We start from the raw sequence: 279,615 nt of genomic DNA on the forward strand, positions 1-279,615 counted from the left end.
TGATCCCCAGCTTAGTAAGAAAAGTAAATAGGCTGGGCGCGGTAGCTCACGCCTGGAATCCCAGCACTGTGGGAGGCCGAGACGGGCGGATCGCTTGAGCCCAGGAGTTGGAGACCAGCCTAGGCAACATGGCGAAACCCTGTCTCTACAAAAAAAATACAAAAATTAGCCGGGTGTGCTGGCACGCGCCTGTAGTCCCACCTACTCGGGAGGCGGAGATGGGAGGATCACCTGAGCCCGAGAGGTCGGGGCTGCAAGGAGCCGTGAACGCGCCACTGCACTCCAGCCTGGGTGACTGAACCCCTGTCTCAAAAAAAAAAACAGTAAATAAATGAGCGAAGTCAAGTATACACTGCGAGATCATTGTTATGTTTTGGGGTGGTGTTTCTCCATCCGTTTAATGGGAGTCTTACCGCCCACCCTGGGGTACAAGAAGGTAGGGTGGAGGGGCGTGAAGTTGATCTGGCCCTCTGGAGAAAGCATGTGCCTGATCGCTGGGCCCAGCTACCCTCTTCACCATCTCCCTCCAAGTGTTCAGGCCAGCACCTTCTAACTCTCCTTGGTCCTTTAGCCCACCACCCGCCGAGTTGCTGAGGGCATAAGCTCTATTTTTTTTTTTTTTTTTTTTTTTGAGACGGAGTCTCGCTCTGACGCCCAGGCTGGAGTGCAGTGGCGCGATCTCGGCTCACTGCAAGCTCCACCTCTCGGGTTCACGCCATTCTCCTGCCTCAGCCTCTGCGAGTAGCTGGGACTACAGGCGCCCGCCACCACGCCCGGCTAATTTTTTGTATTTTTTAGTGGAGACAGGGTTTCACCGTGGTCTCGATTTCCTGACCTCGTGATCCGCTCGCCTCGGCCTCCCAAAGTGCTGGGATTACAAGCGTGAGCCACCGCGCCCGGCCTCATAAGCTCTATTTTTGAAGTGTGGTAGGCATGACTAGGAAAGGGATGTCTGAGACCTGGGTTTAGGGCTGGCTCTGACATTTTCTACCTGTGTAACTTAAGGCTCTCTGACTCTCAGTTTCATCAGTAAAAGAGGCGTAAAAGTAACCCAGCCTAATTGGAAGTTAAGATGTATGTCTCGGCCAGGCGTCGTGGCTCATGCCTGTAATCCCGGCACTTTGGGAAGCCAAGGCGGGCGGATCACAAGGTCAGGAGATCAAGACCATCCTGGCTAACACGGTGAAACCCCATCTCTACTAAAAATACAAAGAATTAACGGGCGAGGTGGTGGGCGCCTGTAGTCCCAGCTACTCGGGAGGCTGAAGCAGGAGAATGGCGTGAACCCGGGAGGCGGAGTTTGCAGTGAGCCGAGATGGCCCCACTGCACAACAGCCTGGGCCACAAAGCAAGACTCCGTCTCAAAATAAAAAAAAAGATGAATGTCTCTTCTTGTCTCCCAATTCTTGCTAATAATCGTTAATTCTTAATAGGCTGAGGTTTGCAATATTCTAGGAGTTTTCCGGAATGTTAGGCCACATAGCCAATTTTAACTAGGATCTAGCCAGATCTGAGGCCCAGCTGTAGAAATTTCTTTTACTGAACTTCCATTTGTAACTGACCAATAGTTACCTGGGTATACACAGGTGAGTTATTGAAGCTGTAGGCCAGCTGACTGGGCACTGCTGTATTTATGAGCTTCTTGGAGAAGTTGTCTCAAACCTCAGCCCTTGGAAAAGGTGTTTTTCCTGATCAGTGGTTTGCTTTTATCTTTTAAGCGCTAAGGATCTCATTACTGATCATATTTTTCTTTTGGTCCTGGTTTCCAAGGAGCTCAGAGTCAAATTTGCTCACTGCAACTGCAACCTCCACCTCCTGGTTCAAGCGATTCTCCTGCCTCAGCCTTCCAAGTAGTTGGGATTATAGGTGTGTGCCACCACGCCCAGCTAATTTTTGGATTTTTAGTAGAGACAGGGTTTTCCCATGATGGCCAGGCTGGTATCAAACTCCTGGCCTCAAGTGATCCGCCCGCCTTGGCCTCTTTAAGTGCTGGGATTACAGGCGTGGCCACCGTGCCCGGCCTGTTTAGTGTCTTTTATATAAAACCTGCATCCTGAACTCTGTTATCCCTAGTTTCACCTTATTTTTCCTTTTTAAAAAATTATAAAACACAAGAAGGTGAGGTGGCATAGTGTGATGGGTCTGCTGTGTGACCTTGGGCGAATTAATGTCCATGAAACAATTTCCCCATCTCAAATGAGGATGATGATATAAAAACCTATCTCATAAGGTTATTGAGAAGATGCCATGACATCTGTGTTTCTACAGTGCACGGAAAGCATTTACCACAGTGCCTGGCACGTATTAAGTGCTAAAATGTTAGTGTTTGTTTGTTTGTTCATTTTGAGATGGAGTCTCACTCTGTTGCCCAGGCTGGAGTGCAGTAGCACAATCTTGGCTCACTGCAACCTCTGCCTCCTGGGTTCCAGCGATTCTCCTGCCTCAGCCTCCCATGTAGGTGGGACTACAGGCGTGCGCCACCACGCCCGGCTAATTTTTTTTCTTTTTTTTAGATGGAGTCTTGTTCTGTCTTCCAGGCTGGAGTGCAGTGGCGTGATCTTGACTCACTGCAACCTCTGCCTCCTGGGTTCACCCGATTCTCTGCCTCAGCCTCCCAAGTAGCTGGGATTACATGCGCACGCCACCATGCCGGGCAAATTGTTTTATATTTTTAGTGTAGACAGGGTTTCACCATCTTGGCCAGGCTGGTCTTGAACTCCTGACCTCGTGATCCACCCACCTCAGCCTCCCAAAGTGCTGGGATTACAGGCATGAGCCACCACGCCCAGCCTGTATTTTTTTTTTTTTTTAGTAGAGATGGAGTTTTACCATATTGGTCAGGCTGGTCTTGATCTCCAGACCTCGTGACCTCGTGATCTGCCTGCCTCGGCCTCCTAGAGTGCTGGGATTACAGGCGTGAGCCACCGCGCCTGGCCAGTGTTTGTTTTAAACATAGTTTGCAGTAAAGAAATACGTGATATAGGAAGTTAAAGTCTTTTCTGATTTCCCTCACCCCTTAATGATCATTGAGGTCCAATCTACTATTTTTCTATGCACAAAATATATATGTATGTATTTTAGACGGAGTTTCGCTCTTGTCACCCAGGCTGCTGGAGTGCAATGGCGCCATCTCAGCTCACTGCAACCTCTGCCTCCTGGGTCCAAGCAATTCTCCTACTTCAGCCTCCCAAATACCTGGGATTAGAGGCACATGCCACCATGCCCGGCTAATTTTTTTGTATTTTTAGTGGAGACAGTGTTTCACCATGTTGGTCAAGCTGGTCTTGAACTGCTGACCTCAAGTGATCCACCTGCCTTGGCCTCCCAAAGTGCTGGGATTACAGGCATGAGCCACCATGCCTGGCCGCACATAGTATTAATTATATAAAAAGAGTTGCACTGGCCGGGCGCGGTGGCTCAAGCCTGTAATCCCAGCGCTTTGGGAGGCCGAGGCGGGCGGATCACAAGGTCAGGAGATCAAGACCATCCTGGCTAACACGGTGAAACCCCGTCTCTACTAAAAATACAAAAAATTAGCCGGATGTGTTGGCGGGCGCCTGTAGTCCCAGCTACTCGGGAGGCTGAGGCAGGAGAATGGCGTGAACCCGGGAGGCGGAGTTTGCAGTGAGCCGAGATCGCGCCACTGCACTCCAGCCTGGGGGACGGAGCAAGACTCTGTCTCGAGAAAAAAAAAAAAAAAAAAAAAAGAGTTGCACTGTTTTGCCTGTCACATTTTATTTTTTTTATTTTTTATTTATTTATTTTTTTCTGGAGTCTCGCTCTGTCACCCAGGCTGGAGTGCAGTGGCATGATCTCAGCTCACTGCAAGCTCTGCCTTCTGGGTTCATGCCATTCTCCAGCCTCAGCCTCCCAAGTAGCTGGGACTACAGGTGCCTGCCACCATGCCCGGCTAATTTGTTTTTGTATTTTTAGTAGAGATGGGGTTTCACCGTGTTAGCCAGGATGGTCTTGATCTCCTGCCCTTGTGATCCACCCACCTCGACCTCCCAAAGTGTTGGGATTACAAGCGTGAGCCACCCCGCCCAGCCTTTATTTTTATTTTTATTTTATTTTATTTTTTTGAGACGGAGTCTCGCTCTGTCACCCAGGGTTGAGTGCAGTGGGGCAATCTCAGTTCACTGCAACCTCCACCTCCTGGGTTCAAGTGATTCTCCTGCCGCAGCCTCCCAAGCAGCTGAGATTATGGGTGTGTGCCACCATGCCTAGCTAATTTTTGTATTTTTAGTAGAGACAGGGTTTCACCATGTTGGCCAAGCTGGTCTGAAACTGCTGACCTCAGGTGATCTACCCACCTCGACCTCCCAAAGTGGCGAGATTACAGGTTGAGCCATCACATCTGGTCTATTTTTATTTTTGATTTAAAAAATAAGTGTCAGAACTTACTTTAGAATAAGATAATCAGGGATGGCTTCTCTGAGCAGGTGACATTTAAACTGAGATCTAAAGAATGCAAAGTTAACCATGCAGAGAAGGGTGAGGGGGAAGCCAGGCAGAGGGTATGGTGGGTGCAAAAGCCCTAAGGAGTGAAAGTTATCTTCATTCACTCGACAGGCATTGAGAGCCCAAATATGCCAGTTAGAATTCCAGGTACTGGGGCTACAGCAGAAAACCAAACAAGTCTCTGCCCTCATGGACCTTACATTAGAGGTGTAACAGAGGAGGAGAGACTGACAAGCAAATAGGTGAATATGTGATATAGTGTCAAATAATGATAATTGATGGGTGCTGTTTTAAATGGGATTGAGGAGGCTTCTCCCAAGGGGTGACTTGAGTATGGCCATAATAAAGACCTTTGCAAGTCATTTGAGTACCTGGGGGAGAAAAGCAGGTATGACCACCCTGTTGATGAGTGTCCTTGTCCTGTGAGCAAGCACATGTGATAAGAGATTAAGCAGAACCTGTGGTGCGATGAAGCCGTATTGATAATTTTGGATTTTATTCTTTTTTTTGTTTTTTGCTTTTTTTTGAGACGGAGTCTCACTCTGTCGCCCAGCCCAGGCTGGGCTGGAGTGCAGTGGCGTGATCTCTCTGCTCACTGCAATCTCCGCCTCTTAGATTCAAGTGATTCTCCTGCCTCAGCCTCCTGAGTAGCTGTAGCTGGGATTACAGGCACTCACCACTATGCCCGGCTAATTTTTTGTATTTTTAGTAGAGATGAGGTTTCACCATGTTGGTCAGGCTGGTCTCGAACTCCTGATCTTATGATCCACCCTCCTCGGCCTCCCAAAGTGCTGGGATTACAGGAGCGAGCCACAGCGCCTGGCTGGATTTTATTATTAGTGGGTGGAGGGTTATGAGCATAGGAGTAATGTTATCAGAATTAAAAATTATTATTATTCTGGCTGTTGTGTGGAAAAGAGACTGTAGAGGGGTCATCATGGACATGGGGGGCAGTTAGGCTTTGAAGTACAGTCATGCACCCCGTAATGATGGTTCGCTTGATGACGGAGCGCATATATGATGGTGGTCCCGTAAGATTATAATGCTGCATTTTTACTGTAACTTTTCTATGTTTAGATACACAAACACTTACCATTGTGTTCAATTGTCTTCAGTATTCAGTACAGCCTCAAGCTGTACAGGTTTGTAGCCTAGGAGCAATAGGCTCTACCACATGGCCTAGGTGTGTAGTTGGCTTTACCATCTAGGTTTGTGTAAGTACACTCTAGAATGTTCAGACAATGACAAAATGGCCTAATGATGCACTTCTCAGAATGTATCCCCATCATTAAGCAATACATGGCTGTAATATAATACAGGAAACAGAAGAGATGACTTCGTTTTATTTGGAAGTAGTAAGGGTGATGAGAAAATAAATGTCCTTGAATATGCATCTTTGTTCACATATACAAGTGTTAAATTGTCGAATGTAAAGTCTTTGAGATGGAAATTGAATCACTGAACAATGACAGCTAGTAGCAATAAGAATGACCAAAACCCAGGTCTTTAGTTCTTTTTGTTTGTTTGTTTTTGTTTTTGTTTTTTGGGGACGGAGTCTCACTCTGTCGCCCGGGCTGGAGTGCAATGGCGCAATCTCAGCAGCTCACTGCAACCTCCGCCTTGCAGGTTCAAGCGATTCTCCTGCCTCAGCCTCCTGAGTAGCTGGGATTACAGGTGCCTACCACCATGCCCAACTAATTTTTGTATTTTTAGTAGAGACTGGGTTTCACCATGTTGGCCAGACTGGTCTCGAACTCCTGACCTCGTGATTGACCCTCCTCGGCCTCCCAAAGTGCTGGGATTACAGGCGTGAGCCACCGCGCCCGGCCACTTCAGGTCTTTAGTTCTAAATTCTATTCCCAACTAAAAGGAACGAGGGTCCTTGGGAAAATGGCTGATTCCAGGTCTGGGGCAGTGAAGGTACATTAGGAGCCTAGAACAACTTATTCCAAAAAATAAAGGACTGCTCAAAAATGTCAAAAGTACAGCCAGGCGCGGTGGCTCACGCCTGTAATCCCAGCACTTTGGGAGGCCGAGGCGGGCGGATCACGAGGTCAGGAGATCGAGACCATCCTGGCTAACACGGTGAAACCCCGTCTCTACTGCAAATATAAAAGATTAGCCAGGCATGGTGGCAGGCGCCTGTAGTCCCAGCTACTCGGGAGGCTGAGGCAGGAGAATGGCGTGAACCTGGGAGGCGGAGCTTGCAGTGAGCCAAGATGGCGCCACTGCACTCCAGCCTGGGTGACAGAGCAAGACTCCGTCTCAAAAAAAAAAAAAAAAAAAAAGTCAAAAGTACAAAGAAACCAGCTTCAAGGGACTTCCACTGGCCAAATCAGGGACAATTTAAGCATCAAAGCGAATAATGACAGTAATTCATTATAACTCACTCAAAAAAATAAGAATCCGTAAGTCCATACTAATAATCACTAAATAAATAAATAATGAAGGAAAAACTAATCCTTACAGTAGAAGGAATAATAAAATTAGAAAATTGCCATTCCCAGTGCGGTGGCTCACGCCTGTAATCCCAGCACTTTGGGAGGCAGAGGCGGGCAGATCAGTCACCTGAGGTTGGGAGTTGGAGACCAGCCTGACCAACATGGAGAAACCCCATCTCTATTAAAAGTACAAAATTAGCCAGGCATGGTGGCACATGCCTGTAATCCCAGCTACTCGGGAGGCTGAGGCAGGAGAATCGCTTGAACCCAGGAGGCAGAGATTGTGGTGAGCTGAGATCGCAGCCATTGCACTCCAGCAGCCTGGGCAACAAGAGTGAAACTCTGTCTTGGAAAAAAAGAAAAGAAAAGAAAAGAAAAAAAGGCTGGGCGCCATCGCTCATGCCTGTAATCCCAGCACTTTGGGAGGCCGAGGTGGGCAGTTCACCTGAGGTCAGAAGTTCAAGACCAGCCTGATCAACATGGTGAAACTCCATCTCTACTAAATATACAAAAATTAGGCGGGCGTGGTGGCGGGCACCTGTAATCCCAGCTTCTTGGGAGGCTGAGGCAGGAGAATTGCTTGAACCCGGGAGGGAGAGGTTGCAGTGAGCTGCTGAGATCGCGCCACTGCGCTCCAGCCTGGGCAACAAGAGCGAAACTTCTCAAAAAAAAAAAAAAGAAACGAAAGAAAAGAAAATTGCCATTCCCATCCCAGCCATCATAGTAATAATTGATTCAGGTGATACTAAATTGATTCAGGTCATTCATGGATAATAAAACTAATAAGTACAAATTTGAATAAAAACAGGATATTTATTTAGTTTAGTTTCAAAATATGTTCCAATAAGATATTTATTAATTACAAAGCAAAAAAGAGTAAGCTAGTCGTATAATAGGGAAAACTGGTGTATATCACCTTAAGTAAATTATCAAAGCTGTAGGGTCCCCCAGTGTCTGTCCCCTATTTCTGTGTCTTGACCCAAAGATCAGAGTCCTTTTGACCCCTCTGTGACCCAACATGTTTTACCCTGAAGGCTTGAACCCACACTGGGGTCTTGAACATTTCCTGGCACTGATAAAATTATCTAGGCTGTTGCCAAAACACTGAAAGAAACAAGCCCCAGCCCTGAGCCAAATGCCTTAAAGGCACACATAAACTCTATCCCCTGACCACTTTGCTTGGATATACCTAGGGAGATCACCCCTTTTCTGTTACTGTCTGTCGTGAGGATTGCTGTAGCACTCTATACGTAAGGTCCCCTAATAAATGCTTTGGACTGGCTGACCATGGCAGCTCACATCTGTGATCCTAGCACTTTGGGAGGCTGAGGAAGGAGGATGGCATGAGCTCAGTAGTTTGAGACCAGCCTGGGCAACATAGCAAGACCTCTCTCTACTAAAAAAAAAAAAAAAAAAAAAAAAAAAAAAAAATTAGCTGGATGTGGGGGGGTGTGTGCCTGTAGTCCCAGCTACTTGGGAGACTGAGGTGGGAGGATCGCTTGAGCCCAAGAGATTGAGGCTGCAGTGAGGTATGATTATGTCACTACACTCCAGTCTGGGCAACAGAGCGAGCAAGACCCTGTCTAAATAAATAAATAAATGCTTTGGACTGATCACTCTGGTGTTTATTTAGTGCTAAGTGCTACTTTCCCATCTGGAAAAGGTCTGGGCACTCCCTTGTGGAAACTCCCCTGCTAAGGCTTTTGGGGTGATTCCAACTGTGGGTTCAGCAGGATGAAACAAGTTGACATTATCATTAAAGGGGACAAATCAACATCATAAGCTTTCTGATATGTTAAAAAACACAACATCAGTTCAGCAGTAATGCAGTCATGAGGAAACCTCAGATAAAGCTAAACAGAGAGATGATTCCACCTGTCTGTATTGCTCAAAAATGGCAATGTCATAAAAGACTATGAGACCAGCCCAGCGCACTGGCTCAAACCTGTAATTTCTTTTTTTTCTTTTTTTTTCTTTTTTGTTTGAGACGGAGTCTTGCTCTGTCGCCCAGGCTGGAGTGCAGTGGCGCGATCTCGGCTCACCGCAAGCGCCGCCTCCCAGGTTCACGCCATTCTCCTGCCTCAGCCTCCTGAGTAGCTGGGACTACAGGCGCCTGCCACTGTGCCTGGCTAATTTTTTTTGTATTTTTAGTAGAGACAGGGTTTCACTGTGGTCTTAATCTCCTGACCTCGTCATCCACCCACCTCACCTCCCAAAGTGCTGGGATTACAGGCATGAGCCACTGCGCCTGGCCCAAACCTGTAATTTCATCACTTTAGGCCTCCTGAAGTGGTGGGTGTATCGCTTGAACCCCAGAGTTCGAGGACAGCCTGGGACACATAGAAAAACCTCATCTCTACAAAAAATACAAAAATTAGCTGGGCGTGGTGATGTGCACCTGTGGTCCCAACTACTCGTGAGGCTGAGGTGGGAGGATGGCTTGAGCCTGACAGGTACAGGCAGCAGTGAGCTGTGATCACGCCACTGCACTCAAGCCTGAGTGACAAAGTGAGACCCTGTCTCAAAAAAAGACTATGGGAACTTGAGAAAATGTCTCAGATTCAAAGGAGGCTAAAAAGGCATGAAAACTAAATGCAATGCATAATCCTGGATTGGATCCTGAACCAAAATAAAACCTGTTACGAAGGACATTACTGGGACAAGTAGCAAGATTTGAATAAGAACTATAGATTATGCTCAGCCATGGGGATAAGATCATGCTCAGCCCTTTCTTTTCTTTCTTTCTTTTTTTTTTTTTTGAGATGGAATCTTGCTCTGTCACCCAGGCTGGAGTGCAGTGGCGCAATCTTGGCTCACTGAAATCTCTGCCTCCTGGGTTCACACATTCTCCTGCCTCAGCGTCCAGAGTAGCTGGGACTACAGGCACCTGCCACCACGCCCGGCTAATTTTTTGTAATTTTAGTAGAGACGGAGTTTTACTGTGTTAGCCGGGATGGTCTCGATCTCGTGACCTTGTGATCTGCCCGCCTCAGCCTCCCAAAGTGCTGGGATTACAGGCATGAGCCACTGTGCCCAGCCTTGTTTTTAATTTTTTGTAGAGACAGGGTCTAGGAGATGTTGCCAGGTGGTCTTAAAGGATCCTCCCACTTCAGCCTCCTAAAGCACTGGCATAATAGGTATGAGTCATTGTACTGGGACCCAGCCAATGAGCTTTTTTTTAAAAAAATCCCCTTGAGACAGGGTCTCACTCTGTTGCCCAGGGCTGGAGTGCAGTGGCAGAATCATTGCTTACTGCAGCCTCGACCTTTTGGGCTCAATTGATCCTCCCTCCTCAGCTTCTCTTTTTTTTTTTGTGACAGAGTCTTGCTTTTTCACCCAGGCTGGAGTGCAGTGGCTCAATCTCGGCTCACTGCAAGCTCCGCCCCCCGGGTTCATGCCATTCTCCTGCCTCAGCCTCTCCGAGTAGCTGGGACTACAGGCACCCGCCACCACGCCCGGCTAATTTTTTGTATTTTTAGTAGAGACGGGATTTCACTGTACTCTCGATCTCCTGACCTCATGATCCGCCCGCCTTGGCCTCCCAAAGTGCTGGGATTACAAGCGTGAGCCACCGCGCCTGGCCCTCCTCAGCTTCTCTAGTAGCTGGGACTACAGGCGTGTGCCGCTACACCCAGCTAAGTTTTTATATTTTTAGTAGAGACAGGGTTTCGCCATGTTGCCCAGGTTGGTCTCAAAGGAACTCCTGGACTCAAGTGATCCACTTGCTTTGATCTCCCAAAGTGTTGGGATTACAGGCGTGAGCCACTGCACCAGTGAGCTTTTTTTTTTTTTTTTTGAGACAGAGTCTCTGTCACCCAGGCTAGAGTGCAGTGGCGCGATCTCGGCTCACTGCAACCTCCACCTCCTGGGTTCAAGCAATTCTCCTGCCTCAGCGTGCCGAGTAGCTGGGACTACAGGTGCCCGCCACCACGCCCGTCTAATTTTTGTGTTTTTAGTAGAGACAGGGTTTCACCTTGTTGGCCAGGATGGTCTTGATCTCCTGAACTTGTGACCCACCCGCCTCAGCCTCCCAAAGTGCTGGGATTACAGGCGTGAGCCACCAGGCCCGGCTGAGCTTACCTTTTAAACCTCTTTTTTACATAGTGCTAACATTAGACAGTATTTACTTTTTCAAAATAATTTATTCATTTTTATTTATTTGTTTTGAGACAGATCTTGCTCTGTCGCCCAGGCTCGAGTGCACTGGTGCAATTACTGCTCCCTGCAGCCTCACACTCTTGGGGTCAAGTGATCCTTCTACCTCAGGCTCCTGAATAGCTGGGAATACAAGCCCTCGCCAATGCACCTGGCTTTTTTTTTTTTTTTTTTTTTTTGAGGTGGAGTCTCGCTCTGTTGCCCAGGCTGGAGTGCAGTGGCACCATCTCGGCTCACTGCAAGCTCCACCTCCCAGGTTCAAGCCATTCTCTTGCCTCAGCCTCCCGAGTAGCTGGGACTACAGGCACCCACCACCACACCCGGCTAATTTTTTGTATTTTTAGTAGAGATGGGGTTCCACCATGTTAGCCAGGATGGTCTCGATCTCCTGACCTCGTGATCCGCCCGCCTCGGCCTCCCAAAGTGCAGGGATTACAGACGTGAGCCACTGCGCCCAGCCACACCTGGCTTTGATTTTACTTTTTTTTGAGACGTAGTCTCATTCTGTTGCCCAGGCTGGAGTGCAGTGGCCTGATTTTGGCTCACTGCAATCTCTGCCTCCCAGGTACAAGTGATTCTCTTGCCTCAGCCTCCCAGGTAGCTGGGATTATAGGCACCTGCCACCACGCCTGGCTAATTTTTGTATTTGTATTTTTAGTAGAGACGGGGTTTCGCCATGTAGGCTTGTCTGGTCTCGAACGCCTGACTTCAGGTGATCTGCCCACCTGGGCCTCCCAAATTGCTGAGATTAGAGGCATGAGCCACCACGCCCAGCCTGATTTTACTTTTTAATGTTGGAGAACTGTGTGCATGCTGGTGAGCACTCTCAAATCCTTTTTTGAAACAATGCAGGCTTCAAATAAATGATGAGTCCCACTCCAGCATAAGGTGTGTTGTGTATTCACTTCCCTCTCTGTCCTCTTGGGTCCAGAAGTCTTGGGTCTTGAAGTCTCTTGGGTCTTGAAGTCTCTCAATGTCCCCCACCTGAGGATCTGCATTCTCTTAGCCATTCCTCCCTGGGCCATTCTCTGGAAGTGGCCCTGGACTGCACACAGTTTACCCCTAGCCCCAGCCCCAGTGAGGGAGGAGGGCCCCTGACTGCAGGCGTTTTGAAGGAGGTGCTACCACTCAGAGTCCAGCATCCAATTTCACTCCAGGCCCTGTCGATGCTGAGCCCTGGAGGAAGCACAGATGCTTCCTTGTTTGATCTTTTCTTTGAAGTTAACTTAGAAGCTCAGAACTCATAAAACATCTGGGCTGCCAGGGACCTTGCTGTTCATCTGGTTCAATCTCTTCAATTTACATTATGCTGGGAAACCAGAGTCATCAAGAAGGAGTGCTTCACCCTAGCTCAAACTGTAGGCAGTAAGTAATCCAGGACTCTTAGCTCCCAGCGGAGCCTGGGCTTCCAAGCCCTGACCTGATGGCCTCCTCCTCCTGGCCCTGCCCCAGCCTTACCTGTCACCCAATCCATTTTGTCAGGACCCCCTCAGTCAACAAGCCCTGACTGACCAATTTCAAGCCCTCCTCCACCCCGCAATGACCTTACCTTTGTCTGGCTCACATTCTACTCAAGGGAATAAAATAGGAATCACAACATCACATACTTATGAGAACTTGCTCTATGCCAGGCACCACGTTAAAGCCCTGAACAGAAACTATCAACACATTTAATTTAATCTTCACAAAACCTTGATGTGGATATAATTATATCCCATGGATGCAATTATCGTTCCCATTTGCAGATGAGAAAACTGAGGGCCATTGAGGTTAACAACTTACCCAAGGCTGTACCCCAAGAATGTCCCTGGGAAATTTGATTGTAATTTTCTTATCTTTTTTTTCTTTTCTTTCTTTTTCTTTTTCTTTTCTTTTTTTTTTTGAGAGAGAGACAGGGTCTTGCTCTGTGGCCCAGGCTGGAGTGCAGTGGTATGATCTTGGCTCACTGCCACCTCTGCCTCTCAGGCTCAAGCCATCCTCCCATCTCAGCCTCTTGAGTAACTGAGATTATAGGCATGCACCACCATGCCTGGCTAACTGATTGCAGTCTTAACCTGTAGGTCAAACTGTCTCTTTATACACGAGACAAACTCAACAAAAATGCAAGGAATATTTATTGAACAGCTACTATATGCTGGACACTGGACTAGACCCTACAGGGCTCATGAAGAGGGGTGTGGAGGATCTGTAAGAGATCACATGCACTCTTAGGGAGTTCAGAGAGGCTTCTTGGAAAAGGCATCTGGCTGGGCACAGTGGCTCATGCCTGTAATCTCAGCACTTTGGAAGGCCAAGGCAGGTGGATCACCTGAGGTCAGGAGTTCAAGAGCAGCCTGGCCAACGTGGTGAAACCCTATCTCTACTAAAAATAAAAAATCAGCCAGGCGTGGTGGTGTGCGCCTATAATCCCAGCTACTTGGGAGGCTGAGACAGGAGAACCACTTGAACCCGGGAAGCAGAGGTTACAGTGAGCTGAGATTGCACCACTACACTCCAGCCTGAGTGACAGAACAAGACTCCGTCTCAAAAAAAAAAAAAAAAAAAAAAAAATTAGCCGGGTGTGTTGGCACATGCCTGTAGTCCCAGCTACTCGGGGAGGCTGAGGCAGGAGAATCACTTAAACCTGGGAGGTGGAAGTTGCAGTGAGCTGATATTGCACCACTGCACTCCAGCCTGGGCCACAGAATGAGACTCCATCCCCCCCAAAAAAAAATAAAAAGGAAAAAAGAAGAAGCATCTGAGAGAGGCTCTGAAGAATGTCCAGGATTCCCACAGACAGTGACAGGCAAGAGGTGTCCCCAGAAGCACTGAGGAAGGACCAGCATGAGAAGTGTGGAGCTGGAGCAGCAGGGTTTCACTAGTGGCAGGTTGTGAGCAGGAGGTGATGGAAGATCAGGCATGAAAGCTAAGTGGAGGCCGTACTATAGAAGACTTTCTGGCAGGGTAAAAAGATTTCGGAGAGCTCCTGACGTCTTTGAGCATAAGAGTAGCCCGGGTCAAAGTTATTTAAAGGTTTGGCCAGTGGGCAAGATGTGGGCCTGCAGAAGCACCTGGCTGGGAAGTTGGGAGCCTGAACCATCAGCTGCCCCACAGCCTTGGCATTGATATTGTAGCACTGCCGGGCACCAGAACTGAGTCCACAGGGCATTTGCTAGAGCTCACAGCCTATGGAATTCAGTTCTCAGTGCCAGGTGGCCAAAGTTCTTTCAGCCTGGACGCTGCTCTTGCATGTTCTCTTCTGTGAATTGTCTCCCGTTCCCAGGATGAGTAAGTTGAGGCCCAGGATGGGTCACATAAGGAACCTGTGTTACCAAGAGATCTCCTATTCCAGGAAGGGTCTGAGCTTGGAGCTGAAAATGGGGGCCCACAGCTAAGGAAATGGACAGGAGTTCCATAAATTCCAACAGGAATTGGAGTAGGTTAAGAAGGGAGGGGGCTCAGGGCTATGGCAGGGATCCATCCCCAGGCCTGGGTACTGCATACTCAGTCCTGTCGCTTCCTGCCCAGATGTGTTCCTGGTGGGGCCTGATGTGGGGCTGGAAGGGTGAGGGGCTGGGGAAAGAGCCAGGACACGCACACTGAGAAGGGCATCTCTCTGCAAACCAAGGGGCTTTCTGAGCTAAAGGGAGTCCCCAAGATATGGATCCCCAAGATAGGAGTCCCAGCCCAGGAGTCCTAGCTCCCCAGAAATCTCCCCAAAACCCTGAATAAAGGTTTGAAGTACCTGGGATAGAGAAGTGGAAAAGAAAGAGTTCCCTGAAGCACACTTTCATTTTCTGGAGAGTTCAGCCGAGGGCTGGGTGCTCCCCTCACTCACATGGCAAGGCTGCAGCCTATCCCAGAGAGAGAAAGCCAAGCCTGCACCTCAGGGGCACCCCATCCCGACCCCTGCTTGAATCCAGAGAAAGGGACCGCCACTTACCCACGAAACCTCCTCTCTCTGGCTCCTGGGGCTGGATCTGCAACGATGTTCTCAGCCGGTGCTCCTTAAATAAGGCCCCCACCCCCGCCCCAGCCGCCTCCCGCCCCCGCCCCATGCTGGCTCTTCTGAGAAAGGAGGAAGGTGTGGGAGGGCCAGGAACCCTGCCCAGAGAGCCCTTTCTAACCTCAAGCCAGAGCGGGACCCCGCCCCCGCCATTCTTTGAAGTCTCCCCTTCCTCACCTTGGTCTCTGAGTTCTTCCCACCCCTTGAGACCAGCCCGCTGGGTTCTCTCTCTACTCTGCCGGAAAAATCTGCCCTTTATGCCAAATTCAAGTCCAGTTTCTCATTTTGAAGCAGGATGATGGGGAATGGATGTGCTAGGGGAAGCTTCAGCGTAGGTTTCTAGCTTTTCCCACCAGCTAAGGCGATCCAGGCACCCAAACACCAGCTGCAAAATTCACTGGAAGGAATGGCGGTGAAGAGGCATCCCTCTGCCTCCTTTAGCTCTGTGTGGCTTTAAGCAGCACCAAAGGGCAGTGGGGAGTCTGTTCCCATTTTGGGGAGGGAGAGACTGAGACCTGAGGGGAAAGAAAATCAGGGGCTGAAGGTCCGGCCAGCTTCAAAATCCCTCAGGGCAGGGATCCCGGGAGGCCCTACCTTACAGTATGTGTGTGTCCTTGCGTCTGTGGGGGTCCCTCTCCTCAGCCTATCTTCTGTCCTCAACCCTCCAGAATTTGACTCCTGCTGCACAGAGCTGGGACTCCCCAGAGTTTGAGTTGGGAAAGGAGGGACTCCCCCTAAGAAGTCTTTTCCATCCTCCTGCCTTGAAAGCTCAGGAAGTTCTTTCTGATACCCAGTCTCATGCAGCTGCCATCCAACAAACAGGGGATACGGGAGAGGGGAAGGCACACAGTCAGAGATGGCTTGCAGGGGTCTTGGGCCAGAACTCAGCGCAGCTCTACTGAGGAAACTTGAAAGTTCCAGGAATGGAGGGTGGTAGGGAGAGAAGAGTCATCAGTATTGTGCAATGGACAGAGGGAAGCAGGAAAGGGGACGGGGGAGGAAAGGGATGGCTGGTCTCTGGAGGATAGGCAGAGGCCTGGGGCTGTGGGCTGCCCATCACCCCCTTCCTAGGGGCTTGCTCGGCCAGAGTTCAAAGTCGCTGTCACCCCACCCCTCATTAACCCTAGTATCACCAGGCTGGAGTGGCAGTGTTTTTATGGGCAATGCGACGCCAAATGTGCCCCTTCCTTCCCTGCTACCTCCCCCAAGCAGCCAACATCTTGCTGTCTCTGAGGCCAGAAGAAGAAGGAGCCTGTTGTGAGGACCAGAGGTGGAAGAGAAAGCAATAAGCAGTCATCCCGTTTTCCCCATAGTTTCTTCTTCTTCCTTCTTTTCTTCTTCTTTTTTTTTTTTTTTTTGAGACAGGGTCTTGCTTTGTCACTCAGGCTGAAGTGCAGTAGCACAATCACGGCTTACTGCAGCCTTGACCTCTGGGGCTCAAATGATCCTTCTACCTCAGTCTCTGGAGTAGCTGGGACTACTGGCGTGTGTCACCATGCCCAGATAATTTTTTATTTTTTAAATTTTTTGTAGAGACGAGGTTTTGCCATGTTGCCCAGGCTGGTCTCAAATTCCCGGGCTCAAGCGATCCTCCCACCTCAGCCTTGCAAAGTGCTAGAATTACAGGTGTGAGCCACTGCAGCATAGTATCTTGGTACTGCCTTAGTCCCTAGGGGAGAGGAAAGATGGGACTTCTCTCTTGGACTGTGAGCTCCCTGAGGGCAGGGACAGCTTCCAGGTCCCCAGCACCCCACAAGGGAACTAGCACTAAAAAGGGCTTATCCCTGCTGATGGGGGATGGGAAAGTTTATCCTTGAAGGGGACTCTTCCCCTTGTGACCCATTTCAGGGTTCCCAAGAGGGGAGGGCTGTGGGGCTTCCCCACAGGGCAGCACTGGGAATCTGTGGCAGCAGGAACAGAAAGAGGAAGCTGAGGTCTTGTTGGGCTCTGGAGTTCAGCCCTCCTGTCCTAGACAAGCAGTCCTGCCAACATGGGGGGGGGATGAAGGCCCCGAGGGGTAGGCATGATCTACAGGCTGTCCATGACAGGGCTCAGGTGGATCCTCATCCTGGCACCTGCTACCACCCCGCCTCTCCCAGACCACGTCTAAAATCCCAGGCTCCACCCTCCGGAGACACAGAACTGTAGCTCACCCCAATCTGGGGGAGACATTGCTGTTAAGGGAATATAAAAGGTACAGACAGGGTGGGGAAGTCAGCACCTAAGAGACCAGCCTGGGCCACGTGGCAAAAACCCCGTTTCTAAAAAAAAAAAAATTAGCTGGGCGTGGTGGCACGCGCCTGTGGTTCCTGCTACTCCGGAGGCTGAGATGGGAGGATCATTTGAACCCAAGAGGTCGAGGCTGCAGTGGGCCATGTTCGCACTCGTGAACCTGCACTCCAGCCTGGGGCTGTCACACCAAGAAAAAAAAGAGAAAGATAAGGAAGGGAGGAAAGGAGGGAGGGAGGGAGGGAAAGAAAGGAAAATAAAGAAAGAAGAAAAGAAAAGAGGCCAGGCGCGGTGGCTCATGCCTGTAATCCCAGCACCTTGGGAGGCCGAGGCAGGCGAATCACGCACAAGGTCAGGAGTTCGAGACCAGCCTGGCCAACATGGTGAAACCCCGTTTCTACTAAAAATACAATAAATTATCTGGGCGTGGTGGCGGGCGCCTGTAATCCCAGCTACTCAGGAGGCTGAGGCAGGAGAATCTCTTAAACCCGGGAGGCGGAGGTTGCAGTGAGCCGAGATCGCGCCACTGCACTCCAGCCCGGGCGACAGTGCGAGGCTCCCTCCCAAAAAAAAACCAAAAAAACGAAGAAGAAGAAAAGAAAAAAAAAAAGAGGGAGAGACGAGAGAAAGAGAGAGAGAAAGAAAGAGAAAGGTTTCGGGTTTCTGACGGAAGAGAAGTAACAGGACAGGGATGCAGTCCTACCCACTTCGACTCCACCCCCTCTCAAGACCTTCACGCCTAACTCCTCCCTACGCGCAACAAAACTGGCCGCCACGGGAGCCCGTCCATAGCCCTGGGACGTTTGAGAATTAGCGCAGAAGCTCCGCCCTGTTGTGGGCAACTTGCCCTTCTCAAACATGGCCGCCACGGCGCCTCTGGAAGGGAACCGCTCTGGGCCCCGCCTTTGATCTCGTTGGTGGGGCTGGGGGATGAGAGCTGCACCGCGCGGGACAAGTCGCCGGCGGCGCCCGACGGAGCAGGTGATTTCCCCTCCTGCCCCCGGCCTAGGGCTAGGAGAGTCGCGGAGAGCGCTGACCCAGGGTACCCGTCCGATGTGTTCCCCCACGGTACACCCCCGGGGCCCGTCGGACCCCCATCTCTGATTCTCGCCGTGGCCTGTATCAAGGCACATCCAGTTTGCTCAGGCCTGCCTCGTCATGTGTCCTCCAAGGCCACAGCCGCATCCCTGTGCCCTCGGGCCCACTATTCTGGACGCTTACGGGTGTCCCGCTAGCGGGTTTAGGGAGCTGCTGCTTCAGGGGTCGTCCATCATCGCGGTCCCACTTCCTGTGCTCGCCCTCCCTGTTTGTGCTCCCGCCTGACTTTGGATGCAGGGATCCCTTGTTCCCCTCAATGCCCTTGGTGCCTCTGAGGTCTGACTTGGGTATCAGAGGACAATGATATCCCCTGAGGCCTGCGTTATGGGTCCAGGGCCTCAGGAACCGGGCTTCACAGGGGCTGGGAGAAGCAGTGAAGACCTCCATGCTAGACCCCTTGCTGCCTCCCTGAGAAGTTCGCGGGGACTCCTTTCACACTAGCTCCCAGGATTCCTCCTCCCACATGGCCTGCTCTCCCTCCACTTTAAGCACCTCCCCACCCCAAGGGAGCAGCATAGTACTTCTTACCCCACTCTCACTTAAATTTGTCCACAGTGTCTCTATCTAGCATCCGCAGGGTCCAGGCCTGTGCTGCTCTTGGGAAGCTCCCAGGCTAGCTGGGAGCAGTGAAGGTGGAGCAGTTAGGGTTGGCTGCAGAAAGGGAGTCCTGCAGAATGAGATTTGGAGAGGCAGAGGGAAAGATGCTCTGAGCTGGGAGAATGGTGTGAGCAAAGATTCTGAAATAGGCAATATAGCCATCCAGGCAGGAGAGGAGATTCAGAATATAGGATGGGGCCACACAATTTGCATCGTGAGAGGTGATGTAGTGTGGTGGTTAACAGCGAGGGTTCTGGAGCCAGACAGCCTGGGTGTAAATCTGCCGTTAAGTTGCCCTGTGACCTTGGGCAAGTTACTTAACCTCATAGTGCCTTCATTTCCTTTCAGGTAAAATGCAGATAATATGGCCGGGCACGGTGGTTCATGCCTGTAATCCCAGCACTTTGGGAGGCCGAGGCGGGTGGATTGCCTGAGGTCAAGAGTTCGAGACGAGTCAGGCCAACATGGTGAAACCCCGTCTCTACTAAAACATACAAAAAAAATTAGCCAGGCATGGTGGCATGCAACTGTAATCCCAGCTACTCGGGAGGCTGAGGCAGGGGAATTGCTTGAACCAGGGAGGTGGAGGTTGCAGTGAGCCGAAATCGCGCCACTGCACTCCAGCCTGGATGGCAGAGCGAGACTCTGTCTCAAAAAAATAAATAAATAAAATAAAATGGGGATAATAATAGTATCTACATTTTAGAGTTATTGTAAGGATTAGGTAAGTTAATACATGTAAAAGTGCTTAGGACAATGCCTGGTAAGCAGAGGCAATAAATGCTAATATTACCATCATCAGAGGCATTTAGGCAGGACTCATGGCAGGATGACAGTCACATTTGGTAGACACCATCAACCAATGATCTCTAATTTGGGGCCCCCAAGAAGTAATGGGGTTCTGTGGGCTACATCTGGAATTTGAAATGTCTCATGGAAATCATGTTCTTACCCTGAAGGCTGGCTGCTTAGGTGCTACTTAGGAAACCAGTCTAGCAGACTAGATCTTCCCCAACTCAGGGGCTCTGCGGGGAGAAGTATTAGGAGCCCCTGAGCAGGAAGGATGTGCTGAGGAAGGCTACCGGGGATGGGGAAGGGTAAAAGAGCTTAGAAGCCTGGGTGAAGTTTGGGTAGACCAAGAACAGGAGGAGGGAGGGAGGATGTTCCCTTGGAAGACAAACTAGAGAAAAGCTTAGGGGAGCAAGTCTTTTTATTTGGGGACAGTGAAGAGTTTCCTAAAAATTCCCTGGCCCCCAGGCCTTGGCTAAAAACCCAGAAGCATGAGACACATCCCTGAGAAGCTTCTTCCCTAGAAACTGGGCTTTCAGGCCGGGTGCGGTGGCTCACGCCTGTAATCCGAGCACTTTGGGAGGCCAAGGCGGGCAGATCACCTGAGGTCGGGAGTTCGAGACCAGCCTGACCAACATGGAGAAACCCTGTCTCTACTAAAAATACAAAATTAGCCGAGCGTGGTGGCACATGCCTGTAATCCCAGCTACTCAGGAGGGCTGAGGCAGGAGAATCGCTTGAACCCAGGAGGTGGAGGTTGCAGTGAGCCAAAATCGCGCCATTGCACTCTAGCCTGGGCAACAAGAGTGAAACTCTGTCTCAAAAATAAAATAAAATAAATAAATAAATAAAATTTTTTAAAAAGGAAAAAAAAAAAGAAACTGGGCTTTCAGCCAAGTTTCAGTCACCACCACACAGTGGCTCATGCCTGTAATCCCAGCATTTTGGGAGGCCGAGGCGGGCAGATCACCTGAGGTCAGGAGTTCGAGACCAGCCTGGCCAACATGGTGAAACCCCGTCTCTACTAAAAATACAAAAAATTAGCTGGGCATTGTGGCAGGCGCCTGTAATCCCAGCTACTCAGGAGGCTGAGGCAGGAGAATCGCTTGACCCTCTCAGGTTCACACCATTGCACTCCAGCCTGGGCAACAAGAGCAAAACTCCGTCTCAAAAAAAAAAAAAAAAAAATGAAAGAAAGAAACTGGGCTTTCATGCAGCAGCCATGGGCCTTTGTCCCAGCAGAGTCTACCATGCAATTGACAGCCCAGGATTCAAGGGTGATGTAACCCGGGGTCGAGGTAGGTCCCTGGAGGCGGCTCTACCCTGAGGGAGCTGCATGATGGGATCTAGTATGCCTGGGCTGAGCCATTCTGCTCTTCTTCAGGGCCCATGAGGGCTCTGGAGCAGGTGGTAAGAATGTCCCTGGTAGGCTGGGGCTTCTCAGTCCTGCTTTCCAAAGTGACCCCTGTGCTATGAGCAACTCTGTTACCACTCAGGGGACCAGGCAACTGTGAGCATAGAAGGTAGCCCTGTCCCAACCCACTTGAAAGTCTTGATATCCTCCCTTCCCCAGAGTAACCCCTAGAATAGATGCTGAACTAGGTGACCTGGATTTAAATCTGACTACCGCAGTCAAGCCAGGTGACTCTGGGCAAGTCATTAAACACACTGAACTTCATTTCTTCATAGGTAAATTGGGGTGTAACTGTTTATTGAGTGCCCACTTCATGAGAGATGCTGAGTATACACTGGTGAATATCAGCCCGGTGTGTAGTCCCTGCTTCGTGAGACAACTGGAAGAAACATTAAACATTGTCCAAATAATAATTATGGCTGTGAAAGGTGCTGCTAGTCAGAAAACTTGCAGCCTGCATAAAGAGTGTAATATGGCAGAGACCAAACCAGTTCTAGGTCAGGGGTGATGTCCCTTGAGGAAGGGAATTATTTTATTTTTATTTAAAAATATTTATCTTTTTTTTTTTTTTTTGAGACAACGTCTCGCTCTGTCATCCAGGCTGGAGTGCAGTGGTGCAGTCTCGGCTCCCTGCAACCTCTGCCTCCCAGGTTCACGTCATTCTCCTGCTTCAGCCTCCCGAGTAGCTGGGACTACAGGCGCATGCCACCACCCCCAGCTAGTTTTTGTATTTTTAGTAGAGATGGGGTTTCACTGTGTTAGCCAAGATGGTCTTGATCTCCTGACCTCGTGATCCAACCCCCTGGGCCCCCCAAAGTGCTGGGATTACAGGCATGAGACACTGCGCCTGGCCTAAAAATATTTTTCTACAAAAAGAGAGATGGGGTCTTGATATGTTGCCCAGGCTGGTCTTAAACTCCTGAGCTCAAACGATCCTCCTACCTCAGCCTCCCAAAGTGCTGGAATTACAGGCATGAGGCACCATGCCCAGCCAAGGAGGGGAATTTTAAAATGAGACCCAAAAGATCAGAGTCACAGTAAGTGAAGGGGTGGAGGCGGAAGGGTGCCCAGGCCAAGGAAATAGTTTGTGTAGCCCTAGCACCTAGAAAAATGCCCATACTGGCTAGGTGCTCGATACATACTTGTTGACCTGTTCCATTCCCATCTACATGCTTTTAACTCCCAAAAGTCTGTTTGGGAGTCAGGAGCATGTGGGTGGTAATGAATGGCTCCAGACCCATAGGTCCAAATGGCAGCTCATCGTCCCACTCAGATGATGAGGCAGAAGGCTCAGAGGGTATATACTACCTTGCCATGAAAGAGTTTGAGTGTTGGCAAACTGAAAGAAAGCCAGGGTGGGGCCGGGTGCTTTGTCACGCCTGTAATCCCAGCACTTTGGGAGGCCAAGGCAGGTGGATCACCTGAGGTCAGGAGTTCAAGACCTGCCTGGTCAACATGGTGAAACCCTGTCTCTACTAGAAATACAAAAATTAGCCAGGTGTGGTGGCACGTGTCTGTAATCCCAGTTACTCGGGAGGCTGAGGCAGGAGAATCGCTTGAACCCAGGAGGCAGAGGTTGCAGTGAGCCAAGATGGCGCCACTGCACTCTAGCCTGGGCAACAGAGTGGGGCTCTGTCTCAAAAACAAAACAAAACAAACAAAACAAAAAATCCAGGGTGGAGGTAGGGAAATGATCCAGGAAGGTATGGTGCATGGTGAAGCTGGAGAGAGATATAGACAGGGTAAGGCCCGCAATGGAAAGCCATGAAAAGATTCTGGACTTCCCTGAAGGGTAGCAGGAAGGCATTGATAGATTTTAAGCAGGAAAAGATGTGATTTTTTTTGTAAAGATCACATAGCTGTGGTGTGGAGAATAGGTTGTTGGGGGGAAGATGGAGTGGGGAGAAGGGTTAGGAAGGTCTTGCAGGCAAGAGATGGAGAAGAGTGGGAGTAGAGATGGAGAGAAATAGATGTGGCAAGAGATAATGATTAGGGCTTGGCGACTGATTGGATGAGCGAGAGCAAGGGGTAGGATGGTGTCAAGGATAATTCCCAGATTTGTGGCAGGAACAGCCGGGTGCCTGGACGTGCATTTACTGAGGATGGCCTTGGAGGAGTAAAGCACTTGAGAGAACGTCAGTTTGGGACATGCTAAGTGTGACATGCCTATAAAACATACACGTGGCAGTGTTAGGGAGGTAGATGTCCAAGTCTGTAGCTCAGAGGAGACTGGACTAGAGGACTGGACATTTGGGAATTGATGACATGGCATTGGTACATAAAGATGTGGGCCCAGATGAGACCTTCCAGAGAGAGAGAGAGAGAGCGCTGCAGTGAAGAGAGGCAGCCTTGCATGTGAGGAACTCCCACATTTAGAGGGCAGCAGAGAAGGGGACAGAGAAAGGGCCTTCGAAGAAATGGCCAGAGAGGTAGAAGGAAACCAGGAAAGAATGGCATCTCAGAAACCAAAGTTGCAGCTGCTGAAAGGGCAAATAGAAGGTGAAACCATGAGAAATTGCCCCGTCTTTTTTTGTAGATCAAAACCAGACAAAATTGGCAAGCTCATATGGTTCAACCTAATTAGACCAAAACCTGGAAAAAGTAACTGATGACCTCAGTCTAAGAAATTTTGAGGCCGGGCACGGTGACTCATGGCTGTAATCCCAGCACTTTGGGAGGCTGAGGTGGGTGAATTGCTTTGAGCCCAGGAGTTCGAGACCAGCCTGGGTCTCAAACCCTGGACTCAAAACATGGCAAAACTGCATCTCTACTAAAAAACCAAACAAACAACAACAAAAAACTAGTAGGTGGTGCACGCCTGTAGTCCCAGCTACTCTGGAAGCTAAGGCAGGAGGATGGCTTGAGCCGGGGAGATGGAGGTTGCAGTGAGCTGAGATCATGCCACTGCCCTTCAGCCTGGGTGACAGAGCCAGACCCTGTCTAAAAAAAAAAAAAAAAAAAGAAGAAGAAATTTTGGTGGAGATTTTGGAGCAGAAGCCAGACTCAAGATAGGGAGAAGTGGATAGAATGCGGATAAGAAGGAAAGAAGGAAGTAGAATTGACGGACTTGGTGATTGACTGGTAGGGATGAAAGAGGGCAAAATCAAGGGTAATCCCCAGGTTTCAGCTTTGGCAGCTGAGTGAGTGGTGTCAGCTGATGAAGCAGATGTGTGTTTGGAGGGGAATGTGCGCAGATCAGTAGTCTATCATGAGTGTGAGGTGCATGGAACTGGTGGTGCCTCTGAGCCTTCTGAGTGGGATGATGAGCTGGCATTTGGACCTATGGGTCTGGAGCCATTCATTACCACCCACATGCTCCTGACTCCCAAACAGACTTTTGGGAGTCAAAACCATGTAGATGGGAATGGAGCATGTCAACAGGTATGTATTTAGCACCTAGCCAGTATGGGCATTTTTCTAGGTGCTAGGGTGACACTCATGAATAAGACAGAGTGTCCCCCTCGTCCCCACCTTGCTTTGGAGCTTCCATTTTATGGGGGCAGACAGACAATAGGCAAATAAGCACAAAATAATGTTAACGGTAGTAAGTGCTATGTAGGGTTAAGGGGCATGGAGAAGACTTACTTGTCATAGGTTAGTCAGGGAAGGGCTCTCTGAGGAGGTAACATTTGAGTGGAGCCCTGAGGAGTGACTGGACGAGCCATGGATGTCCCGCAGGACACAGACAGGAGGAAGCTCAGCAAGTCTGAGGGACAGCAAGGTGGGTGGGAGCGAGCCAGGGAGGAGGGACTGGAGGCTGGAGAGCTGGGAAAGGGCCAGATATGTGGGCTCCACAGGCCTTGGGGAGGAGGATGGAAAGTGCTGTGCAGATAGTCCCAAGCTGCAGGAAGGGCAGGGACTGGGCGAGAGGAGAGAATCCATGAAAGGCTTCCCCTTCTATCTGGGCCCCAGAGCCAGAAAAGCCCCTTTGTGCAGAGGGTGGGTGGCCTGTTCTGGGTGGGGGAAGGGCTGTGCTTGGTCCTGAGGCTGAGCCTTTAGGGGCTGGACAATGGGTCCCCTTGTGGTTGGACTTGGGGGCCAAGGGGCTCCCTCAGTGATGGGATTCCTGAGCCAGGAGGCATGTGACCCCAAGACCTTGTCAGAAGGTCTGGGACTGCTGTTGGGGAATGGGGTAGGGGGGTGGGGAGAGGTTGGGGGGCGCCTCCTCTAGAGGCCGTCTCCAGACACAGTGCCCTGTCCTGTCTCAGGCTGAAGGAGATGGGATGGGCGGAGGAGGGGGCATGGTTCTGCTTGGGGGAACAGAGAGGGCAGCATCAACAGATGGTTCCACAGCAGGCCAGGAGGGAGGAGCCGCTGCCCCCAGGCCCAGTGGGTGGGGGCAGGCAGAAGAGGGCCTGGCCATCCTGTCTGTGTCCCTTCAGAAGAGAGAGCATGGAGCTGGAGAGGATCGTCAGTGCAGCCCTCCTTGCCTTTGTCCAGACGCACCTCCCGGAGGCCGACCTCAGGTAGAGATGGCTCCCCTGGAAGGCTCATGTCAGTGCTGGAGCTGGAGCTGCCAGGCAGTACTGCGGGTCCTGGCCAATGGAAAGATGGCAGGAGGGCTGACTAGGATTTGCTGAGAGTTCTTACCTCTCATCCTGTCCCTGTCACCTTTGTTGGGCAGATGGGAAACCATAGCTCTGAGGGAGGGGGTTATACTCTCTGGCCTTAAGGATAAAGGTCTAGCTCATAGACCCCATGAAGCTGAGGGCTGGAGTCTCAGGACAGGTGGGGGTGCTGGAGGCATCCAGTGTCCTACCCAGGGCTTGTCCTGTTCCCTTCCTGCAGTGGCTTGGATGAGGTCATCTTCTCCTATGTGCTTGGGGTCCTGGAGGACCTGGGCCCCTCAGGCCCATCAGAGGAGAACTTCGATATGGAGGCTTTCACTGAGATGATGGAGGCCTATGTGCCTGGCTTCGCCCACATCCCCAGGTAGGTTCTGGCTAGGGCCAGGAGGAGGAAGGGGCTGGCTGATTATGGGGTGGGCAGAGTCATTCTCTCACTGCCCTCATCTTTTCAGGGGCACAATAGGGGACATGATGCAGAAGCTCTCAGGGCAGCTGAGTGATGCCAGAAACAAAGGTGAGTCTGGGGCTCTGGGCACCTGGGTGATTCATAATCCCACCCCTCCAACTCCCTGCTCCCCAGAGCCTTGGCAAACCTGATGCTCTCTTTGCCTCTTTAAGAGAACCTGCAACCGCAGAGCTCTGGTGTCCAAGGTCAGGTGCCCATCTCCCCAGAGCCCCTGCAGCGGCCCGAAATGCTCAAAGAAGAGACTAGGTCTTCTGCTGCTGCTGCTGCGGACACCCAAGATGAGGTACTGGTAGAGGAGGGTACCGATGAGGGACCTAGGGGGCTGGAAAGGGGGGAGTATTGCCTCTTGTTAACGTTTGTACCCTTAGGCAACTGGCGCTGAGGAGGAGCTTCTGCCAGGGGTGGATGTACTCTTGGAGGTGTTCCCTACCTGTTCGGTGGAGCAGGCCCAGTGGGTGCTGGCCAAAGCTCGGGGGGACTTGGAAGAAGCTGTGCAGATGCTGGTAGAGGGAAAGGAAGAGGGGCCTGCAGCCTGGGAGGGCCCCAACCAGGTATCTTCTCCCAGCACCCTCTACCATGTAGCCTCAGCTACATTCCACCTTGGTGTTAAGCCCCAACCCCTACCTATCCCCATCTGTTTCCCCTGCTGGTGCCCTTGGGCCTAGACCAGGCCTCCCCTCTCCGCAGGACCTGCCCAGACGCCTCAGAGGCCCCCAAAAGGATGAGCTGAAGTCCTTCATCCTGCAGAAGTGAGTCTGGGCTGGGCTGGGCTGGGCCCTAGAGGGTCTTCCCAGGGTGACAGGAGCTTCACCCAGCCAGTTTTTGACAGGTACATGATGGTGGATAGCGCAGAGGATCAGAAGATTCACCGGCCCATGGCTCCCAAGGAGGTGAGAGAGTTAAGGGTTGCTGGGGATGTGGAATGGGTGGGACTGGCTCCTGGCTTCTGCCACTCACTGCCTGATTGCCTGACAGGCCCCCAAGAAACTGATCCGATACATCGACAACCAGGTAGTGAGCACCAAAGGGGAGCGATTCAAAGATGTGCGGAACCCTGAGGCCGAGGAGATGAAGGCCACATACATCAACCTCAAGCCGGCCAGAAAGTACCGCTTCCATTGAGGCACTCGCCGGACTCTGCCCGAGCTGTCTAGGCTCAGATCCCAGAGGGATGCAGGAGCCCTATACCCCTACACAGGGGCCCCCTAACTCCTGTCCCCCTTCTCTACGTCTTTGTTCCATAGTGTTAACCTACTCTCGGAGCTGCCTCCATGGGCACAGTAAAGGTGGCCCAAGGAAGGTGTGAGTGCATTCTGGTCATTTCTGCCTCAGGACTGGGATACTATGCCTGTCTGACCTTTCCTCCCCAACCTCAAATCCCCTATCTTCAACAGGGCAGCACCAGGCAAGAGGGGGTAAAAAGCTCTTTATTCGAAGCTCCAGGGTGGGGCAGGGCACTGGCCTCTCACCAGAGGTCCCCACAGTTCAGTTTCCCTACAGCTCAGTGTCAGGCCCCAGCCACACAGTCCAGCTGTGCTCCGATTGGCAGGCGGGTCAGACCTGCAGGTTGACAAAAGGTGCGAAGCCCGCCATATCCTGCAGCAGCACCAGGGCCTGGTGCAGCGGCGGCTCCACGTCGATGTCCACGCCGCGCTTCCGCAAGCGGCTCAGGCTGGACTCCGCCACATGGTGGCAGTGCCGCACCCGCAGCGAGCGCAGCGCGGGGCAGTACTCGGCCAATGTCCTGCGGGAGGAGCAGGGTGAGGCTAGGGACATGAGGCCACCACACCCTTGGTGGGGTAAGGTGGGGGCCCGGGCTCACTCAGCCTCGGACTGGCTCCGGCAAAATCCTGGTCTCCCTCCAGCTCGGGGCAGGGGATACTTTCTCCGTCCCTACACAAGGGAGGAGCCTGGATTGGCTTCCAGTGAGCTGGAGACTTCCTGTCTCATTTAAGGGGGAGCCTGGCCCTCAGCTCCGCCTAGGATTGCAAGATCTCCCCCTTGTTGAAGAAAAGCCAGAAGTCGACTTTCTATGTGAAATCTCCCAATGTGTAAATATTGGTTGAAAAAAGTTTTTAAACTATGGGCTCTCTGGCCTAGGCAATCCTAGAGGCCCTTTCTGTTCAGAATAGGGGTGCTGTGGTTTGCAGGAAGATTCAGAACCCTCAGTCCGGGCCTTTTAACAACTACAGCCCGCCCCATACCAGCAGAGGCTAAGTGACTGCCCTCCTCCCGCCCTATCAGGCCCAGGCACCTGACACCGTCGCTTCCGACGCGGAGGCAGCCGGTGAGGTCAAGGTGCTGGAGTTCTGGGCAGTTCCGAGCCAACTCTTGAACCGCGGCGTCCCCCACGTTGGCGTTGACGGCCAGAGAGAGGCTGCGGAGACCAGCGCCGCGCCTCTGCGCCAGGTACACGATGGCCTCGTCCTTGAGCTGGCGGCAGGCGGTGAGATCGAGCTCCTCCAGTGCCGGGCAGCGGTCAGCGAGGCCGCGCAGCGCCAGCCCGTCCACCCAGTCACAGTGCGCGAGCGACAGGCGCTGCAGGCGTGGGCAGCCCTCGGCCAGCGCCCCAAGCGCCCGGCGACTCAGTTGCCCGCAGCCGCCCAGCGCCACACTCCGCAGCTGCGGATTCCGCGCCAGCACCGGCACCAGGTCCTCGTCTGACAGCCATTCGTGACACGGCGCCAGCGCCAGCTCCTGCAGCCCCTCGGCATCCCGCAGCAGCCGGGCCAATGCGGCCCGCGGGATCTGCGGACCCACCTGCGGGCGGGGAGGCACCCCAACTCTCAGCCCGTCCCGCACTCCTCAGCCGCCTATGCGCCCCTGAGTTCTTTTCTGGCAGCCTCCTGCTTTCCCAGGAGAGACCCCACTTTCCCTCTGAGTCGCTACCCAGTACTTGCCCTTTGGTGCGTGGATCCCTTCCCAGGCAGCCCCGGCGGCCCAACGGGGTCCGGAAGGGCATACTGCGGGGCTGGGGGCTGGGCTAGAGGCGGGGCGGTACCCAGGCAGGGGCGGGGCCTCAGCCCCCGGCTCACCTGCGCGGCATCGAAGCGACGCAGCCCGGCCAGGTGAAGCTGCACCAGCGCCCGGAAGGCCCGGCTAACGCGCTGCAGCCGGAGCAGCTGGCGCAGCGGGACCCGGTTCAGGACGTGTGGGAGCAGCACGTCTTCCCAAGGCAGGTCCAGGAGCCTGCGAGTAAAGGGGCGTTGGCACTGGCGTCCCGGGGCCACTATTACCTGCGAGTCCGCCTCCGTTATGTTCCCGCGCCCCAGCTCCCAAGAGCGGCCCCCAGACCCAGCCCCGGCTCGGCTCCCCTCCCTCAGGTTCCCCTTCCCTCTCTCGGCCCCTCCGGTGCTCGGTACCTGACGGCTCCGGGCTCTTGCTCCCCTCCGGACGGCTCCATCGGTGGCTCCATCGGCTGCCTATTGCGCGTGCGCAGTAAGATTTTCTCGCTTTGGCCTTGGAGTGGCCGCGCCAAACCCGCCTTCTTGGCCTGTAGAGACAGACCTATTCAATCGAGTGCCGTCTCACCGAGGATCCGATCTGAAAGCTTTTCGGGTGGACCCCGAAACGGAGGCGGAACAGACCGGTGGTGTAACATTAGGCCTCGCCTTCTCGGCTACAGGGCTTGAGGCCTGAAGCTGGAGAATGCGGTGGGCATCAGGGACTGGCTTCCGTCGTCCTCTTGAGCCAGTAGCCGCCTCTGAGCGAAGTGGTGGTGGGAGGAGCAGGCAAGGCCAAACGCGGAGGGGGCGGAGCCAGGACTCCTAGGTTACCGGCCTCGCCTCTGCCCTCTGGTCGCCTTTAGCGACTTTGAAAAACGGGGAGAAACTATCCAGGCTCTTACTGTCTGCCACGTAGCAGGTGTTCAATAAGTAATTGTTGAAATAATGAATGAATGGGCGAGGCTATAATTTTCCCCTCATCAAGTAAAACTGCTCAAACCTCCCATTCCTGATTAATTGTGAAGAGCTATCCAGCCTCTTCCACTTCGTAACAGTTTGGGCCGCGTTTCCGCCGGGGGAGAGAGATGTAGGGGGCGCGAAGAAAGACTATATTTCCAACTGGGTCCCTTTCATTTCCTCCAAAGGTCCAGAGTCCTAAGAAGAATGAGAACTCAGCTCAACCCGCCAGGGGTAGTGCTTCTCGGCTGGCCTTGGGTTTAGTTGTAGGGTCTGGGTCTGGGTCCGCCCTGGGACAGTGACGCCCCAGACCTCTGGACTCAGCTTCAGGACTGCCTCTCACCGCGTCCCCAGGTCCCAGTCCCAGGATCCGCTTCGGGGAACCCCAGGAGTAGTGCCTTCCCCCATCATCCACGGGATGGGTGTGGGGGGATATGAAGGACGCGAGGGCCACTGCACCGCTGACGGTCTGGCGCTTCTTCGGTGCAACCGCTTCAGCTGGCTTATCACAACGAAAACCACTTCTCATCTGTTATCTCGTCAAGGCTTCGGGCACCTCTGAAAGGTGGGCAGGTCTATGCTATCACTCCATTTTAAAGATGGGGAAACCGAGGCCCTGGAGAGGAAGCCCCTTGTCCGGAATCGAACCAGACGGGAATAGAGAACCCAGACATCTGGTTTTCCCAGAATTCCTTCCACGTTTCCCCACCCCGCAAGGCAGCGAGAAGGGAGAAGCTAGAAGCGGGGAAAGACAAGAAAGGGGTCAAGTTAGGTGAGGGCTTGCTACCTCTTCTTCCTCAGCCTTCTTGGGAGGACAGACCCCTGCAAAGATAGAGCCACGTGAGCGCGCACCACCTCCGGCCGCGCGCCTCGTCCCCCTCCCCTCTTTGTTCCTGCCTCTGCGCCTGCGCAGTGCGACAAATCTGGCGCTGTCCCCTTCAGCACCACGCGGAGTCCGCGCCGCCCCTCGCCGCGGTGAGCCCCGCGCGCCCCCGCCTCGCACGTCCTCGCGCCCCCAGACTGCCCGAACAGACCCCTTCTTCCTTCCGAGGTCACCATCTGCCCGCCCTGGCCCTCCCAAAGAGAGTAGTTGCTATAGTAACTCCCGCGGCTCTTTCTTAAAATAGCAGGGCCCCCTTCTACCCTGGCCAAGGGCACAAGGGTTGCTTGTCGCCCACGTCTTCCAGTCCCTAGTTCATCCCGTCTAACCTCTTACTCCTGGGCAGGCGTGACGACACCTAACTCAGGCAGCAAGGAAGTTCTTCCTGAAGTCTGATTTAACATCCCCTGCTGCATCCTGGGAGGGTGGTCAGGGTTGGGTCTCCTGGGTCTGAGACTCAAAACCCCTGGCGGGTTCAAGACGGTGTTTCCTAGATCTCCTTTCCATAGTTGATGGTCTCCTGGATTTAGGGGGCGGGTCCAGTCTACACCCATACCGTGTGCTTGGCGCGGCCGCGTGCTCGTGGGGGCGGGAGCGCGTGTGGCATGTAACAGGTCATGTGGCAGCCTCCTAGGGACACGCGTGGGGTCTGGAGCGGGACACGCGTGTGCAGCCGGGCCTTACGTGTGGCTCAAGGGGCGGTGGGCGAGAGAGACGTGGACACAAGTGGGGTGGGGCACGTGAGGGTCTGGGGAATAGAACCAGGGGTTCCATGCGCCCTCCTCCTTGTCTGGGGCGGGTCTTAGGTTGGCGGGAGAGCCCAGCGGGGACCTAGCGACAAGGGGGGCTGGCAGCCTCCGGGGCTCCGGGCCCTGGGAGAGGGCGGGGGGTGGGGGGATTAGCGTTGCCTGAGCGGCGCGTAGGGGGTAGGGGGAGGGACTGAGAGGCGGGCGGGCCTGGAGCAAACGGGAGCCGCGCTGCCTTCACAGTTCAGCTGGGCCCAGCCTCTCCTCTGTCTCTTCTCGGTCCCAGCTCTGGGCGAGCAGCGGTGAGTACTGAGGTGGCATTGAGTTGGGGCTGCACCGGGTATGCGCTGGGACCCCGTTGAGCTTCCGGAACCTGCCTGGCAGGGTTGCTACTCCTGACCTCTGCCCCTCCCCTGCATTGCCACCAGAGGCCCCTTTACCTGGTTATGGTCTCTCCCGGACGGGATCTGTCTTGCCCCTGGGGAGAGAGGGAGAGGAGAGGAATATGGTGCAGATTCCCCTCAAGAGACCCCAGTAGGTGGGGGGGAGGGGACGGTGTGTGTCCCTACTTGAGTGTGTACATCTGTGTGTGTACATCTGTATGTGTATGTGACTGTGAGCAGTAGGTCTCTGTGAGTGTCTGATACACCTGGACCTCTGTGTGCACTGGAGAATGACAGCCTATGTATATATTTGGGTACCTCTTTGTGTGTTCCTGTTTGATGATGGTGTGTGTGTAAAACAAGCATGTGCCTTTTCATTACACACATATTTGTTATGACTGTGAGAGTGCATGAGGGTGTGTCTTTGAGCAGTGTGTGTGTGTGTGTGTGTCTGTGTCTGTGTGTGCCAGAGGGTGTTGCCTATGAATGTGTTTAACTGTGTACTGACATATTTGTCCTTATGTATGTGTGTGTGTGCGTGTGTGTGTGTGTGTATGTGTGTGCCTGTCTGTACCTGTATGAAGAAAAGAATGTCCCTGGCCGGGTGCGGTGGCTCATGCCCGTAATCCCAGCACTTTGGTAGGCCAAGGCAGGTGGATCCCCTGAGGTCAGGAGTTCGAAACTAGCCTGGACAACATGGTGAAACTCCGTCTCTACTAAAAATACAAAAATTAGCCAGGTGTAGTGCTGGGTGCCTGTAATCCGAGTTATTCAGGAGTCTGAGGCAGGAAAATCACTTGAACTTGGGAGGCGGAGGTTGCAGTGAGCCGAGATAGCGCCATTCCACTCCAGCCTGGGTAGCAGGGGCGAAACTCCGTCTCAAAAAAAAAAAAAAAAAAAGAAGAAGAAGAATGTCCCTTTCCCATTCAGTATGTATATATTGGGGGTGGGAGCCTCTGCCCAGGCTTTTTTCCCCACTTCCATGCTGTGCCTCTCAGCCCTTCAACAACCCTATATAACCCCTGTTCTTCTTCCCTCTCCTTCCAGGAGGCCTGAGTTTCCCTTCCCTGAGTGAGGGGCCTCCTAAGAGAGACTATAGGGGTCACAGGGCTGTATGATGGTGACAGCTGGCTGATACCCCTTTTCCCGAGGGTGGGGTACCAACTTCCCCTATTCTAGAAGTAGCTCCAAAGTGCCATAAGAACTCCGGGCTCACTCAACTTCTGAAGTTGCTTCCTCTCTCCTGCCAGGGTAATGCTCAGGGTCCCAGGCAGAAGGAAAGGAGCCAGGGGCCCACTGGGTGTATAACTCTTTTCTCTTCAGGCCTCTATGGAAGTAGCCCCCAGGCGTGGGATCAATGATCCCATATTACCAGGGTGAGCTAGGTCCCTGATACTCAGAGGCCCTAGCCAACTTTCCCTTCCCTATCTCTGCTGTCCTATCCATCTAACTCCTTGGCAGTTCACCCCATGCTCCCCTTCCTCTCTTACAGGCCTGTCTGAAGAGCATGCAGCCCCCTTACTCCCCACCTGGCCTCGCCATCCCTGCCCCCCCAGCCTGACCCCCGGCCCCAGCATGGCCCAGGGTGCCATGCGCTTCTGCTCGGAAGGCGACTGTGCCATCTCCCCACCACGATGCCCACGCCGCTGGCTCCCCGAAGGCCCGGTGCCCCAGAGCCCCCCAGCCAGCATGTATGGCAGCACAGGCTCCTTGCTACGGCGAGTGGCAGGTCCAGGTCCTCGAGGCCGGGAACTGGGACGTGTGACAGCACCCTGTACACCTCTGCGTGGTCCCCCCTCACCCCGAGTTGCTCCCTCACCCTGGGCACCCTCTTCACCCACTGGGCAGCCCCCACCTGGGGCCCAGAGCTCCGTGGTCATCTTCCGCTTTGTGGAGAAGGCCAGTGTGAGGCCACTGAATGGCCTACCTGCTCCAGGGGGCTTGAGTCGGAGCTGGGATCTGGGTGGGGTTTCTCCTCCCAGGCCCACCCCAGCCCTTGGGCCTGGCTCCAACCGGAAGTTACGGCTGGAAGCATCCACATCAGACCCACTCCCCGCCAGAGGAGGCTCGGCCCTACCTGGCAGCCGGAACCTTGTACATGGGCCGCCAGCCCCACCCCAGGTTGGAGCAGATGGCCTTTACTCCTCTCTCCCTAATGGGCTGGGGGGCCCCCCTGAGCACCTGGCCACACTCTTTGGAGGACCTGCTGACACTGGATTCCTGAACCAGGTATGCAACTTCCCTTGGGCTCCCTGGGCCCCCAGTGAAGGGGCAAGGCTCAGCCTCCTGTCAGACATTGGCTTGTCTGCTGTTCACTCTGAATCCTTTAATCTGTTCTAAATCTGCCTCTCTCTTGCCCTCTGTGTTTGTCTCCGTGTCTCTGCACCTCCATCTCTGTCCATGCATGTTTTAATTTCTGTTTCTGTCCCATATTCTTGTGTCCTTGTATGTCTGGCTTTATCTCTGGGTGCCCGTGTCTCCCTCGTTGGCTCAGGGGGATACCTGGTCCTCCCCCCGGGAAGTCTCCTCTCATGCCCAGAGAATCGCTCGAGCCAAATGGGAATTCTTCTATGGCTCCTTGGACCCCCCCAGCTCAGGTAAGGCCTGGGACTGAGGCAGGGAGAGCAGGGCAGGGCCTTCCCCACAGCAGCTGAGGCTCAGTAGGGAGCCCTCCTTCAAAATTCCCCCAATCCTTGGAATTGGCTCTTGAGTCAGCCAATGTCTCCCCAGGCCTCAATCTTTCCATCTGCGCTATGATGGGAGGCTGGAGGATAGGGACTGGGCGGGGCACCTGGAGGAAGCTGAGTAATGGAGGGAGGGGACAGCAGGATATTGCGGGGCATTCCATGGAGTAGAAAAGAGGTTCAGCAGGGCTCAGTGGCCCCAGTATTTTGGGAGGCCAAGGCAGGAGGACTGCTCAAAGCCAGGAGTCCAAGACCAGCCTGGACAACATAGCAAGTCTCTACAAAAAATTTAATTAGCTGGATGTAGTGGTGTGCACCTATAGTCCCAGCTACTGGGGAAATTGGGTGGGAGGATCCCTTGAGTCCAGGCAGTCATTGCACCACTGCACTTCAGCCTCGGTGACACAGTGAGGGCCTGTCTCAAAAAATAAATAAATAAATAAATAAATAAATAAGAAAGAAAGAAAAAGGCTGGTCTTCCCCCAGCTCCTCAAAGCCATTTGACAAGAACTTGATTTAAAATGAGCTCCACTGGCACCAGGAACAAGCTAAGTTTGTAGCAGGAGGAATGGTGGCTAGACAGTGAAAGAACTTCCTGCCAATATGAGGCAGTGGGCAGAGCTCCTAGAGCAGAATTAGGACAGGGAGCTGACGTGGATAACCTCCTGACCGGGATGCCTATGCACACTACAGGTGCTAAGCCCCCAGAGCAGGCCCCCCCATCTCCACCTGGGGTGGGCTCAAGGCAGGGCTCTGGGGTGGCTGTGGGGCGAGCGGCCAAGTACTCCGAGACAGACCTGGACACGGTGCCCCTGAGGTGCTACCGCGAGACTGACATCGATGAGGTGCTGGCTGAGCGGGAGGAGGTCGACTCGGCCATCGAAAGTCAGCCCAGCTCTGAGGGCCCACCAGGCACTGCCCACCCACCTGCCCCACGGCCCGGCCCACGCCCTGGCCCTCATCCCAGCCTCGGCAGTGGCAATGAGGATGAGGATGAGGATGAGGCAGGTGGCGAAGAAGATGTGGACGACGAGGTGTTTGAGGCCTCTGAAGGGGCCCGGTGAGTGGGGGAGTGGGAGAGGGAAGCGGCTTGCTCCTTCACACTGGCCCACAGGCAGAGCCGGGCTCAAAGGGCCTGGGATAGAGATGGGTGTGGGGCTGGTGGGGCAGTGTGTATAGCAGGAGATTCTAGACAGAGGCCTGAGGCTTGGCAGAACACTGGGGATGTGGGGAGCAAAGAGGCCAGGGGTTTTAGCAGAACAGGGGGCAGGGTGAGAGGCCAGAAGCCACAGTCAGGCCCAGGAACACAGGAGCATGAGTCTGGATCCTGGATCCTGGTGGGAGAGTAGGGAATGTGGGGACATTCCTTTCCGTCTCACACCCCAGTGTCGCTTGGAGCCTCATCTTCTCCTAAGATGTTGCTAGAAATAGAAATGGGATGGCAGGAGGGAAGCGGATCAGGGAAAAGGAGGAGAAAGGGAGATTAGCAGGGAGGGAGGGGACTGGGTGCTGGAGACTGGTAGGGCTGGTGTGCCCCAGGGGGCATTGAATAGCTTGGCCCCTACCCTGGAGGCTGTTTTTTGTTAGTGGGCTGGAGCCAGTGAAAAGGGGATGATAATCCCCTTAGCAGAGTCAGTGTGAGAGTTCAGTGAAATCCTGCCCAAGCCCTGTGATCTGGGCCCCTAATCAGAGATTCTCCCTGCCCCTGCAGGCCAGGGAGCCGGATGCCTCTCAAGTCACCTGTGCCCTTTCTACCTGGGACCAGCCCCTCGGCTGACGGGCCTGATTCTTTCAGTTGTGTGTTCGAAGCCATCCTGGAGTCACACCGGGCCAAAGGCACCTCCTATACCAGCCTCGCCTCGCTGGAGGCCTTGGCCTCACCTGGCCCAACCCAGAGCCCCTTCTTCACCTTTGAGCTGCCTCCCCAACCCCCTGCCCCCCGGCCCGACCCACCAGCTCCCGCCCCACTTGCCCCTCTTGAACCGGATTCTGGTACCAGCTCTGCTGCTGATGGCCCTTGGACACAGAGAGGGGAGGAGGAGGAGGCAGAGGCCAGAGCCAAGCTGGCCCCAGGGAGGGAGCCCCCTAGTCCCTGCCACTCAGAGGACAGCCTTGGGCTGGGGGCAGCACCCCTTGGCAGGTAAGTAATTCCTTTTGTCCCTCAGACTTGAGGCCCCCAGGGCTCCAGAAACAGCTGCTGTAAGGGACAGATCCTGAGTGTGAGGATTGGTTTATATTCCTGACCCCTGAGTAGGGGTGGTTAAGGGATGCAGATCCTGTTTTCCTATTTGGAGGACTACTGCCATTAGCTGTGAGGGGGAGTCCCTCACAGCACCCCTCTTGGTCTGAAGTCCAGTGGCTTGAGAAAGCATGATTCAGCATTGAAGGATCCCGGGAGAATACCCTTCTTGCTCTCCTGGAGGGCCCTTTCTTCCCTTGGCAGTCTTTAGCCTGCTCAGAATTCTTGTGACCTTACCCTCACCCAGCCTGCAGGCTTCACCAAAGATGCAGCCACCAGCCTCTCCCACTGCCTCCCTCCCATGTCACCCCTGCCTAATCAGGCATCTCTCGTCCAGCTCCAGGAAGTCCTTTCACAGGCTAACCTTTCTGCTCTACCCTCTGCCAGCTACCCTCTCAGTCATGGAAGCCATGGCAACAGGAGGGGGTGGCCAGGGAGACCGGGTTGCCTAGCAACCCGGAGTTTCCGGCCTCTGTCTCTGGGGTGACAGGTGGCTTTGCGAGTAGAGCAGCTGGGGTGGGAAGGGGAGGAGAGAAAGGGAATGAGGGTATGCACCCCGACCTTTAACCCCCTAACTCCAGAGCCTGCTTCTATGTGGGTAGAGGGGGAGCACTAAGGAGAGGCTCCTCGACCTAAAAGGCAGGAGGGGGAAAGCCTTCGGACCAGTATCCCTGCTGCCCTCAAATTTTTCCCTGGCCCTCCACAGTTCCTCCATGGTAGCCCATCTATTCCACTTTTGTCCATAGTCTAAGAGACAAAGGATTATGTTCTGTGTAGGGCCAGGGTGGGAACAGATAATCTACGTCTAATAGCAAATGTAGCCCCTGGGAGCCCATGGGAGCTTGAGGAAGCAGCCGGAACTCCCACGGCAGCAAGATGGATGTGGGTTATATTTGAGGCAGGACTTCCACAGAGAGGTGGTAATGATGGAGTAGGCTGATGGAGAGAATCTAATCTTCTTCCCTGGAAAAAAGAAGAATGCTTTCCCCATGTCCCTCCACTCCCTCCCCTTCTCCATCTTCTGGGCCTGGAGGCAGAAGGAGGGTCTGGATGGCTCCTAAGGACCCTGCCCCAGCCTGAGCTGGTGTTCTACCCCGGCAGCGAACCACCCCTGAGCCAGCTGGTGTCCGACTCAGACTCAGAGCTGGACAGCACAGAGCGGCTGGCCCTGGGAAGCACAGACACCTTGTCCAATGGGCAGAAAGCAGACCTGGAGGCTGCGCAGCGCTTGGCCAAGAGGCTGTACCGACTAGACGGCTTCAGGAAGGCCGATGTGGCCCGGCACCTGGGCAAGAAGTAAAGCCACCAGGCTGGGACTGAGGATGGGGGCAGAGGGAATGCATCCTGAAGGCAGCTCTCCATCTAATGTCCCCTGGTCATTGGGTAATCCTCACCTGACCCCCTGCACTTCCCCTTGAGACCCTACCTGTCTCTCTGCCCTGTCCACAGCAATGACTTCAGCAAACTGGTGGCTGGGGAGTACCTCAAGTTCTTTGTCTTCACGGGCATGACTCTGGACCAAGCTCTCAGGTGGGTGTTGACCCCTTGGAGGACAGCTCCCACTCTCCAGGAGTCGTGTTAGGGCCCCAGGATGCCTCCTCTGAGCCCCTCTGTCCCCCACAAGCCGTCCTGACATCACCCTTCCCAAGATGGCTGGGCATGGCCAAGGGCCAGAGCTGCCTGGTAAAGGGACCTTGGTTAGGGGTGATGGGTGAAGGGTCAGGGTGCATACCCTCATCCCCTTTCTCTCCTCCCCTTCCCACCCCAGCTGCTGTACTCTCAAAGCCACCTGTCACCCCAGAGACAGAGGGTGGAAACTCCTGGTTGCTAGGCAACCCTCTCTTGCCCCTTCCCCAGGGTGTTTCTGAAGGAGCTGGCCTTAATGGGTGAGACCCAGGAACGAGAGCGAGTGCTGGCCCACTTCTCCCAGCGATACTTCCAGTGCAATCCTGAAGCCCTGTCCTCAGAGGGTGAGGAGTTCCGAGAGCAGGGGTGTCCTTAGCTGGCCACAGAGGCAAAATGGGCTGGGCCCTGTGTGTGTGTACAGGAGCATGAGTGTGTGTACAGCAGGGAATGGATGTACATGCATGTAGGCATGTGAACTTGCATGTGTGCAGACAGTGCTGTCATGGCTGCATGTATGTGGAACTAACTATACATGTGGGCAGGCATATTGCTAGAGTTGAGTGTGTTGTGAAGAGGCAGGAGTTTGCATGCCTGTGCAGGCCAGTGCTTGGCTGGAGGGGGGATTCTGTTTGGCTGCACTGGTCTATAGGACTGTGCTGCGGTTCACTTTCTCGTGGTCCAGTCTTAGAGGCAAGGGAACGTTGGGGCAACTAGTGGGCAGCCCTCAGTACTTGAGGGAGCCAGGGACGGGTCCTGAGAAGAGGGATAGGTCCTTGCTGAGGGATCTGCTGGAAGAGGAGCTCTTTGTGGGGAGGGTTCACTAGCGGGGTTCAGGAGGTAGGAAGTTGCCGGCCAAAGGGGGTGAGGATGAAATGGGAGGTTGGCGAAGATGGCTGTGGGAAGGATCCCTGGGAGGCAGCCAAGGCTGAAAGTCAGCTCTCCCCTAGACGGCGCCCACACGCTGACCTGTGCGCTCATGCTGCTCAACACGGATCTCCACGGCCACGTGAGTGGAGGCGGGCGGGCAGGAGCCGGAAAACAAACCCCTGGCCAGACATGCAGGACCTGGGAGGCCAACGGTCCTCCAAACTCACAGGCCTCCATTCCCTCCCTTAGAACATCGGGAAGCGCATGACCTGCGGGGACTTCATCGGGAACCTGGAGGGCCTCAATGATGGCGGCGACTTCCCTAGGGAGCTGCTCAAGGTGGGGGGCGAGGCAGGGTAGAAGTCGCTGGAGGGGAAGGATGGAGGACCCAGTCGGCAACGGAGTCCGGAGTCGGAGGGAGGGCAGAGCTGGGACTTGCCGACCCCCGGCTCCTGCCACGGGAGCCTGGGCTCTCATGACTCAGCCTGGGGACCGCCCCCTCCCCAGGCCCCACGCGCAGGCTCTCCCGGAACATGCGCACATGCGTGCGGTCGCGACTGCGCACGGCGGGGGAGGGGACCCGGCTCTGGAAAACGCAAGCAGGCGGCCCCGGCCCCTGCATTTGCCTTCAGTTCCCTTCCTCCAGTGTGCGCTGGGGTGGAAGGCGGGAGTTGCGGGGGTCCCTGCACGGGGCCGGGATTGGATGGGGGTACACTCCACACTGCTCCCCCGCCGCGTGGACAGCCAAAAAGACCCTCCTGGTGCTGCTGCGCTGCAGGGACCCGGAGGGAGAGGGGCCTGAGAGGGACTAAGCTTTTCCAAGGTCTGGCAGCGAGTTAGCGCAACGCTGGAGCTAGAAACTGCTTTCTGGCTCCCTGTGAGCAGGCCCCGTTCCCAGGCGCCAGCTCCATGGCTGGCAACCGAGGGCTCAGATACGTAGGGGCTGGTTGCCGGTAGGGGAAGGGAGCGGCTAGTCCAGTGGGTTCACTCCTCTCCCTGATCTGGTGGTAGTTTATCCAGAGAGGCCTGGACTCACTTGAAGTAACCCCCAGGCTAGGACAAAGGTGTCTGTGCGCCACTACATACATGTAACAACACAGGATTGTCCCAGGGCGTTTCTGTGAGCTTGGGGTGCTGGGCTTCTGAGTTTGGGGTATATCTGAGAGGGAACGTCCATGGTGAGCTGGGGTGTGTGCTTGAGTTGAGTTGCATCTGTGTGCCCGGGCGTCGTGAATCACGGGTTTGTATGGCTTGGTGTGTTTGTGCTTTAGGGCTTACGATTCAGAGTGTGTGTTTGAGTTGGGGTGTAGGCTGGATGTTTATGTGTGGTGGGGTGTACATCTTCGAATTGGCCGTGTCTGAGGTATGCCATATGCCTCTGAGTAGGGGGTGTATCTTTGTGAGCTAAAGATTGTAAGTTTTGAAGTGTCCATCTGAATGGGTACTGTCTGCGAGTTGGGGTGACCGTGAACTGGTGCGTCTGGTTTGTTGGGGTGTACGTCAGAATCGAGGTGTGTTACGTGACCTGAGATCTATATATGGGGGGGTATCTGCGGGTGAGCTGGATGAGGCCGGGGCTGTTCCTTCCCTGCCTCCGTCCTCCCTCGAGGCCCCTCTTGGCTCAGTGGAAAAGGGCTGCAGGGAAGCGGTCCAACCTCTCCCCTCCCACCACCCCAACTCAGACCAGCCAGAAGGGAGTTCCGACCCTGCCGGGTCCGCCCAGCGTCACAGCCCTAGGCCTAGCGGCGCTCCCAGCCTCCCTGGAGCTGCCACCCACGCTGGCCTCCCCAGGCTCCTCCCCGTGGCCGCGCGGGGAGGGCCCCCTTCGCGATCGGGCGCCTCCATTTCATGCGGTCCCCGCCCCCAGCCCTCGCCCTCCCTTTCCCGTCGGCGCCCCCCTCCCGCTCTAGCCGAGCCGCAGAGCAGACAGCGCCGCCGCCGCCGCGCACTCCGTGCGTCCGTGAGAGCCGGGCCGGCTCGGGCCGGGCCGCGCCGCTCGCGCTGGCTGTCGGGGAAGCGGTCCGCGGGCCGTCCGGGCGGCCCGGGGGCCGAGGGCGGACGGGGGCATGGCCGGGGGCCGCGGCGCGCCGGCCGGGCCAGCATGATCGGCGTCAACAGCATCCACAGCAGCGCCGGGCGGCTGCGCTCGCGCTCGCTGTGCTCCGTGCGCTACGGGCGCACCCACCGCGGCGCGGAGACCCTGTGCTACGGCTGGCCGCAGCGCTCGCGCAGCCTCAAGCCCGTGCTCTACACCGACCTGGTGGTCAGCCGCCTGCAGAGCCGCAAGAAGAAAAAGGCGGTGAGGGCGTTGGGGCCGCGGCCCACGCCAGGCTGGGGGGCGACCGAGGGGGCGGCTTGAGGGAGGCACCGAGGGCGGCGCCAACCGAGGGCGGAGCCTGGTAGGAACAGAGGTCATGGGCAGCCAGAGGCGGGCACGGGCTGGGGGGCAGGGAGGGCACAGACCCTGGGACCAATGTGGGCCTCAAAAACCGAAGAGGCTTTTCTAGATTGAATATGACTTGCGGCCCACCGATGGGGTTCAGGGCCCTCGAAGGAGGTGTGGTGGTGGGCCGAAGGGGGTCCTGAGACAGGGCAGGGGATGAACTGGAAGGCTGGAGGCAAGGATTGCAGGTTGGATCTTGGTGGCCACTTCCGCTTTCTGGCCAGAGAGTTGGGGAGTGAGGGTTAAGGGTCTGAGCCATGCTGGGTTTCGGCTGGGTGTGTGCTGGAAGGTCTATGTGTTGATTTGCCTTGGTTGTGCTGGGGGCGGTGGAGCGGGGGTTGGAGGCTGTGGGGTACACCCGTCCCCAGATAGGGTGTGAACAGTGTGCGCCCAGTTGGGATGCCTGGTTTGCCTTGTGGCTGGGCATGGCTGTGGGCAGTGAGACAGTCAGAGACTGTGGTCTGTTGGGAGGAGTGAAGGGGAGGCTGTGTCCCATCACAGGGAAGGTGCCTACGTCACCACTGCACCCAGCTCACATGCAGGCAGCATCACACGCCACACACTTAGCCCAACATGCACATGCTGGGGACACACCCACTCAAGGGCGGGCTGACGGAAGTACCCCACAGTTGGAGGTGCTGGCGTGGACCCATGTTCCAGGCCACTCTGGAGAAGAGGGGACCCCATGCCACTCCTGGAGCCTATTCTCTTTTCTGACCACCCCAGGACCCCCAAATGTCCCCAGGCCACCTGCACAGAGGGGAAGTGGCTGGTTCACGTCGCACAGAGTTTGGGCTATGCAGGGATTGGAAGCTAAAACCACTGCTTTTTAGATGAGTGTTCACTCTCCAGTGACAAAGTGTGCACGTGGGCAGGGCGCTGGACCACCCTGGCATTTGGCTTGGTGGGGCTGTCAGGGTTAGGGGGAGGCCTCAGCTTGTCTTGGTGTTGGGAGCCATGATAGTGTGTTCTCTATTAGTGAAGGAAAGTGCTGACAGAGCGAGTCCCCTATCCTGGGGTCGCAGTTTCCCCATATGCTATGTGTGGGCTCATCCTGTGGAAACAGGCCAGAGCGCGTGGTTGGGGGCAGGGGAATTTCTTGGGCTGCTTTTCCCATTCCCTCCAGGGCTGTGCTTCTCCAGCCCAGGATCTGAGCAGGACAGCCCCTTAACAACAATAAAGATAATAATAGCAACAACCATTTACTGTGCGTCAGCCTTGTGCTGGGATGCCCTGTGCTAACTGCCTGTGCCCACATGTTACTACGTTTGTTTCTCTCCATGGATACTTGCCCGAAGTCATGCAGCTCAGGTGGTGGAGCCGGGTCTGGGTCTCCATTCTGGAGCCTGTATTTTTGGTCATTATATCTTGCTGCCCTTTCCCCTTAGTTCTGGCTCATCTCTCAAGTTAGAGGGGAAGGCTCTAAGCTCTGACACTAGGGTACTGACCCACAACCCCCTAATTTGTTCCCCCCACCCCCCAGGCCTTGTACAGCTCCATCAAGAATGAGAAGCTGCAGTGGGCCATGTGAGTCCTGGGGCTGCGTGGTGGGGCTAGGACGGGGCATGGGGAAGGGGCTGCCTGGGGAGGCTGAGAGAACTGGGGTGGGCCCTGGATGGGGGTAGGGGAGGGGAGTGAGAGGCCATGAGAGGCAGTGAGGCTGCCTCACTTCCTTCTTTGGAGATGTCTGCCTGGATTTGGGGTTCTGTATCTTGTCTCTAGCTGGGTTGTTATGACAAGTGGGCTGGGGTGGGAGGAGAGGTGCTGAAACATCAAAGGGAGGTCCCCTGGCAACCTGAGTGGGCAAGCAGAAGCCTCTGGAAGCAAGGCCTTGACCAGCAGCACAAGAGGCCCTTGCAGGTCCTAGGGAGCCCAGATGTCACAGAACAAAACAAGTAACCATGCTGTCTGTTCTTGGAAGGCTCCAATAGAAACACAGAGACTCGGCTGGGCGCGGTGGCTCACACTTGTAATCCCAGCACTTTGGGAGGCCAAGGCGGGCGGATCACGAGGTCAGGAGATCAAGACCATCCTGGCTAACACGATGAAACACTGTCTCTACTAAAAACACAAAAAATTAGCCGGGCGTGGTGGCACGTGCCTGTAGTCCCAGCTACTCAGGAGGCTGAGGCAGGAGAATGTTGTGAACCCGGGAGGCAGAGCTTGCAGTGAGCCGAGATTGTGCCACTGCACTCCAGCCTGGGTGACAGAGAGAGACTCTGTCTCAAAAAAAAAAGAAAAAAAAAAAAAAAAAAGAAACATAGAGACCATAAGTAAGTCTTGGAAGAGTCTAGTCTTCTAGTCTGAGGGAAGAAATCCAGTTTGGGCCTTGGGGTCCCCAGTCTGAGGGTAGAGGCCTTATCTTCACAGTTCATCGATCACTCAAATTTGCCGTTATCCACTGAGACTCCCTCACTGCCCAGTTAGCTGGGAGCTCCCAGTCATTGGAGATCTCAGGGGAGGCGCAGCTCAGGATTAGGGTGCAGGGGGCAATCGGGGAAGGCTTTTGGAAGGTTGAGACTGGGGCCATGAAGTTGGGGCAACATTTGGGAAGAGGAAAGGGGAAGCTGGAATTTGGAAGGCAAAGGTGTGGTGGCTGAAATGAGTATGGGGTGGGGGACCAGTGGGGGCAGGCCTGGCTGGGATGGAGAAAAGCACTGTTGGGGGAGATGCAGTGTAGGCTCCATATGGGAAGTAACAGGGAGCTACCACAGGTTCTTGAGCAAGGGAGTGAGTGACAAGATAGAATCCGATTTTGTATCTGACTGAGCCTGTAGACCAGGATGTATGGGGTTGGGGTGGGGATGGCACTAGGAAGCTACTTCTTCCATCTGCTACCATTTAGCCACAAGCCGTGAGCAAAGCCCAGGGCTGGATGTGGTTGAGCCAGCGGAGGCAGACTCGGGGCTGTCCTGGTGGAGAAGGGTGTGAGGGCTGCAGGTGTGCAGCAATGGAGAGGATAATGCTGGCCCTACTTGCTGGGAGGAAGGGACAGTGGTGGCTCTAGGCTGGGGAGCTCTGAGGGAGGTGCCCTGCTCTGAGGAGGCACAGCTACACATTGTGGAGGCCTGATCTGAGGCGGGAGACATGGCAGGACCCTCAGGTTGAGCCCCCCAAGCCACAAACACTGGGGGAGCTTTTCCAGGGAGGGCAGAGGCCAGAACTGAAGTGGGGGGTCATGGCTCCATGGCCAGCCCCCTGTGAGATGATCACACCTGCAGAGACGAGGAGGAGCTGAGACGCTCTCTGTCTGAGTTGGCCGACCCCAACCCCAAGGTCATCAAGCGGATCAGCGGGGGCAGTGGCAGTGGCTCCAGCCCTTTCCTGGACCTGACTCCCGAGCCCGGGGCTGCTGTCTACAAGCACGGGGCCCTGGTGCGAAAGGTGCACGCAGACCCTGACTGCAGGAAGAGTATGTGGCCGAGTTGCGGGGGGCGGGCATCTAGGGGATGGATGGGAGTGGGCCTGTTCCAGGGCCCCCTGACCTGTCTTCTCTCCCCGCAGCACCTCGGGGCAAGCGGGGCTGGAAGAGCTTCCACGGGATCCTCAAGGGCATGATCCTCTACCTACAGAAGGTACGGGGTCAGGCCAGGGGGCTGAGGCTGGGACTGAGTTGGCTGGTGGGTGTGGGGTGATGGGTGGGAATAGAAGGGGTTGGGCCAGGCTGCATTTGGGGCCAGGACAAGATGGGCACCCCTGCAGGAGGAGTACAAGCCTGGGAAGGCCCTTTCAGAGACGGAGCTCAAGAATGCCATCAGCATCCACCATGCCCTGGCCACTCGTGCCAGTGACTACAGCAAGAGGCCCCACGTCTTCTACCTGCGCACAGCTGACTGGCGGGTCTTCCTCTTCCAGGCCCCGTGAGTGCCCTCCTCCTGCCCATCCCGGACCCCTTCCCCCACCTCCCATCCTGCTCCCCTCCCTGTCCCTGGATTTCTTCATTCCTTCTCAGGCCACACTTGATCCAGGACTGGCATCCTGGGACAGAAACCCTGGGCCCAGGTCCCAAGGGGCTGTGCTTTCTTCCCAGGAGCCTGGAGCAGATGCAGTCCTGGATCACTCGCATCAATGTAGTAGCCGCTATGTTCTCTGCGCCCCCCTTCCCAGCTGCTGTTAGCTCTCAAAAGAAGTTCAGCCGCCCTCTCCTGCCCAGCGCTGCCACCCGCCTCTCCCAGGTAGCCCAAGTTCTGTCCACCTGGTGCCAGTGGGATGGACGGGGTTAGGCTCAGGCCCACTGCACTCAAAGCTGCTGCGTATGATCATGGAGATGTCCCCTGCACCAGGACGCTGGCCACAGGGGTGAGCAGGGGCTGAAATCCAGCCCCCACTGGGTCCCACTTGCCAGCTGGGAACCCAAACATAGTGCTTTGTTTGTCCAAAGGAAGGGGCAGCTTTTTAAAAATCTGCAGAGACACTGTATAGGGCAGAGTGACCATGACCATGCCTCCCCCTGGCCGCTAGGAGGAGCAGGTGCGGACCCACGAGGCCAAGCTGAAGGCCATGGCAAGTGAGCTGCGGGAGCACCGGGCCGCCCAGCTGGGCAAGAAGGGCCGGGGCAAGGAGGCTGAAGAGCAGCGGCAGAAGGAGGCCTACCTGGAGTTTGAGGTGAGCCTCCCTGTCTGCCCCTCTGTCCACATACACAGGCCCATACTAGGGTGAAGGGCATGAACTCTAACAGTGGAACCGGCCGGAGGTCCTTGGGCAGGTTGCTTAATCTAAGCCTCAGTTTCCTCCTCTGTGCAACAAGGATAACATTTGACACCCACTGGGGTCTCGAGGTGAGGCATGTGTCAAGCGTGCCATTTCCCCAGCTCTAGTAAAGGCTCAAGACACATTAGGTTATAGATGATGGTCCCAGGAGAGCCCAGAGAGGGCACCAGCCTGCATGGGACCATCTCACAGTCCTGGGTGGGCACCTGCCATCTCCTGCCCTGCTGGCGGCCCTCCCTGGTCCAGATGGTGGGGTGGGCAGAAGGCAGAGAACAGGCTCTCACAGCCCCTGCCCCTCTGCCTCAGAAATCCCGCTACAGCACCTATGCAGCGCTGCTTCGGGTCAAGCTGAAGGCAGGCAGTGAGGAGCTGGATGCAGTGGAGGCAGCACTGGCCCAGGCTGGGAGCACGGAGGATGGACTCCCTCCTTCTCACTCCAGTCCCTCCCTGCAGCCCAAACCCTCCAGCCAGCCCCGGGCTCAGCGTCACAGCTCAGAGCCTCGGCCAGGGGCAGGCAGTGGGCGGCGGAAGCCCTGAGATGAGGTTTGGGGTGGGGGGTGCCTGCTGGGCACCTGAAGGATGACATGGCCCTGCCTGAGCCCGGGCCGGCCTCGGGCCACCCACGAGGGCCTCCCGGCCTAGAGCCCGACCGCGCCGGACGCGGTGTCCGGGGCAGGGCAGGGCTGGGGCCTGGGCCTCAGGAGCCTAGGCTAGGGGCGCCTCCGAGAGCCCCTTTTTGTGATAATGTTTTGCACTTTTTCGTACAGGGTGGGTGGGGGCGGGAGGGGCTAGCGCCCCTGAACTTTTGATGCTTTTTTTTCGTGTGGGAGAGGCCTGATGCCGTTTCTGCTTTCTGCTGAGACCACCCCCACCCTGACACCATCAGTCCCCCTCTGTCCTGGGGCCTGGCTTGGACAGAGACCAGGATTTGGGGCTGAGCTGGTTTCCCCTCCTTCCTCCCCAAGGGCTCACTCTTTCTCTTGCTGGAGGTGGAGGAAGGGTGTCCATGCCAAGGCCCCATACCTGGGCCAGGGGCAGCACAGCCTGGCTTTCCCCCGCTTCAGTGGGCCTTGCCCTTTGTACAGCCTCCACCCCCATTAAAACTGCTCTGGACTTGCTGGCTGGGCCTCCTCCTTCTCTTCTCACCATGCCTGGCGTGTGGGCAGGGTGGGTAGCTGGTTCCAGGGACAAGAGTCACATCAGGGGCTGCCATAAGTTGGGAAGGAGGGGTCCTCCCCTTCCTATGAGAATCCTTTATTTGTCCCAACTGAGGGGTGGGTGTGGGGTGTTAAATAAGATTTGAAACAGGTGGGGACGCTGTACAGGGGGTCCGGGAAGGGGGCTGGGGGCAGGCAGCAGGTCAGTGCACCTGAGGCTGGGGGTGCCCGTGGCAGAGCCCTCCTGGTGGCTCAGGGGGTGGGCCCAGCTTCTCTGCCTCCTGCTCCACTGACTGGCTCCCGTATGCACTGTCTTCCTTCACCTCTGCTGGGGTAAATGGGAACAGGAATGGGACAGTCAAGGCCTCAGGCCTCCCACCCTCCAAGTCCAGATCCACCTTCTAGGGAGGCCCCTTTACCTGTGCTGGGCAGCTTGTCTCGGGTCTCTGGACCCCTCAGCAGCCTCACTCCCTCCTCTAGGCCCATGTCAGACAGGGCCTCCAGTAGCCCTGCCAGGTCCCCGCCAGCCAGCTGAGAAAACAGAGGGATGAGGTCTGAGTCATGGTTAGGGCATGTGCTCGGGAGCCCGGGGGTCAAGGAGGCACCTGGACTCAGATCGGGAAAGGAGGCTGGGGAGGGGGCAGGGCACAGGCCAACCCACCTCGTAGCTGCGCAGGAGGCTGCCGCTGGGGGAGGCCGTCTGTCGGTATGTGTCCACCAGGCTGCGCAGCCCCAGACGCTCTGCCAGCTCTGCCCAGCTGCCCTGGGCTTCTGGCCCGTCTAGCAGCTGCTCCAGGTTCTGCAGAGCTGTATCACCAAGTGACAGTCCCGGCCCTGAGGGGGACACACATATAGACATGTCATTTACCTCCAGAGTTGGGCGGGGACATGGACACCCGAACACTGCCTTTCTCCCAAGGTAAGCGACAGACAGGACCATGAGGGGTGACGGACGGGGCCGAGGGTAGAGAAAGAGAGGCCTCCTTCAGAGGTCCTGAAGGAGAAGAGACCTCTGTGAGGAGTCAGAGGAGTCGGGCTGGGGATGCTTGATGCTTCTCACCTGCAGGGCTGGGCGGGGTCAGGGGTGGCTCCATGGTGTTCTGAGCGGCATTTAGCAGCAAGGTCTTCACCTGGGGAGACAGCCGCAGTTCTGTCTACCTCCCACCTCGTCCTTAAGCCCGTGTCTTTAAGTCCAGATACTCTGGACCCCGTCACTCAGAGCACTTCTAGTCCCAGGCTGGCCTCACCTTGGTGCTACAAGTGAGGTCAAGAGGCGTGTGGCCCCGGAAGCTGCTTCGGGTGTCCTTCTCAGGCCCTTCAGAGTCCGAGTCGCTATCAGAGGTAGGGGGTGAAGGCAGTGGGCACAGGGGCTCCTCGTTTTCAGCATGGATGTCAGCACCTGGGAGAGGGAGGCCGTAATGGGGAGGTATGGTGGGGGCCTACATTAAGGACTGCAAAGTGGGGGGACTGGGAGGCACCTCTCCCCCTTCCCCCCACCCTGTTCAAGTGCCCCTGAGGGTGAGACTGACCAGCCTTCAGAAGGAGGCGGGTGAGGGTCGGGTACCCTAGTCCAGCTGCCAGGTGCAGGGGTGTGTTTCCCGCAAAGGTGCGAGCGTTCACGTTGGCCCGGAGCTGGGGGTGCGAGCAGCGAGGGTGGACACCACAGCATGGTCCCCTTGGCCAGCGCCCCCTTCACCATCTTTGGCCCCTCCACCACCCTTGGCCCCACTCCTTCCACAATCCTCAGTCCCACCTTGGTGACCAGATGGGTGACCAACCCCAGCTCCTCCATCTCTGTGGCTAGATGCAAGGCTGTTCGCCCCCCCTGCCGCTCTGTGGCCTCCACTTCAGCCCCACTGTCCACCAGCAGATCCAGGCACTCGGGGCTTCGGGCTCGGACCGCCAGGTGTACCGGATACAGTCCTAAGGATGCAGGATGCTCAACCTGCAGCTGTGACCCTTAAGGCGGCCCCTGGGCCAGCCCTGACCATTCAACCTCGACACCTCATAGTCCATTCTGGGCACTGGCCAGATACCCTCCCTGGTCCCCCCCTGCCCCCTTAGTCAGGTGAGATGGGGAGCTCACCCTCAAAGTCAGGCATATGCAACAGCTGGGGCACAGCAGGAGCTCCACTCTGAAGCAGTGCACGCAGCAGTTCAGGGGCACCAGCGCCTGCCCGCAGCGCCAGATGCATGGCTGAGTCTCCATGCCGATCCAGCAGAGCTGGGTCTGCACCCACCCGCAGCAGAAAGCTCACCACACTCGTCTGCCCGGTGATCACCGCCAGGTGCAGGGGCGTCTGGGGATGAAAGCAGGGTGAGCCAGGCCCGAGTCCCCCTTGCCTTCCAACCCCTCCCACCTCCCCAGTAGGCGCCCCCGCACCTGGTGCAGGTGGTTGGTGAGGTTGACGGCGCCGAGGTCCTGGGCATAGTGGATGACACAGGCTATCTGCTCAACGACACTGGTCTGCCCGTGGATGATGGCCAGGTGCAGTGGTCTGGGGGTTGGGGAGCGAGAGTCTGGCCCAGCCACTCAGAGCATCTTTCCTTCTCAAAGCCCCACCGCCCTCATAGTCTCCCTCGCTGGGGCCCATGGAACCCAGCACGTGGCCCAGGGCATCGCTGTGCTTGCACTTAACGTTTCGCAGCACCTTTTGAGGTAGGTAAGTGCTATAACTGTACCCCTTGCACGGTCGACAAAACTGAAGTTTGGACAGACCAAGCAGCTTGAACAGAGCTGGTGAACCCCGAGGCCGGACTTGAAGCCTGGCGTGTCCAGAAACTGCAGAGCCCGGCTCCGTGCCGGTCCCTTTCCTGCCCCTACCCCGCGCCGCGTCAGCCAGGCCCTCTGTTGCCTACGTGTCTCCGTTCTCGTCCTGCGCCGTCAGTAGGTGGCGCTGTCCCGCTAGCAGCGCGCGCGCGTCCGCGGTGACGCCGTAGTCGAGTAGGGCTCGGGCGCTGCGCTGCGCCAGGCCGAACAGGCGCGCGTTGTACTCTCGGGCTGGGGGCGACAGAGGGTGTGGGTCAGGGCTGGGTCCTCAGCCCCGGCGCCCCGACCGCCCGTGCCCCGGCGTCCATACCTCGCCGCAGCATCTCCGGGGCCTGCGGCTTGCACTGGGGGGTCCTGGAGGGGGCGCTCGGCTCCGCAGCTTCCTCCCCGGAGTCCCTGCCGGGCACCGAGGCGGCCATCTGCGCCCCGCCCCCGCCTCCCGGGTAGCAGCCCATGGGGCCCGCGCCGGACTGGTAGGGGCTGTAGGCCAGGGAGCAGGGGAAGAAACTGAGGCTGCCACCTGTGGATACAGGCAGGACTGTGGGAAGCGGGCCACCAGCCACGACTCTCCCAGATTTTTTTTTGACGGAGTTTCGCTCTTACTGCCCAGCCTGGAGTGCAGTGGCGCGATCTCGGCTCACTGCAACCTCTGTCTCCCGGGTTCAAGCGATTCTCCTGCCTCAGCCTCCCGAGTAGCTGGGATTACAGGCGCCTGCCACCATGCCCAGCTAATGTTTGTATTTTTAGTAGAGATGAGGTTTCACGCTGTTGGCCAGGTTGGTCTCGAACTCCTGATCTCAGGTAATCCGCCTGCCTTGGCCTCCCAAAGTGCTGGATTACAGGCGTGAGCCACCACGCCCGGCCTCTCCCAGGTTTTTTTCCTCCACAGCTTCTCTTACCTTTACCCCTCCCTCCATCAGTACCCCCTCACCTCCTCCAGCTCCTCCGTAGCCCCCGGCTGCACCCCCAGAGCCTCCACCCATGTGGGAGCCACCCCCGAAGGGCTGGGAGAAGGTGGGCAAGGCCTTCCTCCGCTTCCGCTGCACCTCTTCCTTGTCTGGGGGCAGAGGAAAATGAGATTGAGCCCAATTATTGTGTCATGCCTCAGGGGCCCTTCCCAGAAGAGCCCTCAGGCTGGCTCCTAGGAAGCACCTCCTGGGACCCTCGCACTCCTGACTTGGCTCACGCATCCCCACATCTAGCTCTTGGGACCTTCTAGCCCAGCCTGGCCCCTCGCCAGCCCCCTGAGGTCCTCAGCCCAGCTCCACCTTCCACCAGAGGGTAATAGGTGAACTGTTTGGAATCAGACACGTCCCCTCCTCGCTTGCGTTTCAGTTGCAGGAACACTGTTACGGGCCGCTCAATCTTCATCTTGTGATAGGGGGGTGTCCGGAACACAATGGCATACTAGGGGGTGCAGGGAGACATAGGGTGTCAGTGAGTCCTTAGCCTAATTTAGCCCCCAGCCCAGGCCCTAGCCCTGGATACCTGTTTATGCACATCTGTGGGAGAGAAGTCCCCAAAGGCCTGCCATCCGTTCTCATCATCCTCATAGAACCGAACCTCAATGTCATCTACAAGGAAAACGGAAGCTTGGCCACAGCTCCCGGTGGAATCTCCGGGGCCATTTACCCTAGAGCTTCCCTGGCCCCAGTCTTATACTCGATGTCCTTGGCGCCCAGCCTGGGCTCCAGTCTCACCTTTCTGCACCTTGTCACAAAGCAGATAAACTTCATCTCCACCCCGCACAGAGCCTGCTGTCTTGTCCATTCGAGAAATCTTCAGGTTTGATGCCCCTGGAGATTCTATGGGGTGGGATATGGATTAGTTGAGATGATGCAATAGCCATGGCCACATTTAAGGAGCTGGGTGCTTTGTATTCCTTATCTCAGCAACCCCTGGAGCTGCAGGAACCACCCAATATACACATTTACTAAAGACAGAAGCTTCAAGGGGGGAAACGACTTGCTTAGGATCACACAGCTTGTATGTGGGAGGGCCAGGTTCTGAAACCCGGGCCTGTTTGGCTCCACAGCTTGAGGTCACCCCTCATGCCACCTCTGCCACCAGGCCTGGCACCCCAGGCAATCAGGATACTCACTGCTGTCATGGATGGGCTGGGAGATGACTGGCTTCAGGGGCAGGGAGAAGGAGCCATCACTGGCTCGAAGGAAGGCAGAGAAGCGCAGCCGCACTATACTCAGATCCATCACCTTCTTCAGTTCTTTGGCCTCTTGCTCCAGCTCCCGCTGCTCGGCCTCTGGGCAGTGGGTACATGTTTGAGCCCTGGGCTTCTCCCTCCCTGCTCCTTCCATGAGCACCTCCCATGACTCCCCACCCCCTGCACCCATACCTGTAAGGCCCTGGGGCCTAGAGCGGAGCCGCTGCCTCTGAAGTTTTTGTATCATAGTCCCCATCATGTTCTTCTTAGTCACATGCAGGACACCCAGGTTGTTAAATCTGAGAAGGGAGAATCAGAGGCTTTTGGCCGTGCAGTTCTTTCTTCCTGAGGCACCTTTCCCATTGCCAGGGCTCAGCTCAGCCCTGCTTCCTCAAGGAAGCCATTGGAGTTTCTACTTGGGCCCTTGGGTTTGGGGCCAACCTACATCTTTCCCCTTGGTCAGATGCTAAGCTCATGGAGGTGGGCTGGGGCCTAGGACTGGCAGACAGGGGCATACCAGTGGGGGCCAGGCGTAGAGGGCACCTACTGGGCAGTCATGTCCTTGGGCCCCACAGAAACGGCGCAGATCCCCAGCTCTGAGCATTGCTTGCCCACCAGACTGTGGGCATGAGCACGAGGTGGGTCACTGTGTGTTACCAGGTCCACCTCAATCTTGGCTGGTCCCTCGTAGTTACAGATCTAGGAGAGGCAGGGACTGTCAGGGCCTTGGGCATGCTGTCCACTTAGCCCACCCTCCAGCACCATCCTGGCTCACCTTGACAGTGGGATAGGTCTTTCGGCCCTTCTCACTGGAGGCACCGGGCAGTCCTCCGTGGGAGGGGCCTTCACAGCCATATCGAAATCGGAAGCCTCTCTGAAGGTCCAAGGGCAGAGTAGCATTGTGATCAGGGAAGACCACCCAGGCCAGCAGTGACCACAGTGCCTGGTAGTAGCCCTGAACCACAACTGCAGCACTCTGATCAGCATCAGTGACCATCCAATCCCCTGTGGCCTCCTTGGGCAATGGCTCCTCCATGGCCAGCCAGCTACCACTACCCCATTTGTCCCCAAAGCTGAAGCCATTCCACACCCTCCCTTTTGCTCACTCACCTGCTTAGGCTGTTCCACGATCACCAGGTAGGGGCCATCAGCTGGGGACAGAGAGACCTTGCTGAGCCACGATCTCCCAGCCCCTCCCCCAGAGAGAGGGCACATGCTCTCCCTCCCCCGGCTTTAGGACTAGAGGAGGTTAGTGAACTTGCTGACCTGTCTCTGGGGCTGGCTCCTTGGGTTCCACAATGGAGGAGTTCAATTTGAAATCATCATATTCAATAATACCATCCAGACCCTGGTTTGGAGACAGATTAGGGGTGGCATCCGACACTCAGCGCCCCCCCACAGCCCCACCTCCCATCTCCAAGTCCTCAGTGGTCACTCCCCCTCCTCCTCAGACCCAACAGAAAGCTCCTTTTGGAGGCAGAGTTGCAGACAGATGGACAGGCTGGCAGGCTGAGAGCATCTGCGAGCATGCAGGTGTAAGGCAGCAGAGGGGGCTTAGGCAGACAGGTGGACAGACACGGGGAGCGGCCGGTCGGGTCAGGGGCAGGCGGCGTGACTCACTGGGTTGTAGCAACTCTCCATGTCTCTGGGCTAGGCCCGGCTCTGTCTAGTGGCTCCGGCCAGGTTCTGCTTCCCAGAATTTTGGGCGCCCGCCTAAAGTTGGGAGGAGTGGCGTGGGGGAGGGGGTCAGATCTAAATGGGGGTGGGCGGGAGATGGGGGCTCAGATTTGGGGGAGGGTCCGACCTCCTCCAGCCGCCCGTCCGGGTGTGGCGGGTGAGATCCGGTGGAGAGCGAGATCCGGAGTTGGGCTTGGCCGGGGAAGGGGCAGGAAAGTTAGAGCAGCTTAGGAAAGTCCCGAAAATACCAAGGGGAGGCGGGGCCGGAGGGGGCGGGCCTGGAAATGACGCCACTGGCCCCGCCCTCACGACGGGAGGGGCGGGAGGCCCTCGCCAGTCTGCGGGCTCCCGCTGCTTTTCAGCGGGCAGAGGGCTAGGAGAATCAGGGAAGCCCCGGTGGGGGTTAAGCCCCCTCCTCCCTCCAGGGCAGGGAACAGGAGGGTCCTTCACGGCCGGGAGGAGGCTGGCAGTCTGGGGCCAAGTCCGCCTCCCGCTCCCCTCCCTCGGTCTGGAGCAACCTTGGGATTTTCTGCCAGGAGGGAGGCCACGGCTGATAAACCCCGGGGGCTTTTGGGGGGACATTCCTGGTGTCGAAAGGCCTCCCCTTCGAACAGCCTGTAGGCGGGGGCTCTTTCCTGTGGGAGGCCCCGGGGTTCTGCCCCGAGAACGCGATTCTGGGGCCGCGGGAAAAGTGTCTCCTCCTCGGAATGGGCTCTTCTCTCTCCCAAACCTCGCAACAGCAGCTGGTCCCACACCGCACGGGCTCTGGGCGCGCAGGCGACAGGGAGACCTCTGCACGCTTCCTGCCCAATACAAGCTTGTGTCTCCATCACAGCTCCACAAGTGTGTTTCGGCTGTAGTGCTTGGTTGCATGTTGTGTGTCCATGGCGTCAACATGAGTGCATGCGAGCATGTGTGTAGATAGGTGAATCCCAAGCTTCTCAGTGTGGGTGTGTGTCAGCGCCTGTCTTGATGTACAGACACGGGTGAGCGTATCTTGAGTTTGTGCGTGAAGGGTGTGGGTGCAGGCACCAGTGCACCGGTGGGCACGTCTCCGTGTGCATGTGTGTGCGAGTGCGACTGCACGGACGCTGCCGTGTGTTCGCCAGCACAGGTACAGGTGTACGTACGGGTCCGCGTATCTTTGTACAAGGATGTCGACGTGGATCCGAGTGTCGTCGCCTGCGCGCCCTTTCCGGCTGTGTGCAGCTGCTGCTCTCCAGCCCCAGGCGCTGTCCGCTAAAGGCCCTCCTCCCACTCTTTTGTCCCGGCCACCCAGGGGTCTGAATCCAGCCACTCACCGTGGCGGTGGCTCTGGTTGCGGCTTCTCTCCGCTCCCGACCCACCTGGAACCGGTCGCGACACCTCGCCGGCTAGCAGGGCTCGGGCCGGGAAAGCCCCTTCTCGGCCCCCCGGAGGGGGGAATTCCCATGACGTTTCCGTGCGTCACGCCTCGCGCCCTTTTTCATTGGCTGAAAGTTTAACTCTGGACTGGCGCAGCCAACCCGGAGCGACTCGGGCGCGCCCCCGAGAGGGGACAGGCTCACTCAGGGCGGGGAGCGGGGTGACAGGCCACCAGGCGCGAGTTTGGCCTGCCAGGGGACCACCGAGAAGGTACCCGCTGATCCAGCGCCACCCCGGGCCGGGAGCTTCCGCTGCCACTCGACTTTGGCTGCGCCTAACGCCTGGCTTTCTCTGAAGCGGGGGAACCCCAGGGGGAAGCCGACGGCCCCAGCCCTCGGGGCCCCCACCCTGAGTGGCGCGCTGCCGGGAAGTTAGCGGAAGAGGAAGGAAGTTGTTCTTGCGGTCGGTCCCGGGCGCCCTCTGGCGGCCTCCCTGGGGCCGCGAGTAGACTCCATTCGGCCCGGGCCCCTCTCTCGCTCCGTCTCATCAGCCTCAGGGCTCCGGGAGGGACAGTCCGGACCTCAAACTTTTTTAGAAGTGGCAGGTTCCCAGCGGGCCAGGGCTCAGGAGCTCTGCTCAGAAGAAGGGAAATGAAGTGTTTATCCACCACGGAGATCTGGAATATTAGAACTGAAAAAGGCATCCACAGTTTAAACAGCTCAAATTTCCACCGATGTGGGAAATCGCCTCTTTTTTTTTAGTCTCAGGCCGGAATGCAGTGAGGCGATTTTGGTTCACTGCAACCTCTGCCTCCCGGGTTCAAACCATTCTCCTGCTGCAGCCTACCGAGTAGCTGGGATTACAGGCGCCCACCACCACGCCCGGCTAATTTATGTATTTTTAGTAGAGTTGGGGGGTTTCACCATGTTGGTCAGGCTGGTCCCGAACTCCTGACCTCAGGTGATCCGCTGGCCTCCGCCTTCCAAAATGTTGGGATTACAGTCGTGAGCCACTGCGCACGTCCTATTTATTTATTTATTTATTTATGTTTTTGAGACAGCGTCTCGCTCTGTCACCCAGGCTGGAGTACAGTGGTGCGATCATGGCTGACTGCAACCTCGAACTCCGGGGTGCGCCGATTCTCTAACTCTCCTGAGTAGCTGGGACTACAGGTGCACACCACTATACCTGGCGAATTTTAAAATTTTTAGTGGAGATGGATCTCACTACGTTGCCTAGGCTGGTCTTAAACTCCTGGGCTTAAGTGGTCCTCCTACTTTGGCCTTCCAAAATGCTTGGATTACAGACGTGAACCACTGTGTCCTGCCGAATTGCCTCTTACAGACCTTCCAATTTCCACCTGAACACTTCTAGAGGCAGCGAGGTCAGGACAAATTCACCAAGCACCGAGTACATGACTGGATCTCTCTCTGGTCAGTAGCGTTTCTCCTTAGGAGGTGCCATGAGTAATCTCCATGCCTGGAGTCCTCCTCTCTTAGGCTTATGGTAGAACATAGGCTATCTTGGGTCTTTCCTGCAGCTTGCCCCAGACGTTTTTAAGAACAGAATCACAGGCCTGCACTGGCACTAAGTAAAGAGAGACTATTACGGCTCTCGATTTGGGCTGTTTCCTATTACTTCCCCGCCCCCCTTCATCTTGCCTGCAAACAGTGTCCCAGGCGCTAGGTTTGGGTACTTTAGAAGTTCTCATTCTCCCTCCCAACAACCCTAGGAGGTGAATATTACCTTTACTGATGAAGAAATTAAGGCTCAGAGAGGTGGAGGAACAACCAAACACACAGCTGAAAGGGACAGAGCCAGGATTCAAACCCAATCTGTTGACTCCAGGATGAAGCTCTTTCCCCTAAATTTATGTAAAACAAAGCAGCCCTTTCCACTTTATTGTGGGCCTCTCAAACAAATATCATAAGATTCTGCCAAACAATTTGCTGAAATCCAGATATGTTGTCTACTACGTTTCTCTGGTAAGTCAGATTCCTAACCCTAAATTAAAATGGACTAAGGCCCGGCATGGTGGCTCACACCTGTAATCTCAGCACTTTGGGAAGCCAAGGCTGGTGGATCACTTGAGCCCAGGAGTTCGAGACCAGCCTTGGCAACATGGTGAAACCCCATCTCAAAAAATACAAAAATTAGCCTGTCTCATAACTAGGTCTCTAAATAAATAAATAAAAATTTAAAAATAAAATTTAAAATGGAGTAAATTCAGCTCGGTATACTCTAGCTTAGTAAACCCATGCTGGTTACCATTGATCACATCTATCCTTTCAAAGTGCTCACAAATTGCCACCAAAATCAGCACGGATTCTTTGAGTCTCCACAACATCTCTAAAAGCACCCCTAAGGGTTGAGCTATTTTAGTTACAAGAGTCTAAGCCGTAATTTATCTAAAGATTAACAAAAGAAGACCTTTATTAGAGAACATTTCAAACATACAAAGATTTTCACTTTGGGAGGCTGAGGCAGGCAGATCACTTGACCTCAAGAGTTTGAGAACAGCCTGGGCAACATAGGGAGACCTCATGCCTACTTAAGTTAGCCAGATGTGATGGTGAGTGCCTGTAGTCCCAGCTACTCGGAAGGCTAAGGTGGGAGGATTACTTGAGCCCAGGAAGTTGAGGCTGCTGTGAGCCATGTTCGTGCCACTGCACTCCATCCAGCCTAGGTGACAGACAGACGCTGTCTCAAAAAAAGAAGAGTGGAGAGAATAGTATAATGAGCCCTCGTGTGCCCCTCTGTCAGATTCAACAATTCCTAATGCATGTTAGCCTGGAGATTTAAACTAACTCAAAATAGCTTGTCATTTGCTAGAGCCTCATCTATTTGGGCTTAAGAAACCTCTTCGTTAGGCTGGGCACAGTGACTCACACCTGTAATCCCAGCACTTTGGGAGGCCAAGGCAGGTGGATCACTTGAGGTCAGGAGTTCAAGACCAGCCTGGCCAACATGGTGAAACCCTGTCCCTACTAAAAGTACAAAAATTAGCAGGGTGTGGTGGTGGGTGCCTGTAGTCCCAGCTACTAGGGAGGCTGAGGCAGGAGAATTGTTTGAATCTGGGAGGCGGAGGTTGCAGTGAGCCGAGATCACGCCACTGCACTCCAGCCTGGAAAACAAAGTGAGACTCCATCTCAAAAAAAAAAAAAAAAAAAAAAAAGAAACTTCTTCATTGCATGTTTCACTAATTTTCATCCTAATGATTATCTGTTTCTGCACCCAGCCCTAGCACAATGCCTAGCCCAGAGCAGATGCACCACAAATTTATTCCATTCATTTACCAATAAATAGTGAGAGCCCACTCCATTAAACAACACCGCTGCTTGCAGACAAAACTCAAACAGATATATATCAGTTGGTAATAAGTGCTACAAAGAAAAAATAAGTAGGTAAGGGATTAGAGAGTGACAAGGATTTTCTAGGTATCAGTCAAAGCAGGACTCTCTCATAAGGTAACAATTAAACAATGACTTGAAAAAGTGAGGGAGTGAGTCATGGGGAATATCTGGAGGAAGAGCGTTCCGGGTGGAGGAAACAGTAGGGCCAAGCTCTGATACAAATGTTTGGCATATTTGAGGAACAGCAAGAAGGTTAGTAGGTGGAATAAAGTAATAACTTTGGGTTTTGTTCTGATCAAGATGGAAAGCCATTAGAGAGTTCTGAGCAGTGGAGTGAAAATTGTATAATAAATCTTTTTTCTTTTTTTTTTTTTTTTTTTTTGAGAGAGGCTCTCACTCTGTTACTCAGGGTGGTGTGCAGTGGCGTGATCATAGCTCACTGCGGCCTCAAACTCCTGGGCTCAAGCGATCCTCCCACCTAAGCCTCCTGAGTAGCTAGGAGTACAGGCACCTGCCACCATAGCCAGCTGATTTTTGCATTTTTTTGTAGACATGGGTTTCACCATGTTGCCCAGGCTGGTCTGCAACTCCTGCGCTCAAGCGACCTGCCCACATTGACCTCTCAAAGTGTTGGGATTATGAGTGTGAGCCACCATGCCCAGCCTAAATTTTTATTTTTTAGATTTTTTTTTTTTTTTGAGACAAGGTCTTGCTATGTTGTCCAGGCTGGGGTATAATGTGTCTTAAAAGGATCCGTTTGGGCTGTATGCCTGTAATCCCAGCACTTTGGAAGGCCAAGGCAGGAGGATTGCTTGAGCCCATGAGTTCGAGACCAGCCTGGGTAACATGGATGGTAAAACCCCTTCTCTACAAAAAATGCAAAGATTAGCTGGGTGTGGTGGCATGCACCTGTATTCCCAGCTACTCAGGAGTCTGAGGTCAGAGAATGGCATGAGCCCAGGAGGTGAAGATTGCAGTGAGCCTAGATCGCGCCACTGTACTCCGGCCTGGGCAACAGAGCGAGACCGTCTCAAACAAACAAAAAAGGATCCATTTGGCTGCTGTGTAAAGACTATGGAATGCAAGGACCTAGGAGGAAGGAGGGAGACCAGTAGTCCAATAGACCGCGGCTGAGGCTTGGGTGCTAGTGGATGATGAAGGTGGTGGGAAGTAATCGCAATTCTAGATAGATTTAAAGATAGAAGTAACAAGACTTGCTGAGGATTAGATGTAGGATGTGAGAAAAGAGGGGGTTTTGGCATAAAAAGAATGGAATTGTCTTTTAGTGATGTGGGGCACACTGAGAGAGGAGCAGATTTGTAGGGGGTATCAAGAGTTTTTCCTTTTATTTATTTTATTTTTATTTATTTCTTTTTAATTATTATTATTATTATTTTGAGACAGAGTCTCGCTCTGTTGCCCAGGCTGTAGTGCGGTGGCGCCATCTCGGCTCACTGCAACCTCGACTTTCCAGTTTCAAGTGATTCTCCTGCCTCAGCCTGCCGAGTAGCTGGGATTACAGGCGCCCGCCACCATGCCCGGCTAATTTTTGTATTTTTAGTAGAGACAGGGTTTCACCATGTTGGTCAGGCTGGTCTTGAACTCCTGACCTCGTAATCTGCCCGCATCGGCCTCCCACAGTGCTGGGATTACAGGCGTGAGCCACTGTGCCCAGCCTATTTTTTTTTTTTTGAGACAGTCTCACTCTGTTGCCCAGGCTGGAGTGCAGTGGCGCAGTCTCAGCTCACAGCAACCTCCACCTCCTGGGTTCAAGCGATTCTCCTGCCTCACCCTCCTGAGTAGCTGGGATTACAGGCCCCTCTCAACGGGAGCCCTGGGGCTGAGTGACTCTGCTCATTCACAGCCACTTGTCTTCCAACCAGTGAGCCCTCAACAAAGGTAAATACCCATGGCTCCAATAACCACCACTTTTGTTGTTGCTAGTATTTTTTTCTATTTGGTGGCGGGGCGAGGAGGAATGCCCATTGTAGCTCATTCTGTATTTTGTTCTTTCTCATATCATTATGTGTGTAGAAAATTCACATATTTTTCTTGGTTGTGAGCATCTGTTTCCAGTTTTTATAAACTCCTACTAAACTCTCAGCTCACTAGGTAATAACCTGTTTTCGCAGATACTTAGCCTTTTATTTCACATGAGAAGCTACAGAAAATGTGTTTAGCTTTGGAGGGTTTCTATACCACCACCACCACTACTTTTATTTATTTATTTATTTATTTATTTATTTATTTATTTATTTTTTCTGAGACAGAGTCTCGCACTCTTGCCCAGGCTGGAGTGCGGTGGTGCCATCTTGGCTTACTGCAACCTGTGCCTCCCAGGTTCAAGCGATTCTCCTGCCTCAGCCTCCCGAGTAGCTGAGATTACAGGTGCCCACCACCACTCCTGGCTAATTTTTTTTTTTTTTTTTTTTTGAGACAGAGTCTCGCTTTGTCGTCCAGGCTAGAATGCAGTGGCGCAATCTCGGCTCACTGCAACCTCCACCTCCTGGGTTCAAGCGATTCTCCTGCCTCAGCCTCCTGAGTAGCTGGGACTACAGGCGTGTGCCACCATGCCCGGCTAATTTTTTTTTTGTATTTTTAGTAGAGACAGGTTTCACCGTGTTAGCCAGGATGGTCTCGATCTCCTGACCTCGTGATCCCCCTGCCTCAGCCTCCCAAAGTGCTGGGATTACAGGTGTGAGCCACCACGCCCGGCCTAATTTTTGTATTTTTAGTGGAGACAGGGTTTTGCCATATTAGCCAGGCTGGTGTCAAACTCCTGACCTCAGGTGATCCACCCACCTCAGCCTCCCAAAGTGCTGGGATTACATGTGTGAGCCACTGCACCTGGCCTCACCATCACTACTTCTGAATGGAAAAAGTGTCATACCAAAGAACATGAGGTTTAGAGTGACACTGACTTGGGTTTGATTCCCAGCTCCCTAAATTCCATGACTTAGCCTCTGAACCTATAGCCTCATCTGTAAGAGGAGAAAATGCCTCTAAAATGTTGTTTGAAGGTTGAGGTGGGAGGATCACTTGAGCCTGGGGGTCAAGGCTGCAGTGAGCTGTGATTGTGCCACTACACTCCAGCCTGGGCGACAGGGGGAGACCCTGTCTCAAAACACAAAACAAAAACAGCCGGGTGCAGTAGCTCACACCTGTAATCCCAGCACTTTGGGAGGCCAAGGTGGGTGGGTTACCTGAGGCCAGGAGTTTGAGACCAGCCTGGCCAACATGGTGAAACCCCATTTCTACTAAAAATACAAAACATTAGCCAAGTGCCAGGTGGGGTGGCTCAGGCCTATAATCCTAGCACTTTGGGAGGCCGAGGCGGGCAGATCATGAGGTCAGGAGTTCAAGACCAGCCTGACCAACATAGTGAAACCCTGTCTCTACTAAAAATACAAAACTTAGTCGGGTGTGTTAGCACACACCTGTAATCCCAGCTACTCAGGAGACTGAGGCAGGAGAATCGCTTGAACCCAGGTGGCGGAGGTTGCAGTGAGCTGAGATCGCACCACTGCACTCCAGCCTGGGTGACAGAGCAAGACTCTGTCTAAAAACAAACAAACAAATAAACAAAAACATTAGTCAGTTGTGGTGGTGCACACCTGTAATCCCAGCTTCTTGGGAGGCTGAAGCACAAGAATTGCTTGAACCCAGGAGGCAGAGGTTGCAGTGAGCCAAGATTGCACCACTGCACTCTAGCCTGAGTGACAGAGTGAGACTCTGTCTCAGAAAAAAACAAAAAACAACACAAAATCCCCCTCCCCACATTAAATAAAAATAAAATGTTTGAGCAAGGCACTCAGTACTGACACATATAGGTACTCTAGTGATGCCAGTGCTCTATGTTAGGGTCTTAGGTTATGGAACCATCTCTACCTTTCCTTCTGACTTTATCCTCTATCCTGGATTTCTGGTGAGAGATGTCATTAAGACCAGCATTTCCCTCCAGACTATGTTATTACTTTCCCCCAAGGTTTGGTTACTTCCACATCACCAAGCCATTCTTCTTTGTTGGTCAGAATTAAGGCTTACTTATTAGTTCCTCTTGCAGCTTCCTTTGCTTTCTGAGACAACATTGTCCACAATACAAATCAAGCATATCAGCTGGTCTTTTGTTTTTTAAATATATTTTTGAAATATTTTTAAAAATAGAGATGAGGTCTCACTATGTTGCCCAGGCTGATCTCAAAGTCCTGGCCTCAAGTGATTGTCCCGCCTCAGCCTCCCAAAGTACTGGGATTACAGATGTGAGCCACCACACCTGGCCTCAGCTACTTTTTAATAACAGAGTGCAACTTCCAGCAAATGTTTTTCTTTGCTTCCCAGCAGGGAGAGGGCCAGTTTGCAATTGCTCCAGCTTTTTTTTTTTTTTTTTTGAGACAGAGTCTTGCTCTGTTGCCAGGCTGGAGTGCAGCGGCACCATCATAGCTCACTGCAGCCTCGACCTCCCAGGCTCAAGCAGTCCTCCTGCCTCAGCCTCCCAAGTAGCTAGGCCACAGGTACATGGTCTTGAACTCCTGGGCAAGCAATCCTCCTGCCTCAGTCTCCCAAAGTGCTGGGATTACAGGCGTGAGCCACCGCACCCCACCCCACTCCTGTTCCCCCTTCTTTCCTAATTTTTGAGGTTGGTCTTATAAGGGACATTAGAGCTGTCCTATTTCTTTGTTCATAGGGTGGCCTTCAGACTTATTTGCAGCAGTCAACACTATTTCTCCCATAGGGAAACACATGGAAGCTTCTAAAGGCAGAGCTTGTGGGGCTCAGATGGTAGAACAGAGACACCATAGTTGAAGCCAAATGCCCCAGTATCTAGCTGGCTGTAGATCCAGGCTTTTCTGCACACACATAGAGCTTTCTGCCCCTCCTAATTTTCCCAGGGGCAGGGTTGGGCAAGGCTTCTGGTTAGTATGCAAACCAGGCATGGCCTGGACTTGAGGAAGAAGGCAGGGAACAGGGAGAAATTAGCCTAAGAGCTTCCGGTTTCATATCAGTATTTTTCCACATCAGGTTGTTCCCACTCTGAGGTGCCTTTTTCTACACTGAGGGAGGCGTTGCAGAGGTCCAAATGCCCAGCCATGTGCATGTGCTGAGCAAAGGGAAGCCCGGTGCTGGAGAATCATACTGTCAGCTGGGCCCCAGTGCAGGGGGTGAGTGCCCCTAACTCTCCGTGATGGAGGCCAGCTGGAAGTACAACAGGGCCGCACTGTTCTCTGTGCCCCAGGGAAGGGAAGGCACCATTGTGGAGGGGGAAGCCAAGATCATGTGGATGCTTCACTTGAGAAAGCTTAATAGCCAGCATTTTGTATCCCACCATGAGAGGGGAAAACACCTTCAAAGTGTTTCTATTTTCTCACTCAAAAACAATCAACACAGAAGACTTCTGTGACCAAATGTGTGTGTGGGAAAACCCCCACACACCAGGCAAGCAATCAGCTCTATAATAGACACCAGCTGGGTGGCCTCCAATTCAATTCTGACTCTATCTAATTGGAAATAGTGCCAGGTCCCATAGGTTGAGGGCTCATTCCCCAGGACTGTACTCTACTTCTTTACAAAAATGCTTTTTTTTTTCTAAATAGAGACAGGGTCTCACTATGTTGCCCAGGTTGGTCTTGAACTCTTGGCCTCAAGGGATCCTTCTGCCTCGCCTCCGAAAGTGCTGGGATTACAGGTGTGTGCCATGGTGCCCGGTCATTGCCTCTACTTCTGATGCCAATTGTTAAGTCCCAGGTGGTTTTTCCTGTATTTCTTACTGACCAGCTATAAATTGGGCTTCGCATGACCCCCTTCTTGGGTTTGGGTTCAACTAGTTTGCGAGAGCAGCTCACAGAACTCAAGGAAACACACTTACCAGTTTACTACAGGGAATATTATAAAGGATACAAATAACCAGCCATGAAGACATACATAGGGTGAGGTCTGAAAGGGTCCAGAGCCCGGGAGTGATGTCCCCATGGAGTTGTGGTGCGCCACCCTCTGGGCACAAGGATGCACTCTTGTTTGGCTTCCTGTACAGCCTCCACATGTTCAGCTCTCTGGAAGCTCTCCAAACCCTGCCCTTTTGGGTTCTTAGAGAAGCTTCCTTACATAGGCACGGTTGATTAAACCACTAGACACTGGTGATCAAAAACCACTGGACACTGGTGATCAACTTAACCTTCAGTCCCTCTTCCCTCCCTGGAGGTTGGGGGCTGAGCCTGAAAGTCCTAACCCTTTAATTCTGCTTTGGTGACCAGTCCCCATCCAGAAGCTACATAGGGGCTGCCAGCTATCAGTCAATCATATATTAAAGGACATCACTTTGGAGATTTTAAGGATTTTTAAGAGTTATGCCAGGAAACGGGGTGAAGACCAAATAACTATTTCACAGTATCACACACCCACAGCACCTCCACCCTGCAGGGGCCACACAGCCTGCCGCATACACACTTCCCACCTGTCTTACCCTGATGCCAAGGGAAAGGAGAAGAGGGGTCCTGTAATCATGCTGCAGTGAGTGAGGTTTGAGGTTTGTGGGGCTGGGAAAAGTTACCCCTCTTCACTTTGGGGTCAAAATGAATGCCCTGGGCTCCAAACCCATGACTGCAGCTGTGGGCAAGATACCCTTCCCAGGGCTGGGTGCAGTGGCTCATGCCTGTAATCCCAGCACTTTGGGAGGCCTAGAACTTTTAGCCCAGGAGTTCAAGACCAGTCTGGGCAACATAGTGAGACCCTGTCTTTATAAAAATTACACAAAAAATTAGCCAAGTGTGGTGGTGCACACCTTAGTCTCAGATACTTGGGAGGCTGATGTGAGAGGATTGCTTGAACCCAAGAGTCTGAGGCTGCAGTGAGCTACGATTGTGCCACTGCACTCCAGCCTGGGTGACAGAGGGGGGCTCCAGTGCAGTGGCACAATCATCATAGCTCACTGCAGCCTCGAACTCTTGGGCTCATTTGAAACCCCAAGAGCTGTTTTGCTCTCTTGGATGGTGAGACTCATCTGAGAGAAGACTTCTGAATAACTACAACTCAGCCCTCACTCCTCTTCCCTCTCACCCAAGCCAGGTTGTCTCACGTGTCTCCCTTGTTACAGTTAGGGAAGATGACAACTGCCCGAGCCACTGCCCAAGCCCCTGGGCACACCTGTGATGACAAGGGTGTACCCTGTGGCAGGGCAGGAGTCAGCAGCAGTGAAGGAATCCTGACCCCGGGCCTAGCATATGGCGGGGTGGGGGAGGGGGGTGGTGGTGTTAGGTAGGCTCAGCCTCTGCTCACACCAAGCCCAAGCCCTGCGCACCCGATAACATGGTGCCCTGACCCACAAGCTCGAGAAGGACACCAGAGGGAGAAACAATGATGCTGGTACTAGGATATTTATTAATTATATCATAAAAAGTCCATTGTTGTTCTGTTTTTCCATATGTACATGCTCCTGTGGGCAGTCCCCCACCCAGCCCCCACCTGCCTACCCTCCATGGTACCAGTCAACGCTCCAAACTGACCAACTAATTAGTAAAAGAGGAAGAACTGGAGGAGGTGGCCCAGGGCTAATGGGAGTGGGAAACAAAGTGCAGAGTGGTTGGGCTTAGTTTTTCAATGCCTGACCGTGGGCAGGCACTGCAGGGCTGGCACACGGATGCTTCCCCAGAGCTGCCAGGCTGGAGGCTGCAGATGACAGCTGAGTTCACTCTCAGGCTGAACCCCCAGGAATGGAGCGCAGAGGAGGAAAAAGGTCCCACAGCTGATTGGGGATCTTAGCTGGGACTATCAACGTTCTCTTTTTCAGGTTCCCATCCAAGTGGCAGCAACACAGCTCCGACTTGGCCTGAAGAGCTTGTGGCCCGCAGGACAGCCAGAAGTGGGGTCAAGGAAAGCCTGGTGGGAAGCACTGGTCCTGATCTCTGAGTGACCTGCTTTAGTTGACCTCAGAGGTGGGTATGGGATCTGTGGGGCGGGGTGTGGCCAGGAGGGGCACTGGTGAGGTGGCCTCAATGAGCGCAGGGTTGAGGATGATGGGCAGAGTCATAGGTGGCACGCCCACCTGCAGTGGGGAGGCCAAGGGCTGCAGGATCAGTGGGGGCTGAGCCAAGGGTGGAGGCCCATCGGGGGTGGGGCTCAGCCTGCTGGGGCTTGAGGCCACTGGTGATCCTGGGGAGCTGCTGCTGGCGGCTCGGGGGCCTTCAGGCTTCTCAAAGTCTGTAGGGAAAGCAAGGTGGCTACAGTCAGATTCCCTTGTTGGTACAAGACAACTCTCACATTGCCTAGCTGGCTGCTTATAGAATCTCTGTTCCTCCTTGTTCCTGTAAGCAACACAGCCCCCCGCCAGTCTAAAAAGTTGGGAGTCTCCCCTCAAAACTCATTTCAATGTTCATCTACCTTCTATCTCCTTTGCCAGGCTACTCTTTTTTTTTTTTTTTTGCGACAGGGTCTCACTCTGTCGCCCAGGCTGGAGTGCAGTGTCATGATCTCAGCTCACTGCAAGCTCTGTCTCCCGGGTTCAAATGATCCTTCCACCTCAGCCTCCCCAGTAGCTGGGATTATAGGTGTGCACTACCACGCCCAGCTAACTTTTGTATTTTTTTGGTACAGGCGAGGTTTCACCATGTTGGCCAGGCTGGTTTCAAACTCCTGACCTCAGGTCATCTGCCTGCCTCAGCCTCCTAAAGTGCTGGATTACAGGTATGAGCCACTGCGCCTGGCCACCAGGTTACTCTCTACTAGAATCCCTGAAAGGAAACCTCTGCAAATTCATTTCAAGTCCCTGACCCAACCTTCTCTTCCCAAGCCTGAAGATTGCAAGCAGCTAGTTCCTCATAGCTTATGGTCCTGCCATTTCCCATGGGAAGAGCAGCAACAGTTCTCTCTAGCAGCCTCCTTCCCTCGGCTCACAGACCCTGCTCAGCAGCATTCCCACAGCCCCCTGGGCCTCCTCTTAGGCCCCCTGCTTGCTACTCAGTGCCTATCAGGCTAGCCTAGAGAGACTCACCACAGGCCCCCAGCTCAGATGGAATCTCTGGGGGCGGTGGATGGCCAGGTGACCTGGTGTCGCCAGCAGCGGAAGTCAGGTGGGCTGAGGCGAGAGGCTTTTGGCCATGAGGCTCCATGGGCATGGGGTCTGGAGATGGTAGAGAATTGAGATGGCACCTCTTAGTGCTTTCTCTCTCCAGCAGAGCCCTAGCTACCCAACAGCCTTTCTACCCACCCAGGGCACAGACAATAAAATTCAGCTTTGGGGACTCTTTTTTTTTTTGAGATGGAATCTTGTTCTGTCGCTCAGGCTGTGATCTTGGCTCACTGCAACCTCCACTTCCCGGGTTCAAGCGATTCTCCTGTTTCAGCCTCCTGAGTAGCTGGGACTACAGGCACCCACCACCACACCTGGCTAATTTTTGTATTTTTCGTAGACATGGGGTTTCACTATGTTGGTCAGGCTGGTCTCAAATTCCTGCCATCGGGTGATCCACCCACCTCGGCCTCCCAAAGTGCTGGGATTAGAGGTGTGAGCCATTGTGCCCAGGCAGGAGACTCTTTTTGATAAAGCTGGGCTGAGCCCCCTACCCTGGATGACGGTCTGCTTGAAGAGTTCATCTCGTAGGTGAGGCAGAAAACAGTCAATGCGTTCCCAGGTGATCTCCCAGAGGGCCGAGGGGCCGCCTCCCCGTGCATCTGCACTGTGGAAAATCTCCGCTGTGTCCATCACCAGAAGCATGTTCTTCAGAGACTCAGGGATTGCCTCTGACTGCAGGTGGCAGTGGGACCATGAGAATAGGAAAGAGGGCATGGGGGAGTATGGTAAAGGGAGGTAGCTACCAAGGGGGAAAGGGCAAGTCCTTCCAGCAGGTGGGACAGGAGGCAGGCAGCCGAGTTGAGGTAGAACATACCAGTAAGTCGCTGGAACCTGCGTGCATGTACTTGTCCATGAAGTCCAAGATGGTGAGCCAGAGGGCCGCAAAGGTAGAGAGTGACAGCAGTGGAGACAGGTGCTGCAGGAAGACCTACGGCCCACCAGCCCCCTTCAGCTGAGGGGACTGTAGGAGCCTCTGGACCCCTCTCTGAGGCTGGGTGGCTAAGCCTGTCCTATCTTGCGTGAGAATCTTAGATCAGAGATAGAGGAATCTGTGATCTAAGATTCAGAATCCTCTTAGGTCCCCAGGTCCTGCTTAGTGTCCATAGCTGGGGGTTGTGAGCACCTACAGTGCATCTCTAGGTCCTGCCAGAAGCCCTGGCTTCCCTCCTTGGGAAAAGGCAGGTATGGGAGAGAGGGTGGGTATAGGGTGGTGAGCAGTACCTTAGAGAGCAATGTGGAAGCCCTCATCCGGGTCTCTTCCATCCCACCCACATCTGCAGGGCTGATGTTCTCCAAGAGCTTGGTAAGTAGAGGAAACAGCACCTGGTGGGGGTAAATGTACAATGTCTCCCTATGAGGGTCAGCTAGGCAGCCTTGCCCCAAGGAAGCCAGGAACTGGATGGGCATAGAGCTGAAGGGAAGGTATGATGCAGGCTGAAGACTCACATTAGGGGCTCTTCAGGCTGCCTGGCTTTCCTTTTCTTAGGATTTGAACTTTATCTTAAGACCAGCAGGAAGTCCCACCTTGTTAAAACAGGACTCCCATTCCAGGGCATCTAGCTTTTGCAGATCATGTACAAGTAGTGCTCGCTGCAGATAGGTCAGTGCCTGCATCCGTACCTGGCGCCGGGCATCGCAGCACAGGCAGGCAATACCTGAGAGCAAGAGCAGGGTCAGGATCCTTCAGGCATCTTGATCCTGATGCTCCCCAAACTCCCTACCTCTGCCCCTCCTGGTTTACCCTGCAGTAAAGGGCACCAGCAGTGGGCCCAGAGGGTGCGAGAATCAGCTTCAATCTTCTGGCCACCTGTCTCCAGGTGGCGTTGCTCCTCCGCCCATGAGCTGTAGATAGAGGCTGCCCGCGTGTGCAGGGTGTGCATCAGGTCTAGCAACTAGGATCACAGGAGGGGGCAGGATGTGAGTGGGGTTAGGTCTCGTGGATCCCTTTCCCCTTCCCCACTCACTGTCCCTGACTGAGTCCTCAAGGTGTCCCTAGCACCAATCATGCCATACCTCACCCCCTCGCTATTCTTTCCCTTAACTTGACTTCCTGGTTGTTCCAGTCCTTGCAAAGGACTCTCCAAGTCAGAGATTACTCATGAGAGAGCCAGCCTTAGGAGGTGTGTGGACTGAGTATTTCACAATCCTGACTCACAGTGAGGAAGTACTTTCTTTTCGATTCTATTTCACAGCTGCTGATGACAGAGAAAGCCTCATGTTATTTATTTTTTGAGGCAGGGTCTCACTCTGTCACCCAGGCTGGAGTGCAGTGGCACAATCACGGCTCACTGCAGCCTCGAACTCCTGGGCTCAGGTGATCCTCCCACCTCAGCCTTGAGTAGCTGAAACTACAGCTGTGCGCTGCCACGGCCAGCTAATTTTTTTTTTTTTTTTTTTGAGACGGAGTCTCGCTCTGTCGCCCAGGGCTGGAGTGCAGTGGCGCAATCTCGGCTCACTGCAAGCTCCGCCTCCCGGGTTCACGCCATTCTCCTGCCTCAGCCTCTCCGAGTAGCTGGGACTACAGGCGCCCGCCACCACGCCCGGCTAATTTTTTGTATTTTTAGTAGAGACGGGGTTTCACCGTGGTCTCGATCTCCTGACCTCGTGATCCGCCCGCCTCGGCCTCCCAAAGTGCTGGGATTACAAGCGTGAGCCACCGCGCCCGGCCTAATTTTTTGTATTTTTGTAGAGATGGGGTTTTGCCATGTTGCCCAGGCTGATCTTGAGCTCCTGGGCTCAAGCAATAGTCCTCCCAAAGTTTTAGGATTACAGGTGTGATTATACCATGCCCGGCCCAATTTTATTTATTTTATTTTTTGAGACAGGGTCTTGCTCTGTGCAAGGCTGGAGTACATGGCACCATCATGGCTCACTGCCTCCTGGATCTCCTAGGCTCAAGAAATCCTCCCACCTACTCAGCCTCCCCAGTAGCTGGGACTATAATGTGCGCCACCATGCCCGGATAATTTTTGCATTTTTATTTTTGTAGAGACAGGGTCTCACTATTTTTCCCAGGCTGGTCTCGAACTCCTGGCCTCAAGTGATCCTCCCGCCTCAGCCTCCGAAAGTGCTGGAATTACAGGTGTGAGCCACTGTACCTGGCTGTTAATCTCATTTTTAAAACAGAAAACCTCAGGGTCAGAGACTTTGATGGGCAATAGTGTCTGGCCAGATTTAATACATTTTTATTTTCGTCATTTTTCTTTTCTTTTCTTTTTTTTTTTTGGAGATGGAATCTTGCTCTGTGGCCCAGGCAGGAGTGCAGTGGCATGATCTCGGTTCACTGCAAGCTCCGCCTCCTGGGTTCACGCCATTCTCCCGCCTCAGCCTCCCAAGTAGCTGGGACTACAGGTGCCTGCCACCACGCCTGGCTATTTTTTCTGTCTTTAGTAGAGGCAGGGTTTCACCGTGTTAGCCAGGGTGGTCTCCATCTCCTGACCTCGTGATCTGCCCACCTCGGCCTCCCAAAGTGCTGGGATTACAGGCATGAGCCACACCACGCTCAGCCACTTTCGTCATTTTTCTATGGTTATTCTATTTAAGGCAATTGGTTCTCCATCAATTTAGTGATATAAACTCTGCTCACAGAATTAATTTTATATGCCTTTGAATAGACACAGGGTAACTCTGAAGGATAGACAAGAAACTGGTGACAGTGGTTGCCTCTAGTGAGGGGAACTCAGCAGCTGGGGACAGGAATGGATTGGAAACTTAGTTTTATCAGTTTACCCTTTTGTATATTTTGAACCTACTCAAAAAATAAGTAAATCTTAGTTTAAAAATAAATTTAAAGGCCAGGTGCAGTGGCTTACACCTGTAATCCCAGCACTTTGGGAGGCAGGTGGATCACGAGGTCAGGAGATCAAGGCCATCCTGGCCAACATGGTGAAACCCCGTTTCTACTAAAAATACAAAAAATTAGCCAGGAATGGTGGCACGCGCCTGTAGTCCTAGCTACTTGGAAGGCTGAGGCAGGAGAATTGCTTGAACCCAGGAGGCGGAGGTTGCAGTGAGCCAAGATCACGCCACTGCACTCCAGCCTGGGTGACAGAGAGAGACTACATCTCAAAAAAATAATAAATAAATAAATAAATAAATTTAAGCAAATAAAGACTTACAGGTAAGGTTTTGGGTAAGGGAATGTTGTGAAGATGGTGGTCCAGGGCCTGGGCTGGCACACATGGGCCCTTCCCTTCAGCCCTGGCTTTCCCTGGCCACCCCAGGCTCCCAGTATCAGGTGCAGGGGAGGAGAGGAAGTAAAGGGTGCCATACTTACGTCCTGACTGACCTGTAAAGACACCGTATGGTAGCTGGCAGGCACGCCTTCGTCCTCATCATCATCACTCTGCCCGCCCCGAGAGGCATGTTGGCTGGAGGTTCGAGGCCGGCGAAGCATTGATCCCTCTTTGGATTTCTTCTTGAAGCGGTTCCCTTTGCTGTCATATTTGTGACTCTTGCCACGTTTCTCCTGGGACTTGCATCCTGAGCAGAGCCAGACTCAGGTCACATTTCCGTGTCTATATAGGCATAGATGCCCTGCCTTTTCTCCCCTCTCAGCCTCTCCCCTGCATAATTGCATGGCTACTCCCCAGCTGCCCCCTCATCACCTGACCCACCGCCATTCAGACTGGCCTCCACAAAGATCCGGAGAGTCTTGACACAGAGCTCAAAGTTGTCAGGTGTGATGTGGGCGGCATCACGCACGATGAAGGACAGCGATTCCACACACTTAAGCAGAGACTTAGTGTCATGTGGCCCCAAATCCAGTCCCACTGTTAGGCTGTATTGATTGATCAGGGGTGAAGGGCCTGGGTGGCTGGGCCCTGGCTTGGAGTTATCAATGTCATCCTTCCCGACCTGTAAAGTACACAGAGGAGCTGGGGACGCAGGCTTGGCCCCTATGTGAATGTCCTTGCAGAGGACCAGGAATTCTTCCCACAGGTCAAGCGGGAGAGACTCAATTGCTGCCCATATCGTCACTCACCACTAACCAACCACTGTTGACCACATCGGCATCTGTGGCTGATCGGTGTATCTTGCCCGGCCTGCCATGGTCAGTGTAGACCTCTGAGTCAGAAGTGTACCCTCGATCCAGGCTCACATCATTCTGATGGTAGGATGGGAGCTCACTGTCTGACTGGGCCCCTATGGTAGGCAGGGAGAAGGACAGAGTCAGGGTGGGGATGGGGCACTGGGATGAGGGATAAATCAGGCTCTCAGAAAAAAGATGCTGAGGCCTGGCCTCCCCTCTCTCTGGCATAGTTTAATTTCTGTCACCAGAGGGCCAAAGGATGGCCGGAACAGCTTCTCTGTTGACCAAATAGGGTGGCAGGCTAATCTGGGCTCCTGATGGCATCTAGTGGCAGCGGTAGCACAACTCTAGGGAGTGCTGGCAAGGACAAATAGGCAATGCAGAAGGCTATGAGGCCAGGCTTTCTACTGTCCTGAGGACTGTTTTCCCAGTTTCTGGGATTTAGTGATATATCGATTTCGTGATATAAAGTCTGCTCACAGAATTCTGTTTTCCCAGAATTCTGGGAAAACAGTCCTCAGGACAGCTCAGAAACAGAAACTGGGAAATGGTCCTCAGGACAACTCAGTCCTCAGGACAGTAGAAAGCCTGGCTTTACAGCTGTCTGCATTGCTTATTTGCCCTCATGCTATTTAACTTATGGGTACTGGCCAGCGGGCACTGGAAGCTCTGGAAACGATGGCAGAAGCCAGGGCTGTTTAATCTGCTGAACACAGTAACCTGTGTTTTGTTTTCCTGTCCCAGCTCCTGGGGTGTAACTGTTTATCTGCCAGCCTGAGTCTCCCTGGGAAAGGGCTTACCAGCATCAGGTGCATCTGCTCTGGCTGTGGCCTGCAGAGCAGCTGGAGGCTTCACACCTGAGCCGATGCACTCCAGCAGCGTGAAGAGTGTGGCCCAGTCATCACCTGAGTGGATGTTGGCTGCGTTGGTCTTCAGGAGTTCATGGAGCCCATATGCAACCTGGTGGCTGACTCGGGATAGCACACTGGGTTTCATCAGTAGCAAAATGCGTAGAGAGAGCAGCACCTGGAGTGAGGTTAGGGTAGGAAGCGGGGAGTGGGCACACAGCTTCCTGTCTAGTTTTCTTTCCCACCAGTCTCCTTAGGCCAGTGAAGACAGTTTGGCTAGGACCCAATTTAGGATACTGCTCTGGTCTTTTTTTTTTTTTTTCAAATAGAAATACATTAATTATATTATTTGAGACAGGGTCTTGGTCTGTCTCCCAGGCTGGAACACAGTAGCACAATCACAGCTCACTGCAACCTGAAACTCCTGGGCTCAAGTCATCCTCCTGCCTCAGTCTGTGGAGTAGCTGGGACTACAGGTGCATGTGACCACACCCGGCTAATTTTTTTTTCTTTTTTGGAGAGATGGGGTCTCACTATGTTGCCCAGGCTGGTCTTGAACTCCCAGGCTCAAGCGATCTTCCCGTCTCAGCCTCCTGAAGTGCTGGGATTATAGGCATGAGCCACTGCACCCAGCCTCAAATACAAATTTTTATTGAGAAAATTATAGGTTCATATGCAGTTGTAAAGAAATAATACAAAAAGGTCCCTTATACACTTTGCCCAGTTTATCCCAATGGTAACATTATGCAAAACTATAGTATAATATCATAATCAAGATACTCTCTGATCTTATTCAGATTTCCTGTTTTACTTGCATTTTTGTGTGTATTAATTTCTATACAATTTTATTACCTGTGTAGGTTTGTGTATCCACCACAAAACAACATATTGAACAGTTCTACCACAACAGTATCCCTCATTTTGCCTTTTTCTTTTTTTAGAGACAGGTTTTGCTCTGTCACCCAGGCTGGAGTGCAGTGGTATGATCATAGCTCACAGCAGCCTCAAACTCCCAGGCGCAAGTGATCTTCCTGTCTCAGCCTCCAGAGTAGCTGGAACTACAGGCACACACCACCATGCCCAGCTCATGTTGCCCTTTTATAACCACACCCACCTCTTCCTTCCTGCCCCCATCCCTAATCCTTAGCAATCTGTCTTCAAATTCCTTTTTTTTTTTTGAGATGGAGTCTTACTCTGTCGCCCAGGCTAGAGTGCAGGCAGGATCTCAGCTCACTGCAACCTCTGCTTCCCATGTTCAAGTGATTCTCCTGCCTCAGCCTCCCAAGTAGATGGGATTACAGGTGTGAGCCACCACGCCTGGCTAATTTTTGTATTTTTAGTAGAGATGGGGTTTCACCATGTCGGCCAGGCTGGTCTCGAACTCCTGACCTCAAGTGATTCACCAGCCTCAGTTTCCCAAAGTGCTAGGATTATAGGTGTGAGCCACTGCGCCCAGCCTGTCTTCAAATTCTAAAGTTCTGTCAGTCATTTCAAAAATGTTATATAAGTGGAATTATATAACCTTTTTAGATTGGCTTTTCTTTCACTCAGCATAGTTCCCTGGAGATGTCTGTTGCTTTAAATTGCTGAATAGTATTCCATGGTATGTATGTACCACAGTTTATTCACCTATTGAAAGTCATCTGGGCCGATTCCAGTTTTTGGCTATTACAACTAAGGCTTCTATAAACATTCATGTACAGGTTTTTATGAGAAAGCAAGCTTTCACTTTTCTGGGATAAATGCCCAAGGGTGCAATTGCTGGGTTGTATGGTAATTATATGTTTCATTTTATAAGAAACTGCCAGCAGAGTAGCTGTACCATTTCACATTCCCACCTAGCAATATATGAATGACCCAGTTTCTCCACATCCTTTCAGCATTTGGTATTGTCACTACTTTTTATTTTAGCCATTCTGAAAAGTGGGTAGTGATGTCTCATTGTGGTTTTATTTTTTGGAATCTTGCTCTGTCACCCAGGCTGGAGTGCAGTGGCACGATCTCAGCTCACTGCAACCTCCTGGGTTCAAGCGATCCTCCCACCTCAATCTCCTCAGTAGGTGGGACTACAGGTGTGCGTGACCAGCTAATTTTTGTATTTATTGGTAGAGACATGGTTTCACCATGTTGGCCAGGCTGGGCTCAAACTCCTGACCTCAGGTGATCCACCCACCTCAGCCTCCCAAAGTGCTGGGATTATAGGCGTGAGCCACTATGTTCAGCCTCATTGTGGTTTTAGTTTGCAGTACTCTGATGGTTAATGATGCTATCTTCATTTCATGTGCCTATTTGCCATCTGTATGTCTTCTTTGGCAAAACACATCTGTTCCTATGTTTTGTCCATTTTCTATTAATAATTGGATTGTTTTATCACTTGTGTTTTGAGAGTTTTTATATTATAGATACCTTTCCTCAAATATGTGATTTGCAAATATTTGCTCCTCGTCTATAGCTTGTCTTTTCATCCTCTTCACATAGGCTCTCATAGAACAAAACTTTTAAAAATATTAATGTAGTCCAACTTATCAGTTTTTTTTTCTAGACTGTGCTTTTAATGTCAAGTCTAAAAATTATTTTTTTTCAAAGAGAGTCTCCCCCGGATCTGTTCCATCCAGACAGTGTTGAGGCAAGAGACAGATCCACGGGATTGCCAAACATGCTAAAAATTCTTTGCTTAGCTCTAGATCCTGAAGATTTTCTCCTGTTTCTAAAGTTTTTATAGCTTTACATTTAAATCTATGATCCATTTGAGTTAATTTTCCTGTAAGGTATGAGGTTTAGGTCAAGGTTCATTTGGTTTTTCCTCCTGTGGATTTCAATCCCTCCACCAACTTACTGACAAGGCTAGTCCTCCTCCACTGAATTGTTGTTACATCTTGGTCAAAAAATCCACTGAACATATTTGTGTTGAGCTCATTTCTGGGCTCTCTATTCTTTTCCACTGATCTACGTGTCTGTCCCTCCATCGACACCACATAATCTTGACTACTATAGCTATACAGTAAGTTGTTTTTTTTTTTTTTTTTTTTGAGACAGAGTTTCGCTTTTGTTGTCCAGGCTGGAGTGCAATGGCGTGATCTTGGCTTACTACAACCTCTGCCTCCCAGGTTCAAGTGATTCTCCTGCCTCAGCCTCCTGAGTAGCTGGGATTACAGGCATGCCCCACCATCCATGCCTGGCTAATTTTGTATTTTTAGTAGAGACAAGCTTTCTCCATGTTGGTCAGGCTGGTCTCGAACTCCCAACCTCAGGTGATCGCCTGCCTTGGCCTCCCAAAGTGTTGGGATTACAGGCATGAGCCACCGCATCCAGCCAAGAGTAAGTCTTTTTTTTTTTTTTTTTTGAGATGGAGTCTCGCTGTGTCACCCAGGCTGGAGCGCAATGGCACAATCTTGGCTCACTGCAACCTCCGCCTCCCAGGTTCAAGCGATTCTCCTGCCTCAGCCTCCTGAGTAGCAATCAGGCACTCACCACCACACCCGGCTAATTTTTGTATTTTTAGTAGAGATGGGGTTTCACCATGTTGGTCAGGCTGGTCTTGATCTCCTGACCTCGTGATCCACCCGCCTCAGCCTCCCAAAGTGGATAGTAAGTCTTAATACCAGATTCTTTTTTTTTTTTTTTGAGACAGAATCTCACTCTGTCGCCCAGCTGGAGTGCAGTGGCGTGATCTCAGCTCACTGCAACCTCCGCCTCCTGAGTTCATGCGATTCTCCTGCCTTAGCCTCCCAAGTAGCTGGGATTACAGGTGTGTGCCACCACACCCTGCTAATTTTTGTTTTCAGTAGAGATGGGGTTTCACCATGTTGGCCAGGCTGGTCTCGAACTCCTGACCTCAAGTGATCTGCCTGCCGCGGCCTCCCGCAGTGCTGAGATTACACGCATGAACCACTACAACCAGCCCAAGAGAGTGATTCTTTCCACTTTATTCTTTCTAGCTATTCTAGAGTTTGTGTCTTTCCATCTAAATTTTAGAATAAGCTTACCTATGTCTACAAGAACCTTTCTGGGATTTTTACAGGAGTTATGTGGAATTTACAGATCAATTTGGGGAGAAGTGACAATGTTACTATGTTGAGCCTTCCAATCCATGAACATAGTATGCCTCTTCATTTATTTACATCTTCAATTTATTTTGTAGTTTTGTAGTTTTCCGCATACAAATCTTATACATGTTTTGTCAGCTATATATTAAGTATTTCACTTTATTTGGAACACTTGTAAATGGTATTATATTTTAAATTTCAGTTTCTATATTGTTCATTGTTAGCATGTAGAGATATAATTACTTTTTGTGTATTGATCTCACATCCTGTGACCTTGTTGAACCCACTTATTAGTTCTATGCTTGTTGTTTTTTGTAGTTAAGCAAAGAGATCTCAGGAGGGTCATAAGCATGACAGGGAACCAGGTACAGGGCTGGGACTATTATAAGGCAGTAGCAGGCCAGTCCTACAGAGCAGATTCATAGGAGGCTGAGGTGCAGAGCACAAGCTCCATGCCTGAGGCCATTCCAGGCTCACTCCCAATGCCACCTGCTAGATTGCACCAGTCCTGTGGTTGGTCACTGGACTCATGCTATGGGGCACTAAATGTACTCTGTCTCAGGCCATATTCATAATTGACAACTGTGGCCTTAATCCCTTGCATACCTGCCCACTCTCCAAGATGCATTCTGCTTACCTGACCACTGATCTCTTCTCTCCGGAGCAGCCGAATGGCCAGGCGTAGCAACCCCACCACTGCCCGCTCCACAAGGAAGCAGAAATCTTGTGCCTGAACACAGAGGTGGTATAGATGGTCTCGAACAGTCTGCCACACACAGCCCACACGATCCCTGTGTAGACATAAAGGAATGAAGATAGTCTCAGCCAGAGGGGCCACTGGGCAACAGGTCCCCTAGGCCTTTCAGGACTCATTGGTATTATATCCTAAGTTGACAGGTATGATGAGTAAGCTTTTCCCCTGCTGTCTACAGTTCCCCAGAGCCCACTCAGCAAGATGGCTTCCATCCCTTTGGCACAAGCCCAGCGTGGGGTCTGCTAAAGACTATGCTCATCTTACCTGTTCTCCAACACAATCCTTAGCAGCATCTCTAGGCAGAAAGCAGCATCTTCCTCATCATATGTCTCTTCATCTGGTGTCACTGAGACCAGAGCCTGAAGGGGAACAGCAGCAGGAAAGTAGGCATGGAAAAGAAGCCAACCACTGGCCCTGCCCTGACAGAAATAATACTGTCCCTGTCACGCCTCCCAGATTCAGCCAGTTGTTCCATGTTTCCTTTCTTCATCCTTTACCTTCATGAGCTCCTGTAGTGATTCCAGCTGGAGGAACTTGCTTTCTGTGATCATTTTTTCTGGGTCACATTGCTAGAGAGGGCAAAAGAGAGAGGGGGTCTTTGACAAAGGCTGAAGGGAACAGAATGTCCCCAAGAGCCAGGGGGAGAGGGCAGAGTCAGCCCTGGTTAAAAATCCTGGATGATTTCTTCTTCAGTTCACCGGGTAGCATCTGTCTAATAGGAAGGTGTTTAGGCTTTCTCTCACCGGGGTGGATGGGCAGTTACCTTTATACACTCTAAGGCCACTCTCTTGGCCTCTTGGTTTTCAGTGGATGGGCCCCGCACACTAGACTGCTCAGGACCACTCAGTGTTAGCCAGCTCACAAAGCTCAGCACTGTTGACTCTCCTCTGTAGAAAAAGGGCACATGGTGTGGTGAGCCCCAAAGTTCTGACTCTCCCTCCCCAAGCCCCTGAGCCTCTGGTCTGCTTTTACCGGTTTGATGGTGTCTCTTCCCGCTGTAGAGAGATCTTGCCATTGGGATCCACAAAATCTTCTACCTGGAAAAGTAAGTCAAAATAATTTCTTTCCATGTGTCCTTTGTATTTGTGCCCCTGCCTCCACCCACCAAAGTTCTCTGGATTTCCTCCTCTAGTCTTCTGCCCCTATGCTATTGTGCCAATTGGTGACTGGCAACGGCATCTACCAGCCTTCTTTAACAGCTATCCCCCAAGATCTGTGGTCTTACATTTGAGGCATTCCTGCTGAGCTATGGCAGGCATCAGGCCCAGCATTACTCTCAACCACTTACTTCTATGTACAGACAGCATACAATGTTGAAGCTCTTGCCTTGTTATTGGTCACTAGTCTCCTACTAAGAATTACCTCTACCATAGCCTTGGGCAGTAGCTGGGCTCGGAAGAGCTGCAGCATGGCCTCCATGATATTCTTCCAGCCCTCCCGCAGGATGTCACCATGACGATGGGCCAAATGGAATACTGTCTTGGCTGCAATATGGGCTTTAGGGTTGCTTCCAAATACACTGGGCAGGTTCTCAATAGACTGGAAAAGAGGATGAGAACAGACTTAAGGCCGAGCTAATGTCTGGAAAGGACAATCTCTTAAGTCTCTGCCTATGATGGTTCCCTCAGGGTCCTTTTGTTGGCTCTGCTTCAATCCCCCATAATACTGGTGGGAGTGGGTTAACCTAGTTAAGGCCTTCCCCACTACTGTATCTCCTTTCCCATCCCCATTACATGAAGTAACACTAGTTTCATCCCAGAGTGTGCAAGACAGAAATGGCCTAAGCTCTGGTATATTCAAGTGGGAGCAGTGAGGGAAGATGCTGAGGGCAACCAGGTCTGTTGATAAGGGTAGATCCATGGCTAAAAGAGAGGTCCTCCTTTGGAGCTCCAAGTACACAGTTCCTGCACCTGCTCACCTCACTGCTGAGAGCTGTGAATTTGCATAGAGAGATGATGAGATTGTCAAACACATCGCTGAGGCCATAGTGGGCGGAGATCATGGCGCACTTCCTGTAATGTTACCCCCATCCCAGAAACAGAGTCACTGGAAGGCCAAGCAGCCCTTCCCAGTCCCTGAGCTTGCATGGGGCTCTTCCCCAGTCAGTCCCAGGAAGAAACCTTTTAATTTTGTTTCTGTTTAAGACTGAGCTTACCCAAGCTTCAGCCTCCCTCCAAAAACTCAGGGGGAACCCCATTCTAATGAAGTAAGAGTAGGAGTCAGAGAGGCACGGAGAAAACCATGTTAGCTCACAGAGGTAGGGGGAGGTGAAGACCAAGGCCAAAGCTGGGCTACCTGAAGCCTGAGATGGCTTTCTGGATGATTGTCTCCTCAAGGCTTTTGTCAAAGACATAAGAGAGAGCAGCAATAGTGGGGCCCCAGGTCATGGTGAAGAGGTCAAGATCATAGCTGGCAGTAGGCACACGCAGGAATATGCCCTCAGGGGTGGCACCTCGATGAAGCAGCACATTCCACACATAGTTCTCCCGAACCAAGCCTGTCTGTTCCTCAGGCATTACAATTTCCTCATTCCTGTCAGGAGGTAAGGGAAGGAGCAGTTGCACTGCTTTGAACCTGACTAGTTCCAAACCAAGACTAGGAGTTCATCCATACTAGCACTCTCCACTGATGAGAGGTCATCAGAACTGCAGCTCAGTGGTCTGCGTTCCACCCACCAGTGGGAGCAGGGAGAAAGAAAGGAAGTGTCCCATAATCTTAAAGCCCTATCTGTAAGTGAGGCCTTTAGTTCTATAGTAAGAGCACACATTCTTACTAGGTGTGATAAAATGAACAATTCTACCTTTTCTCACTTACAGTAAAGAACTAAGTGGCCCATTTCTGACCTGTAACCTGGGCCTCACACTCCAGTGCCCATCTTGGGTTCTCTACCAGCCAGCATCTTGTAATCTATACAGGAAAATGTACTTGTTTTAAGTTCAGAAAATGGGGCCGTGATATCCTACTTAAGAGCAGCACTTTGGACCCTGGCTTAGAGTACTACAGTCCCATTATCATTTGGGCTTCTTTAAGGAAGAAACAGTTGGCAGAGAGGGGGCTGCCCAACTAAGTTCCGAGGCTAAATCCAGGGCATGTGAGTCACTGCAGTCTGACATGACTCTAAAAACTGGGAAAGGAAGCAATGTGCTTCTTCTTAACAGAGATACGGCACTATTCTCTATGTATACTCACTTGATGGCATGGTACATGTCCTCCAGGATGTCTTGCTCAAAGTCCTTGCCTCCGTTCACACCTTTTAGATTTTTGCGAAACTCCTAAAGACAGGCCAGTAAGTTTTTTCCCCTTGTGTCAATACTGAAGCCCCACCCAAGGAACTCCTGGGTTTTTAGTAAATAGGACTTAGGAAAAAGTAAGTGAAAAAACCCACTTCCCCACCCCAGTCCCTTTTCTAGGTTGGCCAGCCCTTCCTGATTCCCTTGGACAGAACCGCATCCATCATGCCCACCGGAAATCCTATGTCCTTCCTGCTACCTCCAAAGCTGTGCTGGGTCTTCTTTGCCTTGACTGGGACCCAAGCTTACCTCCAGGGTCATGGGTGCATTCTGTTTACGAACATTGTGGTTGTGCTGGTCAGTATTAAGCATGATGACAGCATAGGCCAGGGAAAAGCAGGCATCGCTATTGGCAAATGGGGAGCCATTACAATTCTGAAAAAGCAAAGATCCCGCCTGTGTCAATGCCCTTCTCTGGCCAATTAAACCCTCAGAACCCACTGGTCAGTGCTAGTACAGAGGAGAGGTACCATCCAGAAGGTGGCCAGCCTCTTGCCAACTCCTTAACAGAAGCTGATCTCTTCGTGGAAAGGTCATTAATTTTGCTCTCTGCCTTTTTAAAAGACAGCAGGCTGGATGCAGTGGTTCACACTTGTAATCCCAGCACTCAGGGAGGTCGAGGTGGGCGGATCACACGAGATCAGGAGTTCGAGACCAGCCTGACGAACATGGCAAAACCCATCTCTACTAAAAATACAAACATTAGCCAGGCTTGGTGGCAGGTGCCTGAAATCCCAGCTACTCAGGAGGCTGAGGCAGGAGAAATGCTTGAACCCGGGGGGTGGAGGTTGCAGTGTGCTGAGACTGCGCTACTGCACTCCAGCCTGGGTGACAGAGCGAGACTCTGTCTCAAAAAAAAAAAAAAAAAAAGACAGCAGCTGGATTCTTCAGCCCTCAGTCAAACTGACCTTGGATCCTGGGCTCAGCCCCTGACACTCAAACTCACCATCCAACGCTCTGTGAATGCCTCCAGCAACCTCTGGATGACTGGTGCTTCCCCAGGCAAACGGAAGGCTTCCAGGTAGAGGCGGAGAGCTTCGTCCAGTCGCAGACCCTGAAAACTGAAGGTGCTATAGGGAAAGAAAGGAAGAAGAGGCTGAAAATGTGTAAGCTGCACATGTCAGGCTCTTTTAGTCACTGTCCTCCTAACCTACTCTTACTGGAAGAGAGGAGGCTGAGGTCTCTAGCAAAGGGGCAGTATCTCCTGTTCATCCCTAACACAACCCCTAGCCTTAATACTTTTCACATCCACAGACTCTTGCCTAGAACCCTCACCCCCTGGAACCCTGCTCTACCCCTTTGCAATGGACTCCATGCAGAATGGAGGGGGCTCCCCAAACTATCTCGTTGGAGTCCCTTTCAGGTCCAACAGATATAAATGATGGGTAGAGGAAGGACATTGGCTAGGGTCTCCAGAAGAAATTTATAGAGACTGCTTTGAGGTAGGGATGTTCTGTCCCTTTAAACTGATCACTAACCATGTCCCACCTTTCTTTTTTTTTTTTTTGAGCCAAGGTCTCACTCTATCACCCGGACTGGAGTGCAGTGGCATGATCACAGCTCACTGCAGCCTCGAACTCCCAGACTCAAGTGATTTTCCTGCCTCAGCCTCCTGAACAGCTGAGACTACAGGTGCATGCCACCATGCCCAGCTAATTTTTGTATTTTTTGTAGAGACAGGGTTTCACCATGTTGCCCAGGCTGGTCTTGAACTCCTGAGCTCAAGTGATCTGCCTGCCTCAGCCTCCCGAAGTGTCAGGATTACAGGCATGAGCCACCGTACCTGGCTATATCCCACATTTCTTACAGCTTCCTCACCTCACAAAGCTCTCCAACAGGTCAATGTTTTTGCGGTCACTCACAAACTCTCCAATCATCTTCTTGTCCAGCCGAGGGTTCTCTCGGAGCCACTGAGCAACCTCTGTGTTGTCCATTGGGATGGTGAGGAGGCCTTTCTCTTGCAGAAACTGAATCCCCTTCTTTGGTTTCTGATTGAACTGCTCTGTGCCAGTGATTAGCAGCTGCATGAGAAAAACTAGAGGTATAGAAGCTACTTTGCCTCTAAATTAGACAAGGCCAGCCTGGAGTCCACCATAGCCCACCCACAGTTGGTCAGCTAAAAAGCTCCTAGGATGTGGTTCTTAGTGACTACAGAACTAAGGCTAGATCATAATGGCCTTAGCTTCCCCCATCTTCATGTCTAATTGAATTGGCTTACAAACTCTTTTTTACTCCTTTCCTGAGTGCTCAAGATACATAAAACAGTTCCTCTTCTCTAACTTAGGATCGGGGAAAAAGTAGAAGAAAGAGACTAGATAATTCTTCTCTCTAGTTTTATATCCATCCCTGACATTTGTTGACAGCCAGCCTCTTGTTTTTAGCCTGGCTTAGTCTCTTTGGTTGCCTAGCTTAATGCCCTGGGTTTGAAAGACAAAGTGGACTAACTGTGGAGGCAACTTATATTTCTGTATGTCCAGTCATGGCCATGCACTCAAGGGCATACATGAACCTAAGTCATTTAAGCTGGCAATGAGAGAAAGAAAGGGTTAGGTTTTTTTTTTTTCTTTTTCCGAGATGGAGTTTCACTCTGTTGCCCAGGCTGGAGCACAGTGGCGTGATCTCAGCTCACTGAAACCTCCGCCTCCCAGGTTCAACTGATTCTCCTGCCTCAGTCTCCCGAGTAGCTGGGATTACAGGCATGCACCATCATGCCCAGCTAATTTTTGTATTTTTAGTCGAGACGGGATTTCACCGTGTTAGCCAGGCTAGTCTTAAACTCCTGACCTCAGGTGATCTGCCCGCCTTGATCTCCTAAAGTGCTGAGATTACAGGCGCGAGCCACCACGCCCGGCCAGAAAGGGTTAGGTTTTCTTTGTGTTAAGAAACCCAAAGTAGAGGCCAGGCACGGTGGCTCACACCTGTAAATCCCAGCACTCTGGGAGGCCAAGGTGGGCGGATCACGAGGTCAGGAGATCGAGACCATCCTGGCTAACACGCTGAAACTCCGTCTCTATCTACTAAAAATACAAAAAATTAGCCGGGCGTGGTGGCACGTGCCTGTAGTCCCAGTTACTTGGGAGCCTGAGGCAGGAGAATTGCTTGAACCCGGTAGGTGGAGTTGCAGTGAGCTGAGATCGTGCCACTGCACTCCAGCCTGCCTGGGCAACAGACAGAGACTCCGTCTGAAAAAAAAAAAAAAAAAATCCAAAGTACAAACAGTTATTTGAACCTTACTATTTGAACCTTACTAAAGCACCAGAATAAATATCAATTCCCCTTTATTGCCAATCATCATGCAAGAGCTGGAGATGACCAGTAACCTTCAATGATCCACAGGACACCAATGCCCAAGGCTCCTGTCACTGCCACTAGTGACACTTGGCTCTCAATTGGTATAGCATTTGCCCAGGGGCATACATAGGGTATGCTCAACTACATAGCTTAGGAGTAAGGGAAGGGCTTCAAATGGGAGTTGCTGAAGTCCCAACAAGCCCAAAGACTGGCCTCAGGAAGCTGTACAATGAGGTGCTAGACTCTCCTTCATCTTCTGAGATGGAAACCCTACAACAATGGACACCCAGACAGAGGTGGACAGAGGCTGGGGAATATATGTATGTACCTTCTTTTTGTTTTTAATTTCAATTAGTTCCCGTGGATCTGGCAGGAGACAGGAAAATCGAGGTGGCTTCCGGGCAAACTTTTTGTCAGCTAGGAGTAGGAAGAAGAGAGGAGAAAAATCTGTAAGACCTTTTTTTACCCAGATAAGGACTTTTGGAAGGTCACCAATATACTCCCCAGTTTCAAGGAGGAGCCTCAGAAATCTTGTCCTCACCAGTCTTCCACTTCCCTGGAAGTCCTATCAACTAAGGGTCCCTATGTTTGCTTCCCTCTCTCTGAGTCTGAAGGCAAGGTGGGCTACCAAGGCTTGCTTAGTTACTATCCTAGGTGTCTGCTCCCTCCCTCTGCTCTTCACCAGGCCCTCCAGGTGAGGAGTTTAGGGTCATGGACACCCAGTACCCACCCCCAGAGTCAACAGCTTCCTCCATATCACTGCATCCTGGTTTCCCATGTTCTGGTGGCAGCCACCCTCCACCTGGCAGATGCAGGCCTGGGATGTCTGAGGCCATGCCTACAGCTTTCCCATCGCTGGCAGTTCTCTCAGCTGGTAAGAGAGAAGAAGATACGTGAAGACTTACAGGGTATGAAGCCAAGCAGAGCTGCAGGACAGATAAAATCCCAAGCCCAGAAGACCTGCATGGTTCCTGCACCGGGCGCCAGCCCTGAACAGGACAAACCCAAGCCAAAATAAGTAGTCCCTGTCCCAGCCAAACATTAGATTCTCTAATTTAATGAAGAGATTACCCAGTCACTTTCCCTGATCTTCTGCAACCTCAAATTTCAAGGGGGAGCTAGAGAGGACTAATTAGAGTGAAGGCAGATATTGGGGATGAGGGATGGTGGGACCTGGAGCTTTCAGAGACAGAAATCCTACATTCTTCAATCTCTGTTCTCTTCTCTTGCCATAAAGAAATAATAGTTCTGTAAAAAACCAAAGTGGGGAGGAGGAAAAAGGGAGAAGGCTATGAGTTCTACTAATCTGCCTGACTGGCCTGTGATTTAAACTGCCAAAGCCCAGAAACAGAATTGGGAGCATCCCAGGGGAAGTGACATGGGGACAGGAAAAACAACTCAGAGAGTAGAGAACGGATAAGCATAGAACCCTGGGTTCATCAAAGAAATAAATGCCTCTCACTATTGCTAGCTTCTCGGGTGCCATCTACTATCTCACAGCTTGGTCTGGCTGTCTCCTTCTTCTCTTGCTGGGTGAGGCTGTTGAGGACTTTGGCCTGGCAGTGGGCCTCGGTGCTGTCAATCACTGTCAATAGGGCATCAAGAGATAGTAGGTGTGTTGTATAGAGTTGACCAGACACAGGGAAGGCATTCTGGAAAGTAAACAGATCAGTTGGACTTGTAGTTAGGAGAACACTTTACACTTTGATCATTTTCTAAAATTTCCAAAACCTCTTCTAACTTGTACATTGCCCTTAGAAAACGCCTTTCTGGCCGGGCGTGGTGGCTCACGCCTGTAATCCCAGCACTTTGGGAGGCCAAGGCAGGCGGATCACGAGGTCAGGAGAATGAGACCATCCTGGCTAACACGGTGAAACCTGTCTCTACTAAAAATACAAAAAATTAACTGGGCGTGGTGGCAGGCGCCTGTAGTCCCAGCTACTCGGGAGGCTGAGGCAGGAGAATGGCATGAACCCAGGAGGCGGAGCTTGCAGTGAGCTGAGATTGTGCCACTGCACTCCAGCCTGGGCAACAGAGCAAGACTCCATCTCAAAAAAAAGAAAAAAAAAAAAAGAAAACGCCTTTCTTCTGTTTCCCAGCTCTCAAGCGTTCCCCTCTCTGTATGTAGCATCCTTACTACCACCAGGGAGATTTCCTTTATAATGCCTTTTTTCCTAGAGGCCAGTTATAGTGCTCAGCACCTTGGACAGCAGCTTTGTGAGATCCTCAAAGAGGTTGGAACAGTAGTAGTCACAATCATAGTTGATGTAGAGCTCTGTGACAAAGCTGGGGATGCGCCAGAGCTGCACAATGGCCTCCAGTGCCATCTCCTTCATCTCGTAAGGCATCTTGGGGTTCTCCACAGTGATGATCTCCATAAGCTTTTTGATGTACATCTGGCAATAACCCAGTAATTGCCATTTGGGTGGGGAAAGGATTCAAGATAGAAAGAGAAAAAATTAGACAGGAAAAACATTAAACAGGATGCAGAAGCCCAGCCAAGAGGCATGTATTAAGAGACACCCAAAGGTATTCCATCCCCTAAATATATCTCTTCTTTGACCTCCATGTTGGGGGATAAGGCCTGGCTCTCTATCACATACCTGGTCCCAGACAAGTTGCCTCTTGCCCTTTTGTGCCATGTGAACATGACCTGGTCCTATTTAGAGTTCCTTTTAGCAATTTAGTGACAATGCTGGCTTGACTTACCTACCTGTGTTGCAGAGTAACTGTTGGGCAGAAGAGCTGTTCCTATTCATGGTGAGGTTACCTAGCAGTTCTCATATTTGGGGTCAGCCAGTTTCCTTTGGTCTCCTTTTAACTTTTCCACAAAAGAGGCCAGTTGATTGAACCAAACTCTGGAGGCTAAAAGCACTCTCCTATGGGAAGTCCCTAAATCCTACCCCTGTAGCACGATAGAGCTGGCCCCACTGAAGATGCCATATATCTCCCTTTTTTTTTTTTCCCTTTTTCTTCCCACGTCAAGAAACTCACCTCCATTTGGAACTTGAGGTGCTCTCGCATGCTCTCAAACAGTAGGAAGCATACTCGCAGGGAAGCAGCATAAAGGTTCAGTCGCTCTATGCTGAGTAGCTGGAGATGACAGTAGGGTAGGCCATGAGTTTTTGAGGTTTTTTTTTTTTTTTTTTGAGGCGGAGTTTCACTCTGTTGCCCACGCTGGAGTGCAGTGGCACAATCTCAGCTCACTGCAACCTTTGCCTCCTGGGTTCAAGATATTCTCCTTCCTCAGCCTCCCGAGTAGCTGGGATTACAGGCGCAGGTCACCACGCCCAGCTAATTTGGTATTTTTAGCAGAGACTGGGTTTCACCACATTGGTCAGGCTGGTCTCAATCTCCTGACCTCGTGATCCGCCCACCTTGGCCTCCCAAAGTGCTGGGATTACAGGCATGAGCCACTGCACCCAGCCCGGCTGTGAGGTTTCTGAAGCTGACTATGGCTCAACCAAGAGAGGCAGAAGAGGCATTCTGAGTGAAGGTGTCACTGAGGTCCATTGCTTCCAGGGAACTCTATATCTAGCCATTCCTATATTTCTCTCTGGCTGCCAGAGTCCCTGGGGAACTACTGGAACCCTCTTACTAAAACTACTGGCCAACTGGGAGGGAGATGCTTTCCTAGGTCCTATATCTTTGCATAATCAGCCAGACCTCCCTGTGTTCCCCTGGCCCTTGAAAGAGGCTCTGACACCCTCTAGCAATCTTGTCTTACCTGGAATAAGTGACGGCACATCTCATCCTTGATGAGGCCCAAGAGGGTCTGGCACTGGGCTACAGGGGCTGACTCAAGGGCCACTGTCAGCAAATGCAGTCCCATGTGAATCATAACCTCTGAGTTATGGCGGTCGTGTGGATTGGTGAGGGAGATGAGGAAGCGGAAGAGCTCGCGGATGCAGGGAAGACCATAGGGGACCAAAGCTGTGCCTGGGGAAGGCCAGGAGGAGAGTGAGACTGCTATAAAACAACTAATCTGCCGGCTTTGCCTAGCCTGCTCTGCATTACACAAGGCAATTTTAGGTAAGTGATTCTCTTTGAGGAAAAGGGCTGGGTGTGATGGCTCATGCCTGTAATCCTAGTGCTTTGGGAGGCTAAGGTGGGAGGACTGTTTGAGGCCAGGAGTTTGAGACCAGCCCCGGCAACACAGAGAGACCCCATCTCTACAAAAGATTTTTTAAAAGTAGCCAAGTGCAGTGGTGCATGCCTATAGTCTCAAATACTTGGGAGGCTGAGGTTGGAGGATTGCTTGAACCCAGGAAGTCGAGGCTATAGTGAGCTGTGATTGTGCCACTGCAGCAATACAGCCTGGGTGACAGGAAAAAAAAAAAGGAAAAGGAGTTTTTTTCCCCTGGGGATGTGAGGGGACTAGTCTACTTCTGGAGGAAATCGGAATTGATGATCCTACCTTTCTATTAAAAGTCCTAAGCTTTTTATCCTTCCTTCTTGCTTCCTATCGCCCATCAAACTTCCTCCCTATAGTGTAAGTTGGGGAAGGGCTCCCTCCATGCCAACGGTCTTATGGCTTGACTCCATTTCCTGACTAGAAAATAGCCTAGAACTTGAAGCAACAGGCAGTAGTCCAATATCTTGGTCTAAGACGGTCTAGGCTCAGGCAGCTTAGTAGGTAGGATGGGGGAGGTGAATTGGCAGAGCCTACCAGAGTACCCACCTTCTTTCTGGGAGGACTGTGTAAAGCGCACGCCCCGGGGATTGACGTAATCCATGTCATGGACAGAGGCAGAGTCAGAGTGGTCGGCAGGGGACGTGCACTCCTCTAACACTTCAGGGATGGACTCCACAGATGCTGACTGGGACTTTTCCACATGGGTCCCTTCCTGCTATGACCAGTAGCAGGGAGATATGGGAAGAGGGATGAGGCAAGAGCAACTTGGAACTTACTCCCCTGAAGTACCTGTCTTCCAAGCTGTCTCTAATGGGCTACAGATGTAGGGCTAGCTCAGTGGTTTATGAATCACCGCAAGATGGCTCAGGCAGGAGTATGACGAAGGACTCAGCAAAACATCTCCTGAGGCTTCACTGACCTACAGTGACTAGAACCTTAGAGACACAGAGTCTCTCACAGGCTTAGGATTTCGATCATTACCTTCCAGAAAAAGCAATGGCCAGCTCCTTCCTTTTTGTCAAGTACTACCTGTATGCATAACTTGATAAATCTCATGAGCAACCTCTCACAGTGAGTCATGCTGTGGGTTTTCTAGGCAGTACAACCAATTTTGAGAAGCAGGAAAGATCAGAGCTTCTTTTGAAGTTACCCCAAGCTTCTTTTGAGCCAAGTCCTGCATAAAGGATCCAAAGGATCAAGCCAGTTCCCACAGTGGAATATTGAAGAGGGACGTTTAAAAATCAAAGCCATACCTGGAGGTCAGGCTGCTCGGGAACACCTAGCTCACTGCTCCCAGGTTCTGTAGCTGTGCTGTACCCTGGAGAGCCAGGTTGCTCTAGATCAGTAAGGTCTTCCTTGGAAGTGGTTTGGGAGGAGAATTCCAGGCCACTGTCTGTAGAGGGACTGACCACTGCTGAGGCAGCTTCTGAACTTGCAGAGGAGATGGGAGTGGGCACATCAATGAAGGGCATGCTGCCTGCCAAGAAAAGTACGTGATGCTCGAAGGAGAAGAAAGAGGTTGTGGGCAAAACAAACCCTCCATGGTACTAGGGTCTCTGTTTCCCAGATTACATGCTTATCTTCGCATATATTGGTCTCTAAAGTTGTCAGAGAACAACCTTAAGTCACTGCAGAGTTGCTGAATGGTCACAGTCTGATTTGACCTGGAGTTTCCCTTTTTGTTCTCAGCACCAAAACGAAAGCCCCTCAGTTGGTTGATCTTCAATTTCAAAATCCCTAAGAAAGAAAGGAGCTCTTCTTTTGTCTAATCAGAGGAAGCAGTCCAGGGCACTCACCAGTGAGGTTAGATGATAAGGTGGTTCCATTGGGAGTGGGCAGCTCTGAACCTGGTGTGACTTTGGTCATATGGCGTGGGGGCCGAGGGGATCTCTTCTGTTTCTTCCATTTGGATGAATCACTCATGCCTCCAGCTCTCATTTTCAGCTGGAAATATCATACCCCATTAACACTGGTATTCAAACTAAGACTCTATCCCTATTAATCTCCCTTCATTTAGTCCTACTGATCTCTAGAAAACAAGCTATACCCCATATCTTAGCTAAAGTAAGACTCTAGACTATCAGTTCACATTTCTACTCTTCTAACTTGGCTTCTACATTTACCACTTCACAGGTTGGCATGGCAGCCTCCATGTAGAAGGTGACATTCTGTTTCTGGGCTGGTCATTGGTAGGGCCAGCCCTCATACTTATCACTCTGCTTCTCTGGGTCCTGAGTGTTACATTAAGCAGGAAATCCTGAGTCCTATGGATGATGCATGACCCTCTTGCAGAAAGTGTAAGGGCAGGGTTTCCTTTGCCCTGACACTCAGATCTACAGGTGCATGGTCTCCCGGCTTTCCTCCTCAATTAGCTTGTAGAGCAGCCTCCTACTCATAGTTTTATCCAACTATAAAAGTCTATTCCTTCCTGTCCTGGTTTTCTTATTGGTATGTGAGCTGGGCCTAAGCCATAAACATATCTTTCTCTCTCTTTGAGACAGAGTCTAGCTTTGCCACCCAGGCTGGAGTGCAGTGGCACAATCTCAGCTCACTGCAACCTCTGCCTCCTGGGTTCAAGTGATTCTCCTGCCTCAGCCTCCTGAGTAAATGGGATTACAGGTGTGGACCACCACGCCTGGATAATTTTTGCATTTTTAGTAGAGACAGGGTTTCACTATGTTGGCCAGGCTAGTCTCTAACTCCTGACCTTAGGTGATCTGCCTGCCCCGTCCTCCCGAAGTGCTGGGATTACAGGTGTGAGCCACCGCACCCAGCTAACATATCTCTTACTCTCTGGAATTTCTGTATCAGATTGGTCAAAAGCTCATTCCTTGGAGTTAAGGAAGGAGTGGTGTCCCAGTTTCTTTGTGGAGTTCAGGATAGAAGGTCATGTCATGCTGCTGCTATGCTCTCTGCTGCTCCCAATTTGTTATATCAATGAGACCACCTGTCCCTCTGTCCCTCTCACTATTGGTCTTTCCAGATGCAGTTTTATGTTGTCAGATGGTAAAGCCACTGATTCCTTGACTCCTTGCTCTGTTCCACTCCCCTCTTGCTGTATTTCTGTTCTTCCTATAGCTTCCTTTTAGTGGCAAGGGACAATTTCTATCACCTGTTAACTATTCCCTAGGATCTGTGTTTTTATGTATTTCCTCCATTCTAAGTTCAAAGTTACTTTGTTTAGGCCCATTTTTTTTTTTTTTTGAGATGGAGTCTCGCTCTGCCACCCAGGCTGGAGTGCAGTGGCGTGATCTCGGCTCGCTGCAACCTCCACCTCCCCAGTTCATGCCATTCTCCTGCCTTAGTCTCCTGAGTAGCTGGGACTACAGGCGCCCACCACCAAGCCTGGCTAATTTTTTTTGTATTTTTAGTACAGACGGGGTTTCACCGTGCTAGCCAGGATGGTCTCGATCTCCTGACCTCGTGATCCACCCGCCTCGGCCTCCCAAAGTGCTGGGATTACAGGTGTGAGCCACTGCGCCTGGCCCAATTTGTTTTTAAGCCCTGAAGTTTTCTCAGTTGGGTTTGAATTCAGTCCCTTTACAAAGTCATTCTAAACTATTCCTAGACCGATAGACCATTCTTGGATTGGACCATTCCTGGATTGGGCAACGGCAACGGCAATGGTCTTCCAGAAACCATTAGAATGACTCTAAAGAGAGTAGAAGCACTTTTTCTCTCTGCCTCTTCCTAAAGACTGAATATATGCTATTGTCCACGGCCTGTTCAATTCCTTTTGATAGTTAGGGATAGACTCCCTTCCTCAAGCTCCCCCAAGCTCTCAGAATCTGGGTAATCTTTGATTCCTTACTTAGAAACCACACAATTCTTCCATTCCTACCCACAGCTCCTTCCAATAAAGATGAGGCTGAACAGCTGAGCCCTTCCTTCCCCCAGCTCTTAGTAACATAGCAACAGCCTCATATTGGATTTATACTTCTAGATAATCCATCCCCAAAATGCCTGCAGTCATATGCTTAGAATTGAGCTTCAGGCGTACTGAGCACTATAGCTAAGGAGGAAGCAAAAGGATCCCCTCCCCAGGAACCACTGGAGCTCAACTGGATCAAGTTCATAGTAAAAATGTTATGGGAGAAGAGTCTGCCAAACATGCAAAAGGGCAAGAGGCCAGAGATCAATGAGAGACCTCCTGCCTCTATTGGCAGTTATCATTGAGCTCCCCAAACTACTAAGAACTGGATCTACTTTTATGAGGTAGCCTTTCTCTCCAGGAGGCTCCCCCATTTCGGGGACTCCAGGCAGTCCTACTTCCACCGAGAAGCCAGTCATTGAGATTCCTTCCCATACGAGGATGAGTTTTTCACGTCTCCTTCTCTATCTTCTGCAAAGCTTGTTCCAACCTGATGATTTCAATGAGTGTTCTCAGCCTCCTGGCTGGAGTAGGGGCCAAGAGGCTGACAGTTCTCACAAATGCCTCAGCCCTTAAAAGGTATAGTTATTCTCCCTCTCCTAAGGTCTGAAGGTGTGGGGTGGGCAGTAGGTATTTATGGAACTCTACACCACCTTATCTGTATGACTCTGTATTCCAAAGGACAGTGTAAGCTTTACAAAAAAGGAGCAGGTCCCAGGTTAATAATCATAGCAACATGCTGGATAGCCACTAATGAGAGCCGCAGCTTGAGACTGTGCAAGCACAGAAATGAAATGACACAATGCATTCAAAGAGAACACGGGCCAATGGACTATCTAGCTAGGTGTACATATACAGAGTTTTTTATTTTCAATGACCTGTATGTCCACAACCACACCTTCAGCATGCACATTCTTGTGATGGACAGCCCAGACAGCCCACACCTCCTTCTCTCCCCTTTCTTCCTAAGGCAGGTATACGCAGATTAGGGTAATCTTTAGCTTGGATCCCTCCCCTAAGCTCCCCTACACCTTGACTTTTAGAGGACAGAGGGCATCTTCGTAGATCCAAAGTATTCCCAGTGTCCTGGGCTATCCTGGCACCTGGCTTCTTTCCATCAATCTAGAGTTCTAATCCTTGGAATGACCTCTTTAATGATAACCAAGAAAAAAAAAAAAAGATCCCAACTAGATGGACTATCCTTTCCCTCCAAACCCAGTCCAGGTAATCCAGATAGAGCTGAGGACTGTGCTTAAGCTCTCTATGCCAGCTCTGAGACAAGGAGAAGGTAGAAAGGGGAAGGGTCTTGCTTGAAGGTCCCTCACAGTTTCCCTAGAAATGGTAGATCTTAAACCTCCCCACAAGGTAACAGCAGACTCCAGACTTTCTAGGCTAACTATGTGATGTTCAGGTCTTCCTTCTCCTGTCTCCAGGCAACCAGATGCCCCAGGAGAATTCCCAACACTGCAAAGCTATAATCACGTGCAACTCTTCCAAAGCCATGCTGTGTTACTAGGGAGGGGTAAGTTGTGCTCTACACAATGGAAATGGGACCCAGGTGTTACATATAAAAAATAAACATTTAAAGAAATAAAAACGGGAAGGGAAAGAGAGGGAGAGAGACCTTGAGGTTCTTAAAGAGTAGTACCCTCTCTAACTGGTTCAGGGCTTTGGTCTGCTCCCCACTACTTAGCTCCAGTTTGTTGAGGAGACATGGAGATATCTGCGAAAGACAGGCAAACGCACGATTTAAACAGAGTGAAGTAAACTCAGACACACACCAACAGGGCATAGGGCAGGAATGGGGATGGATGGCAGGGGAGAGGAGAAGGTCAGGTGCATGCATCACACAGCTAAGGGTCATCTCCATAGGTAGACCCTCTTAGGGCTGCAAGTGGAATCCTCATCAGAGGCCCATGAAGTCCAGGGCTTCAGTTCAAGATAGAAAGAAGCCATTCTTTTGACCACTATTCTTCTCCTAGCAGTTTAAGAACCCTTTGGTTCTTAACTTGACTAATCTCTTCAATACAGACTAGCACAAGCAAGAGCCCAGTCTAATTCAGCATTGAGGTAGGATTTGGACATAGCCTCTCTAGGCTTTCTACCTGCGGATAAGGATAAGTCTTGAGGGGATGGCAGGACTTTCATCTTTGTCAACAGACATTTTTAGCCAAGACTGATGGGTACCATGCAGTTTCCATGAAGAACTGGCTCACCAGCTTACATGGTGGTTCAAAGATAGGCCAGAGCAGAAAAGCTGAGGAAGGGATATATCTGGGAGAGAATACATTTCTCGGTAAAGGAGTGAGAGCTACTTCTAGATTCCAAGCAGACCTGTCTAGGCAAAAGCATATCTTCGCTAAGCAAGGTTACCCCAAGGCACTGAAGTTGGGAGATTAAGGTTTGCATGAGGGACAGCAGATCAGCTCTCAGATCATACCTTCTTCATGTTGGTCCCCACATAGCTCTTGGGTTCTTCTTTAAACTGAGGTAACCTATAAGATAGAGAATCCATCAACTGTCATTAAGGATAATGACAAATGTCCCTCTCCATGCCAGCCACAAACCAAAGGTGCTCTGAGCCAGAGCATGCCCTGTGTCTTAGAAAAGGCTACAAAAGAGAAGCAGACTAATTTCATCCTTTTCAGAGCTTCATCAAAGAGCCACAGGAATCGGAGGATGTATGACATGGACAAAAGGAGGTAGTCGTGAGAGCAAGGTAAGTGCCCTTGGAGGGTGGAGGCTCTTTTTTCCTAAGACTGATTCCTTCCTGCTTATATTTACTTGGCAAATACTGCTGCCAAGAGATGGGGGGAGGGCAGTCTATCAAAACCCTAGGACAGTGGGCAAAAAAGAAGAATTAACAGGCAGGCTGAAGTTTTGAAACCAGTAAATTTGAGCCGGAGGAGCAAAAAATTATTTGCAGCAGGATCCAAGGGCAGTCTAGCCTGTAGATAATAAGGATTATTATCTATAGATCTGAGAGCAAAAAGAAATCCCAGAGGAAGGTTTAAAGCCACTGCCTCAGCTCTTCTGTGAGTCTGTTGAAAGGAGGTGCAGGAAACAGGCCTAGTATGAAAAGGCCTCCTAGGCCCTAGGCTAAGGGCCTTACCTAAGGGTAACCAACCATCTTGGTTTGCCTGGGACTGAGGGGGGTTTGCCAGGATGCAGAACTTTTAGTGCTGAAATCAGGACAGTCCCAGGCAATTCACAATTGCTAGTCACCCTAATTTTGGCCCTCTCCCACAGAAATCAGGATCCCTTGAGTTTGGCTTCCTCTCTGGGTTCCCTTTCCCAGCTGCTACCTGCACAGAAACAGAAACAAATTTGGGAAGCAGAATGAGGTCTGCTGGCCTATATTAAATAACCCTCTGCCTCCCCGTGAGGCCAAATCAGCTCCCTCCTCCTTTTCCCTTGCTCAGTAACCCTGGGCCCAGAGAACTACCCCCCATCCATAATCCCAGTGGCCTCTGATGTAGCTGTGGGGTTGGCCAGGTCCCTGATGTGGCTGTGTGGAAGCAGGCAGACTCAAGAGGCCTGGGCAGCCGGGCTGAAGCAAACAGCAGCAGGTTTACCTTGTGAAGAGCAGCTGCACCATGTCTACCAGAGTGTGCTCTGCGGATTTTCTCAATAACTCTGCACGGGCAAAAACAAATAACACAGGTGTCATTACTTGCTGTGCTATTATCAAGAGGGTTCTCAGAGCAGACTCCCCTCCAAACCTTGTTTACCAAGGATTATGCCAAACTTATTAAAACCAGCTCCACCTCAGCCTAGCAGCCATAACTTCGCTGGCCCACTAGGTGGCACTACTGAGTCAGGGAAAAAAGGGGAGGGATAAGATGTGTTCTAAAGGGTTGCAGGTTGGTGTCAATCCCAGAAACCCCAGGAGAGAGTTATTTGGTGCCTGGGCTAAGTCAATCTGGGATCCATCCCAACTCCTGCCCTGGCATAACAGGCTGAGGTCTCTATTCTAGCTTCACAATACCCAAGTACAGAGATTTATTCTAGACCCCTATGATTGCATGAGATAGATGATGGAGTCCTGAATTTTCCGTCTCTCTGGGAAGACAGACACTGGCCCCAGGAATGGTGAAGGGGCTAATATCCAAGCACCTACCACTGAGCCTCATTTCAAAGCAGATCCGGAAGCAAGACTGCATAATCTCACACACAGATTCATTGGTAAGGTGGGCACCCACTGGGGTTAGCAGCAGAGTCCGTAGAATCTATCAGGAAGAAAAAGGAATTGCTGTGTTAAACAAGGTACTGAGAGGTACTCGAGGGTAAAGAGAGAGGGGTTAGCAAGAATGCTGACTTCACCTCAGCTTGGTAGAGAGGTCTCCAAGAAGCTTGTCCTGGGGAATTGTTTCTTCACTTTTTATGACCCTGACATATTTCAGAACTCATTCCAGCCCTAGCCCATGAGCCCAAGAGATGGACGGCACAAATATAGTCTGCCAGAGGTACAAGTGTATTTAAGGCTTCTGGTATTTGACATCACTTCATATAAAGCTTTTACTGATTTTCCTTAGAAAAAGCTTTTACTTTGGGTACTCCAGCTGCTTGTTTGGAAACAAAGTAGCTCCCCTAAGCCCCAGTGGAGTCAAAACACAGCTTCGTGCTGTGGGCAGAGTAAGTAGAGTCTGCAGCACCAGCCCCTGGCCATTAGCCTAACTGCTATTTCCCTCTCACTTACCTGAAGGATTTTCATCAGGACAACTTCATCACTGGCAGGATCAGTGCCCACAAAACGAGCATGGGTGACAGCATCCGCCATGTTCTCCATGCCCTCTGCTGTGCCCTCATGGGTGGGATCTGCTCCAGCGAAAAAGGAAAGATTAAGTGATGTGGAGAGGAGAGAGATAAAAGGTAAGGCAGCCTGTCTAGCTTTGAGAGACAGTTTTTCCTCTTCAGTTCCCTAACCCATGGCTCCTTGAGCTACATGAGAATTTTTGCCCACAACTGATTTTTTTTTTTTTTTTTTTTTTTTGAGACAGAGTCTCACTTTGTCACCCAGGCTGGAGTGCAATGACGTGATCTCAGCTTACTGCAACCTCCGCCTTGGGTTCAAGCGATTTTCCTGCCTTAGCCTCCTGAGTAGCTGGCATTACAGGCACCCACCACCACGCCCAGCTAATTTTTTTTGTACTTTTAGTAGAGATGGGGTTTTGCCATGTTGGCCAGGCTGGTCTTGAACTCCTGACCTCAGGTGATCCACTTGCCTCGGCATCCCAAAGTGTTGGGATTACAGATGTGAGCCACTGCACCCGGCCCCATAACTGGTTTTAACGAGCTCCTCAACACAAAATCCACTGGGTAAAACTGTGGTTCTCAATTGCTGGACCCATACCAAAAAGTTCTGATTTTGTATGCCCAGAGTGGGGCCTGAAAATTTGTGTTTCTAACAAGACCCCAGTTGAAGTTAAACACCGCCGAGCAGGGGATCATACTCTGGGAATCACTAGTATAAATCTACTAATTTCATAGAGGAGGGGCCTGGAAACAAGAGTTTTTGACTCAGAACAAGAACCAGGTAGGGCCAAAGCTTGTGGCCTTTTCTCCTTTCATCTTTCAATACAGCTTCTCTCTGGTTGCTTTTGGAGTTTTGTGTTCAGGCGCAACTGAATTAGGGGAGCAGGAGGAGGAAACGAACACTCACTGCTGCCAATACTCATATGTGAGTGCCACATTACAGCAGATCAAAGACTTTTTTTTTTTTTTTTTTGAGATGGAGTTTCGCTCTTGTTGGCAGGCTGGAGTGCTATGGTGTGATCTTGGTTCACCGCAACCTCTGTCTCCTGGGTTCAAGCGATTCTCCTGCCTCAGGCTTCCCGAGTAGCTGGGATTACAGGCATGCGCCGCCACGCCTGGCTAATTTTGTATTTTTAGTAGAGATGGGGTTTCTCCATGTTGGTCAGGCTGGTCTCGAACTCCCGACCTCAGGTGATCCGCCAGCCTTGGCTTCCCAAAGTGCTGGGATTACAGGCGTGAGCTACCACGCCTGGCCCAAATAATTCTTCTTTAGTTTCATTCTTATTTAAAATAATATGACGATGAGCAAGAATCCTGTTTCCAGCTTAACAGGCATTAGGAGAGAAAAAAGATAAACTAAACAGGACTGGAGGCTGACTAGCTGGGGGGTAGGCAGGAGGGAGAATTTCAGCTGTACAGAATAAGAGGGGAGAAGCTAGAGGTCAGACAACCGGCACCACGGTGGAAATGAACACAAATGCTATTAAGCAGGGAACTCAGCTCCCATTCATGTATTAAATAGCCACGAGAAATAGCCAAATAAGTTGTCACCATCAAGGGTCTTGCCTAGCTCCTGCCCTAGGTCTGCTCTGAAGGATCCTTTCCAGAGCTGTTTAGTTCTAAAAGGGGAGCCTAAGTAGGGGGAAAGAGCAGGGATATGAAAAAGCTTTGTGAGTGACAGAGAAAGTTGCTCCAGAGGTGGCATGGTGTAATGCAGGAGCACCTCCTAATTTTAGTCACAGGAATTATAAGATTGTTGTTATTTTTTCTCTCCCCCCAACCTTTTTTTTTTTTTTTTTTAATTGAGACAGAGTCTCACTCTGTCATCCAGGCTGGATGGAGTCCAGTGGCGTGATCTCGGATCACTGCAACCTCTGCCTCCTGGGTTCAAGCAATTCTCCTGCCTCAGCCTCCTGAGTAGCTGGGATTACAGGTGCCCACCACCACACCCAGCAATTTTTGTATTTTTGGTAGAGATGGGGTTTCACCATGTTGGCCAGGCTGGTCACAAACTCCTGACCTCAGGTGATCCACCCACCTTGGCCTCCCAAAGTACTGGGATTACAGGCTTGGGCCACTGTGCCCAGCCCATTTTCTCTTTCTTGGTACCTGAAATCAGGGAGTTCCTGAGCCTAAAGCTCAGGGGATGGCTGAGAACCTAAACTTTTTTTTTTCTTTTTTTGTTTTTAAATAGACAGGGTCTTGCTCTATCGCCCAGGCTGGGTTGCAGTGGTGCAATCATGGCTCACTGCTGCCTTGACCTCTGGGGCTCAAGTGATCCTCCTACCTCAGCCTCCTTAGCAGCTAGGACTACAAATATGTGCTAATATGCCAGGAGAATTTTTGTATTTTTTATAGAGATGGGGTTTCCCCATATTGTCCAGCCTGGTCTTGAACTCCTGGGCTCAAGTGGTCTGCCTGCCTGGGCTCCCCGAAGTGCTGGGATTACAGGTGTGAGCCACTGTGCCTGGCCCCCAAACATTTCTCTTGCAATGATAAGCCAGAAGTCTTTTACTAATTGTGAATGTTTCCTCTTTTTCTTCTGTCCTCATTAGCCACTGACACCACATCAAGACTTTCTTTGTCCTATTTACAGTGTCCTTCTACTCAGCTCTGGGAGTAGTTACTTTAGAGGTCATGCAGAAGGAAGCCAGTTTCATGACATATAGTAAAATGGGGTGACCCAGCTCCTCCTATCACACCACCTCTCCACGTTTCTCCCGATCAGCACAAAAAAATCCCACACTCTCAAGGCCTCTATCTCATAGCCCTGCCTGACAGTCCCTACCCAGGCCACCAGGGCCCACATAGGAAACCCAGGTCCTTCTCAATGTTGTGTAGCATTTCAGAGATAAGTGAATAGTAGTAGCCTTGTTCCCATCTCACAAGGCTCCTGGGGGTCCATTTCTTCCTCTCTTTCAGTAATCTCTCTTGTTAAGGTGTCTTTTAAATTATTACTTTGAATCAGGCACTCCTTCCATCCCCCAACCAGAATAGATTCAGAGAGACTCCACTAAGGGGGTTTACTCCATTAACGGGCTCTACTGATCTCTTTGTAGTTCTTGTCCCCTGAGGTTGAATGAAGTAGCAAAGTTAATTTTCTAAAAAGGCAGTTAAGGGCTGGACACGGTGGCTCACGCCTGTAATCCCAGCAATTTGGGAGGCCAAGGTGGGCAGACTGCCTGAGCTCAGGAGTTCGAGACCAGCCTGGCCAACACAGCGAGAGACCCCATCTCTACTAAAAATACAAAAATTAGCCGGGCATGGTGGTGCATGCCTGTAGTCCCAGCTACTTGGGAGGCTGAGGCATGAGAATTGCTTGAACTCAGGAAATGGAGGTTGCAGTGAGCCAAGATCACACCACTGCACTCCAACCTGGGCAACAGAGCGAACTCTGTCTCAATAAAAACCAATAAAAAATAAAAATAAAAGGCAGACTAGAGTGACAGGTCTTTGACAAGAACCACAGGCAAGGCTTGCTAGCAACCCATGAAATCCGTGGCACAAAAATTCTGGTCTGGCAGCTGTGTGGGGCCAAACAAAAGGCCAGTCCTTGGAGGATCTAAAATAATCCCTGAAACCTTGGATCATAGGAGCAAGAGACAGGAGTTTTCTTCTAGAAGAGCAGCCTAAACCCTTCTTTAAAATGTCCTCCTCTTCTGGCTACTCTGGAGCCAACTTCAGGGAAATCTGCCAATCCCATCTCCTTTGCTTTTTTGGCTTTCATACGCTCCTTCCTGCTCCTTTTCTCATGCCCACTGCAATCACCACCTCCAGCATTCTCCTTTCCCACCACAGGAAACTCCAATGACCAGCTGGCCTGAGGTCTCCAATGACCAGCCTGTCTGCCAAGTCCAGGATGGGGAAAGAGTAACACCAACAAGACAGCAGAGGGAAAAGGCACAGCAGTGGCAGCCACTGGAGGCTGTGAAGAAAGATGACCTGCAGGTGGTGCTCAGGGCAAGGCTGGAAGTGGCTGGGCCTGATTTTGTTTAGGAAAAGTATGAAGCTGGGACTAGGGTGTCGGAGAGGCTGATGCACCTGTTCAGAAGCTAGCTGGTACCCAGGATTCCTGCTCAGGATCCTGAATGCATCAGCTAAGCAAATCCAACATTTCTAGAATAAAGGGTTTTCTTGCCTGAACTGAAGACTATTTTCTTTTCTGGCTAGCTAAAGCCTGAGCCTTATCTTTTCTCGTCTCCCTACTTCAGAAACAAAGACAGCTGCCTGTTTTCTATGTTCTTCATCCTTGTACATGGGCTGCCAATCGGGGAAAATGAATTCCCAAATTGAGTGTCAAGACCAACTAAAACAGAAATCCAAAGAAAGACACCATAAACAAATTTAGAGATAAACTACAGATTAAGGGAGATATTTGGCCTAGATTAGGAGCAAATATTTGTAATGCTATGATAGGCAATGGGTTAATATTCCTACCATACAAAGAACTCCTACAAATTGACATGAAAAACAAACACAACTCAATTAAAAAAAGAAGTGAAGGACAGGAAATTCAAATGTTCAGCCTCCAGGAAATAAAAGCAACAAAAGGCTGAGTGCAATGGCTCACGTCCGTAATCCTAGCACTTTGGGAGGCCAAGGTGGTGGATTTCTTGAGCTCAGGAGTTCAAGACCAGCCTGGGCAACATGGAGAAACTCCACTTCTACTAAAAGTACAAAAATTAGCTGAGTGTGGTGGCGTGTGCCTACAGTCCCAGCTACTTGGGAGGCGGAGGTGGGAGGATCACCTGAGCCCAAAGGTCAAGGCTGCAGTGAGCCGTGATTGTGCCACTGCACTCCAGTCTGGGTGACAGAGCAAGACCCTGTCTCAAAAAATAAAAACAAAATATCATTTTTTACTTACCAAGTTGGCACAAATAAAACTGATAATATTCAGTGCTGATGACAGGGTAGGGAAGTAGAAATTCTCAGTCACTGCTGGTGGAAGTATAAATGATGTAACCTTTTGGGGAAGCAACCTGGTAATAGCTATAAAAATGCAATATGCACATGGTCTTTAATCCAGAAATCCCAAGTTCAGAAATCTTTCACACAAGAGTAAAATTAGTAATAAGGGGCCGGGCATGGTGGCTCATGCCTATAATCCCAGCACTTTGGGAGGCCGAGGCGGGTGGATCACGAGGTCAGGAGTTCAAGACCAGCCTGGGCAACATGGTGAAACCCCGTCTCTACTAAAAATACAAAAATTAGCCAGGCGTGGTGGCACAATATGGTGAAACCCCGTCTCTACTAAAAATAAAAATAATTATTAATAAGGACATGTGATCAAGGATGCTTATATTAGCATTATTTACGACTTCAATAGGAAATAATCTTAAATATTAAGAATGAGCACATGAATTGTGTTATATCTATATCACACTATGGAAATTATAGAGCTACTAAAAAAAATCATACAAGGGGCTGAGGGGAGAGAGAAATGGGGAGTTATTGGTTAATGTTAACTCCCCATTATGTTAAGTTTCTATTTGGGGTAATAAAAATGTTTGGGAAATAGATGGTGGTGATGGCTGCACAACATTGTGAATGTAATTAATGCCAATGAATTGTAAACTGAAACTGATGGAAATGGCAAGTTTTATATATATTTTTTACAATATAAGAGAATAAATCAGATGAATAGTTATATCATATACATTTAAGTTAATACTATCTGCTTTTTTTTTTTTTTTTTTTTTTTTTGAGACGGAGTCTCGCTCTGTCGCCCAGGCTGGAGTGCAATGGTGTGATCTCAGCTCACTGTAACCTCTGCCTCCCGGGTTCAAGTGATTCTCCTGCCTCAGCCTCCTGAGTAGCTGGGATTACAGGCACGTACCACCACACCTGGCTAATTTTGTATTTTTGGTAGAGATGGGGTTTCACCATGTTAGGCTGGTCTCAAACTCCTGACCTCATGATCCGTCCGCCTTGGCCTCCCAAAGTGCTAGGATTACAGTCATGAGCCACTGTGCCCGGCCAAGTTAATACTATTAAATGAGAAAAGAAAATACGTAGCACATAATCCTATTTTTATTTCATTTTATTCTATTCTTTTTTTTTTTTTTTTTTTTGAGACGGAATCTCGCTCTGTTGCTCAGGTTAGAGTACAGTGGCGCAATCTCTGCTCACTGCAAACCCCGCCTCCCGGGTTCAAGCGATTCACCTGCCTCAGCCTCCTCAGTAGCTGGGGTTATAGAAGCCTGCCACTGCGCCTGGCTAATATTTGTAGTTTTAGTAGAGATGGGGTTTCACCTTACAGAAGCCTGCCACCGCGCCCGGCTAATATTTGTATTTTTAGTAGAGATGGGGTTTCACCATGTTAGGCTGGTCTCAAACTCCTGACCTCGTGATCCACCCGCCTTGGCCTCCCAAAGTGCTAGGCTTACAGGCGTGAGCCACCGCACCGGGGCTTATTTCATTTTAAAAAGGGATGGTACTTCATTTACAAAGACATAGAAAAACAAAGATTCAAACTAGGCTGTTAACACTACTTGCCTAAAGAAGGAGGAGGAACATTGAGAAAGTACAGGAAGGACAATTAACTTTTCTTTTGAACATCTCTATTGTTTGTCTTCTTATAATGTGCATGCATTATGTCTGAAAAAATAACTTTAAAAATAAACCTAACCAGGCCGAGCACGATGGCTCACGCCTGTAATCCCAGCACTTTGGGAGGCCAAGGCGGGCAGATCATGAGGTCAGGAGATCGAAACCATCCTGGCTAACACGGTGAAACCCCATCTCTACTAAAAATACAAAAAATTAGCCGGGCGTGGTGGTCGGCACCTGTAGTCCCAGCTCCTCGGGAGGCTGAGGCAGGAGAATGGCGTGAACCTGGGAGGTGGAGCTTGCAGTGAGCCGAGATCGCACCACTGCACTCCAGCCTCGGCGACAGAGCGAAACTTCATCTCTAACTAAACAAACAAACAAACAAACCTAACCAAACTTCCAAGAGTAAGGTATCATACCCTTAACTCTTTCCAAAGCATAGAGAAGCCAGAGTACCAAGGAAACTTCTTCTCTTGCCCTTCCCACCCTGTACAACGTGGGTCAGCTAGCATGATAAGTAACCAACAACAATCCTATTTCTCTTCTACAAGGAAAGAGATGACTGGAAAAAATTTCCCACTATCACCAGCTCATTGCCTAAGGCCTGGGCACCCCAGGAAAGGTGGGAAATGAAGTGCTGTGGTCATGCAACAAAGCCTGAGCTCTTACCTATGAGTGCATAGGACAGGAACTTGTTGACAGACGTGAGTGCCAGTCCAGTGATAGGGCCAGTGGTATCTTCAGAGCGAATCACTTCCAGAAAAGGACGAAGGAATACATTGGGCTCAATTTCTGAGAGTTCTGCAAGAAAATACACAGAAATGAAGAGGTACCATCTAACAGAAAGCTAAACCCTGGAAAAAGGTTCTTGTTTGTGCCATGAGGCTAGAGGTCTTTGTTGCTGGGTCAATCTTCTTCCCTCTGGATTACCTTGAATCAAATCCCAGACACTGTATCATTTTATCTGTAAAATTTTCAGTATGCAGATCTAAAAGATTAGGAATCTTAAAAAAAGAACAAAAACACAATATTATCTATTTTTTTTTGTCAGAGTCCTACTCTGGAGTGCAGTGGCATGATCTCAGCTCACTGCAAACCTCCACCTCCAGGGCTCAAGCCCCTCAGCCTCCTCAGTAGCTGGGACTACAGGCGTCTGTCACTATGCCCAGCTAATTTTGTATTTTTAGTAGAGATGGGGTTACGCCATGTTGCCCAGGTTGGTCTCGAACTCCTGAGCTCAAGCAATGTGCCCGCCTTGGCCTCCCAAAGAGCTAGGATTACAGGCGTGAGCCACGGTGCCTGGCCCACAATATTATGCTTAAAGAGTTAACAAACAGTTAAAATGGTAAATTTTGCATTATATGTATTTTATCACAATTTTTAAAAATTAATAATAATTTTTCAATATCATCAAATATTGTGAGTCAATTTTCCATGCCCATTTCACCACCCTCCCCTGTGATATAAATAGGTAACGTCATCTTGGGTAGAGCCAATGTGACCCTTAGGTCCCAAGGTGGGCTCCTGTCTTTATGTCCTTTGCTGTTATGGTCAGGGTCACTTCTCTTAGAGAAAGAGTGCAGCATATTCCAGAAGGGTGAGAGGAAACTTTGAGGTTTATAGTCCCTTGCTGAAAAATAAGTTTAACAAGAACAAAAGGCTGAGCAGTCTCTTAGTCATGGAGGCAGTCTGTAATCTTGGAAGTTCGTAACCACTGTCCGGCCTGTTTCCTGCCTAGAGTTAGCAGAGAACTAACTGCTCTGAGATGAAGGGGCGATTGATAATCTTTATTTTACAGATGAGAAAAGGCTCAGATAAGATACATGATTCGTCCCAAATCACACAACTAATATGGAGAGCTGGGATTTGAACCCAGCCTATATGGTTCCAAAACTTGTAAAAACCCCTTCATCTATTCCACCTGAATAGATGAAATTTTACTCCTGAATTTAGAAGATTCCATTCTAGGTCAAAGAATACTACACTGTACTTGCTCCCTACCCTACTCTGCCCAGAATTTAAATTTGTTTTTCTAGATTGTGCTGTGCTTTCTTCTTTCAGAGACCAGCTCCCTAAAAGGCTTCCTAAAGAGACCAAAAATGTTTAGGGATGTGATCTAGGCTGCCCCACCTTTGGAGACAAAAGGAAGCAGGGTTTCCTAAGCACCTTCATTTTCATGTAAATATAGGGAGCTGCCTACTCAATTCCTACCACCCCCACTCCTCCCTGTGTAAACATTCCCTGGGCCCCGGCTGCTCCTCAGATTAATGCTTTAATTAATTGGCAGATTGGGTAGCATTTTCCAAGCTTGTCTGTACAGTGATCACATCAGCTGTAAAAAAAACCTGCTTCTCTTCCCCTACTACCCCCACCTACAGATGTAAAATTTACAGAAAAAACCTACAGTGTGTGTGTGTGTGTGTGTGTGTGTAGTGGGATGGTGGTAGGGTTGAGATATAAGGAATTTAAAGTATTTGGAAAAACTGAAATACATAACGTACTTTTAAAAAGCACATAAAATGGCCGGGCGCTCATGTCTGTAATCCCAGCACTTTGGGAGGCCGAGGCAGGCGCATCACAAGGTCAGGAGATTGAGACCATCCTGGCTAACACAGTGAAACCCTGTCTCTACTAAAAATACAAAAAAATTAGCTGGGCGTGGTGGTGGGCACTTGTAGTCCCAGCTACTCAGGAGGCTGAGGCAGGAGAATGGTGTGAACCCAGGAGGCAGAGCTTTCAGTGAGCTGAGATCACGCCACTGCACTCCAGCCTGGGTGACAGAGCAAGACTCCGACTCAAAAAAAAAAAAAAAAAAAAAGCACATAAAAAAATGTAAAGTCATCTAGTCTTGCTGCTTTAGGAACATGAATTATGTACAATTTGGTCTGTTATCTTAAAAGTGGTCATGTGGTATATTTGACATATGAAAGTCTAGGGGAAAAAAATCTTTGAGAATCGGGACAGGTACAAATTTTCTGTGATATTAGTTGCTACAACTATATACTTGCTTCATGTCCTCCTTCACGGCAAAAGAATAGGGCAGTTTTACATCTGGGGTCCACACTTCTAGGGCGATGTGCATTCAGCCTCTTTTTGCTAATTTGGTAAAATTAATTCTTTTCTTTAAATGAATGATTTATACAGCATGTAATTTTACAGCCAATTTTCAGATTGGCTTCCTTCATTCAACATGATGACTGAAATTTTTCCAAGCTATTGCATATATCAATAGCTTGTTTCTTTTTACTACTGAGTAGTATTCATTCCCTGTATGTATCACAGTTTCTTTATCCATTCACTGGTTGAAGGACATGTGGGATCTCCAGTTTGGGGCAATTATGAATGGAGCTGCTATAAACATTTGTGTACTAGTGTTTGTGTGAACATAGGTTTCCACTTCTTTAGGGTGAGTACCCAGGGGTAGGATTCCTGGCTCAAAGGGTAAAGGTGTGTTTAGCTTTACTGTCAAACTCTTTTCCAATGTCATTTTATCACTTTGTATTCCCGCTAGCAATAAGAATTCTAGTTTCTCCACATCCTCTTCAGTACTTGGTATTTCAGTGTTTTTACTTAAGCGATTCAAGTATGTATGTAATAGTAGCTCCGTGTGGTTTAAATTTGCATTTCTCTAATGACTAATTATGTTGAACATCTTTTCATGTGCTTATTTGCCGTCTGTATATCCTTTTCGGTGACATGTCTGCTCAAGTCTTTTATCCATTATTAAACTAAATTGTTTTCTTACTATTGAGTTTGGAGACTTCTTTATTCTGAATTTAAGTCCTTCGGTAGTGATACAATTATTTGTAAGTATTTTCTCCCAGTCTTAAGCTTATTTTTTCATTCCCTTAACATCTTTCATAGAACAGACACTTTTACTCTTGATGAAGTCCAATTTACTAATATTTTATGGATTGTGTTTTGGTTTAATGTCTAAATTGACTCTGCCTAATTCCAAGTCACAAAGATTTCCACTCTCCCATTTTCTCCCAAAATGTTTACAGATTTATGTTTTTCACCTATGATCTATTTTGAGTTAATTTTTGCATAAGGTGTGAGGTTTAGATTGAGCCTCATTTTTCCTTTGCCTAAGAATTTCCTACTGTTTCCAACATATCTCATTAAGTTGTCTTTGCACCTTTGTCAAAAATAAATTGACCAGGGTGGGCACTGGTCCCAGCACTTTGGAAGGCTGAGGTGGGTGGATCCCTTGAGTCTAGGAGTTTGAGACCAGCCTGGGCAACATAGTGAGACCATCTCTACAGAAAATAATTTAAAAAAAAATGGCCAGGCGTGGTGGCTCACGCCTGTAATCCCAGCACTTTGGGAGGCCGAGGCAGGGGGATCACAAGGTCAGGAGATTGAGACCATCCTGGCTAACACGGTGAAACCCCGTCTCTACTAAAAATACAAAAAATTAGCCGGGCGTGGTGGCGGGAGCCTGTAGTCCCAGCTACTCGGGAGGCTGAGGCAGGAGAATGGCGTGAACCCAGGAGGCGGAGCTTGCAGTGAGCGGAGATCGCACCACTGCACTCCAGCCTGGGCAACACAGCGAGACTGTCTCAAAAAAAAAAAAAAAAAAGCATGGACCAGGAGCAGTGGCTCATGCCTCATGCCTATAATCCCAGCACTTTGGGAGGCTGAGGTGGGTGGATCATCTGAGGTCAGGAGTTCAAGACCAGCCTGGCAAACATGGTGAAACCCCATCTCTACCAAAAAGTACAAAAATTAGTGGGGCATGGTGGCGCGCACCTGTAGTCCCAGCTACTGGGGAGGCTGAGGTGAAAGAATATCTTGAACCCAGGAGGTAGAGGATGCAGTGAGCTGAGAGCGTGCCACTGCACTCCAGCCTGGGTGACAGAGTGAGATCCTGTCTCAAAAAAAAAAAAAAAAAAAATTAACCAGGCATGATGGCACGTGCCTGTAGTCCCAGCAACTCAGGAGGCTGAGGTGAGAGGATTGCTTGAGCCTGGGAGGCTGAGGCTGCAGTGAGCTGTGATCATACCACTGCACTCCAGCCTGGGGTGACACAGTAAGACCCTATTCCAAAAAACAAAAATTGGCCATATTTTTGTGAGTCTCTTCTGGGTTTTCTGTTCTGTTTCATTGATCTATGTGTCTAAGTCTGACAACACGACACTGTGTTAATTATTATAAATATATACTAAGTCTTTTTTTTTTTTTGAGATGGAGTCTTGCTCTGTTACCCAGGCTAGAGTGCAGTGGCTCGATCTTGGCTCACTGCAACCTCGCCTCCTGGGTTCAAGCAATTCTCCTGCCTCAGCCTCCCGAGTAGCTGGGACTACAGGAACGCGCCACCACGCCCAGTTAATTTTTTTGTATTTTTAGTAGAGACGGGGTTTCACCATGTTGGCCAGGACGGTCTCGATCTCTTGACCTTGTGATCCACCTGCCTCAGCCTCCCAAAGTGCTGACATTACAGGCATAAGCCACCATGCCCGGCCCATATATACTAAGTCTTTTTGAGACAGAGTCTCACTGTGTCGCCCAGGCTGGAGTGCAGTGGCATGATCTCGGCTCACTGCAACCTCTACCTCTCGGGTTCAAGTGATTCTCATGCCTCAGCCTCCCGAGTAGTTGGGATTATGGGCACGCACCACCTTGCCTGGCTAATTTTTGTATTTTTAGTATAGACGGGATTTCGCCATGTTGGCCAGGCTGGTCTTGAACTCCTGATGTCAGGTGATCCACCCGTCTCGGCCTTCCAAAGTTCTGGGATTATAGGCGTGAGCCACCATGCCTGGCTTATACTAAGTCTTTTTTTTTTTTTTTTTTTGCTTTTTCTTTTTTTTTTAATTAATTTTTTTTTTTTGCACACAAAAAAATAAACATTTTCTAAAAGTACATACAAACAAAAAGATGTATATCAAACATACTAGGAAGGTTGCACATGGGAAGACGGGGAATAGAAATGGGGAGTGGGAATTAAAGAAAATAAATGAGAGAGGGACTTTGTATGGATCAATCATAATAACTCAATCCTCTATTTGACAAAGAAGGAGAAGGAAGAGGAAGAAAAAGAAGGTGAGATAAAGGATCAGAAAGGGAGGAAAATAGAAAAAATTAGAGTATGACTCCAGGGTAGACCTGTTTTGTTGTCGCTTGGTTGGTTGGTTGGTTTGTCTGTTGTATTTTTCATATGTTTCACCATGTTGGCCAGGCTGGTCTCGAACTCCTAGCCTCAAGTGATCAACCCGCCTCGGCCTCCCAGAGTACTGGGACTACAGGCGTGAGCCACCACGTCCAGCCCCCACATTGCTTCTGGCCTCTGTGGTAGACCTCCCAGACGGGGCGGCCGGGCAGAGGCGCTCCCCACATCCCAGACGGGGCGGCCAGGCAAAGGTGCTCCTCACTTCCTAGATGGGGTGGCGGCCGGGCAGAGGGGCTCCTCACTTCCCGGACGGGGCGGCCGGGCAGAGGCGCACCTCACATCCCAGAAGGGGCGGCCGCGCAGAGACGCTCCTCACTTCCCAGACGGGGCGGCCGGGCAGAGGCGCTCCTCACTTCTTCCCAGACGGGACGGCTGGGCAGAGGCACTCCTCACTTCCTCCCAGACGAGGCAGCCGGGCAGAGACGCTCCTCACTTCCTCCCAGACGGGGCGGCCACGCAGAGGCACTCCTCACGTCCCAGAAGGGGCGGCCGGGCAGAGGCGCTCCTCAATTCCCAGATGGGGTGGCTGCGCAGAGGCGCTCCTCACTTCCCAGACGGGGCGGCCGGGCAGAGGCGCTCCTCACTTCCCAGATGGGGTGGCCGGGCAGAGGCGCTCCTCACATCACAGAAGGGGCGGCCGGGCAGAGGCGCTCCTCACTTCCCAGACGGGGCGGCCGCGCAGAGGCGCTCCTCACTTCCCAGACGGGGCGGTCGGGCAGAGGCGCTCCTCATTTCCCAGACGGGGCGGCCGGCCAGAGGCGCTCCTCACTTCTTCCCAGACGGGGCGGCCGGCCAGAGGCGCTCCTCACTTCTTCCCAGAAGGGGCGGCTGGGCAGAGACGCTCCTCACTTCCTAGACGGGGTGGCAGCCGAGCAGAGGCGCTCCTCATATCCCAGAAGGGGCGGCCAGGCAGAGGCGCTCCTCACTTCCCAGACGGGGCGGCCACGCAGAGGCGCTCCTCACTTCCCAGACGGGGCGGCCGGGCAGAGGAGCTCCTCACTTCCCAGGCGGGGCGGCCGGGCAGAGGAGCTCCTCACTTCCCAGGCGGGGCGGCCGGGCAGAGGCGCTCCTCACATCCCAGACGATGGGCAGCGGGCAGAGGCGCTCCTCACTTCCCAGACGATGGGTGGCCGGGCAAAGGCGCTCTTCACTTCCCAGAGGGGGTGGCCGGGCAGAGGCGCTCCTCACATCCCAGACGAGGCAGCCGGGCAGAGACGCTCCTCACCTCTTCTCAGACGGGGCGGCCGGGCAGAGGCGCTCCTCACTTCCCAGACGGGGCGGCCGGGCAGAGTCGCTCCTCACATCCCAGACGATGGGCGGCCAGGCAGAGACGTTCCTCACTTCCTAGACGGGGTGGCGGCTGGGCAGAGGCGCTCCTCACCTCCCACACGGGGCGGCCGGGCAGAGGAGCTCCTCACAACCCAGACGATGGGCGGCCAGGCAGAGACGCTCCCCACCTCCCAGACGGGGCGGCGGCCGGGCAGAGGCTGCAATCCCAGCACCCTGGGAGGCCAAGGCAGGCGGCTGGGAGGCGGAGGCTGCAGCGAGCCAAGACCACGCCACCGCACTCCAGCCCAGGCAACACCGACAACCAAGTGAGCGAGACTCCGTCTGCAGTCCCAGCACCTCGGGAAGCCGAGGCGGGCAGACCACTGGAGGTCAGGAGCTGGAGACCAGCCTGGCTGACATGGCGAAACCGCGCCTCCAGCCAAAGGAGAAAAACCAGGGAGGGGTGGTGGCGCGCGTCGGCAATCCCAGGTAGCCCGCAGGCCAGGGCAGGAGAATCACGGGAGCTGGACGCAGGGAGTCTGCAGCGAGCGGAGTGTACTCGTCTGGGCCACAGAGGGAAGAAAAAAAAGAGAAAGAGAGGGCAGGGGAGCAGAGGGGAGGGGATGGGAGGGGAGGGGATGGGAGGGGAGGGGAGGGAGGGAGGGAGGGGAGGGGAGGGAGGGGAGGAAGAAAGAAAGGAAAGAAAGAAAGAAAGAAGAAAAGGAAGGAAGGGGAAGAAAGGGAAGGAAGGAAGGAAGGAGGGAAGGAAGGAAGGAAGGAAAGAAGGAAGGAAGCAAGCGGCTTATACTAAGTCTTAGTAACAGTGGTGTGATTCCTCCAACTTCATTTTTTTTTCCAATATCATTCAGTGTTCCAATTCCTTTGCCTTTGCATTTCAATTTAAGACAAACTTGCCTTGTTGGAAGTTTGAAAGGAATTGCATTGAGTCTATAGATCAATTTGGGGAGACATGATATCTTTGCTATGTTGTGCCTACCAATTCATGAACTTGGTATGTCTCTCCATTATTCAGATCTTCTTGGTTTCTCTCATCACTGTATTGATGAGCGCCACCACACCCGGCTAATTTTGTATTTTTAGTAGAGACGGGGATTCTCCATGTTTGTCAGGCTGGTCTCAAACTCCCAACCTCAGGTGATCTGCCTGCCTTGGCCTCCCAAGGTGCTGGGATGACAGGTGTAAGCCACCGCACCCAGCCGAGGCTCTGTGTGTAACCCTCACACAGCATACAATTCAGTCAATGGACTAGGGATCAGTAGTCTCACTCCTATCAATAGCCAGACATATGATACCCAAGACCTTCATCTGTCAAATTAGATAGCTGAAATTGGCTGGGCGCAGTGGCTCACACCTGTAATCCCAGCACTTTGGGAGGCCGAGGTGAGTGGATCACTTGAGGTCAGGAGTTTGAGATCAGCCTGGCCAACATAATGAAACCATGTCTCTACTAAAAATACAAAAAAAATTAGCCTGGTGTGGTGGCACGTGCCTGTAATCTCAGCTACTCTGGAGGCTGAGGCATGAGAATTGCTTGAACCTGGGAGACAGAGGCTACAATGAGTCGAGACTGCACCACTGCACTCCAGCCTGGGTGACAGAGGGAGACTCTGTCTCAAAAAAAAAAAAAAAAAAAAAGGTTGTTAGAATCTATGACTGCTAAGATATGTTCATTCCAGTACTTTCATTTGGTAAGTCAGTGCTTTATAGAAACCTACTGATGAAAACTAGAAGGGTTAAACTTTTTAATGAGCACACCAGGAACCTTTGTTATCATGTCACTTCCCTACCTCTTCCAAAAAAGGGAATCACGATATATAAAGTTAACTTTCCTTAAAGAGTTTTGTCTAGGGAGAACAAGAGTTTTGCTCTCTAGGTTCAACTGTTGATTGCCAGGAGCATAAGAGAAGCTCTAACAGAAGCAACTCTGCAACACGTGGGGTTGGGGGGAAGTTGAACTCCTAGCAGGGCATCACTAATAAGGATATTTCTTTCTTTCCTTCCTTCCTTCCTTCCTTCCTTCCTTCCTTCCTTCCTTCCTTCCTTCCTTTCTTTCTTTTTGAGACAGAGTCTTGCTCTGTCACCCAGGCTGGAGTGCAGTGGTGTGATCTCGGCTCACTGCAACCTCTGCCTCCCGGGTTCAAGCGATTCTCCTGCCTCAGCCTCCCACGTAGCTGGGATTACAGGTGTGTACCACCAGGCCCAGCTAATTTTTATATTTTTAGTAGAGATGGGGTTTCTTCATGTTGGCCAGGCTGGTCTCAAACTCCACTCCTGACCTCAGGTGGTCCACCTGCCTCAGCCTCCCAAAGTGCTGTGATTACAGGCGTGAGTCACCATGTCCAGCCATTAGCAAGGATATTTCTAATTTAAGGGGTAACCTTTTGTAAACATGTAATTTAAAAACAAACAAATTTGAATTTATAATCCTGGTGAGATGTTCAGATGGTCATCTAGAATAGTGCTTGTCAAATTATCTGTGGTTTTTTTTTTTCTTTATGTCAATCCACTGCAGACCCATAGTTTTTTTTAATTTATTTTTGAGGCGGAGTCTCGCTCTGTCGCCTAGGCTGGAGTGCAGTGGCGAGACCTTGGCTCACTGCAAGCCCCGCCTCCTGGGTTCGCACCATTCTTCTGCCTCAGCCTCCCGAGTAGCTGGGACTACAGGCACCCACCACCGTGCCTGGCTAACTTTTTGTATTTTTAGTAGAGATGGGGTTTCACCGCGTTAGCCAGGATGGTCTCGATCTCCTGACCTCGTGATCCGCCCACTTCAGCCTCCCAAAGTGCTGGGATTACAGGCGTGAGCCACCTCACCCGGCCTGTGCAGACCCATAGTTTTATAAAATACAGTTAATTACTAGAAAAATTTTAAAAACATAAAGTCCAATTTTTTAGTACTACAATCAATATACATGTAACTACTGTCACTTTTTTTTTTTTTTTTTGAGACGGAATCTCGCTCTTTCGCCCAGGCCAGAGTGCAGTGGCACTATCTCAGCTCACTGCAAGCTCCGCCTCCCGGGTTCACGCCATTTTCCTGCCTCAGCCTCCTGAGTAGCTGGGACTACAGGTGCCCGCCACCACGCCCAGCTAATTTTTTGTATTTTTAGTAGAGACGGGGTTTCACCGTGTTAGCCAGGATGGTCTCGATCTCCTAACCTCGTGATCTGCTTACCTCGGCCTCCCAAAGTGCTGGGATTACAGGCGTGAGCCACTGCGCCTGGCCCACATTGTTATAAAAATTTTAAAATACTTTCAACTTCTGTATATATCTCTTTGTGTACTAAGCAGCAGTTTGTAGACTGCATCAGTTTTCTAGGGAACTGTTACTCAGAGATTAAACAGTACCCTACAAAAATAAGTCATAATTTTTGAATGATCATTCAGGAAAATCCTCCAAATCCTAGGATATTACAGCTAAAATAGGGCCTGAAAATAATTTATAATGAGGTAACTGAGATTTAGGGAAGTTAAGTAATTTGTATAAGGCCAGTTAGTATTGGAACCAGGACTAGAAGCTAAGGGCACTAGGTAGAATCATGGGCTTTCACGGACGATTCAAATCCCAGTTCTGCAACTTAATAGCTATGTGACTTTAATTACTTAAGTGTTCTGGGCCTCTAATTTTATTACTTGTAAATGGGTATTAGAGAATTTAAATAAATTACATTTAAAATGAATAATAATAGCAACTAACATTCACTGAGCATATACTATGTGCCAGGCATGGTATTAAGCAATTTACACACATTATCTCATTTGATGCATGTAAAACACTTGGTACAATGCATAAAGTGTATAATAAATATAACTAAGGTATTGTTCTAGTTTTTAGCTCTAGAATCACAGCAGTCCAGTGTTCTCTATATTGTATACCAGTTCATTTCTTTTCTTTTTATTTATTTCTTTTTTTTTTTTGAGACGAAGTCTCGCTCTGTCACCAGGCTAGAGTGCAGTGGCGCGATCTTGGCTCACTTCAACCTCCACCTCCCCAGTTCAAGTAATTCTCCTGGCTCAGCCTCCCGAGTAGCTGGGACTACAGGCACATGCCACCACACCCAGCTAATTTTTGTATTTTCTAGTAGAGATGGGGTTTCACCATGTTGGCCAGGATGGTTTTGATCTCCTGACCTCGTGATCTGCCTGCCTCGGCCTCCCAAAGTGCTGAGATTACAGGCATGAGCCACTGCGCCTGGCCACCAGTTCATTTCTTAAGATTTAAGTAAATATATATATATAAAAATTCTACCTTTGACTCCTAAACCATAAAAGGAATACAAGTTAAGAATAAATACTGAGATAACGGGTGGTTGTTATTTACGGTACAATTTGGGATAGCACTTTTAATTTCTGAGGGCTTCAGCTTTCTCCAAGGTATCAGAGAAAGAACAGGCTTCCTTTTTATAAAATGAATTATTAAAGTACTCATTAACATTTATTACCTGTGCCATGCCAAGTGCTATGCACTTTACTACCTTCACTCTTCATAATTAACCCCATTTTGAAGATGAAAATGAGGCTTAGAAAGGATAAGGAGATGTCCCCACCAGCTAAGATCATACAACTAGCTAGTAGTGGAAACGGGAATCAAATCCAGGTCCATCCGACTCCAAAAGCTCTGCTCGCAGCCATCCGACTTTACTGCTTCCTACGAGGCTAAAACAGAAAGGTTTCTGGTGTCCTATCTCACGGTTCAGCCTGGCTGGGAACTGAGATTCAATTGTCTGGATCTTCTCCAGAAGAGTGAAAACTGCCTGAGTCCTTCAGGAGAAAAGTGCCATGATTCTGCTCATAGTAAGCAGGCTGCATAATTTCACAACCAAGGAGACATCTGACACCCCAGCCAAGCAGCCAAAATTCCCGCCCTGGAAGACTGTCAACCTCAAGGCACAAACAGTCCAGTAAACACAGAGTGCAGATTAGGTAGAGGGGTGCTCTGAAGGTGACTGGTCCATGTTCTAAGATGAACCAGTCATCTGGGGGAAAAAGGGCACAAGGAGGGGAAATCTAAACCCCCCATTGGAGAAAACACTTGGGATCCTTCCAGAATCAAATCCAGGTCCAATTTCTAGACAGTTAGTGACAAATTACAACAAGAATTATTAAATTATTTCTGGAGAGGCTCATGAGTCACTTCAACCCAAAGCAAAGTGAAGCCCTTTGGAGATGTCTTGGTGGTGTTCTGCTCATACTGTACTCAATACGACTGGGCAGGGTGCTTCACTCCCCATATTATGACATTAAAACAGAAGTGTCAATTTGGCCCAATGTCTGTCTGAGAATCTGCAGATGTCCCACACCTCTTGTCTTCCCAAATGATGAGGTGACCTCTCCAAAACCGGGATGAATCTTGACTTTTTTTTTTTTTTTTTTTGAGACGAAGTCTCGCTCTGTCACCCAGCCTGGAGTGCAATGGCGCAATTGTGGCTCACTGCAACCTCCGCCTCTCCGGTTCAAGCAATTCTCATGCCATAGCCTCCCGAGTAGCTGGGACTACAGGCACTCGCCACCACGCCTGGCTAATTTTTTGTATTTTTAGTAGAGACGGGGTTTCACCGTATTAGCCAGGATGGTCTCTATCTCCTGACCTCGTGATGCGCCCGCCTTGGCCTCCCAAAGTGCTGGGATTACAGGGATGAACCACTGCGCCCGGCTGAAACTTGACATTATTTTCTCTTCTCTTGTCAGAGCTGCTACCATCTCTGATAATCTATGTCAAAGGCCTCAACATGTGGCCTCAAGCACTGCCCTTGGACAAAACAGAACACTCTCCTAAGCTACAAGGGAACAGCCACCATCCTCCCAGGAGGCTGTGTTCTCCAGGCTGCAGCAGCCTTTTCTCATTTGGCCAGCATTGGGCTGGCACATTCCTGAGCCAAAATGCACACATAAGCTGCTTTCCCTGGTAGCAAAGCTCTTCACTCCTGAGTGACTCTTATCAGGGGCAGTTGGGCATTCTCAATTGGATTACGCTGACAAGGAAAAAGGCCTGCGGTATGTTATTTCAACACCATTTGGCTTCAGAAATGCCTGTCTCGACCTTTTTGCCCTCAGAGTCTACTTCCCTCTTCTTGCTTTCTAGAGGGTCACCAGCCTGCTCCCATGCTTGTTCTTTACCCTGCAAATATTGGCCCATGTTCCTGGAGACAGAATGCCATCATTCACAAGATGGATCATGTATAACAGACTAATAAATCATAGCATGATAAAAAAAGAAATTAGTTCATTTACCCCTCTAACATTTCTGTATCCAGAGACAGACGACAAAAGCTTTTTGGTTTTAGGCTTTTCTGTCTATATCTGTACATTTCATTTTAGGAGAAAGTGTTAGGTCTCATATGCTACTTTTCTGACTATGTTGTATACCCCAGGAATATATTTCTTGTAAAAGTCAAGATTGATAGTGATCTACAAAAATTTCTGATGTATGGTAAGCTCAGGAGGAAGAAGCTGTGTTCTTTTTGGTCACTAGAGGACATAAGAGTAGTGGTCTAGGCCGGGTGTGGTGGCTTACACCTGTAATCCCAGTACTTTGGGAGGCTGAGGTGGGAGAATCACTTGAGTCCAGCAGTTCGAGACCAGCCTGGGCAACATAGTGAGACTTCATCTGCACAAAATATGAAAAAATTAGCCAGGCACGCGTAACTGTGGTCCTGGCTACTCGGGAAGCTGAGGTGAGCCCTGATCATACCATCGCACTCCACCCTGAGCAACAGAGTGGTACCCTGTTTCAAAAAGAAAAAAAAAAAAAAGAGGGGTAGTGGTCCAAAGAATAATCAAAGCTAAACTTTGGCAAAGCCAGAAGCCTCTGGAATAACTGCCACACCTCCCATACCTTCGTTTATCAGCTTCAAAGTTTTCCAGACCTATGAATGGACAGGTGGGAATTTAGGCTTGGTTCAGGAACGGATTCCAGAAAACACTGTCAATGGACAGGTCCCATACCTGTATTTCCTAGCCTGGGCTTAAGGGTCAAACCCAGATAGACCCTGCCCTATACAACAGGAGATATGAAATAAAGAAATGCACTAGGCCCAATTCTGATTCTGTCATTAACTGTGTGACCTTGGGCAAAAACACCTCATTTCTCTGGGCCATAGTTTCCTCATCCATTGGGATTTCCTGCGGAAGGTGGTGGTGGTGACAGTAATTTAACTAGATTCTTTAAGGCCCCTTTAGGTCCCTAAAACTTACGATTCTAAATGCAAAGTACCATTTGGGAGTAAATGCACATGAATGCAGACAGTCTAGCCTGGAGGGAAGGCAAGGCATGTTTGTTTAAGCTCTTCACAGTGGCTCTTTTCTCAGCTATCACACAACAGTTTCTCAGATCTGCTTCTTTTTATCAAACAAATTCTTAGCTTCTCAGGATGCTTCTGGACTTAGGGGGCTATTAACTTTGACATCATGATTTTTAAGAGACAAAGTATGATTATGGCTTAATCATTGCTGCATCCAGGTAAAAAGGAGGATCCACAGGTCCACTTAGGGCCAGCAGTAGAAGATAATGGCACCAACCACTTACATTAAAAAAGGCAAATTAGGCTGGGCTTGGTGGCTCACGCTTGTCATCCCAGCACTTTGGTAGGCAAAGACGGGCGAATCGCTTGAGGTCAGAAGTTAGATACCAGCCTGGCCAACATGGTGAAACACTGTCTACAAAAAATATAAAAATTAGTTGGGCATGGTGGTGCACACCTGTAATCTCAGCTACTCTGGTAGCTGAGGCATGAGAATCGCTTGAGCCAGGAAGGCAGAAGTTGCAGTGAGCTGAGATCATAACATTTGTACTCCAGCCTGGGCAACGGAGCAAGACTCTGTTTCAAAAAAAAAAAAAAGGCAAATTACAGTTGACCCTCTGTGTCTGTGGATCCAACATCAGTGTACATGATCAACCACAGATCAAAAATATTCAGAAAAATTAAGTGGATGGTTGCATCTGTACTGAACATCTATAAACTTTTTCCCTTGTCATTATTCCCTAAATATGGTATAACTATTTACATAGTATTTATACTGAGTTAGGCATTACAAGTAATCTAGAGATGATTTAAAGTATAGGGGAAGGCTGGGTGCGGTGGCTCACGCCTGTAATCCCAGCACTTTGGGAGGTGGAGGTGGGTAGATCACCTGAGGTCAGGAGTTCGAAACCAGCCTGGCCAACATGGCAAAACCTTGTCTCTACTAAAAATATAAAAATTAGCTGGGCATGATGGCAGACGCCTGTAATCCCAGCTATTCGGGAGGCTGAGGCAGAAGAATCGCTTGAACCCAGGAGGCAGAGGTTGCAGTGAGCCAAGATTGTGCCACTGCACTCCAGCCTGGGTGACAGAGCGAGACTGTCTCAAAAACAAAACAAAACAAAACAAAAACAAAAACAAAAACAAAATTAGCCAGGTATGGTGGCGTGCGCCCGTAGTCCCAACTACTAGGGAGGCTGACATGGGGCGGGGGTGGATCACTTGAGCCCAGGGATGTCATGGCTGGAGTGAGCCATGATGGCACCACTGCATTCCAGTCTGGGCAACAGAGTGAGGCCCTGTCTCTAAAGACAACAACAACAAAAACAAACCCTTTGGAAAGTGTTCACTTTTCCGGCTCATCAATCCCTCAAAGGCCAACCCAACCTGTTTTTCTTCTCTCTCTCTTGCCCAGGCTGGTCTTGAACTCCTGGGCTCAAGCAATCCACCCATCTCGGCCATCAAAGTGATGGGACTACAGGCTTGAGAGACCGTGCCCAGCCCCAATCTGTTTTTTTTTATGAATCAAAACCCCAAACCTTAACTCTCTGATTAAACATGAGGAATTCCTGAATGTATACACCTTGAGGTTACATTTAAAGCCTGAAAACCCCAGGGATTAGAAATCATAATTTTATATTTTCTCCAAAACTGCCACTAATAAGTACTTTATGGAACGTCAAATTCATGAGGCCCCAACCTAACCCAGAGATTACATAAGAACTCCTGCTCCCTAGATATCTGGTGCAAAAAGGTTCAAGAAGACCAAGACAGAAAATTATTTTTGCCATCTATATATGCTCTCTGGCTTGAACACCTTTGTCAGGACCTTGCCCCCGTCTCCATCCCTATAGCAGCTCAACCTCTCCTTAGAGAGAGGATAGAAAGAGGATATATTTTTTGAGGGTCAAAATCCCTAACAGCACGTGTATCCCAGAGCAGGCTGCTTTCTGTAAATCTCTGCTTCTGAAATTGTCATTTTTGCCATCGTCTCCTTGCTGAGTGAGGCTACCCTGGTCTGCCTGAGGTCAGATTTAGCCTCCACTTTCAAAAGATAAGACAGGCACTTAAAGGCAGCACACACATGGGAAAATAGTTTATTGTAAGATTTTGTCCAATATGATGTATGAATCCTGATTAGAAGAGGAATGAGTTTCCTACCTTGGGCATTCCTGCTAAATAGCCAGATTAACTTGCTGCTAGGAGCTGCTATCTACCACCCTCACAAGAATCCCATTTCATTGCCAGAACAACAACCTTAATTTGCCTCAGACATCAGCAACAGCTACATTATATTATTTTTATTTATTTATTTTTTTGAGATGGAATTTCGCTCTTGTTGCCCAGGTTGGAGTGCAATGGTGTGATTTCAGCTCACTGCAACCTCCACCTCCAGAGTTCAAGCGATTCTTCTGCCTCAGCCTCCTGAGTGTAGCTGGGATTACAGGCGCCCACACCCGGCTAATTTCTGTATTTTTAGTAGAGACGGGGTTTCGCCATGTTGGCCAGGCTAGTCTTGAACTCCTAACATGAGGTGATCTGCCTGCCTCAGCCTCCCAAAGTGCTGGGATTATAGGCGTGAGCCACTGCACCAGCCAGTTACATTATATTATTAAATATAATTACCATATATAATTTTATTTTATCCTCCCAATAACTCTGGGAAATAGTGTTACTGTCCTCACTTTACAGATATGGACACCAAGGCTGTAAGAGGTTAAGTGACTTACCCAAGGTCACACAGTAAATGGAAGAGATAAAATTTGAATGCAGGTCTATTGTGACTCCAAAGCCACTGTTATTATACTGTTCGATATTATACTATGCTATGGTACAGGGTGCTTTTTGTTTGTTTTTTTTTTGAGACAGAGTCTTGCTCTGTTGCTCAGGCTGGAGTACCATGGTGCAATTATAGCTCACTGCAAACTCAAACTCCTAGGCTCAAAAGCAATCCTTCTGCCTCAGACTCCTCAGTGGCTAAGACTACCAACTCCTGAGTGCCTAAGACTACCGGCATGTGCCACCATGCCCAGCTAATTTTTTAAATTTTTTGTAGATAGGGGGTCTTGCTATGTTGCCCAGGCTGGTCTTGAACTCCTAGCCTCAAATGATCCTCCTGCCTCAGCCTCCCAAAGTGCTGGGATTATAGGCATAAGCCACTGTGCCTGGCCTACTGTATAAGTTTACTACTAGATATATTAACTGCATGACTTGGATGACAAAAATTTAAAACTCGGCCACGTGCAGTGGCTCATGCCTGTAATCCCAGCACTTTGGGAGGCCGAGGCAGGTGGATCATGAGGTCAGGAGATTGAGACCATCCTGGCTAACACGGTGAAACCCCATCTCTACTAAAAATACAAAAAATTAGCCGGGTGTGGTGGCGGGCATCTGTAGTCCCAGCTACTCGGGAGGCTAAGGCAGGAGAATGGAGTGAACCCGGGAGGCGGAGCTTGCAGTGAGCCGAGATTGTGCCACTGCACTCCAGCCTGGGAGACAGAGCAAGACTCTGTCTCAAAAACAAAACAAAACAAAAAATTTTAAAACTCAACTATTCTAGAACTGAAGTTTCTTCTGCACCTCTCCTTCTCCTAACCAGTGACTAAACATTGTTAGTTATTGATTGTAATACTGCCATACAAATTAAGTGTCAGGTTTACCTAGGTTCCCTCCTAATCCAAAGAGGGAGAGTGAGGCCCCTTTAACAAGGCTGGCAGGGATAAATGAGGCCCACAGGGACTGGCCTCAATCATATCTCAGAGACCCATGGACAGACTGATCCATCTGTCTTACTGAAAGCACAAGTTTGATGCGTATCAACCCTAAATACTAGTTCTCTTCTTTCTAGAGGAAATTGGCACATATTGAAAGGCAAGCAATTCAGTTATAACATACAAACCAGAGCTGCTGTGGCCCTTCACTCTGCCTTGTTTTCTGCATGCACTGTAGAAGACCAAGCCCCGACTTAAGCAGGCAATTTGAAAGCCCAGGAGAAATTAAAAACTTCTGTTGGTATACTTGACAACAGAACAATTTACCCCGGCTTTATGCAGTCATTACACTTGGAGCAGCTTTTTCAATACAAATTCCTTTCAGAGTCTAGTAAAAAATTTCATTGTTCAACAGCAGCATTATAGGTTTGTTATCAATTATCACTATGTCAGGTCTTCTCTACCAGCCCTGAAAAAGACAAAGAGGAAATCAAAAAGAACTAAATTCTGAACTGACATTAGCAAAGTTTACAGATGATGAAAAAGCCTGAAGAGATAATAGTCAAAGCTCCTGGAGAAGAATCAGACAATCCCCAGTCTCAATTACAGGACTGATAAGTAACCTTTCCCTATCCCTTCAGTGTATAGGACCTTACTTATTCACTCTCACTGTACTCTCAGAGTACAGAGTTAATGTTTTCCCAAGAGCTGGAAATAGTTACTACAGCAGCATATCATAAATTCTTAGTGACATCAAGACTAAGGGGTCTTTTTATTTTTACTTTTTTTGAGAGAGGGTTTCACTCTGTCACCCTGGCTGGAGTGCAGTGGCACAATCTCGGCTCACTGCAACCTCTCAAGTGATCTTTCCACCTCAGCCTCCCAAGTAGCTGGGACTAAAGCGTGTGCCACCACGCTTGGCTAACTGAAAAAAATTTTTCTTTGTAGAGACGAGGTCTTGCTATTATTTCCCAGGCTGGTTTTGAACTCCTGGGTTCAAGTGATCCTCCTGCCTTGGCCTCCCAAAGTGCTGGGATTATAGGCATGAGCCACTGTGCCCAGCCAGATTAAGAAAGCTTTATGCTGTTTCAGCCACCCTCATGCTAAAAGGCTCAAGAACTTTATGATAAGGGATATTTCCCATTTTACTGATGGGGAAAACAAAAGCATCGAAAATAGATGGAGCTAGGACAAGTATGCTAATCACTTGCCACTGCTGTCTCTAGACATGTCTGTGAGCTGGACAGTAAACAAATAAAGCTTATGGAAGCAGCAATACCCTGAAAAGTCATACCTTATTTGCTCAAAAGGTGCTGATAGAACCTTTAAGACAGCTGAATCTGGAGGAGCAATCCTCAAAGGGTTGGAAAACAATTCCACAAAACATGGGACAGAAGCTGGGCCCAGCCAACACCTGTTTCCCCAACACTGTCTGTCTGTCTGTCTCTCGTTTTATCCCAACTGCACACTTAATACAAAAGCTCTATTATTCTGGTAAAGTTGCATTCCAGCCTAGAGTGCAGAGTTAATGTTTTTTACAGCCACATGCCTCCTTGTGATGGATGACCACTTTATAACAAAATACTTTATGCTCAATCAACTTACAAATAATGGGTATTCCATTACATGGCATTTAAAACATAACCAATTTCAGAAAAATCCAGAAAGAAACAAGGATAGAAACAAGAATGATTCCTAGAAAGAGAGGAAGGCCACGAGAGAATCCTCTGTAAGTCCTTCACTTCCAAAGAATTTATCCATTCTCTTATTGAAGGATATTTGAGTTGTTTCCAGTTTTTTACTATTACTGCTGTATACATTCCTATACAAGTCTTTTTGTAAATGTGTTTGTTTCTCTTGACTAAATACCTAACAGCGAAAGTGCTCAGCCACAGGGTAGATGTGTGTTTAACTTTAAAAGAAACAGTTCTTCAAGGTTGCTGCACACCCCTCCCCTCTTCACCAGCTCTATATTTTCCTTCCCTAAGGGCCTAGGTTCTTTAAGTTGAGGATTTGGCAGGAGAGAAGAAGCCACATCATAAGGATCCCTGCTGCCAGAGCACAGTGGCCTGAATCGGACACTTAAAAAGCTGAAACAGGTGTTTGAAACCCTACTCCAGCCTCCCTATTTGGTGCCAGCCCCCTGAGAGGCTAAGGCTTGGCCAGCAGAATTCGGCTCATCTAATGGATGCCGATTAGAGACTTTTACAAGGCATAGCTACATAATAGTATATATGCTGTGACCTGGTACATTTAAAGCAGGTAAGTTAACATCTTCATCTTAAGGAGGGGGGCCTCTGGTGGCCCAAATGCTCTTGAGCAAAGGGTAGTCAGGCTACGTGCCAGATGAGAGCTCTTCACCAACCTCTACCTTTTCTCCTTATATATCCGCACAATTGACTACCACTCAGAAAAGCAAAACAGAAAAAAACTACTGATATATGCTACATGGATAAATTCCAAAAACATGCTAAGCTAAAAGAAGCTAGCTATGAAAGAGTATATCCTGCGTGATTCCATTTATATGAAATCCAAAAACAAAACTTATCCATAGTGATAGAAAATGGTTTTGTATATATGTGTGGGGTTGGGGGGACTCAAAGACGCATGGGGGATATTTCTGGGGAGATGAAATGTTCTGTGTATTCTTTATTCATGCTGGTTACATGGTTTATACAAATATCAAAACTTACCAACTGAACACCTAACATCTGCATATTTTATTGTATGTTAATTATACCTCAAGTTAAAAAAAAAAGGAAAGCCAGATGGGGGCTTGGGGTGAGCTTCCCCTACTTGGTATTATTTGGGAGAATGGAGAAAGAACAGAAGAAACAAGTTTGCTTCCCAACTCACCAGTCTGGGAGCAGAGACTCAACAGCCAGCTGAACTGCCACCTCAGTGCCCCTTGGGCAACCTTTGTAGAAAAATGAGGTTTTCAGGTGGTAGCTTATAATATTCTCAGTGAAGCCCTGTTACTCCCCAAGGGAATGATATTGAAATGTCTTCAACAGTCTTTACTTCCCCATTGCTAAAAGTATGATCAGCATTCCAATTTAGAAGCAAGTTTACATATTTGGAGTAAACTTGCATACTAGGCCCTGAGCACTTAGAACTCAGATAGTCTTCAAAAAAATTAAATTATAACCATAGTAATAGACAAGTAAGACAGATCTTTAGTTCCAGAGCTGCCACTACTCCGTTATGAGGCCTTGCATGACATGACCTTTTCTGAGCCACAGTTCTTTCCCTATAAAATAGGCCAGGTGACCTCTATACTTAATTTTAGTTCTAACACTGTATGATTTTAGAACTCTTATAAGTGCAGGCCAGGCGCAGTGGCTCACACCTATAATCCCAGCACTTTGGGAGGCCGAGGCAGGTGGATCACTTGAGGTCAGGAGTTCAAGACCAGCCTCGCCAACATGGCGAAACCCCATCTCTACTAACAATACAAAAATTAGCCAGGTGTGATGGCATGTGCCTGTAATCCCACCTACTTGGGAGGCTGAGGCACAAGAATAGCTTGAACTTGAGAGGCGGAGGGTGCAGTGAGCCAAGATTGTGCCACTGCACTCCAGCCTGGGTGACAGAGTGAGACTGTGTCTTAAAAAAAAAAAAAAAAAAAAGAACTCTTGTAAGTTCATATGGGTTCCAGTATGCTGTAGCCCTTCTCAGCATTTTTTTTTTTTTTGAGATGGAGTCTCGCTCTGTCGCTCAGGCTGGAGTGCAGTGGAGCAATCTCAGCTCACTGCAACCTCCGTCTCCTGGGTTCAAGCAATTCTCCTGCCCTAGCCTCCCAAAGAGCTGGCATTACAGGGGCCCACCATCACACCTAGCTAATTTTTGCAATTTTAGTAGAGACGGGGTTTCACCATTCTTGGCCACGCTGGTCTTGAACTCCTGACCTCAGGTGATCCGCCCACCTTGGCCTCCCAAAGTGCTGGGATTACAGGCGTGAGCCACTGTGCCCAGCCCTTCTCAGCATTCTTATAGAGACTTGTCCTTTAGCGTAATGAGGACCCCAAGAGGGATTCTGCATATCATGTGAAATAACTCCTCCCCGTAACGCACTTAGGGAATTAGATTCAGGGAGAAAAGCAACAAACTTTAGTGAAAAGCTGCTACCATGGCAAACACCCAAAATGGCATGGCACAAAAGAAGAGTAGATAGCCTCAGAATACAGAGGTAAAGACTGGAGAAGAAAATAATCATATGCAGAGTGCATACTGTGGAGAGGGTATGCATTGTACTAGGCACCTTGTACACATCAGCTCATGTAATTCTCACAAGAATACTATAAGGCAAGTTTTTATATTATTTTGCAGATGAAAAAACGGAGATTCAAAAAGATCAGCCAGGTACAGTGGCTCACGCCTGTAATCCCAGCACTTTGGGAGGCAGAGGTAGGCAGATCACTTGAGGTCAAGAGTTTGAGATCAGCCTGGCCAACATGGTGAAACTTGTCTTTACTAAAAAATACAAAAATTAGCCAGGCGTGGTGGCAGGCGCCTGTAATCCCAGCTACTCAGAAGGCTGAGGCAGGAGAATCGCTTGAACCTGGGAGGTGGAGGTTGCAGTGAGCCGAGATTGTGCCACTGCACTCCAGCCTGGGTGACAGAGCGAAACTCCGTCTCAAATTAAAAAAAAAGATCAAGTAACTGCCACCAATGACTGCCCATGACCACCCAGTGGTAGAGATGGGATATGAAGCCAGGTCTATCCAACTCCAAAGGCTATGTCTTTTTCCACAATCATTTAGCAAGAAATAAGTTGGAGAGCCTAGATCCCAAAGGAGCCTGGTAAAAGCCTGGCATTTTCTCCTTACAAATAACTCATTTCACATTTCTCGGGTAGCCCCTGGCATTCCCTACACAGAAGAAAGGGTTAAACCTACAGTTAGGAAGAGGAAATTCCCTGGAAAATTGAAACACATGCTGTGGCTCTGACTAAATTTCACACCCATTCTGTTGAGCAATGTCCATAGTGTGTGAGAAAAGACTCTAGCCCTGCCCCCATCCTTTATGCATTCCATCACCTGCTGCTTTCCTTCAGACTAAGGGGAGGGAGAGGAAGGGAGGAAGACTATACATCTTTGCTTGGTGTGTATTTAAGCCAGAGGTTAGCAAACCCAGGGTAGGAAGAAGTATTTGGTGAAAAAAAGAAAAGGAATAATACTCTCTTTTTTCTACTTGCACCAGTATAAGAGAGAGTTCTTATGACAAACCATAATGAGAGAAGGGGTTGGACTTATGCTGGGGAAAAGAGGGGGAGGCTAGCCTTCCCGGAAAGTAGGCAGGCAGGATTCAGGAGAACAGGGCCAATTTACATCTGTCTCCTTGTCTGGTATTTCATGCTCAAGTGAACTCTGTATTTCTGTCCATAAGAGTTAAACCTCATCCAGAAAAACAAATGTGAAGATGGAAACATTAAAAGAAAGGCTTCCCTTGCTACCCCCTTCAACCAGATTCCTGTTTATGACAATGAATATAGTTATTTGGTACTGAAATTTGACTGGATTAAACATGCTTATGGCCAGGCATGGTGGCTCACGCCTGTAATCCCAGCTCTTAGGGAGGCAGAGATGGGAGGATAACTTGAGCCCAGGAGTTGGGCAATATAGTGAGGTCCCATTCTCCACAAAAAGGAAAAAAAAAAAGACAGAAAAAAAAGTGCAAACATGCTTATAAGAACTTAGTCTACATTAAAGTCTAGGGTAGCTACCTGGAATAAAAGAAGAAAAGGAAGAAGACAAGGGCCAATGAACAAATGCCATATGGCAGTTAATCTCCAAAGGTAGTCCCTTACAGTGCCACCCCTCACATGTTCCTCCTCCAATCAAGAGGTACAGCTTGTGTCTGCTCCCCTTGAATCTCATCTGTGACTGCTTTGACATATGGAATGCAGAGAAAATGACAATCTGGGACCTCCATGCCCAGGCACTAAAAAGGCTTTGAAGCTTTTTTTTTTTTTTTTTTTTTTTTTTTCAATTTTGGAGATCTAAACTGCCATGTACACAGTCTAAGCTACCCTGCAGGAGAGCAAGGTCATGAGGAAAAGCCCTGGAGATTGAGGTATCATGTCAAAGGAAGCCACATGGTGCCAGACATCCAAACCGCAGCCGCAGCTGACTGCAACCACAGAAGAGACTGTGAGAAGAGGTGTTCAGCTGGGCCCTGGACAACCCACAAAATTGTGATATAATACAATGGTTGTCAGTTTAAGCCACAAAGTTTGGAAATGGTTACATAATAATAGATCATTGAAATGGCTGGCTCTTCTTTGTCTTCTTCTTATTATTATTACTTTGAGACAGGCTTGCTCTGTCACCCAGGCTGGACTACAGTGGTGTGATCTCGGCTCACTGCAACCTCTGCTTCCTGGGTTCAAGTGATTCTTGTTGAAATAGTTGGCTCTTATTAAAAATGAAGCTAACTTAGGAAGCTGGGAGTATAGGCATGCACCACCATGCCCAGCTTTTTTTTTTTTTTTGTAGAGACAAGATCTCACTATGTTGCCCAGGCTGGTCTCAAACTCCTGGATTCAAGAGATCCTCCCGCCTTGGCCTCCCAAAGTGCTAGATTTACAGGCATGAGCCACCACATGTAATGAGAACTACTAACACTAGTATTTTGTCATGGGCATGTAATGTAAACTGTATTGTAGGAATAAAGGAAAACTTACCCAGTTTTAGGTGAGATAAAAGGAATTTATAGTGGGGAGAAATCCTATTTCCTTTAGCAATTGAACATACACATATTTAGGAATAAATCTAACAAGAAATGGACATAAACTGGGGAAAGAAGAATCTATAAACTTTACCAAGGTCACCAGAGAAGTCCTGACTAAACGGAGAACCCATAACATGTTCCTGGTTAGGGAGGCCAAATGTATTATAAAGATGTCAATTCTCTCCATACTAATTTATGTTTTTGAATCAAAATCCTAAAGGTCTTTCAAAGAGAACTTGAATAAGTGACTCTGTACTTCATGTGAAAGAAGAACAAGATGAAGATAGCCAGAATATTTTTTCAAACAACTAATGAGGCCAGGCACGGTGGCTTGCGCCTGTAATCCCAGCACTGTGGGAAGCCGAGGTGGGTGGATTGCTTAAGCCCAGGAGTTCAAGACCAGCTTGGCCAACATGGTGAAACCCTGTCTTTACAAAAAATACAAAAAATTACCTGGGCATGGTGTTGCAGGCCTGTAGTCCCAACTACTCTGGAGGCTGAGCTGGGAGGATTGCTTGAGCCCAGGAGGTTGAGGCTGCAGTGAGCTGTGACTGCACCACTGTACTCCAGCTTGGGTGACAGAGCAAGACCCTGTCTCAAAAACAAACAGGCTGGGTGCAGTGGCTCACTCACACTTGTAATCCTGGCACTTTGGGAGGCCAAGGTGGGCAGACGACTTGAGTTCAGGAGTTTAAGGCCAGCTTGGGCAACATGGCGAAACCCCGTCTCTACAAAAAATTAGCCAGGTGTGGTGGCACACACCGGTGGTCACAGCTAGTCGGGAGGCTGAGACAGGAGTATTGCTTGAGCCCAGGAGGTGGAGGTTGCAGTGAGCTGAGATCGTGCCATTACACTCCAGCCTGGGTAGTAGAGCGAGACTCTGTCTCAAAACAAAAACAAACAAAAAACTAATTTCAGGAAGTCTGCAGTATCATTTTAAAATGTCTTATAATCCTATAACAAATAAATCAGTATACTATTGGCAAAAGAATAAGTAGGACAATATGTAGTATATGATATATGATAAAGAGCATTCAATAAATGGGATGTTAGGTGGGAAAAGTTAAATTCCTATTTCAGTCCACTTGATAGAATAAATTATATTGATTAAAGATGCAAATTAATACACTTATTTAATATTTATGAGTGCCAACTTTGTGCCAGTCACCAGGCTAGATAATAGATATATGATGGTGAACAATGCAACACAATCCTTGTCCTCGTGGAGTTTCCTGTGTAGTGGGAAAGACATTAGGCAAGGGATCACACAATTAACTAATTATAATTGTGACTAATTATAAGTTATGATTTTAACACTAATTACAAGTGTTATGAAGAAATACAAGGTGCTCAGAGTGTTTAAGAATTAAATATAGGCTGGGCACAGTGGCTCATGCCTGTAATCCCAGCACTTTGGGAGGCCGAGGTGGGTGGATCACTTGAGGTCAGGAGTTTGAGACCAGCTTGGCCAACATGCTGAAACCCCATATCTACTAAAAATACAAAAACTAGCCGGGTGTGGTGGTGTGCACCTGAAATCCCAGCTACTCGGGAGGCTCACGCTTGAGAATCACTTGAATCTAGCAGGTGGAGGTTGTAGTGAGCCAAGACTGCACCACTGCACTCCAGTCTGGGCGGCAGAACGATTCCACCTCAAAAAAAAAAAAAAAAAAAGAATTAAAGATAAAAACTAAAATATATAATAGGTAGAATAAAATGACCTTGAGGTGAAAAGAAAACTGTCTGAGATTCATTAACAGATTGCTTCTCAGCCTTTCGGCTAAAATCAAGCATAGATTCATTAACAGATTCTTAGCAGAAGAAAAGGAAATATAAGCAGAGTGGAAAAGGCTGAAGAGCAGATCCCTTTAGAAGGAAGTACCAATAAGAAACAAGCTCTGGAAGGAGGCACCAGGTAGAAGGTGAGACATGGAACAGAAAATAGGGGGACTAATTGAGAAAACGGAAAAAATGGAGGAGGGGGAAATTATTGAGGAACTAATATAAGATCATTTCCCAAAATCAAATGATATAATTTTGCAGATCAAAAAGACCCTTACTAAGAACCTAGCAGAATAACTAAAAACTAAAAGAGACCCACACCAAGTGCTTCAGAATAATGGGGATAAAGAAATTGTAAAAACTCCAGTTTAAATATAAAGGACTGAGATTCAATACGGCAGCAGACTACTCAAGATCAACACTGGAAATGAGAAGAAAAAGCAGAGCCATCAAGTTTTGAAGGAAAACTATTTCCAAATTAGAATTCTTTTTTTTTTTTTGAGACGGAGTCTTGCTCCGTCACCCAGGCTGGAGTGCAGTGTTGCAATCTCTGCTCACTGCAAGCTCCGCTTCCCGGGCTCACGCCATTCTCCTGCCTCAGCCTCCGGAGTAGCTGGGACTACAGGCGCCCGCCACCACGCCCAGAGAATTTTTTGTATTTTTAGTAGAGACGGGGTTTCACCGTGTTAGCCAGGATGGTCTCGATCTCCTGACCTCATGATCCACCTGCCTCGGCCTTCCAAAGTGCTGGGATTACAGGCGTGAGCCACCGCGCCCGGCCTTTCCAAACTAGAATTCCATACCTGGTAAAACCTTCAATTAGTGTCAGTATAGAATAAAAAGATAGCTTCAGATAAGCAATGTCTAAAAAAAACATACATCCCCAGGTGTCCTTTCCTAGAAGCTACTGGATGACATAAAAAAAATAAAAATAAAAAACCAATGTGAGATAGTAAATCAAGAAAGAAATGGGCCAGGCGCAGTGGTTCACGCCTGTAATCCCAGCACTTTGGAAGGCAGAGGCAGGCACATCACCTGAGGTCAGGAGTTTGAGACCAGCCTGGCCAATATGGTAAAACCCCGTCTCTACTAAATATATAAAAATTAGCTGGGCGTGGTGGCAGGTACCTGTAATCCCAGCTACTCAGGAGGCAGAGGCAGGAAAATTGCTTGAACTTGGGAGGCGAGGTTGCAGTGAGCCGAGATCACATCACTGCACTCCAGCCTGGGCGACATGAGCGAAACTCTGTCTCAAAAAAAAAAAGAAAAAAGAAAGAAATGGACATAGCATAAACAAGAAAAAGGAGATCTAGAGAAAACTGAAGGGAAGTTCCAGAAGGACAGCTGTGCCTGAGGTCTAGACAGTAACCAATACAGAATAGAAGAAGAGGATGGGCGGCTCTGAGAAGGAGTTTCTAGGAAGAGATAAAAATGGAAGAGAAAAGCTGTGTGTTTGACCACGTGGAAAAATAATATTCAGTTTTTAAAACTTGTAGAATTTGGGAAGAAACAGTAATAGTAACAGAAAACAGCATATTTTCAAAAGGAGGGGAAAACTTGAATAATGAATTCAAATGAATAATAAGATCTTTTTTTTAGAGACAGGAGTCCTGCTATGTTACCCAGGCTAGCCTTTTTTGTTGTTTTTGTTGAGATGGAGTCTCGCTCTGTCACCCAGGCTGGAGTGCAGTGGTGCAATCTCGGCTCACTGCAAGCTCCGCCTCCCGGGTTCACGCCATTCTCCTGCCTCAGCCTCCCGAGTAGCTGGGACTACAGGCGCCTGCCACCATGCCTGGCTAATTTTGTTTTGTATTTTTAGTAGAGACGGGGTTTCACCATGTTAGCCAGGATGGTCTCGATCTCCTGACCTCATGATCCATCCGCCTTGGCCTCCCAAAGTGCTGGGATTACAGGCGTGAGCCACCGCGCCCAGCCAGTCTTGAACTTCTGGCCTCAACAGATGATCCTCCTGTCTTGGCTTCCCAAAATGCTGGGATTACAGGCATGAGCCACTGTGCCCAGCTATAAGGTCTTAATAAGGTAAAGAATGAGTACTGGTTTAACCAAATGGGGTGATAATTATATTGGGAGGATGGAGGAAAGGAGAGTAGGGGTGGCGGGTATTGCAAATGTGCTATATCTACATGTAGGAGTAGGAAGTCAATAGATAATGCTTAAAATGTAAAAATCCTATTTCAAAATGTAGTATCAACATATTATTTAGAAATAGAAAAGAAAACAACTGAATAAACAGCTAAAAGAATTTAGGGAGGGGACCTTGAAAGGGGGGGAAGTTGGACTTTGCAGCACAATTTGACTTTTTAAAACTATGTACATGTATTACCTAAAGAGAAATAAAAATAATAGAAGGAATTTATTATAAGAATCCTTAAGAGTGATAAGCAAAAAATTATGTACCAAGATATTTATACTACATTGCTTATAACACTGAAAAACTGGGAATAATCTAAATAACCACTGGGCGCAGTGGCTCATGCCTGTAATCCCAGCACTTTGGGAAGCCGAGGTAGGTGGATTGCTTGAGCCCAGGAGTTCAAGACCAGCCTCGGCACCATGGCGAAACCCCGTCTCTACAAAAAAAAATACAAAAATTAGCCGGATGTGATGATGTGCACCTGTAGTCCCAGCTACTTGGGGGGCTAAGGCAGGAGAATCACTTGAGCCCAGGAGGTTGAGGGTGCAGTGAGCCACACCACTGCCTTCTAGCCTAGGCAACAAAGTGAGACACTATCTTAAAATAAATAAATAGGCCGGGCATGGTGGCTCACGCCTGTAATCCCAGCACTTTGGGAGGCTGAGGCGGGCAGATCACAAGGTTAGGAGATCGAGACCACGGTGAAACCTCGTCTCTACTAAAAATACAAAAAATTAGCCAGGCACGGTGGCGGGCGCCTGTAGTCCCAGCTATTTGGGAGGCTGAGGCAGGAGAATGGCGTGAACCCGGGAGGCGGAGCTTGTAGTGAGCTGAGATCACACCACTGCACTCCAGCCTGGGTGACAGAGCAAGACTCTGTCTCAAAAAATAAATAAATAAAATAAAATAAAAAATAAATAACCAACAACAGGAAGCCTTAAATAAATTCTGTAACATTCATACAATGAATAATATCATTAGATCTTATTTTCTAATGTGTAATGATGTGGGACAATGCCCATAACATGATAAAAGAAGAAAGAGGCAAAAATGTATAGAATATGATTCCAATTTTGCTAAGGGTGATATTGTGTTTGCGTGCACTAAAAAAAGATAAAATAATAGTTATCTTTAGGTGATTGGACTATGGAGGTTTTTGTTTCCAACTCTTTAAACTTTTTTATTTTTTAAAGACAGAGTCTTGCTCTTGTCGCCCAGGCTGGAATGCAATGACGTGATTTTGGCCACGGCAACCTCCGCCTCCTGGGTTCAAGCGATTCTCCTGCCTCAGCCTTCTCAAGTAGCTAGGATTACAGGCATGCACCACCACGCCTGGCTAATTTTGTATTTTTAGTAAAGATGGGGTTTCTCCACGTTGGCCAGGCTGGTCTCGAACTCCTGACCTCAGGTGATCCACCCACCTTGGCCTCCCAAACTGCTGGGATTACAGGTGTGAGCCACCATGCCCAGCATCTTTAAACTTTTTTGTATCTTCCTAAATTTATATAATAGTCTATGTAGACATGGGCTATTATTATTTTTTAGATACAGGGTCTCACTATGTTGCTCAGGCTAGACTTGGACTCCTGGGCTCAAGCAATTCCCCCACCTCAGCCACTGGAGTAGCTGGGACTACCGACACATGCCACTGTGCCTGGCTTATATACTACTAAATGTTATTTATAAAAAGCTAGTTAGAAAAAAAAAGGGGCACTGGGCAGCCTAAATTACAGAGTCTGAAGACTATTATTACTAAGTTTTAGTAAAACTCACTTCCCAAAACTTAATATGAGCACTGCTTTGTTGTTCATGAATAGCTAAAAATGATTGTTTAGCATAATCTCCCATTATTAGGGAATTTAAAATAATCATTAAAAATGGCATTTATAGGATTACTGAAACAATACTGGCCTTCCTGGATTCAAATCCCTCATCCTCTCCTTCAATGAATATTATTTTGTACCTTCTGTGGGCCTGGCACTGCCAGCCATTGGATAAACAAAGAAGAATAATCCAAAGTCTTGCTTACAGACTATAGACTACACTAGCTTTTATGACCATGGCCAAACTTCACATTTTCTGGGTCTTATTTTATCAGTTGTTCTGTCTGTCTATCTATCTAAAAGGATAGGGCTGGAAATGGCTATATGGCTCAGAAATTCAGTGACTATGATTTCTGATTGTCAGGCATGCCAAGTATTCTCCTCGTTAACTGTGGCACAGTTTTATATCTGTGACTCACTGAAGACCTAAACGGTGGTTCTGTTCCTAATGCTTGTTAAATAGACACTAATATTGTGATAAGATGGAGAACAGGTAAGAGGAAGAAGACTACTAAAATTACCAAGAAGTATAAGCAATCCATGTTCTTACTTAAACTGTACTCAGTCAAAAACTAGAGAGGTCAAAAAGTAGAGGGAAGGCCGGGCACGGTGGCTCATGCCTGTAAATCCCAGCACTTTGGGAGGCTGAGGCGGGCGGATCACCTGAGGTCAGAAGTTCAAGACCAGCCTGGCCAAGACAGTGAAATCCCATCTCTACTAAAAATACAAAAATTAGCCAAGTGTGGTGGCACACGCTTGTAATCCCAGCTACATGGGAGGCTGAGGCAGGAGACTCGCTTGAACCTAGGAGGCAGAAGTTGCAGTGAGCTGAGATTGCACCACTGCACTCCAGCTTGGGCAACAGAGTGAGACTCTGTCTCAAAAAAAAAAAAGTGGAGGGAAGGAAAACAGAAAAGTAAATGACAGAGACTACTGTCCTCATCCTGATATGAATTGGTAAGAGGCTATAGAACTAATAGTACTACATTAGTACTATTACTAGTATTAGTATTATATAGCCTGCTATCAGAATTAATTTCTTCCTTCTTAGAACTTCTATAGAGTTCTGTTGCTTTAGTATAGCATATTCTGGTTTATGGAATTGCTAAATTGTAGTCTGCAAGCTCCTGGAAAGCAGAAACGGACAAGGCTTCTTTGCTTTTCTGTTACCTACAGCAGGGGTCCCCAACCCCCAGGCCATGGACCACTACCAGTCTGTGGCCCATTAGGAACCAGGCCACACCGAAGGAGGTGAGCAGCGGGCGAGTGAGCATTACCGCCTAAACTGTGCCTCCTGTCAGATTAGCGACGACATTAGATTCTCATAGGAGCACAAACCCTATTGTGAACTGCGCATGTGAGGGATCTAGGTCGGTGCTTCTTATGAGAATCTAATGCCTGATGATCTGAGGTCAAACACTTTCATCCCAAAACACCTCCCTCGCCCCCAAGCCCCACTGTCTGTGGAAAAATGGTCTTCCATGAAACCAGTCCCTGGTGCTGAAAAGGTTGGGGAACAATGTTCTACAGTGTTAGTTAGATTCTCATAAGGAGCACGCAACCTAGATCCCTCATGTGTGCAGTTCACAATAGGGTTCACACTCCTATGAGAATCTAATGCTGTGGATTAACTGACAGGAGGCAGAGCTCAGGCAGTAATGCTTGCTCGCCCACCACTTACCTCCTGCTGTGCGGCCCAGTTCCTAACGGGTCCGTGGCCAGGGGGTTGGGGACCCCCTGAAGTAGAGGACCATGAACATAGTAGTCTTCAACTGATGTTTCTGAATTGGTTGAGAAAGGTCCTATGCAAGAACTGAAGAAACCTATACTCCAGTATTCCTATCAAAGATTTCTTGTCATTTCCTGGAAAATTGGTAATAAGCGATGTTTACAAGGAATAGGGCAGCACCTGAACAGAAGGTCCCCCCATATGTAACCAGTGGCTGTTGGCCAGGAGTGTGAGTTCAGAGAAGTAACATCTCTGAGAACAGCCTGCCAATGGTGATGGAAAGCAGCCTAAACTTTGAGGTGGCTGTATTTGGAGGGGAGGCCATTTTTGTGCTCTTTGGGGAAAATGTTAATGAGAGGTTTCACAAATGTCAGACTTGCCTGATTAAATGAAGCCAGCTAGGTAGATGTTTTTCATATTAATGCCATCTCTGCTGAAAGAGCAAAGAAGGGGAAGAAAAGGAGGTTTGAGAAAGGGAAACGATAAACATCAATTATTTACCAAAGAAATTATGCTTCTGCTAACTTGGGCAAGGATATCAGAGAAGGGAACTGTTACATGGCAGGCATGGCTACTCCATCTCCTTACTCATTTCAAAAAGAAAAATTCAAGCCTTGAAGCCAGGAGAAGTAATAGAACAGTGAGATCAGTGCCTGGCCTAGGGTGTCTACTGATTAAGAATTTAAAGGAAGCTAAGGAAGTTAAATTGTAGAGAAAGTTCCATTTGAACGGTTACTCTTAAAACTTAAAGGACGAAAGTATAGGAGGAAAAGTGACTCAAATAATTGATAGGTTGCTGGGTGTGGTGGCTCATACCTGTAATCCCAGCACTTTGGGAGGCCTAGGTGGGAGGATTGCTTGAGCCCAGGAGTTCAAGACCAGCCTGGGCAACATAGGAAGACCCCTGTCTCTACAAAAAATTTTAAAAATTAGCCAGGTGTGGTGGTGTGCACCTGTGGTTCCGCTAGTTGGGAGGCTGAGACAGGAGGATCACTTGAGCCCAGGAGGTCGAGGCTGCAGTGAGCCATTTTCACACCACTGCACTCCAGCCTGGGCAAAAGAGCGTAATCCCGACTCCAGAAAAAAAAAAAAAAAAGATATGTTTAAAGGATTTCTTCTTCCTTAGTTTGAGCTTATGTCTTTAAATTTTTTCAAATGCATGTATGGTTTCTTTTTTTCTCTTCTTTGACTTCACATGCACAGAACTGGATTACTTATAATCCCTGTTCCTGACATATGCTCTCATCACTGCTCCTAAAACTGTTACCAAGAGTTTAATAGTTTCTGCCATCTAAATTAAAGGGTAGAGGTGGGCAAATACTGTTGATTAAGAGAGCTCAGCCTCCTTTTGCCCTTGTTTCTCCCCAGCCCAGCCTGCAATTGTGTCCCAATCAACCAGCATTAATACAGATACACAGAGGTATTTATTTGCTGCTGATTCTGCCTAGCTGTATTCAGACTCGATCTCCATGTGTATTTAATAAATCACACTAGTTAGGTGGACAGGATTAGTTCCAAGTCACCTAATGACTATATCATGAACTGCAGCATTAAGGGGATTAATATTAATCTGAGCCATTGCAGTTCAGTGGAAAAGCCAGTTCATTCTCCAACAGGAGCTCAGGCCGACAAGAAATCCTCAACAAGACCAGGAAGATTAATGAGGGCTTCTACATTCTGCCTGCAAATCTTCACCTACCAGGGTGTGGGGCAGTGAATCCCAGTCCAGACGAGCTCATAAATAACCTGCAATATCACAAGTATTTGGGGCAGCTGAGCCCCAGCAAGGGAGGGCCAGCTAGCCCTCTCCATCTTCTCCTCTTGTAACCCACACCACTGAGATGGCACAGGAATTTTACAGGCCCACACAGCGGCCGGTTTTGTTTTCTTTCACGTAAGGGCCCACACCTCGTAAATCACTTTCTTATTTCAGGAAAAGAAGTATACTGACTGCAGTACCGATTCATGTGTACTCAGAAGAACATGAAACTTGTAGTTAGTGCCACTTGCCTAAAGCTGGGAAAATAACCCAGCCTCCATGATACACAGAATGTGCTTTCAAGTCACAAAAGCTTTCCTTTGCTCAGCAGCACAATTCCTCTTCATTAGCACCTATAATATGCTATATCTGGATTAGGCCTCTGGAGTTCCCATTCAGAACTACTTTCCTGGCCCTGCCTAAGTGAGCAGTCACTAGAAAGTACTGTATCTATAAGACACCACAGGAACCAGCATTTCCACACACCTTAGCCCCAATTTCACCATTGGGAGACCATCAAGATGAGCCTAGCCAAGCCTCAGATTTCCACAGGACAAGGCACAGCTCAGATTTAACTGGCTCAGAAAGGAAACTCATGATGCCAGTATAAGACACAGACAGAGAACGCAATAGACCACAATTAAGCTCAATTCACTGGAAGACCTGTTTCTTCCTCAGTGACTTTACAGGTACCCGAGGCAAACACCAGAAGCAGTGTGTCACGGGCAAAGCTCTATCTGCTGAAGAAACCAAAACAAACGGTTGTTTCTACCTGCAGCAGTTTCATAGTCTGGGAACACCAAAAGTATAGGTTTACTCCAACTCAGATCTTTTAACCTGCATAGACAACAGCAGGTCAGCTGTCAGCATTCCCTTGCAATGGATGGAATTGCTAACTAGAATAGTTAGGCCCTACCAACAAAGATTATTGAATTGAAAACTAAACTTTAGTAGCATTAAAATAAGTGAACCAAGGGCTGGGTGCCAGGTTATCCAAAGTTTATAAATGCTTGCCAACCAACCTACACATAGAGCTGCCGTGGCTACAGCTAAGCAAAAGAGACGAGACTCATTAAGTGGATTATCCCTCAACCACACAGCAGAGTAGGGCAGAGAGAGATTTAACATTTTCTTTTTTTTTTTGAGACGGAGTTTTGCTCTTGTTGCCCAGGCTGGAGTGCAATGGTAAGATCTCAGCTCACCGCAACCTCCACCTCCCAGGTTCAAGCGATTCTCCCACCTCAGCCTCCTGAATACCTGGGATTACAGGCATGCGCCACCACGCCCAGCTAATTTTGTATTTTTAGCAGAGACAGGGTTTCTCCATGTTGGTCAGGCTGGTCTCAAACTCCTGACCTCAGGTGATCCTCCCGCCTCGGCCTCCCAAAGTGCTGGGATTACAGGCGTGAGCCACCACACCCGGCGAGATTTAACATTTTCTAGGTTTGTGAACAGTGCACCATACTTATAGAAGAGATATTTAAAAGTGGGGCCCACTCAAGCTCCTCATTAAGTAAAGAAGGAGCTGAGGGAATTGTTATGGCTGGGTCTCTGTTTTTCAGTTAAGACACAAGGGATGAAAAACTCTTATTTGCTGGGGAAATGCCCTGAAATGGTAGGGAACCAATAAACCCTCAGTTCCACTGGAGTAGTTCAACTTTGGGGAAATTCATGGGGCACAAGAATAGTTGATTCTACAGCTAGCAAAGGCAGTTCACTTGAGTGGGAACAGAAGAAGTTAGGCCCATAGCCACAATTCATGTTTTCCTGACAGCCAAGCTGGTTTGGATGAAGTCACCAAGGGACTGATAGGGTCAAATGACAGAGGTTTTCTCATCACCCTTACCAAACCAAGGTTTGTAAGTTCCCATCAGACACCCTGGCCTTGCTTCTCAAAAGACAAACACGTAGAAGCAATAGCATAAGATCATCCTGAAGAAAAAGATGGGACTGTGGAGCAACTTTTCTTGATACTTGCAAATGGCTCAATTCTCTCTTCACCTATATTTCCTGTACCATGACTTCACTTTCCCTTCCCATCCCCTGCAGCTTCTCTTTTAGTTCCAAGAAAATTAACCACTCCACACAGACTCTAAAGCCCTTTCTTCACAGCCACGTTAGCCTTTCTTAAGGCTCACGCCAGTGGTGGCCCCAGAACTAAGGACATTAAACAGAAGTGTTATCATGCTAAAATCATGTGTATACACCACAGCAATCTGCTTAAACTTGCAGCTCTGATGCAGAGTGACTAGGAGTATTTACAGTACTTAAGAGCTCCTCTGTTTCTTGCTAGACATTCCTGTCCTTTTAATAAACAAGTCCTCAAGCCATCAGAGGAAAGATGCTCCCTGGACATGGGGTACTTGTGTTATATCACTGTATGGGAAGGGGAGTTCGGTAAGTGGCAGCAAACTTCCTTTCCTCAAAGCACCCTCTAAAGGAGAGTACCCTGCACACTGCTGAGTCCCCAGGCCATCATGTACACAGGAACAGGGCCATCCAGCGGGATGCATCAGGCTCCAGGAATGCTGAAGTCCACATATTTGCCATTCAACACCAAAATGGCTTTTCAAGTTCAATCAGCTATAAATGTTGCTTTGTTTTAATTTTCCACTGAACTTCCTGGAACCTATTATCCAACTGTCAGGGATGTATATTTAGCAAGAGCAACATGTCCTCTTTGCCGCTGCCCCACTGCTCATGTCACCTCTAATAAATACAAAAATCAACCCCTTCCTCAATCCCTGCTCAAATGTGGCTTGGGGGTGATAAAGAACAGTCTTGGTGTATAGGCCACAAACTGATCAACCTCCCATAGTTAATGTGTAAACCCCAAATCTCTCCTAGGTTAATGCTGCTGCAAGGTTTTCTTAGTGCCAAGAAAAACACCTAGTGCTTATACTCATTAGAATACAAATGTGCGTGCAGGCCTCTATTCTAGGGAATGCCAGCAGTAGAAATGACCTAACAGAGATCTAACACAAATTAAGAGGAATCTCAACTAATACAGGCATAGCAGATCTGAAATATTCAGTGCTACTACAGCATATCATGTTTAATAGGAATAATCTGAAAAACCAAAATCAGGAAAAACAAGGATAAGTAGGGCATATGTACAGCTTCAATTTCATTTCAGGAAGCTAGTTTGAAAATATAACCTCCTTTTGATCAATAGAACATGAGGCACGACTTTTCCCACTCTGTCAAGTTTCTTTTGTCTTTTTCAGCTACTGACACTTTTTACTCTGACATCAAACAGTAAGAATAGACTTGCCTTGAAGGCGAAACACATGTATCCTATCACTTTTCCAATTCACCACTTCTACCAACAACAAATCCACCTAAATCCTGTAACTATCCACATGGCTTCTTTCCAGTTCCACAATACCCAGTACAACTCTTCAAGCCCAACAGAAAAGATGAGGCCTATATATGTTTAAAATACAGTTGGCTGTATTTTCCCTAAATTATACAAATGAAAACCAAGAACCAAAAAATGAGATTTTTCTACAACTTAGAAACCCAGACTATATTAACACTAGAATTGAAAGTAATTTCTAGAACTAACTCAGCATCACTAAATTAGCTTCTGGTTAAAATTTTATGCCAACAGATCTAGAACAGGGAGAAAATTCAGGAGAACAGTAAAACAAAATCTTACCTTTCATTCTACAACTAATAATGAATTAAATTCCAGATCCATAAACAAGGACACACAAAAATCATAACTACGTTATGATTTAACTAAAAAACAAAGATGAAAACAAAACCCCAAACCAGCCTTATCTCAACAAATACAGTGCACAAGAATCTCCTCATCAGCTATGGGAGGTGAACAAGCAATATCTCACCTACAAATGAGAACAGTGAAGCAAAGCTTTAAAAAGCCACAAACTCAGCTTACTAAAGAAAAAGAACAAGCTTCACATTTACAACCTCTAGGGACTGACCCTGATGGGGTAAAAATCAGTATTACAGGAGAAATAGTAGACCTCCTTCTTGCCATTTCATTTTCGTGATCTTATACTCATTTCCCCAAAGGCCATCTTATTAGAGCTAATGACTAAAATAATTTACACACTTGCATCCACAGATTTAACATTTACTACTTCAGCTATTCAAGAGTGACTCTGAAGGAAGTCCCAAGACAAGCTGTAATTAACAACTTTTCTGAGACATGAGTTTGATTCCTGCTCTAAGGCTGATTGGTAGCAGTAAGTTGTTCACCTAGTGACTGGGCCTAGCTGATTACTCAGTTGGGCAAATTTAAGCCCTCCCTCCTCCATCAGCTCTAGTAAGATAAGATTAAGTGCATAACTCAATGAATTTTGCAAACCTAACCACTCATGTAGTCAGCACTCAGATCAAGACACAGAGCACTATTAGGACCTAGAAATCCCAATCATGACTTCTTCCAGTTGCAATCCCTCCAAAGATAATCATTATTCTAACTTCTTAAACCACTGATTTTCTCTGCCCAAACTTTATATAAATGGCATCATGAAGTAGAAGCTCTTTTGGCTTAGCTTCTTTCACTCAATATTATGCTGGAGAAAGTCATCTGTGTTGTAAGATATTGTAGTTCACTAATTCTCACTTATGTATAGTATTCTACTATGAGAATATACCACATTTTACTTATCCATTTTATTTCTGATGGAGATTTGGGCAGTTTCCTCTTTTTTTTTTTGGCTTCTATGAACAACACTGCTATAAACATTCTCATAAACATCTTTTGGTGACATATATATGATTACCTGCTGGGCATATTCCTAGAAATGTAATTGCTGGCAAATCAGCTCTTGTAGATGCAGCCAGCTTTCCAATTTACCCTATTTACCCTTAGGGTATGAAAGTCTGAGTTATTCCACATCCTTGCTATCACTTGATATTGTGTGTCTTTTTCATTTTTGCCATTTTGCTCTATGTGTAGTAGTATTCTATTGTGGTTTTGAAGTTCCCTAATGACTAATGAAGTTGAGCACCTTTTCTTATGTTTACTGATTATTTAGGTATCCTCTATTGTGAATGTCTGTTCAAGTCTTTCTCCCATTTTCCTACTGGGAAATTTTTTTTTTTTTTTTTTTTTTTTTGAGATGGAGTCTTGCTCTGTCACTCAGTCAGGCTGGAGTGCAGTGGTCCGATCTCGGTTCATTGCAACTCTACCTCCCGGGTTCACGCCATTCTGCTGCCTCAGCCTCCCCAGCAGCTGGGACTATAGGCACCCGCCACCACGCCCAGCTAATTTTTTTGTATTTTTAGTAGAGATGGGGTTTCACCGTGTTAGCCAGGATGGTCTCGATCTCCTGACCTTGTGATCCACCCGCCTCGGCCTCCCAAAGTGCTGGGATTACAGGCATAAGCCACCATGCCCAGCTGGGAAATCTGCTTTTTTCTTATTGATTTATACCGGTTCTCACAGGGACCTTTTTTTTTTGCCAAGGTTGGTGATTTGTGAACATCACTATAACAATTCCTTTCAAAAAGCAAAAATGTACTGTATTTCATATATGTCTCTATCATTCTCTAGTTAAAAAATTCAAACTCAGCTCATATTCTAATTTGTAAATAGCAGAATCAGAATCAGAATCCTCTGATTTTATCATCCTGAGGCTCTCGGCATCTAATAGCAGCATGCACTGAAGTCAACGTTGTTGTAAGAGCTGAACATCATCCTCCCACTATAACAGGAACAAAATTGTGGGGAAAGAGGAAGAGAGAAGGCAATACTTTTCCTGGGACAAAAGCCTCTACAGCACAAGGCCTGATTAGTAAATGGAAATTCTGGATAGTCTCTGAATAGAATCCTTTTCCACCTTTCAAATAATTTACCGCTTAATGTCAGCTAAATTTAGTAACTTCTCCCATTTGTCCATGGCAAGGAGATTCTTGGCTGCCTTTCCATGGTCATTACAGACCTTCTCATAGATCCCTGAAATATGATGTGGCCATCAAAATGTCAGCACTTACCTGCTGCCCACACTCTGGACACATGGTCCAGTTCACAGGTCAGTGCCTGATAACATGAGGAAACAAGACCAGCTTCAGATCTAATTCAAGAATAGATACCTGACCATCCCCACGTTCTCAATAATATAAGCTAATAATAATGGCCAATTCCTTGGCCACATCAGTAACTATCTAAAGAGACAGCCCCGGCTGGGTGTGGTGGCTCACGCCTGTAATCCCAGTACTTTGGGGGGCCCAGGTGGGCAGATCACCTGCAGTCAGGAGTTCAAGACCAACCTGGCCAACATGGCAAAACCCTGTCTCTACTAAAAATACAAAAATTAGCCAGGCTTGGTGGTGGGCGCCTGTAATCCCAGCTACTCGGGAGGCTGAGGCCAGAGAATCGCTTGAACCTGGGAGGCAGAGGTTGCAGTGATCCAAGATTGCGCCATTGCACTCCAGCCTGGGCGACAAGAGCAGAACTCCATCTCAAAAAAAAAAAAAAAAAAAGGCTGGGCGCGGTGGCTCACGCTTGTAATCCCAGCACTTTGGGAGGCCGAGGCGGGCGGATCACGAGGTCAGGAGATCGAGACCACAGTGAAACCCCGTCTCTACTAAAAATACAAAAAAATTAGCCGGGCGTGGTGGCGGGCGCCTGTAGTCCCAGCTACTCGGAGAGGCTGAGGCAGGAGAATGGCGTGAACCCGGGAGGCGGAGCTTGCAGTGAGCCGAGATCGCGCCACTGCACTCCAGCCTGGGTGACAGAGCAAGACTCCGTCTCAAAAAAAAAAAAAAAAAAAAAAAAAACAAATAAAGAGACAGTCCCTCCCAGAGCAATCACATAAGGGTGGAAGAAAGAGCATTAATAAATAGAGCAACCAAGCAGTGGAACAGCAGTAATTCTGTTGATGAGAACTCCCATGCTCAGAAACCTTCAATGAATGATTTCCCACTTCTATTAAAACTGAATTAAGGGGAATAACAGAATTTAGAGCTGTAAGGAAACAGACACCCAGCTCATTTCTCATCTCATTTGTGTTTATGTGTGTGTTTGTGTAATGCAGCTGAGGTCAAGAGAGGTAAAATCACTTACCTAAGGGTAACACACCTAATTATGACAAAGCCCAGTCTATATATATATAGTAACCTTGCTCAGTTGGTATTTAAGGGCATCCACAACATGAATCCAACCTACCCATTCATCATTCTCTCCCACTGGAGATCCTTGCTCTCCCCCAAACCTATCATCCTATTTCCATCATTTTGAGAGGGATGTTCTCCTTTTACCCTTCACCTGTCCAGAACAGTACTTCACACTCATTTAAAGTGATTATGTTTGTATTACACAAAGCACCCACAAGTGTCTGGCATACAAAAGATATTCAATACAAATTTATTGAAATGACTCTTTAGGAGAGAAACACAATGAAAGGACTCAAATTTATTTTTTTTCTTTTTTTTTGGAGACAAAGTCTTGCGCCATGGCACTCCAGCCTGGGCGACAAGAACGGAACTCCCTCTCAAAAGAAACACAGTGAAAGGACTCCAATTTCTTTTTTCTTTTTTTTTGGAGATGGAGTCTTGCTCTGTTGCCCAGGCTGGAGTGCAGTGGCATGATCTTGGCTCACTTCAACCTCTGCCTCCTGGGTTCAAGTGATTCTCCTGCCTTAGCCTCCCAAGTAGCTAGGATTACAGGCACGTGCCACCATGCCCAGCTAATTTTTGTATTTTTCACTATGGGGTTTAACTATGTTGACCAGGCTAGTCTCGAACTCCTGACCTCAGGTGATCTGCCTGCCTTGGCCTCCTAAAGTGCTGGGATCACAGGGATGAGCCACTACACCTGGCCAGGACTCCAATTTCTACAGCTAGGAGAAAGATTTGCCCAGAATTAGAAGTACAGTGGTACCTCTTAATATTATTTCAATGAGGTGACCAAGTACACACACACACACACAAATCTGCATATAATTTCAGGAGGTTCATTAATCTCCTGAAGCCCATTCCTGGATCCCAGATCAGAATGCCTTATCTCAATCCTTCTTGAACCAATGTTTTACATAAAATTTTTATTTTGGTATGAACCACCACACCCAGCTAATTTTTTATTCTCTTTCTTTCTTTCTTTCTTTTTTTTTTAAGAGATGGGTGTCTTGCTATGTTGCCCAGGCTGGTCTTGAACTCCTGAGCTCAAACAATCCTCCTGTCTCAGGCTTCTGAGTAGCTGGGACTACAGGCTTGCACCACCACACCTGGCTTGTATAAAATTTTAAAAATTTACTTACTACTACATAAGGAAGAACTTTTCCTTTTACCTAATTTCTTTCTTTCTTTTTTTTTTTTTTTTTTTTGAGATGAAGTCTCACTCTGTTGCCCAGGCTGGAGTGGAGTAGCACAATCTCAGCTCACTGCAACCTCCACCTCCCAGGTTCAAGCAATTCTCCTGCCTCAGCCTCCCAAGTAGCGAGATTACTGGCGCATGCCACCGTGCCTGGCTAATTTTTTTGTATTTTTAGTAGAGATGGGGTTTCACCATGTTGGCCAGGCTGGTCTTTAACTCCTGACCTCAGTGATCCACCTACCCTGGCTTCCCAAAGTGCTAGAATTACAGGCATGAGCCACCGCGCCTGGCCCCTTTTACCTAATTTCACTTTGAAGATTATGTTCCTAAATCCTAATATTCTAAGACTGGAAAGTATTTTATTTTACCACTCTGAAATTTTCTCAGATTTAAAATATATATATCTTTCTTAGATGCTGCAACCAGAACCACATATGGCATTCGAGGTCTTTGCATGTTGTAATGTTTTCAAAATTATGTATGATGCAGCCCATGACTGTGAGGACCTCTTTACCTATAAAACAAGTAAGTATTCAAAGAACGGTCCATATCCCCTTTCTAAGTCAGAATACAGATTATAAAAGGCCAATGAATCTTAACTATAGTTTAGATTTTCCCCTTAAGTATATATTGGCTTAAGCTTAAACCTTATGTACCATTTTTCTGTTTGGATATATTTTTGCAGTTATTTTATTCCTATTAGAAGAACTTAATTATATGTGAAGATGGAGACTTCACATATAATTCATTATGTGCTCTCTAAAGGCAATGCCTTTGGAGTAAAAAAAAAAAAAAACTAGATTCAAATCCCAGTCCTGGTATGACCATAGCAAATAAACTTCTCTAAGCCTCAGTTTCTGCATCTGTAAAATGACAAAGAAAATAGCACAACCCTACCTCCTCGGCTTGATAATTAAACAAAATAACGTATTTAAAACATTCAGATAAGAATAGCTAAGGAAATTTTTGAAAAAGTAAGTACTGAGAGGGTACCTGCTTTGTATATTGAGATTTATCATAAAACAACAATAATATTTGAGATAATTGAGAGTACTTGGTAGAAAGTTGGATTAAATTTTTGAAGTCCTTCACAATTTTAATGCCATGCCTTAGCCTGGAGAACTGAAACTGCACGGTGTGAGCTGCCTGAATATATGACAGAAGGCTTACAGACACCGTAATCCTTAACCTGTTCTCACTCAGGTGTAGCAGTATTCATATGGAAACAACCTGAATTATTCTTTAGGCAGCCATAGCAGTAGAAAGTCATCAAGATTTTCTAAGACCTCAGGGAGGCTGTGTAAGGCTTTTTCTAGGAGAAATCTGTACAGACATTAGCCATTTTACACCAGGGCCATTTATGGTCAATTGATTTTGACAAGGGTGACAAGACCATGCAATGGGGAATAGTCTTTTCAACAAATGTTGCTGGGACAACTAGATATCCACATGTAAAACAATGAACTGGACCACTACCTCATAGCATATACAAAAATTAAGGCTGGTCATGGTGGCTTACGCCTGTAATCCCAGAACTTTGGGAGGCCGAGGTGAGTGGATCACTTGAGGTCAGGAGTTTGAGACCAGCCTGGCCAACATGGTGAAACCCCATCTCTACCTAAAAACCTAAAATACAAAAATTAGCCGGGTGTGGTGGCATGCACCTGTAATCCCAGATACTTGGGAGGTGGAGGCAGGAGAATCACTTAAACCCAGGAGGCAGAGGAGGTTGCAGTGAGCTGAGATCGTACCACTGCACTCCAGCCTGGGCAACAGAGTGAGACTCTTGTCTCCAAAAAAAAAAAAAAAAAAAAAAAAAAAAGCTCAAAATGGATCAAACATCTAAATGTAAAAGCTAAAACTCTTGAAAGAAAATACAGATGTACATTTTGTATCAGAGTTTCTCAACCTTGGCATTAATGACAGTTTGGGCTACATAATTCTTCATCATAGGGGCTGTCCTATGCATTGTGGGATGTTTACCAGCATCCCTCCTGGCTTTGATCCACTAGATACCAGTAGCATGCCTGAGCTATGACAATCAAAAATGTCTCCAGGTATTGCCAGATTTCCTCTGGGGGGCAAAATCACCCAGTTCAGAATCATTGTTCTAGTCTTAGTGATGATCCTTATCCTCCTCCCTTGTAAAAATTGACAATGACTACATCATAACTACATGAATGGTTATTTGCTTAGTAGATGAATTCTAAGAACTCTTCAGAAAAGTCATTAAATACTCTAAATCCATAATTTTGGGATAATCTCAGGACCTTGCCTAAGGGCCAATAGCCCCATTTTGAAAAGTTTAGTTTAATTCTTTCCATTAGAAGGTCACAGATCAGTATGATGATTTTTTTTTCGTATGGCATTTTTGTTTTGTTGGTAACAGCTTTATTGAGCTATAACTCACCCCTTCACTGAGATATAATTCACCCCTTTAAAGTATACAATTCGATGTGTTTTAGTATATTCAGAGTTGTGTAACCACGTACTATATGATGATTTTTGAAAATAACTGATCCTCTTATATATTTTAAACCACTGTCCTAACTAATTACTCTTAGCATAATTAACGAGAACTAAAACACAAAACCAAAATAAAACAATAGGCTACTCAATTTGGCATTGTCTCCTCAAAGCCACAAAAGAGTGATGTTCCTCACAGCAATCAATAACTTAGTCACATATGTACAATACAACAAGCTATAAAAGAAGCAAACTGAATGACAGAGCTTTGCTTGAAATTTAGTGTCACTGTTGTAAAGAAATTAGGAAAAGTTAAGTCACTGCTAAACCAATGCCCTGTACCAGGAACCACAAACATTCCCCTTTCCCCCCTGCTTCCTGAATTCTGGCGTCATTAGATAAAAATGAATATACAGGCCAACTAACATAGCAGGCATTCTAAGGTCAGAATCCTTTTTACCATTTATTTAACTTGTTTTGATTCAGGTTGTGAGTTCCTCTACAAAACCACCACCCCACTTGATGGAAAGGTCATGGTTTCACTTTAGAACCTCTTTTTCACTGCTAGTGTAACTACAATGCCACTGCGACCTTAACTTTTTTTTTTTGGCTCTTGAATAATGCTTGCCCTACTGCTATCACTGTCTAATCCAGAGACTATGGCTGGCAGGAAGAAATGGCTCTGGAAGCCACAGCTGTTATACGGAACAGGTACCATGTTCCAAGTGTGAGAATCACTTCCAGCTCCTTCTTTGACCAGTTTGCTCAGTCAAATTTCAGATCTAATCTGAAGCCAATGAAAGGAGCTGTGGCTTCCAAGACCAAAGCTATTTTGTTGAAGAATACTATCAAGGGAACTGTATATGCAGCCAGACAAGAAGCCAGTTGCAAGATACTCCAGAAATACTAGGCCTAATCCTCCACCATCCAGAAAACCTCAGATCCCCTGCCAAATCATGTGAAAACATACTCCACCTGACTCAGTTACTCATTTTTCTCACGTTTACTGACCATACCCATGCAGATGGTGTGAAAGTCTATTCTATCTTACTTTAAATGAATGTCACCATATTTAATATCATACTTTTAAAAACAATGATAAAATAACAATAATAAAAATAATTTATAGTTATGTACTATATAGTAGGTAGTACACGGGTATATGTAGGTTTTGTTACTGCCCCATTTTTTACATTTATTTTTTTATTTTTATTTTTTTGGGACGGAGTTTCGCTTTTGTTGCCCAGGCTGGAGTGCAACGGTGCAATCTTGGCTCACCACAACCCCTCTACCTCCCGGGTTCAAGCGATTCTCCTGCCTCAGCCTCCCAAGTAGCTGAGATTACAGGCACGTGCCACCATGCCCTGCTAATTTTGTATTTTTAGTAGAGACGGGGTTTCTCCATGTTGGTCAGGCTGGTCTCGAACTCCTGAACTCTGGTAAGCCACCTGCCTCTGGGTCCCAAAGTGCTGGGATTACAGGCATGAGCCACTGCGTCTGGTCCTTTTTACATTTATTTTAAAAAAATTAATGTATAGTAAATGGATTCCTTGGGGAAGTGTATTATCTATGAGTTTTAACACATGTACTAACTCATGTAACCACTACCACAATGAGGATACAGAACAGTTTCATCTCCTCAAAAATCACCTCATACTACTCCATGGTAGTCACACCCTTTCCCCACCACCAACCCCTGGCAATCATGCTTGTTCCTGGTCACCACAGTTTTGCCTTTTCCAGAATGCTATGTAACTGGAATCATTCGCTCAGCAGAATGACTTTGAGATCCACCCAGGTTATTGCATGTATCAATAGTTCTTTCTTATTGCTGAGTAGTATTCCATACCATCCTCATTTTACAGATAAGGCACTTGAAGTGCAGCAAGGTTATGTAACCTGCCCAAGGTCATCAAGGTGAGGCCAGTATTCAAAGCCAGTCTGCATGGCTTTAGAACCTATATATACTCTTAACCACTATGTTATACTGCCCCTATTAATCTAAGCTCTTAGAAGAGGGGGATAGTAGTCCATGATCCTGACTTAAACATTAAGAGCTTTTCTAGAACAACAGAACAAATGAGTTTCATATTTACCAAAAATGAGGATGAGAATAGTCAAGACTTCTAGTGACAATTACAAAGCTCTCAAGGGATTTTGATGTAGAGGTAAGAGTAGGAGGTATAATCAGTGAAACAGGCCTAGGCTTACAGTCCCATTTCTGTGACTTACTAAGTATGTGACCTTACACAAGTTCTTCACTTTTTGGAACCTCTGTTTCCTCTTCCATACAATGGGGATAATATTACCTTGAAATATCCTTGGGGGAACTAAATGAGATGATACATACAAAGTTCCTGATACAGAGTATTATTACCACCTATATTGAATAGAGACAATAAAGGGAGGCCAAAATGCTTACTAAATATACAAGTGAGTATTTATTAATCTCTGAAAGATTTAGAAGGTATGGTCCGTGACTACAAAGAGCACAAATTCTAGCTAAAAGATACAGTTTCCTAACAGTCATGATATAATATAATGCTAAATTGTGTGACTGGATCTATAAATACAGAGATAAACTCACAATTTTAGCCAATAGCTTTAACTTTCTATTTAATTTTTTAAAGTCAAAATCAACACTCAGGTATGGACTCGACTTGTCATCTAGTCTAGACCATTACCTAGGCATAGATAACAGCAAAACCTTTACTAGTCAACATCTAGAATACATTTTTAAAATTATGGGAGGCTGAGGTGGGGGGATCACGAGGTCAGGAGTTCAAGACTAGCCTGGCTAACACAGTGAAACCCCGTCTCTACTAAAAATACAAAAATTAGCTGGGCGTGGTGGTGGGTGCCTGTAATCCCAGCTACTCGGGAGGCTGAGGCAGAAGAATCGCTTGAACCCAGGAGGCAGAGGTTGCAGTGAGCGGAGATTGTATCACTGCACTCCAGCCTGGGCGACAGAGCTAGACTCTGTCTCAAAAAAACCAAGATCAAAAACAAAAAACAAAACTACTAGTTTCAACTCTTTCATTCCAGGTAACTGCATCAGTTTCAAAGTGGTAAGTATTTGTTCTAACAACTTTTCACATATGAAAGGAAAAAAATTCTATAAAGGCCTGAGTTTTGTACTACTTGATGATTGATTGTTTTATAAAATTTTCAAGTTCTTTAGGAAAACAGAGTATGCTTCAAAGGGGTTATGAAAAGGTCCAGAAGGACTCAAATTCTACGTCCAAAGGAATTCAGTAAGATCATTTCTTTCCTTTCTGCTTCCATTTGGTCTGAGTGGAAAAATATATAAACAAACAGGAGTAGTGTAAGAAGGTAAAAAAGAAGAGAATAAGCTGGAATAGTAGAAAGACTATTCAAATCTATCTACAAGAGTCATTCTAATTTCTTCTGGTGCTTTCTAGTAATCTCTCCTCAACTGATGTTTGCTATGTGAATCTTTGCTAGTACAGAAATGGTTTTTCAAAAGTCAGCTCAGGTTTATTAGGCTTTTAAATTAAGCATGCTAACAAAACGTACATAAAACAAAACTGCCTGAATCCTTATTTCCCAATTTGACCTGGGAGCAAAATCTAGTAATAACTCTACAGCAAAGCATCTTACAAAGGCTCTGTCACAGCTACTTAGCAACACATCCCCAATAGCTGGCAAGTCTGTACATCTATGCTGCTTGCTTAGTGCTCTGGACTTAGAGAAAAGAGTTAAATTTTAAAAATAAATGTTAAAGCCCACACACAGCAGCAATTTTTAGTGGCCGTGAAATGTCACTTGGGGACCAAATAGAACCAAGGGGTTCATCTTTCCAGTCCTGCCTCATCTTAAGTTTTATGCTTATAACTTGGTTAAATGCTACAATTACTTTTTTTTTTTTTTTTTTTTTTTGAGACAGTCTCGTTCTGTTGCTCAGGCTGGAGTACAGTAGTGCAACGTAGGCTCACTGCAACCTCTGCCTCCCGGGTTCAAACGATCCTTGTGCCTCAGCCTCCCAAGTAGCTGGGATTATAGGCACGCGCCACCAGGTCCGGCTAATTTTTGTATTTTTAGTAGAGATGGGATTTCACTAAGTTGGCCAGCCTGATCTCGAACTTCTAGCCTCAAGTGATCTGCCCGCCTTGGCCACCCAAAGTGCTGGAATTACAGGTGTGAGCCACTGTGCCCGGCCTACAATTCTTTTTTTTTTTTTTTTTTTTGAGACAGAGTCTTGCTCTGTCGCCCAGGCTGGAGTGCAGTGGCATGATCTCAGCTCACTGCAACCTCCACCTCCTGGGTTCAAGCAATTCTCTGTCTCAGTCTCCTGAGTAGCTGGGATTACAAGCACCTGCCACTACACCCGGCTAATTTTGTCTTTTTAGTAGAGACGGGTTTTCACCATCTTGGTGAGGCTGGTCTTGAACTCCTGACCTCGTGATCTACCCGCCTTGGCCTCCCAAAGTGCTGGGATTACAGGTGTGAGCCACCGCATCTGGCCTACAATTCTTTATTATTCAAAGAAATATAACTATCCTTAGACCTGGATTTCTACCAGAACTTTAAGGCTGAATCTCTTATCCCTATCATCTTACAAAAGGAGAGGAGACAAATCTCAAGCCTATATTCTAAAAAAAATAGTCAAGGTTAGGAAACAGGAGACAATTGCCAGGCAAAACCATAACTCTTCTTTCTTATTTAAGTCAGTTGGGCAGTTTTTTTCATAAGCAGCAGCAATGAATGGGGAATCAGGAGACCTGAGTTCTAGCTTTCCCCCGATAAGCTATGTGACCTTGGTTTATGTTTTAGTTTCTTCTGTAAAACAAGCTGGTGAGAATAGACTCAGGAATCACAAACTGAAAGCCAGCTTACAAATTTGGGCTGGTCCATAGATGTGTTTTGCTTAGTATTATGTTGTGTTTTATTTTTTTAATAGCAATAAATGAGTTTATTGAGAATAAGTGAAACCACATTTTGGAATGAATGTTATTGTCCACTACTTAAGATATAAGTATTTATTTGAGTATACAAATAAACTTAACAGAATATGCCAAACAAATAAATATGTATAATAACAAATACATATTTATTCAACAGAATATACTAGTAAGGTTCTGGTGACAACCCTTAATCAGTATAGCTAACAGAACTACCTTTATTCTCGCTTAATCTGGATTCCTTTTCTCCTCATTCTAACATTCCTCTTCGAAAGAGACAAGGTTTTACCCACGTAAGTCTTTTAAAAAAACGCTTATGAAAATTTTCAAAATTATATAAATGTAAATTATGTAAATAGACTAACAAACGCCCAAATACCCCAAACCCAGCCTCAATAGTTAGCAACTTAGGGCTTATCTTGTTTTTTCATTATTCCCTTCTATTCCCATATTGTTTTGAAGCAAATCTTGCCTATCATATCATTTCATACATCTTTAACCTTAATATCATTATCATCAAATCTAAAAGAGTAATACTGCTTTAATATAAAAATTTTAGTTAGTGCTCAATTTGCAATTATTCAATTTCTATAACTGCCATAAACTTTTAAAGATCATTTGTTGTAAAAAATCGCTATCCAAACAAGGTCCATATATTGCAACTGTTTGATACGTGCAGAGTTAAAACTGAATTGAATGTCCTTAGATGGCACAGAATTCTAGTCTGCCACAGTCCATACTACTCCCTATTCTTTTCATTTAAGTAATCTGCCAAGCCCTTGACATTTTTGGAGTTTAGTTCTCTGGAGGATCTGAAGTCTCTTCCAGTTCTAAGATAACTTGTCTCTTGTAAATATTGACAGAGAAACAAAACAAATGAGTGGAGCTCTATCTTTTAATCTGAAAAACTAAGAAGCAGCAATACACACTTGTTAATTAGAAATATAGAAGTAAATTCCAAAAGAATCTACTAAAAGAGATGAAAGAAGTTGCCTCTTGGGATTAGGATATATTGGTGTCTGCTATTCCACATCCTCAGGCCTACCTCACAGGCTTAACTGATATGCATTCATTGCTTAAGGACAGAGATACATTCTAAGAAATGCATTGTTAGGTGATTTCATTATTGTGCAAAAATCATAGAGTATGCTTACACAAACCTACCTACATGGTATAGCCTACTACATATCTAGGCTATATGGTATAGCCTATTGCTTCTAGGCTACAAACCCGTACAGCCTGTTACTGTACTGAATACTATACACTGTAAGCAATTTTAACACAATGGTAAGGATTTGTATATCTAAACACAGAAAAAGTACAGTAAAAATACTGCATAAAAGATACAAAATGGGCCGGGCATGGTGGCTCACGCCTGTAATCCCAGCACTTTGGGAGGCCGAGGCGGGTGGATCACGAGGTCAGGAGATAGAGACCATCCTGGCTAACACGGGGAAACCCCGTCTCTATTAAAAAATACAAAAAATTAGCTGGGCGTGGTGGTGGGCACCTGTAGTCCCAGCTACTCGGGTGGCTGAGGCAGGGGAATGGCGTGAACCCAGAAGGTTCAGCTTGCAGTGAGCAGAGATCATGCCACTGCACTCCAGCCTGGGCGACAGAGTGAGATTCCATCTCAAAAAAAAAAAAACAACATACTACAACTGTACAAAATATTTTCTTATATCTTTATTACATAAGGTTTCTTCTGTTTTTAAATTTTTTATTTTTTACGTTTTAAACTTTTTTGTTAAAAACTAAGCCACAAACACTCACATTGGCCTAGGCCCACAGAGTGTCAGGATCATCAATATCACTGGTTTCCACCTCCACAGCTTGTCCCCCTGGAAGGTCTTCAGGGTAATAACACCCATGAAGCTGTCATCTCCTATGATAATAATGCTTTCTGGAATACCTCCTGAAAGACCTGTCTAAAGCTATTTTACAGTTAACTCTTTTTCTTGATAAGTCGAAAGAGTACATTCTAAAACAATGATATATAATATATTAAATATATAAACTAGTAATGGTCATTTATTATTAAGTATTATATACTGTACATAATTTATGTGCTATGCTTTTATATGACTGGCAGCACAGACTTGTTTACAACAGCATCACCAGAAACACATGAGTGATATGTTATGCTATGACATTATGATGGCTACAACATCACTAAGTGATAGGAATTTTTTACCTCCATTATAATCTTATGGGCCCGCTAACATGTATCTGTTGACTGAAATGTTGTTATGCAGCACCTGACTGTACACTGACGCATCTTCAGATAAATTAATATAGAGACACTGTAGTATATTTTAATGATTAAAATTTTTACACTTGATCTTAGCCAAAAGGCCGAGAAGCAATGATTAAAATTTTTAAATGAAAATAGAAGAGGTTCTCTTGACATTCATGCAATATCAATCTATTTTTAAGAATGATTGAAAATTTAAAGAAATACAAGATTTTGGAAACAGTAATTTGAAACTAAATGCCCAAAAGAAGCTTACATAACAAGTTTGAAGCAGAATTTATCTGAAAACTGACAACTGGACAACAGAAAGACAAAGGAAAATTATCAAGTTAGACTATCTCAAAATGCACAGAAGATTGTGTATATTTACCTCTTTAAAATATATTCTATAATATCACTACATCAAAATTTTCATTAAAATTGTAATGACATTCATATGGAATAGAATCCCTCTGAAAGTATTTCCAAACTTGTGTGGGAAGACATCAAACTCCAAAAAATCTTAGGACTTTAGGGACTTTAGAGATCATCTGAGCCAGGCATAGTGGCTCATGCCTGCAATACCAGCACTTTAGGAGACCAAGGTGAGAAGAACACTTGAGGCAGGAGTTCAAGGCCAGCCTGGGCAGAACTGGCGAGAACCCTATCTCTAAAAATATGAAAAAATAAAGTAGCCGAGAATGGTGGTACACACCTGTAGCCCCAGCTACTGGAGAGGCTGAAGCAGAATTGCTTGAACCCAGGAGTTCAAGGCTGTAGTGAAGTATTGCATGATTGTGCTACTCACTCCAGCCTCGGCGTCACAGCAAGGCCCTGTCTTTAATTAACAAGTACATACATACACCATACTTAAGAGATCATTTGGTCCAATTTTCTTATTTTTTTATCATTAAAATTTTTTTTTCTTTTCTGTTTGTCCCAGAGATTCCAGAATTTTCTTATTTTAGAGAAGAAAATGGAAAGGCCAAAGAGAATACTAGAAACTAGGACCTTAGAAAAAGTTCTAGGGGCCGAGCACAGTGGCTCATGCCTGTAATCTCAGCACTTTGGGAGGCCGAGGCGGGCAGATCACGAGGTCAAGAGATCGAGACCATCCTGGCTAACACAGTGAAACCCCGTCTCTACTAAAAATACAAAAAATTAGCTGGGCGTGGTGGTGGGCGCCTGTAGTCCCAGCTACTCAGGAGGCTGAGGCAGGAGAATGGCATGAACCCGGGAGGTGGAGCTTGCAGTGAGCCGAGATCATGCCACCGCACTCCAGCCTGGGCGACAGAGCGAGACTCCCTCTCTCAAAAAAAAAAAAAAAAAAAAGAAAAGTTCTAGGGATTTGGGTCCCTCTGCAGAGAGCCCAGTTAGAATGACTGGACACAGCAGCCTATGATAAAGGTAAAAGAGAACCTTTGTCAATGGTAAGGAGAATGACAGATGCTGGGTAACTAGCTCCCCGTCCATCTGTCCAGGGCATGGTGCCACGGCAAAGGGATACAAGCAAGGCCTTTCATTGTTCAGAATTCCGTTTCTTACTTAGGAAGCCGAATGTCAATTCTCCACTCCCACACTTTAAATTTGGTCACCTCAGTCTAACAGAAATGAGAAAACAAGAGTAAGAGCTGACCAATATCAGCACTTTCCACCTTTCTGAGAGCTGGAAACAGTAACATTTCCTCTAAAAGTCCTAATGCCTTTTCTCCACGGCCAACCAGTAAAAAGTTTGGGGAAGACAATAAAAGTGACCTAATTCCTATTTCAAAGTACAAAGCTAAACCTTAGGGTATTTATAGGCCTGGTGTCAGCCTTGTCCTCAACTCCCCTCCTTCTATCATGGATAGCCTGCTCTCCACACACACACTGCTCCCATGCCAAAAGTTCAGCCAGGACCTCTCGTTTCTACACTTCAAATGCAAATAAACTAGTTGAAGCACTTCTCTGTAAGGATAAAAAAATACCACTACCTATTTAGGTTTGAAATAGCCCATAGTCTCAGACCAGTCTGGGTATTATTTAAAACAAACAAACAAACAAGTAGTGCATAACTCATAGTAATAGAAAAAAAAAAGGAGACTTGGCAATAAAAAAACACACTATCCAGATATGAAAGAACCTGATACATGTAATACAAATCCGAAAGGTTCCTATCCAACTTCTGTCCAATAAGTGGCCAAGTGATAAGAACAGATAATTCAATAGGAAAACCCCCAAACAGTAAAACACTTGAGAAAATGCTAGTAATTAAAGAAATGTGAAACAAATTATAAAAGCATCATCTTGTCAATTAAATTAGCAAAATTAAAGAGAAGTTAGAAAGAAAACTCAACATAGGATGTATCATAGCTACAAAACCCACTCTACTAATGGGACTATTACTTCGAGAAAATAATTTAAAAGAAAAGCAGGCTGGGTGTGGTGGCTCATGCCTGTAATCCCAACACTTTGGGAGGCTCAGGCAGGTGGATTGCTTTAGCCCAGGAGTTTGAGACTAGCCTGGGAAACATGGCAAAAACCCATCTCTACAAAATATTAATATATAAAAATTAGCCAGGAGTGGCGGCATACACCTGTAGTCCCAGCTGCTCAGGGGGGCTGAGATGGAGGATGACCTAAGCCCAGGCGGTCAAGGCTGCAGTGAGCTGTGATCAAACTACTGCACTCCAGCCTGGGCGACAGAGACCCTGTCTGAAAATTTAAATTAAATTAAAAATTAAAAATATAAAAAAGAAAAAGAAGAACAGTGTTATCAATACAGAGATAAGGTTCTACTACATACAATGAATCAAAATTTAAAAAGGATAGTTAATCTATGGCATTCTGGTTCAATGTATTTTTATAATGTCACTAAAGATGATAAATATATTAGGTAAATGAATGGAAAATTCTGTATGAAATAATGCTAAGAACTTCTGGCCCCACTGAAGAGTATCCTGAGCCAATTTCAGCAAGGTTCTAGAGTGCCTATAAAAATACACTTTAAAAAATGATACTAAATGAATAAAAGGAATAAAAAATAATAAGGCATACTGATTAAACTATTAAATTATGTTTACATAATGATAAGGGTTAGAGAAGGTAAATAGTGATTTTTGTGTTTTTCTTGAGACACGGTCTCACTCTGTTGCCCAGGCTGGAAAGTGGCATGATTATGGTTCACCTGAAGTCTTGACCTCCTGGGCTCAAGCAACCCTCCTGTCGCAGCCTCCTGAGTAGCTGGGACTACAGGCACTTGCCACCATGCCCAGCTAATTAAAATTTTTTTTTGTACAGACAGGGTCCCACTATGTTGCCCAGGCTGGTTCTGAACGCTTGTGCTCAAGCAATCCTCCTGCCTAGGCCTCTCTCAAAGTGCTGGAATTATAGGCATGAGCCACCACACCTGGCCTAAATACTGACTTTATGGCATAAAGGTTTTTGTTCTTGTTTGCCTGCTTTGTTACTTTTATTTATAGTCTTCTATAGAATGAGTTAAACACAATTTTGGAACCTCTCTGATTCTATAAAACCTAAATCAAAAAAAAACACCCAAAGGATTTTCCCAGTTATGAATTGTCTACTAGGCCAATAAATGACAACGGGAATATGAGGCCAGGGTTTATTTACAGCCTTAGGCTATTTCCTAGGAAGCCAAAGATGCTCTGGAATTTTTGTTTGTTTTGAGATAGGGTCTCACTATGTTGCTCAGGCTAGTCTCAAACACCTGAGCTCAAATGATCCTCTTGCCTCAGCCTCCCAAGTAGGTGGGATTACAGGCGCATGCCACCATGTCTGGCTTCCAGAATTTTTGAAAAAGTAAACTGACTCTCCATTTTAACAACCTCACCCCTGTTCTCTGCCCCACACTTCCACCCACCTCCTGTCACCAAGAGCTGAATACGTATATTCTCACAAGGATTTCTATTATCAGGTATAGAGTAAGGTATGTACCAAGGAGGGAAAGACATCAATGAAACTGCATAGCTGGAATGATTACCAAACACAAAGGCAGGACAGTGTCCCTGGTTAGCTTTAGGGTCTGCTTGTGCATTCCTCATCACTGTGGCTATCGACTTGCTTGTCCTAGAAAGGTGAAAAATAGTAAATAACTCCTAAGGCTTTTTTTTTTTTTTTTTTTCTGAGACAGGGTCTAGCTCTGTCACCCAGACTGGAGGAGTGCAGTGGCATGATCTTGGCTCACTGTAACCTCTGCTTCCTGGGTTGAAGTGATTCTCATGCCTCAGCCTTCCAAGTAGCTGGGATTACAAACGTGTGCCACCACACCCAGATAATTTTTTTGTATTTTCAGTTGAGATGGGGTTTCACTGTGTTAGCCAGGCTGGTCTCGAACTCCTAGCCACAAGTAATCCGCCCACCTCAGCGTCCCAAAATGCTGCAATTACAGGCGTGAGCCACCACATGCGGCCAACTCCTAAGGCTTTTATCTGACTAGTATACAAAGGACCAGATGAATCTATCTAGTGACAAGTAATTTCGTTTTTAAATCACTTCCGATCATTAGGTCTTTATCTCCATTTTGGAGATCCTGGATAGAATCCCAAAAGAGCTCATATCATTGTATCATTACATATCTCAGTCTGAAAAAAACATGGTAACACTGTAACTCTAGTCAGTCTAGTTAATCTGCACCAAATTTTAGAGGATCAGTGGTAAATAGGTGGAGGAACCACAAAGGATTATCTGAATCCAGCTGAAGTGCTCTCATGAGCAGAAGGCTCCTTTGACCAGCTGTCATGGATGTCCCAGCAAAACAGGGGTAGAGGAGGTAGATCGATCATGCTTACTGGCTTGCTTTAGAAAAACGGAAAGTTTTTACTAGCGCTTATGGCTGAGATAGCAAAGGAAGAGGAAGAGATTAACATGTTAAAGCAGTATTCACATACATATTTGCCATACACATATTGGACAATTTCAGAGACATAAAGGTTTGGGAGAAGACGGGGAGACAGGGCTGACTGGGGAGAACAAAATTTTTCAAATTAAAAAAAATCAATCTTTAAGTCCCAGTGAACATCTAAAAATTTCCATTTAACTTCCTGCAAGGCCAGCCTCCAAGATGACTCCCAGTGATGTCCCCAATGATTACATCTTTATGTATCTAGGTTGGTCTATGTGACTAATATAATATAGCAGGAGTGATGGTTACTCCTGAGGTTTACTTCTGAGGTTGGGTCAGAAAACAAAGTGTGGCTTCTGCTCTCTCTCAGATCATTCACCTATGGAGAATCTAGTTTTCATGCTGTGAGCAGTCCTATTGAGAGGCCCACATTGTGAGGAACTGAGGCCTCTGGCCAACAACCACATGAATGAACTTGGAAATGGATCTTCCAGCCCACCCCTTCAAATGACTGCTGCCCTGGCTGACATCTTGAGAGACCCTAAGCCAGAACCACTAGCTAAGCGGCTCCCAGATTCCCGACCCTTAGAAACTGTGTGAAATAGGCCAGGTGCAGTGGCTCATGCCTGTAATCCCAGCACTTTGGGAGGCCAAGGTGGGAGGATCACTTGAGCCCAGGAGTTTGAGACTAGCCTGGGAAACACAGTGAGACCTCATCTCAAAAAAAAGAAAAGAAACTGTGTGAAAATTTTTATTTTATTTTATTTTAAGCTGCCACATTTTGGGGGGTAATTTGCTACCCAGCAATAGATGGGTAGGAGAGGTAATTTGTTGGGGTAATTTGTTATGCAGCAATAGATAACATAATAACATAACATCAAACTAAGCAAGTTTGATGGGGAAATGTACCATTTGATATCATTATTTCATCTACTGGTTGAGAAAGAATCATCTGCAAATTAAAAGTGGTTATTGCCTATGATACCATTAAAAGCTAAATATGCCTAAAGAAGGGGCTCCACTGGAGGGAATGAATTGTCCTTCTCTTCCAACACTAATCTAAGGCTTGTCACAGCCAAAAAGGCCCCATCAGAAGAGTCCAACACAGTCCCCTCCCAGTAATTATATTACATATCCTACAGCCATAAATGGGGGTTAGTTAAGAGTAGGTTTCACATACCAGGCAGCCACTGTAAGGGTGTCGTCTCACATCAGAGCAGTCAAGGGGTTAAAGTTGAGGCAGCAAATTTATCCCCAGAGATATATGCCTAGCACAAAGCTGAGATTCACAAGATTCTCCCTGAGTTTTCCTTACCTCTAAATGCTGGAATAACTGATGCTCACTGAATTCCGATATTTGTATGAATAAAAATGAAGGGATTTAGCAAATCTTGTTTCTGCACACAGTTGTCAAAAAAAATCTGACCTTTACAACAGGAAAAAGAGGGGGGATTTAAAGATTTAAAGAAGAGGCAGTGACTGTCTGATGTATAACAAACCTTTGAAAAATTATGAAGCAGTGAAAATCCCCTACAGGTCCCAACAAAATGTGTCCAATTTGCATTCCAGCAAAGCTTTCCATACATACCATTTGGCTCCTGTGTGTACTTCTAGGCAAATAAATCCCGAGGAATAATCCCACTGGGACCTAAGTCTGATCTCTGATATATTACTGCTACACAGCTCCAGACCAGGCTCCACAAACTGCCTTTTTGGTTCCAAATAACTAAATCAAAGTCATCCTGATAAGCTTTGAAAACAGGGAATGAGAGGAGTGGTTTAATGAATGTTACAACTCAACCTATTATAGACCACAGTACATTAGAAGAGAAAGAAAGACAGAAAAAAAAAAAAAAAACCCCTCATGCTTTTACATCCCCAAATCTCTCAAGGCCAAATCCAGACATACCTGTCATTCACCACACCTCACTATAAAGCCTTGTTCAAAGCCTGACTTTGATCAAATGGTTAGGATGAATTTGCAAACCCAACACCACTGTGTGTTGTGGTGGGGAAAGGAGGAAGGTAAGCAGAGGCTACAATTTTCTGTTTACTTTGAAAACAGGTTCAACCTTTTTTTTTAAAGCAACCAATGGCAGCAATAAACACTAAAATGTATTCTGATTTATAATATTTCAAGGAAATACAGCAAACACATTAAATAGCAAAACAATTTTTTTCTAAAAGTTAGAAAAACCTACCACTCAACATATAAACTGGAGAAAACAGTAAAAGAAAAATAAAGAAGGAAAGCTACAATTCTAGAAAAAACTGAGAGAGCTAGAAGTTCCAGCGTCCTAGATTTCTGTACCGGTTTTCTCCTTTCACAAGAAGGAACTCATTTTCACCTTTCAAAAGAAGAAAATAATTTTCACAAGAGAAAAACAAACTAAAACATTAATCACAGTGACTACTATTAGACAAATCACAAAATATATAGATGCAAGAAGTAGAAACTGAGAGACTAAAAAAGAGAGGGGTAAGAAGAGAACACTTAGGAACTCAACAGTTTGATGTAGAAGACATCAAAAGAAGAAACCACCCTGCCACACAGTAAGGAGATGGGAACATTAGAGTTTTAATATCTGTATATAATATCATTGTAAGTAGTGGCGCAGTAATATCCAAATTCAGTTTATATAGCACCTTAAAAAGAGCCAGTCATTTATCAGGAACTAGAGTTAACTCCCTCCCCAGAAGGTTATTCTGTAAGCAGGAAGATAAGCTGGTAATCTGTAAGCAAACTGAGCTACCTGTATAGTCAGCAAGATCTAGCCTATTGCCTGGTCCAGGATTCTGATGGCAAATGAAACCAGAAATACCACCATCTACTTCCAAGATCCAAAGTGTAACTGACACTCTTCTTTTGGCAAGTCAGAATTCGACCCTGTCTAGGCAACCTGTAAAATCTGTAAAAATCTGTGTTCGCTGTTTATTGCAAATTTTGGAAGAAAGTAATCCTTTAGTATAAAAGTAAAAGCTAAAACCTCAATACCTTCTTTGGCCCAGAAGAGCCATCCAGTTACTTCAGGAGAGAAGCATGTCAGAAGATCCATAAGAACTGAAAGGAGCTTTATCACCAAAGTCCTACCCAGTCTCAAAAGTTTTTGAAGCTATATAAAACAAACACAAATAACAAGTGTTGGTAAGGATGTGGAAAAACTGGAACCCTCATGCATTCTTGGTGGGAATGTAATATGGTTCAGCTGCTATAGAAAACTGTTTGGCAGTTACTCAAAAAGTTAAACATAGAATTACCATATAACCCAGCAATTCCAGTCCTAGGTATATATCCAAAGGAATTGAAAACAGATACTCAAATACATGTACACACATGTCCCTAGCAGCACTATTCATAATTGCCAAAAGGAAGAAATGGTCCAAATGTCCATCAATGAATGAATAGATGAACAAATTGTGGTATACACACACAATGGAATATTATTCAATCCTAAAAAGAATTGAAGTGCTGATTCATGTCACAGCATGGATGACCCTCAAAAAAATTATGCTAAGAGAAAGAAGCCAGACATAAAAGGTCACATATTATATGATTCCACTTATATGAAATATCCAGAATAGGTAAATTTACAGAGACAGAATGCAGATGGATGGCTACCAGGGGCTGGAGGGGAAGGGAAAGTGTGGAGCAACTGCTTAATGGGTACAGGATTTCCTTTTGGGGTGATGAAAATGTTTTGGAGTTAGATAGAGTACATTGTGAATGTACTAAATGCCACTATATTGTTTCACTTTAAAATGGTTAATTTTATGTTATATGCATTTCACTTCAATTTTTTAAAAAAGCTCTTGAAAATGCAAGTAAAGATCCTCTTATCTCTAATTTGACTTTATTTTTCTAAAGTGCTTTAACAGGATATGAGCTTCCCTTCTAAGAAACCATGAACAACTTCCAGTTAAAGCCTGTCGTGCCTCCTCTATAGTTTTTGTAGAGACAAGCAGATACCTCAGTCCATAGTACAAAGGGTCACTTGGGATTCTTGCAAAAAGTGAAACTTACCTAGTTGCTTTCCACTCACCAAAACTGGTTGCAGAAATGTCAGTGGACATCTCTGTCTGTATTCCCACTGGAGGCTCACTGAACCTAAGCTTCTTTAGCTGCTACAAAGTCTCCCCTCCTTGGAGACTTAACATCTATTGAGACTTCACAAAGATTTCACATTATACAAGACCACAGTAAGAAATTTCCTCCTCTTCCACCACAGCTCAATTCGGAGTTCTTTGGAAACACAGGTACTTCACTGTCTCCTGTTTTGCATTCTGAATAAGACATCCTCCCACGTTTTTCCCCTACCTACAGGTTAAAACTTGCCAACAGACAAGACTTACTGGTAGAAGCACTTTGAATAGTCATTCTTCATATTGTCACTTTGTCTTTCATATTTCTCTTTCAAACTGTTGAGGCAAAAGCATTTTCAGAGTATGAGGTCTATCCTCTAGTATTCAATACCTGTTACATCTTTGCTGTAATCAACAACCTCCCAGCCTCCTAGCAGAAGGCCTCAGTCACCCAAGCCCTTAAAGACTCCTATAATTGGTGGTTTATACTTTCTCCCCTGTCCTAATCCCACTCCATCATGCCATGAAGATACACAATATTCGCAAATTTTCTAAAGCTCTTTCTCATTGTTTTGCTCATTGCTATTTCTACAGCTTCCTTCCGGAGATAAAGCCAGGTCCTGGCCTCAAGAGTTTACCAAAGAGGGCAATAGTCACCAGAGGGTCCAAACCAGCTTCTATGCTCATAGCTACATATAATAAAAGCATAAACGGAGAATGATCCACTTTCCCATTAATTAAAATGGCTCTACTAACAAGTGGTTGTTAAGGGTATCAATAAACTGCCTACCCTCTGTCAGCTTAGGTTGAAGTACTTTAAAAGTTACCTTTTAGGATCCAGGTACTATCTTCACTACTACTTTTCTGGGCAAGATGAGTGACTCCTTACCTTAAGATCTGATGGTTTGTACCTCAATAGTTTCCACCTCCTTGTGATAATCTTTTAATAGTATCTAGGATCATTAGTAACACGCTACTTTACCTCCTCTCACCTCTCCCCTTTACTCATCCCTCTGGACAGAGCATTCAGAGTCAGTAAATGCCATGTCTTACTGAATTTTTAAATTTTTCTACTATCTCTTAGCACTGCAGTTCTGTGAATCTCCTAACTCCAAGCCAGAACTTCAGCCTACCCAATTAGACACTGGAATTTAAAAACTCATGTTCCTATTCCCAGATAGTTACCACCACACGTACTGGAAATAGGCTAGTTGGGTTAGTGTTCATGCTATACTCTCAGCAGACTTTCCTACTGAACCTGGTATCCAACAACAGGGACCAGTAAGCAGCCTGAAGTTTGTTGCCAGGGAACAAGGCTAAATCAGGATTTTCTGCCATCAGTTCTTTTGGTAGACATAGCAGAATCAAAGAGAAAGGGGTTTTCCCCAAATAATTGTGATTAAAATAATAATGTTAATTTGTCTCCAGCAAAACAGAAGAGTCCAGGAACAAGCTAGACTCACCTCTATCTCTTGTTCCTCTTCAGTAAATGGCCCACCTGAAGGTTAGCTGTAAGTCTGCCCTTATTCACGTGAAAAGCAAATAAATAACCTCATCGCCTTTTTCCAAATCATAATCACACTTTAAAAGAAGCTTTTACTGTGTAACTTTGAAAATGTTACTTAATTTTTCTGGAACCTGAGTTTTATCTGTAAAAGGGGAATATTAATAAAGGCACAGTCTATCTTGTGAGTTTTTGTGAAACTTGAAAAGAATACAGGCAAACTGTTACAGCCAAATGGAACCTAACAAGATGCGATGACTAAATGTAATGTGGTATCCTAGATGGAATCTTTGAACAGAAAAAGGCCATTAAGTAAAAACCTAATGAAATCTGAATAAAGTATGGACTTTAATTAATGATGAATCAATATTTATTCATTAATTGTGACAAATGTGTCATATTAATATAAGATGTTAATAATAGGGGAAACTGGGCATTGGATAGATGAGAACTTCTTTACAACTTTTCTATAAATATGTTTATAGAAATAATCTATTATAGATTATATATATTAGAGTCTGTTATAATAATTTATATAAATATAATTTATATATAATTTATACAAATATAATTTATAGATTATAATTTATGTGCTGTATAGATTCTAAAATTGAAAGGCTATAATGAAAAACCACCTCATAAATTATGAAGTTCTAGTCAATTGTAAAATATCACATAATTTAGTAGATTTAGTATTTTATGCAGATTGTTGGTAAGGTAGGTAGCTATCTTAAGTAGCTCAGATAACAGAGATCACTTGAAGAGTTAAGTCCTGGTGTGGAAGAGTCTAGCCCCCAGAAATATCCCAGCTGTTTCCTGCCAGCTGGTGCCTCATGTCTGACTTGCAATAGAGTTGATTTTCTTCATGTAATTATTTTTGCCTCTCAACCTGTCTATTTCACTAAAAGAACAGTAACTTTTTAAAAAGAGGCTCTAAGCAGATAGGTGCTTTAATTTAAAACTTCAAAAAGCGAAACATAAGGCATGAGTATGATAATTTATTAGGTCCATTTCCTAACTGGCTGAAACAGATCTGATCTCTACTACTCCCAACTTCAAATGTAGAAACATGCAGACATCCAGAGATAGAATTCAGCAAGTGTACCCATCCCCTGCCAACTCCTGCTCTGCCCTGGGAAAAAAAAGAAAAAGAAGAAAGCAAAAGTCCCAGAAGTGCAGGAAATTGTTTCTCAGACGAAAGACAACACTTCCTTTCCCAGAACAATCCATCTCCCACACTGACATCCTGCTCCTGCTATATTTACCCAACCCAAATCTGCCGATGATATACTTCCAGCTGCACTCCTGCCACATGGTCCTGTCACTCAACTGGAGCACTCAGAGGGGAATCTGTCCAGAGGGCAGAGCCTAGAAATCACTACGCACTAATCCATGCTTCCTCTATTGCTAGCCTTCAGAGTAAAGTGAGACAAAATATGGACAGTATTACTCCCTGTTTATTTTGGAAGTGACTGGGGAGACAAGAGGTACTTCATTTTATATAGTTGCTAATTTTGACTGCTCTCATGGTAGCCAGCAGAGGAACCTGAACAATGAAGAGATTGAAATGGGAGGTTAAAAATAACTCTGTTAATGCTAGCAAGCCAAAAAACATCACTTAATAGCCTCTTCCTACCCAACCCACTAGGATCAGGCTATCAAGTCACATTACACGGTAAAACCTTCAGTTCCAGATAGACAGATCCAAGGAGTCAAGATGGGACAATTTCATTCACCCCATCTCATCCTATCTCATAGTATATTCTACTGAAAGGGGAAAACCCACACACTGGACTGGGCAAAGGTAAATGTTAGAGCTGACTCCCATTTTCCTATTTTAGTAGTTCTGTATTCTCGGTCCTTCTCTCTTACCCTTGCCTCCCCATCCCCATTCCCAAGTTCTTTACTTCTGCCCCTTTCCTCTTTCTGACTCTCTAGTTGTTTTCTTTTGTCTCTACTTATTTCTCTCTCTCTCTCTCTCTCTTTTTTTTTTTTTTTAAGACAGCAACTCCTCTGTCACCCAGGCTAGAGTGCAGTGGTGCCATTATTACTCACTGCAGCCTTGATTTCTGGGGTTCAAGAGATCCTCCTGCCTCAGCCTCTCAAGTAGCCAGGACTACTGGTGTGTGCCACCATGCCTGGCTAATTAAAAAAAAAAAAAAAAATTTAGTAGAGATGAGGTCTCACTAGTTACTCAGGCTGGTTTCAAACTCCTGAGCTCAAGCAATCCTCTTGCCTCGCCCTCCCAAAGTGCTGGTCATTACAGGCGTAAGCCACTTTTTTTGAGGGCAAGGTTCCCTCGAAGAAACATACTTGATAGCTGATAAGGCATTCATTAGTAATGGTCATAATTATCATATCATTAGCCTATTCTCCATAGTAATAACAATAAAAAACCTGAGTCTCAAGAAGCAATACTTTTTCTCTCTGCTTTTGGAGGCTCAGTCATGCATCCTAATCATGCTTCAAAGGAATGAAAGGAAAGGCACAAGGAAAAAATGCAGAAAAATAAGAGGGAAGGAAAGAAAAAAATGATAGAAAAGGAGAATAGGAAAACGTTTCTCCTAACCTTTTCTCTCTTAAAGCTCCTGGACAATGGGCATTTCCAAACTTTATGGATTTTGCTAAAGCTTAAGTGGAAGTTCTTAATAAGATGAATCAAGCTATTAAAATAGATTTGAGAACAAAAGCTGAAATATAATGATGAATTCATAGCATATCCCACTTATTAAAAGAGGGAGTAAATTTTAAAAAAAGAATCCACTTCACACGGCTGTTGTCAGTCTGGCTTAGAGAAAAAGCACTTAGGCTGTTGGTTGAGTGGAGAACAAATTCCACTGGGTGATGTGGCCATTCTAGGAAATTACCAAGTTCCAAGTCAAGCCTCATTGAGCCAAACCTTTTTCCAATTTTCAACTCTTTTTAGTTACTAGATTTAGAGGTAAAAAAATATAGATCTTTAGGGTATGCAATTGTGTTTCTTATAGGAAGAGAAACAAACAGAAGCAAGCTAGAAAGACAGTTTGTGTCCACCTAAGAACAAGTATTTTAAGCAACCACTCAAATTTCACCATAACTACAACCAGAAATTGGTTCAGGCAAGAATTATCAATGTATGTTAGGTATTAGAGGGAAAGTTTAAAGAGGAGTATGATCTTCAAGTGTTTCCCAACAGATTGCTTATTAGTTGCAAGGGGAAATAACATCTATACAGTAAATAAATCAGATTAACATTTGACCAGATGATCAAAATTAGTATCACCAATGAACAGCACCTGCAGTTGTGATACCCTGAGAAGGACACTGTATCAGTAGTGGCATATATTACAGATTCATGATAGACACACACCACCTGAATCTAATCATGAGAAAATATCAGACAAACCCAAAATGAGAAATATTCTTGAAAGAAATAAATAAATTAGGGTGACTATAGTTAACAATAATTTTTTGTATATTTCCAAATAGCTATAAGAGAAGATTTGAAATGTTCCCAACACAAAGAAATGACAAATGTTTGAGGTGATGGATATCCTAAATACTCTGATGTGATCATTACACATTGTACTCATGTATCAAAATATCACATGTAACCAATAAGTATAATTATGGATCAATTTTTTAAAAAGAAAGAACACAGACACGAACTGGTCTGTAGTTATAAAAAATGTCAACGTCAGCTGGCTGTGGTGGCTCATGCCTGTAATTCCATCACTTTGGAAGACCAAGGCAGGAGGACCAGTTGAGGCTAGGAGTTCTAGGCTGCAGTAAGCTACAATCCCACCACCAGACTCTGTGAACAGTTATGGAGTTACAGATAACTCCATAACTCTAAAAAAAAAAAAGTGTTTTTGTTTAATGTTTTTTTGTTTGTTTTCTTAATCACCCAGGCTGGAGTGCAGTGGCATGATCATAGCTCACCGCAGCCTCGAACTCCTGGGCTCGAGCAATCCTCCCACCTCAGCCTCCTGAGTAGCTGGGACTACAGGCACACGCCACCATGCCCAGCTAATTTTTTTTATTTTTTGAAGCAATGAGTTCTCACTATGTTGCCAAAGCTGGTCTCAAACTCCTGGCCTCAAGCGACCCTCCTGCCTTGGCTTCCCAAAATGCTAGAATTACAGGCATAAACCACTGGCTGAAAAAATTTAAAAAAAATGTTTTTAATGCTAATGTCATGAAGCATAAAGAGAAGCTAAAGAACTGTCCCAGATTAAAGGAGACTAAAGAAACGTGACAACTAAATGTAATTTGTGATCCTTGGCTGAAGCGGAAAAAAAAAAAAAAAACAATAAAAGTTTATTGACAAAATTGGAATATGAATAGTAAATTATTGTATCAATGCTAAATTTCTTGAATTTGATAACTATACTTAAATTAGTAAGAGAATATTCTTGTCCTTAGGAAATATGCACTGAAGTATTAAGGGATAAAAGATCATGATAGGCTGGGCGCGGTGGCTCATGCCTGTAATCCCAGAACTTTGGGAGGCCGAGGTGGGCGGATCACCTGTGGTCATGAGTTCGAGACCAGCCTGGCCATCATGGCGAAACCCTGTCTCTACTGAAAAGACAAAAATTAGCTGGGCGTGGTGACGGGCGCCTGTAATCCTAGCTACTCAGGAGGCTGAGGCAGGGAGAATCGGTTGAACCCGGAAGGTGAGCCAAGATCACACTATTGCACTCCAGCCTGGGTGACAGAGCGAGACTGTCTGGGAAAAAAAAAAAAAAAAAAAAAAAGTCACAATGTATATAACCTACTCTCAAATGATTTAGAAAAAATTATTTATTTATGTACTTTTCTTTTTTTGAGACAGGGTCTAACTCTGTTACCCATGGTGGAATGCAGTGGCATGATCACAGCTCACTTCAGCCTTCACCTCCCAGATTTAAGTGATCCTCTTACCTCAGCCTCCCAAGTAGCTGGAACAGCAGGCACACACCACTACACCTGGCTTTTTAATTTTTTGTAGAGATGGAGTCTACCTATGTTGCCCAGGATAATCTCAAATTCCTGAGCTCAAGTGATCCTCTCATCTTGGCCTTCCAAAGTGCTGGAATTATATATGTGAACCACTGTGCCCAGCCAAAAAATAATTTTATGTCTATACATACATACATACGTGTGTGTGTGTTTGTGTGTGTGTATGTGTGTAAGTAGCAAAAGGACATATGGGAGACTTATTATTCTTGCACCTTTAAATTTGAAATTATTTCAAAATAAAAATTCAAGAAAATTCACCATCTGTTCATTTGATTAAATGTCCTGATACCAATTAGGTAAAAGGGAAATAGGGATGAATTCACATTCTAAACAGCAGTAAAACAAACTCTGGTAGCCAACTTTTTCCTTCCCTTTGGAGCTTTTGTTAGACTATTACCAACCCAAATATGTCCCATTCTCTACCTTCCTTTACTACATACACACAACCCATTTTGTTGACTGTTGAGCCTACAGCCTACCCAGGATTACTTAGGACCCTGGCACCATCTCCCATTCTCTAAATAAAAAGCAGTTCTACTAAAGGCAAGCACTACTCATTTTCTTCTTTATAGAACCTTGGCAACAGAAACATTCTTTTTTTTTTTTTTTTTGAGGCAGAGTCTAGCTCTGTCGCCCAGGCTGGAGTGCAGTGGTGCGATCTCAGCTCACTGCAACCACCATCTCCCAGGTTCAAGCGATTCTCCTGCCTCAGCCGCCTGAGTAGCTGTGACTATAGGCGCCCACCACCATGCCCAACTAAAATTTTTTTTTTTAGTAGAGACGGGGTTTCACCGTGTTAGCCAGGATGGTCTCAATCTCCTGACCTCGTGATCTGCCCACCTCAGCCTCCCAAAGTGCTGGGATTACAGGCATGAGCCACCGTGCCAGGCCTGTTTTTGGAGACAGAGTCTCCCTCTGTTGCCCAGGCTGGAGTGCAGTGGTGCGATCTCAGCTCACAGCAATCTCCGCCTCCCGGGTTCAAGCGATTCTCCTGCCTCAGCCTCCCCAGTAGCTGGGATTACAGGCGCTCACACCCATGCCCGGCTAATTTTCGTATTTTTAATAGAGACAAGGTTTCACCATGTTGGCCAGGCTGGTCTAGAACTCCTGACAGGTGATCCACCTGCCTCGGCCTCCCAAAGTGCTGGGATTACAGGCGTGAGCCATCACGCCCAGCCCAGAAACATTATTTAAAACCCCTGAAATGAAACTGATTAAGATGCAGTCTTGGCTCACTTGGGAGGATTAATGAGACCTACTTGGAGTCTGAGAACCGAAGTCCATTTTCCTTTGACTATTTTCCCTACAATGCTTCTGTCCAGGTGGACTGAACCAAGAACTTCTTTTCCCAGGCCAAAGGGAACCAGGATCCTATCAGAGTCAACAGATTCTGGTCACAAAAACTATTTAGCTATAGTAGGTATTAAATAATGTAACTTGGATATAGATTCATCCCAGAAAAAAAGAGGCAAAGGAGAAAGAACTGCACTTTAAATTCAGAACACGATAAGCCACTCGAGCAAATGATAGGTCACAGGTCTTTTTGTGGACTACATTTGTACTCCAACATTCACTCCAACTTTCTCTTTTAGAAAGTTCTTAACCACTGTTTAACTGCTTCACTGCCTCACCACCTCTTTCTACCCTTGAAAATCCTAGGAATACTATTCCTACACAAGGGGATGGTCTCTCTGAGGTCCCAACGCTCCCAAAGCCTACTTCTAGGTGCTTTCTCTGGGATTCAAAAGACAAATATATGATGAAATGTTCTACTGATTATGAAGCTAAATCCTGTTCAAAGTTACAAGGGTTTTGGTACTACTTTCCTCACATGAGACCCTTGGGCTAAAGGTAGTAGGCTGCTACTAAAAAACACTTTTGTTATTTGTGAACTGGGACTATAAGACCCTGGCTGGAAAAAACAGCTTTCCTCATTCTTTTAGCACCATAAGGTAAACGGCTACTAAAATCTGTTTTTGGCTGGGCGCAGTGGCTCATGCCTGTAATCCCAGCACTTTGGGAGGCTGAGGCCGGTGGATCACTTGAGGCCAGGAGATAGCACCACTGCACTCCAGCCTGGGCAACAGAGCAAGATTCTGTCTCAAAAAAAAAAAAAAAAAAAAAGTCCTGGCGCGGTGGATCACACCTGTAGTCCCAGCACTTTGGGAGGCCAAGGCAGGCAGATCACCTAGGGTCGGGAGTTCAAGACCAGCCTGGCCAACATGGTGAGACCCTGTCTCTACTAAAAATACAAAACTTAGCTCGGCGTGGTGGTGGGTGCCTGTAATCCCAGCTACTTGGGAGGCTGAGGCAGGATAATTACTTGAGCCTGGGAGGCAGAGGTTGCAGTGAGCAAAGATTGAGCCACTGTACTCCAGCCTGGGCGACAGAGTAAGACTCCCTCTCAAAAAAAAAAAAAAAAAAAATTCTTTGTTTTGCACCTCTAGACTTCAATATCCTAAAAATTGTGTCAGAAGCCCAAGCCAAAGAGGACTCAAATGCAAAGTTGAATTTTATTAGAAAAAACAATCAGCCATTGATAACTTATCCTATGGTTCAACTGTGGTCAGTTCAGTTCTGTGATGCACAGACTGATTAATCAAAGGCCAATATAAAGAGATTAATCATATCATAGAACATATTATAGGTGAAAAAAAATTTTTTAATAGACTAATCAACTATAAGACATTCAAGGCCCTAAAAGCAGCTAATGAAGCTGCCATGCACAGAATTTCCAGGGTCACTGCCAGGCAGGCAGGGCTAGGGCAGAGGGTGGGGGTGGGACGGACAACGTGGACAACACCAGTGCTATTCTTTTGACCATCCTAGAACCTCTTTCAGCAAACCAAAGCATACACAATTTCCTGAGGTCACATGTGGAAACTGGCAGACTTCAAACTAGTGCCCAGTTGTCTGCTCAAATTCCAGAGCTTCTCAAATCACCAGCCCACTAGACCATAAACTATGAGAACAGGAACTGTGTCAGTCTCCTTGAAAACTAGGTCCCTAGAACCTAGTTCCGTTTCTGGCACATAGTAAGTAATCAAGAAATATTTGTTGAACTTCCACTAATAGAAAAGTTCCTGGAGAAGATGCTCTTTTGGAGACTTTCGAGGACAAATAATTCCCTCATTCCACCAAAATGATTCAAAAGGGTGGCCACGTCTAACATGATATGTCTAAACAATCTGTATAGCATCACATAAAAGGGATAATGTGCAAAGTGACTAATCAGTCATAATTACTTTCACAATTCTTATTTCCTTGGGGGAAGAGTACTTACTCTAATATTTTCCAGGATTATAACGACTCAAATAGGCTCAAATTATTCTCTGCCTGGCAAAAGCTGATTCATCCAGAAACAACCATCTAAATAGAACTGTCTTACTGAAATCAAAGTTGATAGGGATGAAGAATCCACTCATTCCCAAAAGTCAAGGGGGCTAAGGTGCCTCACAGAGTCCTTCACAGAATGTCAAGAAAATGGTGAGAAGGGCACCCTGACTCAATATCCTCCTTGACTTCTTGCCCATGAAATAACATTGCAGACAGACAATTCAAACCAGTGCTAGAACAGGAGTAAATCACAAACTTTCTACCAGCTTTCAAACTTTTTTGACCATGATGGATAGAAAAAGATACAGCTTACGCTACAACCCAGAAAATACAGGTTTCTAACTGAAACAAGTTGCAAAAAACAATACTTACCCTTCTTAAGTATGATACACTGATAATTTCTTTTTTTAATTTATTTTTTATTTTATTCATTTATTTTTTTGAGACGGAGTCTTGCTCTGTCGCCCAGGCTGCAGTGCAGTGGCGCGACTTTGGCTCACTGCAACCTCTGCCTCCTGGGTTCAAGCAATTCTCCTGCCTCAGCCTCCTGAGTAGCTGGTGCATGCCACCATGCCTGGCTAAGTTTTGTATTTTTAGTAGATACAAGTTTTCACCATGCTGGCCAAGCTGGTCTCAAACTCCTGACCTCGTGATGAGCCCACCTCAGCCTCCCAAAGTGCTGGGATTACAGGCGTGAGCCACCACACCTGGCCAGATACACTGATAATTTCTATTCTATTCTTTTTTCCCTTTAGTGCTGGTAGATTGTACCAGAAAGCAAGGAAGTGTTCAAAGATGTCATGTCAAAAGACAAAGGAACCAGTCTGAAGGGGATGCACACTGGCCAAACTTGAAATAATATGAGCACCAAAAATAACAATGGAAAAAAACATATCTGTAATTAATTGTAAAACACTAAAAAATATTCACAAGCCCCTAGGAGGAGGCAGACCCACATTTGCCACCACTAGTGATCATTATCAACACTCACTTCTGAATCTGAAAACTGACAATTAAAGGGAATGAATTAACCATTTACCCTGCCTTTTTAGAAGAAATTGGTTTATCCTCCAGTTGATGAGGGAAAGTAGTTCTTTACAGAAAATGCTAGCTAATAAATGTAGAAAAAATGACAGAATTAGAAAAATCATTCTGTGACCAGTGAAATAAAAGATTCAGTCAAATATTAATCAGTGGATGACCATTAGGTAAAAGGATATTAGAGGACAGGATATTTACAAGGTGCGAAAATATTACTTCACAGATTACTTAAAATTACAAAAAGAAAAATTAACATGTTTCAAAATTAGGAGATATGGCAGTCACCATCAGAAGCAAGTAACAAAACTGTTAAAATCAACAATTGCGGCTGGGTGCAGTGGCTCATGCCTGCAATCTCAGCATTTTGGGAAGCCAAGGCGGGTGGATCACCTGAGGTCAGGAGTTCAAAACCAGCCTGGCCAACATGGCGAAACTCTGTCTCTACTAACAATACAAAAATTAGCCATGTGCGATGGTGGGCGCCTATAATCCCAGCTACTGGGGAGGCTGAGGCAGGAGAATCACTTGAACCCGGGAGTGAGGTTGCAGTGAGCTGAGATCAAACCATTGCAGTCCAGCTTGGGTGACAGAGCAAGACTCCGTCTAAAAAAAAAAAAAAAAAAAAAAAATCAACAATTGCAGGACAACCTGACAGGATGTGCTTCCTGTGGTGATATAATATGAAATAAGGCCGGGTGCAATGGCTCACACCTGTAATCCCTGCACTTTGGGAGGCTGAGGTGGGTGGATCACTTGAGCCCAGGATTCAAGACAGGCCTGGGCAACATGGCAAGACCCCGTCTCTACAAAGAATACAAAAAATTGTCTGGGCATGATGGCATGCAACTGTAGTCCCAGCTACTTGGGAGGCTGAGGTGGGAGGATCACTTGAGCCCAGGAGGTGGAGACTGTGGTGAGCCGAGATCACACCACTGTACTCCAGCCTGGGTGACAGAGCAGGACTCTGTCTCAAAAAATAATGGTAATGATGATAATAATAATAATAATAATATGAATTACATAGTATCATCTATAAAATACTCTTGCCAAAAATATTTAACCTGAATCTAATCAAGCTTTTAATCTTTTTAGTACATAATATATGGGAAAGAGGAACAAGTTAAATGATACCACAAGGACACAGACAAACCCAGAATGTAGAACATTCTAAACACAAATGGGCTGGTGTCCTCAAAAAGCCAATGCAAGAGGAAAAAAAAAAAAGGTGGAGAAAATTGTCTTTTAAAAGCCTAGGGCCAGGTGCGGTGGCTCACACCTGTAATCTCAACACTTTGGGAGGTTAAGGTGGGAGGATTGCTTGAGGCCAAGAGCTTGAGAACAGCCTGGGAAACACAGCAAGATCCTATCTCTACAAAAAGTTTTAAAAATTAGCTAGGCATGGGCCAGGTGCGGTGGCTCACGCCTGTAATCCCAGCACTTGTGGAGGCTGAGGTGGGCAGATCACGAGGTCAGGAGATTGAGACCATCTTGGCTAACACAGTGAAACCCCATCTCTCAGCCGGGCGCGGTGGCTCAAGCCTGTAATCCCAGCACTTTGGGAGGCCGAGGCAGGCGGATCACGAGGTCAGGAGATCGAGACCATCCTGGCTAACACAGTGAAACCCCGTCTCTACTAAAAATACAAAAAATTAGCCGGGTGTGTTGGCGGGCGCCTGTAGTCCCAGCTACTCAGGAGGCTGAGGCAGGAGAATGGCGTGAACCCGGGAGGCGGAGCTTGCAGTGAGCCGAGATCACGCCACTGCACTCCAGCCTGGGGCACAGAGCAAGACTCCGTCTCAAAAAAAAAAAAAAAAAAAGAAACCCCATCTCTACTAAAAATACAAAAAATTAGCCAGGCGCAGTGGCAGGAGCCTGTAGTCCCAGCTACTCAGGAGGCTGAGGCAGGAGAATGGCATGAACCCGGGAGGCGGAGCTTGCAGTGAGCCGAGATAGCGCCACTGCAGTCCAGCCTGGGCGAAAGGGCGAGACTCCGTCTCAAAAAAAAAATAATAATAATAAAATAAAATAAAAAATTAGCTAGGCATGGTGGCATGCGCCTGTAGTCCCAGCTACTCAGGAGGCTGAGGCAGGAGGATCGCTTGAGCTGCTGGGAGCTATGACAGTGCCACTGCACTCCACCCTGGGTGACACAGTGAGACCCCCATCTCTAAAATAAATAAAATAAAATGTCTAAAAAGACATAACTACCTAATGAAATGAGAATTGTGCTTCAATTTTGGTTTGTAAAACCAATTACAGCTATAAAAGTTTGGGGACAAACGGAAAATGTTTAATATGAACTGGATATTAACTAGAATTGGCAAATTATTGTTGTTTCTTAGTTGTGATAATGGTATTATTATGTAGGAGAACATCCTTATTTAGGATGCATGCTGAAGTATTTAGGGGTGAAATGTCAACATGTTTGCAATTTATTTTCAAATGGATCATGAAAAAATGATAATACACATATATGGATAAAGCAAATATGCCTAAATGTTAGTAATTTTGACTCTAAATGTGGAATATGGGTAATTATTATGGTATTCTTTCAATTTTTGCTAAGTTTAAAATTTTTCATCATAAAAAGCTGGAGAGAACTCCAGGCACGGTGGCTCACACTTGTAATCCCAGCATTTTGGGAGGCCAAGGTGGGCAGATCATGAGGTCAGGAGTTCGAGACCAGCCTGGCCAACATGGTGAAACCCTGTCTCTACCAAAAATACAAAAATTAGCTGGGCATGGTGGCCCGTGCCTGTAATCCCAGCTACTCAGGAGGCTGAGGCAGGAGAATCGCTTGAACCCGGGAGGTGGAGGTTGCAGTGAGCCAAGATTGCGCCACTACACTCCAGCCTGGATGACAGAGCTAGACTCCGTCTCAAAAAAAAAAAGTCCAGGCGCAGTGGTTCACGCCTGTAATCTCAGCACTTTGGGAGGCCAAGACGGGTGGATCATGAGGTCAGGAGATCGAGACCATCCTGGCTAACATGGTGAAACCCCATCTCTACTAAAAATACAAAAAATTAGCCAGGCGTGGTGGCGGCCGCATGTAGTCCCAGCTGCTCGGGAGGCGAGGCAGGATAATGGCGTGAACCCGGGAGGCGGAGCTGGTAGTGAGCTGAGATCACGCCACTGCACTCTAGCCACAGTGACAGAGCGAGACTCCGTCTCAAAAAAAAAAAAAATTGGAGAGAATGCCATGCAATCCATTACGGTGATATAATTCACTAATGCAAAGCAACCTACAGTCTGAAAAACACCACTCTAGCCCAGGGCAGTTGTAATACCATATCAGCTCTCACTTCATTTAATCAATTTGGTACCAGTTTTCTTAAATGCAAAAACTCATTTGGAATGAGGCTTTCTTATTCTACATCCTCTTGTCAAGGGTCTCTCAAGTTTTAGATTTTTTTTCTTACAATAACTCACTTTACTTGAAAACAAAAAATAATCAGTGGAAAAGTCCCTGTCAGTGTCAGGGAAATCTCATTTGTCCCTCTACTTTTAGAGGATTTTTTTTCAATTCAGGGCCAATCCCAGATAACACTGAAGTGCTTTTGATCCTTTTCTTCCCCAATGAATGTCCTCAACTACCCTTACCCTCTAGTTCCCAAGCTGCTTTCCAGGACACCTGGAAGCAAGCTGCATGGCTGACTGAAGAAAAACCCTAGCCCCTACACTACATCTGGCCCTGCCTTTCCACCAAATCATATGCCAATTTATTGCCCTCTGATGTACAGTCCATTAGGCCACTTCCTGGATGCCCCCACTTCACACTGGGCCAGAAATGCAAGACAATAATGTGAGTTCCACAAACGGGCAAGTAATTGCTCAATAAGCGTGGAACAAGGAAAGGTCAGTTGTGATCTGTGCACATGTGGCAGCCCTTCACAACTCGACCTACAGTGGTAACAGTGGTAACAGAATGCTGATGTTACAGAAGAGACATGCCATGAGACCCAGCCAACAGACAGCCAGAAGTGCTTGTCCATCTAAGTTCTTTAGGATCTTCAAAGAATAAAGGAAAGGAATAAAGGCCCCTAAATTGGTGAGGTGCAAATTATCTCCTGGTTTCCTGGAGTAAAACTAAGAGCCTAAAGTAGTCATTGCTCTCCATCTATTACCCTTTCTTAATGAAGTCATCTGAGCTGAAATGATCTTATCTCCATTTTGCTCTATAGCCAACTCCATCTTCTAACAGATGCCAGGAGAGAAAAGACAAATGTACTCACCCTTTCCATAAACATATCCACTATCACTTCAGAAACTGGGGTATCAACTAAGTATCTATGAACATAGAGAGATAGTCAGAGGGGGGCAAGGCTGAGACAAACTCTTCACTATCTCTCCTAATCAAAACAACACATTGAATTTCAAGCATTTGGCTTCTTCTGAAACCCTTTTGGCACTTGTCCTGAGTTTGAATGGGTGGAAAAGCAGGAAGGGACTCTGCCTGCCTCCTTGTTTGAAAAAAAAAAAACAGCAGCTGGCTTTCTTTTTACTCATCTGACTGCTGTCATGGTAAGTTGGGCATATACTCAGAAGTTTCAGGCCTCAAGAGGTAGCTGTGCTAAAGTGGACAAACGCAATAAAAACACCAGCAACTTTGATACCCACCACAAACCACACTGTTACACTGCCCCCTAACCTTTGCTACAAAGAAATTAGGTTTCTCTGTTTTTGAGAGCTAAACTATTAAGAATGCTCTTTCCTCTTTTTTCACAACTCCTTTTCTGATACATGCAGTAGAAAATGTGCCCTCCCAACAGCCAGCAAACTAGTTCTGATGGCTAAGTGTGCCTGGGTATGAGGAAGAGAAAAAGAGAGAGCTGAACCCATGAGAAGCTAGACTATGCAGAGCTGTTTCTTCTCAAGAGTCTTCATTTTCTAACCTTGAGTACAAACAAATGTTTGGAAGAACTTCTTGGTTTAAAAGTGTCAAATGAAAAGCATTCATAAATCATCTGGGGAAGGCCCCAGTAAAAAGAAATGGCAAAGTCAAGTCATCAAAATATAGGCCTCTTGGAACCACCCTATTAATATGAATAGTCCCTGGGGAAAAAAAGAATCACAGTACCTTTATTTACTCTAACTGTGCTGAAATGTCTACAAGTCTGTGGCCACTCAAGTTACAGAGATTCTAAGGTGCCAAAGTCAGTCTGACTCAAATTCAAGTCACATTCTAATGTATTACTCAATTATAGTTTTATATTATAAACCAAGAAAGTAAAACAGGGCACAGGAAATGGATACTTTTAAGTGTGCCCATTGCCTTTCCTAACACTCAGCCCTTCACACAATTTGTCTGCCAAATTTTATCACATTTGGTTCTTTTAGTTTCTACTTAAGCCTTGAACAATTCACAAGCTCAATTCCAAGTGGAACAAAAGCTGATGATCCATTCAACCTTCTTCTCATGCTGATTAATAATGATATATTACTTACTCCCTAAACTATAGACTCTTGTAGGAAAAAATAAAAGTAGGCACTTAATCAATAGGATTCCAGCAAATTTTTTTCATATAACATACTCGCTTTTGTTATTGTTGTTGTTGAGATGGAGTCTTGATCTGCCACCCAGGCTGGAGTGCAGTGGCACGATCTCAACTCACTGCAATCTCCACCTCCTGGGTTCAAGCAATTCTCCTGCTTCAGCCTCCTGAGTAGCTGGGACTACAGGCATGCACCACTGCGCTTGGCTAATTTTTGTATTTTTAGTAGAGACAGGGTTTCACCATGTTGGCCAGAGCTGGTCTCGAACTCCTGACCTCAAGTCATCCACCCGCCTCAGCCTCCCAAAGTGTTGGGATTACAGGTGTGAGCCACCATGCCTGGCCCGTATAATATACTCTTATTCAATCTTTTTCCTGACAATGACTACTAAAATCTCTTTTCTCTACACCTCCCCATTTTCCAAATGAAACAGATTAAACTTGAGGTATCAGGCATTCTCAGTTTCTTTTCTACCTAAGCGGCTACTGCTAAGAGGTCCAGGCCAGACAGGTGTTAAGTCATAGTTCCTCCCAGGTTGGCTTCCAGACTCTGTTTAAATGTTCTCTGCAAACCTCTGGAGGTTAGATGGACTCAAACGTCCTCGCTCAGACTCTGAATTCACAAAGCCTGAGACAGACAGTACCCTACAGGTGTGTTTGTCCAGGATAAACTATATTTAAATAAACTCCTGACACATCCACTTTCTCCTGGCACGTGCCTCTCCCTCTTAAACTCAAGCACACCATAACTTGCTGTCCCAGTAAGCTCTGTAAAGAAATATCCTATCCCCCAGAATTACGCTATGCAACCCACCAATGTCTTTGGGAATAGCTAAACTCTGGTCATAACATCTTTACATGCAAAAGCCAAATAAGCAAATATGAGCTATTGTTTTTACTTATTTCTTTGGCTTGTTCCTTAAGGAAAGAGCAGGAATAAGAAAAGCTGGCAGCAGATTGCTCTCACTCATGGTCATCCATTCCATGCCTGATAGGGACCATACAGCATAAAGTAGAGGCTACAAAACGTTAGCTTTGGAATGATCAGCTAGAGTCATTAGTCCTGTCAAACCAGTGGCTATGAGGGCAGGAAGTCTGACTGATTGTTTACCATTATAGACCCACTTCCTAAGTACCTAAGAAAAATGCCTGGCACATACCAGATAGTCAATAAATATTGGTTAGAAGCAACTCAATAAGCTAGGCCCTGAAGGAATCCAAATCTTGGAGAATCCCCAAAAGAAAAGGTCTAAGAAGCTAGAACAATGTTATAGTTAATACAGGTACCTATACTGGGCCACTTAGTCTTACACTGAGAACCCCCAGTCCTGACAACCAAAACTGGACATTAGGTCCTCAGAGCTAAAAAGACCTGGGACTAAATCTCCAAAGGCAAACTCCTCACCACCACACCCTCACACGCACATAGACACACACACACCCTAAGAAGTCTTCCTCAAGCCCTGGCCCTGAAGGCTTTAAAGAAGTTATTAAAAGATGATCCCATAAGAGAAGATTTTGGTTGTGATACTTTCTTTCATTCATTTATTCATTCATTCATTCATTGAAATAGGGTCTCACTCTTGTCACTCAGGCTGGAGTACAGTGGCACAATCATGGCTCACCGTAACCTCAAACTCCTGGGCTCAAGTGATCCTCCCGCCTCAGCTTAAGTAGCTGGAACTACAGTTGTACGCCACCATACCCGACTAATTTTTTCTATTTTTATTTTTGTAGAGATGGGGGGGAATCTTGGTATGTTGCCCATGCTCGTCTCGAACTCCCAGCCTCAAGCAATCCTGCTGTCTTGGCCGCCCAAAGTGCTAGATTACAGATGTGGGTCACTGCACCTCGCCTGGTTGTGATACTTTTAGACTGTTCCTCTCCTGCTTTAAACCAAAAATTTTCTGGAAAGGAATCTCTTTGTAATGATCTAAATTTAAAGACCAGGGACAAAGACAGACTATATCTGGAGGCAAATGACCACAACCAAACACCACAACTCACAACTGACTATAGCTCTTTCCATAAAGCTATACTGGATGAAGGGAACTAAGGCTTTCAAAGACTTATCTAGTCTGGGAACAAAGAGATCAAAGACCACAGACCATATTCGCTAGAAGCATTCCTATAAACTGTCTACTCTTGTCAGATCTAAAACCAAGAGCAATATCAAGTATCCTGATATTTCACTTTCCCTTCCATGCCCTATCCCATGCCACAGATCCTACCACAAGGTCTAGCTGTGAGACTGAAGATAACTCCCATATGCAAGAGCCCCAAAAGATTCCTAGAAGAATAAAAGGAAATGTGTCTTTGGAATCTAAACCCATGGCAGGGCTTGGGCAGATGTAAGAGAGAGGCAGTCGCCCTTCTGCCCCTCAGGCCAGGACACCCCAGCCCTGCAGGCAGCACAGAGTTAACTACCCACCCACTCTGAGAAGCACAAAGGTACATCACTGCAACATGCCTAACATTTACATTGCCTCTCTCTGCTCATTAAACAGGTTTTGGTTAAATAATGAACAAACTGTATTACAGACTCCGATGAGAATTCCAAAATTATAAATCAACTGGGAAAGCCCAAAGGGGCAGACAGACAGGGAGGGGGGAGAAGGATAATATTGACTAATATAAAGGGCGCAGCTTGACAGTGGATATTCCTGCCACACCTGATCAAACACACTCCATGGGGGGAGGGGAAAGAGAGCAAGAGAGGGGAGATGGGACAAGACAGCCTGAAATTTGCATCCGGAAAAGATTAAAATGGATTCTTTGGGGATAGAGAAAATACATAATATATATTACTATAAATGCAAAACTGTACTAAAAGCTAACTCAAATGTCAAAGATTACAGTTTGAATAAATTTAAATATAAAAGCCATGTGCTTCCTTGAGTTAATGAGAGAGACATAAAAGGACAAACTGGGCCAGAAGCTGAACAGAGCCTTATGCTGCCTTTGCTGGGTAATGGGTCCAAAGCACAGCAGTGACTACAGAGACTTCCCTCCACAGCTCTGAGACCTGAGAAAAAACTGGCAAATCCATCACTTCTGCAGCCTACATTTGCCTCCTTTATAAACTGAGATATGATTCACATACTATAAAATTACCTTTTTCAAGTATACAATTCAGTGATTTCTTGTATATTCACAAAGTTGTACAACCATCACTACTATCTAATTCTAGAACATTTTCATTACCCCAAAAAGGAACCCTGTAGCCATTCGCAGTCACTCTCCATACCCCCTCCCAGCCCCTGGTAACCACACATCTGTTTTAACTCCTTCAGAATAACCTAAAAGGAGTCCTGAGAGGACTTTAAGACCAAATGAGGGACAGCAGTCAAGTCTCTCTCACTGGTGGTAAGCTAAAGCTTTATCCAAAGTAACAGTATGCAAACTTTGCTCTTGGACACTCTTTTTCTTCCAAGAGCAACCCTCTTTTCAAATTTGGTATTATTAGAATATCTCATTACTCTAAATGCTATAGACCTTGTAGTCATCATACAGTTTGGGCAAATACTGACTGTAAATGTGGTCCAATGACATACATCTGTGAGAAAAACTAGTATGGACTTAGACAACCTTACTGGAGGAAAGGACTTATTTCCTTCACAATAATGAGATAATATTCCTGGAGGAGTAGTGTAGGTCGTACTTAGATACTTTAAAGATTCTTTCTACAAGAAAAGAAAAAAAATCATTTTGGTTTACTGACAATGTCCAATGAACCACCCATTTCCAACAGTGATAGTCTTACCAATCAAGCCAGCAGAAAGCCTAGAAAAATGCAAACAGAAATCCTTTGCAAAAAAGGACCATGTCCAAGTCAGTTTCATGAGAAACTGGGTAGAAGTCCTAGAATTCCTGCTATCCCTCCTCCAATCTAAGTGGTACACCTTAACTGGTCATCTAACACAAGTACATTCCCTTCAGTTTTCTCTCCAAGTTAAAAACCCTTTCCCAGCCTCTTACCATTAATAAGCTTCCAGGAAAGCAGTCCTCCTGACACTGCCAATCAGAAAAATCTGTTTGTTTCCGTAAAAGAAACAAGAAATTAGTCATGGGTTGCAGAGTCCAGGACCACAGGGACAGCTGACCCATAAACCTGCTCGTGGGAGCCAGCACTGTGTGTGGGGTCAGAAGCAATATGAAGACCATAGATGCGCTATTTTAGGTATACTCTGTCATTTCCTCAGGCAGGTAATAATGCTAAAAACCAAGAACAATGTAGCAACCTTGGCAGGCACCATTTCAAGATATGCCACAGCTGTTGGCCTTGGAAAACACTACTACCTTCCCTCTCACTCCAGGGGAAAGCTTAGCAACACCCAGAGATGTTCCTACCACCAATGAGAGAACTGGCTCCTGAACACACTCTGGTTTTACTAGTTCCAAGAGCAGATAATCTGGCTGGATTTCTAACCCAAGGACATAAGAAAATCAGGCGTCAGACTCAACTTTGATAGCTCTTAAATAGTCTACAATTCCTAGACTGCATCATTTACCACAGGTATGGTGTCTGAGGTAAAATCTTGGGACATGTTAGCATGAAGAAAATAAGCATGGGATCTGGATTCAATAGCAGGCAGGAAATGTGGCTCTGTCAGGATAGCAACACCACCTCAGCTCCTCAAGGTTTGCAGAGTGCCCAAAAGGCCTACAAGGCCAGGGTGATCTCAGTCATTTTAGGGTATTCCCAGTCACTTATAACAACAATCCTTCACAGTGTATAAGATGTTTACCAAGTGTTTCCAATTATATTAACTTGTTTGATCCTCTTAATATCTCTTAAGAAGATAGTACTCTGAATTCAAAACTAAACAAAAAGAACTGTAAATCTCCATTCATTATATTTCTTTTCCAATTGGGATATGTAAGCTTTATCTGTGAAATTAAAAAAAAAAATCTGTGCAAGTAGCCAACATTCTAAAGCAGTCAAGTACCAGTCAGTACAGGCCATAAAATAAGAACATGCCACCTAGTAGCAGCATTTGCCCTGCTAACTAGTCAACAATTGCCTCCTCTATACTTGATCCTTCTTGGCTAACATTTCCAAAGCTGTTTCAATTGAGTGAAATTTGCTCCTTTAAAGAAAATATGGTTGGGAGGCCAAGGTGGGCAGATCACTTGAGGTCAGAAGTTCGACACCAGCCTGGCCAACATGGTGAAACATCATCTCTACTAAAAATACAAAAAAATTAGCCAGGCATAGTGGCACATGCCTATAATCCCAGTTACTCAGGAGGCTGAGGCAGAAGACTTGCTTGAACCCAAGAAGCAGAAGTTGCAGTGAGCTGAGATCGTGCCACTGCACAAAAAGAAAATATGGGTTGGGCACAGTGGCTCAGGTCTGTAATCCTAGCACTTTAGGAGGCCAAGGCAAGTGGATCATCTGAGGTCAGGAGTCTGAGACGAGCCTGGCCAACATGGTGAAACTCTGTCTCTAGTAAAAATACAAAAATTAGCCGGGTGTGGTGGTGCACGTCTGTAATCCCAGCTACTTGGGAGGCTGAGGCACAAAAATTGCTTGAATCTGGGAGACGGAAGTTGCAGTTGCAGTGAGCCGAGATCACATCACTGCACTCCAGCCTAGGCAACAGAGAGACACACTGTTTCAAAAAAAAAAAAAAAAAGAAAGAAAATATGTAGGGAACTCTTAGATAACTTTAGCCCACGTTTAGGAAAGTAAAAAAGAATTTTTCTCCAGATCTTGTCCCATATTTCTAATGAAAAGAAGAAATTTTCTTATTGTTTGTTTAATTTGCAGAAGCCTAAACACTATCCAATTACAGTCTGACATATGTCACTAGCCAAAAGCATTCCAGGGTTATACACTGCAGGAGCCCTTTATGGTCAACAAAGGAACATAGCTCTGAGGCTTTCTCTTTCAGTCTGTATCTACATCCCCTTGGTTTTGACACTTTCCTCCTTTCCTGCCAGTGTGTGTGTGTGTGTGTATATATGTATATACATAAAATAAACACATACACACACACACACACACAAATATAAGGCACTTAATGTGTACATTCTCTTCTAATCACATGTACAGAAGCAATATAGGGCAAAGAGCCCTAAACCAAGCAACAGAGGCCTGAATTCTAGTTTTGACTCCACCTCTTAGGATTAGTGTGACCTCAGCTAAATCACTTTAAACCCCTCTGGGCTTTAACTTCTTTCACAAAAAGGGGACAACAGCTGCCATGCCTCCCTCACAGGGTTGTATAAAAGTTCAATAAGGTAATAAATGTGAAAATGGCTTTGAAAATTCTAAACATATGAATATATTATATAAGGTTATCATGATTAGGAAAATAGGGGGCAAACAAAGGGAAAAATGATTCTAGAACACATGAAGATTGAAAGATCATGAAGACTGAAACCAATGCAATAAACCAAGGATTGGAAAACTGCACCCATGGGCCAAATCTGGCTTGCAGATTCTTTTTTTAAAGAAAATATAGGCCAGGCGCAGTGGCTCATTCCTGTAATCTCAGCATTTTGAGAGGCCGAGGCAGTGGATCACCTGAGGCCAGGAGTTTGAGACCAGCCTGGCCAACATGGTGAAACCCCGTCTCTACTAAAAATACAAAAATTAGGCGGGTGTGGTGGCGTGTGCCTGTAATCCCAGCTACTTAGGAGGCTGAGGCAAGAGACTGGCTTAAACCCAGGAGGCAGAGGTTGCAGTAAGCTGAGTTCATGACACTGCACTCCAGCCTGGGCAACAGAGACCCTATCTCAAAAAAGAAAATATACGCCAGGCACAGTGGCTCAAGCCTGGAATCCCAACACTTTGAGTGGCCAAGACAGGAGGACTGCTTGAGCTCAGGCATTTGAAACCAGCCTGGGCAACATAGCAAGACCCTGTCTCTATAAAATAAACAAAAAGAAAATATATATTGCTCATTCATTTATATATTATCTATGGCTGCTTTTGAGCTACAAAAGCAGAGTTAAGTAGTTGCACAGTTGTGTATGGCCCACAAAGCCTAAATTATTTACTATAAAGTCCTTTATAGAAAAAGTTTGTCTATCAACAAATCAAACACATATTTTTTACCAAGATTAGTAATCCACATACATATGGAGACTTACCTGTTATACTGTTTAAAACCTCCTTTAGATGACTGAAACTATGCAGCAGAGGATCCCGTTCTTCATCCTGTAGAACACACAGATTAAAGTAAGTCATTATTGGGCCAAAAGAGGAAAAGGAAAATAAAGGACAGATCAAGGGCTCTTTCTACGAACCCAATCAGAAAATCTTGTAAGTTTTCCTTCTGAGGAAAGAAAATTAGCCATAGTTCATAGTTTTCTGTTCCCTAATCTCTTATTTCGTAGAGATACTCTGGGCTTATCCAAAATAGTGAATTCTTAAGTGCTAATCTATATTATCACCATAACACTCAAGCTACTACAGATTGCCAGGTCCTTTATATGTGTATTATTGTCTTCTCTCCCTTTTCATACCCATTATGTCAACATACATATTCATTTCAAAGATATTCCTGATGCCATTCTCACTTTTAAATCAATACATTTTTATGAAAGAACTTGAGAAAATTCCAAATGCACTTACCATCTATGTTCATATAAACTCCCAAGTTGGCAATTTCTAAACTTGTTTTTACAACTGCACCAAAAATTGTTTTACACAATTCTACAAAAAAAAATCCTCAAACATATATAACAAAGAAAACCAACTGTATAACAGGTAAGTTTCTTACTCATCTGATTGGTAAGATATAGCCTACTCTATATATGGATGTTTGCTGAACCCCCAAGGAGTACCATCACTAAGTCATGTTCTGTGTATCAATAACTACCCTGATTTAAATAAATTTGATAGCTAATGATAGCCCTAAAGAATTAGAAAATAAAGAATCTTTCTGATACTTTTAGGCATACTAAAGAGGTCCCAAGCACAGGACTAGCTTAAGCTGTTTACAAAAATATTTAGAAGAAGAATGGTGTCATCTTTTGGGTCCCAGAGAAAAAAAGACAGCCTACATATCTGATGCTAGTTGGGATACAAAAAACAAGATATCAAGAACAACTCTGAATTCCTACTATTCTCATTATTACTAGGAATTTGATTACTCTTTTAACCATGCCAACAGATCCCCTATAAAAACTTAGTGACCAGGCCATTTATCCATTTCCCACTTACCAGTGGTGTATGGGTGCTCCATCGGGCATTCCGTTTGATGGCCCCAACCACAACGTTAATCTCCCCTTGAATGATGTAAATATTCTTATCCACCATCTTGGCAAACCTACCAAAACAGTTAAGATAATAGTCTCATTAATATTTGGTTACCCAAAGCATACCCAAGTTTAAAAATCAGTACCTGATAAGGTTAGAATTGTGGTTTAACTTTTCAGTACCAAGATTTTCTTTCTTTCTTTTTTTTTTTGAGGCGGAGTTTCACTCTTGTTGACCAGGCTGGAGGGCAATGGCGCAATCTCAGCTCACCACAACCCCCATCCCGGGTTCAAGTGATTCTCCTGCCTCAGCCTCCTGAGTAGCTGGGATTACAGGCATGCGCCACCATGTCTGGCTAATTTTGTATTTTTTTTTAGTAGAGACGGGGTTTCTCTGTGTTAGTCAGGCTGGTCTCGAGCTCCAGACCTCAGGTAATCCACCCGCCTGGGCCTCCCAAAGTGCTGGGATTACAGGCGTGAGCCACTGCGCCTGGCCAGTACCAAGATTTTCTATACTCATAAAATCTGTTAGCCAGGTGCGGTGGCTCAGGCCTGTAATCCCAGCACTTTGAGACGCCAAGGCAAGCAGATCACCTGAGGTCTGGAGTTCAAGCCCAGCCTGACCCACATGGATAAACCCCCTCTCCACTAAAAACAAAAAAATTAGCCAGGCGAGGTAGCTCATGCCTGTAATCTCAGCTACCTGGGAGGCTGAGGTAGGAGAATTGCTTGGACCTGGGAGGCAGAGGTTGTGGTGAGCCAAGATCGCACCATTGCACTCTAGCCTGGGCAACAAGAGTGAAACTCCACCTCAAAAAAAAAAAAAAAAAATCTGTAATACTAAAATGAGATTAAGTCCATCTTATGTTATGAATCCAACTATCTGGCTCTCCTAGGGGGTCTTCAGAAGTTCAAGGTAGTTCAACACACAACTCAAAGCGAGTCAATCCAGAAAATTTGTCAAAGGCACGTCAACAATCCTCAGGAAGCATGTCAAATTCTTCAAAGTCAATTGTTCCCAAAGTCCTATGATGCCTTTAAGTACACAGATACAACTGTAATGTCAGCTTGTTAAAAACAATATTTCTGGCCAGACATGGTGGCTCATGCCTATAATCCTAGCACTTTGGGAGGACGAGGCGGGAGGATTGCTTGAGCCCAGGAATTTGAGACCAGGCTGGGCAGCATATCGAGACACTCTCTCTCACTCTCTCCTAAATATATAACCTTCCCTTTGTTCTTTTTTTATCTACTCAATAAAATAACAGTGCAGATTCAAGTTAAAGAAAAGAATAAAGGTTGTTGGAAGCATAGTGTTGGTTTAGAACCACAGTTGCAATGTCAGCCTAAAGGCTGCATCCAGGCCAGGTGAAGTGGCTCACAGTTGCAATCCCAGCACTTTGGGAATCCAGGGCAGGAGAATCAGTTGAGCCCAGGAGTTGAGACCAGCCTGGGCAAACAGTGAGACCCAGTCTCTACCAAAAAAACAAAACTAAAAAATTAGCCAGGCATGGTGGCATACACCTGTAGTCCTACTTACTGGGGAGGACTGAGGCGGGAGGATCACTTGAGCTCAGGAGTTAGAGGCTGCAGTGAGCTATGATCCCACAACTGCACTCCAGCCTGGATCACAGAGCAAGACACTATCTCTAAAAATACATAAATATAAATATAAATATAAATATAAATATAAATGCCGGGCGCGGTGGCTCACACTTGTAATCCCAGCACTTTGGGAGGCTGAGGCGGGCGGATCACGAGGTCAGGAGATCAAGACCACGGTGAAACCCCATCTCTACTAAAAATACAAAAAATTAGCCGGGCGTGGTAGCGGGCACCTGTAGTCCCAGCTACTCGGAGAGGCTGAGGCAGGAGAATGGCGTGAACCCAGGAGGCGGAGCTTGCAGTGAGCCGAGATTGCGCCACTGCACTCCAGCCTGGGCGACAGAGCGAGACTCCGTCTCAAAAAAAAAAAAATAAAAAAAAATAAAAAAATAAAAAAATATATATATATATAAATATATAAAATATAAACAAATGACTGCATCCAATCTGCTCAGTCAGCTCCAGAAAACTGGACAGTGACAGTGACAAGACCTTTGAAAAGTTCTGAAAACTCATATTAACTGACAGCAAGAAAGCATTAATATGATATGTAAATATAAAATAAAAGGTCTGTGCTAATATACCCAAACTTATAACCATAATTATTCCTAGAGAAGGTGCTGTGAAATCAGGGTGCAATCAGAGGATACTTGAGCCTTATCTGTAATGGTTTTGTCTTTTGGGGTTTTTTTGAGACAAGGTCTCACTGTGTCACCCAGGTTGGAGTCCTGTGGCACTGTCATGCCTCACTGCAGACTTGAACTCTTGGGCTCAAGCAATCCTCCTGCCTTAGCCCCCTGAGTAGCAGGGACTTCAGGCGCACACCACCACACCCAACTAATTTTTGTATTTTTTGTAGAGATGGGGTCTCTCTTTGTTGCCCAGGCTGGATCTGTAATATTTTAACTTTTTACAAAAAGGTCGGGCACTGTGGCTCACGCCTGTAATCCCAGCACTTCAGGAATGTCAAGGCGGGTAGATCACCTAAGGTCAGACCAACCTGGCCAACACGGTGAAACCCATCTCCACTCAAAATACAAAAATTGGCCAGGTGTGATGGAGGGCGCCTGTAATCCCAGCTACTCAGGTGGCTGAGGCAGAAGAATCACTTGAACCTGGGAGGCAGAGGTTAAAGTGAGCCGAGATCATGCCACTGTACTCCAGCCTGGGCAACAGAGCCAGACTCCATCTAAAAAAAAAAAATTTTTTTTTTTTTTTACAAAGAGAATGTATTACTGTACTATCGATATAAACATTAATAATAATAAGAGGTATATAATTTATGTCCTTGAGGCATTTATACAGTTTAGTGGAATAGACACAAAAACTGAGACACAGCCAGAGATATAGAGAAAGAAATGTACCCAGCAGGTAGCTCAATTTGCATATTTTGCATAAGATGACCCCCCCAGAAAGTGAAAAGCATGAAAACCACCATGATAAAGGAAAAAGAAACTGGTACAAATTTTGTTCAGGGGCCAGGCACGGTGGCTCACACCTGTAATCCCTAACACTTTGGAAGGCTGAGGTGGGCAGATCATTTGAGCCCAGGAGTTCCAGACCAGCCTCAGCAACATGGCGAACCCTGTCTCTACAAAAAATACAAAAATTAGCCAGGTGTGGTGGTGCACACCTGTAGTCCCAGTTGCTAGGGAGGCTGAGGTGGGAGGATTGCTTGAGGCCGGTAGATTGAGGCTGCAGTGAGCCGCATTCGTGCCACTGCACTCAAGCCTGGGCAACAGAGAGTGACTCCGTCTTAAAAAAATAATGATAATAATGTGTCCATGCCCACAACACCTCCCCAGTCCACAAGGGAATCCAACACAAGATTTATATTAATGACAATTTAAAAAACTAGGTTAATCTCAGAAGACTATCTGCTTTCCAAATGCTCTAGGAACACAACAATGTTCTCTTCTGAGAAGTTTCAATGATATGAATGTACACCCACGCTCTCTTCTGAGGAGGAGGAGAACTTAGAAGAAAGATAAATTCAAAAATGATTTAAAGTATCAGAACAGAAAAGATTAAATCTCTCCTGGAATTTTCCCTTCCCTAAATTATGTAGGCAAGATGAATATGCTCTAGGTCTCTGGAAGGACTTGTAAGAAAATGCTAAGAGGTTACGGCCTCCAGGGAAAGAAACCGGATGACTATGGAACTGAGTGGTGGAGGAGTGAAAGGAAGACTAACTTTTCTCTGTATATTCTTTTTTACCTTTTGAATTTTGTGTCACAAAAATATATTACCTATTAACTACTTTTAAATTTTAATCAACTGATTGACTAAAAATGAATAAGCCCTTTAGAAAAGAAGTAACCACTTTCTAAGATAGCAAAGGTCTAAGCAAAAAATCATTGTAAAAAAGAAACATCTAGGGCTGGGCGCAGTGGTTCACACCTATAATCCCAGCACTTTGGGAGGCTGAGGTGGGCAGATCACCTGAGGTTGGGAGTTCAAGACCAGCCTGGCCAACATGGTGAAACCTCGCCTCAACTAAAAATACAAAAATTAGCCAGGTGTGGTGACACACACCTGTAATCCCAGCTGCTTGGGAAGCCGAGGCAGGAGAATCACTTGAACCCGGGAGGCGGAGGTTACAGTGAGCCGAGATCGTGCCACTGCATTCCAACCTGGGCAACAGAGTGAGACGCTGTCTCAAAAAAAAAAGAAACATCTAGGGAATGAAGAGGAATTATTGTCAAGTACTATGCAGAGCTGCCTAATCTCCTTCTAGGTCTCTGAGTACGTCTCCTCACTCAGGGAATCTCCAAACAGTTGTGCCCTTCAGCTTCAGATGGGAAAATGACGAACCACTTGCTGCCTGGTAGCCAATGGCCAAGAAATCCCTTGTCACAAGGTCATAAAGGCCTGCAGAAACCTCATAAAAGTATAGCAGAAACGAACTTAAGATTTATCTTGTGTCAGAAATAACAAGAGAAATACATTCATTATGTACCCACACAAATGAAAAATTAATAGAAAAAAATAAGAGAGGGAACAACTAAATAAATACCAACTAACACCCTTAGCCAGATAAGCCACTGTCCCAGAGACTCTGAGTAACATGTACCCTTGAAAGCACTGTCCATTTAAAGCTGGGTCTAGAACATTCCCCTAGTGCTTTGTGGCATCCCAGTTACCTCAACAGGATCCAAAGAGGAGTCACTGTATCACTTGGCAACTCTGTCTATATCCAAACAAAAGCAGGAGAAAAAGAAACAATAAATTGTATTCTTATTTAATGGAATACCAAAAATATATCTCAGGTTATTTAAATATAAAAAGCAAAACTTGAAATCTCTTAGAAGCTAATATATGAGAATATTTTCTTTTTGATTTTTTTTTTTAGAGATAGGGTCTTGCTATGTTGCCCAGGCTGGACTCAAACTCCTAGGCTCAAGCAATCCTTCCACGTCAGCCTCTCGGGTAGCTGGGACAACAGGTGTGCGCCACAGCACCTGGCTACAGGAGAGTATTTTAATAAACTCAGCATAAGGGAGAAGTACCTAAACAAGAAACAAAAAGCAAAACCTCTTTAAAAAATTGGTGAATTCAACCATGTTAAAATTAAAAATGCCTGTTCAAAAGACACCATAAAAAAGAGGGAAAAGATAAGGCACAAATCAGAAGAAAATATTTGAGGCACATATAACTAATATAAAGGAGTAATATCCAGAGTATACAATAACTGCTACAAAACCATAAGAACTAGACATATAACCCCTCCCCAAAATTGGCAACAGACATGAATAGGCATTTCACAGAATAGGAAACATAAACAGCAAATAAATATATGAAAAGATTATTAGCTTCATTAATAATCAGGAAAATTACAAAATAAGATTATAATGATATACTACTTTACATTCCTGAAATAGCAGAACACTTTAAATCTGATAATACTTAAAAGGCCAGGTGCTCACGCCTATAATCCAGCATTTTAGGAGGCCAATGCAGGAGGATCACTTGAGCCAAGGAGTTTGAGAACAGCCTGGGCATCATAGCAAAACTCCATCTCTACAAAAAATTTAAAAATTAGTAGGGCGTGGTGGCATGTGCCTGTAGTCCCAGCTACTTGTGAGGCTGAAGTGGGAGTATCACTTGAGCCTAGGAGGTCAAGGCTGCAGTGAGCCATGATCACACCACTGTACTCCAGCCTGGGCAACACAGTAAGACCCTGTCTCAAAAAAAAAAATTGTTTTTAAGTTGGTAAAAAATGCAGACCAAGTGGCTGGTATGTATCTAAATTAATATGAATTTGAATAACAATTTGGCATTATCTTACAAAGCTAAAGCACTTCATATCCTATATTTCAGCAATTCCACTTCTAGGACTATACCCCAGAGAAGCTCACAAAAAAAAATTGAGAATAGTGGCAAGGGGGAGGGAGTGTAGGGGAACTAACAGGGAAGGGCATACATACATGCAGCCTCAGTTTTGGTGATGTTGTTTTTCAAGCTGGGTGGCAGCCATTGGTGCCCCATATAAGCTACACATATTCTTTGTATGAAATAGCCCCTCGGCTGGGGGCAGTGGCTCACGCTTGTAATCCCAGCACTTTGGGAGGCCAAAGCAGGCAGATCAACTGAGGTCAGGAGTTTGAGACCAGCCTGGCCAGCATGGTGAAATCCCCACTCTACTAAAAATACAAAAATTAGCTGGGCATGATGGCAGGGGCCTGTAATCCCAGCTACTCAGGAGGCTGAGGCGGGAGGATTGCTTGAACCCAGGAGGTGGAGGTTGCAGTAAGCCAAGATTGCATCACTGATCTCCACCCTGGGCAGCAGAGCAAGACACCGGCTCAAAAAATAATAATAATAAAATAAAATAAAATAGAAGACCCTAAAAAGTTGCTTTTTATTTTGGAAACAGGGTCTCATTCTGTCACCCAGGCTGGAGTGCAGTGGTACAATCTTGGCTCACTGCAACATCTGCTTCCCAGGCACAAGCGATTCTCCCACCTCAGCCTCCCAAGTAGCTGGAACTACAGGCATGAGTCACCATGTCTGGCTAATTTTTTTGTATTTTTTGTAGAGACAACATTTTGCCATGTTGCCCAGGCTGGTCTCAAACTCCAGAGCTCAAAGCAATCTGCCTGCCTCGGCCTCCCAAAATGCTGGGATTATAGGTGTGAGTCACCACGCCCAGCATTCCTACTTTTTAAAGTCATGGTCTTTGCTGCCTCTTTGCCTTTGCATACGAAGTTCCCTTTCTATTCTGAGTGTTTTTACTTACTCTTGTCCACCTGATAAACCCTTACTCATTCCATCCAAAAGTCAATGAGGGAGTCAGAATATCACAGTGGTTCTAAGAACAATCTTACAACCACTTATTTATTTATTTATTTATTTTTCCACTTTTTTTTTTTTTGAGACAGCGTTCCCCCTTGTTGCCCAGACTGGAGTGCAATGGCACAATCTCGGCTCACCGTAACCTCTGCCTCCCAGGTTTAAGTGATTCTCCTGCCTCAACCTCCCAGTAGCTGGGATTACATTCATGCACCACCATGCCCAGCCAATTTTGTATTTTTAGTAGAGACGAGGTTTCTCCGTGTTGGTCAGGCTGGTCTCAAACTCCCGGCCTCAGGTAATCTGCCCGCCTCGGCCTCCCAAAGTGCTGGGATTACAGGTGTGAGCCACTGCGCCCGGCCCTTTTTTCCACTTTTTTAGCAGAGTATTTTTAGTAGAGTTGGGGTTTCACCATGTTGGCCAGGCTGGTCTCAAACTCCTGACCTCAAGTGATCTGCTGGCCTCGGCCTCTCAAAGTGCTGGGATTATAGGCATGAACTACCACGCCTGGCCACCCACAGCACTTTGTACTTATCTCTAAACATATCTTGGCTGGGCACAGTGGCTGATGTCTGTGATCCCAGCACTTTGAGAGGCCAAGGCGGGAGCATCAGTTGAGCCTAGAAGTTCAAGACCAGCCTAGGCAACATGGCGAGACCCTGTCTCTACAAAACATAAAGAAAAATTGGCTGGGGGTGGTGGCGCACACCTGTTGTCCCAGCTACTTGGGAGGCTAAGGCAGGAGGATCACTTGAGCCCAGGAGTTCCAGGTTGCCTTGAGCTATGATCGTGCCACTGTACTCCAGCCTGGGTGACAGAGTGAGACTCTGCCTCAAATAAATAAACGAAAATAAAAATAAACACATCTTATACTAATTTATAATTGTTTATTTAGTATATCACCACCATGGGACTATCAGGCTCTATCTCAGGGGGAAAGACCATGATTTATTTACCTTTTTATCTCCAAAGCCTGACACATAGTAAGAAAAATGATCAATAAATAGTGGATGGACAAATGAAAACATCAAGACTGACTCTTCAAGAGTGGTACAGCACACATCCACCTCATGAGAAAAATGACTTCATAGAAGACAGTAACTCTGAGCCACACTGGCAAACCTTTTTTTGATAATCTATATTTGCTTCTCTACCAGAAGTTACAAACCTTCCATACAGGTAAAAAGAACCCACATTTACCTACCAGCCAAATCATAATGCTTCTTTTTTCACGTCTATCTTCCTGACATCTCCTTAAGTGTTATTTGCACATTCACATTTTTGTGAAATATATAATTTTTAATGTAACTGTCAATTCTTCATATATGTCTTATTTTCTTTGGCTCTAAATAGCTGTTTTTATTTAGTACACTAGTGTTTAAGTGGCCTTTTTCTTAATTGCTTTTATGGAGTTTTGTTTTGTTTTTGTTTGGTTGTTTGTTTTGAGACGGAGTTTCACTCTTGTCGTCTAGGCTGGAGTGCAGTGGCACAATCTCGGCTCACTGCAACCTCCACCTCCAAGGTTCAAGTGATTCTCCTGCCTCAGCCTCCCGAGTAGCTGGGATTACAGGCGCCCACCACCATGCCTAGCTAATTTTTATATTTTTAGTACAGACGGGGTTTCACCATGTTGGCCAGGCTGGCCTTTAACTCCTGACCTCAGGTGATCTGCCTCCCTTGACTTCCCAAAGTGCTGGGATTACAGGCATGAGCTACCGCACCTGACCTCTTAATCACTTTTAAACATTGTCCTTGGCCAGGTGCAGTAGCTCTCATCTTTAATCCCAGCACTTTAGGAGGCCAAAGCTGGAGGAATGCTTGAGCTCAGGAGTCAGAGACCAGCCTAGGCAACATAAATTAAAAAAAAAAAAAAAATTAGTGGGACATAGTGATACATGCCTGTAGCCCCAGGTACTAGGGAGCCTAAGGTAGGAGGATCAGTTGAGCCCGAGAAATCAAGGCTGCAATGAGCTATGATGACACCACTGCACTCTGGGCAACATAGTAAAACCCTGTCTCTACAAAAAATACAAAAATCAGGCAGGCATGGTGGCATGCACCTATAGTCCCAGCTACTCAGGAGGCTGAGATGGAAGGATCACTTCAGCCTGAGAGGCAAAGGTTGCAGTGAGCCGGGATCTCACACCACTGCATTCCAGCTTGGGTGGCAGAGAGAGACTCTGTCTCAAAAAAAAATTGTCCTTATCCAACTAGCAAATAAATTCTCCAAAGGCAAAAGCGCAAGTTTGTTATTCTTTTTCATGATGCCTTTGTGTGTAATACAGAGCTGGGCAAACCAAGAAAACTGATGGACTTTCTGAAAAGGTAGATGGTAGTAGGGAGCTGAAGGACCAGCCATAGGCCCTTCTAAGGTTTATGTTCACTCAATCCCTTTAGAAGCCAGAGAAGGCTGGGCGCATTGGCTCACACCTATAATCCCAGCACTTTGGGAGGCCGAGGAGGGCGGATCACAAAGTCAAGAGTTCAAGACCAGCCTGGCCAATATGGTGAAACCACATCTCTACCAAAAATACAAAAATTAGCTGGGTGTGGTGGAGCGCACCTGTAGTCCCAGCTACTCGGGAGGCTAAGGCAGGAGAATTGCTAGAACCCGAGAGGTGGAGGTTGCAGTGAGCCAAGATCACGCCACTGCACTCCAGCCTGGGAAACAGAGTGAGACTCCGTCAAAAAAAAAAAAAAAGCCAGAGAAACACTAAAGATGCAGAGCTTTTAACATTTCCAGAGCTGGCCTATGAACACACCATAGTTCTGTACTTTATTGAGAATAACTGAAGTTAATAAACTAGGAAACAACTTACTGAGCTCAAGAAATTTATTCAAAGGGTGGAAGTAAAAGAAGGTTAAACTGGGAAAAAAGCTGGTGCCCTGACAAGGCATCACTGGAAAATCCTCCCAGACCTGATAATCGGGTAACTAGTGTACCTCAGCTCTAGCATGCCATCTCCTCCCACTGTGGAGATTCTGAGAGTATCTCAAGAACCATTTACAAGGTAAGCTACTAATATGTCCAAAGCTGTCCCTTCTACCAGCTTGGAGATGAAAAATAAAACAAAGCTTCTCTATCTCACTCCATCTTTTAGCCACTCAGGGCACCCAAGGTACAAAGGTGACAGCTGGCAGAGTAGGACAAAGAAAAAAAGTCTATGTGATTATGCATAGAGAACTGCAGTGATTAAGTCTCATAAGGCCTGCCCATTTTGTTTATTGAGGGTCATCATCCAGTAACCATTGGGCAGAATCCAATCCACAGACATATTTTGTTTGGCCTGAAAAAGGCTTAAAAATATTTTTAGCCAGTTTCCAACAATTAGAAAACACAATGATCTAAATTTCCAGTTTCTCCTGAAAAATAGAGTGGTCATTCTGTGCCTGCATTCTAAAACAGTAACATTCTGCTGAAAAAGGAGCAGTTGGCTCTTTTAAATAAGGGAATGGGTTGAGCATGGTGGTTCATTCCTAAAATCCCAGCACTTTGGGAGGCAAAGGTGGAAGGATTGCTTGAGTCTAGGAGTTCGAAACCAGCCTGAGCAATAGAGTGAGACCTTGTCTCTACAAAATATTAAAAAATTAGCTGGGCATGATGGCGCACATCTGTGGTCCCAGCTACTTGGGAGCCTGAGGTGGGAAGATCACTTGAGCCCAGAGGTCAAGGCTGCAGTGAGCTGTGATTGCTCCTCTGCACTCCAGCCGGGGTGACAGAGCAAGACCCTGTCTCAATAAAAAGAAATTAAAATGAAAGACAAAAAAAATAAAGGCATGGGTTCTCCAGTACACAACAGTCCCCACTAATCCTAATACATTCCCATGGGACTCAATTCGCCCATTTACATTACCTGCCTGGCATTTAGGCATGTGAGCTCGTAAGCCCTGGTTTATATGATTGGCAAACCATTACTTTGCCATCATACTTCCATGATCATTTACACTACTATTGCATCTATAATTTCCACTACTACTAGAACGAATAATCACTTCTATGATCACTTCTATTATTATTGGGGTTCCAAGTCAGCACATTGCTTTATTATATTTTCATTTAGTTAAACAACTGCAGTTGAACATACTGAAATATTAAAAAAAAAAAAAAAGAGTAACAGCTGAACAGCAGCTCATTATATTTACATAGCTCTTCCAGCCTGAGGATAAAATGTCAACAAAAACATACACCCTTAAATTCAATCCCACCATTAACCCAAAAACAGAATCATTCTAATCAGTCACACAGAGCCACAGGGATATAGACTGTGATCAATCAATGAGAAGTGTCATACAAAGATTAGGGTGATCCTTGCAGTGAGTACTCTATAACTAGAGTCGCCTCAAAAGCAAGAGCTGTGTCTTCTTTCTCTTTAGCTGCCCACAGTAGCCAGTCTAAGCACCCTATCAATTAGGTTATTATGTAAAAGTGGCAGTCATCCTGACTTCTGGAAAATAGGGAAATAAAATAGTAGTGGAACTTTGAGAACTCTGAGCTGAAACTGGGATTGGTGCCTGGCTACTGAGGAGATATGTCTATAACCTGAGTTCCCACTGTGCCAGTGAGCATCACTGTCAAGACTGGAACATACTGTCTACAAACACCATTAAAAAGAAGCTCAAATACAAGTTGGGGACTTGTATTTGAAGGATGAATTTTCTGATTTGTGGGTAGGAGTGGGAATTATTCCTATCAAAAAATTATTCCTATCTAGAAATGACATTTAGGATTAAAAAAAAAGAGAGAGAGAGAAAGAGAAAACGTTTTGATGCCTCTATAGTCACCCTTAGGCTCAACTGAGGATGACTGGATGCTGGATTGTTCACATTGCCTACCCAGAGACTAGATTGCCTGTTATGCAAAGCATATCAACTCAACAGGGCAATGGCCCAAGTGAGCAAGGCAGGATCATCAAACCTGGGTACCTCCTGAGGTATGTCATTTCATTTGCTGTGTTCAACTACTTTTTGGGGGGCAGGGAGAGGGGAGGAATCCTACAACTTAGATCAGCAAGTTAAAATGCAAATAGTTTCCTGTACCATTTCCATCCCACTAATTCTAAATCAACACACGTGAAGCATAAATAATGCCATCCCCCTTCTCCCAACACACACAAAAATTTCAATTTCATAAGGACAAAGGTAGGAAAAACTGAGTTAGTCATTCCAAGATCCTAAATAGTTTTCTCTTCTGACACTATGAGGTTTTGATCCTCCTTGTTACTACCTCATCATGCAAAAGTGCAAAGTGTTCCTGCCTGCCAGGGCCAAAAGCAGGCCACAAGTCCTGATCACATACTGAAACTAATCTCAGATAGAGATAACGTTTATTGAGTGCCCACTACATACCAAAAGGCATTAGGTTGACCCTGCTCTTAACCTACTACATGCTCTAGCTAGGCCACTGCACGTACATGCTACTACTTTTAAGAAGTGCATTAACTGAGCAATCGCAAAGCAGACCTTTCCATTTGTATCCTCCACAGGGCCTAGAGTGCCTTTTATACCTGAATTAATGCACAAGTTTCCACACTGTGCATTAAAAAACACCATCTACACTATTCCTTATTTCTAAAAGCATTCTTTACCCTTGGTGGACTTTTACAGCTTTACAACACAGCAGTTTATCAAAGGTCATCACAGTGCCATAAACTACACTCTCTAGGGTTATGTTCCATCATGCACTGTGGGGCTCTGACCCTACAATTGGCTGAAAATCTCTCACGACTCTTTTTGCCCACTAAAAATAATAGGCCAACAATACCAAACTTCGCCAGTATTCAAATATCTCTCTGCTGTCAGTCAAATATGTCATAATAGAGTGGTTTCCTTATGATTAAGCCTCATCTCTTTAGTGAAGATCTGAGAGAGAAATGTCAACAAAGACATACACTAGAAAAGAATGCCTGTGAAAGATTGTATAAAGGAACAAATAAGCCCAGAAGATAAGTCTAGTGTTTACATACAGACCCAGACTGGCAGCTGAGCTGTCCTGTAAGAGGGAAGCCTTCTCATAGCCCAGTTCCCTGTGCTGCTATAACCTCAAGCCTTCCACACGTCCCTCTGCTGACAACCTGATTCTAGGGTGCACTAGTTCATCATTTAGTATCAATGAAGCAGTTCCTTTGTATTAGTGAGGCAGTCACAAAGAAGTAGACGCTGTATAGAATCTAGAGAAACTTTCACATCTAAAGTCTGAAAACCCATAAAAGTAGACACAATGCTCCTTAGGTTTGCTTTCAGCTTTTGAGTACCGGGCTCTCTAGGATGCAGAAAGCGCTGGAAAGGATAAGCTAAGGACTAGGTCAAGCCTGGGAAAACAGAAGATTTGGGCACCTGCAAAGGATCAGTAATGAAAGCAGAAATCGCCCCTCCTGCGGCAGAGGCCTGACCTTTGCCCCTGCATACCTCCCTGTTCCCTCCCACAACAACCCTTCCCTCGTCTTATGCCTGTCCGCTGCGTCCTTAGCCCACCTTGGCTCGCCCAATTTAAGGCCCTTCCCACTAATTCCCTATTGCGATGTCAGGGTGGCCTTTACGACACCGGAACTCTAGGAAGAGACTTCGCTGACCTGTCAGCGGATCCAAAATGGCGGGGCCTAGTCCCAGGACCGGCAGCCGCTGCTCATGTCCAGCCCGCACCCCGGAGGCGTCTCCGAGCAGCTCTCCCGGCTCTGGTAGCAGATGGGAGAAGAGAATGAGCCTGTTTCCTGGAAATTGAGGCCGAAGTCAGGATGGGACTGCACAGCCCGCCAGGATGAGTCGGCCGGGACGGGCAGTGGAGCCGGGTACCTTCCCTGTCAGCTCACTGACGTGGTAACTAGCCTCAGTCTAGCCCGCTGCCTGGTAACTGCGCGAGCCCTGCCGCGTGCAGCCAATCATAGCTTTGCACCGTGAAAAGTAGCATTCCAACTATCCAATCGAATAAAGGAAATTGGCTTCAGGAGGCGGGTAGTGCCTAAAGAGGCGAGATTACAAGGGAAAGAAAGGGTAGGTTAGGGGACAACCAACGGATACGAGTACTCTCTGAGTGACAGCTTAAGAAACCAATAAAAAATGAGGAACTGTGCGGGGCGGCTAGAGAGGTGGAGTTAGGTAGAGTTCGGTTGCAGTGCGCGGTTTGGCAGTGGCTGCTGGGCATTATGGGGAGGAAGGCTACAATTGGCTGGAAAGGGGCGGGGTCCGCTTTGAGAACTTGAGCGGGCATCCCCACTCTCCTGTCCACGTATTACCAAAGTTACCTGGGCCAAGACCATGCCCCTTGAGGAATCACTCCTTTTCGAGGCAGCTCTGGGCTCCCTTCATCTAAAAACAAGTCCAGCGATCTATTCCACACCCTGCTCTCTTCGCCCTCTCGTCCACCTTCCCTGTTGTGGCTTCTCACAGTTATGTCTGTCACGTCCCAACTCTTGTTTCAGCGTCTTCTGCCCCATTCCCATCATCCAGAAATAGAGAAAATGGGACGTAGCAGAAGCCCTGGATATCTAATTTAAGTCTCTTCATTTTACATTATAGGAAACAGCCCCAGGGTGGAAGGTTGGGCCCATGTTCACATAACTAGTAAATAGCAGAGCAGAGACACGAACCCCTGGGTCTCCTCACCCCCAGGCCAACTCTTTTCATCGCCTTTTGTCACCTCTTATGCCTTAGTATATCGGGCTTTGACTCCCGGTCTGCCTTTCATACCAAGCCTTGGACGGGCCTTATCCACCAGGCTAAATACACAGCTTAGCCCACCTCATCAGTGATAGGAAACAGAAGTCTTTCTTGTTTGCCTTAGAAACGCTAAGGGGCCTGAGGGTTGGATGCCCACCTGTTTTCACTGTCTTGCCCCCAGCTGCCTCCTCCCCTTGCAAGAGATGATACAGGTTACTAAGCTATTTAGAATTACTTGTATTACCTGGAAGTGAGAACATGTGGGAAGAGGACAAGAGGATGGGTTTTCTCCTAGGAGACTGAATCATGAAATTCCCAGCCTATTTGGGACACTAGAGCCCCAGTGTCCCTGCAGACCTGGAGAAGCTGCTGGGAGGCAGTGAAAAAAATAGCTAATTCTTTCCATATATTCTCCCAATTATGGACGACCCAAGTCCAGGGAAGCTCTATAACTAACCACATAGGAATGTAGTCTCAAAACCAGACATCCAAAGACCATCCATGTGCTACGATGCGCTAGTTTTTTTGGGTTTTTTTGTTGTTGTTTGTTTCTTTTGAGAGAGTCTTGCTCTGTCGTCCAGGATGGAGTGCAGTGCTGTGATCTTGGCTCACTGCAACCTCCACCTCCTGGGTTCAAGTGATTCTCCTGCCTCAGCCTCCCAAGTAGCTGGGATTACAGGCATCTGCCACCACACTCGACTAATTTTTGTATTTTTAGTAGAGACAGGGTTTCACTATGTTGGACAGGCTGGTCTTGAACTCCTGACCTCAGGTGATCCACCCACCTCGGCCTCCCAAAGTGTTGAGATTACAGGTGTGAGCCACCACACCTGGCCACGATGCTCTACTGTAAATCACCCATCAGACATCAGACCTGAAGAACCCCTCAATAACTCCCTACACCTGCACATTGGGCTTCTGGTCAGTGGGTCCAGCTGAGGATCTAGCCTCTATCACCTAAAGAGAGTCAGGGAAAGAGTATATACCATCATAGCACCTCTTTCCACATTACCTCAGAGCCATTTTCCTCTTCCTTTGAAAACTGAGAGTTGGTGTCCCGGGCCTGTCTCAGATTGAGAGGTCCTGGAAAGCCAATTGGAAAATCCTCTAAGTGGGCCAAAAATTTCTGCTCGCCAATATCTACTTCTACATACCTCCAGAAATTCATCATTCTAAAAGCATGTGATTGTGCAATAGAGATGGGGAGGAGAGAGATGACAATTCCCTAGTCCCTCCTAACCACTAATCATCATCTTACCAGGCAGAACATCTTCCTCATAGATTTCAGTGTGACATTTATTGAGATTCTACATTATGCCTGGGAATAATAGACATGGTCCTTACTCTCCTAAATTTTATTCTCATAGCAGACAACACATAAGCTGATCCCTTCAATATGGTAGGTGGTGTAATAGAGGGTATACACAGAGGATCATGAGAGCAAGAGGCTAACCTGAGAGTTCAGAAAAGGCTTCCCAGAGAAAATAAGGCTTGAGTGGAACATTGGAGGAGTAGGAATTGACAATATAAAGATGGGTTACTTTCACAGGAAGGGCCAGAGGTGTGCAGGACACTACTAGGAAATCGGAGATGAAGACAAGGTCAGGTCCTGAAGGTCTTGTATGCCAGGCTAGGGAGCTTGACCTTTATCCTAAGGGCAATGGGAGTCACTGAACTGTCAAGACATGACTATTCAGATTTGCCTTAAGGGCATATTGTGTGACTGGGCTTAGGCTTTTTTTTTTTTTTTTTTTTGAGACGGAGTCTTGCTCTGTCACCCAGGCTGGAGTGCAGTGGCGCGATCTCGGCTCACTGCAAGCTCTGCCTCCCGGGTTCACGCCATTCTCCTGCCTCAGCCTCCCGAGTAGCTGAGACTACAGGAACCCACCACCGCGCCCGGCTAATTTTTTGTATTTTTTAGTAGAAACGGGGTTTCACCGTGTTAGCCAGGATGGTCTCAATCTCCTGACCTTGTGATCCGCCTGCCTCGGCCTCCCAAAATGCTGGGATTACAGGCGTGAGCCACCGTGCCCGGCCTGGGGTTAGGCTCTTAGGAGCACCCAAGCAACATAGCCTAACTGGGAGAAGAGAAGGAGCCTGTTTCCTGGAAATTGAGGCCTAAGTCAGGGAGGGCGGAAGTCACAGTCTGCCAGGATGTTCCTTGGTCATCTGTCCTGTCCCTTGCAAATTCCTAACCAGGAGGCACCAAGGCCACACCTTGCCCACAGGACTTAACCTGGTACCACCAGCGGGAAACCAGCCCTGCTGAAGGAGGGAGAGCACAGCCTAAGCAAGACAAGGGTACAGACTGAAAGGCGATCGGTCCATGCCTTTGGAGTGCCCAGCCCAAGCCCCGAGATCCAGCAGGAACCTCCTCTTAATTGTTTTGCGCGGGGAGGGAGATGATAGTTACTTGTCCAAGTTCACTCAGTGATGGTGCAGTTCGTGGCAGCGTTGGAATACCACTTTGGTTTGTATCATTCCAAACCCTGCTGTCTCCACGAAGTCACCTTCCTTGGAGAAGAAGGGGAAAACGAAGAGGAAAGATACGAGGAAAAAGAGGAGCAGAGAGAAAGAGAAATGAGTCTTTTAAAGTGGCAGAGAAGGAGAATGGTAAACAGCAGGAGCGAAGCGGCTGAGGAGAAAGAAGAGGAAAGAAAGGCGAGACGTGGGAGGACTGGAACAGAGACAAAAGGGAAGAGAGACGGACAGCGACAAGTGGAGAAAACCGGCGAAACTTGAGCGGCAGAGAAGTCTGAGCGCTGAGACCCGGCGGCCCCGTGCGCCTTCCCACCTGGCGCCGATCCACTTTCCTCGGGGTAGCGGCCCAACCCACTTCGCTGCCAGCCGATCCCTTTTACCCGTGGCTACCGGGACCACTCTACTCTCGCCCACTTGGCTCTATCTAAGCGTCCTAGCCGGAGCGCGGTCTCTGACACGTGGGGAGGGGCGCGGCCCAGTTGCTGAAGAGCGCTTCTGATTGGCCAGAGGGCGGGGTTCTTGGCGTCTCGCCGGCCAGACCCCTCCCTCAAAGGCGGGGCCTGGAGAGCCACAGCTGGAAAGGGCGGAGCCCCGACAGCGCAGCTGGAAAGGGGCGGGGCCTGACGCGCGCGGCTCGCCGCTGCGGGCTGGGGGCGCCCTGGTCTGCCATAAAGTGAATGGGCGCCGGCTGGGGGTGGCAGTACGCAGTGAGGCTCACTCCCTCCGAGAGTCCGGGAGCGCCAGAGCGGAGAGGCGGCCCGGGAGCAGGGGGGCGGCCCCCACTCCGGCCGGGTGCCCGGCCCCTGGCCCCTGCCTGCCCTCTAGATCGCCGCCGCCACCGCCGCTACTGGGAGTCTGCCTGTTGCGGGACGCACTGTGAGTGTTTGACCATTCTAAGGACAGGGGCTCATGGGGCCGAGGAGCTATTGCTGGACCTTGGAATCCCTAAAACGAGACCTGGGGCAGCTAAACTCCGGTGCCTTGAGAACAGGTCGAGAATCGGAGGGCGGACTGCAGACCTGGGGCCAGGACTTGGGAAAAGGGAAACTCAGGGTAAGAACCAGGGGATATGGAAGGGGGAGACTCAGAGGATCCGGAACGAAGCCGGGGACTTGAAGCCAGGATAGGGGCTTCGCCAGGCAGGGAGTAGGGAGTCTGGAAACCATTACCAGAAAGCGCCCTGGAATCCCAGGGCACGGGGCAGGCGGCCAGGGAGCGAAAGGGGTTAGAGAGGCCCTGGCCAGCGGGGGAGCTGGCGGCGGCCCCCAGTGTGGGGGCAGTTGGCGGCGCCCGACGCCCCTCGGCCTAGGCTCAGACTCCTGGGGCTGGGAGCCGAGGTGCGCCTGGTAGCACACGCTTCTCTTCCCAGCTGCTCCGCAGTTGGAATAGGAGCCGTGTTGTGAGAGCCTGGCCGCAACTGAGTCAGATGGCCACTGTGCGGATCAGAGTGACCAGGCGGCGGGTATAGTGGATCTGGCTTGGGGTGTCTGGGCCCAGAAGGGTCCTGACTCGAGGCCGCCTCAGAATCGGACAGAATGTCCGCGGTGCATGGGGCTCGGAGCGGACAGAATGGCCAGGTAGCGAAGTGGGTCTCTCCGGAGCTGGCGTTGTGTCTGGCAGTGGCGGACAGAATGTCCCTGGCTGGGTGGCATGTCCATCTACCCAGCAGCGCCTGCCCAGCTGCTGCGTGTGCGATGGGGTCGGCTGCGGTGGGTCACCTCAAATCCCAGCTCACACTTTTCAAACTTGTTTCAGCTCCTTCGGGCTGCGAAGCTGCGAGCAGGGAGCGAGAGTAAAGACTGCAGCCTGGCCTTGGGGTGAGGTGGGATGGGACACATGCCCCCTTCAATTCAGAATAGATCAGAGCATCATTCTGTACTTCCAGAATCCAAATTTGAGGACAGAAGGCCAATGAGGAGCCTGCTAGGGGGAATCAAGACCAGGAAAGGAAGGAATAGGTGACAAAAGGCAATGGGAAAACAGGAAGGAGCTGGGCACAAGCCCCTGGCAGCCTCAGTTGCCCCCTAATTCCAATACAATTAACCAGACATCCCCCAGATTCCTTGCTGGAGTATCAGCCGACCAATGGCTCCTTCCCCACAGTGGGCAGGAGCCCAGGCCAGAAGAGAAAACTACAGCCCCATTAGCAAAGCAAACCCTGTGGTCCTGTTTCCCTTTTGGTTCCTCAGCCCTACCAGTCCCAGCACCACTCTGGTGGCTGAGCGGAGGTGGGAAGGAGGCTCATGGAATCCAGACTCTGGAGTCCAACAGGGGGCTATCTGGCCCTCTCAGTCTGGTTGGGAAGGGTGTCTTGGCCCTACCTAACAGCCCGGTTTACTTTCCCTGCAGCTGGGATACAGCCCTGACTCTGCTGGGCCCATACAGTGACCATCCACCCTGACCCCAATTCTAACCACAGCTCAATTATGCTGAAGAGGACAGAACAGGGAGAACGAGTCCATATAAGTGAGCAAGATAGCCCAGCTGGGGACTGAGTTTTCACAAGGACAAGTGCAAGGCATTGTATTTAGCAATGAATAATCTAAACAGTGGTTTCAACCTTTCTTACCCTTCACCTGTGAGTGACATACAATACGTATTCCCCACACTCCCATGTCCATTCCTCGGTTCTAAAGTTTGCTTATTACTGGCTAGGATTCTCAACTTTTTTTTTCATTTGCCCTATTTTGATCAATATAAAGACACACCACAATTATCCCCATCACATTCTGACACACTTTTCAGGGGCTTGTGCTCCCATTGCTGTGCTCCCATAAAATCACTGAAATTATAGGTGAAATGAAGGGCTCTGTGTCAGGAAAGGAATATGGAAAGCATTACATACAGATGGTTCCCTGAAGACTTTAGCTCAAAGCTGGCTTTTGCCAAAAAGGCCAAAGAGGTGGTATCATAATGAAGGTGACTGGAAACAAAAGACAGAAACTTTTCCCACCCTTGCATAAAGCCATGTAGCTGAACGCATGCCTGGTCACTGGCTCTTAGGAAGAATGTCATGGGCCTAGAGTAGGGTCAGAGAATGATTGGCAGAATGGGGAGCCAGGGGTTGCTGGCGAGAGCAAATTTCAAAGTTTAGTCCTCTGGAAGGTGAGATAGGATGGAAATCTACAGCACAATAAAAGGCCTAGATATGCAGAAGAATTGCTTGCTCCCCAAATCTTGAAACTGGAGATGAGGGGGCCTTTTAGAACTGGAGTGATGCAAGCTCAGGATGAACAGAAAAATGTTCTTTGGCACACAGTGGGCAGCATACTTCCAGAGCTCATTTCCAGAGAGATGGTAGAGGCAGGAAGTAGAAATGGAATCCTTCAGGGTTTGGAAGGATCAGCACATGTCAGAGTCACAAATGGCTGCAGGGCGGAGGGAGTGAGGCATGGAAAGAACAGAACTAGGTGGTTTGAATCTCTTCAAACTCTGTAACCTTGCATCCTGCCTTCTTAGAGGTGTAATGGGGATAGGCACTCCTGCCATGCAGGGCAGTTGTGCGAGTTAAATGAAATTATGTCTGTGAAGGCCCTCTGCAAGTGGAGGAGCACCATAGAAATAAGAAGCACTGCTATTATGATGCCCAAGCTGCAGAATCTTTGTTTGGAAAAGTGGGGCTGAGACTTAGAGCAGCCTAATCACATCCCTGATGCAGCCATAGGAGGGATCTTATTGACAGATGGGCACCCTATCGTGGACTTCAGATGCTGGCCACCACCCCTGCCCCTGTCTGAGAACTCTGGGGAGCTCCCCAAATGCTTAGCCTGTCTACCAGGCCAAATATCTCCGCCTGCCTCCTGCTCAGGCATGGGAACATTGGCCCAGGACTCAGGTTCAGGATGGGAGGGCAAAGGCAGCAGGCTAGAGCTGACTTGTGGTGACTGAAGGATGGGACCAGTGGAATCTTTTCTTCTCCATTCACACTAAATGATGCCTCCTAGACTAACCTGAAGGATCCATTAGGTCCTGAGCTTTGGGGTGTCTAGGGTGCCCATGGCCACCGCCAGGGAATCATGAAAAGAATGATGGGGAGGAAAAGGAAAAGATCATCAGTGGGGTAAGAGTTAGGGGAAGACAGAGAGGAATAACTTTCAAAACTCTATCTCTCCTTTCCCATTGTCCTGCCCTGGGGCCTTTTTTACACCTTTCAGTTAATAGTTTCTCCTTTCCTATTTCTTCCCTGCCCAACCCTTTCTGCTCACCATGGTCAAATAAAGGTCACAAAGATGCTGTTTTTTGTCACACCCCTGTCTGCAAGCCTCCAGTGACCCCTACTGCTTGGTGCATTGCTTCTCATACTGGGGTGGGGTGGGAGGAGGGCAGTACAGGAGTGGAGGAGGCATGGCACACAGTCTAAACAGGGCCCATCTTCCTGGTATGGTGATATCACTTGAAGATTGGGGGGTTTATTTTATATTTTAAAAAAGCTTTATTTTTATATTAAAATACTTTATATTCCATGACTAAAGTATGGAATAGAATGAAAAATTTGTTTGCATTTTTAACAGAAAGCTGGTGACCTCAAAACAATTTCATTCTAGTGGCAGCTGTTTCAGGTCATGCTTCTGTTTTCTAGTAGATGTTGTTTTTGACTGGTCTTAGGGTTTTTTTCTTTATTCAAGGCTGTTGCTCAGTGTGAATCTTAGAGGTTTTTGATGAAAAAGCTGGACATACTGTAGCCTAGACTTTGTCAAATCTGAACCACTGCCCCTTGTCCCCCATTGAAGGCCCCCTCGGTTTGACTCGTTTCTCTCTGCAGTTCTCCCGTGGCCTAAACTGAGATTCTGACTAACCTAGGCTCACCACTGCCCTCCCAGCCTGCCAGCTTATTCCCAACACTGCTGATTATTTAGAATGCCATACCTCTTCTCTGCCTCTTGAACTCCCAATTCAGTCATGTGCCTATATTCTCTGAGCCCCCAACACTTGGTACCATCTTCCATGGGCTTCCCTCTCTCTGATCTCCCACAGTCTGGGAGTCAGACCCATGCAGTCCATCTTTCCATCCTGTGCTCTGTTTGCCTCCCTACACTGCCGACTCCTGCAAGTTAGGATCTCTGCCTTACTGTTCTTGGGATCCCTCTTAACACCTAATACTTGCTGAAGGAAGGAAGCAAGGAAGAGCAGGAAGACTGTGGAGTCATTTCTCTGATCCCCGATTTGTCCCTTAATAACTTGAGTGCTTCAAATCTTTGCTGCAAATGTGTCTCGATTTGCTCCCATTTGCACACTGCAGTTCAGCAAACCATAGAGTCTGGGTGCTCAGCGTCCCTAATGAACATGCAGCCATGTCCACTTAAGGGCCTCACTTCAGTTTCACGTTTATAAGATGAAAACATTACAACTCCAGCTCCTCTCATCTCCTCTCCATTTAGCCCCTGAAAGAGAAAGGTTTTCTCCTATTTGAGTTCCAGGTTACGCCTCCAGCCTCAGGCATTATTATTGCAACCGACTGTGGGCTCTCACTATGTCCCTGATCTACCTCTCTGGCTTCAGGACTTAAGTGGGTCCACATGACAGCTGACTTATTGCCATGGGGTTGTGTCTCTTGGAAACCATGGCCTCCCCACTGTAGCCTCCCTGGCCTGAGATCTGCTCTCCACCTTCATATGTCCTGGATATTTCATTCTTGCTGCAGTCCATGACCAGGCTTTCTGTAATTCCAGCCTGTACTACAGAATCAGAGTATACCTGTAGGTCCTCTGTACTCCCTGGGCCTGGGATTGCCACCCTGATACCAGTGGGACTGGGCCACACATCCCTCACATCCCTAGCAGGGTGTGGCAAAAAGGCTAGGGGTGGGGCTGGCAGCCCCTTTCCAGAGCTGGACTCACCATCGCTGTTATCTCCTGACTCTCTCTGTCCCTGCCTGGGCATTTCTTACTAGCATCAACCAATCCTGCGGCTTCCAGACCTACTGCTTCTTCTTCCCTATCCACTGAGTGAGGCGAAGTCCCTGGCCTCAGTCCCAACTCCCTAGCTTCCTGACCTCCAGCAGTTTGGGGGAGCTTAATCGTCAGCCAGCCTGTCTCCAGCTCAGACAACAGCTTGGCGCCCCCAGCCTTTGCCTGACCAGCCCACCCGGACGTGAGTCGGCTAGAGGTCTATGCCCCCACCCTTCCATCTCTCTATTGCCTGCCTGGCTTTACTGTTCTTTCCTTCTCTCTTCAGTTTCATAGTCAGGTCCCTTCTCAGCCGTGGCTCCTCTCTCTGCTGTTACTAGCCCATGCAAGAGTCTAAAGGCTTCATTCTTTCCTTTACCAATCCGTTGTCCCCAAAGTGGCTCCCAGCTTGGGTTACTCTGCCCATTTTGCTGTTACCTTGTTGACTGGGTCATCTATGCTCAGGACAGAGTGTTCACAGCATGTGTTGCCTATCTCTCAGCAATGCAGCGTACTCACCTTCATTCACCAGGGAACACTTCACTGGAGGATACAGAGTCTGGGCAGATGACCCACTCAAGGAAGAGCAGACACAGGGTTGAGATCTTAGCCACCACGCCACCCTCAGTGCCTAACTCAATGCCCAGCTCATAGAATGTGCTAAATAAACATTTGTTTAATAAGTGAGGAAAAAAAACTACTCAGGTAGAGTTTTATCCCTACTCGTATTTACATGTTTATGTTTTTATCTAAACCTTATAACAACACTGAAGGTAAGTAGGGAAGGGATCATGAACTTCCTTTCGGAGATGAAGAAATATGCTCAGAGAGGTAAAGTAACTTGCCAAGGACACACAGCTAGTAAGTTGTAGAGCCAGGACGTGAATCTAGATCTGTTGACTCCAAACCTAATTTCTTTGGGCTATACCAGATGACTTTCCTGAGAAGGGCCTGGGCACTTTCTGCCCCTCCTCTCCACCCCATCCTCTAGCTCCAGCATTCTCATGCCTTCTCCTCACTCAGCAGCATCCAGTGCAGAACACTCCCCTGGCCCCTTGGCCTGCTCCTCCCCCACACAGAGTCCTTAGCTCCTGGGACTGAGAGCTGAGATTCAGAGGGGCCAGGGAGGCGGTGGGGGGGTGGGGGAAGGGTAATAATGGCTAGCTCCAAAACAGCCCAGGCAGCTGTCCCTGTCACAGAGAGGAGACTGTGTGATGGTACGTGTCTGTCTGCCTGGATGTGGCAGTGCATGTGTGGGAGAGTGTGTGTTTGTGTGCCCCTAGCTCCAAGTCCAAGTGCTTATTATGTCTGAGTGGGGGCCTGTGTGTGTCTGCACATGTGTCTGTCTGTCTCTGGGAACACGCAGCGTGAACTCGGCTTTCTGGCCTCAGCTTTTCCTCGCCCACATCCCTTCTCATCCTGCCTCCCTCTGCTGAAATAGAGTGAAAGCAAGATGCAGGTATGGAATGCCGGGGGCAGGGTAATTTGGAAAACTCCAAGTCTGGAGCCAAAGCTGACTGGAAGGCTAGGTGGCAAGGGTGGGACTGCTTTTCCCACAGGTAAACCCCTCTCTGGGTTTTTTCCCAGCTCTGTGTTGCTTCCATGGCCTCTGGAAAAGTCAGGGGGATGATTTGCATTTCAAGGACATCTTGGATATGAAGTAAGGTGTATGAAGTAAGGGGAGACTTCAGAGCACCCCTTTTTCCAGCTCTCAGTTCTAACCCTTCCTCCCTCATCTTCTCAGCCAAGGCTACCATAGTTCCTTCTCAGGGACATCTCCCTTCCATCAGAGCATTGTTGGCCAAAGTTTTCCAGCTCCAAACCCCCTGACCTGACCTGACCTGGAAGGGGAAGTAAGCTGAGCACACCTTCAGTTCTGGCCTGACTTTTCTTCTGTCCTGGATTCCCTCCAGCCCTGTCTCTTCACATCCAGTAAAAGGTCCAAGGTCTAGACCCCTCTGCCTGTGGAAAGAGCAGGGACTCTTTCTCAACCTCCTGCCTTGACCTCGGTTCCACTCCCAACCCGGCTTGAGAGGTGGGGTGGGGAGTGGGGGCACAGCTGTGATCTCTGAGCTGTTGAAGGGGGCATTACCATGTGCAAATACAGGCCGCTGCCCATCTGCACCTCCCTGAGAAAGGCTCCTAATAAATCCAGAGCAGCCAAGTGACACACATCTCAATCTAGGCTAATCCACCACATTAATGCCATCCCGTGCAGCCTGCATTAAGCCCCTGTTAATGGGGAAGGGGTGAGAGGGGCAGAGAGGCTCCTCCCACTCAGCTCTGTACCCCTTCCCTCTGTCCCTAGCCTCCTTCTGTTCTCCTCCAACCAAAAGGCACCCAGAGTCTTGAGCCCCAGTATTGCCCATTTCCCTTCCTCCCAGCAGAGGGGTCCTGGGAGAGCAGGCAGAAAAGGGGACCCTGCAGGGGAAACTTGGAGAAAGACCCAGGGAGGCTCCTGAGCAATGTGAGGCTAGGTTTGGGAAAGGAAGTATGAGTAGGAAGGTGGTCTTATGAAGCTCCTGCCTACGGCCTGGAGCAGGCTTGGTAGAGGCCGTCCATGAGTGGAGCAGTCACTGGTGGGATGCAGTGTATGTCAGTGCAGGCATGAGACCAGGCCCGGCCCAAGCACCCAGTGGTTTTTACACTTGTGTTTGATCTTGTCACCTTCTTTCAAATGAAATCTCTTTAGAAATAATAAACAAAACAGGCCTGGCACGGTGGCTCACGCCTGTAATTCCAAGCACTTTGGGAGGCCGAGGCAGGCGGATCACCTGAGATCAGGAGTTCGAGACCAGCCTAGCCTACATGGTGAAACCCCGTCTCTACTAAAAATACAAAAATTAGCCAGGCATGGTGGCATGTGCCTGTAGTCCCAGCTGCATGGGAGGCTGAGGCAGGAGAATAGTTTGAACCCTGGAGGTGGAGGTTGCATTGAACCAAGATCATGCCACTGCACTCCAGCCTGGGCAACAAAGGGAGAATCCATCTCAAAAAAAAAAAAAAAAAAGGAAAAGAAAAAAGAAAGAAATCATAAACGAAACAGACCAAAGCAACGCTGCCCTAGCTGAAGCCAACCCAAGCAAGGCCAGGCTAGAACCGCAGCTGAGTCCCTGAGCGAATCTCGAGGGAAGGCCCCAGAAAGCACAGTGTGAGAAAACAAGCGTCCTGAGTTGACTGGATCAGAAAAATAAAATAATAAAAAAAGAAAAATAAAAAGCAAACAAAGAAAAAGCATTAGGAGTCTCACAGACCTAGTTCAGATCTCAATCCCACTGCTTACAAGCTCTGTGAGCCTCATCAAGTTCCTTCAAGTTTCAGTTTCCTCAGCAGAAAAAGGATGATCATACTTGACGTATTCTTGTGAGGGGAGAGAGAATGAGGTAAAGGCTCACAGTAAGTACACATTATTCTTAAGGGAGAAATATCAGGTCTGGTTCAAAATACAATCTGTCCTAAGGAGAATGGATAACAGACATCTGGTCTGTGTCTCAGGTATGATTGGCTGAGGACCATGTATGAGTATAGGGGGATACTGAACATTCAGGTGAGAAGGATTTTAAGTTTTTGCACATGTAGTATAGGGTATGTAGTGTGCTATAGTGTAGATTTTTTTGTTGTTTTTTGAGACAGCATCTTGCTCTGTCACCCAGGCTGGAGTGCAGTAGCACCATCTTAGCTCGCTGCAACCTCCGCCTCCCAGGTTCAAGCGATTCTCCTGCCTCAGCCTCCCAAGTAGCTGAGATTACAGGCACGTGCCACCCCGCCCAGCAATTTTTGTATTTTTAGTAGGGACGGGGTTTCGCCATGTTGGCCAGGCTGGTCTCAAACTCCTGACCTCAGGTGATCCACCCGCCTTGGCCTCCCAAAGTGCTGGGATTACAGGCGTGAGCCACTGCGCCCGGCCTATAGTCTACATTTTTATTAATTCAATAAATATTGAACCCTACCTAACTGTATGCCTAGCACAGTTCTAGTTCCCAGCAGTAAACGAAACAAAGTCTAGTTTATATATCTATGCAGAGAACCTCTCAGCATGCACCTCTGCGCCGTTAGGCTGCTACTTCCCGATTCTATCCTAAGGAACCCCACGCAGCCCCAGCTTTATGGCTGGGGCTGAGAAAGGCGGCAGGGAATTTACGGGGAAACGCTGCTGGGACCTAGCTAAGCCGGAGATTTTACCCCCATTACCCTGGTCTGTGTCTTCTCCCGCCTCCAGAGCCCTCCCTCCATGGAGTTCGGCCTGCTCAGCGAGGCAGAGGCCCGGAGCCCTGCCCTGTCGCTGTCAGATGCGGGCACTCCGCACCCCCAGCTCCCAGAGCACGGCTGCAAGGGCCAGGAGCACAGCGGTAAGCGCGCCCCCTTCCGGGGGTGCAGGAGATAACAACTTCATTCCCAGTGCGGGTGGGACCCCGGCTGGGCAGCTCCGGTGGGAGCCAGCGGGTGGCTTAGGAGGTCCCCGAGCTGGAGAATCCGCGCAGGCTTGGGCGCTCTGTGACCTGCCCCCACCCTGGCCCCCAGACTCAGAAAAGGCCTCGGCTTCGCTGCCCGGCGGCTCCCCTGAGGACGGTTCGCTGAAAAAGAAGCAGCGGCGGCAGCGCACGCACTTCACCAGCCAGCAGCTGCAGGAGCTGGAGGCGACTTTCCAGAGGAACCGCTACCCCGACATGAGCACGCGCGAGGAGATCGCCGTGTGGACCAACCTCACCGAAGCCCGCGTGCGGGTATGCTCTCCAGACCCGCAACTCGCACCCGAGCGGGCCCTCCGTGCTCAGCCTGCGACCCGGCAGCCAGCGGTTCCACCCCACCTGCCCCCTCCCTCGGACCCCGAACCCTGGACCCTGGCTCCCGGCCGCAGCCCCACGCGGCCTCTTGCCGCCAACCTCCAGCCTCTGCTCCCACTGCTCCCTACTACTCCGACTGCGCGCTTCTTCGGCCCTGACATCGTCTCTCCTTCCCCTCACCAACCCTCCTCAACCCCATCCTACTGTCCCGCCAGACCCTCGCGCAGATGACTCGGTCCTGCCGCCCGCGCCTTCTGTTCTCCGACCCCGGACTCCGTGCGCTCCTTCCCTCCCACCCCGTCTCCAGCCACCTCATCTTGTTTATTGACCGCAGGGCCCCGGCTGGAAGCCCCGTCGGGGTGGCCCGCCCTCCAGCCGCCGGGACCCGGCCCCGAGCCCTGACCGCCTTTCTCCCGTGCCCGCAGGTGTGGTTCAAGAACCGGCGCGCCAAATGGCGGAAGCGCGAGCGCAGCCAGCAGGCCGAGCTGTGCAAAGGCAGCTTCGCGGCGCCGCTCGGGGGGCTGGTGCCGCCCTACGAGGAGGTGTACCCCGGCTACTCGTACGGCAACTGGCCGCCCAAGGCGCTTGCCCCGCCGCTCGCCGCCAAGACCTTTCCATTCGCCTTCAACTCGGTCAACGTGGGGCCTCTGGCTTCGCAGCCCGTCTTCTCGCCACCCAGCTCCATCGCCGCCTCCATGGTGCCCTCCGCCGCGGCTGCCCCGGGCACCGTGCCAGGGCCTGGGGCCCTGCAGGGCCTGGGCGGGGGCCCCCCAGGGCTGGCTCCGGCCGCCGTGTCCTCTGGGGCCGTGTCCTGCCCTTACGCCTCGGCCGCCGCCGCCGCCGCGGCTGCCGCCTCTTCCCCCTACGTCTATCGGGACCCGTGTAACTCGAGCCTGGCCAGCCTGCGGCTCAAAGCCAAACAGCACGCCTCTTTCAGCTACCCCGCTGTGCACGGGCCGCCCCCGGCAGCCAACCTCAGTCCGTGCCAGTACGCCGTGGAAAGGCCCGTATGAGCGGCCCCGCCCGTAGATCATCCCCGAGGGCGGGGGCAACGATTCACAGCCTCCGCGGACTGGGGTCATTTTGACTGGCTTGCTCCCGCCCCAGGGTCTGAAAGGGGTGTTTGGGCAGCTGGGGGGCGCCGGCTCAGGAGAGGGGCCTTCCCCTCCCAGCCCTGAGGGGTGAACGGGGCCCTACACACAGACCGCGCCCCTGGGACTAAAGCCAGGAACAGGGACCAGCTCCCCGGGGGCCAACTCACCCTTGGCCCATCCCGCCTTCTCCAGGCTTCCCCTCCCTCGTTTTCAAAGATAAATGAAATAAACGTGCGCGGACTGTCGAAGGCGTGATGATTCAGAGTTGCGGTTGAGTCCTCTTCCCTTCATCCTCCCCCACTGTCTACAGGCGAGCTGGATGTACAGGAACGAAGTGAGGGTCCAGGCTTCTAGGGATTCAGTCCCACTCACCACCCCCCCTACTCCAGGTCGGGGCAGCCCAGGATTCCTGCAGCAAAGAGGTGCGTGCGTGCGGGGGACGTGGGAAACCAGCTACCTGGTTGGCATCGGCCACAGCCGGTGCTGCGGCGCCACCTCGTGGTCTCAGGGAGGCTAGCTGGTAGATCTGGTCTCTAACGCTTCCTTGTAGGTGTCAGCTCTGCTATTCAGGGAGCCTATGACTTTAGATAAAGTTACTCCGCCTTTCTGCACCTGTTTCTCACTGTTCCTATGAGGGGCTTGGGTCTCTAACAGCAATAAAATTCTGGTCTGTAACAGACATTTGTTAAGTACCTACCAGGCCTAGGATTCTTTCAGTGTCTGTGTGTGTGCCTCTCACCCTTCCACACACCCTCAGGTGTCCCACCTGCAGATCATCCCCTTGGTGGCAGCCTCCTGCCATCACAGCAGCCCTCTTTCCCCCTAAATCCCCCAACTCTCAAAATTTTGTTGAAGTCTTCAATTTAAAAAAAATAGAGCAAGAAGAAGAAAGATTTCTAGATAGAAATTAAATAATCAGCTCTTGGGACCCTCCTCCGCCCCACTCCCATCCCAGGGCCTGCTTGGCCTTCACATTAAAAACAGAAAACATCAAAGTAACAGACCACACCCCCATCCCAGGGTCACCCTTCTTGTCTGTCAAAAATTCCAGCCACCTTGGGGCACACATCCTCTGGGGAAACCATGCAGGTAAGGCAACCTAATCATTCTCCCAAAACTAAGCCCAGCCTCTTGGTGCCCTGGAGAAGAGAGAGCTTGGAGCTTCATTGTTCTCTCCAACCCTTCACTGGCTCTTGGTCTTGGCTTTGACCTTGGGCCTGATGTAGGTCTGGCGGAAGAAGTGGGCAAAGAGGATGAAATAGGTCATATACAAGATGAAGGACCAGAATAAGTGTTCCATCGTGTTGTGGCATCCCTGATCCTGCCTCCAGATGTACGTGAGGATGCTGACGATGGCTCCTACAAACATCTGCAAGATCTGCAGGCTGGTGATGAGCATGGGCAGCATCTTGGGGGGCTTCACATTGGCAGCCTTCATAGTGTAGTAGGTGTACATGATGGCATGCACACCCAAGTTCATGGTGACGAACCAGCCTCCTGCAGGCAATTTGTTCTTGTATCCAAAGCTTGTGTACACCAGCACTGTGCTGTGGTGGTACCAGTGAATAAAGATGAGTGGCCGCTTACGCAGGATGATGAAGGCTGTGTCTCCTGGGAGATGGAGAGTCATAGTTGGCATACCACCCAGTGCTGGGACCACCCTCTGCACTGGATGTAGGGACACGGGAGAAATTCTCAGGGGAGGGAAGGGGGTCTTTGTGGCAGAGAATCTGTAGAGGGGCTTGGGTGAGAGGTATTATTGGGACCCAGGGGTAGGAAAGGGACCCTCCATGGGATGGGTGAAGGGAGGGCCCTGAGGAGGGATGCAGTTCACAAGGCACCAGAGAGACAAAGCCTTGCCACTCACCGAGTTCTATGACCTTGCTGAGAAGAAAGACCCAGGACCAGAATTTGACTGTGGAATTATCCATGAAGTTGATGAAGCACACGGTTTGCTTTAGGCCCCCGGTAAGTAGCACAGTCCCCATAAAGCCCCACATTCTCACTGCCCCCAGGATACTGAAATGGGACAAAGGAAGATGGTGTAAGTGTCATCCCCAGGCACCAATCCACCCTTCCCACGGCTTGGCCAGGTTACTGTGTTCCAAGCTCTACCACCTCCCCACCTGTCCACGGCGGGGGTGGGGGGGTCAAAGCTCCTGAGATCCTGAGGCCAATCTGGTAGACCCAATCAATAGTCTAGAGGAGATGAGGGCTGGAGAAAGATCAGGGAATGCAGGGGGATGGGATTGAAAGTTGAGTTAAGGAATGGGGTTCTTGGGAGGGGTTAGAAGCCTGGGAGGAGATGCGTAGAGGGATAGGGGAAGACTGAAGGAGTTTGGGGGAGAAAATATGGGGAAGTTACTGGATGGTCTTGAGAGAGGGTGTTAGGAGGTGAGAGTATTAGAGACTGGAGAAATTAGTTGCGAGTACAGACTCTACGAAGGCAAGAGGGACAAAGCAGAGACCACCAGGTAAGGGTCTAAAAAAGAAGGAAAACAGGATAATATAACAGAAGAGGGTGAAGGCTGGGAGGGGAACTAAAGCTGAGAATGAGATGGGGAGAGTGTTACAAGGCAACTTGGGGACAGGATGGAGGTTGATGCAATTGGGAAAGCTTTAAGGGATAGAATGGTGGTCTAAGGTCTAGAGAAGAGGCAGGGAGTGGGATGGGGTCTTACCTGAAGATTGCAAGGCAGAAGGACCAGAGGATGAGAGGCCCTTGCAGGTTGAAGCCCTTGCGTTCCCTCATGTAGTTCTGCCCCACAGCGATGAGAAGCAGGTAGATCAGGGCTATGGGGAATGAGGTTGCCCTGGCAAGCAGAAGGCAGAGGGGATGGGCTCATGGGTGGGTGCTGATTAGAGAAATGCCCACTCATCTCTCCAGGTGAGTGCTCTGGGTTGGAGTCCCAGTTCTGCCACTTACTAGCTATGTGACATTGGAAAAACCAACTTAATTCTCTGAGCCTTGGCTTCCTCATTTGTAGGGGGGGAATACTACATCTCTCCTGGGGGTATTAATGTATACAAAGTATCTAGCACAGGGCAGGAGCTATGTCCAAGGTTTCTGTGATTATTGCTCTCTCAGTGGGGTTAGAGGTGGGTGACGGCTGTCTGGCCTGCGCCTAGAAGCAGCCCAGGGCTGTGGTGTAAGAAGAGTGTGGCAATAGCTTCTCCCTGGTTGGGGCTCCTAGAAGCAGCCCAGGGCTGTGGTGTAAGAAGAATGTGGCAATAGCTTCTCCCTGGTTGGGGCATGGCAAATTGGTTGGAGCATAAAGTCAGCCCCCAAAACCTCTGGGGAGCTTTAGGGCAAAGTCAGAGAGCTCTTCCTGGGGAAAACTTGGAAGAGCTCGCTGACTTTGCCTCCTTCTCCACAGCAGGAACGGTGGAGCACCTGGGGAACGATGGGATAATTGTAAAGGGCAGGCTGTCCCCCGGGCCCTGCACTGTGCACACACGCGCGCACACACAGCCACAAAGGACGGGGAAGTCATCTAGTAAGGCTTCAGATCAACCTCACGCCTCCAAGACCAGTTCTCACTACACGCTCTCTTTGACTTCTGTATGTGTCCACGTTCTCCGTCATCCTCTTATTTCTGCTTGCTTGCTTTCAGCTCTAATCTCTTTGAGGTGCCACATACTACCTGCACCTCGGACAAAGGTAGTATGAAGCCAGTACGAGGGAGTCCCATAACTCTGCTCTTTAAGAAAATCACTGCGGGCATTCAATGCCACCCCCTCGCGCCCCGGCCCCGGGGCCCTGGCATGGCCTTTCCCTCTCCCGAAGTCTCACCAATACTCCTCGAAAAAGGGCCTCATGTCCTTGAACAGCTCGAAGTTATAGGGCTGGAATAGCTGATTTACTTCGTATGAGACATTCATGGCTGTGACCATCTAGTTTTGCAGAAGTCAAGGTCCAAAGCTTGGAGGCGCTGGGCGAAAGGCTGGGGCGCCGAGGATGGAGTGAACCTCAGGGCGAGACGGAACACAGCCGGGACAGAAGGAACTCCTGGGCAAAGGGAGGAGGGCGTCGGACCTAGGCACGTGCGCGGCGGCGCAGCCAGCTATCCCGGGCGCAGCCACTGCGATATACAACGCGGACTTGCAAAGCTGCCGGCCCGGGAGGCGCGCGGCCCCTTCCCTGAGCCCCGCCGCTATCCAATCTCGACAAAGATATGCCTCTGCTCCGCCCCTGGGACGCAGTCCGCATTCTGATTGGTCGTCCTCAAGGGCCCTCCTGCCAGGCGTTTCGCACACCCCGCCCCAAGTCCCGTCGTAGGCCATCGCCCGCCCACTTCCCCAGCTTTTTCTCCCCTAACACGTCCACCCCATCCTGTGCGGCCTTGCGGGTTCTCTTGGCACTGTCAACCGTGGCCTTTGCCTCGGTTTGCTTTAATCTTGACCTGCTTAGCAGTGAGGAGAGAGGAAAGGTGTCCTTAGGCTTTGGTGCTCCCACCCAGAAATGGAGGGGTCAGTTTCCAGGCTCCCTGAGATCCTGGGAAACCCAGGCCTGTGATGAGGAAATACTAACCTGGGCAACGCAGAGCTTCTGTAGTCCCTTCCATCTCCTAGCTTCGAGTCTGCGGTTGTGAGTGGGTGGAAGGAGATCAATTTTAAGGAGTTTTATTATTGAGGTTGTTGATGTTGATGTTTGGGTTGTTGAGGCTGTTGTGGTTTCTTTATAGTTTCTTGAATTCCTGAACTGCTCCAGACTGACAGTAATAACCATGGAGAGAGGAAATGGGGTCACCCTCTGGGCTTCTGGAATTATTGTCTTCAGGTTTCCTGGAGGCCTCTTAGGGCTTAGGGAGGGGGAGAGCCAGCGTATCTCCCCAAGGCCTGTTGTTTTCTCTCCCTAACCAAATCTACTTCTTTCTCGCCTGTGTAACCAGCCCCAAAGAAATAAATGTTCTAAAACTTTTAAAGTTTTACTTGGCTGTCTCTTATTTCTTTCCTAGGTTTTATGAAAGCGAAGGAGAAATACAAAGCTTGAGGGCAGTTTGAGATAAGGTGGAAATTTGCAAAAAGTGCTAAGAAACATAGATATAAAATAATTAAAATCAAGATGTGGGTATAAATGGCTATGTGCAGTAAAGCTCTAGAGCCGGAGGATCCAGGTAGGAACCCCAGCTCTACTTCCTGAACCTCAGCCACTGTCTATGGGAGGGTGTAGTGGAAGTCCTATCAGTGCCATCTAAGTGACTCAAAAGCGCATCCCTTTGTCTCTGTACCTCATGACTTCTCACCTGGTCACGTTACCTGGTTGCACTGCCTCTTTCTCTAATACAGTGCTTCTGCTCTTCACTGCTTTGCAATCAGAAAAGAGTTCCTATACCTAGCTGATTACCAGATTCCTGAGCCTCAACTGCAGAGATTCTGGTCCTATAGTTTGTCTCAGACTGTACTTGGAAAACCACTACTTTCTGTTTGCTCATCCAGAAAACAGTTCTGCTTTCCTGCTTAAAAACCTTTCGTGGTTCAGCCGGGCGCGGTGGCTCACGCCTGTAATCCCAGCACTTTGGGAGGCCCAGGCGGGAAGATCATGAGGTCAGGAGATCGAGACCATCCTGGCTAACACCGTGAAACCCCGTCTCTACTAAAAAATACAAAAAATTAGCCAGGCGTGGTGGCGGGCGCCTGTAGTCCCAGCTACTCGGGAGGCTGAGGCAGGAGAATGACGTGAACCCGAGAGGCAGAGCTTGCAGTGAGCCGAGATCGTGCCACTGCACTCCAGCCTGGGCGACAGAGTGAGACTCTGTCTCAAAAAAAAAAAAAAAAACCTTCAGGGGTTCCTGATGGCTCCATATATAGCCTGACACCTAATCAAAAGGTGATCAATACATGTCTATAGATGAACGAATAAATAAAAGAATGAATATTACAAGAATAATGCCATCTAGGTGTTATAAGACCCAAGTTCAAGTCCCAGCACCCCCATTAATGAGCCATGTGATTTTAGGCAAATTACCTAACCTTTGTCACATTCTACTTCAGAAAAAAATGCATATAGTCATACTTGCCTGCTTATATCACAAGGTTGTGATTAGTATGCAAGCCAGATAATGTAGATAAAATGATATTGTGGACTAGACACATGGAAATGGCAAGGTGAATCATTATGGGAGGTTTCCAAATGCATATGGAGAATATATACTCAGTCCTGGATTTCTCTGTGAAGATATTTTACATTGTCTTTCCCTGTGAGGTTTAATGGTGAGGCTTGGAGGAGGTGTACGCGGAAGAGGGAAAGAAGAACAATCGGGGCTGGGCACGGTGGCTCACGCCTGTAATCCCAGTACTGTAGGAAGCTGAGGTGGGGGGATTGCTTGAGCCCAGGAGTTTGAGACCAGCCTGGGCAACATGGTGAAAACCCATCTCTACAAAAAGTACAAAAATTAGCTGGGCATGGTAGCGCCCACCTGTGGTCCCAGCTACTCAGGGACTGAGGAGGGGGGATCACTTGAGCCAGGGAGGTCAAGGCTGCAGTGAGCTGTGATCGTGCCACTGAGCTGTGATCACACCACTGCACTCCAGCCTGGGTGACAGAGTGAGACTCTGTCTCAAAAAAAAAAAAAAAAAAAAAAAAAGGCTGGGTGCAGTGGCTCATGCCTGATATCCCAGCACTTTGGGAGGCTGAGGTGGGCAGATCACCTGAGGTCAGGAGTTCAAGACCAGCCTGGCCCACACAGTGAAACTCCATCTCTACTAAAAATACAAAAATTAGCCAGGTGTAGTGGCGGATGCCTGTAATTCCAGCTGCTCAGGAGGCTGAGGCAGGGAGAATTGCTTGAATCTGGCAGGCCTGGGTTGCACTGAGCGGAGATTGCGTCTGCACTCCAGCCTGGGCAACAGAGCAAGACTCTGTCTCAAAAAAGAAAAAAGAAGAAGAAAAATCTTCAGAAATCATATACTAGAGGAAACATTCCTTGACCCTTGGACTTGGTCTGGTACCCTTATTTTGTATAAACTGTTCTCAGAGCATGGTATTTCTTTTCTTCAATGAGAGTTTATAATTAGTTGTTTTTGTGATTTCTTGATCAATGCCTGCTTTTCCTACTAGTTCTTGAGCTCCATGAAGGCAAGGACTATGTCTATTTTTTATTTTTATTTTTATTTTTTTTGAGACAGAGTCTTGCTGTCGCCCAGGCTGGAGTACAGTGACGCAATCTCAGCTCACTTCAGGCTCCACCTCCCGGGTCCAAGCCATTCTCCTGCCTCAGCCTCCTGAGTAGCTGGGACTACAGGCGCCCGCCACTGCGCCTGGCTAATTTTTTGTATTTTTAGTAGACACGGGATTTCAATGTGTTAGCCAGGATGGTCTCGATCTCCTGACCTCGTGATCCACCTGCCTCGGCCTCCCAAAGTGCTGGGATTACAAGCGTGAGCCACCGCGCCCGGCCATATTTTAAAAAATTTTTTATTGTGAGACAGAGTCTTGCTCTGTTGCCCAGGCTGGAGTGCAGTGGCCTGATCTTGGCTTACCGCAACATCTGCCTTCTGAGTTCAAGCGATTCTCATACCTCAGTCTCCTGAGTAGCTGGGACTACAGGTGTGTGCCACCATGCCTTGCTAATTTTTGTATTTTTAGTAGAGACAGGGTTTCGCCATGTTGGCCAGGCTAGTCTTGAACTCCTGACCTCAAGTGATCTGCCCACCTCGGCCTCCCAAATTGCTAAGATTACAGGCATGAGCCACTGCTGGAATATGTCCGGTTTTTTTCATCATTCTCCTAACCCTGAGCATAACCCAGGTAATATTTGTTGCACAAGTGATTGAATGGATGAAATCCTTGGCATGTAAACCTGAGTGACATTCTTTGTTCTCCAGGATAAATACTCCAAGCCTATCTTTTGTGCTGTCACTGTTTTTTTTTTTTTCCCCCAGTAGCGCTCCTGAAAGCCTCAACATAGAGGAAGATGTGGTAAGCATGGGGTGGTGTGAGCAGATGAATAACTGAGCAGGCTTTGGAAGTTTATAGAACACCAATCACTTGTATTACCTGGTGCCAAGTAGCTGCCTGCTATGTCTATGAGTTCTCAGCCCAACTTCTCTCCCTATTTCCAACTGCCTGTTGGACATCTCTACCGGTATGTTCTGCTAGCATCCTTAGCAATACACACCCCAAACGGAATTTGTTATCTACCTCCAAAATAGGCTGATTTTTCCAGCCACTATTTATGTAATTTCTCAGGCTAGAAATTGTGAGGTCAAGTTATATTCTTCTAGAGGACACAAGGTCCTGTCATTTCTTCTGGAGGTGGCATGGTCATCAGAATGCCTCTATTCAGATTTTATCTCTGCCACTTACTACCTAGGTAACCTTGGCGAAGACATCATCAAACATATCATGGCCTCAGCTTTCTCATCTGTAGAATGGAGATAACTACTTCAGAAGGATGTTTATGAGGATCAAATGAAATAATATATGTTAAAGAGCATTGGCGGGGCATGATGGCTTATGCCTGTAATCCTAGCACTTTGGGAGGCCAAGGCAGGAGGATCACTTGAGGCCAGGAGTTCAAAACCAGTCTGGGCAACAGAGTGAGACTCTGTCTCAATTAAAAAATAAAATAAAGAGCATTATACAATGTAAAGAGTTGAGTAAGCATCAGTAATTATTTACAAAAAAGGTGACTTTTTTACCTTCTTTTTTTGTTTGTTTGTTTGTTTTTTTGAGATTGAGTCTCGCTCCTGTTGCGCAGGCTGGAGTACAGTGGTGCGATCTCGGCTCACTGCAACCTCCACCTCCCAGCTTCAAGCGATTCTCCTTCCTCAGCCTCCAGAGTAGCTGGGATTACAGGCGTGCGACACCACGCCTGGCTAATTTTTGTATTTTTAGTAGAGATGGGGTTTTGCCATGTTGGCCAGGCTGATCTCGAACTCCTGACCTCAGGTGATCCACACACCTCGGCCTCCCAAAGTTCTGGGATTACAGGCATAAGCCACAGTGCCCGGCCTGAAATGTTGTTTTAAGTAGGTCAGATAAAGGGTTAATGTGCATACTACACAAAAATCTTATTTATAATCTTATCTTCGACCCTTGGTAAATGGCTAAGGATACAAACAAGCTCATTTCATACACTCCAGTGTCTCCAAATCTGCCTCTCATTTGCTGCCAGAAAGGTCTTTCTGAAACACATGAGCTCATGTCATTCCTCATTAAGAACAAAAATAATCCTCAGGACAAAGATCAGATTCCTGAGTTTAGCCCTGACCATTCATTTCCAGCCAAAATCCCACCATCCCTCAGCCCCAGCATTCCACATTGTAGCCATAATGGACAACTCTACATACTTACCCCTTTACCTCTCTAAGCATCCTTCCCTCTCCCCATACATCATTTTCTCACCTGGACAAATCTTAACTCTAGCTCTAGCTCTAAAGTCACTTGCCCTGCAAAAGCCTAATATATTTCAGAGTCAGGCCCTTCCTTCTTTGTCTTTCATTCAAAAAAGTTTGCCCAAACTGCCTGCCAGTATTGTGCTTCTACTTGTGGAGTACAGTCAGTCATATATTTCCTGTACTATTCTGGTTCCCTCACCCTATCCCAAATGGTCATTTTCACTAAGTCACTCATCCTCGAGGGTAGCACATACTACCTGGCATATAGTGGGCACTCAAAATATGTCTGTTGCTTTGAATTCAGTAGGCACCTAAGAGGAAATACAAACAATAAACATTTTTTAAAAGACTCAACTTTCTTAGTAATTAAGGAAATGCAAATTAAAGACTATGTATAGTGTGGTCCCAATTAATAGCCAAGCAGCAGTTAAATACCTAATGCTAGCCAAAGCTTTGGGAAACAGGTGCAATCACACCTGGCTAGTGGCCAAGTAAATTGATATAATCCTTGTAAAAACACACTTAGGCAACACTTAGCAAGTGCCAGCTGGTATGCTTTGACCCAGTGTCTCACCTAGGAATTCAACCCAGTGAAATAATCCAAAAGAAAAAAAAATCTGTATGTATTAATATATATATTTTTACATTCCACTGAACATTTAATAAGTTACATTCAGCTACAACTTTTTTAAAGGGACAAATTATAATGCAAGTATTTATTCAAATGCTGACCATTAAAACACCATCTGAACCATGTCAAATAATATTCATTTACTTTTATGAAATGTGTTAATGAGAACTAAGAAGTTCTGTAGAAGGCTGAGCATTTTCAACATCCCCAGCCTAGATGAGAAAAGACTGTATTCTTTTAGTGGTGATTCAGGAAATACAATACAAAAGGAGTTCAACTCCGATGTGGAGACAAGGCTGGCATCCACGATGGATGGGCTCCAGAAAACAATCACGCAGTGTTCCTGTTTTGGTCTGAGAACTAAGACACAAAATCTGATCTAGGGTGAAACTACATATAGGACGTAGAGAGGACTGGACCAAGGGGCTCATTGTATCTGGGGGACCAAAGAGAAAGTAGTGTGCAGATATTGCTTTGACCTTAAAATAAATGTGAAGTGAGACAAAGAAGAAGCCAGGAGCCTTCTCACAACCATTCCAGGTCAGCAGCTCTCAAGATATTTACTTCAAGGCAGTTGGTAGGAAATATAAATGTTCACTGGCTCTGACTCAGCAATTAAACCACCATAACAGATGCAACGTTGAGGAGAGGCAGCTGTCAAACCACCTATAAACTCGAGTGGGGATCAGCTTGAAAGATGCCTATCTATTATCAGTGTCTGGGAAGATAAAAAAAAAAAAAAAAAAAAAAGGCTGGGTGAGGTGGCCCAAGCCTGTAATCCTAGCACTGTGGGAGGCCGAGGCAGGTGGATCACCTGAGGTCAGGAGTTCGAGACCAGCTTGGGCAACGTGGTGAAACCCCATCTCTACTAAAAATACAAAAATCAGCCAGGTGTGGCGGCACATGCATATAATCTCAGCTACTCGGGAGGCTGAGGCAGGAGAATCACTTGAACCCAGCAGGTGGAGGCTGCAGTGAGCAGAGATCCCGACAGAGCAAGACTCTGTCTCAAAAAAAAAAAAAGATAACATGAGACTTTTTTTTTTTTCTTAGAGACAGGTCTTGCTCGGTTGCCTAGGCTGGAGTGCAGTGGTACAATCACGGCTCACTGCAACCTTGACCTCCTGGGTTCAAGCAATCCACCCACTCGAGTAATTAGGATGACAGTCATGTGTCACCACATCAGCTTTTTTTTTTTTTTTTTTTTTTTTTTGAGATAAGTTCTCACTATGTTCCCAAGGCTGGTCTTGAACTCCTGGCTCAAATAATCCTCCCGCCTTGGCCTCCCAAAGTGCTAGGGTTATAGGGATGAGCCACTGCACCCAGCTGAGACTGTTAATTATATATAAAGAGTACTTGACTAGACACAGAAAATATTAATAAGTGTGGTTTTCTTTGCCTTGAAAACCAGCTTTTTTAAAAAAATTGAATGTTCCCAATGCAAAGAAATGATAAATGTTCCAGATGATGGATATTAATTGCCTCAATCTGATCAATATACATTATATACTGCACACCTGTAATCCCAGCACTTTAGGAGGCTGAAGTGGGTGGATCATTTGAGGTCAGGAATTTGAGACCAGCTTGGCCAACATGTTGAGACCCCGTCTCTAATAAAAATACAAAAATTAGCCAGGCATGGTGGTGCGTGCCCATAGTCCCAGCTACTCCAGAGGCTGAGGTAGGAGAATCGCTTGAACCTGGGAGGCAGAGGTTGCAGTGAGTGGAGATCAAGCCACTGCACTCCAGCCTGGGTGACAGAGTAAGGCTCCATCTCAAAAAAAAAAAAGACAGCTGGAAACAACCCACTGATGAATAATTACTGAATTTAACATCACAACAAACATTGAACTAACATCACAGAACAGCTTGCATCTATCAGAATATGAAGAAACATGAAACTGTGTTTATAAAATAATGTGAAAGAAAAACAATATTCAAAACCATACCTTTCCTATTACCTCAATTATCTAAAAGCAATAATGTTCCTAAAGACTGAAGTTGAAAAGAAGCACTAAAATGTGAAATCAGTTGATAGTGTGGGTGAGATTATAGGCATAAACTTAGAAGTATTTTAAATTATCTCTCATGTTGTTTTAAAACTGATATCATACATTTTGGAATGCTTTGCATCCAATAAATAATGCTTTTTAATGGCATAAGAAATGCTCAGAATATTAAGTTTCAAAATGTAGGATATGAGACGATATGTATAGTATGGTCTCAAATTTGTTAACTAAAAATGTGGAGGCAATTCAGATGGGAAGAATGTTTGTAAAATTTTTGTAGGGAAAAAATATGCAAGAAAACCATGCAGAGAAAGAAGATTGGAAGGAAATATACCAAGATGCTAATGGAATTTGTCTCTGAATGGCAGAATTTTAAAATTATTCTTATAATGAGTAAATGTTTAAAAGTAATAATAAATGAATTGAAATTTCTTGGATTTAAGTCTTTTTTTTTTTTACATGTGTTCTGTCACTAATTGACTTCTCTGCTTCCGGTTCCCTACCCTGGGATCCTGCATTCCCTCCCAAACTCATCGTTTCCCTGGTATTTTACTGTCTTGTTTTTTTCTTGATATTTCTGGCTGTGCCTTTGTGAGATTTTCTTCCCTTTCTTTCCACCTCTTTAATGCTGGTTCTTCCTCTTCCTCTTCCTCTTCCTCCTCCTCCTCCTCTTCTTCCTTCTTGTTCTTCTTCCTCTTCCTCTTCTTCTTCTTCTTCTTCTCCTTCTCCTTCTCCTTCTCCTTCTTCTTTCTTCTTCTTCTCATCTCGCTCTGTTGCCCAGCTGGAGTGCAGTGGCGCGATCTCGGCTCACTGCAACCTTCACCTCCTGGGTTTAAGTGATTCCCCTTCCTCAGCCTCCCAATTAGCTGGGATTACAGGGGCCTGCCACGCCCGGCTAATTTTTTGTATTTTTAGTAACGGTGAGGTTTCACCATGTTGGCCAGGCTGGTCTCCAACTCCTGACCTCCAGTGTTCCACCTCCCTTGGCCTCCCAAAGTGGTTGGATTACAGGCGTGAGCCACTGCACCTGGTCTAATGCTGGTTCTTAAAGTCCTGTCCCTGCACCTTCCTCGTTCTCACGCTGTGCTCTCTTTCCTGACTATTTAACCCATTTTCATGGCTTTACCTATCACTTCAAATGATTTATCTTCTTTTTAAAATTTTTAATTAATTAATTAATTGTTTCAGAGTCAGGGTCTTGTTGGGTTGCCCAAGCTGGAGGGCAGTGATATGATCACGGCTCACTGCAGCCTCAACCCCTGGGCTCAAGCAATCCTCTAACCTGGGCCTCCTGAGCAACTGGGACAACAAACATGAGCCACCAAGCCCAGGTAATTCTTTATTCTTTGAAGAGATGGGGTCTCATTTTGTTGCCCAGTCTGGTCTCAAACTGCTGGGCTCAAGCAATCCTCCTGCCTTGGCCTCCCAAGGGCTGGGATTGTAGGCGTGAGCCACTGTGCCCAGCCTATCTTCTATCTTGGCGTCTCTTCTACCTGCTTGGTCATGTTTCCCGTTGCCCATTGGGCTTTTCCACCTGGCTGACCTGAGTTACAGACAGCTCAGTGTGGAGAAATCCAGTTTACCTTCTTCCTGGACCTGTTTTTCTGCTGAATTCCTTGTTTATATTAAGGTCACCATCAGATTCCTAGGCAGGACTGGCTAAAAGTTCGTGGTACCTAGTGCAAAATTAAAATGTAAGGCCTCTTGCTAAAAAATTATGAAGAATTTGCCTGGGTATGGTGGCTTCTACCTGTAACCCCAGCACTATGGGAGGCTGAGATGGGAGGATCACTTAAGACTAGCAATTTGGGACCAGCCTGGGCAACAGAGTGAGACAGCTGTCTTTACAAAAAAATAAAAATAAAAATAAGCAAGGCCACAGAAACATGTGCTTGTACTCCTAGCTACTCGGGAGGCCTAGTGGAGAGGATCACTTGAGCCTTGGAGATAGAGGCTACAATGAGTTATGATCTCACCACTGCACTCTAGCCTAGGCAACAGAGCGAGACCCTATCTGTTAAAAAAATTATTAATAATTTCAAGATAGCAACAGCAGAGCATCAAACCAAGTGAAGGGTGCTAACTGTGGAGCCCTGTGTGACTGCATAGACTGTACTTCCATGACGTGGGCCCTACTTCTAGGCTTAAACCTGGGGTTCATCTTTGACCTTTGACTCCTCTCTGTCCTTTTTTTTTTTTTTTTTTTGAGACAGTCTGGCTCTGTTGCCCAGGCTGGAGTGCAGTGGCACAATCTCGACTCACTGCAACCTCTGCCTCCTGGGTTCAAGAGATCCTCCTGCCTCAGCTTCCCAAGCAGCTGGGATTATAGGCACATGCCACCATGCCTGGCTAATTTTTTTATTTTTAGACGGGTTTTGCCATGTTGGCCAGGCTGGTCTTGAACTCCTGACCACAAATGACCACAAATGATCCGCCCACCTCAGCTTCCAAAAGTGCTGGCATTATAGGCATGAGCTACCTCACCCGGCTTCCCCTCTCTCCTTTAATCTTTAGTTAACACGGTAGACAGTGCGTCCACTCACAAAGATGAAAAATAATGGAAGAGGAATACATCTGACTAGTGGGATGAGAAGGGGCGTGATGAGTTCAGTTTGGGCCCTGTGAATACTGAGTGCCAGTGGAACATCCAGGTAAGAGTATCCATTATACAGTTATCTAGATAGAATCCAGGCTGTCAGTCTGGGCACCAATACTCAGGGCAGAGAGTATTGTTGAACTGCTGACTGTAGGTGAAATTGGCCAGGGAGATACTGTCAAGCAGCAGGGCTTTCCAAAGTGGGTCCCAGATTCAAGTGATTCTCCTGCCTCAGCCTCCCGAGTAGCTGGGATTACAGGTGCCTGCCACCACGCCCCGCTATTTTTGTATTTTTACTAGAGATGGGGTTTCACCATGTTAGCCAGGCTGGTCTCGAACTCCTGACCTCAGGTGGTCAGCCTGCCTTGGCCTCCCAAAGGGCTGGTATTACAGGCATGAGCCACCACACCGGGCCTATCCTTGTAATTTGAAAACACTGTTTTAAGAAGTTGTCAGAGAGAGACAGCATGTGGTCCGGAGACAGGAAAAAAAATTTAAACTCTCCAGCAGGTTGTTCAGAGTCTAAACTACCACATTTCAAAGCTTTTGAGAACAAGCCTGCATCTGAGTCATCTTCAAAGTCCACTCAGTATTTCACATGTAAGAACTGTGTCTGGATAAATGAATGCATGAAAGCCATTACTCTGCCACAAGTGCACAGCGACCTCCTCTGCCCATGCCACCAGCCAGGCCACAAAAAGGCTCTGGCAGATGGACAGCACTGTTAGATGTAGGCACTAAAAGGGACATTGGAAGTGCCTGGAGAGATGCTGCCCTGTCTTTGCCTTTGGCAGTTGCTAATCAGTCCTGCTTAGTTGTCTCTGTCCTGCCCACCTCTCAAAAAGGCCTGCCTGTCCCCAGCCTGTCTCCCATCCAGTTACTGTCAATATTGTCACCCTTTTTCATTAGATGCCCAAGAAATTGAGTTGAGCCTGAGAAAGAAAAAAGTAGCCCAGCCGGGTGTGGTGACTCACACCTGTAATCCCAGCACTTTGGGAGGCCGAGGCGGGCGGATCCCCTGAGGTTGGTAGTTCGAGACCACCCTGACCGACATGGAGAAACCCCCTCTTTACTAAAAATGCAAAATTAGCCGGGTGTGGTAGCACATGCCTGTAATCCCAGCTACTCGGGAGGCTGAGGCAGGAGAATCGCTTGAACCCAGGAGGCGGAGGTTGCAGTGAGCCAGAGATCGTGCCATTGCACTCCATCCTGAGCAACAAGAGCGAAAGTCCGTCTCAAAAAAAAAAAAAAGAAAGTAGCCCATGATATGCAGGGACTGGTCTGACACTTACAGCTAGGCCTCGGTGTTGTTGGAGCTAGTCTGGTGCTTACGACTAGGCCACATTATTCTATTAGGCATAGATAATATTACAGAATATGCACATCAGACAGAGTCACTCTAAGGCCATGATAGAGTAAGGTAAAACAAGTCACTTCATAATTCTGTCTAAGCATAAAGACAAGGCACCATGCAACCCATAAAATACCAAACATCCTCCTCTTCCAGCTTATATGACAGCTGCTTCTTTACCAATCCCTATAGATAAGATCTGTTGAGGCACCCAATCATAGAGTTATCTTTGTTTCCTGACAGTCTCCAATCTATAGTGAACCTCCATTTCCTTGCCACCCCCAAATTACCAAGCACAAAGTTTACAATGGGTTCTTTCTTCTTACTCAGCAACCTATGTTTCTCCTACTGTCTGTTCTTTCTCACTGCAATCAGTAATAAACTCAACTTATTCAATTACAGTTTGTAGTCTTTGACTGGAGGACAATGACAAGCCTAGACAAAACCCACAGGACTTCCTCATGCCCTGTCTCTTCCTTCCCATCTTCCCCATCTGCCTTGAGTGTTCGAAAGTGACTCTGCAGTGTCTGTTTTCTCTAGCTCCATCCTCTGCCTCCTATCTCCTCTCATCTCACAACTTACTCTGCATCCCCTAAGTTTGAGTGGGTTGTGTTTTCAGTTTCATTTGTCTCAAAGTCACAAAGTATTTTCTAATTTTCCTGTGATTTCTTCCTTTGTGTGTGTGTGTGAGACAGAGTCTTGCTCTGTCACCCAGGGTAGAGTGCAGTGGTGCGATCTTGGCTCATTGCAACCTCTGCCTTCCGGGCTCAAGTGATTCTCCTGCCTCAGCCTCCTGAGTAGCTGGGACTACAAGTGCCCATCACTGCACTCAACTAAATTTTTTTTTTTTTTGAGACAGAGTCTCGCTCTGTCACCCAGGCTGGAATGCAGTGGCACAGTCTCAGCTCACTGCAACCTCCGCTGGGTTCAAGAGATTCTCCTGCCTTAGCCTCCCAAGCAGCTGGGACTACAGGCACGTGCCACCATGCCGGCTAATTTTTTGTATTTTTAGTAGAGATGGGGTTTCACCGTGTTAGCCAGGATGATCTCGATCTCCTGACCTCGTGATCCACCCGCCTCGGCCTCCCAAAGTGCTGGGATTACAGGCATGAGACACCATACCCAGCTTTTTTTTTTTTTGGAGACAGAGTCTAGCTCTGTTGCCCAGGCTGGAGTGCAATGGTGCAATCTCGGCTCATTACAACTTCTGTCTCCCGGATTCAAGTGATTCTCCTGCATCAGCCTCCAGAGTAGCTGAGATTACAGGTGTCCACCACTACGCCCAGCTAATTTTTGTGTTTTTAGTAGAGAGGGGTTCACCATGTTGGCTAGGCTGGTCTTGAACTCCTGACCTCAAGTGATCCACCTGCCTTGGCCTCCCAAAGTGTTGGGATTTTAGGCATGTGCCACTGTGCCCAGCTTAATTTTTGTATTTTTGTATTTTTTTTGAGATGGAGTCTCCCTTTGTTGCCCAGGCTGGAGTGCAATGGTGCTATCTCAGCTCACTGCAAGCTCTGCCTCCCAGGTTCTTGCCATTCTCCTGCCTCAGCCTCCTGAGTAGCTGGGACTACAAGCACCTGCCACCACGCCCAGCTAATTTTTTGTATTTTTAGTAGAGACAGGGTTTCACCGTGTTAGCCAGGATGGTCTTGATCTCCTGACCTTATGATCCACCTGCCTCGGCCTCCCAAAGTGCTGAGATTACAGGCGTGAGCCACGGCGCCCAGTCAATTTTTGTATTTTTAGTAGAGATGGGGTTTTGCCAAGCTGGTCGTGAACCCTGTGATTTCTTTTTTAATCCATTGGTTAAGAGTATTTTGTTAGACCGGGTGTAGTGGCTCATGTCTGTAATCCCAGCACTTTGGGAAGCCGAGGCAGGAGGATCATGAGGTCAGGAGTTCAAGACCAGCCTGACCAACATGGTGAAACCCCATCTCTACTAAAAATACAAAAATTAGCCAGGCGTGGTGGTGCACACTTGTAATCCCACCTCCTCAGGAGGCTGAGGCAGAAGAATCACTTGAACTTGGGAGGCGGAGGTTGCAGTGAGCCGGGATCTTCACCACTGCACTCCAGCCTGGGCAGCAGTGTGAGAATCAGTCTCAAAAAAAAAAAAAAAAAAAAAAAGAGTATGTTGTTTAATTTCTACATATTAATGCATTTTCCAGCTTTCCTTCTGTTACTGATTTCTACCTTCATCCCACTGTGACCAAAGAAGACAATTTGTCTCTTCAAATCTTTTAAAATTTATTAAGACTTGCTTTCTGGCCTAACATATGGTCTGTCTTGGAGAATGTTCCATGTGCACCTGAGGCTATGTATTCTGTTGTTGTTGTTGGGTGGAGTGTTCTGTAGGTGTCTGTAAGTCTAGTTTGTTTATGAGATTCTTCTAGTCTTCTATTTCCTTATTGATCTTCTGATTAGTTGTTCAATCCATTTTTGAAAGTAAGGTATTGAAGTCTTCAACTATAATTGTAAAACTGTCTTTTTTGCTCTTTAATTCTGTTCATTTTTGCTTCATATATTTTGGAGTTCAGTTGTTAGGGGAATGTATGTTTATAATTGTTATATCTTCTCAATGGATACACCCTTATGAATACATAATGTCCTTCTTGGTCTGTGGTAACACTTTTTTTTTTTTCTTGAGACGGAGTCTCGCTCTATCACCCAGCCTGAAGTGCAATGGCGCGATCTCGGCTCACTGCAACCTCCGCCTCCCGGGTTCAAGCGATTCTCCCACCTAGCCTCCCAAGTAGCTGGGATTACAGTCATGCACCACTACGCCGGGCTAATTTTTATATTTTTAGTAGAGACGGGGTTTCACCATGTTGGCCAGGCTGGTCTCGAACCCCTGACCTCAAGTTATCTGCCCACTTCGGCCTCCCAAAGTGCTAGGATTACAGGCATGAGCCACCGTACTTGGCCATGTGGTAACACTTTTTGACTCAAAATCTGTTTTGTACGATATTAGCATAACATCCCCAGGTTCACTATTTGCATGGGCTGTCTTTTATATCCTCTCATTTTTGACCTTTTGTGTCTTTGAATCTAAAGTGAATGTCTTATAGATAGTATGAAGTTGGTTCATTTTTGAAATACATTATGCCAATCTTTGCCTTTTTATTGGAGAAGTTGAATCCATATAAAGTAATTACTGATGGTGAAAAAGGACTTATTTCTGTCATTTTGTCATTGTTTTTTATACATCTATTTTTTTTCCTCAATTCCTCCATTACTGCTTTCTTTTATGTCTCATTGGATTTAACTAATGTTCCATTTTGATTGCCTTCTCATATCCTTTTTTGGTTGTTTTTTTTGAGATGGAGTTTCATTCTTGTTGCCCAGGCTGGAGTGCAATGGCGCGACCTCGGCTCACTGCAAGTTCTGCCTTCCAGGTTGAAGGGATTCTCCTGCCTCAGCCTCTCGAGTAGCTGGGATTACAGGTGCCCGCCAACATGCCCGGCTAATTTTTTGTATTTTTAGTAGAGACGGGGTTTCACCATTTTGGTCAGCCTGGTCTTAAACACCTGACCTCATGTGACCACTGGCCTCAGCCTCCCAAAGTGATGAGATTACAGATGGGAGCCTCTGCTCCCAGGCTGTTTTCTGTTATTTTCTTAGTGGTAACCCTGGGCATTATGAATAATACCTTAAATTTATAATAACCTATTTTGAATTGATACCAACTTAGCTTTCATAGTATACAAACTCTACTCCTATGCAGCTCTATATTGTTGTTGTTTGTAGCAAATAGACCTTTATGCATTGCATGCTCATTAACGTAGATTTATAATTATGGTATTATGCATCTGTCCTTTAATAGTATAGGAAAAAAAGAGGGGTGTCAACACGAAAATACAATAATACTGGATTTATATTTATCTTTGTGATTACCTTTACTGGTGTTCTTTGTTTTTGTTTTGTTTTTGGTATGGCTTCTAGTTTCTACCTAATGTTCTTTCATTGCAACCTGAAAAATTCCCTTTACCATTTATTAGAAATTAAATCTTCCAGCTTTTGTTTATCTGGGTTACCTTAATTCCTCCCTTTTTTTGTTTTTTGTTTTGTTTTTTTTTTTGAGACAGAGTCTCACTCTGTCACCCAGGCTGGAGTGCAGTGGCGCAATCTTGGCTCACTGCAAGCTCTCCTCCTGGGTTCACGCCATTCTCCTGCCTCAGCCTCCCAAGTAGCTGGGACTACAGATGCCTGCCACTATGCCCAGCTAATTTTTTTTTTTTTTTTTTGTATTTTTAGTAGAGACAGGGTTTCACTGTGTTAGCCAGGATGGTCTCAATCTCCTGACCTCGTGATCCGCCCGCCTCAGCCTCCCAAAGTGCTGGGATTACAGGTGTGAGATACTGAGCCTGGCCTTTTTTTGTTTGTTTGTTTTTGTTATCCTCCTTCATTTCTTAAGGATAGTTTTGCTGAATATAGAATTCTTGGTTGACAGCTTTATTTTTTTCTTTTTGCACTTTAAATACGTCATCTCACAACCTTATGGCCTCTGTGGCTTCTGTTGAGAAATCAGCTGTTAGTCTCATTATCTAGAGCCAAAAAGTGGGTGGAACTGGAGGAAGGAGAAAACAAAAAGGGAACAAGAAAACTACTCTCCTGAGGCTGGGCACAGTGGCTCATGCCTGTAATTCCAGCACTTTGGGAGGCCGAGATGGGTGGATCACCTAAGGTCAGGAGTTTGAGACCAGCCTAGCCAACATGGTGAAACCTGTCTCTGCTAAAAATACAAAAAATTAGCCGGGCATGGTGACACACACCTGTAATCCAGCTACTTGGGAGGCTGAGGCAGGAGAATGCCTTGAACCAGGAGGCAGAGGTTGCAGTGAGCTGAGATTGCGCCATTGCACTCCAGCCTGGGCAACAAGAGTGAAACTCTGTCTCAAAAAAAAAAGAAAGAAAGAAAGAAACAAAATACTCTCCTGGTCTTTCCAGATTGGCTATGTGTAAGTGTCAACACTTTGCCAGGCCATTTATAATTCTGTCTTAGCCTTAACTTCCTGCTTGGGTGGAATCTAAAGGTCAGCCAGAGGTGAAAACTCAGGATCTTCTCTGGGTTTTTCTAGCATGTGTCCAAGTCTGGGCATGCATAAGGCCTTGTAGATTCCCCAATACACACAGGAGCTTTCTAAAACTCTTATTCTTCTATGTATCTCCTTTCCCAGCCTTTTTGGTCTGCCTGTTGCTTGCCTTGTCTCTTATCCTTTTCCAAGGCCACTGTGGCTAATACATTTTCTTTTTTTTTTTTTTTGAGATGGAGTCTCGCTGCCGCCCAGGCTGGAGTGCAGTGGCGCGATCTCGGCTCACTGCAGGCTCCACCCCCCGGGGGTCACGCCATTCTGCCTCAGCCTCCCGAGTAGCTGGGACTACAGGCGCCCGCCACCTCGCCTGCCTAATTTTTTGTATTTTTAGTAGAGACGGGGTTTCACTGTGTTAGCCAGGATGGTCTCGATCTCCTGACCTTGTGATCTGCCCGCCCCGGCCTCCCAAAGTGCTGGGACTACAGGCATCAGCCACCGCGCCCGGCCTACATTTTCTTCTAAACGTTTTCAACAAACTTTGCCTGGGAGGCCACTGCAGACCTGAGAAAGTTCCAAAACAAAGACAAGCCCCAAAGCCAATCCTACAGAAAACCACTGGACAGATTGAAACATATAATAATTCTTTGAGAATAAGATCCATATTGTTCTTCTGGCACCAGCAAGTCACACAGGAACATGAGCCACTGTTCCCACTGACACCAAGATGGGCAGTGAAGGATGGTAGGCAAGTAAGTTTAAAGTGTCACAATGCTCTTTTTTGTTTGTTTTTGAGAAAGGTTCTTACTTTGTTGCCCAGGCTGGAATGCAGTGGCTTGATCATGGCTCACTGCAGCCTCTCCATCTCCTCAGCTCCAGTGATCCTCCTGCCTCAGCATCCTGAGTAGCTGGAACTACAGGCAGGCACCATTATGCCCAGCTAATTTTTTTTTTTTAGAGATAGGATCTTGCTATGTTTCCAGGCTGGTCTTGAACTCCTGGCCTCAAGTGACCCTCCCACATAAGCCTCCCAAAGTGCTGGGACTACAGGTGTGAGCCACTGTATTCCTCTGATTGAGCGGGGCGCGGTGGCTCATGCCTGTAACCCCAGCACTTTTTTTTTTTTTTTTTTTAGACAGAGTCTTGCTCTGTCGCCCAGGCTGGAGTGCAGTGGCGCAATCTCGGCTCACTGCAAGCTCCACTTCCCAGGTTCACGCCATTCTCCTGCCTCAGCCTCCCGAGTAGCTGGTATTACAGGTGCCCGCCACCACGCCCAGCTAAATTTTTGTATTTTTAGTAGAGATGGGGTTTCACCATGTTAGCCAGGATGGTCTCGATCTCCTGACCTCGTGATTCGCTTGCCTCGGCCTCCCAAAGTGCTGGGATTACAGGCGTGAGCCACTGCGCCTGGCCTGTAATCCAAGCACTTTGGGAGGCTGAGGCGGGAGGATCACCTGAGGTCGGGAGTTCGAGATCAGCCTGACCAACATGGAGAAACCCCGTCTCTCTACTGAAAATACAAAATTAGCCTGGCGTGGTGGCAGGCACCTGTAATACCAGCTACTAGGGAGGCTGAGGCAGGAGAATAGCTTGAACCCAGGAGGTGGAGGTTGCGGTGAGCTGACATCACACCATTGCACTCCAGCCTGGGCAACAAGAGCAAAACTCTGTCTCAAAAAAAAAAGAAAAAGAAAGAAAGAAAAGAAAAGAAAAGAATTCCTCTGGTTGTTGTCAGGTTTTTTATTATTAGATTCCAGAATTCCAAAAAAGTAGATTCTGACTATTTTTGCATCTTAACCATTGCTCTAATGGAGGGATGGGGTTTTGAAGCTGCCTGTTCTACTTTTGTTTTGTTTTGTTTGTTTTTTGAGACAGAGTTTCACTCTTGTTGCCCAGGCTGGAGTGCAATGGCGCAATCTCAGCTCACCACAACCTCCGCCTCCCAGGTTCAAGCTATTCTTCTGCCTCAGCCTCCCGAGTAGCTGGGATTACAGGCATGCGCCACACACCCGGCTAATTTTGTATTTTTAGTAGAGACAGGATTTCTCCACGTTGGTCAGGCTGGTCTCAAACTCCCGACCTCAGGTGATCCACCCGCCTCGGCCTCCCAAAGTGCTAGGATTACAGGCATGAACCACTGCACCCGGCCTGTTCTACCATTTTTGATGACCCTCAAACTTATTCTGAAGCCCTGTCCTAAGCCTCTCCCCTCTCCCATAACTAGGAAAAACCTGTCTCTTCTGAATACTTTAGAATTATCCTTTCCTTGTCCAGAAAGTCTTCTGAAATTAATCAGAAGAAAGGAAAAATGGTGTTTTTTCCATTATTAACATGTATGTGCACACACACACACGCATACACATGAAATTGAAGTGAATGGTAAAAAAACTTAAAAAGAATAGGCCAGATGCGGTGGCTCACGCCTGTAATCCCAGCACTTTGGGAGGCAGAGGTGGGCAGATCATCTGAGGTCAGGAGTTCGAGACCAGCCAGGCCAACATGGTGAAACCCCGTCTCTACTAAAAATACCAAAAGTAGTCAGGCGTGGTGGAGGGCATCTGTAATCCCAACTACTTGGGAGGCTGAGGAAGGAGAATCGCCTGAACCCGGGAGGCAGAGGTTGCAGTGAGCCGAGACTGTGCCATTTGCACTCCAGCCTAGGCAACAAGAGCAAAACTCTGTCTCAAAAAAAAAAAAAAAAAAAAAAAAAAATTGAAGAAGAAGAGGTAAACGGATAAAATTAACTGTCTCCCACTACTGTCCCACTGTCCTCAGTGTTCTCCTTCCAGAGGCACTACAATGACCTGTCTCCTGCATACCCTTTCCAATATCATCTATGCATAAAAGGGCATGTTTGTACATAACTTCTTAAGGGGTATCGTGTTCCCATATACTTTTTTTTTTTGAGACGGAGTCTCGCTCAGTCGCCTACCCTGGAGTGCAGTGGCACGATCTCGGCTCACTGCAAGCTCCACCTCCGGGGTTCACGCCATTCTCCTGCCTCAGCCTCCCAAGTAGCTGGGACTACAGGCACCCGCCACCACGCCCAGCTAATTTTTTTGTATTTTTAGTAGAGATGGGGTTTCACCATGTTAGCCAGGATGGTCTTGATCTCCTGACCTCGTGATTCGCTTGCCTCGGCCTCCCAAAGTGCTGGGATTACAGGCGTGAGCCACTGCGCCTGGCCTTCATATTTTTTTTTTAATTAAAATTTTTTTGGGAGCTGGGCATGGTGGCTCACTCCTGTAATCCCAGCACTTCGGGAGGCTGAGGCAGGCAGATTACTTGAGTCCAGGAGTTTGAGACCAGCCTGGCCAACATAGCAAAACCCCTGTCTCTACAAAAATATAAAAATTAGGCTGGGCGCGGTGGCTCACGCTTGTAATCCCAGCACTTTGGGAGGCCGAGGGGAGCAGATCACGAGGTCAGGAGATCGAGACCACGGTGAAACCCCGTCTCTACTAAAAATACAAAAAAATTAGCCGGGCGTGGTGGCGGGCGCCTGTAGTCCCAGCTACTCGGAGAGGCTGAGGCAGGAGAATGGCGTGAACCCGGGAGGCGGAGCTTGCAGTGAGCCGAGATGGCGCCACTGCACTCCAGCCTGGGTGACAGAGCAAGACTCCGTCTCGAAAAAAAAAAAAATATATATATATATATATATATATATATATATATAAATTAGCCAAGCATGGTGGTGCTTGCCTGTAGTCCCAGCTAGTTGGGAGGCTGAGGCAGGAGGATCATTTGAGTCCAGGATGTAGAGGTGGCAGTGAGCCAAGATCACGCCATTGCACTCCAGCTTGGGTGACAGAGTGAGACCATGTCTTGAAAAAAGAAAAAAGAAAATTTTTTAAAATTTCATTTTTAATTTTTGTGGGTACATAGTAAACATATATTTTTATGGGGTACATGAGATGTTTCAATACAAGCATGCAATGTGAAATAAGCACATCATGGAACATGGGTATTCATCCCCTCAAGCATTTATCCTTTGAGTTACTAACAATCTAATTACTCTCTTTACGTTATTTTAAAATATGCAATTAAGTTATTATTGACTATAGTCACCCTGTTGTACTATTAAATAATAGGTCTTATTCATTCTTTCTATTTTTTTGTACTGATTAACCATCACCACCTCCCCTAGCCAGCCCCTCACTACCCTTCCCAGCCTCTGGTAACCATCCTTCTACTCTTTATGTCCATGAGTTCAATTGTTTTGTTCTTACTTATACCACAAATAAGTGAGAACATGTGATGTTTGTCTTTCTGTGCATGGCTTATTTCACTTAACATAATGATCTCTCATTCCATTCATGTTGTTGCAAATGACAGGACTTTATTCTTTTTTATGACTGAATAGTACTCCATTGTGTATGTGTACCACATTTTCTTTATTCATTCATCTGTTGATGGATACTTAGGTTGCTTGCTAATCTTGGCTATTATAAAGAGTGCTGCAACAAACATAGGAGTGCAGATATCACCCTTTTTTTTTTTGAGACGGAGTCTCACTGTCTCCCAGGCTGGAGGGCAGTCGTGCGATCTCGGCTCACTACAACCTCCACCTCCCAGGTTCAAGAAATTCTCCCTGCCTCAGCCTCCCAAGTAGTGGGGATTACAGGCACCCACCACCATGCCCAGCTAATTTTTGTATTTTTAGTAGTGACAGGGTTTCACCATGTTGGCCAGGCTGGTCTCAAACTCCTGACCTCAGGTGATCCACCTGTCTTGGCCTCCCAAAGTGCTAGGATTATAGGCATGAGCCACCGCGCCTGGTGCAGGTATCTTTGATACACTGATTTCCTTTCTTTCAGGTACCCAGCAGTGGGATTCCTGGGTCATATGGTAGCTCAATTTTTAGTGTTCTGAGGAATCTTCAAACTGTTCCCCATAGTGGTTGTACTAATTTACATTCCCACCAACAGTAGTAAAGTGGTTCCCTTTTCTCCACATCCTCACCAGCATTTGTTATTGCCTATATTTGTTATGGCCTTATTGATACAAGCCATTTCAACTGGGGTGAGATTATATCTCATTGTAATTTTGATTTGCATTTCTCTGATGATCAGTGATGTTGACCATCTTTTCATGTGGCTGTCTTCCATTTGTATGTCTTAATTTGAGAAGTGTGTATTCAAATCTTTTGCCATTTTTTGATCAGATTATTAGATTTTTTTCCCTATAGAGTTGTTGGAGCTTCGTATATATTCTGGTTATTATTCCCTTGTCACTCGGGTAGTTCGAAAATATTTTATCCCATTCTGTAAGTTGTCTCTTAACTTTGTTGAGCATATCCTTTGCTGTGCAAAAGCCTTTTAACTTGACATTATCCCATTTGTCCATTTTTGCTTTGGTTGCCTGTGCTTCTGGGGTTGTTATTCAAGAAATTTTTGCCCAGTTCAATGTCCTGGATATTTTCCCCAATGTTTTCTTGTAGTAGTTTCATAGTTTGAGGTATTAGACTTAGTCTTTAATCCATTTTAATTTGATTTTTATATATGGTGAGAGATACAGGTCTAGTTTCCTTCTTCTGCATATGGATATTCAATTTTTTCAGCACCATTTGTTGAAGAGACTGTCTTTTCCCAGTGTATGTTCTTAGAACCTTTGTCGAAAATGAGTTCACTGTAGGTGTGTGGGTTTCCATATTATTTTATACCTTGCTTTTTTTTTTTCTTAAATAGGTATAAGATACCATTATGTTGCCCAGGCTGGTCTTCAACTCCTGGGCTCAAGCAATCCTCCTGCTTCAGCCTCCTAAAGTATTGGGATTACAGGTATGAGCCATTGTACCCAGCCTATACCTTGCTTTTTAAATTTGTCTCAGAGAGTGTACCATATTAGTACATTTTTTGAATAGCTGTGTACTATTTCATTACATGAATGTACCATATTCCTATAACTTAAGAAAAAGAAAAAGAAGGCCCGGCGCAGTGGCTCACACCTGTAATCCCAGCACTTTGGGAGGCCGAGGCAAGCGGATCACGAGGTCAGGAGATCGAGACCATTCTGGCTAACATGGTGAAACCCTGTCTCTACTAAAAATACAAAAAATTAGCTGGGTGTGATGGCAGGTGCCTGTAGTCCCAGCTACTCAGGAGGCTGAGGCAGGAGAATGGCGTGAACCCGGGAGGTGGAGCTTGCAGTGAGCCGAGATCACGCCACGGCACTCCAGCCTGGGCGACAGAACAAGACTCCGTCTCAAAAATAAATAAATAAATAAATAAATAGGGCAAATGACTTGAATAAACATTTTTTCAAAGAAGATATACAACTGGCCAATAAGCGCAATGTGCTTAACATCCTTAGTCTAGGGAAATGCAAATCAAAAACACAGTGAGAGGTCATTTTATGCCTACTAGGATAGCTATTTTTTTTCTTAAAGGAAAACGACAAATGTTAGCAAGGATGTGGAGAAATTGGAGCCCTTCTGCATTGTTGGTGGAAATGTAAATGGTGCAACTGCTATCGAAAACAGTCTGATGGTTCCCCAAAGAGCTCAACATAGAATTACCTTATGACCCAGCAACTTTACTCCTATGTATATACCCAAAAGAATTAAAAACAAAGATTCAGTCAGATACTTGTATGTGAATATTCATAGCATCTTTGCTCACAATAGCCAAAAAGTGGAAACAACAGAAGTCTCCATCACCAGATGACTGGATAAACCAAATGCGGTGTATACTCAACAACGGCATATTACTCAGCCATACAAAGGGATGAATTAGGTTCTGATACACGTTACAACATGGATAAACCTTGAAAACATTATGCCAAGTGGAAGAAGTCAAACACAAAAGGACAAATATTGTATGATTCCAGTTACATGAAATATCTAGAATAGGCAAATTCACAGAAACCGAAAGTAGACCACAGCTTGCAAGTGGTTAGTGCAAGGGGTGAATAGAGAGTTATTGCCTAATAAGTACAGAGTTTCTGTTTGAGGTGATTAAAAGTTTTGAAACTAGATAGTGGTGATGATTGTACAACATTGTGAATGTAACTGATGCACTGAATTGTACACTTAAAATGATAAATTTTATGTTTTATATATATTTTGCCGCAATTTTTAAATTAATAATGTAGGCCAGGTGCAGTGGCTCACGCCTGTAATCCCAGCAGTTTGGGAGGCCAAGGCGGGCTGATCACCTGAGGTGAGGGGTTCGAGACCAGCCTGGTCAACATGGTGAAACCTCGTCTCTACTAAAAGTACAAAAAATTAGCCAGGCATGGTGGTACGCATCAATAGTCCCAGCTACTTCAGAGGCTGAGGCAGGAGTATCCTCTGAGCCTGGGCAGTTGAGGCTTCACGGAGCCATGACCACACCACTGAACTCCAGCCTAGGTAACAAAATGAGAACTTGTCTCAAAAAATAAATGGGATTAATAATAAAATGAACATCCACATACTCTATCTATAGTCACCAATTGTTAGCATTTGCCACATTTGCTTTATTGCTCTTTTCCACCAGCAGTTACATTCCAGCTGTTACAATGAATGAGGCAAACTAGAGCTCCAATACATTGTAGGTGAGGTTTGCAAAATAGTGTAGACACTTGGGAAATAGTTTGGCAGTGTCTTATAAAAGTAACAATACTTTATTTACCATATGACCCAGCAATCCTACTCTCAGGTATTTACCCAAGAACAAGAGAGAACACATGCTTACTTAAAGACTGGTATGCAAATTTTCAAGGCAGCATTATTCATAATAGGGCCAAACTGGAAACAAACCAAATATCCATCAACTGGTAAGTGAATGAACAATTTCTTTATTATGGAATACTACTCTGTACTAAAAAGAAATGAGACATTGATATGTACAACAATGTGGCCGAATCTCAAAAATGTTATGCTAAGTGAAAGTAGTCAAGCATAAAAAAAATATATCGTGGGATTCTATTTATAAGAAATTCTAGGAAAAGCAAAACTACAGTGTCAGAAAGCAGGTCAGTGGTTGCCTAGAGCTGTTAGGTGAGGGGATTGAATTGTAATAGGGCAGGAGGTAACTTTTTAGGGTGATGGAAACATTTTATATCTTAATTGTGGTGACGGTTGCATGACAGTATACAATTGCCAAAATCTATCAAACTGTACAGTTAAAATGGATTAATTTTATCTTATGAAAACTATACTTCCCTGGGCACGGTGGCTCATGCCTGTAATCCCAGCACTTTGGGAGGCCAAGGCGGGCAGATCACCTGAGGTCAGGAGTTCGATACCAGCCTGACCAACATGGAGAAACCCTGTCTCTATTAAAAATACAAAAATTAGCTGGGAATGGTGGCAGGTGCCTGTAATCCCAGCTACTAGGGAGGCTGAGGCAGAAGAATCACTTGAACCTGGGAGGTGGAGGTTGCGGTGAGCCGAGATCATTCTATTGCACTACTCCAGCCTGGGCAACAAGAGCGAAACTCCATAAAAAAAAGAAAGAAAGAAAGAAAGAAAGAAAGAAAGAAAGAAAGAAAGAAAGAAAGAAAGAAGAAAGAAAGAAAGAAAACTATACCTCACAGGTGCAGTGGCTAATGCCTTTTGGGAGGCCAACGCTTGAGTCCAAGAGGTCGAGGCTGCAGTGAGCCAAGATCATGCCACTGCACTCCAGCCTGGGTGACACAGTGAGACTCTGTCTCAAAAAAAGAAAAAAAAAGAAAGAAAAGAAAAAAAAGGAAAGTACACACATACCTCATTAGGTTTGGGAGTAATTTAAGGGAAGAATTAGGCAACTCAATAAGAATTGGCACTCTCCAAAATATATAACTTGTATTTGTACAAGGAAAAACATATCAGTGTCTGTCATTGCATAGACTCTCTTGAAGTCCATGGAAGAAGTTGGTAAGAGGGGCATCTGTGGAGAGGGAAACTTGGGGGTTGGGAAAAGTGGCAGGCCTTTTGGCTTTCTTAGAATTTTTCTGGGTGCACATATTACTTATGTAAGGAATAAATAAAATAAAATAAAACAGGTATAAAAATAAACTGAACTTTGAATTTTTTAAAAAGAGAGAGGAGAGGTCAGGTGCAGTGGCTCACGCCTGTAATCCCAGCACTTTGGGAGGCCGAGGCAGGCAGATCATCAGGTCAGGAGTTCAAGACCAGCTTGACCAACATGCTGAAAACCCATCTCTACTAAAAATACAAAAAAATTAGCCAGGCGTGGTGGTGCATGCCTGTAATCCCAGCTACTCAGGAGGCTGAGGCAGGAGAATCATTTGAACCCAAGAGGCAGAGGTTACAGTGAGCCAAGATTGCACCACTGTATTCCAGCCTGGGTGACACAGTGAGACTCCGTCTCAAAAAAAAGAGAGAGGAGAAATGTGACCATTCTTTTAGACTCAAATTTGGTGAAGTGGGTCATACTTATTTATTTACTTTTGAGACAGAGTTTCACTCTTTTCGCCCAGGCTAGAGTGCAATGGTGCGATCTCGGCTCACTGCAACTTCCGCCTCCCAGGTTCAAGTGATTCTCCTGTCTCAGCCTCCCGAGTAGCTGGGACTACATGCATGCGCCACCATGCCCGGCTAATTTTCTATTTTTAGTAGAGACGGGGTTTCTCCATGCTGGTCAGGCTGGTCTCGAACTCCCGACCAGGTGATCCGCCTGCCTCGGCCTCCCAAAGTGTAGGGATTACAGGCATGAGCCACCATGCCCGGCTTATATTTATTATATGAGCATATTGGTACTTTTTAAATCTAGTAATAATAATAATAGCTAACATTTATTGAATTCTGCCTTTAAATTAAAAAAAAGAGACTGTATTCTACTGGCCACATCTATTCGAGAACTTGGCATGAAAGCCCGGGCTGAAACAGCTGGCAAGCCTCAGATGATGGGTCCTAGGCCCAAGAGATAAGGATCATGTTATGGGAGTTACACACCAATCAGGCTTTTATGGATTGAATCCAAGGGAAATCCAGGCAGGAATCCAGTTTCCAGTGTGACCCGGGAAAATCTCAAATGTGTGGGTCACTCCTCTACCACAGACACCCTGCCTCCTAGCAGAGATGTAGGTTTGATGTGTGCAGCTGGGAGAGCCAGGGTGGGAGAGAGGCCTTTGGGGAAAAGAAGGAAAGTGGGGAAGTAGTATGGGGGAGATAAGTAAGGCAGGGCCTATAATGGAGAAATATACTCTTTTTGCTCCATACATGTCTTCAGAGAGGGAACAGGCTCAGGAGGACAGCTGATGGATGTAACAGGGTATTGCTTCAAAAACCCTGAGGCTGGCACACATCCACAGTTGGGTGTTCCCATTTATCTCAGGATCACTGGTTTGGAGGTTGAGCCATTGTTAAGTCACTTTCTGGATCCTGACACTTCACCCAATTGATTAGACCTGTTTTCTGGGATCATTGCCAAGAACCTCTATTTCCATTGTTTCTCGGGACACTTCAGTATTCTGAGTCTTCTGTGGAAACTAGCCAAACACTTCCAACCTCTGTCCTATTTGAAGAAGAGTCAACTCTGTCCCCAACATAGGAAAACAGATGAATTACTGCATTAAGTACCTGCTATCAGCCACTTTGCAAATTGAGCCTATACTGGACTTCACACTGATTACTTGCTATGAGTGTGAATCTTGTGTTTTTTCTAAGCTATGTATCTTGTCTCCCCCAGTTTATGAGAACTTTTCTGAGAGCCAGGGGCCAAGTTTGCCAAACCATCCAACCTATCAAAACCTCAAGGCTCTACCTCCACATAGATTTAGTGCTCTCTCTCCATCCTAGTCTAAGGCAGGAAATAAACAGCACGGTCAAACTGGGTAATTTGATGAAAGCTTAATAAAGGAATTATTAAACTAATAAACTCATGTAGGAAAACACACAAAGGAAAACACACAAATTGAACACGCTGTCCACTTCCTACCTTAGACTAGTTGGGGCCATTTTTCCCCTAGGAGGAATGGCGGAGGGAGCTATTACTATTTTATTATTATTTTTTTTTTCTGAGACAGATTTTTGCTCTTGTCACCCAGGCTGGAGTACAGTGGCATGATCTCGGCTCACTGCAACTTCTGCCTTCCGGGTTCAAGCGACTTTTCTGCCTCAGCCTCCCGAGTAGCTGGGATTACAGGTGCCAGCCACCAGGCCTGGCTAATTTTTTTTGTATTTTTAGTAGAGACGGAGTTTCATCATGCTGGCCAGCTGGTCTCAAACTCCTGACTTCAGATGATCCACCCACCTCGGCCTCCTAAAGTGCGGGGATTACAAGCATGAGCCACCGCGCCTGGCCAAGCCATTACTATTAATAGAATACACAGACAGAGCTTTGTGGAGAAGGCTGCCTGACAGGAGCTGTGACCTTTGGTCAAGGGATACAGCAGCCCACAGCAACCTGAAGATTGGGAGCCAGGGGACTACACTGCTGTCGCTTTCCTCTCACTCTCGGATCACTTGCCAGTGCTCCACATTGGTCAAATTCAACCAGAAGCCAGAGGGCCTAAGAATCTGCTAATCAGTCAACACAGGTCAGCATTCTGGAGCACAAAGCAGGGAAGAGGGCAGTGTGCACCTGGAAGGACAAACAGAAGATGATCTTTAGCCTGGATTACTTCAGTAACCTTAACCTACAGTCTTGTTTCTTGTTTTTTTCTTTCTTTCTTTTTTTTGAGACGGAGTCTCGCTCTGTCGCCCAGGCTGGAGTGCAGTGGTGCGATCTGGGCTCAATGCAAGCTCCACCTCCGGGGTTCACGCCATTCTCCTGCCTCAGGCTCCCAAGTAGCTGGGACTACATGCACCTGCCACCACGCCCGGCTAACTTTTTGTATTTTTAGTAGAGACGGGGTTTCACTGTGTTAGCCAGAATGGTCTCAATCTCCTGACCTCGTGATCCACTTGCCTCGGCCTCCCAAAGTGCTGGGATTACAGGCGTGTGCCACCGCACTCGGCCAATTTTTTTGTATTTTTAGTAGAGACGGGGTTTCACCATGTTAGCCAGGATGGTCTCGATCTCTTGACCTCGTGATCCACCTGCCTCGGCCTCCCAAAGTGCTGGGACTACAAGCATGAGCCACCATGCCCGGCCCATTTTAACCATTCTTAAGTGGCATTAATTACATTCATATTGTACGACCATCACTACTGACTAGTTCCAAAACGTTTTCATCACCCCAAACAGAAACTCTGTACTTGTGAGGCAACAACTAACCATTGCACCATCCCTCTGGTTCCTGGTAAGCTCTCACCCACTTTCTATCTGCATTAATTTGCCTATTCTAGGCATTTCTTTTTTTTTTTTTTTTTTTTTTTTTTTTTTTTTTTTTTTTGAGACGGAGTTTCACTCTTGTTGCGCAGGCTGGAGTGCAATGGCGCGATCTCGGCTCACTGCAGCCTCCACCTCTGGGTTCAAGCGATTCTCCTGCCTCAGGCTTCCCAAGTAGCTGGGATTACAGGCGCCTGCCACCACACCTGGCTAATTTTTGTATTTTTAGTAGAAAATAAGAAATAGAGTTTCACCATGTTGGCCAGGCTGGTCTCGAACTCCTGACCTCAGGTGATCCACTCGGCTTGGCCTCCCAAATTGCTGGGATTACAGGCATGAGCCACCACGCCTGGCCTTTTTTTCTTGAGACAAGGTCTCACTCTGTCACTCTGGCTGTAGTGCAGTGGCACAGCTCACTGCAGCCTCAACCAGCCAGGCTCAAGCGAACCTCCCACCTCAGCCTCTTGAGTATCTAGGATTGCAGGTGTGGACCACCACTAATTTTATTTTATTTTATTTTATTTTTTAGACAGAGTTTCACTCTTGTTGCCCAGGGTGGAGTCAATGGTGCGATCTTAGCTCACTGTAACCTCCACCTCCCGGGTTCAAGTGATTTTCCTGCCTCAGCCTCCTGAGTAGCTGAGATTACACGCATGCACCATCACGCCCAGCTAATTTTTATATTTTTAGTAGAGATGGGGTTTCACCATGTTGATCAGGCTGTTATTGAACTCCTGAGCTCAGATGATCTGCCTGCCTCGGCCTCCCAAAGTGCTGGGATTACAGGTGTAAGCCACTGCATCTGGCCTAAGGTTTGTTAATTTTGTTCTTTTTTTTTTTTTTTTTTTTTTTTGAGACAGAGTCTTGCTCTGTCACCAGGCTGGAGTGCAGTGGCACTATCTTGGCTCACTGCAACCACCACCTCCTGGAATCAAGTGATTCTCCTGCCTCAGCCTCCCAAGTAGCTGGGACTACAGGCACACACCAGCATGCCCAGCTAATTTTTGCATTTTTAGTAAAGATGGGGTTTCACCATATTGGCTAGGATGGTCTCGATCTCTTGACCTCGTGATCTGCCCACCTCAGCCTCTCAAAGTGCTGGGATTACAGGCGTGAGCCATCGAGCCCGGCCTTTTGCTGATCTTTTCAAAGAAACAACTTTTGGTTTTATTGATTCCCTCTATTGTTTTCTCTATTTCTTATTTCATTTATCTCTGCTCTAGTCTTTCTTTCTTTCTTTCTGCTACCATTTGTTTTTCTTTTTCTACTTCCTTAGATTGTAAAGTGTGGTTGTAGATTTGACATCTTTCTTGCTTTTTCTTTTTTTAAAAAATGTTTATTGATATATAATATTTGTACATTTTTATGGGGTGCATGTGGTATTTTGTTATATGCATAGAATATGTAATGATCAAGTTAGGGCATTTAGGGTATGTACCACTGTGAAAAAACATTTTAAATGGTTCATTTTCAAGGCATGATAAACCTATGTACTAGCAGCCACCCTGCAGATGTGACAAACTGAATGGCTCATGCACCTAGAAAGTCATCACAAGAGAATGAGATGTAGAAGAAGGGTCAGCCCATAAAAGGGGAGAAAGTTTCATTATTGGGAAGTTGAAACATAAGCAGGGAAGGGGACCAGAGTATAACCTTATAAGGGGATAATGAAACTTAGGCAACATCTGGGAAGATTGTAACCCTATAGCACTCAACCAATAAGGAACTGGGGGAAAGACTTGCATGCTAGGAGATAAATTACCTGCTGTAACTGCCCCAGGTGTGCCTGCCTACCAGACACCTGATCTTGCAAGATTGCCATTAAAAGTCTTGCTTCTGCTGCACTTCCTGTCTCTGAGTCCATTATTTGATTTTGGACAGGTGAGCATTTCTCAGAAACTTGGGGGCTCATCCAGGATCTCTGTGCCTGCATGGAATGGGACTCCAGCCAAGAGAGGAGACATATCTCACCCAATTTTAGGTGGTCCGTTCTGTGCGGGTGTCCCAGCTCCCCACATAGACCATAGACAAACCTGAGATTGTTATTCAGGAGGCAGCGGAGGTGACATAGGGAGAAAAGCAGACACTATGGCAACCAGGCAACCTTGTACATGAGCCAAGGTAGGAAAACCAGACTGTAAGTACCACCTTGGTGGCTGGGCATTTTTGGATGTTGAGTGTGTGTGACTGAGACATACCCTAGATACAAAGCAAGCACGGAGTCCCAATCCACAGTTCCGTTCTCCTGCGAAGGAATCAGTGGGAAACAGATGAAGCGATTCTCAGGGTGTGCAAGAAACCTCCAGTAGGGGGGCTGAGTACATAGGGAAAGGCCTAGACACAGAGACTGGCCAAAAATGGGAAACAGAAATTCTAGGCTTAGGGACAAAGGAAAGAGGGAGCCAAAGAGACTCCCTCTGACATTCCCCCAGATAGTCCTTTGGGGTGAATGAATGTTGCAGGATTGGAGGGACAACCCTGCAGCCAGGGACAAGGAAAAGCAAAAGTTGATAAAGTATTGCTGTTTTACCTGACCCAAAGACCCCATTCATAAGCCTTCAATCTTTTGGCCTAAGGTTGGCTCAGATGATAATTGGGTGTGCCAAGCTTTACTTCTCTATGTGAATAAAACCCCATCCGCACAGGAGAAGATAGGTTATGCTGTCTGTGGGATCAAGGAATTAGCCCCCATGTTCCCCCCTCAAAGAAGAAGAAAAAGAGCCTAGTAAAAAGCCCTTGCCCAGTGAAAAGCCCTGGGACCCCCTATCATGGGTGCCCCCTCCATATGTCTCACAAAATAGGGGACAGGAAGATCAAGGGGCAGCAGGAGAGTTAGAGAAAGAAAGACCTGGAGACCATGGGGGAGCTGAACTAACTGCTCCTTTAGATCCTTACCCAAATTTAAGAAAAGAATTAGAATAATGTAAAAGAGATATTGAGAACTTCCCTATCCCCTCCAAACAGCAAACATCTAGCATGTTCCCTCTTAGGGAAGTTCCCACAGGACAGAAAGAGATTGGCTTTGTAAACGCTCCTCTTACAAGTACTGAAGTTAGGAATTTCAAGAAGGTAATGATCCACTCCTAGAGGTAAGGTAAGGATCCACTCCTAGAGGATCCCCTTCGTTTAGCAGACCAGTTGTACCAATTCCTAGGACCCAGCTTTTACACCTGGACTGAAATAATGTCTATCATGAATATTCTATTCACAGGAGAAGAAAGAGGAATGATTAGGAGGGCGGCAATGACCATCTGGGAGAGGCAACATCCTCCCGGGCAAAGAGTCTTGCCAGCCAAAAAAAAAAAATTCCAAATGTCAATCCCAAATGGGATAATAATGATCCCAGGGACCAGGCCCAAATGCAGGACCTCAGGGAACTAATAATTAAAGGGATCATATAATTCACTTCTAGGACACAAAATGTCTCAAATGTCTCAAAGATTCAATAAGAAAAAGAGGAAACTCCCTCTGCATTCCTGCAAAGGCTCAGAGATCAGATGAGAAAATACTCTGGATTAGATCCGGAGGACCCAGTAGGGCAAGGCCTTTTGAATGTTAACTTTGTAACTAAGAGCTAGCCTGACATTACAAAAAAATTACAAAAGCTTGATGGTTGGAATGAAAAATCAATTGAGGAATTACTGAGGGAAGCTCAAAAAGGTCTTGTGAGAAGAGAAGAGGAGAAACAGAAACGAAAAGTGAAAATAATGGTTTCCACTGTAGAGGAGGTAGTCACAAAGAAGTCAGATCAAGACCCCTCTCAGAGGAGACAAGAAAATACTAGGTTTCAGCAAAAAGACAGAAGAGAAATACAAGGAAAAACTCCTAAGACTGTAAGTGGATGTTACAAGTGTGGAAAACCAGGACATTTTAAAAAAGAATGTCCAGAATGGAAAAAGGAAGAGAAGTAATCCACTGTATGACTTTTGATGAACATTAGGGAGTCAGGGGTTCCTTCTAAGTAGGTCCCACCAAGAACTCTTGATAAATTTGAGGGTGGGAACTGATGGGGAAGAAGTAACATTTTTGCTTGATACTGGGCTGTCTCTCTCCTTCCTAATTAATCAACCAAGGGGTACAGGACTCTAAGGAAAAATTGACAGTATCAGGGGTAAAAGGGGAGGGATTTCAGGTTCCACTATTCAAGAAAATGTTAATTAGATTAGGACCAGAACAAATAGAGGGGTCACTCTTATATGTTCCTGAAGCAGGCAACTAACCTCCTGGGTTGAGACCTGATTGTGAGATTGGGTTTAGGATTAGGAATAGAGGAGGGACAAATAAAAGTAATGATGGGCCTCCTAACAGAGGAGGAGGAAAGAAAAGATGTCCCCTAGACTTTAGGAGTAGGGATCTCTTTGCCTTTGAATGGGAAAATCCCATAACTGGGAGAAAACAACAGTACTGCTGGACTGTGCTGCCACAAGTTTTCACAGATGCCTCAAACTTATTTGGTCAAATCTTAGAAAAAGTCCTGAAGGAATTCCAACCTTCCAGGGGAACCCAGTTATTACAATATGTAGATGATCTTTTAATTTCTAGGGAGAGGAAGACCAAAGTATCAGAAACCACCATAAGCTTGCTTAATTTCCTAGGAGAAAGGGGGTTGCAAATCTCTAAGAACAAATTACAGTTTGTAGAAAAATAAGTTAAATATTTAGGACACCTGATTAATGAAGGGAGGTGGAGAATAAATCCAGAAAGAATACCAGGAATAGTGGGCCTCTGCCTAAGACAAAGAAAGAACTCTGAAAATTTTTAGGTTCAACTGGCTACTGGAGGTTATGGATTGACTCATGTGCTCAAAAGACAAAGATCCTGTATCTCAAGTTACAAGAAGAGGAACCTGATCCCTTGCAATAGTCCCCAGAGGAAATTCAGGCAGTGAAAGTGAGAGGTGACGGCATGCTGGCAGCCCTCGCAGCACTCGCTGGCTCTCTGCACCTCCTTGGCCTCACTGGCCGTGCTTGAGGAGCCCTTCAGCCTGCAGCTGCACTATGGGAGCCCCTCTCTGGGATGGCCGAGGCCGGAGCCGGCTCCCTCTGCTTACAGGGAGGTGTAGAGGGAGAGGCGCAGGCGGGAACCGGGGCTGCACGTGGCGCTCACGGGCCAGGTCGAGTTCCAGGTGGGCACAGGCTCGGCGGGCCCCACACTCGGAGCGGCCGGCCGGCACCGCAGGCCCCAGGCAGTGAGGGGCTTAGCACCCGGGCCAGCAGCTGCGGAGTGGGTGCCAGGTCCCCCAGCACTGCCGACCCGCCCATGCCATGCTTAAATTCTCACTGGGCCTCAGCCACCTCCCCGCAGGGCAAGGCTCAGGACTGGCAGCCCGCCATGCCTGAGCCCCCACCCCACGGTGGGCTCCTGCATGGCCCGAGCCTCCCCAACAGGTGCCACCCCCTGCTCCACGGTGCCCAGTCCCATCGACTGCCCAAGGGCTGAGGAATGCAGGCGTGCACCCACCACCCCGGCGAGGGATCCACTAGGCGAAGCCAGCTGGGCTCCTGAGTCGGGTGAGGACTTGGAGAACTTTTATGTCTAGCAGGAGGATTGTATATGCACCAATCAGCACTCTGTGTCTGACTCAGAGTTCGTGGATGCACCAATCAGCACTCTGTATCTAGCTAATCTGGTGGGGACTTGGAGAACTTTTACATCTAGCTAGAGGATTGTAAATGCGCCAATCAGCACCCTGTGTCTAGCTAATCTGGTGGGGACTTGGAGAATCTTTATGTCTAGCTAAGGGATTGTAAATACACCAATAGCACTGTGTCTAGCTCAAGGTTTGTAAACACACCAATCAGCACCCTGTGTCTGGCTCAAGGCTTGTAAATGCACCAATCAGTGCTCTGTGGGGACTTGGAGAACTTTTGTGTCTAGCTCAGGGATTGTAAACACACCAATCAGCACCCTGTCAAAATGGACCAATCAGCAGGATGTAGGTGGGGCCAGATAAGGGAATAAAAGCAGGCTGCCCGAGCCAGCAGTGGCAACCTGCTCGGGTCCCCTTCCACACTGTGGAAGCTTTGTTCTTTTGCTCTTTGCAATAAATCTTGCTGCTGCTCACTCTTTGGGTCCGCACTGCCTTTATGAGCTGTAACACTCACCGTGAAGGTCCGCAGCTTCACTCCTCAGCCAGCGAGACCATGAACCCACCAGAAGGAAGAAACTCTGAACACATCCAAACATCAGAAGGAACAAACTCCGGACACACTGCTTTTAAGAACTGTAACACTCACCACGAGGGTCTGCGGCTTCATTCTTGAAGTCAGTGAGATCAAGAACCCACCAATTCCAGACACAAAAGAGCTAAAGCAGGCCCTCCTTACAGCCCCGGTCCTGGCCCTCCTATCTTTAGAGAAACCATTCCATCTATTTGTAACAGTAGACCAGGGTGTGGCTCTTGGGGTGCTCACTCAAACCTGGGGAGGGAAGAGGCAATCTGTTGCTTTTGTCTCCAAGCTTCTCAATCCTGTCTCTCGAAGGTGGCCCAAATGTGTGCAAGTAATAGCTGCCACAGCCCTGCTGGCAGACGAGAGTCAAAAGCTAACCTTTGCTGGGGCCTTAACAGTCAGCACCCCACATCGGGTCAGGAATATATTAAATCAAAAAGCCGAGAGATGGTTAATGGATTCTTGGATTCTAAAATATGAAGCCATGGTACTAGAAAAAGATGATTTGGTCATAACAACAGATACTTGCCTGAATCCAGCCAGTTTCCTATGGAAAGGAGAGAAGAACAAAGAGGCATCAGTCCATAACTGCTTACATATCATAGAATACCAAATTAAAGTTAGACCAGACCTTAGAGAAGCTCCACTACATGGTAGGATAAGCCTGTTTGTGGATGAGTCGTCCAGAGTGATAGATGCCAAGAAACATAACAGTCATGCTGTCTTTAATAAGAATAAACACTCTTTATGTGAGGAAGGTAGATTACCTAATGGCTGGTCACCCCAAACTTGTGAATTATATGCTCTTAACCAGGCCATAAAGCTCCTTGAAGGCCAAGAAGGCACTATATATACTGATTCTAAATATGTCTATGGGGTGGTACACAGTTTTGGAAAAATTGGGACAGAGCATGGCCGAATAAATAGCAAGGGAAAAGAATTGGTACTTGGGGAACTGGTCAGACAGGTTTTAGAAACCTCCTTCTTCCAGCAGAAGTAACCATAGTTCATATAAATGGTCATCAGACAGGCTGGGTATGGTGGCTCATGCCTGTAATCCCAGTAATTTGGGAGGCCGAGGTGGGTGGATCACCTGACATCAGGAGTTCAAGACCAGCCTGGCCAACATGGCAAAACCTTGTCTCTACTAAAAATACAAAAATTAACCAGGCTTGGTGGCAGGGGTCTGTAATCCCAGCTATTCGGGAGGCTGAGGCAGGAGAATCACTTGAACCCAGGAGGTGGAGGTTGCAGTGAGCTGAGATCGTGGCATTGCACTTCAGCCTGGGAGACAAGAGAGAGACTCCATCTCAAAAATAAATAAATAAATAAATATAAAAATAAATGGCCATCAGAAAGGAAACACTATAGAAGCTGCAGAAAACAGGCTTGCAGATGAAACTGCTAAGCAAGCCTCCCTGGAGAAAGAAGTTAGACTATTTAGTCTGATCCCAGACATCCCTAAGGTAGTATTAAGGCCCCAGCTTACCAGAGAGGAGAAAGAAGAATTAGACAGGATAGGGGGTCACTCGAACTAAAGATAGGAAATGGGTACTTCCTGATGGGAGAGAAATGAGAAGTAAACCCCCTGATGAGAGAACTAATGTCTATATTACACAAAGGGAGTCACTGGGAACCCCAGGCTCTGTGTGATGGAATACTTAGGAATAATGGGTGTATAGGGATCCACACCCTCGTTAAACAAATATGTGGAAGTTGTGTAACTTGTCAAAGGACAAACAAAAAGGTAATTAGAAAACAGGCCACAGGAGGAAGACCTCCCAGACTGAGACCATTCCAGAGCATTCAAGTAGATTTCACAGAAATGCCTGAAGTAGGAAAACTAAAGTATTTGCTGGTGATTGCAGATTACCTTTCCAGGAGGGTGGAAGCCTTTCCCCTTCCAACAGCCACTGCCAGGAATGTGATCAAAATAATCTTAGAGCAGATTATACCCAGATTTGGCTTGGTAGAAAATACTGATTCAGACAATGGGAGCCATTTTATTTCAAGGGTATTAAGGGGCATTATGGAAGGTTTACAAATTACATGGGATTATCACACCCTTTGGCATCCCCCTTCCTCTGGAAACGTAGAAAGCATGAATCAAACTCTCAAAAGGCATATTACCAAACTAATCTTAAAAACTAAAATTCGGCCAGGCACAGTGGCTCATGCCTGTAATCCCAGCACTTTGGGAGGCCGAGGTGGGTGGATCACGAGGTCAGGAGATTGAGACCATCCTGGCTAACACGGTGAAACCCTATCTCTACTAAAAAATACAAAAAATTAGCTGGGCGTGGTGGTGGGCGCCTGTAGTCCCAGCTACTCGGGAAACTGAGGCAAGAGAATGGTGTGAACCCAGGAGGCAGAGCTTGCAGTGAGCTGAGATAGCGCCATTGCACTCCACCCTTGGCGACAGAGCGAGACTCTGTCTCAAAAAAAAAAAAAAAAAAACTAAACTAAACTAAAATTCCTTGGACCAAATGTCTTCCAATAGCACTCCTCAGGGTAAGGACAGCCCCAAAAACAGACTTGGGACTGTCCCCATATGAGTTATTATACCGACTCCAATATTTGGGCAGGGCTACAGATCTTCCTACTATGGAAACCAAGGACCAGTTCTTAAGAAATTATATACTGGCCAATCCTCCACCTTGTCATCCCTTAGGTTAAAAGGACTTCTAACTCAAACTCTGCCTCTTGAGTTCACAGTTCACCACTTCCAATCCAATGACTTGCTGCTGATTAAGACTTGGAAAGAAGATATGCTCCAACCCAGCTGGGAAGTTCCCTATCAAGTGCTCCTGACCACCAAGACAGCTGTATGAAAAGCTGAACGGGGGTGGACTCACTATACACAAGTCAAGAGACTGGTAAAAGAAACCCCAGAAGGGAGGAAGAAAGACCAGTGGAAAGTGTGTCAGTTACCCGAGAAATCTTTAAAGTTGACTCTGAAAAAAAACTTAAAAAGAAGACCATGGGAAGGCCCTACTTTTGGAAATTAATGTGGTTGGGATGGCTTACTATACAAAGGGTGGAAGGTCGAAATGGAAATTGGCATGGGACCCCTTCCTACCCGATTAAATTGGTGATTAATGTGACTAGAACAATAGCACCCCAAACTATAGTTTGATGCCTGCCAAATTTTATCCTGTAGAAGTTTAGAAAACCAGAGGCAGCTTTCACAGGCAGATAAGTATATCTCTGCCCTGAACCAGACAAAGGTTACAGTAAGGCAAGTCCCTGACCTAGCTGGGATGATGTTTGCTGGACCACCAAATACCAGGCTTGGACTGTCAATATGGGGTGGGTAACCCCATCTTGGAGGGCCCTAAATAATAAAATACATCTGTCCAAGGGCTCCCCACCAAATAATTGTCAGAATCTACAATGTAACGCTACACTCATCTTTATTGACAACCCAGCCATTTTAAACCAAAAGCCAGAGGTAGCATCTTGGGTATATGGGTTAGGGGCAGATATTATAGGGAGGAATCCTTTAGGTTGATTTATTCTCAAGTTAGTCGAGAACTCAACCTCTCATTTGCCTGGGACCACTCCAACTCCAGACCCCAACAAACACTCTAGTTCACCCAACAATGATCCTAAAAGAGTAGAAATAATTGAAGGATTTAAGGCAAACCTTAGAAATTCAGACAGGGGGCCATGTGCGGTGGCTCAGACCTGTAATCCCAGCACTTTGGGAGGCCGAGGTGAGTGGATCACGAGGTCAGGAGATTGAGACCATTCTGGCTAACACGGTGAAACCCCGTCTCTACTAAAAATACAAAAAATTAGGCAGGCGAGGTGGCAGGCGCCTGCAGTCCAAGCTACTAGTGGGGCTGAGGCAGGAGGATAGCTTGAACCTGGGAAGCGGAGGTTGCAGTGAGCCGTGATTGTGCCACTGCACTCCAGCCTGGGCAACAGAGTGAGACTCCATCTCAAAAAAAAGAAAGTAAAGAAGGAAAGAAAAGAAAGAAAAGGAAGGAAGGAAGGAAGGGAGGGAGGGAGGGAGGGAGGGAGAAAAAGAAGAAAGAAATTGAGACAGGGTACGCAGATGTGAATGCCTGGGTCAAATAGATCAAATTTTCGGTACAAGCCCTCAACAAGAGTAACTACTACATGTGTGCTGCAGGAGGACCTCAAGCACAGGTGGTTCCATTTCCCCTAGGATGGGATACTGATCCTGAAGGAATGTGTTGCATGTTGGCTCTATACCAGGACAAGAATGCGTGGGGAGATGAGACTTGCAATAGTCTGTCATTGCTCTTTCCTGCATTGCAGAGGTCGGATCCCACAGCAATCCCCTCATTCTCTATAGGGAGTATGAACCACTCCTCTTGCCTCTCCAGGCAGGAGGCTGAGTTCAATAAGTCCACGGGAGAACTCTCGACTGGTACCCACATCCTAAACGTCACTGGTGAGTCAGGCAATGGCAATTACTCAGTTCTCCATATACCCTGGGCTGATGTCTGGTGGTACTGTGGGAAGAGGAACCTCCATAACCTGTTACGGTCCAATTGGACCGGGACTTGTGCTTTAGTCCAACTGGCTGTTCCCTTTACCCTGGCATTCCATAAGATACCTGAAAATTCCCATGGCCACCAAAACCGGAGACATTTAACAAATTCCTTTAATCCCAATATCTACATTGACTCAGTGAGTCCCCAGGGGGGTGCCTAATTAATTCAAGGCCCAAAACCAAATAGCTGTGGGGTTTGAGTCAGCACTCTTCTGCTGGTCAACTATTAACAAAAAAGTAGATTGGATTAATTACATCTATTATAATCAACAGACATTCATTATACTCAAGATGCCCTCAAGGGGGTGGCTAGCCAGTTAGATGCCACCAGCCTAATGGCCTAGGAAAACAGGTTTGCATTAGATATGGTATTAGCAGAAAAAGGAGGTGTATGTGTTAATGCTCGGTGGAAAATGTACTTTCATTCCCAATAATACTGCCCCAGATAGAACTATCACAAAGGCATTACAAAGGCTAACAACCCTAGCCAATAAACTGGCAGAAAATGCCGGGATTGATGACCCATTTATAGACTGGCTAGAAAGATGGTTTACAAAAATGGAAAGGTGGGCCAGGCCTGGTGGCTCACACCTGTAATCCCAGCACTCTGGGAGGCCGAGGCGGGTGGATCACGAGGTCAGGAGATGGAGACCATCCTGGCTAACATGATGAAACCCCATCTCTACTAAAAATACAAAAAAATTAGCCAGGAGTGGTGGTGGGTGCCTGTAGTCCCAGCTACTCAGGAGGCTGAGGCAGGAGAATGGCTTGAACCCGGGAGGCGGAGCTTGCAGTGAGCAGAGATCATGCCACTGCACTCCAGCCTAGGCGACTGAGCGAGACACAGTCTCAAAAAAAAAAAAAAAAAAAGGAAAAGTGGCCGGGCACGGTGGCTCACACCTATAATCCCAGCACTTTGGGAGGCCGAGTGGGGTGGATCATAACTTCAGAAGTTCAAGACCAGCCTGGCCAATATGATGAAACTCTGTCTCTACTAAAAATACAAAAATTAGCCAGGCATGGTGGTGAGTGCCTGTAGTCCCAGGTACTCGGAAGGCTGAGGCAGGTGAATTGCTTGAACCCAGGAGGCAGAGATTGCAGTGAGCTGAGTTTGCACCACTGCACTCCAGCCTGGGCGACAGTGAGACTCCATCTCAAAAAAAAAAAAAAAAAAAAAAGGAAAGGCATGGTACATGGTAGCTTCAATCCTTACATCTCTCATAATTGTAGCAGGAGTCTTAGCAGTGGGATGTTGTATTATCCTTTGTGTGAGGGTACTAGCACAGAGATTAACTGAAACATCGATTTTTTCTTTTCTTTTCTTTTCTTTTTTTTGGAGTCTCCTTCTGTCACTCAGGCTGGAGTGCAGTAGCACGATCTCAGCTCACTGCAACCTCTGCCTCTCGGGTTCAAGCAATTCTCCTGGCTCAGCCTCTGGAGTAGCTAGGATTACAGGTGTGCACCACCATGCCAGGCTGATTTTTGTATTTTTAGTAGAGATGGGATGCTGTCATGTTGGCCAGGCTGGTCTGGAACTCCTGACCTCAAGTGATCCGCCCGCCTCAGCCTCCCAAAGTGCTGGGATTACAGGCATGAGCCACCACACCCGGCCTGAAACAGCTATTAATAAACAAATGTCCATGATTTACCAGAAAAATAACCTACTACTGTTAGAAACCAAATTAAACTCACTCTCCTATGAGGAAGAAAGTAAATGACTTCTAGAGCAATTTGAGGACCAAAAGGGTTTAGATAAAAATGAGACTGAGGAAAGTCAATAGAAAAGAGGAGGGAATTTGTGAGAGAATATTTTAAATGGTCTATTTTCAAGGCATGATAAATCTGTGTACTGGCAGCCAGCCTGAAGATGTGACAAACCGAACGGCTCATGCACCTAGAAAGTCATGATAAGAGAACAGAATGTAGAGGAGGGGTCAGCCCATAAAAGGGAAGAAAGTTTCATTATTGGGAAATTGAAACTTAAGTGAGGAAGGGGACTGGGGTATAACCTTATAAGGGGATGATGAAACTTAGGCGACGTCCGGGAAGATTGTAACCCCATAGTACTCGAACAATGAGGAGCTGGGGGAGGGCCTTGCATGCTAGGAGATAAATTACCTGTTGTAACTGCCCCGGGTGTGCCTGCCTACCAGACACCTGATCTTGCAAGTCCGCCATTAAGTCTCTCTTCTGCTGCATTTCGTGTCTCTGAGTCCATTCTTTGATTTTGGACAGGTGAGGGTTTCTCACAATCACTCCAAGTATTTATCATTTCTATGTGTTGGGAACCTTTAAAGTCCCCTCTTCTAGCTATTTTGAAATAGACAATATATTGTTGCAAATTATAGTCGCCCTACTCTGCTGTGGAATATTGGAACTTATTCTTTCTATTTAACTGTATGTTTGTGTCTGTTAACCCATCTCCTTCAGGCTCTAGGGACCTTGTGCTTTGGCTCTGTTTGCCCCGGGGGCAGCTTCCCTGGTGTGCTATACTACCTGTTCCCTAGGGTGCAAGATACTGTGTGCTAGAGCAACCACATTGGAGGGAACCTCTACTGGGTCCAACCACGTCTGCTGCTCAGCCCTCCAGGTGGACACAGGTGGATGGATGTCAGTGGGGCTCCAGAGATGTGGAGATGCAAGGGCTGTTGGGCTCCAGGACAGAATGCAGTCTGATAGGTGCTTAGCTCTAAAAATGGCCCCATGCTGCAGCTGCTTAGGGCTCGGGGAGTTGGGGTGTGGGACCCAGTGTGAGCTCCCTCTCTAGAGCACTGATGTCACGCAGTCTCCAGGCAGCTCCTATGCTATTCTCAGGGCCTGCAAGGGTCACGAGGTTCTCCCATCTCTCGGGTTTCAGGTGGGAATGTGATCACTAGGGATCTCTCATTTACACTTTCCCACACTGGGGAAACTCCTTGGCCTCCCAGCCAATCCTGGCCTGCAGAGCTGGCTGTCTCCCTTCCCTCTCCTACTGTGCCTCAGGTGTTTCCTGTCGCTTCCCTGTTGAGTTCGTGGTCTCCCTTAGACGCTTGATTCAAAGTAGTATTATCTACTCGCTATTTTGGTTCTTCTTTGTGGAGGAGGCAAGTGCAAGATGCCTCCAGTCAGCCATCTTCTTTTTGTGTTACCAAAACACCAGGGGTTTGGTCCAGGTCCTGCTGCTCGCCACACTGAAAGCCAATGACTGAGATGACAAGTATTGCCAAGGAAGAAGGCTTTAATCAGGTACTGCAGCCCAGGATATGGGAGCTCAGCCTCAAATCCATCTCCCTGACTAACTAAAACAAGGGGTTTATATAGCAGGGAAGAAATGTAACAATGTGTAAGCAAATAGGAACTAGAGAAGTGTACGAAAGCAATCGCGATGAATGAGGGGTCCAAAGTCTATCCAAATGTAATGATCTGATGAGTTTCAGTTTACTTTTTTTTTTTTTGAGAGGCCTAAGGGTCCTTTCCTGAGGAAGGAACTCAAGTAGAACAAATATAAGGTTCAAGCTTTAAGATGAGAAAGGTCAATTTCTATGTTTATCCAAAAGAACAGTCTATGGGACTATTGGGTTGGTTTCAGTGCCCTATTTCTATTGATCAATTCCTCAATCATGAGGAATCTGGTTGTCTATCTTTCTGGCTGCTTCATAATGAGGAGGGGTGTCATAGGCAGCCCCATACCATGGGTGACCATGTAGCCATCCAGGGATCAAAGGTTAATCTAATATAGAGTTTCTTCTGACACATGGTATTTCTCTCTACAGTCCACTGCTTCCACCAAAGACAAATCACAGCAGGACCAATCTACCTGCAAAATAAGCTGCAATCCCATATACTCGGCCTGATTACCCACACAAAGTGCAGCAAGAATCATTGACTCTCCCAAATCAGCTTTGCTGGAACATCTCACAAGACCATTTCAGTCAAAGCCCTGAGAAAATAACCAGTTCCTAGCCAGGTGTGGTGGCTCACGCTTGTAATCCCGGCACTTTGGGAGGCCGAGGTGGGCAGATCATGAGGTCAGGAGATCGAGACCATCCTGGCTAAAACCCTGTCTCTTCTAAAAATACAAAAAAAAAAAATTAGCCAGGCGTGGTGGTGGGCACCTGTGGTCCTAGCTATTCGGGAGGCTAAGGCAGGAGAATGGCGTGAACCCAGGAGGCAGAGCTTGCAGTGAGCCAAGATTGTGCCACTGCACTCCAGCCTGGGCGACAGAGCAAGGCCCTGTCTCAAAATAATAATAATAATAATAATAATAATAATAATAAACAACCAGTTCCTTCAATTGTGCCCTGTTACAAAAGAAAATATGTTGTTGGTTTTTTTTTTTTTTTTTTTTTTTGAGATGGAGTCTCGCTCTGTTGCCCAGGCTGGAATGCAGTGGCACAATCTTGGCTCACTGCAAGCTCTGCCTCCTGGGTTCACATCATTCTCCTGCCTCAGCCTTGCGAGTAGCTGGGACTACAGGCACCCACCACCATGACCAGCTAATTTTTTGTATTTTTAGTAGAGACGGGGTTTCACCGTGTTAGCCAGGATGGTCTCGACCTCCTGACCTCGTGATCCACCCACCTTGGCCTCCTAGAGTGCTGGGATTACAGGCGTGAGCCACCGCACCTGGCTGAAAATATGTTGTTATTAAGTATATGCACACATATACATTGCCATGAATTAAGAATATTCACAAATAGTTTACAAATTCTGGAGAAATTAGGCAGAGAGAGATACATGATTCAAATTCTGTTTACAAAAGTATACTCAGCTGGGCGCGATGGCTCACGTCTGTAATCCCAGCACTTTGGGAGGCTGAGGCTGGTGGATCACTTGAGGTCAGGAGTTTGAGACCAGCCTGGCCAACATGGTGAAACCCTGTCTCCACTAAAAATACAAAAATTAGCCAGACATGGTGGCGCACGCCTGTAATCCCAGCTACTTGGGAGGCTAGGGTGGGAGAATCACTTGGGTCCAGGAGGTGGAGACTGCAGTGAGCAAAGATCACGCCACTGCACTCTAGCCTGGGCAACAAAGTGAGACTCCATCTCAAAAAAATAAAAAAGTACACTGCACTTTGGCTGGGTGCAGTGGCTAGCACTTTGGGAGGCTAAAGCAGGCAGATCACCTGAGGTCAGGAGTTCAAGACCAGCCTGGCCAACGTGGCAAAAACTCCTCTATACTAAAAATACAAAAATTAGCTGGTAGTGGTGGTGCACACCTGTAATCCCAGCTACTCAGGAGGCTGAGGCAGGATAATTGCTTGAACCTAGGAGGTGGAGGTTGCAGTGAGCCAAGATCACACCACTGAACTCCAGCCTGGGCAACAGAGCGAGACACCATCTCAAAAAAAAAAAGTATACTCCACTTAATATACTTAAAGTATGCTTAAAGGCTATAAACAGCTTAAAAGGAAAAATTATTCAGACTCTGAAAAAACAAAAAGAATCAGCAATATAGCTGGGTGCGGTCACTCACACCTGTAGTCCCAGCACTTTGGGAGGCTAAGGCAGGTGGACCACCTGAAGTCGGGAGTTCAAGACCAGCCTGACCAACACAGAGAAACCCCATCTCTACTAAAAATACAAAATTAGCTGGGCGTGGTGATGCATGCCTGAAATGCCAGCTACTCAGGAGGCTGAGGCAGGAGAATCACTTGAACCTGGGAGGTGGAGGTTGCAGTGAGCCAAGATCTGCCACTGCACTCCAGCCTGAGCAACAAGAGAGAAACTCTACCTCAAAAAAAAAAAAAAAAGAATCTGCAATATTTCAAACAAAAAGCCATAAAAACTATTTCAGTTTCAGTTTCAATTCATGCAATCAACTCTTCCTGTGTTTTATACTGAGTTAGCAATCTTTATGAACACACCAGCTTTTCAATTACAGTCCTGGAAGTTTTCTCTCTAATTCAGTGGCACAAACTCCAAAGTTATCAGAAACCTGCAAATCAAGAGTGCTTTTCATGAACTCCTCCAAAGAAGCAAGCCCTGGACTGTAACTGATTGTAAGTCACTTTTTGAGAAGAATCAAAGCAAAACATCAATTGTGGTTGACAGAATTCTTATTTTTTTGAGACAGAGTCTTGCTCCGTTGCCCAGACTAGAGCACAGTAACACAATCTCAGCTCACTGCAACCTCTGCCTCCTAGCTTCAAGCAATCATCCTCCCTCAGTCTCCTGAGTACCTGAGACTACAGATGTTCGCTGCAGATCTGAGCCTCCCTGTGCTCTTGTTGGGGCCGGGAGCAGGCAGGATCCATCCCTTCCTGGGTGCAGCTGCAGCATCTTGGTCCACAGCTGCAGATACAGGCCTCTAGTTCCACAGAGCAGGCAGGAACCCCACCCTGCTGTGGGGTGCTGCAGCCACCCAAACTGGGGCTGCAGACCCAAACATCCCTGCACTCTTGGGGGGCCTGAGAAGGCCCCCTCCTTGCCCTTGTAGGCTCAGAGGTGCCTGCTTCTGCTGCTTGGCCTCTCCCTACTCCCGGTGCCCACTCTGATCTTGGAGCAGGCTTGGGGCCAAGTCCAGGGTCTGTCATAGTGCTGCCAGGTGTGTGCAAGCTCAGGGCAGTGCTGACACGCCAGTCCCCTGCTGCCTTGCCCCCCTCTGGACTTTGGGCACTGAGGAGTGCAGGAAGGGAAGTTGAGAGGGGCTGAGAGTGACTGGTGCTGGCCTGCAGGTGCCCCTTGGTGCCAGTAGCCTGGGCACTATGGATGGCTGTGGGAGGCAGACAGGCTCCTGGGTGGAAGGGGGCAAGTCCGCAGTGAAGCCCCACCTTCATGCCAGGACAGGCCTGAAGTGTGGGGGCCAGGCTGCCATTCCTGCTGATTGGAGGAGGAACTCATGGTGCTTTTTCCTGTGGACCAATCAGCACACACTCCCTTCCCCCTGAGCCCCATAAAAGCCCTGGGCTCAGCCACAGCAGGGCAGAGGATGGGGAGACAATAAGAAGACCAGATACAGAGAGGAGCTATTCCCCCTGCTGATAGCTAGAGACAGTGGGATGACCAGCTGGCAGAGAGGAGCTACCCTCTCTGCTAAGAGCTTCAGAGACCAGAAGAGACATTGCATGGACCAGCTGCAGAGAGGAGCCATCCTCTCCAGGGCCTCCTCTCTGCTGAGGGCAGCATACGTCAGGATGACCAGTAGCAGAGAGGAGCCATCCTCTCCAGGGCCTCCTCTCTGCTGAGGGCAGCATACGTCAGGATGACAAGTAGCAGAGAGGAGCTGTCCTCTCCAGGGCCACCTCTCTGCTGAGAGCAGCAGACGTTGGGACAATGAGTAACAGAAAGGAGCTACCCACTGTGGGTCTCCCCTGAGCTGCTCTAATACTAAATAAAGCTCCTCTTTGTCTTGTTCACCATTCACTTGCCTGAGTACCTCATTCTTCCTGAACACAGGACAAGAACTCAGGCAAAAGCACCACTGGCCACAGAAGTTTCAGGCCAGAAAAATTGACATCCAGTGATCCCATAATACTACTTTTCAAAAAATTTGCATAAAGATCATTTGTTTTGGCTGGGTTTATAATTTTATAACCTTCTATGCCAAACCCTGAGACCTCAAAATACCTAGCAGAGACAAATATAAAATCCAGACAAAAATGTATGCTCACAATTTTGAAGACATTTCTATTTTCATTTTACCAATAATTTTAAAGCCAGCTGGTTTAGAAAAAGTTTACTTAATTCACATGAACTTGAAAATTGCTTTGACTTATTTAATTTATGAGTGCTCTTTTACTTATAAGCCAATTTGGTAGACACAACATATACCAATAAGTGTACATATAAATAAACACATCTAAACATGAATATACACACATAAACGAAGATCCAATAGCTTTTACGTTGAAACTATAGCTATGAGATAGCAATACAAGCTTACTGGTTTTACATGGTTGCACTTTGCCCCAGTAGGTAATTCAGTGAAGGCTGTGAACCAGAATTTTGGGTACAGAAGTTTCCACGGCAGTTTGATTTTTAAAGGCCAAACCTCCCCAGACTCCAAAGAACACTGGGGTCAAACAGCAACAAAGGAGAACATCACATACCTGCCAGGCCCAACCTTGCTTAGAACAGCAGCACAAAAGCCTGGATACATACAACTCTATCCCACTTTCCCATTCAGCAGCAAACTCCAGATTCCAAACAGCAAACTCCAGATTCCAAACAACACTGGGGCCAAACAGTATTGCAAATGAATATCAGTTTACCAAATTCTAACTTCTCATGGCTATATAAAACACACACAAACAATCATCAAAACACAATCCAACTGCTGCAGCAAAAAACAAGCCCCAAGAGTGTCTAAACTGAAACAGTCAGGGTGCTTCCCCTCTTCATTGGTTGGGCTTGATCAAATGCAAACAAAAATTCCTTAGGAATTTCCCAAATTGAGATGAACTGATCCCGCTGTCTGGTACACACACAAGGCACTCACTTGCCCAGACACAACACACAATTATAAACTAGCCCCCAAGAGTGTCCACATGAAAACAGTCAGGGTGTTTCCCTCCCTCAGTCAGTTGGGCTTGTTCAACCTGCAAATGAAAATTCTTTAAAAAATTTCCCAAATTGAGAGGAGCAAATCCTGCTGTCTGGGCCCACAAAGGATACTCACCTATCTGGATGCAGATGTCCAATTTCAAAGGCTATTCTTCCAAGGCAATCAGGAGCATGGTTAGGGCTGACCATGGTGGGGCCAGAGAGAAACTGAAACTCACTTCCAGCTAAAATTGGTCAATAGATGGGCATGGTGCATGCCTGTAGTCCACCTACTCAGGAGGCTGAGGCAGGAGAATAACTTGAACCTGGTGAAGTGCCTACATTGTCTGGGGTATATGCCCTAGGGTATATGTTTGTCATTGTCACAGGCCAGGAAAATTTAGGACACAGACACACACAAGGAGTTTAGGAGCAAAGGTTTAATAAGTAGAAGAGAAAGAGAAACAGCTTCCTCTATAGAGGAAGGGGTCTCCGAATGGAAAGGACTGGCTAGTAGTGAAGGCACCAGTTTGAGGAGGCAGTGTCTGATTTAATGTGGACTGTTTTAATGTGTCTTGATTTACATAGGGCTCATAGATTGGTTTGATCAAGTATGATGTTTACATAGTGCTCAGGGAAGGCTGGTTGCCCCACCCTAATCTCGCTATGGAAATGGCCTTTCCAGTTGATCGACACCATCTGTTTTGGTTTTTTTTTTTTGAGACGGAGTTTTGCTCTTGTTACCCAGGCTGGAGTGCAATGGTGCGATCTCAGCTCGCTGCAATCTCTGACTCACCGGTTCAAGCGATTCTTCTGCCTCAGCCTCCTGAGTAGCTGCGACTATAGGCGCCCACCACCACGCCCAGCTAATTTTTATATTTTTAATAGAGGCGAGGTGATTGACACCATCTGGTCTGCTCCTTACAGTACACATGACTGGCAGAGAAGGGAAGATGAAGTGGCTATCTTGAACATGTCTACTCCTTAGTTCCTGCTGGCATTCACCCTTGCAAACTCCCAGCTTTCAGGCTGCTCCTTGTTAGAAAATGATTTGGGGCAGCTTTTCATTAAAAAAAAAAAAAAAAAAAAAAAAAGCCTTACCAAGGATTCCCATACCCTTGCTGTCTGCCTAAGTGATTTCTTCTGACTCCTATAGCACTGGGAGGCAGAGGTTGCAGTGAGCCAAGATTGTGCCACTGCACTACAGCCTGGGTGACAGTGTGAGACTCCATCTCAAAGGAAATAAAATAAAACAATAAAATAAAATAAAATTTGTCAGGCAGCTGCGTAAGAGGGCTTCTGAGACTCCACCCATGGCAGCTGAGCCACAAACAACATGTTCCCAGTCAGGGAACCAAAACATGTTATTGAAACATCAGGGGTTGAGTCTACGTCCTACAGCTCGCCGCACAGAAAGCCAATTTTCGGGGAACCTGCCCCGAAAATCACGTAGGTTCTTTTCTATTTTCCTAAATGTTGGCTGGCTTGAGAAGTAAAGGGACAGAGTACAAAAGAGAGAAATTTTCAAGCTGGGCGTCCGGGGGAGACATCACACATTGATAGGATCCGTGATGCCCCACAAGCCACAAAAACCAGCAAGTTTTATTAGGGAGTTTCAAAAGGGGAGGGAGTATACAAATAGGTGTGGGTGACAGACAGGGTACTTAACAGGGTAATAGAATATCGCAAGGCAAGTGGAGGCAGGGCGAGATCACAGGACCACAGGACTGAGGCGACATTAAAATTGCTAATGAAGTTTTGGGCATCACTGTCATTGATAACATCTTATCAGGAGACAGGGTTTTGAGATCAACCGGTCTGACCAAAGTTTATTAGGTGGGAATTTCCTCTTCCTAATAAGCCTGGGAGTGCTACGGGAGACCGGAGTTTATTTCACCCCTGCAGTCTCGACCGTAAGAGACAGGTACGCCCCGGCGGGGGCAGTTCAGAGACCTACCCCTAGGTGCGCATTCTCTTTCTCAGGGATATCCCATGCTGAGAAAAAGAATTCAGCGATATTTCTCCCATTTGCTTTTGAAAGAAGAGAAATATGGCTCTGTTCTGCCTGGCTCACTGGCGGTCAGAGTTTGAGGTTATCTCTCTTATTCCCTGAACAATTGCTGTTATCCTGTTCTTTTTTTCAGGGTGCCCACATTTCATATTGCTCAAACACACATGCTGTACAATTTTTTTTTTTTTTTTTTTTGAGATGGAGTCTCACTCTTTCGCCCAGGCTGGACTGCAGTGGCACTATCTTGGCTCACTGCAAGCTCTGCCTCCTGGGTTCATGCCATTCTCCTGCCTCAGCCTCCCGAGTAGCTGGGACTACAGGCGCCTGCCACCGTGCCCAGCTAATTTTTTGTATTTTTAGTAGAGACGGGGTTTCACTGTATTAGCCAGGATGGTCTCGATCTCCTGACCTCATGATCCGCCTGCCTCGGCCTCCCAAAGTGCTGGGATTACAGGCGTGAGCCACTGTGCCCAGCCTATCATGCTGTACAATTTTTGCAGTTAACGCAATTATTACAGGGTCCTGGAACGATACACATCCTCCTCAACTGACAGGATTAAGAGATTAAAGACAGGCATAGGAAATCACAAGGGTATTGATTGGGGAAGTGATAAGTGTCCATGAAATCTTTACAATTTATGTTTAGAGATTGCAGTAAAGACAGGCATAAGAAATTACAAAAGTATTAATTTGGGGAACTAATAAATGTCCATAAAATCTTGACAATCTACGTTCTTCTGCCATGGCTTCAGCCGGTCCCTCCGTTTGGGGTCCCTGACTTCCCACAACAGCCAATGACTGAGATGACAAGTATTGCCAAGGAAGAAGGCTTTAATCAGGTGCAGCAGCTGAGGAGATGGGAGCTCAAAACCTCAAATCCATCTCCCTGATCAACTAAAACAAGGGTTTTATACAGCAGGGAAGAAATGTAATGTTTAAGAAAACAGGAAGTAGGGAAGGCCAAGGAAGTAATCATGATGAATAAGGGGTCCAAAGTCTCATTGTCCGGATGTAGTGATCTGGTGAGTTTCAGTTCATTGATACTTTTTTTTGCGGGGGAGAAGCCTGAAGGTCATTTACTGAGGAAGGAACTCAAATAAAGCAAATGTAAGTTTCAAGCTTTAAGACCAGAAAGATCAATTTTTATGTTTATCCAAAACAATAGTCTCTGGAACTATTGGGTTGATTTCATTTGTTTGTTTTTTACCTTTTAAGTTCAGGGGTACATGTGCAGGTTTGTTATATAAGCAAATTCGTACTTGTCACAGCAGTTTGTTGTACAGATTATTTCTTCACCCAAGTATAAAGTCTAGTATTTATTAGTTATTTTTTCTGATCCTCTCTCTCCTCCCATCTTCCATCCTCCAGTAGGCTCCAGTGTCTGTTGTTCCCCTCTTTGTGCCAATGTGTTCTCATCATTTACCTCCCACTTATAAGTGAGAACATGCAGTGATATGTTTGGCTCTGTGTCCCACCCAGATCTCATCTTGTAGCTCCAATAAGATGTGGGAGGGACCCAGTGGGAGATGACTGAATCATGGGGGTGGGTCTCTCCTGTGCTGTTCTGGTGATAGTGAATGGGTCTCAAAAGATCTGATGGTTTTAAAAATGGTAGTTTCTCAGCACAAGTTCTCTTTTTGCCTACTGCCATCCACGTAAGTTGTAACTTGCTCCCCCTTGTCCTTCTACCATGATTGTGCGGCCTCCCAGCCATGTGGAACTATAAGCCCATTAAAGTTCTTTCTTTTGTAAATTGCCCAGCCTCAGGTATGTCTTTATCAGCAGCATGAAAATGGACTAATACAGTAAATTAGTACCAGGAGTGGAGTGTTGCTGAAAAGATACCTGAAAATGTGGAAGCAACTTCAGAACTGGATAACAGGGAGAGGCTGAAACTATTTAGAGGGCTCAGAAGAAGAGGGAAAAATGTGGGAAAGATTGGAACTTCCTAGAGGCTTGTTGAATGGCTTTGACAAAAATGCTGATAATGGGCCAGGCATGGTGGCTCACACCTGTAATCCCAACACTTTGGGAGGCCGAGGCCGGCAGATGACCTGACATTGGGAGTTCAAGACCAGCCTGACCAACATGGAGAAACCCCGTCTCTACTAAAAATACAAAATTAGCCAGGCATGGTGGCGCATGCCTGTAATCCCAGCTACTCGGGAGGCTGAGGCAGGAAAATCACTTTCCCAGGAGGTGGAAGTTGTGGTGAGCCAAGATCACACCATTGCATTCCAGCATGGGCAACAAGAGCGAAACTGTCTCAAAAAAAAAAAAAAAATGTTGATAGTGATATGAACAATAAGGTCCAGACTGAGGTGGTCTCAGATGGAGATAAGGAACTTGTTGGGAACTGGAGCAAAGGTGACTCTTGTTATGTTTTAGCAAAGAGACTGGCAGCATTTCGCCCCTGCCCTAGAGATTTGTGGAACTTTGAACTTGAGAGAGATGATTTAGGGTATCCAGTGGAAGACATATTTCTAAGTAGCAAAGCATTCAAGAAGTGACTTGGGTGCTGTTAAAGGCATTCAGTTTTTTGTTTTGTTTTGTTTTGTTTTGTTTTGAGACAGAGTCTCACTCTGTCGCCCAGGCTGGAGTGCAGTAGTGTGATCTCGGCTCACTGCAAGCCCCGCCTCCCGGGTTCACACCATTCTCCTGCCTCAGCCTCCCGAGTAGCTGGGACTACAGGCGCCCGCCACCATGCCTGGCTAATTTTTTGTATTTTTTAGTAGAGACGGGGTTTCACAGTGTTAGCCAGGATGGTCTCGTTCTCCTGACCTCGTGATCTGCCCACCTTAGCCTCCCAAAGTGCTGGGTTTACAGGCGTGAGCCACCGCGCCCGGCTGGCATTCAGTTTTTAAAAGGGAAACAGGGCATAAAAGTTTGGAAAATGTGCAGCCTGACAATGCAATAGAAAAGAAAATCCCATTTTCTGAGGAGAAATTCAAGCTGGCTGCAGAAATTTGCATGAGTAATGAGGACCCAAATGTTAATCCCCAGGACAATGGGGAAAATGTCTCTAGTGCATGTCAGAGGTCTTCACAGCAGCACTTCCCATCACAGGCCCAGAAGCCTAGGAGGAAAAATTGGTTTTGTGGGCTGGGCCAAGGGTCCCTGTGCGGTGTGCAGCCTAGGGACTTAGTGCCTGTAATCCCAGCTACTTGGGAGGCTGAGGCAGGAGAATCATTTGAACCCAGGAAGCGAAGGTTGCAGTGAGCTGAGATCTCACCACTTCAGCCTGGGCTCTGTCTCAATTAAAAAAAATAAAAATAAAAAATAAACAAGGCCAGGCACGATGGCTCATGCCTGTAATCCTAGCACTTTGGGAGGCTGAGGCGGGTGGATCACCAGGTCAGGAGATCGAGACCATCCTGGCTAACACGGTGAGACCCCGTCTCTACTAAAAATACAAAAATCAGCCGAGCATGGTGGCGGGTGCCTGTAGTCCCAGCTACTTGGGAGGCTGAGGCAGGGGAACGGCATGAACCCGGGAGGCGGAGCTTGCAGTGAGCCGAGATCACGCCACTGCACTCCAGCCTGGGCAACAGAGCAAGACTCTATCTCAAACAAAATAAAAATAAAAATAAACAAATATGAGCCTGGCGTGGTGGCTCACGTCTGTAATCCCAGCACTTTGGGAGGCCAAGGTGGGTGGATCACAAGGTCAGGAGTTCAAGACCAGCTTGGCCAAGATGGTGAAACCCCATCTCTACTAAAAATACAAAAATTAGCTGGGCATGGTAGCAGGTGCCTGTAATTCCAGCTACTCCGGAGGCTGAGGCAGAGAATTGCTTGAACCAAGGAAGTGGATGCTGCAGTGAGCCAGGATTGCGCCACTGCACTCCAGCCTGGGCAACAGAGCAAGACTCTGTCTCAATAAATAAATAAATAAATAAACAAACAAACAAATATGTTCTTTCATTCTGTAGCATTTCAAATTAAGGGGAGAAAAAAATAAATTGGCCAGGCTTGGTGACTCATGCCTGTAATCCCAGCACTTTGGGAGGCCAAGGAAGGCGGATCCACTTGAGGTCAGGAGTTTGAGACCAGCCTGGCCAACATGGTGAAACCCCATATCTACTAAAAATACAAAAATTAGCTGGTCATGGTGGTGTGCACCTGTAGTCTCAGCTACTCAGGAGGCTGAGGCAGGAGAATCGCTTGAACCTGGGAGGCGAGGTTGCAGTGAGCCAAGATTGCACTACTGAACTCCAGCCTCGCGACAGAGAGAGATTCCCTCTCAAAAAATAAATAAATAAATAAGAGGCAGAGGGGTGGGGCAAAAAAAAAAATTAAATTAAATTATTGATGCTGTCCTTAAAGTGGTTATTTTTATAATCCATTATAGTAAAAGTTTCTCAGAAAGCGGCCAAGTGCGGTGGCTCATGCCTATAATCCATGACTGGGCTCGGCTTTAAAAAGTCTTATCTGAGGCCGAGCACGGTGGCTCACGCTTGTAATCCCAGCACTTTGGGAGGCCGAGGCGGGCGGATCATGAGGTCAGGAGATCGAGACCACGGTGAAACCCCGTCTCTACTAAAAATACAAAAAAAAATTGGCCGGGCGTGGTGGCGGGCGCCTGTAGTCCCAGCTACTCGGAGAGGCTGAGGCAGGAGAATGGCGTGAACCTGGGAGGCGGAGCTTGCAGTGAGCCGAGATGGCGCCACTGCACTCCAGCCTGGGTGACAGAGCGAGACTCCATCTCAAAAAAAAAAAAAAGTAAAAAAAAAAAAAAAAGTCTTATCTGAGAATCCTCCTACGGAACAAGTTCCATCAAAGCCAATTTAAAAACCTACATTTAAAAAAATGATTATTCTTGCTGCACTGTATACAAATAATTATGCCAAGTGTAATAAAGCAAACCAGTCCTACCATGATTTGTCTTTAGTAAAAATGGGAAACTGGAGAGAGAAAAATTATGTTTTAAAACTATAGTACACCTGTTATTAGATTCTAGTCTTGCCTAATATTTTTTCAATTTTTATTGTTTTCTACAGTTTGAACCGAATTCCAATTTTTCTTAGCTGCAAGTCTTCTAAATAATGTTTTCATTTTTTTCCTTCTTTTTTCCCCATTTTTCCTAATTTGGATTCACTGAAAACTAAGCTGTGCTTTCTTAATGCCCTGTGAACTGAAGCCAGACAATTTAAATGTCAGAAGAAAAAACAGCAACCTATTTATATACAGAAGCCACTTTCATACCTGCCTACTAATATATGGACTTCAGAGTAATGTTGTTTCCAGGATTATTCTTTTGTTTGTTGTTGTTTTTCCTTCTTCCTCCCTCCATTTTCTCTTCATAAGACATGAGACTTCACAACCTGCTAAAAATTAGCTTCCAGGACCTACCCGTCTAGGAATAAAGTGTCCTAAAATAGCCACAAGAGATCAGATGAAACGTGAGACCAGAGACTCATTTTCTTCTAAAATGCTTTCTCCAAAAGATTTTTAAAAACAAAAGAGGCAGGAGCAGGTGCAGTGGCTCACGCCTGTAATCCCAGCACTTTGGGAGGCCGAGGCAGGTGGATCATCTGAGGTCAGGAGTTCGAGACCAGACTGGCCAACATGGCGAAACCCTGTCTTGACTAAATATACAAAAATTAGCCAGGTGTTCTGGGAAGCGCCTGTAATCCCAGCGATTCAGGAGACTGAGGCAGAAGAATTGCTTAAACCTGGGAGGCGGAGGTTGCAGTGAGCCTAGATCATGCCACTGTATTCCAGCCTGGGCAACAGAGTGAGACTCCATCTCAAAAAACAAACAAATAAAAAAATAGTATAACAACTACCCGCATAGCGTTTACATTGTGTTAAGTATTATGAGTAATCTAGAATGATTTAATGTATACAGGAAGATGTTCATAGGTTAAATGCAAGTACTGCTCATTTTATATAAGGGACTTCAGTATCTGCAGATTTT

At 47.3% G+C, this 279,615-nt stretch overlaps 8 protein-coding genes across 22 annotated transcripts in view; 4 read left to right on the forward strand and 4 right to left on the reverse strand.

Annotated features, from left to right (window-relative positions):
- The window catches only part of C3H10orf95 (chromosome 3 C10orf95 homolog), a 1,710-nt gene extending 1,561 nt beyond the window's left edge, over nt 1–149 (forward strand). The window contains exon 2 of the mRNA XM_012505713.2: nt 1–149. This exon is cut by the window's left edge and continues 1,165 nt beyond it. The gene's annotated coding sequence lies outside the window, so the exon portion shown is untranslated.
- Nucleotides 150–18,111: 17,962 nt separating this feature from the next.
- Nucleotides 18,112–27,505, forward strand: CUEDC2 (CUE domain containing 2). 3 transcript variants are annotated; one of them, XM_003255398.3, is made up of 9 exons: nt 18,112–18,252; nt 25,552–25,635; nt 25,958–26,101; nt 26,190–26,251; nt 26,356–26,486; nt 26,572–26,754; nt 26,891–26,952; nt 27,033–27,093; nt 27,179–27,505. In XM_003255398.3, exons 2-9 carry the CDS (start codon nt 25,562–25,564, stop codon nt 27,323–27,325), a joined length of 864 nt encoding a protein of 287 aa, XP_003255446.1. In that variant the 5' UTR covers nt 18,112–18,252; nt 25,552–25,561; the 3' UTR covers nt 27,326–27,505. The 3 variants fall into 3 exon arrangements, with proteins under 3 accessions (XP_003255446.1, XP_030663668.1, XP_030663675.1); XM_030807808.1 differs by having other exon boundaries at nt 27,033–27,505; XM_030807815.1 differs by having other exon boundaries at nt 18,120–18,252; nt 25,555–25,635; nt 27,033–27,505.
- Nucleotides 27,506–27,612: 107 nt separating this feature from the next.
- Nucleotides 27,613–30,539, reverse strand: FBXL15 (F-box and leucine rich repeat protein 15). 2 transcript variants are annotated; one of them, XM_030807796.1, is made up of 6 exons: nt 30,449–30,539; nt 30,149–30,303; nt 29,566–29,696; nt 29,239–29,392; nt 28,458–28,963; nt 27,613–27,947 (listed from the first exon to the last, which is right to left on the reverse strand). In XM_030807796.1, the coding sequence occupies exons 3-6, from the start codon at nt 29,616–29,618 to the stop codon at nt 27,758–27,760; spliced, it is 903 nt and encodes a 300-aa protein (XP_030663656.1). In that variant the 5' UTR covers nt 29,619–29,696; nt 30,149–30,303; nt 30,449–30,539; the 3' UTR covers nt 27,613–27,757. The 2 variants fall into 2 exon arrangements, with proteins under 2 accessions (XP_030663656.1, XP_030663650.1); XM_030807790.1 differs by having other exon boundaries at nt 29,791–30,303.
- Nucleotides 30,524–47,801, forward strand: PSD (pleckstrin and Sec7 domain containing). Of its 3 annotated transcripts, none has more exons than XM_030807768.1 (18): nt 30,524–30,877; nt 31,975–32,033; nt 33,607–34,343; nt 34,609–34,711; nt 35,492–35,858; nt 36,510–36,938; nt 38,139–38,333; nt 38,487–38,567; nt 38,895–39,007; nt 39,611–39,669; nt 39,780–39,869; nt 43,457–43,500; nt 45,195–45,385; nt 45,478–45,548; nt 45,676–45,833; nt 46,004–46,148; nt 46,435–46,578; nt 46,990–47,801. In XM_030807768.1, exons 1-18 carry the CDS (start codon nt 30,540–30,542, stop codon nt 47,218–47,220), a joined length of 3,555 nt encoding a protein of 1,184 aa, XP_030663628.1. In that variant the 5' UTR covers nt 30,524–30,539; the 3' UTR covers nt 47,221–47,801. The 3 variants fall into 3 exon arrangements, with proteins under 3 accessions (XP_030663628.1, XP_003255445.1, XP_030663637.1); XM_003255397.3 differs by lacking the exon at nt 30,524–30,877 and adding an exon at nt 31,010–31,080; XM_030807777.1 differs by lacking the exon at nt 30,524–30,877 and adding an exon at nt 31,700–31,716.
- A 94-nt stretch (nt 47,802–47,895) lies between these two features.
- Nucleotides 47,896–56,239, reverse strand: NFKB2 (nuclear factor kappa B subunit 2). Of its 3 annotated transcripts, none has more exons than XM_003255391.3 (23): nt 55,750–56,239; nt 54,392–54,484; nt 54,038–54,119; nt 53,882–53,922; nt 53,547–53,645; nt 53,319–53,470; nt 52,964–53,070; nt 52,712–52,870; nt 52,311–52,415; nt 52,099–52,184; nt 51,879–52,017; nt 51,542–51,667; nt 50,921–51,130; nt 50,700–50,841; nt 50,224–50,338; nt 49,927–50,140; nt 49,594–49,763; nt 49,370–49,472; nt 49,088–49,239; nt 48,901–48,970; nt 48,502–48,674; nt 48,260–48,371; nt 47,896–48,165 (listed from the first exon to the last, which is right to left on the reverse strand). In XM_003255391.3, exons 2-23 carry the CDS (start codon nt 54,410–54,412, stop codon nt 48,044–48,046), a joined length of 2,700 nt encoding a protein of 899 aa, XP_003255439.1. In that variant the 5' UTR covers nt 54,413–54,484; nt 55,750–56,239; the 3' UTR covers nt 47,896–48,043. The 3 variants fall into 3 exon arrangements, with proteins under 3 accessions (XP_003255439.1, XP_003255440.1, XP_030663691.1); XM_003255392.3 differs by lacking the exon at nt 55,750–56,239 and adding an exon at nt 54,576–54,667; XM_030807831.1 differs by lacking the exon at nt 55,750–56,239 and adding an exon at nt 54,576–54,667 and having other exon boundaries at nt 47,896–48,168.
- Nucleotides 56,240–66,493: 10,254 nt separating this feature from the next.
- Nucleotides 66,494–204,321, reverse strand: GBF1 (golgi brefeldin A resistant guanine nucleotide exchange factor 1). 8 transcript variants are annotated; one of them, XM_030807865.1, is made up of 41 exons: nt 204,038–204,321; nt 190,537–190,642; nt 189,462–189,528; nt 105,447–105,578; nt 98,173–98,291; nt 97,594–97,702; nt 97,049–97,109; nt 95,914–95,968; nt 95,098–95,196; nt 91,399–91,546; nt 90,856–91,079; nt 90,149–90,314; nt 89,195–89,406; nt 88,462–88,560; nt 87,669–87,863; nt 86,930–87,119; nt 86,198–86,338; nt 85,796–85,884; nt 83,995–84,197; nt 83,123–83,246; nt 82,426–82,551; nt 82,076–82,158; nt 81,182–81,418; nt 80,805–80,898; nt 80,249–80,425; nt 79,859–79,923; nt 79,650–79,773; nt 79,384–79,455; nt 79,151–79,245; nt 78,770–78,923; nt 74,039–74,264; nt 73,191–73,351; nt 72,823–73,063; nt 72,483–72,688; nt 69,948–70,098; nt 69,731–69,861; nt 69,428–69,529; nt 69,021–69,134; nt 68,698–68,878; nt 68,126–68,254; nt 66,494–67,335 (listed from the first exon to the last, which is right to left on the reverse strand). In XM_030807865.1, the coding sequence occupies exons 2-41, from the start codon at nt 190,630–190,632 to the stop codon at nt 67,055–67,057; spliced, it is 5,679 nt and encodes a 1,892-aa protein (XP_030663725.1). In that variant the 5' UTR covers nt 190,633–190,642; nt 204,038–204,321; the 3' UTR covers nt 66,494–67,054. The 8 variants fall into 8 exon arrangements, with proteins under 8 accessions (XP_030663725.1, XP_030663733.1, XP_030663717.1 ...); XM_030807873.1 differs by having other exon boundaries at nt 72,495–72,688; nt 90,149–90,317; XM_030807857.1 differs by having other exon boundaries at nt 90,149–90,317.
- Nucleotides 204,322–208,298: 3,977 nt separating this feature from the next.
- Nucleotides 208,299–219,610, forward strand: PITX3 (paired like homeodomain 3). Its single transcript, XM_003255390.2, has 4 exons — nt 208,299–208,478; nt 217,707–217,836; nt 218,009–218,211; nt 218,697–219,610. Exons 2-4 carry the CDS (start codon nt 217,719–217,721, stop codon nt 219,282–219,284), a joined length of 909 nt encoding a protein of 302 aa, XP_003255438.1. The 5' UTR covers nt 208,299–208,478; nt 217,707–217,718; the 3' UTR covers nt 219,285–219,610.
- Nucleotides 219,611–220,209: 599 nt separating this feature from the next.
- On the reverse strand, nt 220,210–223,531 carry ELOVL3 (ELOVL fatty acid elongase 3). The gene is made up of 4 exons (XM_003255389.3): nt 223,159–223,531; nt 222,047–222,178; nt 221,233–221,384; nt 220,210–220,976 (listed from the first exon to the last, which is right to left on the reverse strand). The coding sequence occupies exons 1-4, from the start codon at nt 223,257–223,259 to the stop codon at nt 220,549–220,551; spliced, it is 813 nt and encodes a 270-aa protein (XP_003255437.1). The 5' UTR covers nt 223,260–223,531; the 3' UTR covers nt 220,210–220,548.
- Between the last annotated feature and the right edge of the window lie 56,084 nt (nt 223,532–279,615).

Source organism: Nomascus leucogenys, chromosome 3 (genome assembly GCF_006542625.1).
Source record: "Nomascus leucogenys isolate Asia chromosome 3, Asia_NLE_v1, whole genome shotgun sequence".
NCBI lineage: Eukaryota > Metazoa > Chordata > Mammalia > Primates > Hylobatidae > Nomascus > Nomascus leucogenys.

Bases quoted from the DNA above. Each gene is read 5' to 3' on its own strand.
- ELOVL3 (XM_003255389.3), bottom strand. From the start codon at position 223,259: ATGGTCACAGCCATGAATGTCTCATACGAAGTAAATCAGCTATTCCAG. The intron at 221,385-222,046 runs GTAAGACCCCAT...GTCCCATTTCAG, and splicing joins TTCTGCCTTGCAATCTTCAG to TATCCTGGGGGCAGTGAGAA. The intron at 220,977-221,232 runs GTGAGTGGCAAG...TCCATCTCCCAG, and splicing joins CAGCAAGGTCATAGAACTCG to GAGACACAGCCTTCATCATC.
- CUEDC2 (XM_030807808.1), top strand. From the start codon at position 25,562: ATGGAGCTGGAGAGGATCGTCAGTGCAGCCCTCCTTGCCTTTGTCCAG. The intron at 26,252-26,355 runs GTGAGTCTGGGG...TGCCTCTTTAAG, and splicing joins GAGTGATGCCAGAAACAAAG to AGAACCTGCAACCGCAGAGC. The intron at 26,755-26,890 runs GTATCTTCTCCC...CCCTCTCCGCAG, and splicing joins CCTGGGAGGGCCCCAACCAG to GACCTGCCCAGACGCCTCAG.
- PSD (XM_030807768.1), top strand. From the start codon at position 30,540: ATGAAGGACGCGAGGGCCACTGCACCGCTGACGGTCTGGCGCTTCTTC. The intron at 30,878-31,974 runs GTGAGGGCTTGC...CTGCCTTCACAG, and splicing joins CAAGAAAGGGGTCAAGTTAG to TTCAGCTGGGCCCAGCCTCT. The intron at 39,670-39,779 runs GTGAGTGGAGGC...TCCCTCCCTTAG, and splicing joins ACACGGATCTCCACGGCCAC to AACATCGGGAAGCGCATGAC.
- GBF1 (XM_030807857.1), bottom strand. From the start codon at position 190,632: ATGGTGGATAAGAATATTTACATCATTCAAGGGGAGATTAACGTTGTG. The intron at 84,198-85,795 runs GTACATACATAT...TTTCTCATGCAG, and splicing joins AAATTAAAAACAAAAAGAAG to CTGCTAATCACTGGCACAGA. The intron at 67,336-68,125 runs GTGAGTCTCTCT...CTTTCCCTACAG, and splicing joins ATCTGAGCTGGGGGCCTGTG to ACTTTGAGAAGCCTGAAGGC.
- NFKB2 (XM_030807831.1), bottom strand. From the start codon at position 54,412: ATGGAGAGTTGCTACAACCCA. The intron at 49,764-49,926 runs GTGAGCTCCCCA...CTGCATCCTTAG, and splicing joins GCATATGCCTGACTTTGAGG to GACTGTATCCGGTACACCTG. The intron at 49,240-49,369 runs GTCAGTCTCACC...TCCCTCTCCCAG, and splicing joins CCGCCTCCTTCTGAAGGCTG to GTGCTGACATCCATGCTGAA.
- FBXL15 (XM_030807796.1), bottom strand. From the start codon at position 29,618: ATGGAGCCACCGATGGAGCCGTCCGGAGGGGAGCAAGAGCCCGGAGCC. The intron at 29,393-29,565 runs GTACCGAGCACC...CTTTACTCGCAG, and splicing joins CAAGAGCCCGGAGCCGTCAG to GCTCCTGGACCTGCCTTGGG. The intron at 27,948-28,457 runs GTGCCTGGGCCT...CTCCTCCCGCAG, and splicing joins GTCGGAAGCGACGGTGTCAG to GACATTGGCCGAGTACTGCC.
- PITX3 (XM_003255390.2), top strand. From the start codon at position 217,719: ATGGAGTTCGGCCTGCTCAGCGAGGCAGAGGCCCGGAGCCCTGCCCTG. The intron at 217,837-218,008 runs GTAAGCGCGCCC...CCTGGCCCCCAG, and splicing joins CAAGGGCCAGGAGCACAGCG to ACTCAGAAAAGGCCTCGGCT. The intron at 218,212-218,696 runs GTATGCTCTCCA...CCGTGCCCGCAG, and splicing joins TCACCGAAGCCCGCGTGCGG to GTGTGGTTCAAGAACCGGCG.